Below are 270,123 nucleotides of genomic sequence, written 5' to 3' on the forward strand. Positions count from 1 at the left end.
CGCCAAATGACCTCAGGCAGACTTATGCAAATAGCCATGCTGATTCCATTAACGCCTATCAATAAGCCAAAATTCCGACTATATGGCTTTACCACCCCAGACACTTTGAAAAAAATCTATTAGACTTATTTTGCATAAAAACATTAAAAAACCTGCTTTTGTTTAAAGCAAATCTGTCTTTAACTAACTATGTCAATTTTTAACGTTTTATGCACAAAACTGATCTCTTTTAAAATATCTTATGTAAAAAGTTTCTTCGATTGTAAAAGCTTGACTCTTTTTTAACGATCTGTTATGAGTTTTTAATAAAAATAATCACTTTTAGTGATAATATTTAGCTAAGTGCACACACGCGACATGGATGCAGGACATCATTAAGCTACCATAAACCACTAGCCACACCCACTGATCCACATGCCGCCCCTCTGGCCATCCGCCATTCTCCAACCTCCAAACTCCATCTAATCCATGTATCCTTTACCCGCATGCCAGGACCTTAATGAGCGGCCAGCGCTGTCCGAACGATAATCAAATCAAGGAGCAAATCGTGGTGGTCACCGGCGGCAACGGCGGCATTGGCTTCGAAATAGCCCAGGCTCTGGCTGGCCGTGGTGGCCGTGTAATCCTCGCCTGCCGCAATCTCGAGGCCGGGAAGCGGGCGGCGGCCATAATCAAACGTGAGCTAGGCTGCCGCACACCACTGAATTCCTTGGACGAGGATGACAATCCGGCGGACAGATACTTCGTGGAGGCACGCTACTTGGACCTCTGTTCGCTGCGCAGTGTCCATCACTTTGCCGGCCAGCTGATGGCGGAATTCGAGCGGATCGATGTGCTGGTGAACAATGCCGGCGTGGTATTCGCCAACACCCAGGTGCCCACGGAGGATGGCTTTGAGCGGCACAGCCAGGTGAACTATCTGGCCCCCTTCCTGTTGACCCACCTGCTCCTGCCACACCTGCAACGCTCGGAGCAGGGCCGCATCCTCTTCGTTTCCGCCCATGCCCATCAGGGCGCCAAAATCGATTTCGACGATCCCCTGAATGTGGGCACCTGGTCGGTGAAGTTCCACGCCCGCGAAGCATTCGCCCACTCCAAGCTCTGCGTGCTGCTCGCCACCCGTTGGATGGCCAGGGAACTGAAAGGTAAGTGCCCAAAGTTCGAGACCTATTCCCCGAGAGAGAACTGGGGAAGTGCACTCGGAGGAGCTGCCTTCTCGGACTATCTCAATTGCTCAGTTAGTGGCCATTAGGCAGGGAAAAATTTAATTAATGGGTTCCTATCTTTGCTGCACTTGAACTTTCGCAAAACTTATCCTAAAGTAATGTTCGTTTCAACTATTATTTATAAATTATTAATTAAAATACATAGATAAGAGAAGGTATGTAATAACATCAATTCACATTGTTTATTCTTTATGTAAAAATCCCAAAAATATATATAGAACATATTTATAGAATATTTATTTCATTTCCTGACTTCAAGAACCAAATGGTATAAGTATGGTAGTTAGCACCGAAAGTGTTCTGTTTTTCTCTCAGTGCAGTTCCAAATTTTTAGCATAGTTTGCACTCTGATTTATTGATGCACTCACTGCGCAATCTTGATTTCCGAGATACAAATAACCAAGGTCCGCTTATTTCCCCACAGGTACCTCGGTCACGGTCAACTGCTGTACGCCAGGACTCGTCCGTGGAACCCGCCATTTTCGCAAGTAAGTGCCCAAGATCTGGAAGCCCCAGTAGCCAGACCAAGTCAACCGGGGAAAACCCGCAACCCAAATTGAAATTCAAACGAAAGTGGAGCAAAGTGCAGAATGCAACTGAAACTCTAACTAAATTTTAAGCTCATTTCGTGGCCGCGCGAAAGACAACTTTTGCACTTTCATTAAGCAGCTCTAGCTTGTCTCTATCTCTTTCTCTCTGTCACCTGCTATCTCTCTCTCTCTCTGGTTTTCTCTGACTTTGTATCTGCATCTGTGGAATGAGGGAGGAGGCGACTCGTTTTGATGCAATCAAAAAGTTGCCAAGTCATTCGGGCGGGGCACGAAATGGAAGCCACCTTTTTTGGCAACAGCATCAAGGTAACATTTCAACCGAAGGCCAAAATCATTTCGAAATACGAAATGAGTTGGTCAAATACCGAAATCCGGCCCAAATGCAACCAGAGAAATGGGGAAACGAATTGCAAGGGTAAGAGGTTGCAATGCATTTGGGAAAACATGCATAGAATGCAGTAACGAGAAACTAGAATTACCAAATAGATTCAATAAAAAGTTAATTGCTTTTATATAATGGATATTAGAATTTCTGAAAATTCTTGTAATGGACTGAGATTTTAAATTCAAATCACAGCCCAACTACAACTCATGGTCACTTCTGGTTGGCATCGATTTTCGTGCAACACGACATACAATTATTTGGCAACACTTGGCCATAACCATAATCAGGCTTAACAATTTGCCAATGCGATGGCATCGCAGTTTGCTTCTAAATCCGATTTTAAGGCATGCAAATTAGATGCGACTCGGCGCACAAAAAAGCAAAACCAGAGCAGCACATTTGCACAGTACACCGAAAAGGACGTGCAAACACGACAAACAGTTGCAAATTGCGGAAGGACAAAATGCCAGCAACAACAGACATCAACTGCCACATCAGCAGGACACTGAGAAAAACAGTCGTATCCTTTATTATTCAACAAAAAGAAATTCACTGAAACGCATATGATTAGTTGGCACTGTGGGTCGTTTTAAAAGAATAGGGTTTCAGTAGTCGCTTACTCTCAAATTAGTTACTTAAACTGGAATAAGTTAGTAAAAAGCACTTAGGGCCTTTAGCTTAGTAATAAAATTAATATAAATTTATAATGATGTGATATAAATGACATGATGTGTAAGCTCTTGTGAACTTCTGCCATTATCATTATCATCATGCTTAGATATATTTTTGCAACTGTGCAAGAAGGAACAACATTTCCAAACGACAACAGCTGCAATGAACTTTCACCCGGCCACGCCCACTCCTCATCATTAAATGCAGATGAGCTGCCATCGAGTGGCAGTTGACAAAAAGATATGAGGATGTGGGAATGGCAGGGAGTGAGCTCCTTGGGCCGAAGTGAAATGCGGTAATTAAAAGCGCCCAAGTCAGAGAATTGCGGGTCGGCCGCAATTGAAATGGCGGCGGGTCAAGCTCGTTTCTCACTGCTGGCCAGCAGGCTCCTCGTTTGGGCCAACTTTCGCCTGCTGACCCCGCCACGTCGTCCTTTTGAGTTATGACCCAGACCCACAGTCACACACCCCGGTGACAGATGCCTCCGCATCTACTGGCTCTGTTGACGCTGCTGATGCTGCCAGTTGTGTTGGCAGCTCGACTTTTTGCTAAAAAAGATTTATTCCTTTGGGATTTGTCCCAGAAAGTAAAGTACCTGCGATATAAAGAGTCCCTTAGATATACAAAACCTTGAGATGGAGAAACCTTAAAAGTATTTCACAAGTTGTACCTAATAATCTGGCTAGTTACTTAAGCTAAGCTAGCTAAGCTTAGATACTTTTCTATTTTGAAACTAGTCTATCTTGACTATCTTGAATTTTACTTTCAGATTTCATAAAACTTACTTAAATTTCTTATGATTATTTAGCTTCTTAAGTCAATTTGCCTACACTCTACCATTACAATTGGGCATCTCTGATGGCCAGCAGCAAGTTGGTGGCACACTGTGAACTAACTGCCTGGCCATGAACATGAACATGTCCGGGACTCGGGAACCGGGGTCCAGTCTCCTAATGATGGACCAGAATTAATGCGAAATTTATTGATGCTTCTTAAGCTGGCACAAAAGTTGTCCCTTGTTTTTCCGCTGCTTCCTTTTTTCTGGCAGTTATAAATTAGAATTTGCCGACAATGTGCTGGTATACAGAGGGCTACTGGTGACCCCCAGATTCTCGGGAAATTCATATATTCAGATTGTCCAGGGTGGGCAAGATTTTCAGGATGAAGAGTTCACAGATTTATTTATTCGTGCGCGTCAATACAACCTACATTCATAGCTTAAAAGGTCTTGTGAGAAAAGAAAAGGATTGTTTCAGTTGGATTTATTTAAGCCTTTGAAAAAGAACGACATGAAATCGAAAAACCAATTTAATTTTTATTTAATAAAAATGTTTTATTTAACATTTATGAGATTTAAATTACACCTCAAGTACTTTCTGTGACTCCTTAAAACAACTTAAAAGTGGTTAGAAAATTAGGTTTAATGACTCATTAAATGTATTTTTAGAGACTCTTTAAAAAATAATGTCACATTACCCAAAATGCAAGATGATTTAGACATTTCGGATAAGGCCAAGAGATTAAACATCGCTCGATGGCCATTGAATTTGTGAATTATTATGAGCCTGTTCATAAAGCCTGTTCGCACATGCGACGAACACATGTAAATGGGGATTTTGGGGGCGGGTAAGCACATGCTCAGTGGAGGCCCAAAGACCAAAGGCCCAAGCCGAGGACAATAGATGGCCAGGACCCACTCGGTGGGTAGCACAATGGAGCAGGTGCTCAAGTGTGTGTGGCACACACGGAGTCACAAACGCAGCACACAGTTGCACATTGTTAACACGACCAGCACGTATAACGAATTACACAATTCAATGGCTATAAATGATGTAAAAGAGGCTAAGGTTTAGATACAGTTCTCGTGCTCATTCCACCGTAAGGAGCTGGAGTTGGGCTGTCAGAAGCCAGGAAAGCATAATCCATCATAGGCACAAATTGTACTGTCTGCATATGTACAAGTTTAACTACCCTGCTCCGTTTCCATTTCCATTTCCCTGCTCATATTTCCATTCCCATATTCCGCTTTTCCTGCCGAAGCAGAAACATTGTTAACATGCGTCATTACAATTTGCAAAATGCGATAACAATGCGCCAGCAAAAAGTGGCCTGAAAATGGACAAAAAGCGAGCCAGGCAAATCAAATGCCTTGGCGAGCGTACAAATCACTTGGACATAAAACGCAGCACCTTGGCAGGTGGAAGGTGGAATAACGCTGTGGACAAGGACATGGTCATGAAGATGGAGATGGCCCTGGAACTGGGAATGGGCATGGGCATAGGTACTGCTCCTATCGGCGTGGCACGTGACCAACTGAGTACCCAAGCCATCTTACATCGTAGAGATGTATTTTTTAGACATCTAATAAAAATGATTGAGTTATGTATGGAATATAACATACCCATTGGAATATCTTAAGTTCTAGGTATGCTTACCTATAACATACCTATAAATAAATAAATTTCAAGTAGCGAAGGCCTATGTAAATGGGTGCCGGAGAATTAGAGACCTTTTACAATAAATTAAATATACTGATAGCGTGCACTTTCAGCACAAATGCCTCAATTTCGTTGTTGTATTGTAAGGGCACCACAACAAACCAGGCAAAGTCGAAACAAATTAAACGAAACAAACACATGCTCACCTCTAGTGGCCAAGGAAGCACCCCACTTGCCCCAAAAACTTGGCCAACTGCTGCGGGCAGCGGGAATAAAACAGCAAATGAACAGCGGAAGCGACATCAAGTGGCTGTACATGTAGGTGAATGTGAGCCGGGCTTCTCCACGGGCTCGGAGGTTTGGATGTATGGCAACTGGAACTGGAAGTGGATTGCTTCATGCCCATGTGAGCAGCACTTGGAGCTTTTCTATGGTTCTATCATTCTATGATTGAAAATCTAGTTATGAATTCTGTTTCATAAAAACATATTTAATATACAACCCACTTACATTTTTAGAACATTATCTCGTCGATAGTAAACTTGTTGCAAATAGGTGTTTTCTAATTCCTTTAGCTGAGTAAGGAGTATCTGTTAGTCGAAGTACTAGACTTTAGCGTTCTATCTAGTTGTTACACGCCATATTTGAATATTTTTTCTCACATTTTCGCATTCTGTTTACACTTTAACGATTTCCGCATTATACCTAAAATATTTGTGTTGCCATCATAAATATTTTCATTGCATTGTTCGGTTTGAATTAAATTTTTTTCAGTGCATGAAGCATTGGCTTCCTGTCCAACGGATATCTCCCTGTTGTGCTTTTTGTGCTGTTGCATTCTGTTACATGTTTTGCCTTTGCAAGTAGATTTCTTTTTACAGACTTTGTAGCGCCAAATTGAACTTTTGTTGTACTCGTACTTATACCACACTGCCACGCCCACACCTCACCTTCCCCGCTTCCTTGCTGGCTTACTATGTATGTATATGTGTATGGCATACACTATTCATATCGGAGATAACTCTGACTTTCGCTGGCAACTGCAAAAGTGCCGAAGCAGCTGTCATGCTCACCCATGCACTGCGATTCCCAACCCTGACCATCCTGGCCACCCAGGCCATCCTAGCTATCCTGGCCACGCCCACATCCTGACACTCTTGGGGCATCTTTCTTCTTTTTTTGCAGCTGCCCTTGATGAAAAAACCGATACCTGCTGGGCTTTCGAGATTGTGGCCGAGTGCCTTTTTTTTTTTTTTTTTTTTTTAATTTTTTTTTATTATTTATTGAATCTTCCCTTTGTGTTAAGAGACTAACAATAAGTGTTCAAATCTTAATCTAACTTAATTAACTTTCACTTAGTGATAGTTTTTTTTTTTTTTTTTTTTTTTTTTTTTTCATTAATGCCCTAATAAGTTTATTGCTGGGCTGGGAGGTCGTTGCGGTGCAGCCGGCTTTGACTGCATACTCGGATTAGTTTTCTTGCGAGGGGATTTGTATGGGTGGTCAGCTTTTCGTTATACTTCGTTTTTTTCTCAGCTATTACTTCGATTACTAATTTGATTTTTAGGTCTCTGTGTATGTTTTCGTTTCGAAGGTACCACGGCGCTCCAGTGATAATTCTCAGAATTCTTGTCTGTGCTCGCTGAATAATGTCTATGTTACTTCTGGATGCGTTGCCCCACAGCTCGGAGCCATAAGTCCAGATAGGTTTTAAGACGGAGTTGTATAGAAGAGCTTTGAACTCCAGACTAAGTGGAGAGCGAGCATTTATGAGCCAGTGGAGGTTCCTTGCTTTAAGTTTAAGATGTTTCGATTTGGCTTCTATATGTTTGCGCCAAGTGAGCCGCCTGTCCAGATGAACTCCCAGATATGTTACCTCGTCGGCTTGTGGAATGCATATGTTATTCAAGACCAGTGGTGGGCATGTTTGTTTGTTTAAGGTAAAGGTAACCTGCTTGCATTTTTGAACATTTATTGAAATTCTCCAGTCGGCAAGCCATCGTTCTACAGATGTTAAGTGTCGGGATAGGAGTGCCGTGGCTTTTATTGGGCATTTCGAGCGACTGAGTATCGCGGTATCATCAGCGAACGTGGAGGTTGTTAGATTGTAGTCTATGGGGAAATCCGCCGTATACAGGGTGTATAAGATTGGACCCAGTACACTGCCTTGCGGCACTCCAGCTTCGATTGCGCAATCGCGTGAAGTGCTTGTATCGCATCTTATTGCAAACACTCTGTTATATAGGTATGACTTCAGTAGCTTATGTGTGTTTTGGGGCAACAGCTTGATTATTTTAAACAAAAGTCCATCGAGCCACACTCTGTCAAATGCCTGCGCGACGTCTAGAAAAATGGCTGTGCAGTATTCTCGATGTTCAAAAGCAGTACGAATTTCTGACGTGATTCGGTTGACCTGTTCGATGGTTCCATGTTTTTCTCTAAAGCCAAATTGATGTGTTGGAAGTGTGTTGTTTATTCTAAGATGAGGGCTAATCCGAAGGAGTAGCATTTTTTCAAACAGCTTTGAAAGACATGTTAATAAGCTTATCGGTCTATATGATGATGGCTGCGTTTTATCTTTTCCTGGCTTTGGAATCATTACTATGGTCGACTTTTTCCATTTTTGAGGGAAGTATCCAAGCTTGGCGATTGCGTTGAACAACAGGCAGATGTGAAGAATAGCACACTTTGGGAGTTCGATGAGCATTCTTGGAGTTATTAGGTCGTAGCCAGGCGATTTTCTTGGGTTCAGTTGCTCTTTGATAACCTTTGCTAGTTCACATGGTCGGAATTCAAAGGGTTCTTGAGGATCTAGATTGGCTGCTATTAAAGGAGGGAGAATAAATGTGTTGGTAGAGGGATTTGGTCGGAATACATTTTGTAAATGGTCAGCGAAAGCACTGGCTCTTTCTTCATCACTTCGAAACCAAGTGCCAGAGGGACTTCGGAGTGGCATAATTGGCGCTATTGGAGTCTTTAGGTTTCTGTGAGCTCTCCAAAGAGGGTACTTAGTGCTGGTGGGAGAGAGTTGCTCGATATATGAACGTTGGCTGTTTTTTTCCTCTTGTTTGAGAGCATTGGTAAGCCTGCGTGTGGCTATCTTAAGCATGTGCTTAGTAATTGGTGATCTATTAGACTGCCAATCCCTTCGTAGGCGTCGTTTATCTAATACCAGCCGCTCGATTTCGCGATTAGTTTTGATGTAGTTTGGTTTTGCATACGTCACTGGCGGGGTTGAAGCCTTTGCAGCCGAGACTAAAATGTTTTCAAGAGTTTCCGTTGACTTGTCTATATCCTCCTTTGAAGATAATGCCGTCGTTAGTTCTATGTGTGAACAGACATACTTTTGATACCTTGGCCAGTTTGTTCTAAAATTTGTGAGTCTATACGGTGGGTCGACGATGTGGGGGCGAGTTAGCATATTTAGAAAAACAGGTGAGTGATCTGATGATAAATCTGCTAGTGCTTCGGCGGTGACCATGTTGCGGGGGACATGTTTAGTAATTGCAAAATCGATCAGGTCTGGGATTTTTCTTGGGTCTGCTGGCCAGTATGTAGGCTTACCCGGGGATACATAGTCTAGCTTGTTTTCTGGCTTCGTAAGCGCATTGTACAATTGCTTACCCTTTGGCGACACAAGTCGAGATCCCCAATGGGTGTGCTTGGCGTTATAGTCACCCGCTGCGATGAACCTGTCACCTAGTGTGTTAAAGAATTCCATGAATTGATCCTCAGAGATTGGAAAGCGCGGTGGGCAGTAGACTGCGGCTAGAGTCGTTGAACCATTGTTGAGTTGTAAGGCTATGGACGTAGATTGTAAGTAGTTTTTGTCAAAATTGTTTAAGTGGTGGTGTTTTATGCGATTTCTGATGAGTATTCCAGTGCCTCCATGAGCTTTACCATCTGGATGATTTGTACCATAGAACAAGTATCCTGGTATATGAAAATTGTTTTTATTTGTGAGGTGCGTTTCTGATAGTAGCATTACGTCGATGTTTTTTTCGTAAATGAACTGTGTGAGCTCTTGTGTATGCCGTGAAACGCCATTTGCGTTCCACAGAGATATCCGTAGGGAAGCCATTATGGGGATTTTGAAGATACAAGAAGTTGAATCAGGATATTTTGGTTTTTCATGAGCTCTTGCAAAGTATTTTGCATGAACGTCATGAAGTCTTTCATGCTTTGCTGTAGGGATAGCATCATAGCTTCGATGCCACTTTGTTGTGTTTGTTGGATGTTTGTCGGTGTATGTTCGGAATGAGCAGTTCTTGTCGGTGGGGCGGGCACTTCTAGTCCGGATTTTAGGGCGCTAGCGAAGGAAATTGTTGGAGTAGTGTTTGGGACAGTTAGGGGTGGTTGAAGAATCGGTTGCGGTGAGTAGAAATTGACTTTGTTGTATGTATGTGCTGTGGCAATACGTTTGTTTAGGCGGCTCTTCAATTCTTTGTACACCACACAGCCTCTGTAGTTTGCAGTATGTTTTTCCCCGCAGTTACTGCATTTCTTCACAGACTTATCGTCCTTGTTTTTGGGGCAGTTTGCGGTAGTATGAGGTTCGCTAGGCCGAGTGCCTATCATCGGAATTCTTGTATACTGCATCATCTTGGCAGGAAGGTCAGTTTATGGCTGCGTATCCGGACTGATTTATTGCGACCCTTTATCCACTTGACAGTTGGACACTTACATAGCAGATTGGTTGCTAAAGCAATATTATACATTTAAATGCAGCTATTCACTATGTCTTTTTGTCGGTCTACTCTGTAATTAAGTGCCAATATCAGTATGCCATCTTCCAACTGCAGCACGGAATTTCCAAGCTCTTCAATCTAATGAAATAATATTCTATATAAAAAGTAACCATTCTAAAATAACCTATATATTGTAACATAATCGCCAGAAAGGCACTTAGCCCTTAGTCTGTTTAAATCGCCGTCCAATAAAAACAATTAACGTGGCGTATACGTATTAATTTCGACCTAGAGTGGATTCAATTTCCGCTGGTGGCCCATCTATTGTGGCATTAAAGTAAAATACTCGGAAAAAGCCATGCCATTTTCTCTCTTTCAAGCCATTTTGCTGCGCTTTTCCTTTGGCTGGCTGGCGGACACACACACGTACAGCTAAAAGATTTTCCCGGTCGGTAATAGCAGGTGGTGCAGGTCGGGGTTTAAATGAACTTTGCACCGCTGCAGCTTAGCGAGTCAGGCTGAAATTTTTCAATCCCACCCACGGCGACGGTCAAAAATTGGTGTGAGCATATCAGGCTGGTCGGTGGCGTATACGCAATATTCCAGACATTCAAGCTGTAACTGCTTAGCGAATATTCTCTTATTATAGCCAACCAAAACTTAAGTAACATATATATTTTTAATGCTTTTAAATTTAAGTTTTCATCTAATCTAAGCTAGAAATGTAATATTTTACATTTAATTAAATGTCAACGTGGCTCCCAAACAAATTATTTTCCCAATTTAAACCGGAAAATTTATATACTCCCTTCGAAAGCCCACCAATATTTCCTGACTACTCTGTGTAAACAGCCATTAATCAATGCATCCAAAGAGTAACCACCTAGTCTAAGCCACGAACCCAGCCACACACATTCATTTTGTTTACTCGTATCTATGAAAACGCTGGCGTAAAACGATGAATGGAATCAACGCCAGCCGCGACCCAGGGACAAGGGGATTTAACTTTTGTGGCGGCATGGGAGGTTCCAGGGGGTCAGAGGCACGATCCAGGGCCAGGTCAGCCCAATTCAAACAGAGAGATGCGAAAGGCAATATTTTATATACCTAGATGAGGTGTGGGAAAGCCAAAAAAAATGATAAGTTGGTTAGGGACCTTACTAGATATAGCTCATTTCATATATAAACTGAACAGTTCTTGGAATACTTATATATAAAATATGTAAATATAATTGCGCTTATATTAAATTATTCTGAAAAAATAAAACTAAACAATAATATTGTATATAGATTACTTGGTACACATAGCTATTATCTAGTATGGTTATCTAGTTATAACCACCTACTATATAGGCACCTCCAATTGCTGAGCACACATGGCATCGCTTTTATGTGTGACTTCTATCTGTGCGTACTATGAAGTGAATGAAAATGAAAGGCAGTTAATGCTCAAGTCACGGAAAAAACGTAAATGGAAAAGTTAAACGCATTAATTATTTATTTATCGTTTTATCGTGTTCAAGTGTCGGTGAACTTGCTCACCGTTCATCGTTCGTTGCCCGCCTGGAAAAAAACAAAAGGAAAGCGGCAAACGAGGGCGAAAAGCATTAACAACGTCAGCTAAGCAAATTGTGCGCAAGTTCGTAATCCTTCCTGAAAGGCAGCATCAGAAGTGCACAGAGAAAAATAGTTAGGTAGCTTTAAAATGCGTTCAAAATACTTAAATGACTTAATAATTCAGTTCTAAAACAGTTGAATCAATATGAGATAATTTATATAAATATTATAATAATTTAAAGAGCTCAGAAAAGCTTAAGTAGGTTTAGCTCTTTTTTAAATTAAAAAAATTAGTCCTTTAAATATTTCTCAGTGTAAAAGTAAGGAGAGGCGTTGAAAGAAGTGGTAGGGAGCTGGTCGGGGGTGGCCATTTCGCACATCTCGTTGGGCTCAGACGCTGGAATTGGCCCAGTCCCAGCTGCGGAGATGGCCAAAAGCTGGAGATCAACGGATGAGCGTCTGAATTGAATGGAGGACAGCTGGCGGTACTGGCGCCCTTTATCGCCCCAATTGAAAATGCCATTAAAACAATGCACCCAAAAGAAATTGTTCAAGTTTCGCTCGATGACCAGATTTAGTCAGAACTTTATAAGAAACTTAACTGGGATATAACGATTTAATTGAATGAGGAATATGGTTTGAATAATTAGCGAGCTAAACAAGACACTTTATTTCCAAGTTTGTGCATATCCTGAGAGTTTCAAGCCACTTTCATGTTTCTTAATCAAAACTAATTTAATTGGCTAAACCAGCAACAGAAGCATTTAACACAATATATGTGATACATTTAAATATAGTTTTCACAGCCATATATCAGCTGTCAGGAAAAAGTTTATTTATATATGCCTTAATTGTTGCTTTCCTTAATTGCGAATATATCTACAACATCTTAAATCAGACGCAATTATTACATTTAAGAATTTAAAGCTTGTCAATGGCTATTTTACTAAAACATATTTCTTTTCCTTTCTAGAATCCATTTTAAATGTACCCCATTCAGCTTCAACATTTCCTGACTCCTTGTTTGCAATTTAAATAATTACAATAATTGGTTAACTTTGCAGCTCGCCGCTGATGTCGTCCCTCTGCGTGAAGGCGGTCACCTACCCGTGGATGTGGCTGTTCATGAAGAACGCCTACGAGGGCGCCCAGTGCGCCATCCGCTTGGCCACCGATCCCCAGCTGAAGGAAGTCACCGGCGAGTACTTCAAGTGAGTAGTTGCCATGCCCACTCCGCTGCACTGCACCGCACGGCACTCCAATCCGGTTTCTGTTGGCCGCATTAGCAGCACTTTGTTGGCCACTTTCTGCAGCCCCGTTTTTTTTTTGTTCGTTGCAGTGATTGCGAAATTGCGGAAAGTTCGGTGACGGGCCAAGACAAGGAGTTGGCCAAGAAGCTGTATATGCAAACCATAAAAACCCTCGAAAGCGTTACCAAGCTAACCGTCGACAGGGAGGAGTACGGCTTGGATTTGCAGCTGGAGATGGAGTCTGAGCTGAGGCTGGAGGCCCCGGTGGAAGCGGAACCGGAAACGGAAACGAACCAGGCAGCGGATGAAAAGAAGTGGCTGGGAAATGGAGAGACGGAGCAGCCGTAGTCATTGGAGTGATTTATGCCTGGCACGCGGCCCGAGTTCCTTGGAGACTGCCAACTGCAACGTCTATTTGCATTCGGTTTAACAATTGCCGCATTAGGCAGCCTGCCTTCACATCCCCCACCCCCCTGACTTTATGGGGCTCCCCCTTTTTCGCCGGAAATAAATGCAACTTTAATGTGCGAGCAGCCTGAATTTGCCGAGTTTGTACTTTTCGAGCAGCGTCGATGGGCTGAATACGTTGGTGCTTGAGCCTTTGATTTATTCCCTATTTAAAATGGCCTCGTTTGAGCGGGAATCCCTGCAAGAATCCCAGAATGGACACTGGCAAGCTATTCGGGTGAATAATAGAAATGAATGGGGAGCTTTGGGGATTTTCAAAGGAGATCGAATGACTGAATGCCTTTTTCAAAGGAAAATGTTTCTATTAAATCGTCATAGTTAATAAATATAAATAAAATTTATTTAATTTCAATTAAAATCGTTACTTTCCAATCGAACTAAAATCATTTGCAATTTATTCTATGCAACTAAAGTTCAAAGATTATTTCGATTAAAATCCAAAGTAGCAGCCCCGAATTGTAATCGTACATTTAGAAGTCAAAATGCTGGAAAATCCATGGGCACAAGCTTGAATGGAGAATAGAGAATGAGCTAATTGCAAAATGTTTTTCGCTCCGTCTAAATTTGGCCCGCTCCCAGCCCCCGACTCCTGATCTCTGGGCCAAATGGCAACGCGTGCCAACAAACTGTTGATTACCAGCACAACAACAACGAGGACTTGAACTCACACAGATACTCGCCTAAATAGATATGTATGTATGTGTGTGTGTACGGACGGAAAACCAACCAGAGATGCAAGGCCAATTATTTTTAGTTCAGCTAAAACCGATTTCCATTATAATGTGTGTACAATCTACAATGCGAGGCTTAGACGAGGACATGCCAGGGGCAGACAGCCGGGAGAATTATACATTCCGAGGACCCGGACGCCACCTACACAGAGAACAAATAGATATATAAATCTGGCTAATTGATTTTAAAATGTTTACATTATGTTCAAAACCTGCTAAAACTTATTATAAGATACAATACACTAGGATACAATATAAGGTTAAGTTTATAGTATTATGGCCCTTACTTCTTCATAGATATACTTCTTATTCCCCCTAATTATAAATTCGTTAAAGTAAAATATTTTTAATATTTTATCCGATTTAGTTGAGCTATTACTCCACAGTAGTTTTCTATGTAGCAGGACACATGCAACTGTCTCGACGCAGCCCCGCTTTGTATGCTATGGAAAATCTCTTTATTATATTACGTGCCGACGCTTTTGTTGTCAGTTGGCAGGCGGCACAGCACCAGCAACAAAAGCCATTCACCCCCCTTCTGGAAAAATGGCCTCCCAGCACCCAAGACCCACAACCACCCACCTCCCGCACACATCCGCATCCCCATTTTTGCCGGAGGGGGGGACGGGGTAAGCGCCATGTGTTGCAAGAGCAATTTTATGCTTCCCTTTTCGAAGTTGCTTCGTTTGACTGGCCCAGTTCTTTCCGCCCATTTTTCCCCATTTTTCTGATTCTGCGAAATGAAAAGCTCTTAGCGTGGAAAAGCGATTACGATGCTGGCGAAAAGCTTTACGTTTCCGGTTACCTTTCCGCCGCAACGTGTTACCGTAATGTGCATTTTACGCGCTTCAGTTTGGCCGACCTAAAGGGGGATCCCCGGAGTTCCTCGAGCTACTGACTTCCGGTGTGGCGTGTGCATTCACTGAAAGGCGCTAAGTCACTGCCGCTGTTTTTTTCCAGTGCACATAAAAGCTTTTTGGGAGCAACAGTCGCCCATTAAAAGCCCGCTCACTTGACTCTCTTCGAGTGGCACACTTGTCTCTTAAGTTTCGACTGCTCTTTACTTCTTCTTTTCGATTTATGATTCAAAATATTGCGTATACGTAAGCAATGTTTGGTTTGCTTTATTTTAAATAAAAACAATAAATTTAGGACAATTTTTAGTAGGAATTAAACAATGAAATGCATGTTTATTTATTTTAAATAACTAGTTTATTTTGCTAACTAATATTATTTTATAAAATTAAAAGGATAACATATCTGAGAATATTACTTAATATTTGTATATTCTATGAAGTGTAAATAATTTTATATATCCAATTACTTAAGCTTTAAGTTACACATGAAATACATAAATTATAGCACATTATTTTTAGTTTTCTTAGTTTAAACTTGTCAACCCTGGCAACTCTTATGCGTAACCTATCCTATTTCTGAGCAAAAGTGTGCCGCTTCTCTTCGTTACAACTCCCAAGCTTTCAAGACACCTGTGAGAAAGTGAGAAAGCTTGGCGAGCATGGCTTTCGCTTTTGCCACCGCCGATTGTAAACAAACGCCCAGCCGAAATCGAGAAGAGTAAATAAACAATCGAGAAGAGGCCAAAATAAAATAGAATCAAAATCAAATTGAGGAAGCGCGTCAAGAACGCCAGAAATGTGGCAAGTGATGCGTTGCTTGAACACAGCATCCTAGGAATCGCAGACACTCTGCCCCCAACCCCAAAATGCTCTCGCATCGGAGAATCTCTCTGGGGGATTTGGGGGGTAAAAGAGAGCATAAACACGAGTCCAAATCGAGAGTTGAGTTGAGCTCGGCAATTTCATTTGGATTTTGCCTTTTCAGCCGCTGCTGCTGATTTTTGCGATTGCTGCCCGCTGCTGGCTGCCTTTGGAAATTTCGCTTCAGTTACGCGGCGGTCGACGCAAAGTGCAAACGTGCGAAATTTCCTCGTCATTTATTCGCCTCAGCGACAAAAACAGCGCAACGTGGACATGTCCACGATGCTGCCACACAAATAGGAAAACAAGGAAAGGCAAGAAGAAAGGAAAATACTACGACACACACACACGCGCGCAGAAACGGCAAACAAATATTGAAAATTCTAAGGAAAAGCGCCCGGGGAAATGGGGCACGAACGAAGGTGTGTTGGTACTCTAGCTGCTGTCCGTGTGCATATTAATTATTCAAATTAATTGCAAGACATTTTCAACAAGTCTATATATACACGCATATATATATGTACATTCACCAAGTGTTGCATCTTAAATGAGTGTAAAAAATAATCGACGGAAAGTCGAGGGATGCCAGCTGAAAACAAATTAAACCAAATGAATTTTCCCGAGAAACATTAAAATTTAAGTGTCACAGTCGGTGGCTCCTTGGCAGTTTCCCGAGTTTTCCGTGCTTGCCGAGCTTCCCAGTTCCTGTTATTATATCATCCTGTGCATAAGTGGAGTGCTTTTGTTGCTAATTTGCTACGTTTCGTTGTTGGTGGTCGTGAGTGGTAGTTGTGTGCTCAATTCGTATCTTTACGAGGCATATAATTATGATATGCCAGCCATTCGAATGGGAAAATAAGTATATACTATATGGCACCATTCATTTATAGAATGGCTTGTTAAATGCGTGTATCAGTTCAACGAGGTCCTTTTCAATGGTTCTTGGAACTTAGAAAGGTTTGATTGTGTTGTGACTGTGCGTATATTGCTAAGTATAATATACATAATAATATAATTACGTTAAAAATACAAATTTTGACACCATACTTAAATATATATTATTAAATGTATCTCAGCTTAGAACTGTTTTATGAATTAATCTGAGAATGTGTACATCTAGTTAATCCTCCTTACTGAGTGCCAGCTGTACCATTGTCCTGGCACGCTTCAATGCAAATGTTTGTCTGCGCCCGCGCCCGTTAATATTTATTTGCTCCTTTGGGCGGGCGGATAACGCACTCCCCACTCCCACTCCCACTTCTGAGTCCACCATCTCCACTTGAGCTAGAAAAACAAACAGAAACACATTCGAGTTGTTCCCTGGCCTTGGTGTTTATATGGCCGGTGCGTTAGGCTCAATAAACTGGAACCATTATCGCATCTACACGCTTCTCTAGAGATTCATACAAGCCCAATTTCGATTTAACGTGTTCCAATTTAAGTTAAGCAGAAGAAATACTGTAAGTTCTAAATATATCTGAAAATCTTTTCAGAACTTTATTCATTTCATTTCGAAAGACTGAAAGAGCCTTAAAAATATGGGTTCATTTCTATAATACCAGCTATAATACATGCAGATCCTTAATATTATAAATCCACTTTAACATCCTTCCTCTAAAATGATAATATTTTCGCGCCGTGTATAGGATTTTCTTGGGCTCCCCCACCAGGGGAATTTGAACTTGGCGTGCCATCATCGGCGCATCTCGTTCTCGCTTTCGCTCCCGGCTTGGAATTATTATCACCTTGCTAATTATCTATCGATGATAATGCTGATGCCATGCAATGCCCCCTCTCTATCGCTCCCCATAGCCCCGTCTCGTTCGGTTTTCTTATCAGACACGCAAAGAGCCCGCGACTTTTGCGTCGACTGTGACTATTTGCATTTCGCTTCGTTCTGTGTTTGTTTCACATGAATCTAAGAATTCGAATTCTAATAATATTCCAACAAATAAACATGTGAGTACGGGTGGCACAGCCTCTAAAAAAAGAAAAAAAACAACCGATAACCGAGGGGGATGGTAATAAAAAAAAACACATGAATCAAACAGATTTCAACTAACTTCTTATTTGGTCATTTAAATTTCAAACTGGAGAAGTTTGAATATCATAATTCATTTCGGTTTCCGAAATAGATCTTAGTGTTGCATTTTTTTTTTCCCAAGCATAGTAGTCAATGAGCAACATTTAAAATTAACAAATACACACAATTTTTTTTTTGGCGCAATTAATGAACTCAAATTTGTTTGGTTTTTTCGGCAATGAGCCGCTGATATTTATTGATCAATTTAAAATCTAAAAATATTTCCAAAATACTTACATATTATTTGGGTAACGAATTTTTGCGAAATTGTTTTAGAATCATTTTCAGTTGGTTCTAAAATATATGTGTCTATATTGGTAATCACAAATTTTGAATTATTGTTACTGCTATTTATGCTAATCCATTAAAGATCAACATTTAGATTCCAAATATATATTTCTTTAAAATCGAATACGTTTTATATTTTTTTGTTATTTCCTTACAATTTTAAGTAAAAATCTATAATTTCGCTGACAACATCTGCACGCTTGGCACAACTTTAGTAACCGTCACAATGAAAGGAAATCACCTTGGCCCTGGGGCCGTCTAACGGTAACGGGAAAATCGCTTATCAAACCTCAAACCACCAACCCCCACCCCGCACCACACCACACCACCTGAGTTGGCCCAAACCTCCCCCTTCAGGTAGTTTTCTCGCACAGCCTTGACAATGACAACGAGCGAAGATATGGGCGCTAAATGGGCGCGCTCGAAGCGTAGAAAGAGTGCAGAAGGGGCAGAGTAGTGGGAGAAAGGGGGCGGAAGGTGGGGGTTGGGGGCTATATTGGAGAGTGCGGCCGTTACAACAAACAAACAAAGGAAACAAACAAACTGGGCAACAAATGGCGGGCAAGGGCGGGGTAGTAAGACTATGCCGGGTCGAGTGCTTTGGTTCATGGCTTACACTCACACACGTTTCAGCCGCTCACTTTCTCTCTCTCACTCTGCTGCCATCTCGCTCTGCAGCGCTCTGGCCTTGTCTTTCTCTATACATTCGTTTACACTGAAGAAAACATGTACTTACATTCTGTATTACAAAATATTGAAGTGAGGTAATAAGTTCTTTTCAGAACACAAAATACTTAAAATTCATATTTTACATTTAAGAAATTTAAAAAAAAAAATATGCAATTTTATTACATTAAAATAGAGCTAGACGTTACTTATTAACCATACAATTTAGTTGATTTAAAGAAAACTATTTACTTTAAAATTATAAAAAAATCTTTTAATGTATAATAAAAGCTATATGTTAAAGGTTAAATAGGTGTTACTGAAAGCATTTTAACTGCTATTAACAGGAATTAATGTTAATTCTTCCAGTATTTAGTTATGCATTTATTCATTTATTTCAATTATTTTCCCCAGTGCCAAACGGGTTTTGAGTTGTTTTTGCGCTGGCTACTAGGTCTCAGTTTGAGTTTGGGCTTGGTTATGGGTATATTGGTATGGGTTTGGGTTCGGGTTGGGGCTCTTTATGGGGTTTTGTGTCTGGGTCTGAGACTGCGACTGCGACTACCACGACTGGGACTGGAACTGGGATTGGGAGTGGAAGGGGAGGGGGTCTCTGGCATCGTCGGCGGCTTTGGCAGTCAGTTGGCCAAGTCAGTTGCTCTTTTGGCTTAACAAACTCAGAACGTGCCGCGGCGACGATGGCGGAGACATCGAATTGCAGCGCATAGAATAAAATAGACAGCAGGAGCTGAAATCGAGGCAAGCGAACGAGCTAGAGTTGGGCTTAGTCATCATGTCCAAGCGGCATCCGTCGGATGCAAGGCGCTGAAAAGGTTCTCAAATTCACGACTAGTGTGTATTTGCCGGATAAATTATTAAGTGATATTCGCTTGGCATCGCCGCTTGTTGCTGTTGTTGTTATGTAAATGGAGAATGTATCTCTTGGATACCATAACGTATATTAATATCGAAATGTGTGTACGTGTTTTTAGCCTTGACTTTAGGCCTCTGCGCGCTGCGTCATCTGAGTGTGCTGGTGCTCCAATTTCGGCTATTTCTCGCCGATGGTATCTTTCTTTCTGGGCCAAAAGCACTTGAGGATTATGGAGCGGCGGAGCGGAGGAGCAGCCTCCGTGCTTCGCCAGCAGATGCCAGGAAAGGCACTTCAATTGAAATTCAAAGCGCACTCGGCTCCCCATCTGCGACTTTTGACTGATACACCTACTTAAAAACAACAACGCACATCCAGAAAAGCGGAGAAAAAGCGCCGAGATACAAATTTTTAGAAAGTTGCCTGGCAGCCGAGTGTCTCGTTTTGTTGTTCTTCTTTCACAATTTCTTCGTCGCTTCTTATAATTTCTCTCTCCCTTTCTTTCGCCGCTTCTCATGGCATTTCTTTCATGGCCAGCACACATATTTGCCGTCATGATTTTTTAATTATTTTTTAATGGCTCACACACACTCACACACACACACACACTCCATAAATGGGTCACAAACAGGCAGGGCACTTCAAAATAATTGGTAGGAATTCAAATCGCCCCGCGCAAGTTTCCCAGGGCGATCTTATCTTTCTAGTTTTTCTCATCGCATTTAGCAACCAGTTTTTTACGTATATAAATATAATGACAGTGTACATATGGCCAATCGAGGCATAAGTAATGGCCATTGAATCGGGAAATCGACTGCCGTATTATTTATGGCCCCATTGTCTCAGTGATGCACGTTTGCCATGACCTAACTTACTAATCTCCACACACACAGTCTGTTATCCTGTGAATTAGAAGTCTTTGTTAATTGTTGTTCCGAATTAAAGGGAGTATTCAAATTTGATACGAAATTCGTGACGAACGTATTCGAAATATTTCTCAAAAGTTCAAATATTTCAAGTTGCTAAGTAAAGGGCATTTATTGTGAAACTTGTAATGGCTTTATGTGTAATCCTTCTTCACTATCCTTGCAGTTAGTTTCCATGATCCAGAGGCGGCGTGGTGTGGTGGCAAATCTGGTGCATATACCTCATCTGGACACGTAGAGCCGTGACCGACTGCAATCCTTGAACCGCAAAACCGACTCCGAACCGCAGTCGAAACAGAAGGCAGCCAGAGCAGTGTAAGGATAACGGTGGCAGGAGCAAGCAGCATTAAACTTGCGTTCGTCCTTGGCATTTGCAATAACAAGCGAAGGGGCTGAAGGCGGGAAGCCCCGAGAAATCACTGCAAGCGAAGCGGAAAAGAGGAATTTTATTGGATTCGAGGACGGGACAGGACAGGGAGCTCCGTGAGCGAGGGGATTCCCGCACCACTGCAATCCTGGCCCAACGCAACCACAGCACCTCCAACGGCAGCAGCGCAGCCAGCGTCGGCAGCGTTCCCGTTATCATGGAGGGTCCTGAAGTCACATTCCTTTTCCAATTCGGCAGCGTGCGCGATGCGGTCTGTGTGCCCGCCAGCTCGCTGACCCTCAAGACGCTCAAGGATTTGGCCTGCGATTTCATCAACACAAAGGTGAGGCCAGGGGTGAACCATTTCAACTTACATCTGGATTCAATCACAAGTTTCAAGGACATGCATAATATTTGAGGGAGTATTAAGAGTTGGTTGTTGGTTACTGCTCAAAGGCATAATGTATCCTTTGGTCTTAGAACGCTACCAAAGAATTAGTAAGCCCCTAAAACAGCAAAGTAGGTAAAGGAGGTCAACATCTGAAGACATTTAGTTAATTATGCAAGGACCTTCCAGTAAACATGTCAATTGTAGAATATTTGAAAGGAAGTCAAATGGCGGGCAGGTCAACATTCTGTGCATTTGGGCCATAAGTTACAGTGGTTTAATGCAGAGAAAAAACAGAAATATAAACTTGAATGAAATAACTATCTTAATGAAATTAAGACCTCTTAACTTGGAAGTTGAGGAAACACAAAAGTATTTCTCCAATACGCTTTTAGTAATTTTTCCACCAACTACCAGAATGAAGTCATTGCACACTGTATTTCTAGCAGACAAGTGAAAAGGTCGGATTAATCCTATGTATGTGTGCACAATAATTGCTTTATTTCATTAAGTAAGTCCAAGTTACATAGGCATGTACTCGTTTCCGCATGGCCCGTTCACCACCCCCTTTCCCCTTCCCCGTGACGCAGTTACCCATGGCCAATTCAATTAACCAGGCCGCAACTGGTGGCGTTCCTAAGTTCCATAACCATCCATTGCCAACGACAGCTGCTCCGGGCACGACTCCTTCCGTTCCCAGCTGGCAATCCAGCTCCAAATGCGTACAACTTTTATCCAGACGAGGGGAAGAAGTAGTGAATGGTTAATTTGGTTTGGACAGGATCTAAGACCCATGGACCTTTAATTGTGCCTTGCATATGTGTACATGTATCCGCCATGACTGGCAGTAGATTTTATCAATTAACTCCAGAAAAGCTGGCATTTCATCAAGTCACACAATGGTTCATGGGCTTCCGTGAATATTCCCATCACCATAATCATCCCACAATTTAGCTTCCTTCTAGGCTCACCATCTATTGCATATTTATTGTATTATTAGCCATGGGTCATTAATTTTTTTCTAATTTGTAAGGGTATTTGCAACTGTGTAGATATAAAGCAAACAAAGCACCAATGTTCATATCAATTGAAATCAATACGAAATTTTGTGCATATGGCAGGCTGGATCTTATCGGGCAATCAATTAAGATACGAATATGATATGATAATGGTTCGGCCAATGCAAAAATAAGCGTTAAACGAACCCGAACATCACAAATGTTCAATGCCCATGTCATTGCCATTGCCACAATCACTTTTCCAACCGTATTCGTAGTGCTCACAGCTCACATCCTGGTGGCTCATTTCAGATCCCGGACAGCGGACTCACGTACCTCTCGGAACGCATTCTCCTCTTCGTCCATGACTACAGCACACCGAATGTGCTGCACATCATCAACTCGGCAGCGGAGGTGGTGGACGAGACCCTCGTGGAAATCGTGCTGACCGCCAGTCGTAAGTAGCCAGGGATCGGGATTTCACCCACTTCAATGGGGGAAACATTCGTCGATGGACAGCACTCATTCAATTCATGAACTTGCAAAGGGCATGGTTGAGATAAATGTGTCGAAGCTATGACAAGACATTTTAAATCGCAACAGATATAGTAAAAAATTTAGCTTTATTCGATCCATCTGTGATTATTTAAGTGTATCAAGACTGTAACTACAAAGTTATTCTAAACAAAGTTAAAAATTAATTACTATTACTTACGATACTCAATGCTTAACAACCATTAGAGAAATCCATTCCAAAGTTATATTTCTATATTTATAAAGATTATAGAGCTACATTTTCATCTCTATCATATTCACTTTTGTAATCTAGCTCTCAAGGCGTACTCATATGGTGAACCCAATTTTAAAGTATCTTTTTCTCGCCCACACTGCAGCCATCCTGTATCCGACCTCCGAGATGCCGACCCTCAAACCGCACAGCCTGAATGTGCATTCCTACAAGGGACCGACCTTCTGTGATTTCTGCGGCGAGATGCTGTTTGGTCTGGTGCGCCAGGGCCTCAAGTGCGACGGTATGTGTGATATCAATGGGGGTTCCGAGCTATTCGACTAATCTCCAAACGTGTCCTTGCATTCCGTCCACAGGATGCGGCCAGAACTATCACAAGCGGTGCGTGGTGAAAATCCCGAACAACTGCAACCGCTCCAATGACGCCACCTCGAGGCGCTCCTTTGCGCTCCAGGCGCCCCGCAGTCCGTCCGGCAGCTCCCAGCAGTCGCTCGTCTCCACGGAGGACTCGACCGGACGGAACGACTCGAGCAGCTCACTGGTAAAGCGCATGTCGGACCTTATGAATGATATTATAAAGCATTGACAGCCAGACAGGACCTTTCCTATTCGCTATCATAAGCATATGCAGTATGTGTGAGTGAGAGTGTGTGTGAATGAGTGTGCGTGAGTGTGTGTGTGTCCTTTAAGGGTGTTGGTAGTTCATAGTTTCCGCCTGTCCTCACTGCGCGTATTTCAAATTGTACTTAACGTGGCTCACACTTTTAATTTGTATTATTTTCACGCTTTTCTAATAAACTTTTTATACTGCGCACATTAAATGCTTTATTAACTATTTAGAACACTCGTAGGGGGTTTTGAAAAATGCACTTAATTATAACTGGGGTAGCACTCAAACTGTCTGAAGTCAGGAAAATTAAGTATACAGTTTAAAAAGTCACTTTTATTAAAAAGTAACGCCGTTCTCCGATTTCTTGCGTTCTGATAGATAAAGAGCAACAACAAACCTTTTTATTTAAACATTTCTTTCTTTATAAACGAGCATAATTTCCCAAAAACACTGAAGCCATTTCCACCATCCTTTTGCCTACCATTTCCTCGAAATCCTTCCAAAAGAAATCCTGGAATGAGGTTTCAAGAGAAGCCGGCCAAATTATGAAAATTAGTTTTGGCCAATTAACGCTATTAAAGAAGCCCTGCCCACAGGGAATACCCTATTTGCTAATTAAGTAACCTGCCTTCCACAATTCCCAGAATATTCCCGGTCGCCATCAAAGGACTCATTCGTCGGGCAGCCGGAATGGACTGATGGTGCTCCGTATTCCGCACACATTCATGGTGCACACGTACGGCATACCCACGGTGTGCCAGCTGTGCAAGAAGCTGCTCAAAGGACTCTTCAAGCAGGGCCTCCAGTGCCGGGACTGCCAGTACAATACGCACAAGAAGTGCATGGACAAGGTGCCCCACGATTGCACGGGTGAGGCCCAACTGAGCCAGCTGCAGATCCAGGCCGGCGCCAAGGAGCGGGACAACTTCTTCCGCGAGGAGTTCGACGACAGTGACGGCGACGACGGATCCGAGTATGGCAAGTACAAGTCGGCCATGTCGAGCGGTGTCAATCTGGTGGCCGGAAGACCCAGAGAACCACCGAAGGCCCTCACAAATGCCCACAACTCGCCGCCCGAGCTGGTCAACGGAGGACTGGTCGATGATTCCAGCGTTAGTGGTGGTGAGACCAGCAAGTCCAGTAGCGACGGCCAGTCGGAGCAGTCGCAGTCCTCCACCTCCTCCTCGCCCAGTACCAATATCCCGCTGATGAGGATCGTCCAGTCGGTTAAGCACACCAAGAAACGCGGTGGGCAGGCCCTCAAGGAGGGCTGGCTGGTGCACTACACCTCGCTGGACAAGGCAGTGAAACGCTACTACTGGCGACTGGACTCCAAGACCATCACACTGTTCGTCTCGGAACAGGGTAGCAAGTACCACAAGGAGCTGCCGCTGGCGGAGCTCCTGTCTATCGAAAGCCACCTCGGAGATCCACGGCCGGAGTGCAACTACTGCTTCGAGCTGCGCCTACCCAATCTCAGCTACTTCGTCGGACAGGATCCGCAGGTGGGCGCCAAGGAGGAGCAGGCCGTCAGATTACCTCCGCCGGACAGTGGAATTGGCAGTGACATAGCCAAGAGCTGGGAGACCAGCATCCGGCAGGCCTTCATGCACGTCACCAATACGCGTAGGTACTCCGAATATGTTTGTAAACGGCGCATCAGCACGCTTTGTTTCCTTTCCAGAATGCTGCGAATCGGAGGAGCAGGTCCAGGACATGGGCCAGCTGTACCAGATCTTTCCGGACGAGGTGCTCGGTTCCGGGCAGTTTGGTGTGGTCTACGGCGGCGTGCACAAGAAGACGCAGCGCGAGGTGGCCATCAAGGTGATCGACAAGCTGCGCTTCCCCACCAAACAGGAGGCGCAGCTGAAGAACGAGGTGGCCATCCTGCAGAACATCTCGCACTGCGGCGTCGTCAATCTGGAGCGCATGTTCGAGACTCCGGAGCGGATCTTCGTGGTGATGGAGAAGCTCAAGGGCGACATGCTGGAGATGATCCTGTCGCATGCGAGGGGCCGCCTGAGTGAGCGGGTGACCAAGTTCCTGATCACCCAGATTCTGATTGCCCTCAAGTACCTGCATTCTCAAAATATCGTCCACTGCGATCTGAAGCCGGAAAACGTGCTGCTCTCCTCGGACGCCGAGTTCCCGCAGGTGAAGCTCTGCGACTTTGGCTACGCCCGGATCATCGGCGAGAAGTCCTTCCGGCGCTCGGTGGTTGGCACTCCGGCCTACCTGGCACCGGAGGTGCTCCGAAACAAGGGCTACAATCGATCTCTGGACATGTGGAGCGTGGGCGTCATCATCTACGTGAGCCTGAGCGGCACATTCCCCTTCAACGAGGAGGAGGACATCAACGACCAGATCCAGAACGCGGCCTTCATGTATCCCCCAAATCCCTGGAAGGAGATCTCCTCCAATGGTGAGTGTAGAGTTTAAGCACGAAGTTCAAGTCCAGGTTCATCAATAGATCCCTTCTGTTTTCCCCCAGCCATCGACCTGATCAACAACCTGCTGCAGGTGAAGCAGCGCAAGCGGTACACGGTGGACAAGAGTCTGCTGCACTACTGGCTGCAGGACAAGCAGACGTACCGCGATCTCCGGAACCTGGAGACCCAGGTGGGTGCTGGCCGGTACCTGACCCACGAGGCGGATGACCTGCGCTGGGACTGCGCGGGCGACATGTGACCTGGCTGTGAACCCGAGGCGATTCTCGAGAGCACCTCCGAGTTAATCAGCTGCAGCGCCTCCACCACCACCGAAAGCTATCGTCGATCTCCGGCGGACTGCGCCGGCTGCCATCGGCTGTCGGATTGCGGGAACTCACCCAAGTCGGAGGCCATGAGTGACAGGGCGCTGAAATGGATGCGGTTCCACCTCTGCCGGCACATCAAATAGCAGTACAACCTTATTGCCTAGCCCATAAGTTTATCCTATCTCTCTAACTCGCTTCTCGATTGATATCCGCTAAACGAACGAACTCTTCTTACCACTTACCACTTACAACTTACAACTCTGTGTGCTAAATTTTTCTCTAGAATCAAAATTAGTCGATAGCTTTAATTTGTTAACCACCTAAAGGCAACTCTTATGAATAATACACAAATACTTAATATACATATGTGAAAATAAAACCCAGACGTAACTGCGAAGCTCAGATTAGTACCAATGGCCATAAGTTAAAGGAAGAACCCAAAAACCAAACGAATGGCAGAGAAATATAGCTGAATAAACAACGCTTGACAATTAAGAGATGCCGCTTTTACTTACAGTCGCGGACAAATAAATAGGTAGCATTGTCATATTTGGGGTTAATTTGAAAATTTATAATTCATTTTGTTAGCTTTTTTGGTTATATTAAATATTAATTTATATAGTATTGCTTAGTATTCTTTCTGATTCTAATATTTTCAAATTAGATCATGCTAATTGGTGTTGTTCTTTTGTAGTTCGAAATGTAGATATATATGTAGATATTTATTACATATATAGTAAACAAGCGTATCTTCATATTTTGAATATAGTTTTCCAACCATGACTGTTTTGTCACCGCTAGTGGAAGTGTCTTCAACTTAAGGTGCTCCATAAGATCACTGGCCTGCAACGGTGGACCCCTTTCTCGTCTGAATTTTCAATGCTTTCCAACAGTTCTTGTTCAGCATTTCAGCTCGAAAGATGCAATATTTTGTAGCCCAGTGCTTTATAATGCTTATTCTTGCCGGGATTAGCCAGCAGGGTGATGACTTTAGCACGCCCAGTGCCGCCTGGTTGGAATATCAGCGGGAGAGATTCGGTATGAGCAGTAATCCCTTCCTGTTTGGGTCCACCAAGGCACCAATAGCCCAAAATGTAGAGGTGGTGACCCCGAAAGTGGAGACCACATCCAGGAAACATTCCTCCAGCTCGAACGAAAACGCAAGTCAGGAATCCGAGGAGGAAGAGGAGTCCACGGAGCCACCAAACGAAGACGAAGAAATTGGGGTGCCCAGTGTTCAAGGATTCTTCAAGTTTCTGAAGAACATGCAGAAAACTTGGATCAAGAAATCGACTCTGACTTTTGGAAAGAAAATAAAGCTGCTTCAAAACCTGCGAGACAATCTTATAAAATTAATAGGTTAGTTTATAAGTTTTAAGATCATATATGTATTATTATATTTTACCTTCTGATTTTGTAGAGCAACAGTTCGCGGTTCTTTGGCAGCCACCAGAGCGAAGAAGGAGACGTCGACGTGGTATTTTGGATGACTCGGAAATAGACTTTCCGCCTGAGGCGGCAATCATGAGCATCAACTTCTTGACATTCGCCGTTTTCCTCATTAAGCTCGTTATGGTACGTTGTAATTTATATTATGATATTTATATTTATAATTAATTTTCTAATATTGCAGCAAGTGGTTAAAATTGTGAAAAGCAAACATGTTACCTTTTCTGGTTTCACCTTTTCACCAGAAGCTGCAAGACGTCCATAAAGTATTACCACTGTTTAAGTAGTTTAGATTTTAAGAATATTCTTTTACAATGAAAAACAAATTTTCATGAAACAAAAATAATATTGTAGAATTCAAAATAAGTAGTCTGCTATTTAAAACAATAATTTATTAATCTTTCTCGTGTTTACTAGATCTAAATTTAAATTATATGAGTTAGTTAGAGATATTCAAAGGTTAGTAAATGTTTCAATATTAAATGCTGTCGGAACCAATTTTCAAAATTTGAACTATCGATTCTTATCGACTATTCGATTTTGGCTGGTATCGGCTTTTATATCACTCCGCTTTTGTCCATGACATGTCATCTGTTTTATTTTCCACACGTGCAACATTTGAATTGTTTCTAAAAGCCAGAAAGATTCAAATATAGCGCAGTAACAATGGAAGATAAAATTATAATTGAATCCGTATGCGATCACAAAAGAGACGAGCTCATCCCCACCATATGTAAGTTAACTAGTTTAGCCATCAATCAGGAATATATAAAATCTCATTTTGCATCCATAGTGAAATTCCAGAATGGATCTCTTCTGGGCAACGCAGATTTCAGCATGGTGGAGAGCGCCGTGGATGGCAAAAAGCATGCCTTAGTATGGGCTGGTGACCAGGTGTACACGGGCGAGGTGAAGGATAGCGAGGAAGTAGACACCTACGTTTGCATAAGGAACAAATTAACCAACAAAGTTAAAATCGTGCCAGTGCAAGAGGCATTGATGTACAATCATGTTTACAAGACACTGGAGCGACAGAAGAAAACGGGTCCCACGATGAGCCGGGAGCACGCCAACAAGAAGCTGCTCAAGGAGTTTGGAGGGCGCAAGGCATCCCGCTTCGTGGACAACCGAGAACAGATGATGGTCAACGTGGAGGTGATGCGTCAGGATCTGGACGAAACGGTGAATTCGACCATGCTCGACGAAGACGAAGAGGGCGGCAACCTGGCTGATGTGAGCATCAACAATGAGGAGTACCTGGCCAGCATTGTGCCCGAGTTCAACAAGGAGGCGACCAAAGTGGACGAAGTCTACGCTGTGGAAAGTTTGATCCCGAGCTCTCTGCTCGAACGACTCGAGGAGGAGGCCAAGGTGGTGTTCTCCACGCCTGTGCAGACTCTACCGTATGTAGTTTGGTAAAAACAGTAGCATTTAAATGTTAAAATACCTTTCATTGCAGCATTAAATCGGAATACCTCAAGTCATGTTTGGCCAAAATTCAGGAAAAGCCCGTTTCATCCAAGCGGGACTTCTTGCACATTAAACTTATCATCTACATGGACGCCTTGCAGTCGCTAATTTCCCTTCGTTCGCGCCAAATGCAGAAGGCTGAGCTCTCTGGTATCACGGAGAAGATCGAGAATGATATACGCCATCGTTTTGCGGATCCCAATGTGGCAAAGAAGGGAACTCGCACCAATTTCAGCAGTGAGAAGGCACTGACACACTTTATTGTGATGGCCCTGCTCCTCAGTGAGAAGTTCGAAGTGGACATCAATGTCCTCTCCCGTGCGTTGGCCACCACCAAGGCTCGGATCAAGCAGTACGCCCACATTGTGAACGCTCTGCCAAAATCGAATTCGGACATCCTTAGCCTGCGCCTGCCCAGCAAGGTTCCGGCTCTAAAGGCGGGCCGCCGTTTCCAGCGCAAAAAGTAGGAGTATCTTCAAGGACATCGCGCCCGCCATCGATTTAACAAACCCTGGCGGTCCAATTACATTTATTGTAGCCAGATACTTCTGGTTTTGTTATTTTGGGCCATGCCAGAATAATAATATTATTCTAAACGATGTTAGGTTTAGTAAATGGTACATATTCAATGTAATCGTTTAGCTGAATAAGAGAATGACCATTAAAGATTAATTTTAACGATTGCCTGGAATTTTAAATCGATTTTAGACCAATGGCCTATAGCTGCCATGGAAACTAAAAATATTTCCACGACCCAAAGTGATGACCCATTGAAAACAGGCTTGAATGATTAACTTATTATGCTACGGTAAACGTTACATGTTTATACACTTTTTATTTGCTTTTTTAGATTGAAAATAAAGAATAACATTAGGCGAGTACATTGGCAACGAATAGTTGCTTGCTAATTGCTCGGAAACGACGACAATGTTTTCAAGTGCTCCATAATAAATTTTGTTATTGCAGCAGGATGGATGGCCGATCAAAAAGTATTTGTTTGTGGGCGTGTATGTGTGTACGACGGCAATCTTGTTAGTCCCTCCCCCTTTTAAGTCATCCTCCTCGCGAATTGCGCCAGTCCTGTAATTCCTCCACTCTAGACAGCCAGTCCGAAGACCGAAACGATGCAGTACATGGTCTTGTTCTCCCAGCGCACTGTGCAGGATCCGTCGGTGTCGTTGTTCCAGTAGCAGGAGCTGGCGGTGTGGAGTCCAGCACCGTTCTTTTGCATGATCATGGCGGTCACAATGTACTTGTAGGGCTTCTGCTCCTTGGTGAGCACCGTCAGGCAGTTCTCCACCACCTGGCCGGTCCAGTTGTTCACCTTGTCGTGCTGGTAGGCGTTACCGCCGATGGTCGTCTCGATGGCCTCTTTAATCGTCTTGCTCACGTCGTCCACAATGAACTGGCTTTCTTCGCGTGAGTCATCCATGTTCGCAGCTTTGATTTGCTTCTAATGGCAGCTGGTCCAAAAAGTTTACGTACTGAGCTCTACTTAGTATTGTTGTCGTTGTAAATGTGCGCGCGTTTTTGGGCTCGTCGGCGGCGTTCGAACAGCCGAAATAATATATATCGGGATTCTATTTTCCTAAGGGATGCGGAAAGCAAAGTTTGTTTTTAATTTGGCAGTATTTTCAGGGCACCTTGATCTGGTCAGACTGTGTCGCAATTTAACCGGAGAAACGGTTACATCATGGGTCATTTTTAGCGTCTTCACACTAGAGATTTCAAGAAAAAAAACAGTTGTGTTTTATTCAAAACAAAGGTTTCGCTATCAACATTTTCCAAAACAATTAATCAAGGAGACTAGAATTAGATAAAGTACTTGCAAAAGGAACCAAAGCAAGTTAAAACCAATTATAACCATAATGGCAGTGGAAACACACGTAAATATTGAAATTAATCGATAGAAAACAGTGCTGAAAACAGCGGGAAAATTAAACTTTTAATCGCTGGATTATTTCGACTGCAAGCCACGGTCACTCTGGCAGAATCAACATAACGGACGCGTTCGCGGCGCAATAAAAACGGAAAATAATTAAATTATTCCATAACTTTTCTGCGACACCACGGAAAAACATCCAGGCATATCAAGGCCGACAAATATCGCTATTAAATAGCACAGCTGAAAGCGATTCGTGCAGCACGTCGTTGAATTGAATTAAATTCGTTATGGGAAAGTGCCTTGGTGTGTGTGTGCGTGCGTATAATTAAGCAAAAGTATTAAGCAAATCGAAGGCGCACATTTCGCAATACACGCTGCGAAATAATCGGGTGATAATTGTCGCAGCTGCAGGCGCACTTCCTTCTCCATCTCCTGCTTTCTTCGTTTTTGTCTCTGTGGATACGTGCTACTACTTTTGCAGCTGCTGTTCAGCTATTTAGCGCGAGTGTGTGCGTGCGCTCCGCTGCTGCTGCTGCTGTTGTCGTTTTTGTTGGCTCACCTCTCGTTAACCACCTTGAATGCGAGTGAACGAGCGAGAGGGGGTGAGAAGAGTGCAAAGTTGATGCCCGCGAGTGTGCGCGTGTGTGTGACAACAAATTGAGTGCGACTGTGTGCGTGCGGCATTAGTCACTCTGTTTAACTTTTAACTGTTTTGGTCCACCCTAAAAAGGCAAAGACAAAAAAACCCACTAAGCCAGCTTTGCGGATCGGTTTTTTTTTTTTGAATCGAAACGAATCGGATCGGAACGAATCGGAAATCACCAAAAGGTTAGTTACCCGCAATTGATATTTAACCATCACCCTGACAACTTTGCTTTTGCAAACATACATATGTACATCACTCCACTATTCTCATCAAAGTTTTGCTCAAGCTACTTACTTAATTGAAATTCCAGTCAAGGTCGCATTTGTTAATTAATTAAATGTTTGCCCGGTTAACTGCTAGTATATGTATATACTTGGCGACTACACAATAGTTATTGTACAATTCAAAAAGTATTGCATAAACCGATATGCTACGTTTGTTCCGTCTGTTTACTCAAGCCTCAAGCGATAAGCGGCGAGTACAGTGACATTTATGGATAGGAAACCCATTTTCTGTTTTGACTGCATAATCGGCACCATACGAAACTAAAAACACAGTCATTGCATTTAACGAATAACTAGAATTATTACAGAACAGCTGCAAAATGGTCACCCCTGTTCACTAAATACACTCTTATTGTACAATATAACGAGTCGTACATGGACACTTTTTCTCTCTGTGTTGCTCTGCGCGAAGCTTCTTCTTTAACCATTAATAAAATAGAAAACCGAAGGAGTTTCGTTTTCGTTTTGTCACTTTCGGACGCAGCAGGTGGTGCATTTGCGCTTACCTCACTTTCCAGCTGACTGACTTTCGGTCGATCCTCACATGATGGCCATAACCATACACCATATGCCATTCCAGCACCCTTTTACTCTACGCCAGTGTCCAGTGATAAAAACCCTTCGCAGAGCAATCTTCAAATGACAAAAACAGGAAATGTATATCACGCAATGTATATACACATATATATAAATATTACACAATCTTTTAGAGAAATGCAATCTTATGACATGCCAAGAAATAAAGCGCTTTAATAGGCTTACTTAAATCGGACACACCGTTTCGTTATGATAATGGCAGATGATATCATAAACCAGTCATAGTAACAATTTGACGGAACAGGTATCAGAATATTCATGTTTATTATACACCCAAGGGTATCAGTTATACGACTAAATCTGATTCTACACGCAAATGGCACAAAAGATCCTCTTAATAGGCCTTTCAAAGTGCATTGTTTTTTAAGCACTGAAATGGGCGGCAAGTGTTTTGCATTTGCACTCAGTACTCGATACACATTGGAGTGCTCAGAAATGTGGGCGTGTTCGAAAGTACTGATGTGAGCTTTCAGCTCTGATTGTGTTCAACTTTGACCCACATTCGCCAAGTGTCCCGCCATGAAACGCACGAGTGGATTGCGGGCGTAGGAGATGGAGGAGGAGCATCCACATTTCAGTGATGGATTTCATCTGCTGCTCCCCATATATTTTACATGCAAACGTGCAATTTTCAGACCGCATTGTTTGTCTAGAATTTGTGGGCTTAGCACAAAACTACATTGTATATATGCAGTGTGTCTATCAATAGTTGTGTGTATGCAAATACGCTTTTAGAACGAACTGCACGAGCTGGAATGGAACGACAGGGAGAACGAAAAGTACAAAAACTACATCATACATCATACATACATACATACTACATCATACATACATACATATATGATGGACAGGAAAACGTGCTGACAATGTGGTATGGTGCTGCGGATTTTGCAAAGTATTATTTCACCTATTTCATACTTATTCATTCCGCTTTTGCATAGCAAATAAAAATTTAGTAGGAAGAATTGTGAAGACTATGCAAAATCTTGGGTTAAGTAAGTGAAACCCGTTTTTGCATTTGTGCTTTTGCCTGTTTTTCGCTTTTTCCGGTCTCCCTTATACGAATTTCAGATCTTTTCTGGCTTAGAGCGCCAAATTTGCCGATCAAATATTTGCTAGCTTGTATCTGCGTGTGGAGATTGTTGTCGCACCAGATTCAAGCTGTATCCACAAGCGCGCTCATTAAGTTTTAACCCCTCGATGATAAAGAGCACTTTCGACGAACGAGACTGCCTTTTAAAGATCGCCAGAGCTCAATAAACCTTAACCTCAAAGAATTGAACAAAGCATGGCTCTGTTTTGCCATCATTGCCCATCTTTGTCGCACTTGATGTAAATTGAATGATTTCGACTGCGTTGTTCTCTCCGTAATTTGCTTAATTGCATGAACGCATTGCGGGCACGTTCTTTCCGATTCTGATTCTGCTATATTATTGGGCAGGTTTTAAAGCGCTTAAAAAACAACTAGTGACACCAGCGAAGGAAGCCAAAAGTTGGGCGTGTTTTTATACTCGTTACTCGTAGAGTTGACACCAGCGAAGGAAGCCAAGAGTTGGACGTGTTTTTATACTCGTTACTCGTAGAGTTGAAGGGTATACTAGATTCGTTGAAAAGTATGTAACAGGCAGAAGGAAGCGTTTCCGACCATATGTATATATATTCTTGATCAGGATCTGTCCGTATGAATGTCGAGAACTCAGGAACTTTAAAAGCTAGAAAGTTGAGATTTAGCATACAGATTCTGGAAACATAGAGACGCAGCGCAAGTTTGTTGACCCATGTTGCCACGCCCACACACAAAACTGTCACGCCCACACTTTTGAAAGATGTGTTGATATTTTTTCACATTTTTTTAGTCTTGTAAATTTCGGATATCTGATAGTCGGGAAACTCGACTTGATCATTCTCTCTTGTTTTAGTTAAGTTCATTTAACTTGTAATGTATGGCATTAAATTCAATTGATTTCGGCGTTACGTCCGAGCATTGCCTTCGTTTTATTTTGTTCATCTGATGGGGGAGCTTTTATTGCCGCTGCTCCCATTTGCTATTTTTACGCTACACCTCAAGAAATGAATGTTATTTAATATTTATTTCACTTTATGTATATTTGCTTTACAATGCGCACTTCTTTTAACGTGTAAACTGAATCGAGCGACATTACAAATTACTGCTGACATTTTATAGTTTTTTAAAAAGGAATTCCAGAGGACAGGAACGTGGAATGATTCAAAAAGAAATGATTTCTATGGATTTCAAAGGTGACAAGCTAAACAACTTTCTTCTATTACGCTATATAAACATATACATATGTATATGGCTGGTGCTATATCGTTTTTGCTGTGTACTCCAATCGAGAGATCCGAATCATTCAGAGGTTAATGCTTTTCATGGAGCGCTCAAGTGGCGCAAGTCGGAGACGACTAATGGAGCACTTGTAGCTCTTTGTGATGTGATTGTGGTCTAGTTTTTATTTGGCCATTGAAAATAAAAGCATTCAAGGTCGTCGCGCCTGTTTTTTTTTTTTTTTTTTTGAAGGCATCGCGAACGATAATGTCAAAGTATCTACAATTTCTAGTATGAACAATCGATGCCAAAAGGAAATTGGTATCGTGGAAAGAGAAATTAAAAGCGGAGCATGGAAATTGCTCTTTCAAACGCAATCCAGTTCAATTAATATCACTCGTCTTTGAACAAATCAGCTCCACACCCCACACCCTCAATATATATAATTATTTATATATATATATGTACATATATGCCTGAGATCGATGTGTTTGTCACTTTCTTTTGTTCTGCTTTCCTCCGACTTCCATTGTTCGTGAGACTTTGCTCGGAACGTGCGGTCAAGCTTGAGGATGATGTGGTCCACCATGTCGGTAAAGTAAAAGTTGTCCCAAACCCAAGTGTCTCGCATCACAGAGCGCACATTGCCCACACATTCTGTCAACCAGCGACTGAATCATCCATCCATCGGAAAATCACTGGAAATCAGTTACATGAAAAGCCTCGCTTGGAAATACTCAAAACCCCCAATTAGCAAGCATTTTCACAGACTTCATTCTCATCTTGGGTCGAATGAAGGGAGAGGGAGTCGCTGTGCAAACCGGTTAGCATCGACTGCTCTTGAGCTTGAACCGTACAGAAAAGAAGTAGCTTTTTATTACACACTTCCGAATTCAAGTTTTCGATAGATCAAGGAAAGAACTCTAATCGAACCTTTTAGAAATCAAGAAACAGTTCATCTTAGGAACACCATACAAGGTTGCTTCGACCAGTTCGTCCAATTTAAAATAGAGATTTTAGCCAAATTGTTCTTCTAACCGATGTGGTATAAACTAGTTTCTGACTTGTTGCCTTATTTGCCTTCTAGTATGCGTGATCCTAATTAGCTGCAACTCAAGTTTAATTCGCTTAAGTGGCCTGATAATGGGTGTAATGTGGAGCAGCTAATATAAACGTTCACTGTCATCATTTAGATTTACCCCCGCCAGCGATTAGGGTGATTATTTGATCAATTTTACTGACGCCACGCGGAAAATGGGAAAAGGAAAGCGTGTTTGCCATTGTAAATGGACTATTTGCTCTTCAATTTCTGCACATGTGCCCATACAAAGCGAATAGTAAGCGAAATGATTAAATTGGCATTCAGTGGAAGGAACCCCAACCAACTGGGAGTGGGTGGAATTCGGGCGGTGGGCGGTTGGCCATCTCTCTTTCTCCCATCATCACCTTCTGAAGGTGATTTTAATTAGATTGTAAACGTCAGGTTTGTTCTACGTTTAAGCGTTGAAAACGTCACAGTTTTAGCCAGTCAGTTGGTTGGTTTTTTGTGCAACAAGTTATTCAATGATGGGCGAAATGATCAGACAGACATTTCACAGATTTGGCTATATATTCAAATAGTTTGTTTTTGTGTTTATTTTACTAAAAGGAAAGGTCTTCTCTATAAATGACATGGAAAATTTGCATGAATTTCTCATGCAGCGATCATTTGGTATGATTTTTTGTTTACGATTGCGAATGAAAGAGTTTGAAAGTTTCCAAAATATCTAAAAAATCTTCTTTTGCGCACATATTCGTACCATCCGTTAAAATATTGTTCAGATTCTTTATTTGATCATTGACTTTGAATGAATGTGAATTTGAAATTTAAAACACAATCTTTTGTTTGATTTAAATTTAATAAATTAAATTTGATAAATTTACTTATAACTATTTAACGGCTTGTGTTTCTTAGATCTTTTTTGCCTTAGAAGTGCTAATATTTGAACAATTTCCTTTCAGCGGAAACCACTTTTCACATTTGTGAAGACACAAGTGCTTACAAATATTTGCGAACTGTTTCGTGTTCGCCGAACCAATAAACCTATAATACATATGTGATTCCGGGCCATATGCTTAAACATATTTACCACTAAATATACACGCCCGTCCTCAAAGAGGCGGAAAATTGTTTACCACGTCGCCATCTCCTCCCATCTATTTCGTCATTTTATTTCCGCGTATTGGGGGCTTCTGGGAATTCTCCGTGTGACGCAAAATATGCATATGCGAATTGGTTTAGTTTATCAAATGAGACGCGCGCCGCCCCTTTGGTCGCTCAACACTTTTTGCGACTTAAAATTGTTTAAAAAATTGTTTTGTTTACGCAAACCATTTCGTTGTTCTCGCGAGAGGCGACATTGGATGTGCTCTTATCACTGGCCATTGTGCATGTGTTTTGCCCTGCTCCCGATTATCCCACTTGTGGCTGGCACACAATTCAGCTGCGCTTCCAGATCGGCTTGGTTCGGTTTGGTCCCACCATGTGCCGGGCACCGGGAGCAACCCAACAAACAACAATAACTCGAAAACGTTTCAATTCGTCGCCATTGATATCACTTTTGTGCACAAATAGACATTTAGATGAGGAAAAAACCAAAGTAATTAGCAGCAGATAAGCGCATTTGTGGATGCTAACGATGACGTAAATGTTCGAGAAACCCCTGCGAAATCAACAAGTTCTATATTTATTCCTTGGCTTCTTTGGCCAATTGCATCGTAAACACAAAGCACTAACCTGTCGATTGATTGTTTCCACTTATTGATATTAAACGACTTCGCCAGCGATTGATAGCTGAAAATCATCGCTCTAATCAATGGAGCTTTTATGGTTAATTACTAGCGTGAGTCATTGTATTCCCTTATAATAATCATAAAATCCATTTTGTTTATCAGTAAATGAAGCGAACGTATTTTATCACAAGTCTTCATTGCTGCAAATCCACTTGAATCAAGTACTTTAGCTAACTCAAATCTTATCTGGCATTGTAAATCAATAAGCAAATCTTAATGTTTATTATAAAGGCAGGGTGGCGTGACCTTCAGATAAAGTAAAAGTACAATTTTATGCTCTTGCCTTACTAGTAAGAAATTCCTTTTACAATTTTGTTATATTATCAGCCGAATCATTCATAAGTGAACTCTTTGAAATGACATTTGAATTCCTTGACACATGTATACAATTTTTTTCGGACTGTTCTGCTCACAGAAACCCAGCAAACTTGTTAGTATTTCGTATTTGTTTCGTTTTTGAAATTTTGAGTAGAAGAAAAACGCCACGGAAAGGCTGAATCTCACATTGGTGGGGTGCGAGTCAACAATTTCGAAGCAGCACTCCACGAAAATTCACTTGTCGTGAGTGTCGCTTATCTGGCACAAATATTTGCGATAACAACACCGACTGATTTTGCATGTTTAATTTGAGAACGCCATTATGGTGAATGCCGCTCTGCTCTTCTGTTCCGTTCACGAAGTTAATTGAATACCCTTTTGGGCGAATCTTCAATTGCAGATAGCATGACCATTCCATCGAGACCGGCGCCCGCTCCGCCCGGATCACGTGGCCAGAGCGCCGCGGCTGGTGCGAATGCCAGCCTGGAGCAGCTGCGTCTCCAGCTGCAGCAGCAGCACCTGCAGCAACAGCAAGCGACCGGCGGTGGACTCCAGAAGCTGACCATCAAGCTGCCGCCACCGCCCAAGGGTCCGCTGCAGTCGCAGCACAAGCGGACCGCCGTCAGCAACAATAACAACGGCAGCCTCTTCGACGAGCCAACGGGCGGCACGAGCATCACGCGGAAGTTTCCACAGGCACGCTACACGCCGGCCACCAACTGGGACGACGATCCATTTGGTGGCGGGAGCAACGGAAATGATCGCTTCAAGAAGATGCCACCGCCGCGACCGCCGCCGCCCAAGGTGCTGGTCAATGGGCAGAACATGGCCAAGTCCAACTCCTCGATGGCATCTGCGGTCACTGGCGGCACTGGCAGACTCATGTCGAACATTTTCCATCGCAAGAAGTCGACGTCCACGGCATCCGCCACTGCTACCAAGGCCGCAGCGGAAAATCGTGTCTACGGCCTGAGCAGCGGCAATGCCGGTGCAGCACCAGGCAACAACAGCAGCTGCAGTGCATCGTCGGCGGCCTTTAGCAATGTGGATTGGAATGCAGCGTGGAACACGGCCACCACTACCACAACCACCACCTCGAGCAGTAGCCACAGCTCCCATTATGCCTCGCAGCAGACGGCCGATGCGCAGCTCATCAGCTTCGATTCGCCGCCTTCGTCGCCCACCTTTACCCAGAAGTCCAACAGCGACTGCGTCAGCGTGGACAGCTTCAGTTCGGACAGCAACTTTAGTTCGCCCAACAATGGCAGCGTTTCGCAGCCGGAGAGCGGATTCGAGGACGATTATCATCGATCACGACCCTCCACACAGAGCCCGCTGGATCCGTGGGAGACGGTGGATAGCGTTGGACTCGCGGGAGTCGATAGCTTTGGCTCCGCCCCAGTGCGTCAGGCGTACCAAGTGCAGTCGCGCAGCTCGGACAATCCGCTGTGCAATGGCAAGAGTCTGTTGCCGCCCACTCAATCGCTTACCATGCCCACCATCATCAAGCCCAAGATATCGCAAAAGCCAAAGGCTCCGAAACCACCGCCATTTATTGGAGGCCATTTGCCGTCGGGTTACAGCATATCATCAGGTTACGCAGGATCGGAGACATCGCCGCCGATGCCCAAAGGACCACCACCACCGCCGCCGCCATCGAGCGGAGGAATCTCACTGCTGGACGTGATCAACGGCAAAGTAGATGCGCTAGCGCTCAGCAACGGATGCCAGGGCTACATGGAGGAGGAAGTGATTCCTTACGCCGTTGCTCTTTATGATTTCGATGGCATTGAGCCGGGCGATCTTAGTTTTAGAGTAAGTTCATGACACTCTCATATAATTTAATTAATTTATGATGATTTTTGTAGGAAGGCGAGAAAATCTATCTGTTGGATCATCCCACGCCGGAGTGGTTGCGCGGACGCACGCGTTCCGGATGTGAGGGCATTTTTCCAATCAACTACGTGGACATCAAGGTGCCATTAGGGGCCACTGGTGGCGTTGCTGCAGCTCCAACTGCTAGTGCTGCAGCAACATCACCCAGCCCGTCACAACAGCAACTGCCGACGGCGCTTTGTTTGTATAATTTTCCGGGAGAAGTCGAAGGAGATCTCGCCTTGCAGGTAATTATCATTGAAGCAGCGTCTTTTTGACAATTTGTAATCAACTTTTCATCCCGTAGGAGAACGAATTGGTCACAGTGCTTTATAGGATTAACGAGGACTGGCTGTACGGCGAGGTGGCGGGTCGTCAGGGACAGTTTCCGGCCAACTTCCTGGACCAGGTGCCCGCCAATCTGCCTACGTTGTAACCATAATTAGATCGTTATCTATTAATTGTATACCCGAAACAATGTCGATAAGCGAGTAGATGTCGAGCGAACTGAATCATATACACACACATATATAAAATTGCATTTTTACTATATTCTTTTCGAAAAATCTTGTGAATCGAGCATATAGTCTAAGACAACTAGCTTGTAAGCGAAAAATCGAAAAATGTTTTATATGGGTGCACTGGAAACATGCCCATCCTCTCCTACCCGCTTATACACGGGATCGATTTATTGATTTTATGTTCAAGCCGCGAATGGAACTGTTTTGTTAACTGAATAATTCTATGTGTATGTATTAGAAATGATTTGCTGATCCTTAAAGTATTCGCCCAGCCCCATAGACCCCAACCCAATAGAGCAGGCAAAAAAATAGTGTATATAAGTTAAAATGTACGTGATTTCTATTAATGTTTAATTATTTAAATTGAGTTTAGTTAGACGCTTAGTTAGGCACATTTACAGATTTCAATTTACGCTGCAAGCCGTTTGTTTATGTATGTATTAATAATTTTTTCAAGTGCTTGGGCAGATCATCTCCGAGTGTGAAGATGAATGGTTATTTATTTGTCCCTTGCAGAGTGCTACTCTCACAATTCGTAGGACTTATCTTATCGCTAATAAAATATATCAGGATATCCTAGCAGTGAAGAATGTAAACCGAAATAAATGAAGATGATCACAACAATCCAGTTGGTTGCCTATGTGTTACATTTCAATGTGGTGTTCCATTTCCACACTCGATTCCATTCGAACATCTCAGCATACGTGGAACACATCGGGAAACTTTTCGTTGTCTAGTGTCTTAGCAAAATTATTCTTCAGTCGTTTCGGAAGTGTCAAGTCTACTCAATCGTTTCTCCCAGCTCCGAGCAAACAAAATTATTTCCATTGACAATTTTCCAGTTTTCGTCAGCTCCACATCTCCGTGTCGGTTTGTTTGATTTCAAGTTTCTGGAGGTTATTGTCCCATAATTAATCAGCCATGTCCGGTGACTGCAACACGTATTGCCAAAATGCCTGCGATCCCTGCCAGGCGCCCACGGATTTCTCGCCCTGTCCGCCGGGTTCAACATGTCCGCCATGCGACTGCGGCGACTATGCAGGATGCTGCTACCAGCAGCCGCCGCGCACCATGCCCATCCTGCCCAAGTCGCACTTCATGCGCTCCACAGCGCCGCTGGACACGGACACCATCTATCGCCGATCGTTCTATGCTAATTGTGGCGACAACATTAGGGCGCGGCCCGTAATGCCGTGCTCCCAGATCCGAGCATCGACGGCGCCGCTAGAAAAGTGCACCATACAGAAGCTTTCCTACATGCCACCCTGTCCGGTGAAGCGGACGCCACCCATCGTTCCCATGGAGAGCGGCCTGCGCTTCGAGGGACCCATCTATGCGATGACCTCGCAGAAGCACGACTACGTGCCCAAGGGTATCGTGAAGCGGGATCCCATTAAGCCGCGTGTGGCGATCTGCACGTCGAATGCGCCGATGGAGCGTTGTACCATCCAGAAGCTGAGCTACATGCCTATCGATGTGTGCCAGAATCCGCCTCCGAAGGCCATGGTCCAGGGATCGCACTACTGCAAGCCGGCAGGACCCATGGAGCGCTGCACCATCCAGAAGCTGTCCTACATGCCGGTCTGCTTGCCGGCCAAGGAGCCCACGCCCTGGGCCGACAAAATACGATGTGTGCCGCCGCGCTACTCCAATGTTTGCACCACCTACAACCTGAGCTACATGCCCAACTGCAATGAGGCACGTACGGCTCCGGTGACGCCGCTTACCACCTTGCGTTTTTGTGGCAACGACGCCGGTTCCGGCAGCACGGTGTACAAGCTCAGCTACATGCCCGTGGATGCCTCTAGGACCAAACCGGCGCCCGTCCTGCCCAGGGACACATTCTGCCGGCCGTCAGGACCGCTGGAAAGGTGCACCATTCAAAAGGTAGGTCTTCCAACTCACGTCAGACTCGGTACGTATTAACGTGTATATCTGCCCCTCCTTAGCTGTCCTATCAACCAAACTGCACGGAGCGCACACCTCCGATTCGCCCGATGGAGAATGGTCTGCGATTCGACGGGCCCATGTATGCGATGACCACTCAGAAACACGATTTTGTGGCCAAGCCGCACGTGAGGCGGGCTCCGATCATGCCGAGAACGGCCTTCTGCCGGCCCACTGGAGCCATGGAGCGCTGCACGGTGAACAAGTTGTCGTACATGCCGGTGGACGTCACCTGTTTCCCACGCGCCGAGTCCGTCCGACCACGACAGGGATTCTGTCGGAACGAGGGACCCATGGAAAAGTGCACCACATACAAACTCAGCTACTTGCCGAACTGTGTGCCGCCCAAGGAGCCACTGCCGTGGGCCAGGTACACATCCTACTGCCGGCCAACCGGACCCATTGAGAAGTGTACTATCCAGAAACTTAGCTACGGACCGCCGGGCGCATTCCAGCGCTGTGGAGGTAGGTTATAACCAGATTTCCTTCCTAGCATTTATAAAATAAATTCGGAATCCCAAACAGGTCCTTGTGGAACTGGCGCTAGCGATGGCCCCTTCCCGAAAGCCGGCATTTGTTAGCCTGGAAATACATTATGATTGCTCTGAAGAATCCTTCTCTCAAGCTCATCGCGAGTTCTACGTTTTATGTTCAAGCTAAATCTTTCAGTCCACGTCCTCTAAAGAGATATGTTGTATTCTGTTGTAAATGCTTGTCAAAGAGTTCGCGTTGCGAACTGCCTCCATTAATCGAGCGGCGCTATCCTTTTGCATCGCTGCACCATCGCTTTTATCACATTTTGTCAATCTCATATGCATATACAGAAAATTGCCAGTGATCCAATACATGGCTTACGGATTATGGAGTATTCCTAATTGTCAAATTAAGCTCTGTTTACAGAAATATAGAAATCCAGTAAATCACAGAATAACTAATCGGTTTAATTGGATTTATACAACTAAGTCTAGGGTATTGCGTCTCAAACCATTTGAATCTGCAGCCTCCGCTTGCTGGCTTCTCGCCGCTTCTTATCCCGCTTCTTGCGGGTCTGTGTGGCCTCCCTGAAGAGCTGGACACCATCGCGCTGCTCCACTTCCGTTTGCAGCAGGGCCAGACCGTGCAGGTTCCATCCCAAGACATCGCGCAGCTGGCCAACGTCCCGCTTGAGCATCGAGAGCAGCTTGACGAGCAGCGGCTTCATGTTCTTAGCCGCCGAGATGGGCTTCATGTGCACCTTGAACAGGAAGATGGTGACGCGGCAAAGCAGCTCCAGTTGATCGGGTCGCTGGGTAAGCAGAGTGGGCAGACGTTCGAGGACTTCGCACACAGTGGAGAAGGGAAGTAGGAGAAGTGCCTCCTCCAGATCGGACGCACGTATCCTCATCAGGGTGCTGACCAGGAAGTCTTCGGGATTCTTAACCTGCAGAGCCTGCATCAGGGGATGTAACTCGGGTTTGTCCTCCGCCTCGAGCTCGAACTGTTTGGATATCTCCAGGCATTCGAGTATCGATTCAGCAGACTGCTCGGAACCCACTGTTTTGCGTGACGGCATCTTCAGACCCGGAAGTAAGGGAACTGTGTTGTCCTCGCCCGTGGCCAGTTGCTCATTCTCCATTTGCTCTCGCTCCTCCTCCTGCACATCCTTCAACACAATAGTCTCTTCTGTTCGCTCGTACATTCTAAGAGTTCGATCTGATCCGCAGGTGACCAAATACCGGCCATTCGGAGAAACGGACAGACAATACGCTTCGCCTATGTGTCCAGGTAAGGTAAGAATCTTCTCGAAGTTATCGCCATCCCACTGCTTCACCTTTCCATCCTTTCCACACGTAAAGAACATGTGCGTCCGGGGTATGAACTGTACACTCATTACCGAATCGTCGTGTGCAAAAATGGAACGATGACAGTCTCCGAAGTTTAAGCCCCAAACTTTTACGTTACGATCTGCTGATCCTGTTACAATGAGATTGGAGTCGTAGGAGATGTCCAGGCAGATCACAGGTAACTTGTGGCCGTACAGTGATAGGTAGAACTTGAAGGTGTCCAGGAAGAAAACCTTAACGGTAGCGTCCAGTAATCCCACAGCCAGGTACTTCATGTCCGGACTAACGGCCAAACAGAGCACGGTCTCCTCCAGCTTCAGTGTGTTTTTGTGCAGCAGGGACAGCACTTTGGTTTGGGCATCACCCTCGCCGGCATCGATCAGCTCGAATGTCCAGATCTTAACCGTGGTATCGCCGCTGCCGGTTACGCAACCCTTTTGATCGGGCAGTAAGGCAATGGACCAGAGTTCGCCTTCGTGAGCCGGAATCTCCTCCACTATATCAGCCGCTGCCACGTCCACAATGAGCAATTTGCCACTCTTCATGCCCAGAAGGACGTATCGATCGCCGGGAACAAACTTCGAACAGAGGATGTAGTCCGTTGGCACAGTACGCAGGCACTGCATGGCATCTCTATCCCAGAATTTAAAGGATTCTCCAGCTCCGGAACCAATGGCCAGGGAATCGTTGCTGAAGCACACGGATCGCACTTCAGACTGGTGGCCCAGACGAGTAAGTGACCTTAGAAGTTTCGCGCTGGGATCGGTTGCTTTACGCGTTTTGATAGACGCCTCCAACGAGTACAAGGACAGGCTGTTGTTGGCCAAACTAACAAGGACACGCAGTTCCTGGTTCTGACCCAAAACCACATCAATGGACTTGATCTTTTGCTTGGCACGAATGCTTTCCAGTCGCTTGATTTCATCGCTCAGCGACTGTTCCGTGGACAGCTTTGCTTCCTCTGATCCCTCATCCTCGGCGACCTTTTTCTCCTTCTTTAGACGCTTAGCCAGGCGTTTCTTCACCTCTTCCGGTGTGCAGATGTAGAAATTCTCGATTAGATCATTAGTGCCGTGGCAGCTAATCACGCGTTCACTGGGATCGGTCACCAGGTTGACGGTGCGACCCTTTCCAGCGCGCTGAATGGTGCCGCAGTTGCTCACGCTAATGGGGCTGATGGTGTCCTCGTCATCAATAGACAGGCCTTCAACTGCAGATTCCAGAGTTTCAGTGATGGCACCGTCGTGCTTTCTCAGGCGGTAGACATTCATGCCGCTTTCGCCGGCCCCAGCAACCATTAGATTCCCAATAAAGGCCAGTGCCCAGACTTCGGTGCGGTTATCCACGATGGTCTTGAAGCAGAACTGCGTCTCCAGGTTCCAGAACTTGATCTGCGTGTCCTTCGAACAGCTCACCACTATGCTCTCGTCCACCAGACGTTGCAGGAAATGGGCGTCTGTGATGGCGGCATTGTGGCCACTCAACCGAGCTCTTCCCGCCTGCTCCACCACATCGACGACCACCAATTCGGTGTCCAGGCCTCCGCTCACCAGACGCATGCCCTGCAAATCGTACCGCAGGATGCTCACAGCGTTCTTGTGCAGTGCCAGCGTACAGATGGGCTCGTAGTACCTGTCCGAGCTGAGATCGAAGATCTGCACCATGCCATCCGCATAGCCAACGGCAATGTGCAGGTGATCCGGCGAGACCCTCAGGGAGGTGACCTCGAACTTTTCGCGGCGCAGCGTCAGCTTGCGATCGCCCATTCTGTGGAATATAATTTATAGTAAATTTACTAAGTAAAGGAGAACTTTTAAAAGCCCACCGCAAATCCCACACGATCACATTTTCTGCAGCTGGAGCAGCCACATATCGACCCTCCGTCTTGTCCACAACAGCAAAGTTAACATTGGCGCGGCCGGAGGTGATGATATTAAAGCTGTCTATAGCCCGGTAGGCCAAATATTGTTTAGTTAAACCCATTGCAGCAATCAAAACACATAAGGTAAATCAAAAATCGCGTTTCACGTGTTTGGAGATGGATCCCAATCGATTGACAGCCGTTGCTATCGATTTGTTCTTCGCAAATCAAAGCAGTTGGCAGCGCGATTGTGTGGCAACGCCGCACGATTTCCGTTACGCGCCTGCGCTTTTAAAACTCGAAAATCTAACAAACCCACCCCAAAACTTTTGAGATAAATCTGTTTTTGGCCAAATCAAGCTGCAGTTCTTGCACAAATACGATAAAACAGAGATCCAAACATGTCTAACTATCCCAGTGCTTCCGCATCCCAGTCGACAGGTATGGAGACAATTATATTCATTTTAATTAAAACAGAAAGTAAACAAAACCGCTCCCAGGAACCTCAGACCTGGACACAGAGTCCGTGGAAGTTCTGCGGGAGCGGCTGAGCACCATGAAGCGGCTGATGGCCGAGCGGACGTCCCAGCAGCAAAATAACCCGGCGACCACGGAGGAGATATTCTCCACCAAGCGCCACCGCTCGGCGGGCATCATCGATGGAAACTTCCTGAGCATCGCGTTCGGCGGAGCTCTGCTGGTGATCATCACGGTTTCGGTGTACGCCTTCTACAATCTCTACCATGCCATACTGAAGAAGTTCCCATCGCGCCACGAGGAGCTGTAAACGATCCCATTTTCGATGGCGGTTTTCTGCTCCCACACAAATATGTACGAGTTTCTGCATTTAATAATAAATTGTAGCATGAATTTTACTATCAAGAAGTGAAAAAGCCTTGGAACGTGTGCTGTTTTGCATTCGGGTTAATCAACGCCATTTATTGGAGTTCAACTCATTACAAAAATCAATAGTCTCTTTACTTTTTACACATCCATTGTTTTTGTTTGGTTCGAATTAGACTACAACTAAACTGAACAGGGAAAACTGAATGCATGGACAGCAAAAAACAAAAGGGGCGTTTGGAAAATGATTTGGATATTGCTATATGGAAAACCATCAAAATATAACGCAGGTGTATAATAAAAACATACAAAAGAGATGACACAAAATGCTGAAAAGGAACACTTGGGGGGATGGGGCGCAGATAAATCTGGCGAAAACTCATGGATTTGATTTTGCTTACTCGCTAGCTACACTCACATCTCTGCCTGTTTTGATCATTATTATTATTATCATATATATCCCGTTGCCTTAAATATTAGTGTTCGCTAAACTCCTATTTTATGTTTATGAGTTGTAGATTTCATTAATATATTTTTTGTTTTTTATTTATTTTTTTTACTTTTTCATTTAGTTCGATAGATTTGTTGGTAGATAAATAATAACTAATATCCGTTTGTTTTTCTTTGTTTTTTCATTTTTAATTCAAATATTATTAGTTTATGTTTCGCAATGTTCGATTTGTTGCACAGTGTAACAGTTCTACTATTTGTATTTAATAATTGGTTGTTTAAGGCGGCCATAAATCAAACCGTTTTAATTTTGGAACGCACTTGGATTTTCGGCATAAAACAATTTCAGAGTGGATTGAACATTAAAATGGCTACAAATGAAATGATACTATAGGTTCGTTTTCGCAATTTAACTGCCGCTGCGCCGCTTTGTGGATGCCGGATAATTTGTTGGGATTGGATTGGATTGGATGGTGGCTTTGACTTCGAACAGGACTCGGGGCTACCGGCTTTCTGCTTTTTACAATTGGTTAAATTCCTACTATTCTCGAACTGACTCCGCTTCTGCTGGTGCTGCGGCCGAGACGGACGTTCCAGACGCTCCCGCCATCGTCGTCGTCCCACCCGGCGCCACTTTGTTTCTTGTTAATCAGATGTTGTCCACGGAATCGGCGTCGTCCTCGGAGCTGATCTCATCGCCGAACTCGATGTCCTCGTCGAAGCCATCCTCCACGAATGTGACTGTCTCGTTGATGCGCACCGACTCGGGGAACTCGCCATACGTCTTCAGGTTCCTGGCCTCGTCCGGTGTGTACTTGAGGATCACATCAGCCTTCGAGTCCTGGTAGTCACGCAAGCCCACCAATATGATGTCGCCCTGGTTAATCCACACCTGAAAGTACCAAGGGAATCCGTAAATAAACATTGTTATCTGCACGTTTTTTTTTTGGGAAAGGCCACGACTCTTTGTTTCTTTTGCGTTGTGAGTAATGCTGTGGGAAAAGGCAAACTCAATTTTGCAGCTTGTATTCCGTGTAATAGATAAAAGATAACTGATCAATGGCGCAGAGCGACTCCATTCCGGGAATTTCACAAATGGGCGCAACGAATCGCCATGCTAACTGAGTAAACAGGAAAGTTCTATAATTGGTAAGAATGTTCTATATTGAGAGTGACCATTGGCATTTTTTGGGCTCAATTTCGCAAGCAGACGAACTCACGTGAGCTGGGAAGTAATTAATTCCTCGTGGATCCCAATCAGCACTCAAAACAAAGCATCAAACATTGATAAACTAAGATTATAAGCGACTAGCCGGCCAAAAGACCCTCGAAAACGAGTAAGAAGTCACATAGACGAGATAGATGGGCAAACTGAATGGATCGCATAACAGGCACTGGCTAATTCCATGGAAAACGGAGGAATTCGCTACTGACGAGATAAGACACATTGAGATATCTCAAATCCAATCGCGAGTAAACCCAGTTTTGGTACTGGAGCGATAAGAATGTATATAAATGGCAAGCCTCTTGAGCAAGCATTTACCTAATCGGATGCGAGTACGCAGGAGGCCTGACAACAGATCGTGATATCTATCACCCAGTGACGTCAAGACATGATTGGCGAAGTAGGAAGTGCAAATGCAGGGCATGCTAGGGTGGCAATGAGAAAAACCCCCCCATAATAGTAACTTACTCAAACGGCAGAGTCAACGACCTAGGGCAAGTTGCACTCGTCGAGTGATTCAAAGCCCATTCATAAAATAAATTCACTTCCCAAAACCACTTCCTGTCACTGGCTCTACGTCCAAGTGGGTGCAATATAAATTCCAGTGCCATGCTTAGATGACACATATGTATATGAAGAAACCCGTTGACCACGTAAAGTTCGATAAGCGATGATACCTGTGGTGGGCTTTATAATTAATTAAACGGAATCGAAGCCACTGTCGCATAATTCCCACATTACGTATGCGTGCTGGAAATAAACAAGTGTTTCGGACCCTCTGCGAACTTTGGAGTATTTATCATCCATTAAAACCGAATTGATGGCAACGCGCCGCAGTTCCATCCGGTTATCTATCCGACCAGCGGGAAACCAACACGATAGATCATGCCAAATGCGAAGAATCGTGACTAAATTGAATCGAAATTGCCCTATTACGATTTCCAGCAGATAAGCGTACCCCTTCTTTTTGGATGGGCCCATTCGCGATCCCAGAAAACAGCTGGCCGGGAAGCACCCGACTCCTCCACTGATTGCACGGCAGTGTGCCGCCAATGAGTAAGTTAGCGAGTATGTGCGATCCGTCAGTGGAATGGCATTCGAGGCAGCAGGTCTCGATACCCTATACCCTATATATAGACATAGACATCATTGAACTCCAGATTGCGTAGCCAATCCAGTTTGCGAAAAGTACTATGTTTGGCTACTCCACATAGTAAGTTTTCTTTAAACTCAATATTAGCTAAACACTAATTAACTTCGATTCATTGTGAGCTTTCCATTTAACAAAACTCCCATCAATAAAATCAGCGAAAATACATTCATGAGTATAACCATTAATTCGGGATAATACTATGTGTCATAAATAAATACACTGGAAATTAAGCTAACTTATATTACTTAGTTATTGTTATAAATATGAACCACTTCACAATTACTTCGATTGAAATTGAAACATTTAGAGAGCTCTGCTCTTCCAGGTGCCAAGTACACACTAGTTTTACATAGCAATGTGTAGATTGGGACTCCTCCACGTAGGGCATTCCTGGGCAAGACAAGCCCGATCCCCGCAGCACCTTAGACATACCATTGGCACTCGCACTCTGCTATCTCAACTCGTCACTGATAGCGAACCATATATGGGGGGCAAGACTCGCTCGCGCTTTCTTAGCGATAAGGAGCCACCAATTACAATTTGGCAAGGAAGACTCTCTCCAGAGCGGCTCTCCCTATAAATACAGCCCACACTCGCTGGCGACGGGCAAATCCAAAATCGGCAGCAAGCAAGAGACAACTGAACAAAAAGAACACGGCAAAATCGGGCCGAATAAAGTGAATTCCATGCCAAAGCGAAACGGAATACAAGTGAAGTGCTATCGATACGCCAGAACAAGGGCGAAAAGCTAAAGCAGTCGCGACATCGAATACCCAAACGAGTCGCGCTTCCACAACCAAGACCCCCAAAAACCGTCAAAATTACTTACTACTACTCGACGAATTCGTGCGGCGCGTGCAACCAGAGCGAGGACATCATGCTCTTATCCTACCGATGCATCTACTCGGTGCTGCTGTCCACCATAGCCAGTATTATGGTGGTACTAAGCTCTGCATCCTCCGGCTCCATCCAGCTGCCCACCGTGCGCAAATGCGGCGGTGGCAGCTCTGCGGGAGCAGCCCACACCATGGCCATGAATTTGGCGGCCTACGGGCTGCTGGAGAACCGGATTAGCACTCTGGAAGCACCGCGACAAACGCACTGGACGAAAAAGTTCCTGGCCAAGCGGGAGGCGACTCCCCATTCGGCGCCGTACGTGGTCAGCATCCAGATGATGACACCCGATCAGGGACTGGTCCACTACTGTGCCGGCACCATCATCAACGAGCACTGGATCCTGACGGCGGCCCACTGCCTCAGCTCACCGCAGGCGGTGGAGAACTCGGTCATTGTGGCGGGCAGCCACGACATCCACGATCAGAAGGGCGAGGCGAGCAACATTCAAATGCGACACATCGACTACTACGTGCGCCACGAGCTCTATCTCGGCGGAGTGAATCCCTACGACATCGCGCTAATCTACACCAAGGAGCCCCTGGCCTTTGACACCTATGTCCAACCAGCAACGCTGCCGGAGCAGGATGCTCAGCCGGAGGGCTATGGAACTCTGTACGGCTGGGGCAATGTCTCGATGACTGCAGTGCCCAACTACCCGCACCGCCTGCAGGAGGCCAACATGCCCATTCTGGACATGGAGCTCTGCGAACAGATCCTCGCCCGCTCCGGACTCCAGCTGCACGAGACCAATCTGTGCACTGGCCCGCTGACAGGAGGCGTTAGCATCTGCACCGCCGACTCCGGCGGACCGCTGATCCAGCAGTGCTGCGAGGAGCACTTCGAGCAGGCCAACATCGTCATCGGCATTGTGTCCTGGGGCAAGATGCCTTGCGGCCAGAAGAACGCACCCTCGGTCTTTGTCCGCGTCTCCGCCTTCACGGAGTGGATCAATCAGGTCATCAGCACGGCCACCCAGATCATGTAAGATCATGTAATGATCATCGGAAAGATACTATACAACTAAGGAAGAATCGCCCACAAATTAGCGCTCGAATGTGAAGATATCGAAAAACGAAATATACAAAAAAAAAACACAAAAGATTGAAAACCCAAAGAAAATTGCAGATTCTCTAGACAATCTCACTAGGCAAATAAGATGAACAAATATAGAATTATATACTGCCCCGAATCTAGTAATTTAAGACTTAGACTAAGCTACCACAAACAAAAACATGAATAAAATTGTGAATACTTTAAATAGAACAAAGATCTCAACTGTCTTCTTATTTTTAGCTAATCTAGCCAAATGGGATGAGTTAAAATAGAATAAATGTGACCTATTTTACTCGCCAGTTATTGCGTAAGATAACTATCTTGCTTTCCTCACCAAATTAGCTCAACAAACAAGAACCAAAATAGATCGCACACCGGATCTTTAGTTTGGAATTAAGTTTGGAATTGCGCAGATTGAATTAGAAAAGTGCGTACTGAGCCACCAGAGCTGCTTCAAATTTGGCCCAGTCGAAAGAGATTGTGAAATAAGCGGGCAGCCGGCCAGATAAGAATTCGCGATATAATCCCATTCTGTTGCTGGGCGGGGAGCAAGCGGAGTTGTTGGGGTACGAAAGCACAATTCACCTGGCGCCTTTCCACGCATTAGTCATGCTCCCGAGCAGCGTCTGGCCAAATTAAACGGGGCATCGGGAGCATGTTACGACTGTCAGATTGGGATCAGTGTCACTAGATTAGCTGGGAGCCCGTAGAAACCGCTAAATTGCCACCATCGGCTGACTGCTGGATGATTGACAGACTTTCGGGACAGCCTGTGCGAAAATGATTGCCCTTGTTTTTGGGTCTAGACATCTGAGAGCGAGAGCTCGTTGAACCTTGAGTCGCCCCACTGCTGCACTTTGAGCCCCAGGAACTGAGTAATTGGGTGGCGTCCAGCTGTAATTCCGCACTTCCAATTTCCAGGAATTATCAATATATATAAATATTCAACTTGACAGATGGCCTACAAATTGTGAAGCACACCACAAACCAACCACACGGTATTCAAATGTTATGGTGCTATCAGATCAATTATAGGGCATTTTCAATAAAATAGATAAGAAATAAAGAAAATTAATTACTTGGTTATTTGTGTGAAGGATTATTTATAATCGCTGGGTTTTTTTGCAATTAAAGTGCGTCAACTTTATTTGCCAAATTAGTAATGACAAAATCTCTGTTGTAATGAAAAGCATATATGTATGTACATAGGTTCAAAAATATAATCACAAAAAAACCAAACGAATCCCCTACTTTACGGCAATTACATAACATATCACTTCAAGATTAGGTGAGATTATAAATCCATTTATGGAGATCAAGGCGCAAACTAAAAAAACATAAAACAAGCGTCGCACTTGCTTGCAAATTATAATTTTTCGGCACCTCGGACACGACTTTTAACAAAAGATTAGATAAATGCCCCAAACTCCTTGACCAAATGCGGTCAAAGAACAATATTGCCAAGTCAGGATGTTGCATGGGGTTAATTTTATGGCACAGCACGTGCTATGAATCTTTGAAATTCTTTCAACTGAATCTAAAATGTCCAGTTTTGTAAAATGCCAAAAAGGTGCTGAATTAAATAGGTGCAGTGTTGCAGCAGGTGATTTACTTTGTTAATCTATGTGGAATAATCTGATAGGTTCTGTTCTAATTTATGGCGCTTATAAAGATAAAAAGTTCAAGATCTAATGCCTGGAATTCATTGGAATTTCATTTGAAGAAACATCGCTAGCTAGTGAACTTCGATTTCGATCTGTATATTTGCATTTACAGTGCCCATGTTTGGCAATTAACGTAAGACATGATTTTCAAAAGTCTGAGAATCATTTTGGTTGCGTAGTTTTGTTTATAACTTCACGTCTGATTTGTTCGCTCCGATTGTAGTCCACTTCTGGTATTGTACATTTTGCTTGACACCTACTAGAAATCGAAGACGTCACTAATTACGCGGGGAATCTTGACGCAGTCGATTTGGATTTGGAATCTTATTTATGACGTCCGTCTCCTGCGGCGTGAAGCACCATCCAAAATTTGACATGTGTTCATTCCCTTCTGAAGAAACGATCTAATCTCTATATGGACGACCGCGACCACGACCAGGGCTAACTCAGGTAGGTGATAAGGAGGAACTACCATTGGTATTTCCTGGAATGCAGTCTGACCACCCAAATTGGTGCTATAAAGCTGCATTCCCAGTTGCAAACAGGTAATTGAATAGCTAATTCAAATGCAGAGGCTATAGTTTACAAATCCAAGGGTGTACTACCAAGAAAAATCTTCCATTGAAAAAATTGGCATTGCAAAAATTTTTCACTAGCTTAGATTCATACTTCTATTGTATCAATAAAACAAAATTTCATATGATTGTAAATAGACAGTAAAATAAAATTGACAGAATAGGATTTATTTTAAATTAATACTGCCATTTTTCAATTAAAATCGAATTTTTTGAAAGAATCAAGTATTTGTGATCACCCTGTATTTGCATGGCTTTTGCTTTGCTTTCATCTACAGACATCAGTGCATAGGCACTTGCGTATAATTAATCAGCCGCCCCGCCCACAGCGCCCACTGCTCTTTTGTTAATGCATTCGCACAAGGACGATGACACCCACTCAATAATGGAGCAGTAAAAGAGAATTGCAAACAAAGAGAGATGAAAATTAGATATAGAAAGGTCGAAAGTTAGCAGGGTAATACAAAATCCCCCAAAATCACAAAAACAGCCAGCATTTTAGCGAAAACAATAACGTAAATATGTACGTAGCATACGCGGGCAATCAATGCCAAAATGGCTTAAGAGCGCCACCTAAGAGAGGGGCACCCACTCAACGCAAGCGAAGAGAGCACGGGCGAAACAAAGAGCGGAGTAGGGGCAGCACTCACCTTCTTGCGAAGTTTCCCCCGAATGTGACACAGACGTTTGACGCCATCAAAGCACATTGCCTCCAGACGACCGTTGCCCAGCATCTTGGTCACCTGCGCGTACTCCTGCTGGTCCTCCTTGAAGATCAGCTCACGCTTCTCGAACTCGTTCTCGTTCTTACCACGACGACGATTCTTGCCTCCTTTACCTTTATTCTTGGGCATCTTGACTGTTTGCTGTTGTTGCTGTGCAGCTACTCTTGATGTTGTTGCTGTCTGCGGGCTTGTTGGCGACTCTGGAGCGGGAACGAGGTAAAACTGTTACTCAACGACTTCACTGGGCGGGTAGTAATGCAATGAACACATACAACCCGAAATCAAGCGACAGAGTTGTTGGAAAACTTACAATTTTGTCAAATGTAAATGTGACAATTTCGCCTCGCTAAAGTGAAAAGGACTAGAGGTGGGCGGTTCCGCGCTGAACCAGTATATCGAACTGGTGCTATCGACTGCAATGCAGAGTCTGGCAGCATTCGTTTAATGTATCGTAATTTAAAAATATTGCTTAATTTTTAGACATAAGCAATTAAATCTTAAATTATAACATGTACAAATTGTATTTTCTACGTTGTATATTTTAGGTATTTCGCTATCACCATAAGAGGAAGAAATCGATTTACTACCGCTCAAGATATCGATATCTATTATCATTAGCGGTACTCCCAGCTGGTTTGTTTATAAGCTTTTTTAGGAAAATAAATTTAGGCGGAGGAAACCGAAGTTTCTCCACTTGGCCAAGATGCACCAGGCCTACAGTGTTCACTCGATCCTGAAACAGGGCGTGCAGATCGAGTCAATTGCGGCATATGGTGAGTGGAATCTCCTGTGCACAGCTATTACTCACCGGACGCATTGTTTCAGGCAACCATGTCATCTTGGGCACCCGCAGCGGACAGCTGATCATGTACTCTGTGGACGAGGAGACGGGCGTGGACATGCGGATGTTCAACAAGAACTTCAGCCGGAAACCGATCACCCAAATGGAGGTGATTGCTTCGGAGAACCTTCTCTTCGTGCTCACCGACTTACAGGTGCATGTGTGCGACACTCGACGGATTGAGAGCAACTTCGCCTTCATGCACAGTGCGCCCGACACCAAGGGATGCACCCTGTTCACCATGGATGTGGACACGCCGAAGTCCACCACCGGACGTGTGGCCACCGTCATTCGGGTTTGCTGCGCCATCCGACGGCGTCTTGTGTTCTTCTTTTGGAAGGAGGACAAGCTGAATTCCCTGGAATTGAGCATCGAGCTCAGCGATGTGCCCAGGACACTGTGCTGGGTGGGCCATGCTGTCTGCGTAGGCTTTAAAGACGAATATGTGGTCTACGATGTGAGAAATGCTTTAAAGTCGCTGTAGTTTGTATTCTTAAGCCCTGCTTATCCATTTCTAGATATCAGGAAAAGCACCAAAGAAGCACGACCTCTTCCTTACCTCCTCTAGTATCAGCAGAGATCCCTGCATATGCCTTATCCGGAATAATATGTTGGGCATCTCCAAGGACAACTACCTCGTCGTAGTAGATCCCAGTCAGTACAAAGAGTCGGATGGAATCAATAACGCCACAGATGTACGTCCGGCTGCCATAGACAGCAATAGTTCCCTAACTCCTCTGCTCTGGTCAAGTCCGCTTTTAGATCTGGGTACGATACTTACAATTCACTTCAAGCCAAGTTATAAATCTAATTTTATTCATTACAGTGTGGGATGAGCCATTCGCTGTGGGTCGTGTCAACAACGCCATCGAGGTGCGCAGCCTAGTGGGCAAGGACACCCTGGTCCAGACCATTCCCGAGCTACAGAAGACGAAATTCCTGGTCCACGCCGACAAGGGAACCATCTTCGCCGCCGCCACCTCCGAGCTTTGGTGCATTCGAATGGTGGAAATCCCTATCCAGCGGCAGCAGTTGCTACAGCAAAAGAAATTCCAACTGGCTATTGAGCTGACGGTGGGTCCGAAAACCGAAATCAAAATACGATGACTACAACCAGCTTTATTTTCAGCAAATCTCCGATGAACCTGCCGCGGACCGAGCCCAAACCATTCGTCAGATACACATGCTCTATGCGAAAGAGCTGTTTACCAATAAGGAGTTCTCGGCGGCCATGAAGGAGTTTGAAAAGGCGGCCATAGATCCCTACGATGTGATAAGACTGTTCCCAAACTTGGTGCCAGAGCCAAAGCCCGGCACCGAAGATGTCACCGTGCCTACGGCCAGTGCTCCGGCGCTTGAGGATGGCGACCTGGAGAACGCCTACTTGGCACTGATCGAGTATCTGGCATGGGCCCGACAGCGGGAGGTGGTCAAGCTGCGCGATACCAAAAGTAGTTCAAAGTCCCTGCTGGAAATCATCGATACTACGTTGCTGAAGTGTTACCTGCAGACAAACGACTCACTGGTGGCACCACTGCTACGCCTAAACCAGTGCCACTTAGAGGAGTCGGAAAAGACGTTGAAGAAGCACAACAAGATCTCCGAACTTATCATCCTCTACCAGATGAAGGGCAAGCACAAGGAGGCGCTTAAACTGCTTCGAGAGCAGGCGAACATGGAAGGATCTGTTCTGCAGGGTCGCAAGCGTACCATACGCTACCTTCAGGAGCTGGGTGGTGATCATCTGCCGCTGATCTTTGAGTTCGCTGACTGGGTCTTAAACGATAATCCCGAGGAAGGTCTGACCATTTTCACCGACGAACTTATTGAAGTGGAATCCCTGCCGCGGGCCAAAGTTCTTGACTTTTTGATTAGCAAGCACAAATCACTTGTCATTCCCTATTTGGAGCACGTAATCACTGAGTGGAAGGACAACAACACCCTGCTCCACAATGTGCTCCTCAAGCAGTATCGCGAAAAGGTGCAACGGCTTCTTGCTCAGCAGGAAAAGGGGTGAGAGTTTGTCATTGTACTGTTTCAAAATGCTTAGTTATACTCACCTGTTTTCTAGAGAGGAAGTTCCCGAACTCATTCCGATGCGAGCCAAGCTCTACAAGATGTTGGAGGAGTCCAGCGACTATTCGCCGGACCGCCTCCTAGAGGAATTTCCAACCAATATGCTTTTGGAGGAACGTGCCCTAATCCTGGGCAGGCTCAAAAAGCACGACAACGTCCTGTCCATCTATATTCATGTTCTCGGAGATGTAGCCAAGGCAACAGCCTACGCGGAAGCCCATTACAAAGAGGACAAGCACATATTTCACACGCTCATTAAGTGCATACTTATACCACCAACTCAACCGCCCTATGATGGTGTGCCCTTGCATCCCGATTTCTCGCAAGTGAATCGAGAGGTGGCCCTGGAAATACTCAACAACCATGCCACCAAAATCGATCCATTCGAGATCTTCGAGGTGAAAAATGCATTGCATGAATTATTAGAAATATTTGTCAACCATTTTGGATTTTGCAGCACCTTCCCGATGACATGCCCATGCCCCAGCTGGAGAAATACTTGGAGAAATCAATACGTAAAATGATGGCCGACAAGCACGAGATGCAGATGATGTGCGGCTTCCTGGAGGCGGAGTCTACGCGCCTGGAGAATGCTTTGGAGGAGCAGCGAAACATTAGCTTCGAGTTGAACGAGTCTAGTGTGTGTTCCGAGTGCAAGAAGCGCTTTCAAACCCAGTCCGCCTTCGTGCGCTATCCAAATGGGCACATCGTGCACCTATCCTGCCACGATCGGATCGCCAGGGCGGCTGCTCAGCAATAAGTGAAATACTCCAATGTGATAACTGATCGAAGTATAAAGTGCGAATTGAGTGTAAATGTCTGTATTATTCTGTTCTTGTACGAAATTTGCTTTTACAGTACTCGTAGGTAATGGATGTAGAAGGATTCTGCAATCAGATTAGCTTATATAATATAGTTTACAATGATTGATTGTAACAATCATCGTACAAGTAATCATCAACAATTAAAGACCAGCAGAAGTAAAGAAAACCGATATTGTACATATTTATTTGACTATATTTACAGGAAACTTGCTTTGCACTGGCGTGGTTTTTAGGCCTCCTCGCTGCCGTCCATGAGGCTGTCGCCATCGAGGGAATCGTTGCAGATGGACAGATCCGACTCGGACTGCGCTCGACTCAACGGCGGTAGTGCGCCCGAAAGCGACAGCGAGTGCTTGCTGTCCTCGTTGTCCTCCTCCTGCAGGCTGGGCGAGGCTGCACTGCATCCGTTTGTGCGTTCCGTGGACGCAGAATGGGCCGCATTGGCCGACACGGTAACTTGATTGCCCAATATCGACGTGCCTGGCAGTTGAGTTTGCCTTATCAATGCCAGCCGCTGTTGTGTCAGTTCCAAGTGGTGCTTGCGCCACTTGATCCGCCTGTTCTGGAACCACACCTTCACCTGAGCCTCCGTCAACTTTAGGGTGTGTGCCAAGTAGAGCCGCTCCGGGCCGACCATGTACTGCTGGCGCTCGAACTCCGCCTCCAGGCACTCCAATTGTTCCGGCGTGAAGATTGTCCGCACGCGCTTGTTCTTCAGTGCGCTCTTCTTGTGGGAATCTACGGAATCACAAAATATTGGTCAAATGGAGGTATTAGAAATGCAGACACTATGTTTACTTAATACCCACTTATGATCAAATCTCTCAATGACTGAAACACCTGCTTACCCGACTTGAGTTTCTCCCGCTGAAAGCTCAGGGTGGCCTGCTGCTGGGCGTGGTGTTGCTGATGGAGCTGCTGCAGGCTCTGCAGGGCGGAGGGAGCTGCTCCGACGGCGGCGGCAACCGCTGCAAATCCCGCCTGGTGCGGATGCGGATGCTGGTGTCCACCGTGCAGGTAACGTCCATTGCCGGCGACACTATCACAATTGAAGTTGTTTACACTCTGGCTGCTGTTGTTGTTGCCACTGTTGCTGCTGCCGTTGTTGTTATTGTTGTTGGCGTTGCTCGTGTAGCACTTGTTGTTGTCGTCGTCGATGATGTTGTTGTTGTCGTGCAGGGAGAGATTGATGGCATTGTTGTAGTCCTTGCGCTGGCTCTGCAGGCCCAAAATGGCGGCGATGGTGAAGGACTTGCCCACGTCGAGGGAGGAATGCGCCGCTGCCGCCTCGATGAGCTGCGCGTGCGACGTCGCAGTGGCTGCCGCCGCCGCCAACTGTTCCCGGTGGTTGCTGTTACTGTTGTGGCTGCTGTTGCTGCTGCTACTGCTGTTGTTGTTGCCGGTGGTGGGTGTCGGTGGGTGTGGGTGGTGGCCATCCTGGTGGTGGGTGTGCAGCTGATGATGATGTTGCTGCTGCTGCTGCTGCAACTGATGATGCTGCTGCTGCTGGTGCTCCATTTGGTATGAACTCTGACCCGCCGAGACGGCGACCGTCGCTGCTGCAGCCGCTGCCAGCGCCGCATGATGCGGTTGACCATGTGCATGGATGCCCCCACCCAAGCCTCCAAGTCCGGCGACCGAAGATCCCCCGCCGCTGCCGCCGCCACTGGCTTGTGTGTTATGCAATGCCAGGAAGTGCGACAAGGGATTTGCGTGATATTTCGAAGGATTCTGCAGCATGCTTAGGTATTTGCCACTGTCTCCGAGTTGTCGTCCGCCTTCTGCCGCTGGCCTCCGGGATTCTCGGTCGCTCTGCAAATGGGAGAAATGCCTCTGTTTAATTGTTGCTCTGCTGTGAAGCTTCTGTGGCTGCCAGGTGTCAACGACTCCCCGATTAAATCCACAATTAAGTGAAATGTGATCCCTGGCTGAAGAAGTTGCTCTACCATGAAGTGCTTGGCCAGCTCAGCTCAGTGGTGGGAGATGGGACAATGGAACTACAACTAGTTGGGACGGACCTTTGATGACTTTCCCTACACAATGACAATTTTGGAACTGAAGTGTCCACTAACTTAATATAAATAGAAACAACAGTATTTAAGATTAACAATCGCAATCTCAATGGTGCATGAATGAATCGTTTACATGTGACTATCAAATTAGATAAATATTAAAAAAGGAAGAAAATTTTTAATTATAACAAGTAAATTTCCTTATTAAAGATCTTTAATATTTTAACTTTTATGTAACTTTTCCAAATAAGTTAGTTTATGTTAAAACGGACCCTTTTTCCTTTTTGAATATTATTTCTGGCTTTCATCACAAAGGCTACCATTTTATAAAATCATCTAATGTAAAATAATTTTTTTAAGTGTATAATTTTCTTAATAGCAACTCCTCTCGCTCGCACGCATTGCGTTTGCCCAGGTGAGTCAAACCTGAATCGTTTTGTGGCAATGTGATAGCCTAATTGAGACGTTGTCACAGTTGCTGCTCCATTGTGGCAGATGTAGTTGCTCTCCCAGGTGAAGCACCATCCCAAGTCCTCAGCACTGTTGTCGCCCATTGTTTGTGCTTTAGGCCAAATATGCGAATGTCTCAAGCTGCATTTAAGCTGATTTGACTAAACATGCGAGGCTAATGTCGTGTGCGGGCCAAATGAGCTTCATTAGGAGAATGCCAATTGGGTGTAACAAGTGGATTTCGCACACATTCCGGCTGGGAATTTCTAGCTACATTAATTGTGAAGCTCTGATCCTGGGAGAAAAGCTAGTATGTTGTCCTATTTCGTATCTTTTTAATCACTTAATTTTTGTTGATAAGTCTTTGTTTAATTTGCAAACAACAAATTAATATCGATAAGAAACTTGTTAAAGGCATAATTGCACATAAAATCAAGTTTAAGCTATCATCTCGGCTTTCCTATATATGATTTGGTTATGAAAACTTGTACAAAGTGTAGACATTTATTTTATTATATTGTTATGGTAAATGGTAAATGATAAATCTTTAGAGAAACCGTTACTAAGCTTTAAACTTTGAATGCATTTTTAAATATTGGGCATAATAAATTATACATAATTGCTAACACCTCGTAAAATGCGCATTGAAATGTTTACAAACTTAGCTCTGATAGGATTTCTGAATCAGAAATCTTTTTTAGTAATCTTGCATTAAAAAGCCGACGGAACTCAATTTGGGACAAAAATCTTCATAGATTAGTTAATAGTTACAAACCTTATAAACCAATGGAGTTCCAATTACATTGATTTTAATTGCAGTTGTAATGAACTGAAAAGTTAATCCAAGAGTGAGCTAATCAGTTTTCAGGACTTTCACTATTATTTTCACGAACACAGTTTTAAATACGAAAAATTAGCTTTTCCGACGGCACTGCAAAAAGTGTTGCCTACAATTCTGCGCCCAACGGCAGTAACGGAAATCGAAGAGAAAACCGAGCGGAAGTTTTACTGCCGGAAACACATGCGAACGCGAACGTGTTGCAAACTGAACTGGACTAAAAGTTCGTGGCCGCAAAATTTTTACATTATCGGCAGCGAACGCCGGCAGCGAAGCTAGCAGCGCTGCTTTCTGCTTGCTGCTGTGCGCTTGTTTGTGTCTGTGTGCGGGTGAGTGATTCTTTTTGTGCGTGTGCGTGAGTTGCCGTTGTGATTTTTCTAGCCGCTTTTCCTTTTGCGTTTTTTGCTCTCAACCAGGGTTGTCACAACTTTTACTAATAGTATTCATTAACTAGTAATTAAGTGCTTTGAACTTTGTTCGTTTTCATGATTAAATTTAATTTTTTGTGCTAACTAGAAAGTATTAAATTTAGATGAAAAATTGTTTTGAATAATTAAATGAGTATCTTGGCCTTTGACAAAATTAAGAACATACCTACTTTTTATAATTAAATTTGTTTGAATTATATGTAACTTAATTTAGTTTAAATGTATTATGTTCCTAAGCATTTGAATGATTAAAGTGTACACTCGCTATTATACATTCCTAATTATGATATTTTAAAACACATTGCTACATTACATCTAAAGGATAAAGATTTAAGTTTTGTCTTTTGAAACTAATATCTTCAAGACAGCAAAACGTTCAAAATATTTTTTTTAGACTTTCGCCAATGACTTTGTTTTGCTACAGTTGACAACTCTGCACTCAGCTTAGATCTGAGCCACTGAAAGAGGCCATCGAAGGGAAGAAGGAGATGAGATGTAACTAAGGCATAAAAACATCGTCAACCGAAGCCTCATCATCATCATCGTCATCATAATCATCGTTGATAGTCATCGTCATTATTCAGGAGCAACCACCAGGCAGTTACATAAAAAGGAATCACCCACCAAAGGGAGCAATCCACCACCAGCCACCCGAGCCACCCACCTATCAGAGCAACCCTGCCCACACCCATTGGTAAATCCCCGTTTCCGTTTCCTGGGCGAGTGTATGAAAAGTTATTGAAATTATGATATAAATGGATAATTGGCTCACTGGTACCGTCTCCCTTGCTCATGGCAAATGGGCGGTACCTAAGCAGCCGGAAAATAATATGGCGACGCTGGATTAATAATATTTTGTGAATAGGTGGAAAAGCCACTGTGGCAGGGCTATGTGGGTATAGACATAATTAATGAAGCAATAAGCTACGAAATTACATCGTAGATACATCATAAGTATGACCATCTAAATTTGGACAGGTAAAATCGACAAAACGAACTTTAAACATTTTTTTAAAATCTTAATTTAGTTAGTTTTTCACTGTATACAACATGAGGTGTAAATCAATATTATTATAATGATAATTAACTAAATTCAAGGTCGAAGTGCAATTTAGAGACGAAATACCTTGGACGGTAGTTCACGTAGTGACGAAGCGCACCAGAATAGTGTGCTTTTACCTAGCTAACAGGTGTCTTTCTTTAGATTTAGTATTTAAGTTTAAAACTTATCGTTAAAGAAACTTTGTCAATTTCATTTTATGGTCCATTTTGGCAGATTTTAGTAGAATTAACTCTTGGGATTGTTCTTGGCCAAAATCCCCAAACTAAGTTTGCAATACGAACTATCTACAGCCCCAGTTCAAACCCAAACGCAACCCCAATTAGCCGCCCCCTTGGCTCCACCCCTTCGCCTGCCAATACGGGTCTTCAATTTACCGTTTGATAAACTACCCAGAATGCCAACGATCATTACGAGCCAGCGGAACTGGCGGAAACGGAAATGGAAAGACGAAGGAGGCCCCAATTAGCGGCCCATCAAAGTAAATCAATGCAAGAGCATGTGGAGCGGGCAGAAAAGGAAAATGCCAAAAAAGAACAAAGCAAATGGCGAGTTTACACACGAAAAAATTAAACAAAAGTAAGCCGTTAGCTATGAAGAAACATTAAATTTAGGTACATAAAATTAAGTAAAAGTAAAAAAATTTTTCACTCCAAGAATCACCAAGCTTTCTGTGCAGTTGCAATCGTCATAACATTAAAAACGATTTAATTTAGGTAAATTGACCAAGCTTACGGTATTTAAAGAAAATAGAGACCAAATTGTTACAAATTGCCTTGTTCCCTTAATGTCCAACTTTCGCCTCATCTTTCAAAAAACCAGAGAAGAACAAATTCTAAAATCAGAGCCAGGAATGTGCAGCCAAAAATGGCAAACGGAGAGGTGGAATTGGGATGTGGAGCTTGGCAACGACCTGGGGATGGAGAGGATCCTTTCGGGTGCTTCGGCGTCACGTTTGTCGTTTCAATCATCATTAGTGCTAATGTACCCACAAGAATTGGCCAGCCACTTGGCGCCGACGCTGACGTCGACGCAGGCGTCGGCATTTAGCAATGGCGGCCGCAGCAGAGCGAAAGAGAGTGGGCCAGAAGGAGAGAGAGAGAGAGCGGAAAATCAGTTTTAACTAACAGGAAACACATATGCTTACATACATATATAAATACTTTTTATATACCCACATATTTTATTTTCCATTTATTTACCACAATTTTAATATTTTTTCGACGTGCAAACAACAAGAACAACACATTGCGCCATAAAACAAACACACAAACACTAATGTGCACTGCGCATGCTCTTAAATGGCAGGAAAGAGAGTTGAAACAGGTGTGGGTAAGTGGGGGTCTCTGCCACCGACGCCATTGTTGTTGTGCTTTTGGCCTTTTGATAAACTTCGTCGTCGTCGTTCTCGTTGTTGCTTTTGTTGTTGATGCCCTGCGGACGAGAGATAAAATGAGATGAGAGGCGTAATGATGATGATGTCCCGTTTCGGTAGAAGGGAGAAGAGGGGGCCACAAGAGAGGGCCAAGGAGCGTTGCCATAACCATAACATTTATTTATTTTTATTTAATAAAAACCCCTCCTGCACACAAACATTATAATGTAATCTAATAAATAAAACACAAACAAGCGGTAGGAAAACTTTTTTCATTATGAATTATTACGGTGAAAGTGCCAGGAAATAGGAAGAGGGGCAATAGGGATGACGGAAAAGGGAGATGGGTCGGCAAACGGGCACATAAAATTACCGTTAGTCCTCGCACAGGGCTGAAACGCGGGGCTGGCTAGAAGCACAGGGTTGCCTACTTTTCGGTTCCATCAGACCGTAGAATTGATGGGCAACACTGCGTATGAGTTATAATAATGTTGTAAAAATATTAATATTACTTAGGGAATTAAATGGAAACGAAATTAAAAGGATACGACTGAAAAGACAGAATAGGTAAGGCTTAGAGCTTAGCTTTTCTGTTCATGATATACAGGATTACCAATTTGTACATCATACAGACGTATTACTCTTCAGGGAACATTGTCTTTCAATGACTTTAACGTAATTTTAGTTACTTTAATACTTACATTAAATAAATTATTATAATTCGACAAATTTCAGAAAGCTTTCATTAATACTTAGAAACATTCTGTTATGAAAAAAGTATATATATTCATTCAATTATGAACTTATATCAATTATATCCGAACATATATTTTATTTTACCATTCTTTAAATGAGCCGTAAAGAACACTTTCTGTGCTTTGTCCGCGTTTTCTGCTATCCTTTCCCATTTAATGAAATATTTTTATTCCTATAGAGCCGCACGGCGTTGTGGCACAGGCGCCCCACACAGCCCCATATACACACACAACTTGACAGGAACAAAGTGCCTAAGCTGCTCCACCAACTTAATCCTCTGCTGCCCACATCCTTCGCATCCTGCTTTGCTGTATCTCCTGGCAGGGCTTAATTTTATTAGCCCTCTGCCTTGACTCGGCTTCACTCTCGAATGGCAGCATTCATTTGCCGGGCAGAACATCATCATGAGGTTGAGCCAGCCAGCCCCTTTTGCTCCTTGCCCATCGGAGGCGCCCCTTTTGTTCGGGCTGCCCCCTTTTTTCTTGGCCACTGGCTCACAACAAAATGGACTCAAAAATGCGAGAGGAGCAAAACATTTGCGGCATGTTTTTAATAATGTTGTTTATAATGTTGATTTTCCTTGATTTTATTTGTTCGTGTATTTTTTCCGCATTCCCTTCCCCCACATCCATTTCTTTTTGATCTATGTATTTGCATCGCATTCCTTTTATGGGTGGAAATATACGAAATGTTAATCTCTTTTTTTTACGGCCTCGAATCGCCAGATTCTTCATGCGATGCCCTGTTCAACTTTATGGCTATTGAATTTTTAGAGACCTCTCAATGCGCTAAATCAAAGCCCATTCAAAAACTAATTACAAAATCAAAACTTATAATGAGCGGCAAATTAGAAATTTTTCGATTGCCCTCAAAATTGGACAACAAACGGCGAGCAAATCAGGTGAAAGGGCGGCCATTTTGCGATTTTAATTAAATCCGGCTATTCCGGTGGCTCTTCCGCCGCATTTGCTGCCACATTGCCACTTTGCCACGCTGCCACTTGAGTGTGTGCGCACAACCCGCTGTTGGCCATATTCAAAATGAGTTTTGGTCCCGTTTGGATTTTTGGCCAAACTACTGCCACTCAGATGCGCTGATGGCGAGCCACTCGAAACAAAAATATTTTCGGACCCATTTCGTGCGCTTTGAGCTCCGCCAAAAATTAATTTTCATTTTTTGATTCCATTTCGCTGTTGCGCAAAAATAATGTAAAACCTAAACACATTTTACGGTTACGCTTTTCAATGTTCTAATTGGAAATTTATTTGGTTATGTTCGCAGCAGCACTAATAACTGCGTTTTTAATTGCATATTGTTGCGTTAAGCGGAAGACGGGTTGATAGATTTTAATTAAAATCCTTGCACTGAAGCAGATTTCTGGCAAATAGGAGATTAAATCGTGCTCTTGCAGTTTTCAGTTATGTTGTCAAATTGAACATACTATTGTATTCTGATTTGCAAAACAAGGCTAATGAACAATAGGTTACATTATATTAAACGAAGATTATATAGTACAGGACAGGCAATACTAGTATATAAGCTAACACTATAACTATTATGTAAGAAATATATATTAAATATAGAAATATATTTAAGATAACACTATAACCAATATGTAAGAAATATATATTAAATATAGAGAGGTAAGTTGAAATGAGCATTTTTCATCAAAATCCATAACCAGGAACCAAAAATTTCTATCAGAAACTATTTCATTTTTGAGTTTGCATTCGCTTAGCCTTTATATTTTTCCTTAACAACATTGGTTTGTAAGTTAGTTGAAGGTATTTCAGGATTTTTGACTCGTTAAAAGATTTGCAAAATGGTAAAAAGCTCAATATGTTCAGTTTTGAAATATTTCTAATTGAGTTTTGAAAACTAGGGCTTGATAAAACATATAACTTAAAAATGTGTGCTTCTGGGAGAAATAAGAAATTACACAAATAAGAACCAAATGATAACTGACTTTGACCGCAATATTTTATTCGAATTTAAATAGGTAATTCCGCAGCAATTCAGAACTTTTGGCCTGATTCTGATCTGTTGGCAGAACCACCTTCTTGGCATTAACTGAATAGCCGGGAAAACCGACTTCACACAAAGGACAAACTCCAGCGAAGGAAAAATCATCCCCATCGTGGGGGAAAACTCGCGCTCGCTCATCTCAATCGCCGTCTCTTTCTGTTCCGCTGGCGTATTTGGGGGTTCGCTGGCTCGCTCATAAAGCGTTGGAAATTATGGAAATTAATTGAAATTCCAAGGATGCCGTTTGCTCTTTTGCCGAAACCAACAAATTACCATCATTATGCGAATGCCCCTTTCTCCTCCTTTCTTCGGTTTGACTTTGCCGAACTCAAACGTTGCCTAATTTTAGGCGCTGCGGTTGACCAAGCTAGTGCGTGTGTGTGTGTGTGTGCGAGAGTGTGTGTGACTGCATTGGTATTTAATTAAGCTAATTAATTATCATGGTCATTATGCGAGTATGTACGCGAACAGTAAAAAGCGAATAATAAATATGCTGGCGCTTTTGATTGACTGCCGGCGCACTTTACTTTCCCATTTCCCAGCGCTTAAACATATTTTCCGCCGCCCAAATGCCCCGCAACCCCCCGGAAACCCACTCCCTGCCGGAAGCAAGAGCAGAAAAAGTCATATTAAAAATCATTCGCTTGTGAAGATCAAAAGCATTCTTTTTCACCGAAATGCCATGAAGAATGATGTTGCGTGGGATGGGTGATGGGGAGGGAGGGGTAGTTGCTGAGAGGGGTGGCGGATTTCCTGTAAGTGAGCGTCGCTCTCACTGCGATGTTGTCGTTGTTGTTGCTGCTGCTGCCTCTGTTGCTCTCAAGCATTCAACCAAAAATGCATGGCACACACACACGCACACTAACCCACACTCGCATGCACCTACACAGAGCAAGCCTACCTATTCGAACGGGAGTCAGAAGGAGAGGGAGAGGGAGAGTAAGATGGTCAAAACACTATAAAAAAATATTTGCATTTAAAGATTGGGAGAAATAAGTTATAAAAAAGTTTTTAGTTATGCTTACGCTTTCATTTTTAAAAATAAGTTTGAAAAAACGCTAGTTTCTTTAGGCAAAAAGTTTTTAATATATATTGAACTTTTGCTTTTAGTCTGTGCAATCGACTACCCATTATTTTTTCAAGTGTGGAAGTCGGAGCACACGTTGTAGTCTTACATGTACTTGTGTGCGAAAGCTCGCTTATTTATTTATGGTTTTTTTCGCATTCAACCACCAACAACAAGGAGCAGAATACCATACACATATGTATATGTAAGTACATATAAATTTTGCTCGGCCCTGTGCGCATTTATTAAATATTATTGCTCTTGTTCGGCGCTCTACTTGACTTTTTTTATTGCCCATCAATGGCAAGTGGGCGAATAACTGTTCGGCCTGCCCCACCCACTTTCCACCCGCCCCTCGCACTTTTTCTTCATCTTTATGATGCTGGTGTATATAATTGCTTCTGGTCTTGTGGTTGTTGCGATGCCCTTTGTTGTTGTCGCCGCCCTTGCAGCGTTTTATTAATTTTAATGGCTGCCACCAAATGAATAACGGTTAATCAATAAGTGGGTTTCGGCCATTTTGCTAAAGACTCGACGGGAAGTGAACGAGGAAAACCCGGTCCAAATATATCAAATAATTACGTTTCTATGGTAAAAAGGTGTATTTACTGAAGGAAATTGTAAATCTATATGAATAAGCTTATAAAATATTGGCGTTGTTTAACTTGTAACAATTATAAAAAAAAATCCATTCTCAACAATCTGTATTTGAGAATTTTGATTTCAAAAATCGAAGTTGATGCACCAAAAGTGCATCAAACTCAGATCGAGATCAAACCATTACCAGATTGCAATACTATTTCAGTTGAATATAATAGTGAGGTATAAGGTAACTAATATTTTTAGTACAAAAAACTGAGCTGTGCTGGAAAGTGTGTCCTTTAAAATCCGACCTCAAAGCCGAAATTCAACTTTGAATCAACATTTGCCAAGAGCTGGTCCACGATTAGGCCATAAATCAGTTGGCAATTACTGAGTGTTTACAACCCCCAACCCGCTTAATTAGATGCGCCCATGAGGCATCTGCACCTGCAGCCGGAGAAGAACAATCGCATTTTGCACAGTTCCCAGGAACTGCACGCCGTAATCGCATTGCGGCATTGTCGCAACTTGCGGCACAAATAAACCACCCCGCCGCTTAGTAACTCCCGGCTGCATGGCGGATGGGAGTCGAAGGATTCCCCCCGGCTAAGGGCATCATCAAGTGGCGCAAATTACAGATCAAACAGCCAGTCAGACAGCCAGCCGGTCGGGGGGTGAAATCCGGCGGAAGGTCCTCGTTGTTTTGGGTGACCATTTGTCAAGAAGGATGACAACATTACGCTGGAAATTAAATAGCGTATTAAAAGGGTGACTTAATTTGTTTTTTGCCCAAACGAAGGACGCGGCCACTTGTCGCTCGACGAGATGAGCTGTGAACACGTGCTTGCTTTCCAATAAAATATATTTCTATATATTTTCAGCGAGATGCCAGTCTTTTATAGGCCGCCCAGTCAGGTTATTGAAATTGTTGGCATTGTCAACCCCGCATTAAAGCAGCAATTACGTGTATCTAATAAAGGATAACAGCGCTACTGACTGGAAACCAAAGTGGATAAACCGGATCCGGAAGGGGGCTTAGATTTAAGTAGCTGATAATGCCGAAGTTGACGCGTGACGGCCAATTGCACGGTATTTTAATAACAATCCGAACAATAAAAGTCAGTTTTAATCACCGGCAAAGAGCTTACTTTGCAATTTGCATTAGAAAGGGTGTATTATAGTACTTATGCAATGTATTACTTTTTTATTAGACTCCAAAATTGATATGAGTCAATATGAACTTTAATAGTCCAGGTTGTCAAATGATTTGTATCCTTAAAGTGTCGATATGACATTATTATATATTTATATTATAATTATTAAGTCATTAAGTCAGCTAGTGGCAGTTTGAGGGACATCAAGATATATCAACCAGAAAGACGGAAGGACTCTTTTCGCCGCGTATCTGGCGTGGAATAATGGGCGCGGCAATCGTCTTCTACTTAATCTTAACTTTTAGCTTTGATAGATTCCGAGATCTCGGCGTGCATATGGACAGTCGGAAAGACATACGGACATGGCCATATCCAATGGGCTAACAATCTAGAATATACCAACTTTATGGGGTCGAAAACGCTTCCTTCTACCTGTTACATAGTTTTCAACGGAAAAGGTAACAAATAGTTGCATAATTCTTTCTGAAATATATGTGTATTAAGAAAGGACTGAATGGACTTTTAGTACAATGTCTTATAAAGCAAATTGGTTTATATTTATTTTTTAACGTTCAATACAGATCTTAATACCTACAAAAAAATTTTTGAACTATCATTTATATTGTATTTATATTTATATACTATTTATTTATTTATATATATTTATATTTATATTGTATTATATGTGAATGTAGTAAGGCACACAAAATTAAACATATCATTTAACTTAAATTTAACTTTGCATATAATTAAAAACTATAATATCCAGAATATCCCCCTTTATCTTGTCAAAATACTGCCATTTTCCAACCAACTATCCCCATAATCCATCGTTCGCAAGGCAGCACCCACAAATCAGCGCCGGAAAGAATGCTCCAAATTTTGCCCGAGCTGCTCCAACGCACACTAATAAGTTAATCAAACTAATTGCAGTGGAGAGGAGCAGCCACTTGCCGCAATCGGTTGGGGCGTGGGGTGTGGGTAACGGAGTAAGGGGTAAATATCTCTGTTGCCAGTTGGCAGCTATAAATTCCGCACATGCCCCGCCCACCGCCCCCTGGCCACACCGCAAGCCCCTTGAAGCGAACGCACCCCATCCGAAAGAGCTAAGTAAGCTGTAAGCCATGAAAAGGGTTGTTGCTTCTGGTCCTGGCTCGTCGTCTGCTGTGGAATGCCGAAGGAACTGCTGCCTGCGCCGCGAGACGAGCATGTTAATTGCCCCCGAACCAACGTTGCCAGGTTCAGCAGGATGCGGCTGGCTGGCTGCCTGTGCGCCATGGCTTTTGGGCCAAGTCACAACTTGTGGCACAAAGTTCTTAAAAATTGACGCACGCTTTGTTTCCTTTGCGTTTTAATTAAAAGTCCAATGCAAGTTGCAAGAAGGGATTGCGGAACGTTATGGTTATGACCATTGACCATTGGCCAGTTGAGCTTTGTTAAGCCATCTAAATTGGCTAAAGAGCTTGGACTCTTTGGCATCGCCGGTCGGTCACTTGGCAACAATCACTGCACCGAAGGGATGGGTGAAAAGATTTTACTCGTGCGTTACATGTGAGGCGGGTTTATTCATTAGTCAACTTTTCTCCTATCTGTTCTCTGTGGCAAAAAGAGGGAAAAACTTAAGGCGATAAACAATGAACAAAAAAGTTGTTGACCATAGCCAACATTTTCCTTTGATCCATAATTACAGGAATTTGTGTATTCTGAGTGCTTATATGCTTCGAGTTTAGTTACAGATACTTAAAAATCATTTGCATTACATACTAGTTTAAATGCCTTAGATTTATGGCTAGTTTTGAATATGATTTATGTCTAAAAAAAAGCAAAAAAATGTCACAAAATTAAGAGCCCGTTCTTTTCTTAAATCCATTGAACTATACATATGCATAAAATTAAATATCTTTACTTAAATAAAAAAAAATCATGTTAATTACGATATTAACACTACCTTAAAATTACGAGAGTAGCTACTCTCAATGTTTTTTTTCTAACAAATCGAATCCTACTCATCTTCACCCACTGAACCCTTTATGATTCCCTTACCATAATAAGCAGTGAGCGCAACCATTCGGGTGTCCAGATAGTTGTGCTCCACCTCGCACTGCTGCCCAACTCCACTTAGAGCGACCACCTGCTTCATATTGGCGTTGCGTGGCAGAAAGAAAGCTACGTCAGATGCCAGGCTACGGGACAGCTGCATCAGATTGCTCGCACCCACGGGCAGGAGATTAGTTTCGATGTCAAAGGTGGCCTGCTTTTGGTAGTCAGGACCACCCCAGGGCGGGCTGAGGAAAACCACATTTGGGCGCAGCTTTGTGGTGGCCGCAAACTGCAGAAAATCGGCGTGGATAAACTCGATCTTGTGGGCCACACCATAAATGCCGGCATTATGCTTGGCCATGGCCAGCTTCTCGGCATCGATGTCCACAGCAATTACGCGTCCACAGGTGTTTGCAAACTGAATGGCATTGCCGCCGCATCCACAGAAAGCATCTAAGATCACGTCGCAGGCCAGTCGGCGGGCCGTTTGTTTGGCAATCTTCTCGGGTGTCACCGAGAACCAGCTCTCGCGGTCCAGCCGAATGCCCTGATCGAAGCGGGAGAACAGCGAGAATCGCTTGACCCAGTACTTGACCATTTTGTTGTTATCCTCTTGCATGCACTCAGGCATCCTGGCCTTGTGTTTTTTTAGTTGCCCTTGCCGTCGTTTGTTCTTCTTAACAGAACCACTCTGAACGCCGTGCAGAGCCTCGTTTTCGCTGTTCTCCATGGTCAACAGATCCTCATCGTCCTCGCTATCGCTGCAAGATGGTTCGTACTGTGTCTTTTTTTCCTGTCTGTTAATAATATATGCCTTTGACGCAAATGATGTTGGCAATCCGAGAAGGCGCAGCTGTTGTTCCTCGTCACAATCCTCGGGATCGTTCTTGGCAGTCAAGTATGATTCGTTCTCCTCTTTCTCTCTTTGCTGTTTCGATTTTATTGGCTTATTTGTAAGGCTTAGGTTCTGTAAGTCCTGCTCAACATCTTCTGAGTTTTTAGCGACGACAAGGCCAAATGATTTGGCCAAATAGTGTTGGTAGTTCTCAAAGGCACAGCTAAATATATACCAGAACTTGTCACTGTAATCGCTGGCGTGCTTCTCCCACAGTTCCTTCCAGAGGCCTTGCTCCTCCGACGAGACCACGTCGATAAGATCTTTGTATTCAGGAAACCGCTTGTGCCACTTTTGCTCGAGCAGCTCATGCCCCTCACGCTGCCAGAATTCTTCCCAGGTAACGTTTTGAATGCCCTCCCAATTGCAATTATTCCAGCTGAAATCGTTACCAAAGAGCTGACTGAATATATAGAACTGCGGATTGGTTCGCGAAGTGGTCAAGTGGTGTGTGTTCATTTTTCGATCAGACCCCTCATCTCCAGCCTGCGAGTCAGCAAGTCTTCGGCTCTGTCGATGACCTGGATGTACCATAAATCGATGGCCGGTCTGTAGGTGGCACGTAGCGCGCTGAGATACTGTTTTTGGGCCAACGGATTGTTGGACAGGCTATTGATCTTGTCGTAGACTCCGCCGGCGGTCAGTTTGGTACCTTTGGGATGCTGCACATTATGTAGCACCACTTCGCCGCGCACAATGCAGTAGCGGCCGGCACTCACGCGATTTTCTACGACTTTGTCATGGGTAAGGCCAAGAATAAGCAAGGATATGGTGCCCTCGCTCAAGGAGTACTTCCTGAAAGGTGGAACATCACTGGTAAGGACCGGATGGATAGGTAATTTAGAAAAACTTACTTTGGCAGACACTTAACCCGCACGTTTTCCAGGCGGTACTGATTCGACTTGAACGCCAGCCGTCCAATTAATGCGCACTGGCCGTAGTGCAGGTTGTGATAGGAAGTTTCCAGCTCCAGTTCCTCCACCAGCAGGGTCTTGAAGAAGTAACAATACTTGGGCGCTTTCGAGGTAGAGACTTCTGGCACCAGGGACATAACTCTCTTGGAAAAAAAACCAAGAATTCGTAACAAAATCAAAACACCCGGAATGATAAACTCAACATGCTTGCTAGTGTGGCCAAAGTAATTAAACGCGATGTGACCCACCTATCGATAGCTTCTTGGCCAGTTATCGCCCTGCCTTTCTCATCACTAAAAACAGCGGCATTTTACTGTGTAAATTAGAATTTCTTAATAAAAACTGTAATAAGAACTGCTCACTATGTCTTTTATGAACCCCGTGGATATGGTGGATGAGGACGCCGCCGACCTGCAGTTTCCCAAAGGTAACCAACGCCTCACACTAACCGAAATCCAACTTACAAGTGAAACTGGATGAAACCTTTGGCTTCGAGTGCCCCAAAAGCGGCACTCCTCCACATTTTTACCACACTGAATTGCCTCTTTGCAGTTGAGCCACTGGGTCCACAGGTCAAGCAATTCATCCATGCACAGCAGGATGAACACACCAGGAACTCCATGGTTTTGTATAATCCGCACACGTTGCACAGGTACTTGGAGGAGGTGGAGGAAGTGCCGCGGGACAAGAATAGCAGTGTTCCATCGGCTACAAAGGATGCCAATCGTTGTGCCACATGTCGCTGCAGTCTCGCAGAGCCGTACATAAAGTGCTCCGAGTGCCTTGACACCCTGCTGTGCCTGCAATGTTTCTCACGTGGAAAGGAGGCATTTTCCCATCGCAATAACCACGCCTACATCATAGTCCGCGACAGCATACAGGTTTTCGCAGAGGAGCCACACTGGACGGCCCGGGACGAGCGCATACTGCTGAAAACACTTCGCACCCACGGCTATGGCAACTGGGAGGCGGTCTCCCAGGCTATGGATCAACGCCACGAACCCGGAGAAGTGCGACGTCACTACCACGATTGCTACTTTGGCGGGATATTCGAGCGGCTCCTTAATCTGCAGCATGCTAGGCACAGCTATCTGCCCGAGCGAATGCCTTATGTCTTCAAAATGCGCAGCTTGGATCCACCACGGCATGACGATATCGCCTCCATGCAGTTCAGACTAAGCGCAGGCTACCGCTGTGCAAGAGGAGACTTCGACACTCCGTACGACACCTCAGCAGAGAGTTTGCTATCAATTATGGTGGATCATAGGGGCGGGGATGACGACAACGAGACGCCTGAGAGTGAATTTGAGCGCGAAGTGACAGAGGAATTGCAACTCGGAGTAGTTCGGGCATACAACAATCGCCTCAGGTATGATCTTATAACAGTTAACTACCAGAAAGAATGTAATGATCCATTTTTACTCACAGAGAGCGCCAGCGTCGTTACAAGATAATGAGGCAACACGGTCTCATAATGCCCAATCGCAGCGTCAGCTGGATTTCCAAGTACGTTCACGCTTTTAGCAGCAATGCGAGTTGCATGCGTTTCCTGGGCTTCATGCAGATCTGTCCTGACCCCATTAAGTTCGATATGCTGCTGGAGTCACTGCGTTATTGTCGGGAGCTGCATAGCCAGCTGCACAAGCTATACGATCTGCGGGAGCACGGCGTTCGCACTCTTTTCGGAGCCAAACTATATGCCCGCCTGAGCAAAGAGCGTCAGCAGACTCAGAGATATTACAGCAGGCTGAAGCAAACAGATGCTTTCGACTGGCAGCAATTGGTGCAGCATTACGAGAGCAACAGGAGCGGTGATCCTGGGCCCCTGGCCATTAACTCAAAGTTATATGTCATGAACACGCGTCGAAAGGCTAGTCCCATTGAGATTGGAGGTGGGAAACACTTTACTCATTGCCTGACATCAACTTATTGTAACTTTTCTTTGTTCGCAGATCTTCCTGGTTATTCCAAACTGGATGATGGCGAGCGAAAGTTGTGCAGTGTGGCTCGTCTGGTTCCGCAGTCGTACTTGGACTACAAGAACCAACTCGTTACGGAGCAAGCAAAGCTCGGATATCTACGACTGGCCGATGCGCGACGCCTCATCAAAATTGACGTGAACAAAACGCGTCAGATCTACGATTTTCTGCTGGAACATGGCCATATCAGTAGACCACCATCCTATGGCTAGGGCTAATTTTTTCTCCATGTTTCACTTGTAAATTTCATGAATGTCGTCAAGTACCTAATTCTAAGCAACATCATCTGGTTTCTCTTCGTTCCAGAGTTCGAAAATGCCGAGACGCTGCTGATATCGGAGGTGCACATGCTTCTCGATCACCGCAAGCGACAAAACGAATCCGCCGACGAGGAGCAAGAGTTCTCCGAGGTCTTCATGAAGACGTACGCCTACACGGATAGTTTTCGGAAGTTCAAAAACAAGGAGACCATAATGTCTGCGCGAAGGTAGGGTAGCCAAACCGAACAATGCTCGAATGAGTACTAATATTAAATTATTTCAATTTCAGCTTGCTGATGCAGAAAAAGCTGCACAAATTCGAACTGGCCGCACTGGGTAATTTGTGTCCGGAGGCGCCCGAGGAGGCCAAGGCGCTGATTCCTTCACTAGAGGGTCGCTTCGAGGATGAGGAGCTGCGCCAAATACTTGACGATATCGGCACTAAACGCAGCTTACAATACTAACTACTACTACGTATAAATATAGCTTAGGTATGAAGTCATGGTCCACATAAACAATAAAGTCAAGAACAGCAAGAATTTTAATTTAAGGCAGAATACGCACTGTAACAACAATCAACAGAGTCTAATGTAATTATTACTTAGATAAAAATATTTAAATTGAATTTGCCGCTTGAAAGAATGGTTAGTCTAGTGTTGCCAGACCGCACACATGAAAGAACTTATCGAAACAGCCGTCACATCTGGCAACTATCTGAAACGCCCGCACTTGCAATTGTTTTCTTTTTCCTAATAATTGCAAGCAAACAATATTTCACAATGAACAAGGACAACTCCAGCATGAAAATGGATCCGCAGCTAGCCCTGCGCCTCCTGGCTGATGGCGGAGTGCTGGTCATCGCTGGTGTACCCGAGGGCACGGAATTCGGCATTGATCTATGTGCCTACACCATTGGTCCGGATTTCCGAGGCGTCAAGATGATTCCACCCGGAGTCCACTACGTATGGTGCTCCTCCCGTGGTCCCTACGGCGATGCAGCCCCTCGTGTTGGATTCGTGCACTTCTTCCATCCGAATGAGATTGTCGTACGAGAGTGGGACCACGAACTGGAGGAACTGCGCCCGCGGAGGATTGCCGAACCGGAAGTGGAGCGAGACCGAATCCGCAAAAACCTAGCCCAACTGGAGCGCGTGCTGGCGCCGTACGACTATCGTTACGTGGTCCAGTGGAAGGAACTCACCGGCAGCGTGACGGAGTCTTGCGTGGATCGCTGCCGTCCGACAGAAGGAACCATCCGTACGAACATCGAACTGCAATCCTGCCCGGACGCAGATCGGCCGCGAGGAGGAGCCGCTACTGGCAGCATAAGCCGCCGGAATGCTGCAGCTCGGCTGCTCTTAGATGAGAGCGAACTCCTGCCGGACCTTAAGCCCTTGGAAGGAACAGCTCCGCGCTTCACTATCGTACCCCTGCGTGTTCCACAAGATGCCCTGCCCGCTGACGTTTCCCGCCACGCCTTGGACTGCATCGATGCTATTGACAAACTGCTCGAAGACTTTGAAACGGCCGACGGACTCATTGAGGAATTGCAGTTGGCCTACGCGTTTTTCCTAGTGGGCTACTCTGTGGAGTCTCTGGCCCACTGGCGCAAGCTTCTGGGCTTGCTGGTTCACTCGCAAACGGCGGTCACAAAGCACAAGTTAACTTACATGAAATACAGCGAGGTTTTGGCCCACCAGCTGCCTCATCTGCCCGAGGAGCTGATGGTGCCTGGTCCGCAAAACACCGTCTACAAAGATGTACGCGAACTGCTGGTCAATCTGCATGCGGGCGGCTTAAGTGTCAGCGCTGAGCGGCTGAGCAAGCGGTTGGAGAAAAAGTTGGGATGGGAATTCGAGGGCCTGCTAGACGAGGATCCCGAGGACCAGCCTGTAGTCATCGAACTTCCGGAGGCCTAGGAGAAGAGCGCTACGCATGTGAAGTGTAATTCATATATTTGTAATACAATGGACTGAAACTGATCTATATTGATTTCTACTTTAACGCAGCGAGTGCTGGGTGCGCAAGTAATTCCACAGATCCCGAGCCGTGCGGATGCTGACCATGAATTGGCACAACTTGGTCTCGATCAGGCAGAGAATCAAGAACTTGGCTCGCTTGTCCTTCAGCAGGGACTGCAAGGAGTATGGCATGGACATGGGTTTTCTGTAGCCATAAGCGGCGCCACCATCACTCACCTCCTCGTTGTTCTCGGGACCATTCTCCACCACCGTCCAGAGTTCCTCCGACTCCAGATACGCCCGCACCGTCATCGACCAGGCCTTGTAGTTGTCCAAACCTTTGAGCTTCTCAATTTGCAGCTGCAGTGCCATATCTCCGAGACTCAAGCAACGTTTCGCAACTAAACCGCATTCGGCCCTTTGCTGTTTCTTTACCTTCGCCTCTTCCAGCTGTTGTCCAGATTTTCAAATATAGATATCTGAGTATTTGTATCTGTATGCACACGGCTTTTCCATTGTGCACATCAGCAAGCTGAAAACAATGGCCACTAGACCCACTTTTCGTGTTGCTTCTGGCCCAGCTCTGCATTCAGCTTAAGTGGACACTTCTGATTTGACGCAGAAGCGTTGTCGCTTTATGTGCCTGCCTGCTCGAATTTTCCGATGACCACAAAATTTAGTTTGGCATATACATATCTGTTCTGAGCAGCAGCAGTGCGCTTTCTAAGCTCGCAACTTTTGGATGCTTCAATACTTGACAGGTACGAATCTTAATTATCTTTGGACTGAATGTGGGATTAATCTCGATTCGATGCTATGCTTGATTAGCAAATGATAATGATAGAATAAAATGTCATTGCAAATCTTTATTGAAAACTTCAGTTAAAAACTAGGATATCTAATGGCAAAATTTCTCTATTATGCTGAATGCGTCAAATCAAGAAAGATGCACGATTGAAAGGATCACTTAAAATAAATCCGTCAATATGTAAAACAAACTAGTTTTATTGTTATTAATGGGCGACTTCCCAAAAAACTGATGAACTAATAGAGAAACTGCGTGTTGATAGGGAAACCTTCGTTTCTTTTCTACATTTTCAATCTTTCTATGATTGACTGTGACCATTTATACAAGCCCATAAAAACACGAGCCCCAAAACTCAATTAATAATAAATTGTGATGCCCAATTGTTGTTTTTTTTTATGATTTTTATTTGAAATGAATACGAATGTCAGTTTTAGCTGCTGGTTTCTTGTATTGCTGTTGTTGTTACGTTCAAGAATGTGGCTGTTGTTGTTGTTGCTGCCGCGGCTGATTTATGCTTAATTAACTTTCTGCACGGGCCTTTTCTATTCAGCGACTGCAAAATATTAGTCTGCCTTCTTTCCTCATTATTAAATTAAAAAAAAAACCAAAAGCGAAAAACAAAGACCATGCGAAAGAGCAGCGAATAAGCTCGTGCGAAAAGTCTCCAATAGCTGCTGCCCAGCTCATCATTCTATTTTCCTTCGCTAATCACGCAAACACGCTACAGATAACACTGTCGATGATGATGGTGTTGTTCTTGTGGAGAATCTGTGGGTTTGTTTACTTGACTTTGGGCTAAATCAATGTGATTTTGGACTGTCTGGTCTGTCGGGGAGTTTTGGAATCGGAATCTCTCGAGAGATGGTTAGTTGGGTGGTGGGGCGAAAAGTTCGAAATCTCTACAAATTACATAAGTGGTAGGCATAGAAAATATACAAGTATATATGTATACAATATATATATATATATACGTATATATATGTACCGTTGTTTTGTTTTGTATTCTTTTTGTTTCTTGTATTTAGCAACTACAAATACTTTTCTATATTATTAATATGTTTCTTTGTTGCGCAAGGTAAGAGATGATGAAGAAAATTGGTTTCGATTGCGATGGAGAACTCAAAACGAAAGGCGAAAAACAGAAATCCACCAAATTCCCGTTCGATTGTTCGTTTTCGTTTCATTTGATTTGACCATGCATGGGTGTGTGAGTATGAATATGAGTGCGAGTGTGAGAGAGCAAGGAAACGCTAAGAGAAAACAAACGGCTCGTATGCGTAATATGGGTGTCTGTGTGGGTGGTGGGTGTGTGTTTGTCTGCGTGTGTGTGTGAGTCTGTGCGGGTGTGTCGGTGTTATTGAACAGTACACTTACATACATACAAATTTAAGCTTAAGAATTCGTTTTGAATTTCGCTTAACTAACATTCCTTTTTCTCATTTAATATAGTTTTTAGCTTTTTGCGTCTTTCATTCTGTTTGCTCATTTCGTTTCGTTTACTCCATTTACGTTTTATTCATGTATTAAATTTAAATTAATTGCTGTATTTTTTCCTTACATTTTCGACTTTATGTTTTACTTTTACTTTTGCGCTTATTAAATGGTTTTTCGTTTTTATTACCTCGTTCTCACGTTTATTATTGGCTTAAAATTAAAGTTGTATTTTACGTGTTGCTGTCGTATTTAAAGTTTGTTTTAAAAATTAATGCATGCCAACTCGATGAAATTTGCTTTGTGATTTACTCGTGTGATTGTTACTCAATTTTCGTTTAGTGTTTCGACTTTCGTTCTTTTCCTGCTTGTGTTGTTTTAAGGTGTTTTGTGGTTTAAATGAATTTTATTTGTTTTGTTTTTCTTCTCATAATTAAATATAATATTTATTCAAATATAATAAAATGCTTGGTTTCTCGAATGCAAAAAATTCAAATGTAGTAGACTTGATGTTGCAGTTTTCTAACGTTAAGGAGCCAATTTGCGAAGCGACGCCAACTTAATAGTACCGCGAATTTTTTATGTTGCGATTCGATTCTGGGCCGCAGCAACAGCCGCGCCACGCCCACCAGGCCGCCCAATTTTCAAACATTTAGCTTGGTTTGTTGTTTTTTTCTTTTCTGTTTTTGTGCTGTTGTTTTCCATGCTGTTTATTGTTGATGACAAATTGTGGTCCTGCTGGTTTGCTTGTTGTTTTCATGTTGCAAATATGTTGATTCACATACGGGTGCTGCTGTTGTGGTAAATCGACTGCCATGGTTGTCGTCGTTGCCGGGAAGTTGTTGTTGCCGCATTGGTTCCATGTTGTTGTTCTCGAAGTTGCTGTCGTGTTGTTGTGGTTGCTTTTGTTGTTGTTGATTTTGTTGTTGTTGTATGCATATATATTATATGGTATTATATTTACTTTAGAAGGTATATAATGTGTTTTAAATGGAAGGGCGGGGGTTTACTTAAATTACGACACGTCCTGATCCTCAACATCCTGGATTTGCTCTTTGGGCTCGCCATCACCTGCGTTGGGGTCTACTTCTTAGTATAATATTTAGAACTTAATAACGGAGCCGAACAAATGGGTGATATTACAACTTACCTTCTGCCTGCATATCGGACGTCCATAATGTGAGGTTGTCGCGCAGCAGCTGCATGATGAGTGTCGAGTCTTTGTAGCTCTCTTCGCTCAGCGTATCCAACTCGGCAATGGCATCATCGAAAGCGGCTTTCGCCAAGCGGCAAGCGCGGTCCGGCGAGTTGAGAATCTCATAGTAGAACACCTGCAAGGATTTGGACATATATATAGAATACATAAGACGACATCGTATCTCTTCTTCAATCATCACTCACCGAGAAGTTCAATGCCAAGCCCAAGCGGATGGGGTGTGTTGGTGGCAGATCGTTCATGGCAATATCGCTGGCCGCCTTGTAGGCAATCAGCGAGTTCTCTGCCGCATCCTTGCGGTCCGAGCCGGTGGCGAACTCGGCCAGATAGCGATGGTAGTCGCCCTTCATCTTATAGTAGAATACTTTGCTTTCGCCGGATGTGGCGCATGGAATGAGATGCTTTTCGAGCACGTTCAGTATATCCGAGCAGATGTCGCGCAGCTCCTTCTCCACCTGTCCGCGGTAGGTTTTGATCATCTCCAATTTCTCCTCGGCCCCCTTGTTCTCCTCCTTCTGTTCGATCGAGGTGATGATGCGCCACGAGGCACGGCGTGCTCCAATCACATTCTTGTACGCCACCGACAGCAGATTTCGCTCCTCGACGGTCAGCTCTACGTCCATGGAGGCGACCTTCTTCATGGCCTCCACCATTTCTGTAAATGAGGACATAACAAATGAAAGGTGTGGTCTTTAGTATAAAAGAGTAAAAGTTTATAGTAATTTAAGGGATTGCCCATTACCTATCAATTAGTTTAATCATTAGTTCGCATATATGTATATTCATTCTGCATTTCCTAAGGAAAATATACATCATAAAACAAATACTTCATTTGAGTGAGTAAGAAGTAGTTTTTATGATGTAATTTAAGCAATGCTATCAGACGCTATTTTATCAAAAATTTCGTAGAATACAAATGTTTATATGATTGTTCATATAACATTTGAATTGCTTTCATATATATCATGTTAAGATTTGGAATAAAAGCAAAAATTTGAATTGGAAAACCAAACGTATATGTATACATACATTATATATATTTTGCGTAGATAAATTTATCCAAGGTATGGAAGGCTTGTTATCTGGACTTTCCTCCCGCTTGTCCTTCTCCCCCCGCGACAGTCTAGACTACCTATTTTCCATTTCTTATCGGCGACACGCCCAATCCGCGATGATATATAAGTTATGCACATATATTTATGCATAAGTTGGCGTTGCGTCTACGCCCGATTTAGCTGGTTTTGTCATACCAATACCAATACGGGGCAATCCAATCAGCCGGTGATAAGGGCGGCTTCCGCCACATTGTTGCATCCAATCCTATCGGCCCCATCGGACATCTCTATCTGCGTCTGCATCACCATCTAAAACTGCGTCATGAATCACATGTTCGGAACTCAACACGGAAGCAAGCAAGGAGTTCGTATATCAAACTAAAGTGAAAAGGTCGGTTAAGAGCTGATATCATTAGGCGCTTTCATTTCCTTTTTCGAGTCAGTCAATTCAAGTCGAAATATATTTCGAGGTTCATTTAAATGCTTTTTGGGCATATGATTAGTATTTTGAATTATAAAAGATTAGTTTTTGTTATCTGGCCAAAGGAAATGTAAGATATTTCCGAGCCAAATCATCTAAATTATCATTGCAGTGCTGTCTGTTTGGGTAAAAGCAGTTGCAGGCTAACTATCTCGGGCATATCTGGTTGATAACAATACAGAGCTATGCTATACTATACAAAATATTGTAATTGTAGCGCGTTTGCTGACTTGCACTGTCTGCCCTCTTTCTCGCTCGCACCCGCTGCCCGTCAGCTGCTGACGTATTTCGCACACCAACACCCCCCCACACACTCATACACACACAAAGGCATCGGGACATTTGCCGACTGTCTGCTTAGCTTATTAGTGCGATTTTTGTTGTAGCACGTATTTGTGAAAAATAGCCAATAAAGTTGCATGATTCACGAATATTTGTGGCTGCGATTGAACTTCAAACATTGTTGTTCGCATTGGCGGGCTGCTTGAAACCAATGTGTATGATGTGCACACGCATTTTACAACGCTTGCCAGCGCTGCTGAGTTACGCATAAAAAATGAACTTGAAAGTGGATTGGGGGGAAAAGAGGGGGAAGCACAGTTGGGCGGTGGCTGGTATCCTTGCTGCTTTAAAAGTATACAGCACATGTTGCTTAGTAGTAAGTAATCCACAACCAATTATGAGACATGCGCGTCAGACCAGTCACTAAATAATGTACATATAGCAAGGCGAAAATCAATAAACGCGTCCCAAAAATAAAGACCCAAGTCCCGCGGGCATGATAAATCATTTGCGGAACCACGAAGTGGTAAAAAGAAATGTATGGAAACTTCTCGAATCATCTGAACATTCAGGAGAAATTGCAAAGTTCACGAAAGACTAGCAAATATGAGAAAAGTAGTTAGATATTTCCAACAAAATTTTGGGAAAAATAGTATGGAATATACATTCTAAGTACATTCTTGAGCAGTGGAACTGTATTTGCAAAGTATTTTTGATAATTTTTCTTATGAAAAATTATTAATCTTTTTCGTAAACAAGTTGATTGCAAAAATGAGTATGGTCATTTGAAATGCGTTGTTTTTCCAAGAAATAAGTATTGGAATTTGATAAACTGGCGACAACCCTGCAATGGCAACCCACCACCACCACCCAGAAGTACAAAGAAGTCACGCGAGCTGGAATGAAAGATTAGGACGAAATAGGGAGCAAAAGGAATGGGCAGGATTTTCCACCCCCTACTACCAACACGCCCCCAGCGATCCACCCCCTCCCTTATGAGACGCCTGTGGGTGTGTCATGCGCTCGTGTGTGTGTGTGTGTGTGTGTGAGTGCGCGTGCTTTTGTGTGTGTGTGTGAGTCGCATAAGGGCGCAGCAGCTGAAAAAACATGCGCACATACCGTTACAGCGGGCAGAGAATGTGTAATTAGACAAAGGAAGCAGCAACAACAGCGCCTAAAATGGTGCAATTTGAGCTAAAAGCGAGCAACAAACAAAACACACCTAACACCACCCCCACCCACCGCCCATCAATCAACCGTATGTATGCTACTTTTTCCACTCAGTTTTTTTTTTTGTCTGCCTTTTGCGCATATTGACGACATTGACGAGAACGAACATCAACGGAAAAAGCAGCGCGCGACCTCGAAAAAAATGTAGATAGAACGCAGAGAGCGCAAGATGGAAAGAGCATGGAGCGGAGGATGGCGGGGGGGGGGGGTGCAGGGGGCAGCACCTGAGAAAGCACACTTAAAGGCTGACGTTAATGTGTGCAGAAAAGAGGAGCAGGGGTGTGAAGAGGAGCGGAGATCAGGGGCGGAGAGGGCGAGGTAAGTTCAGATTGGGGGCGCAGACATTGCCGGCTGGCGGCTTCGCCGCTCCGCTTCGCTCTCCACCGCGCTCTTTCTCTCTCTTCGTGCGCAATGGTGTTGGTGCTCCAGCATGAGCTCCACCGCAAAATGTCCGAGTGTGACAAGGCCAACGCCAAGTACACCGATGGGCGAAAATAAGAAGACAAACATGTGATACAGACACAAATATCCCCACCAGTGGTGTATGTATGTATGCCCTGTTTGTGTGTGCTAATAGTTGATTGACTTCTTTGCCGCCGCCACCGCCCGTTAATGTTGTCAGTTTTGCAGGCAATTAGTTGCAGAGTACTGTTGCAATTATTGTTGCTATATTCGCTGCCCAAGTACAGCAGCAAAAAGAAACGGCAGACGGAGGAATCGCCAAATGTTTGTTAACTTTTTACAGCCACTGTGCAGCGTCGCCGACACTCTGACACACTAGCCATCTCGTTTTGACGCACGCAGAGTTTATGGCAATTGGTTAAGCGCGCGCTTTTTGCAAATGCCGAATTTGCCGTCCCCCTCCAACTGTGACTATCTTTGCATTTTGAGCTGGCTTTTTAATTAATTGGAGTATTTTTAATTAAATATAAGCAAAGGCTGCAACAAAAGCAACAAAAATAATAAAAACCGCCCTGCGGACACTCATCGGCACACTCACACCTCCATGCAAACACACACACACACTCGCGCATGCATACATGCGCAAAAGCATGAGTAATGCGAGAGTAACAGAAGAAGCAGAGAAAAATTTTATATTTCCTTTTTTTCGCATTATCAGACAGGGTTGCCTAGTGGCCGCATAACTGCTTGCAACTAGCCGCAACTAATTTGCATAAATAAAGAATTAAGCAATAGGCAGAAAGTGAGAGAGGGAGACAGCCGGCGACACAATCGATTCATTCATCGATTTTTCGCAGCAACGGCATGGTGACGACGCCGCTGCTGCTGCGCATGAAAAGCACATTTCGTTGAAAAGGGGGGAGAGGGGTCTGAGAGAGAGAGGACTGCCCCCTACCCCTGCCCCACAATCATTGATTTTGGGTGTGGAATAAGTGTATTTAACAAACTAGAATCCCCGAAAAATGTGTCGTTTCTAGAAAGTTACGCCTTGACAACTACTAAGAAAAAAGAACGCGAACTGGAAACAACTGCAAACAGCCCTTAGCAACCAAGGAAGAAAATGAAATGCTAGCTGCCGCGCAGCCCTCGCTGGCAACGCCAAATACACAAAATTTTCCCCTTCTAAACTAATACTATATAGTTCCAAAAAAGAAAGAGCGGGGGAAGAAAAGCAAACTATTTGCTGTAAATTATAATACGCAATTCCGTTTCTTTCTCTTTTTGTGCAAAACCACGCGAATTTTTGCCGGTAAAAATCAGGTTTTACACTCTATTCATCTCTTTTCGTTCTTCCGACGCTCTGCTTCTTCTTCGGCTTCTTCCTCTTCTTGCTGTTTCCTCCATCTCCCGTATTTCTCCCGTCTTTTCGCAAGAAATACTACTCATCGCGACGCTGCGTCGCTTCGACTGCAGCTATAGCGATGAAAATTGAAAATTTCCATCGTTTTCTCTGGAAAAAAAAACCTTTCAATTGGCAAATTCGGCCGAAAAGCGGAGCTCTAGACTTTTCAACGACCACGCGACGACGCAATGGATCGGGAAGACAAAAAAAAATCCCAGGCGACCCCTCCCCAAAAAAGTTGGCGCTCCTCAGTCGAGAAAATTTTTTCCCTACTCTACTCGCATTTTTCTACCGTTTTCTACCATTTTTTTCGGAATCACTACTCACCGTCGTAGCGCTCAGCCTGTTCGGCAAGCTTTGCCTTGTACACATTGTTCTCGCGCTCAGTCATTGTGTTGAAGCCTTTTCGGTTAAATTAATCCACAGAAAAAATTATTTAAATGCTCCCGGTACGTGCGGCGTCGATTTTGCTTGCTGCCTGTGATTCGTCGCCTTCTTTTTTCTCTACTTCTCGAGCGGTGTGACCGTATCGGGCGGCGGTTGAAACACTAAAATTGATGGGCGATGGCCTAATGACGGCCTTAAAAACGCATCACGCGTACCGTGCGCATGCGCATGCGTTGGTGGTAAAATCGGATAAATTTCAATTTAGATTGTATTGCTATTTGAATATTACTTGCGAAAATCCGTTAAATTTAAGCTTTTATTTGGAAGTTTTAAAATGTAATAGTAGATTGACATATTTAAAAAAGCTATAGCTTTTTTTATATGTTGCATTATTTCAATACATGAAGCAATGTCATTAGTACAGACTCACACCTTTTCTGTGCAATTCAAATTGCTAGTAGTCATGACACAACCCACATGCACTGTAGCCTATCGATAGTTAGTTTCGATAGTTTGCGATTGGAGTATACATTTTAAATTTTGAAGTGTGACCGTTTTTATAATTTAAATAAAAGTTTTTAAAAACAGTTATTTATTAATGGCTTAATATATTATTTCTAATTTATAAAAATAAGCTACGAAATGCTCTTATTTAATTTCGAAGTCCGGAAGTGGTTATTTTGGTGTGCTTTGGTCACACTAGCTTTAATGTTGCAAAAAAGTTGGGGAAAAACGACATTTGATATGGGAAATATGTTAAGAAACTAAACCGCCAGGTCTTGCAGCAGCCACCAGAATGAGTCTCAACCTGGGCGGCTGGATCCACAGCTTCACCGTTACGGACACCCAAGAGCACAAGGGCGGCTACACAATATACAAAATCACCTCGATTGTAAGTCGTTTTTTGGGGGGCAGATGAACAGTGCCAAATAGTATACCTCACCCACTTTTAGGTCTTCCCGAGGTCGGTACCTCAGGCTCTGACCTGCCTGGTGGTGTGGAAACGGTTCCACGATGTCAAGCGGCTGCATCGCGAGCTTAGCCGGCGCCACAAGAGTCTCCAACTACCCGGCAAGTTGCCCGTGCCCACAGATAGCACATATTTCAAGCGATTCGATGCGGCAGTCATCCAACGGCGAAAGGAGTACATCCTGCAGTTATTAGACTTTGCAGCCCAGCATCCGGCGCTGTACAAGTGCTCAACCTTCACGCAGTTCTTCCAGGAGACGCCATCGCCAAACGGATCGCCGCTCAAGAAGCTATATGTGGAGCGATCCCTGCGGCTGCAGACGGAAGACAATGGCTGCGGAGGTGGTGGTTCGGAAACAGGAACTTGCGCTGGAGCCATAGCCGACATTTGCGATAAACTAGACTTGCCCTATGACCCACACGATGCGGGGGGCATCACGCCTCTAGATCCGCGCTGTGATAAGGAGCAAACGAACAATGAATCCCAGGCCAAAGAAACTGAAACCGAATTAGAAAAGAAACAGGAGCCCAAGGCAGATGTAGCGCCATCCAAGAGGGATTATCTCCGCCTTCTGACGCCTATGGCTTCCATAGAAAGCGACGACAGCGACTACATATATGAGGCGGCTCTAGAGTTCAGTCATGCCGTCCAAGCGGAAGTTAACCTGGAGTATGCCGAAGCCCACGAGCGTTACAAGCATGGTGTGGACCTGCTGCTCAATGGTGCCAAGCAGGATAGCAGTGAGGAGCGCAGATTTATAGCCAAGGCGAAGATAGCCAAATACTTGGCGCGGGCTGAGGAGATACACGCAAATTTCCTGGCCAACGACTGTCCGACGAAGAAGCTGCAGTTCCAGCTCTCGCTGGACACGACAGACGACGGTAGTGCGACCCATTTGGAGTGCCCCTGGAATCAGTTGGCACGCTACAAGGTGCTGCAGGTTCTCCAGGACCGTGTGATGCAGGTGCAGTGCGTGACGAAATCCCAGCAGCCGGCTGCCATTATGAAGGGCGTCGAGAAGCCGGCCAGTCACTCGCTGACCCAGAGCATCTTTCTGCCCCAACAGGTGGCGTACATGGTCCAACTGCTGGCCTACTTCCAGTCGGAGCAGAAGATTTTCCTGCTACTGCGGCAGGCGGAGGGCGGCAGGTTGTACGATTACCTGCAGAGCTACACGCCCACGATTAGTAAGAGTGTCAATTATGGAGAGCTTTTTCCTTCGGACCAGCCGGAGCCGGAGGAGAAGGAAGCAGAGGTGCAACCTCTGACTTCGGACAGCGACGTCAGCGATTTGGTTCGCAGCTCCCAGCAGCTTTTAAAGTCCGTAACCAGCACGCTGAGCAATTTGCAAGCGGGAGTCGTTACGCCCAAAAGAAATAAAAAGGTGGATCAAAATCGCATCCGAATTAAACCCATTCCGGAGCAGTGCCTGCGTCAGTGGGCTTGCGAACTGGCCATCGCCATACACAGTCTGCACGGCAAGGGCGTCATCCTGCGAGATCTGCACATGGGCAACATCTTACTGGGCGCCAAGGGTCAGCTGCTGCTGACCTATTTCTATCAGAACGAGGGTCTAACCTCGGACGACAACTATGTGCACAAGGCGCTGAGCTTGGAGGCAATGGCTAATCACTTTGTGGCACCAGAAAGACCGCTCACTTTCCGCTCGGACTGGTGGAGCTACGGCGTGGTGCTCTATCAGCTCCTGCTGGGAGTGGTAAGTTTAGAGTACTCGATTAAAATTGTTTGGATAATAGCAATCTGCTTCTTTTCCAGCCCTACAAAGTCACGCACCCGGGGCAACTGGACCTCTACGGTTGTGTTCAGTATCCTAGTGAGTCGTTGGAGATTTCAGATCATGCCAAGGATCTGCTGGAGCAACTGCTGCAGCTTTCTCCGGAGCTACGTTTGGACTACGACCAATTGCAGGCTCATCCATTCTTCAAAGGCATCGATTGGCAGGCGGTTTTGGAGCAGGGAACTGAGTCAACGTGAAAATAGGCACTATTTGCTTTGCTATTGAGTCCATAAAGTATTTTCTTATTTCTGTACTGTACCTGAAATCCCATTTGTGATTCCTTGCTCAGTTCTCATTGGCATTGATTTTGATTTCTTTCAAAGAATCTGAAGTCGCTCCACAGCGATTACTTATGATGTGAATCTGCTATATTACTTTTAATGCTTGTCTCCAAGAACAAGTGTATAACCATATGTTTTTTATGACTTTTTTATGTTATTCCTTTTTTGAATTGGAAGCTGATCAATTATTGGTACAAAATACGATTTATTTAAACGTCTATTATATACATTTGCAAAGTGTCCTAGTGTATGTAATTGCTTACAATTAGAAATTAAACTAAATTGAATGTAGTTGTAACAAAATTTGCAAGACGTTTTACAAAATTAGTAAGTAATAAATTTGTAAGGCCAAATGAGCTAGTATACAATATAAAAAGCACTTTATTGTCTAACTACACAACAGCAATTGGAACTTAGCCTACGAGTAGGATAACTAAAACTAAGTTTGTTGGGCAACGAAGTGTCCCAGTGGGAGGGAGGTCACTCGTCACCCGTGTTTTGGTAAGGCACATTTGGAATGCATTCTGGGGGCGGGGCTCTCGTTGCAGAGCCCCTAGCCCTGGATTAACCTAGACTTAGACTGGAGTAACCGCATTATGATTTGGCAAGACTTGTGGATTCCGTTGTTGTTGCAACTTGCGTCATTAAACCTAAAAGGAACCTATGGCAATATGGAAACAGTGGCCAGAAACTGCGTGGGACTGGCCAGAAAAACTCCAAGGGAGTGGAAATATGGACTAAAGACAATATTATCAAATTAAATATCAAATTTCTGGACTCTCCCCAATTTTTGAATGCAACTAGTTTTAAGTAAACCGATGATGAATTCTACTACTTATGAGGCTTTATCTTTGGGAATCCGCTTTTCTGGAGCCCCACTTTCAGTCGGAGAAACACAGTTGGAAATGCTGCACACTCCACGCCCCCATTCCTTCAAAATGGCCGCCGGAAACGGGCGTTCGGCGTGGTGAGGGGCGTGGCCCAGCGTCGCTGATGTTGTTGCTGTCGCCGGTGTGTGAGCATTTCTCTCAGTGCAAAAAAGGCGGCAGGACGTAGCTCTGTGCCTGCTGCGGCTGTTGCTGCTGGCCGACCTCCTCGCTCTTGATCACAGTCTGCATGCCGCCGCTGTCGTTGTCATCGCTGCTGGTGCCGCCCGCTGATGCGGCTCCTCCCGTCGCCGTGGTCACATAGTGCTGGCCCTGCGCCTCCACCAGGTGACAGCTGGCGCCGGGACTCAGCTCCAAACCAGCGCCACTCTGATGGCACTGCAGGTGCACGTATTTGGCCTCCTCGGCGCTCAGGTACTTGCCATTGAGTTGCTGCTGCTGCTGCTGTTGTTGGTGGGCATGGACGGTGACCAGTGTGCCGTCGGCCAGTTGCTGCTGCTGGGCGGTCTGCAGTTCCGCCGTCTGATAGCTGCCGCCATTGGCCACCGACTCATCTCCGTTTCCGGCCACCGAAACGGATGTGGCGCCCATCTCCATGCGCGTGGGACTGCCGTACTCGTAGTGACGCATCGGGAAGAGCTGGCTTTCGTGCACATAGGCACCGTACTGGCCGGAATAGGTGCCATACGGACTGGCCGCCGGCGAGAGCAGGCTGAACTGGGGCGTCAGCTCGTAGGGCGTCTGGTAGCTGGTCCAGCTGTCCATGCTGCCCGGCGGCGTGACCGTCGTCGTCTGCGGATAGCTGGTGAATGGTGGGGCTAGGGTTCCGGGATTCAGTGTCGCCGTCGGCGGCGTGCTCGTCTTGATGTAGCCCGTCTTGCGCGGTGGCTCGTGCTTGCGCCATTTGGCCCGTCGGTTCTGGAACCACACCTGCACACGGGATTCGCTCAGATTCAGCTTTATGGCCAGCTCCTCGCGGGCGAAAACATCCGGATACGGAGCACGTTCAAAGGCACGCTCCAACTCCTCCAGCTGGTAGGCAGTAAAGGTGGTTCTGAAGGGAAAAATGGAAAGTAACGAGGATTAGGTGAAAGTCTGAATGGGTTTCGTGCAGAAAAAATTAAAAAAAAAGCTAATATTCAATCTATAGTATCTATTTATATTAAAAAAGAGTTATAAACTGAAACTATATTTTAGAATATTAGAAAATATATCTATCTGCTATCGGTACTCATTATCTGATAATTAGCCCCCCAGATTGCACGGGATTCCGTGCGAGTTGCTAGCAATGTCCTTACTCCAAATTACTCATACGTCCCGTGGTCACGGTCATAAATAGTAAGTGCTATCATCTTGTGCCACATAATTTCATTGATTTCCCGTCGTTAAATTAATTGACAGCTTACCTCGTCTTCTTCTTCTTGATGCCATTGGGATCGCCCTTCTTCTTGCTGCTGCTTCCGTCCTTTTTGGCTGCAGGAGCTGCCACGCCCCCCGCTGTGCCCGCCGCCCCCTGAATGCCAACGCCTGCGGAGGAGGAGGAGTTGGCGTTGCCGGTGCCATTGGTGGTGCCATTTACCACCGTGGAGGTACTACTCGGCGGAGTAACTCCAGCACCACTCGCCTCCAACTGCGAGCACATCTCATCGGGCTTCTTGAGCTTGCCCCCGGCGGATCCTCCGTTGATCATGACGGGTGAGGAGTCCTGGAGCAAGCCATCACTGCCATGATCCAAATGGTCCAGATGATGCGGACTGCCGCCGTACAGATGCTGCAGCTGCTGCGGCTCGTACTGATCCTTCGGCGACGAGGAGTAGTCCAGCTTGCCATTGAGCGGATGATAGTCCAGGATTCCCACCAGCTGTTGCTGCTGCTGCTGCTGGGAGGATTGCTTGTGCAGCAGGATGCCATTGTGGCTGGGCGGGGGCGTGGCCGTGTAGTGGTGATGGTGTTGATGGTGCTGCTGATGCTGCTGCTCCACCAGCTTCTGCGGCGCACTAATGTACTCGTACTTCTGGCTGGGCGAGTAGCAGCCCATCTTGTTGACGAAATCCAGCTTGGTCACATAGTTGGGCGATCCTCCAGCGCCGCCAGAGCCTGTTCCTCCTGCTCCGCCATTCGGCAGTATGGTGTTGCAGTCGGGCAATCGTTGCTGCTGCTGATGCTGCGGCTGTTGGCTGCACAACTCGTGGACACTGCCCAGCATCACGGGGTGCATGGCCGTTGTGGTGGGCATCAGTGGCTTGGCGCCCAGTGGATTGAGTGGCCCGCCGCCGAACTCCCCGAAAATGGGATCATCGAAGCTATCGTGCTCCATTCTCCTCCGCGACCTTAATCCTTGGAACGCACACAAATAACACACACACTTAGCACACAAGACACTAACTAGCTACAACACTTTTGCCACTGCGACACTTTCAATCCATTTAGTGTATTTGGATGATTTTGAACTCGATTATCGCTGCTGAGTTTCGAAATCAATCAGTTGTTAATTGCATTTGGCAAGCACATAACTGGGCTGCTGTTGCTACTTTTCTATCGGTTAGGATGTGGAATATATATATGTATATATATGGGAGTAGAGCCGCACGCTCACCGCTCGAGTCTTTGGCCTTAATTGACTCGGCTACTGGCGATGATTGTCCTTTTATACCGGCGCAGGCGGCAGCGCAGCAGCAGCGCCGGCAGCGACCAATCGCATCGCTCCGTCGGCCGCCATTATCGCTGTGCGAAAGGGACGGCGCATGCGACCGCCGCTCAGTGCGTTTCATGCTGGCGCGTGTGACTTTTCCGCTTACCCAGCGATTCGACGATTTTCCATTCAGCGGGGTGTGGTCTCCCCTGCTTTGCGATTTTTTCTTCTTTTTTCTGTTCTTTTTTTTGACTGGGTCTAGCTGCCTGGGTCCAGTTTTTGGTCTTCAGCTTCGCAGGCACACGGCTACCAGCAGATCGAGATGTTCTGGGAACGGAAGAGCACGACGGGATGATGGGGTCCTGGGAACGGGACTTGCACCTCCAGTGGCTCTCAGTTCTTAGACCGCATTTAAGGACTCTAATGGCACGCTAATCTTATTGTTACCCTACTATTGAATTATGTTTTATTTGGATTTTTATTATAATGAGGATATTTCTTTCAATAGATAGTTCATTATGGGGATATGTTCTTAATATCCCAAATATAGTGTCATAAAAGCATAGTCATATTAAGAGAGTTCATATAAATGAACTGATTTCGTTCTGCTTACGTTGCAGTTACAAACTATCGCATACCTATTAATATCGATATGGTCTATGATCCGATATATGGTGATAATGTATCAATATGATTGGGGGACGAAATAAGAAGATTCTTGAACGGTTTGAAGGATCAGGTATATACCTGACATATAGATAGTATACTATATACTTAACTATCTTTTCAAAAGTTTTCTATTTCAGAACGGTTTATTAAACTAGTGGGAATAGTTATAGCCATATTAAAGCATTCAATGTTGGCGGAGAGATGAAAATTACTATGTTGTTCACTTTCTGATCGTATCACAGATAAAACCTAAAAAGAGGGTTTTCAATATACACTATATTTCCATATGCACTTATGTACAATCCCAATTTAGCGGCTTCTTGTTGGTGATAATGCATTGATACAGATTAGTTTCGCCTGAAGTTAAGAGAGAGCCCATCTATTTGGCGTCCACCTCATGGTCATCGCCATCCGTAACAATGCACCTTCATCGTCACACATGTTGGACGAACAATTAACTTCTAGCCGAGGAATTCCGATGGTCGTGGTTCCAATTGGACTCATGAGGGTGGTTCGTTTCGAGGTTGCAACCCCTGTAAGGCAGCGACTTGGTGGCACGCTTGTGACCTTCTTCGTCCACTTCAGCCCGTTTCCACACCCTGCCTGCTCGATCTTCCCACAGCGCGTGTCACCCTCTCAAGGATTGGCGTGGTGCCCTTTCCTCCAGTTCGCTGTTGCGTGTGACCTTTTGGCCAGATGCTGGTACTCCGATCGCGGCGAGGTGGGCACTTAGTCAGGGGCTAAGTTATGGCTCATTTGGACAGATCCGAAGATTTCACGGGGCATTTGAATGGGAAGTGGGAAGAAGATTGCCGAATTATGTGGGCATTGCAATCGAAGAGGGTGAAAGTGGGTAAAGCGATACATTCACATTGAGATCGGTGATCTTTAGGAGTTAGTTATTTAGATATTTACTAAAAAAAAAAATATGAAAATACTTCTAACAAATTCAATGGCCAAATACAATCATCATCAATCCAAATTGAAGTGCAAAGTTGGTGATAATATTTGAAAATAGATCTTTTGAGATAAGTGGGAGTTGAGGAATGGATAGCTTAATAATTTGGGATCTGATTAAGTACCTGATGTCAAATGAATACCAATTTGTTAAACCATTAACTTTTTCTTAGTTGATAAGGAAGTAAAGTGTTTTGATGTCTTAATTAAGACAAAGTTGCACAATCCAATGGCAAAGTTCTGTCCTCAAAGACCGACCCGCATTGATCGAATGAAAAACAGCAAGGAAACTTCAGCTTCCCAGGAATCCGAGCCCACAAAGGATCCACAAATTTTCCCATCATAAGCGACCAGCGGGTTGGAGGAAGAAAATCCCTCGAATTCCAGGCGGAAACCACATCAAAATCTCATTCACTCACAGACGCAACCGGACGATTCGATACTTTTTGGCCTGGCAGGTTCCGAAATGCGGGCAAAGTCGAAGTCTCTGGGAGAATGGACGCGGGGCACGCGATCAGAGCCGAAAGATGAAAACAAATAAATACACCCCATACTGTGGGTACTGGGTCGCGACCCAGAAACTGGGAGGGATGGTATCCGAGGGCAGCGAAAGGAGTCGGGTCCTCGTTGCGTGTGAATAATCAGACAGTATTTTGCATTAGCCAATGTGCCAATTATGTGGGTCTGGCTTCAAGGATTCCAGCAGAGGGAGAGGATTCGGAAAGCAGGATGAGGGGTAGCAGCAAGGACACAGTCAGGGTGGGGAAATCAAGGAGCGATGATAGCATCTCGAGTAAGATCAAAAGTTAATTACTCGTGATCCTCGAACCCAAGAAGGTTAAGGTATAGTAAAGGCAATCACTGGTTTTCAAATGAGGCAGACGATAAATAAGCGGGGAAATCTAAGATATCTGAAAATATCTTTATAAGCCAGAAAAAAAGAGTTGGCAAACTGCGGGTAGGTTTTCTTTTTAGATTAAGATTGTCTTTATATAGGTAGTTTAGTTGTTAAAAAGGATAAAATGGGCTTGTAGCTAATAACTTTTATATTATCACTATAAAGCTAATCGCATTAAGTTTTTATAGAAATTTTAAATATCTTCAAACTTAAATATTTTTGAAATTTTAAATACTGATATGTTAATGCAGTATCCAACTGTTTGTAAGTTTAGCATATATAGTTATAAACTTAAGGGATATTTAAAACAAAAACGGCTTTATGCCACAAAGACTCAAAACTCTTCCATCTATTAATATAGTATATTAAAGTAAATTTAAACCCTTCATCTATTGGTATAATACATATGTACATAAAAGTGAATCCAGCTTAGATCATCTATGAAAATGACTTTTTTGGTACAGTCGCCACTGTTTGGCCAAGTGAGCGCCTAAGCTTTTGTTGAATATTTTGTCATATTTTTTCCATAACCATTAAGATACACACACTGGCAGGCGGAAAGACAGACAGACAGACGGGGTAGACAGATACTCAAGCCCATCGCCACCATCACCATCATCATCATCATCATCGTATCCACACTTGTCCCACCGAGATGACAGTCCATCCTAAGTAGCGATATCACCACAAACAGCGACCACAGTCGAAAAAAAAACATGATATACTGATATAATATAACATAAATCATAAAATAACATGGCGATCTTTTAAATATGATATGATATGTGATCTATTTTTCAAAAACAAAGGATTTTGTAATATAAAACACCTATTCCCTTTATAACATTATAAAGATCTCCAAAAAGTTGGTTCTGATTAGTGGAGCATATTAATCGTTTTACATACGATAGGTCTATATTTCCAGGTTTAAAAGTCCCAGATTCTTTCGGTGCAGTAGCATCACCGACATTCCCTCATCCTCCGTGACAGCGGCATTATCACATTGTATTACGATATCAGCGGAGACAGCGACGACATTCTGTGGCGTGCCCCATACACTCGTACATCGGCTATATCTACTATATCTTTTTCATGAGGCAGCGATGTGGATGCGCGCCATGCCCGCGTCGCCCATACCCATTCCCAGTCGGGTTTACTTGGTTCGGCGATTGTGATCAGTTCGCACAACGAAATTCCAATATGGCGGACGCAAGTACCGCTACACGGACGCTCACACGGACGCACACTAGTGCAGGAGTGAGGAGCACCGTTCACACATACAGATGCGCCCAATTAAGCTTCGTTAAGATCAATTTAAATCCCGCATAAAATATCAAATAGTTTTTGTATTTTAGTTCCACTTCTGACTCGGCTGTCGCTATTCGTTCTCGCTTTCAGCGTTCAGTGGAAAACAAGAAAAAAGCGAAAAACAATGAATGAAAGGAGGAAAAACCTCGACTTATGAACGTGAATACACTGAGCGAAAAGTTAACAGAAAGCTGAGAATGTGACGAATGTTTGCAAGGTATGAAGAATAATAATTGGTACTTCAATCTCATCACATCTGAAATAAATCTTTTCATAATGACCTTTTTAAAAATATGCTATTTTAGAAAAACTGTATTTGAGGTTAACTCTAAGTAATCAAAATCTTTTCGAACTTCTTAAATGGTATTCTTAGAAATGCTTGTTCTTAGTTTTCAATTCAACGTAGAAATCCTACAAAAATGTAAGTTTTCAGTGCACATTTCAAAATCTACTGCCCACGAGACAAAGTCTGCAAGTCGACCCGTAGCCATAGCTGTAACCGGACCGCTCCCCCAGCCATCCAGTCAGTATCTGACCTGACAAAGACATATAGTTTTTTCCCCATTTTCGTTTCGTTAATTCTCCATGGCACTTTGGGGTCCACACTTGCCTGGTACTTGGTACTTGCTGTTCTTGCTCCTTCCAGTCTACCCCCTTTTTATGATGATATTGTATGTACATACATATATATATATATATACTAGAAGGGGGCGGATGTGAGACGTATGCGTATTTCGTAGCTGACATCTGACCCACGATCACAAACGTCCACTCAAATTGGTTTATGCATTTTGCTTTCTGCCGCAGCTGTCTTATGAATTTGCCATCATTTACATGAGATTTTTTTTGGGCATGACTGTACCCAAGATCGGAGTTCAAGAATTGTGGTGGGAGTAGGGTATTAAATACATTCCTTGTTTGTAAAATCAGTGTGTATATAAATTCATTTCGAATGCCAGATAATTAGTAAATAGACTTTCTCAGACATTAAACATGGAGGAATGCATAATGTGGTAAGTAAATCATGATGATAACTACAAAATTGTTTATTAACATAGCATCAATTATTCTGAAAAGCTAAAGTATGTTTAACATTTTCTAGGAGATAGCTCATCATATATTCCTTGAAAGGACTTATTGTTAAATCAGAGAGTTTATTCCACTCCAGAAAGCATTTAGGGACCAATTTGTCGCGGCATAATTGTTGAATAACCAGCCCGAGTACACCCACCCACAAATCCGACTTGAAGCTTAATCCAATCAAAGGGAAAGTGAGAGAGGACGCCAATAAATTAAAGGCAATCACAATTGCTAGTGCATATCAGCCGCGATATATGGGGCATTTCACTATATGGGATGGGGAGATGATATGGCTGAAGATGTCAACTGATGGGCCTGGCCGGTGTAATTCGCTTTGGGGCTTCTTGGGGCTGTCGATGCACGAAAAATCGCAACACAGTGTGCACAATTCAAATTAATTGCCGACAATTGTGAGTTATTTAAGAAGAAGGCGCCATTTAATGCCCCATCTGAGTGGTGGGAGTGCTGCACTGCAGCTGCGACAGTTGACTTAAGCGACACGATCGCTCTCCCAGAGCAATTTGTGGTGTTATGTAATTGAAATCGATGCCCGGGCAATGCAAATGCTTTCAAACATTCGATATTGGCGCGAAAATGGGTCTTCGATAAGAAAAATACAAGTTCTGCTGCTTTTACACCTCCTAACATAATTTTAAGTATAGATTATAAATTTTACTATTTTTAGTGGAAATATACGTTTTTTAAGACTGTAAGCATCAGAGTGACAGTGGAAATGGCTCATTATCTAATCTATAACGGACACCTATCGATTGGCGCGAGCTTGAGTTTGAATTTCTCACTTTGAGATTTATGAATGAACAAGTTGATTGCGTTGTGCGATAATAATTAATTAATTAATGTATTGTGGCTGCACTTGACACTCTGCTTCGCTTATCGTTTTTGGTGTTGCTGCCCCGTGCGGCGACTTAATTGTTTGTAATTAAATAAAATTGTACAAGGTCGATTACGAAAAGAGAGTGCCGTCGCCGCGAACTGGTAAATCCATCCATGGTAACCAATTTGTTTTAATATAAAATGCCGGCCGGCAATTCCATTTTGCAGTGCATATGTAGTACGTGCGCGGCGTCTGAAAATTGATTCCTGCTCATTATTTCATTAAAAGCGTTCTGCCAATTGGCGGAACCCCAAGAATCGAAATCGACCGGCCTATCAAATTGTCTCCCGCGCTCCGTGATTTTCGCTTGCAGTTCGATTTGATTTCATGAATGGAATTGTATCAATTGATTGTTTTGGTCTTGTTACCGCTGCCTTTCGATCGCCGATAATTAAGTCGGGGGTGTGTTCGTCCACTCCCCTCCCCTCCACCCCCTCCAAAATGGCTAAATAGGCTAGAATTATTGGGGTTGTGGTGCTCTGCATCGTTCGAGTTTAATGAACAAATCAAATTGTCTAATAGTAATCCAATTTACTCGATTCGAGCTGCTGCCAAGCACTTCAATTGGCAAAAGCAGTGCAAAACGACGTGGAAAGTTATGGAAAATTATGGATAAGGGGATTGATCTTAACATTTACAAAATCTATTTAAGAAAAGCTTGTTTTTACAAACAGAAATGTCAAAGAAATATGTCAATTAAAGAATGAAAAACTTTGAATTATCTAAAATTTAATATTTTATATTGAACATCTACTAATACAGAAACTAAAAGTAGATTGATTTATAACAATTTAAAAAATGAATATAACTTTTTAGTCACCAAACAAAGATTGCTTAAACATTGATATATAATAACATGTGATATTTGAATTCAAACTAACAATTATCACCGAATTGTGAATATATTTGTATCTTAAGACACGTTCATGAGAAAGTTGATTTTATAATATGCAGATCAATAATCTTCAGAAGGTGTGAATTGCTTGAAATTAAATTGCAATTTGTTTATAAGTATAAACAAATAGGATTTCTATAAAGCTGTCGAAAGATTTCGTTAGTTACGTAAATTTGAAAGGAATGCGCCACATGCACAGCATAAAAAATTCAACTCTCACATAAATTTGTATATCGTTAAAAAATGAATTCCGAAATGCGTACGCACTGGATTCGGAGCCGGAGTCTTGGGAGGATTCCGGTGGGGTTGTCATGGGCGTCGGGGATGGGGTCGTCGTGACATGCGGGCAAGTTTAAATTGATCTTAACGAAGCTTAATTGGTTGCGTCTGTGTGCACATGTGCGTGTGAGCATTGTGTTTGTTTGCGGCGGTGTAGGCTACACTCAGCGAAATTTCCGGTTGGTAAATACCATTCATCTGGTGTGTGTCCGACAAACACTCTATGCCTTCGCTCAGTGTAAACCGGGCAACCATTTTCCCTGCTACTTTGGAATCACAAAAACAGATCCTAAACCCATTGTTGAATATATTTTTGCTGTGGGAAGAAGACATTCAAATCACTCGTTGATATTTTTGGGTGTTTAAAAAACATTACCGCGCAAGTGGGCTTAAAAATCAAATGCATTTTTCCAAGTTTACAATTTGTTTATTTCAGATATCAACTGGTTTCATTTTACACCACACATGGGGCGCAGATCTATACAATCTTGGGACACGCCGACTTGAGACGAAAGATTTGCTAGGGGTAGTATGGGTAGCTTGCCAATTCACAATAGGCGCTAATGAAGTACACGATTTTTTGGTAGCGGATGGGACTTGTTGGATCGCTTAGGCGTTGGCGAAGTCAATGCCCTTCTGGATGTTCTTCTTCAGCTCGGGAATGGCGGCCTCCAGCAGCTTCTTCTCGTAGTCGTTGAGCTTGGGCAGGCCGAGGTTCTCCTGGACGCCGTTCTTGCCCAGCACCAGCGGTGTGGAGAAGAAGGTGGCCTCCGTGACGGTGGACTGCACGTAGGAGCACTCGATCACGTTCTTCTCGCCGTTCAGTCCCTTCAGCAGGGAGCCGGCGAAACGGGCACCAGCGTAGGCCATCGACAGAGTGGCGGAACCGGCTCCGGCCTTGGCCTTAACGACCTCGGTACCGGCCTCCTGGATGCGCACGGTCAGCTTCTCGATGGTGTCCTGGTTGCCCTTGAACAGGGGCTGGCTCTGGGAGAGCACGGGCAGGATGGTCACGCCGGAGTGGCCGCCGATCACGGGGATCTGCACGGTCTGGGGATCCACACCCAGGGCATGGCCGATGAAGGCGCGGGCACGCACCACATCCAAGGTGGAGACTCCGAACAGACGCTTGGGATCGTAGACACCAGCCTGAAAGAAGGGATGGAATCAGGAATCATAATCACTAGCAGCCACTAATGTTTCTTACCTTCTTGAGGATCTCGGCAGCGATGGGCACGCAGGTGTTCACCGGGTTGGTGATGATGGCCACCAGGGCCTTGGGGCAGTTCTTGGCAATGGAGTTGGAGATGTCCTTAATGATGCCGGCGTTCACGTTGAACAGATCATCGCGGGTCATGCCGGGTTTGCGGGGCACACCAGCGGGAATGACCACCACATCGGATCCTGCAAAAGGTGGGCATAAAAATGCATCGCTGATTAGTTTGCCGGGCTGGCTAACACTTTGAGCTTTGATCGTTTATGGGTTCAATCCCGGTGGCTTCTGCACTGATAAGTAGCCGCTTCTGATTACGTCGTTATTAATACCAATAACCATTCCACGGCTATCAGGGAGTATATTCTCTGCTGCTTATCTTATCAGAGCATAAAATTGCGTTAATGCAAATCACATGGAAGAGCTCTGCATATATGTATACTAATGGTAAAGTCTAAATCTTTATTCTATAAGTCTTTATTCTGGATTCTTAACGTTCATATTCATTGTTTAAAACATCTATTTTTTTTATGTGAAGCTACTGAGTTATGAAGATTTTCAATTTTGAACAGAAAATATAATTTTACATAACTTAAAAAATATTCAAGAATACTTATATAAATTGACCATTATTTCTATATTCCCTTTTAAAAAACATACATGTTTGAAAGTCCACAAGCAATACAAAACATCTAAACCACATAAGTAGATTAATTATTTTGAAAATATGTAAATATTTTAGAAAGCTTAATAGATTTAAACGAAGACAGATACTTCACAATTTGTCAGTAAAGACATTGAAGCTAAGCACTTCAAGTACAGTGCATATCATATCATGAGTGATAGTGGTGGATTCGAAATCCCCTGCCTCCTGCGAAACCACCACCAGCGTAGGCAAATTTTCCACTGGTATCCGCTGGTCACATAACCTCACTCGCGGCCCCTGCCCTCTACTCACCCTTCAGGGAGTCACCCAGCTGGTCGGCACCGATGAATCCGGCGGTCTTGCTCTTGGTGTCGATATGCGACAGATCGGCGGCCACACCGGGCGTATGAACGATGTCGTACAGCGCCAAGTCGGTGACCAGGGGATTCTGCTTGAGGAGCAGCGACAGCGGCTGGCCAATTCCTCCAGCGGCACCGCAAACGGTCACCTTGTAGTTGTTCTAGATCGGAATGCGAGAGTTGTGATGTTATGTCAGGCTGTGTAGTTATTGCCAGCGGATGCAGTGTATTAGCCGCCACTGTTACGTAAACAGTTGCAGTGGAATGGGCACGATTCTGGCCGGGATTTTGGAGGGTATCAACAATGCTCACCTGCTGGCCAACCGAGAAGGTGCGCACTCCCTGCAGGGCCAATTGCTTCGTCACTTGCTTCAGCATATTTGCACGGGTTTTGGTTACAAAGTGTATTGGTTAAAACAATTAAACGAGAGCAGTTCTGCCAGCAAAATCCCACGGGCCAATGAAACAGATTTGCGAATCCATGTTGTTGTTGTTGTTGCCTTGGGGGCGGGGGAGAACAGGGTTGCTATCGCTGTGGGAGCTTTTACTTGAACAAAAGCTTTTGGTTGATTCGGTTTCGATTTGGGGGGAACATTTTATGTGCATATGAACTAGCTATTGGTTGTAGCCAACTTGCAATTTTTAGGAAAAGCACCATTTCGCATGCAAATATTTAAATTGCAATTGCAGTGCAGCATATTCATAATTTGAATTTGAGCCTGCATATCGATACATATCAAATGGAGCTGCCAACTCAGTTGCAAGCCATGTTCAATTGAGCCGCAGAATCGTATCGACCTATCGATATTCGATAAAATTTATTTTGGTTTGTCCCAATAAATGTTTATTTTATGCAGCGGTAATAAGGTGCTACTGGAGAATGGAATCATAATGATGCTCTCTAATCATAATTGAACTATTTTAGTAGTTTCCAAGCATGCATTTCAAGCTCTAAGTGATAAGGTAAGGGGTATTATAGCAGAGCTCGGGTTTATTGTTTATGTTTATAAATTAACTTAGTTCTTATATTTAGAGGTGAAGTACAGCCGCAAGACTTAACTCTCAAGAAGTGAACACTTCAAACTGTTTAAGGTAATCGTCTGCGATTAAATGAATATAGCGCATACTTATTTACCTAATGAATACATCCAATACTATTTAGCTAGTTTAGTGAGGCAACCACAAAGATGTCTTCTCTGCGCTTAACTCAAAAACAGCGCGACCATTTGAGCCTGCTCCAAAGGCCCGCCAGCGCTGTGGTGGAGCTGTGCAAGTCGGCCTTTGATTACCTAATAAATGGACCCAACCCCGGCCGTTACGAGATGCTGGCCAAAAAGTCCGCGGATTTGGGAAGTCCTGAGGCAGTGCAGCAAGCGGTGGAGGCGCTGATATCCCTGCTCATCAGCGTGACCACCCGAGTGGGCAGCAGTTCCGTCGACATGGAGGCCGTGCTGCGCCAGACATTCCCCGAACTCGGCGACGATGTGATAGAAGTTCTCGAGCAGTTTGTCACCAGCAAACGAAACTTTGTGGAGGGCTCAATCAAGTCGGCCAACATACGTGCCTATCGGCTGGTCAACCTGGACTGGCGACTGGAGGTGCGCACTGCGTCGCGGAGCCTGCTGGATCAGTGTCAGGTGGTGGTGACCATGAAGCTATACCTGCACACCGAACCGAAGAATGAAAACCGAGAGCTGCTGGCGGTGGACGTCTCCGGGCGCAGCGAACAGGAGCTGCAGGCCATGCAGGAGGACGAGCGGCTGCATCGAAAGGATTTGCTGGTGCAGACGGATGTCGGCAGTCTGGTGCACATGGTCAAAACGCTGGAGGACGCATTGGCGGAGTCCAAGACACGGCGCATTCGCAATATTGTCGACGGCATACACTGATACGACTCCAGAACTCATACACTTGTTAAAGCTAATTTAATCAGGACCAATTTATTACAACTAAAGTTAACTAGAGAAGGGATTCTTTCCTTGTGAGGCCAGTGCCTCGGCGGCGGCCGCCTTCAGAGCAACCTTTTTGCGCTGTCGGTTCTCCTTCTTCTCCTCAGGCGTCTTACGCAGCGCCTTGACGCGACGCGTTTGAATGGAGCCCGTTTGCTGCTTGCCCAGATGGACACGTCCCTTGGTGTTGCCCAGGGCGTCTGTGCTAATGTTCTTCTTCTTGCCCACCTTCAACTGCTTGGGCTGTTTGCGTGCCTGCTTGTACAGATCCTCGCTGGCGATCTTTGTGCGGCGAATGGAGAAGTCGGCCGAGGGTCCGATCTCCTCAAGCTCAATGCGCGGCGTCCTCTGGCCAGATTTCTTCAGCAGTATCCGGTAGGAGCGCATCAGTATGTTCATGTCATCGGTAACCGTAAAACTCAGAACGTGTTCGATGCCCTGCAGACGGATGGAATCCACCTTCTCGCGTTGGAAGGTGTCGATGAACAGGTTGCGAAGGCGCCTCAGTTCCTCGGTCTGTGCCCATTTCGGGCCATTAAACACCAGGCAGGGCTTGACGCAGGCTCCGATTTTCTCGTTCTTAAACTCGGAAATCGCCTGATACCGCTTGATGCCCAGTTCAAACATGTCCAGCACCTCGTTCTCGAAGATCCTGCCTAGTATAATGTTATCGGGTCGCTTCTTGGACGTGGAACCGAAGGTGAACAGAGCAGCATCGTTCTTCATGGTCAAGCTGGTGATTAGTTTAGATTAAATAAACTACATTTTGTGTATGTTAGCTGTGTCCAAACTTACAATTCCAGAGAGGAGGGATCGTCAAAGGGGGTAATGTCGTTTTTGCGATTCAGCACCTTAACCAGCGGCTTCTTCAGCGCCTGCAGATCCTTCATGCACAGCTTCACATTGCCGCCGCACTTTCTTCCGTCCAAAAACAGCATTGTGCGGGCGGATTCAATGAGTTGCGGCTCCCTGGCCAGCAACACCTTCTTTCCCTTGCGGGTTTTGGGTTTCCTGGAAGAGCAATTGGTTTGATTTCATTTGCATTTCATGGGCTGCATCTCCAATGCTTACCTGATACGTAAAAGCGACATATTTAAATGTTTTTAATTAAAAACCAAGTCAAATAAACTAAAATTCACGCGCACGTGTAAGAACGCTGCGGGGTTAGGGATGTGAAAACAACCGTCGTCGTATCGATGAAATGGATTTGCCGGCCGTATCGATAGTTGATTACATACCACAAGATCAAAGAAAAATAAATTTTCCTCACATTCAAAGACTTTTTGCAACTCAATCATTGAACAAAATTATATTAGAAATATTAAAATGTTATTATATTTTGATTTATTTTATATTGTATATATATGCTGCCATCACTAGCTGCAACAGTTGCCATTCACCACGAATAACAGTTACGTTTCTTTGCCGATTGTAAATAAGTCTGCGGGAAATGTTATAACTATGCTGCGCAACGGCCAGAATCAAGCGCAATTGCTGGCCCGGAGCCTTGGACAGCTGGCGCGGGGAATGTCCAGTTCGAAACGGGTCAGCAGTAAGAAGCAGGATCTGAAGCCAAAACTGCCAAAGCCACCGACAGTCGAGATGCCGATGGAAGAGCCACTGAATGCGAACTATTTGTCCAAAACTCTGGGTAAGCTAAGTTTGATTTGAAGTTGATTTAGGGAGTCACTATGGCGTCTTTATAGGCAGTTCCTATCGGGTTTGGGCGGCAGCCTTAGAGAAGCACCCAGAGCTCAAGACGTTGAAGCGCAAGGACTTGCTAAACTCCTACGACACTTTGAAATCACTGGACTATAGTGTGGACGACATCATAGCAAAGCCCATGATCATCTATTATGGTGCCACCACTTTGGCCAATCGCCACAGTGTCTTGCAGGAGTGCGGCTTCCACAACGTGACTGTCCAAACGCTGGCCAAGTATGTGACCGTGGTCAACAAGCCGATAGAAGTCCTGAAGTCACATAGTTACATCCCCTTCGATTTGAAGGTGGCGGAGCGTCTGGCGGTATATTTTAAGGACATCAAGCTGCCGGTGGATTTACGGGAGCTGGAGAGTGAGACACTCACACTGAAGAGCTTGAGACAATCCCTGCTCAACGCTTACCTGCGTGAACGTCTCCAGATGGACGACAACGATCTACAGAAGCTGTGGCGCGTTTACACGCGCATCCGCCACAAGAGTTTTCGAGCAGTGCAGGACACCATTGAACTGCTGACCAAAGAGTTTCATTTTCCCATCGAGCGGCTAAGGAAGAACAGCTTTCTGCTCTATTCGGAAGCTGATAACGTGCGGCGCATCCTGCGAGAGGTACCTACCATTGCCTCGCAGGACATACGCGAAATCGGCTTTCGCAGACCCAAGATTTTGATGTCCACGTGCGATAGCTTGAAGCAAACGCTGCAGCACGTCCACGCTTTCGGCATCAGTGAGGATGCCGTTCTCCGCTGCCTGGAGGTGCTCACCCTTGGACCGGATACGGTTCTGGAGCGACTAAGGGATCTGCAGGAGATAGAGGAGTTTCAAGTCTTGGGTACCAATCCCCGTGTCCTAAGACTGGTGCACTACCAGAACAAGGCGCGACTGCGTCTGGATTATCTCAATCAACTGCGGGTTCGGTGCGCCTCCTTGCACATCCTTTCTTGCGGGTCCGAGGCTTTCGCTAAGTAAGAATCTATGTCATCTTATTGACTGACTAATTAAATAACCATCTTCCAGATTTGCCAGAGATGGCTCGGATCGTACTAAAGGCCGCGATATAGTCGTCTACTTGGGTAATGTTTTGGGGAAGGACGTGCAAGTGCTGCGCAATCTTCTCTCTCGCCATCCCAACTGGTGCCATATACCTTTGCTACACGTGAAGCAATGTCTGGAGTACTTATGCAGCAAAAAGTTTAAACTTAGTGAGATATTTGCGAACATACACTTGCTGCTTTATCCCATGTGAGTGGTACAATTAATTTACAAGATTTTGCTCTAATACTCTTTGTTTATTCACAGCAAACGCATTGAAGAAAAAATGCTACTACTGCAATCACCAGATGCACAAGAAGATCTGCAGTTGCCAGTGGCGAATTTCGATTCGTTAAGCAACAACGAGATCCTGACTCTCATTCTCTACCTAATCGAATCGGAGTTCCACTTCACGGGCGACGGCATCTGGACGGAGCAGCATACACATCACGTGGAGAACTTCAACAATCTACTGCCCGACTTTCCGGAAAGTCTCAATAAGGTCTACAAGTACGGCGTAAAGCCTGCAGATAAAATGATTATGGAGCGCTTGTAGGAGCCTCCAAAATAATTGTAAATAGCTTGTTATTAAATTTGGAAACTATACTGAAACCCAACTTACTACTCTTGGTATATATGCAAAAAACGTTTAAAAGTCCAATGTCCAAATCATTTATTCAGATTCTAGCTTTAGGTCAGCAAAGTTTGTCTCCGTTTCCGTGATCAGCTCATCCTCGTTCACCTTCAAGGGAGCACATCGTGTCCAGAACGCTTCGTCGTTGCTGCCGGGCAATGATTCCTGGGGGAACGTGTGCAGCGACAAGTCGTTGAATACATTGTGGTGTTCGTAGTCATCTTCCAGCGGATTCTCTGTACAATGTTCTACTATTCTTCTTATGTGGTCATCCTGGTTTCTCGGCGTCATGGTCAGCATTTCGAAGCTATTCGAGATGAGAAAAACGTTGGGCAGTGTCTCCCGCTTCCAATTGGACCACAGGATGTTATGCATCAAAGCGTAGGGGCAGTGTGGCAGATAATAGAGCGTGGGCACCGTCGCCTCGTGCTTGCCCGCGCAGTCCTCGCTCATTATACTACCGTCGAACAGCCGGATCAGTTCCTTCTCGCTGTCTCTGAAGACGGGATCGAAGTACAAAGCCTCTCTGATCTTGTGGTGCCGATGCAGTCCAATCACAAAGGCAGCCTGATGCAGGGCATGGTAGGTGCGGGAGAAGGGTCCCAGTCCCAGGCAAACAATTCGCTCCAACGGTTTCCTAATGCCCTCCAGTTGCTGCTGTAGCGTTTCCATGGCCACCAGAAAGTAGTCGCTTTGACACATCTCGGTGCACAGGTTTTCCAGACGCCTAGAAATGGATTTTTTTTCAGGAAAAGGGCTATGAAAAACACATGAATGTGAAATACTTACGGCTGAAATTTCTCCACATTCACATCCGGACAGTCGATTAGGTAATCGCTTTCGGATTTATGGCGATCCCGCCGCCTTAGGCACTTACGAGCCATCCATTTCTTGCGCGTTACCACCTGAAAATCCCCTCCAGAGTTCGACATTCCAAAAGGTAAATAAACACGCTTCTTCTTCTCGCCTCGCTTAGTGTGGCCGTATTTGGTACAGACGAAAAACATAAGCTGCTTATTATTTAAATTTATTAAAAATTTTTTGTAATTTTAATTTATAGCTTTAGTATGCTTCTTGGGTCAATATATATATATTGTTGTTAAATATTTTATTATTTTTCTTTAAAGCAGCATAATAATATGCGCAGTCCTATAGAATAATTAAAATTATAGCAAGTATCTCGGTTTGTTTTTTGTCAGTGTATCTATCAGCTGTTGCCACTGCAACTTTTTCGCACAGTTGTATTTTACTTTTGTACGCAATGAACGATCCAAACAAGGCCATTAGTGTGAATCTCTCCTCGCTGCTCAGCCTGAAGGCGGAATTGCTGCGGAAACAGCATGAGGTGAGTGTGGCCAAGGCCACAAAGGGATCCGCCGCCGACTTTCGCCCCGCCAAGAGCGCCGGCAACAAGGAAAAGTTCAATGATCAGGGCTACAAGAAGGTCGGAAGCAGCGACGATGGTGCCAAAGTGTACGAGGCCGAGGACCATGCTCAGTTGGAGAAGTCACGGCGCATCCTGGAGGCCAAGAGTAAGTTCTACGACCGGATGAGCCGCAATGGAGGCAGCCTCAACTCCGATGATAATTGCCTGGTGATGTTCAACCGCAAAAAGCAGGAGGCAGATCGGGAGCCGGAGCAGCGTACGCACAGGCGTGAGTCCCGCCAGCGACTGAGTAGCAGCAGCAGTTCCAGCCACGATGAGGAAGACCACGACGATTTAGAGGTGGAGTACGTTGACTGCCTGGGACGCACTAGAAAGTGTTTGCGGAAGGACTTGAAGGAGGCCAAGAGACGCGACAAGCAACTTGCCGAGAGCATGCCGGAGCGCCTAGATCAGACCAAGGCCAACTGGATGATAGATACCAAAGGGAGCCGCGAGCAGAATAGTAACCACAACAGCGATGATGAGTCCTTCATTGGGCCGCGGCCAACGGAGAGCGTCGTCAGCGAGGCCCTGTCCACGATGACCAAACACGACGAACAGCGCATGAACTGGGAGCGCAAGGAGCAGGAGAATTTCGACAAGCCTGATGTCCACTACCAGGATGTCTTCTTTGACGAAGCGCGCACCCACGGTGTTGGCTACTATGCCTTCTCCACGGACGAAGAGGAGCGCCGACAGCAGCAGTTGGAACTGGAAAAGGCACGCCAAGCTACGACTGCTGAGCAAATGCGACGAGATGAATTGCGCGCCCAACGAGACCGTCTCGTGGCAGATCGCGTGCTGGCCGCCAAAAACAGGATTCGAGAACGCAACGGCTTGTCACCCATCAGCGTAGAAGACTACCTGCGGGAGGAACAGGAAAAGAAGGACGAATTAGCGAAAGAAGAAGCAGAACTAAAGCGGGAGGAGCAAGAGCGGAAGGCAGCCATCGAGCGTAAAAAAGAAAAGGAGGAGGCTGAACTTGAAGAAATGCGAAAGGAGCACGTACGCGATTGGGACAAAAACAAACCTGGTGTGCGCAAGCGACGAGACTCGGACAGCGCAGAGCCACCTGAGGAGGAGGAGTGGAAGTACAAGGCCGAACGCCTGCCCATGTCCCAGGAGGAGTGGAATGAGAAGCAGCGTGCCCAGCGGCCTGCAGAATTTGCGCCCATGCCAGAACCTGTTACCCTCAAGCGCAGCAACTTCAGCAGCATGCCACCGCCTATGGTGTGGAACCGTGCCCAAGAGCCGCAGTTCCACAACTTTCACAGCACAAAGGAGGAAAAGAAGTTCCAGCGACGGAGCTATAGTGCGCCTAACGAAGCCGAAGATGATGAACAACCGAGCACATCCAGTCGTGGCATGGGTGCAGCTATTCCCCCGCCTTTTGGATTGGATGACCGAGCGCCACCAGCTAAAAAGTCCAAGTCCCAGGACGACCTGGAACGCTCCATCGAAGCGGGTCTTAGATTTCTGCGCGAGAACTGCGACAAGGGCCTCCTGGGAAACAAGGCCACCTGGACGGCCAAGGCCGATTACTAAGTTAAGGAAAGGCATACCCTTCATTTATAGTTTATTACTTTGTGTAAAGAATACTTTAGAAAAACACAATACGCCTAGACAAGCCTTCTATTGTCTGTTTTTTTTCGGCCTAAGTTCAACAAATGTATTGTTTATTTTAGCTACGACTAGAGCGAATAGTGCTTTTTCACAATTCCTGTCCAATTTAAAGGCCCTGTGCCCAATTGCATTCCGCCAAGGTAAACGCAAGGGAAACTTCCATTTTTCGAGAATACCTACTGATATTCAACAACGGGGATCATAAATTAAACGTAAGACTAAACTAAAAACATCTACTATTTACTATTTTGGCATCGCTCTGTTTGCTCATCTAGCAGTACAAATAAAAAAATAAATAAATAAATTTTTCATACGGGGAAGTGTTAACTCTGACTACATGAAGTCTAACCTGGGACGCAGGGCCGAGGAATTGGCTGCTACAGAAACGTAACATAAAGGTAGCGGTTGTACCCTAAACGTACAAAGTCTTGCTAAGTTACTGGTAATTTTTACTATCTTGCATACATATAACTAAGGGTTAAGTGAGGATCAACTGGAGCACTGCGTATTGTTCGAAATTGCTGTTTTGGGCTGACAGCTAGTGTTCCATTTGGATTGCAGGGTGACCTAGAGCATGTCCCGATCCACCATATCAATGACTATCTCCGACATCTTCTGGCGGCACAGGTCGTTGGGTGGAAAGTTGAGTGTGGGCGCGCCCACATCCTCTCCGAGTTCATCGCTTCGATCCAAATACATATCGGGGGCATCCTCCGACGAGCAGGTGCTAATAGGCAGGATATCCAATGCCAAGCCAAGAGCAAAGCGTCCGTATGTCTTCAGCTCCTCGGCAAAGCTATGGTGATATAGAACATAAATTAACTATTTTCCCTCTTTAAAAAATCTTTCGCTTACAGATCCTGTAGCTTCTGTAATGTGTCGCAGTGGTCCGGCAAATTGGTGCAGAGCATTTGCAGCCATCGAAACAGCTCCTCCGTATAGATCTTGAGCAGAGTCTGCAGCTGAGCATCGCGCATTTCCTTGGTGGTGCAGCAATACAGCAGATTGGCAATGTCCAGTGCGATCGAGCTGTAGCGTATCAGCTGAAAGTCGAGCAGCGCCACCTCCAGCACTCGGTGTGGATCCTCCGGATCATAGTGGTACAGAAAGTTGTTCACCCAGCAGTCGCCGTGGCAAATGGCGGATAACGGCGACTCGGTACTGGCCAACTTCACCATCCGGCCGAAGAATGAGGAGCTTTCTGCGAATTTATTCATTGCCAGGACATACTTGGAGTCGGGGGGCAGCACCTCGGACACCATCTGAATGGCGTTCTTGGTAAGGCGCTCGTAGTAGTTTCGATACCAACTCGTATTGGCCGTGCAGAAGATGCCCTCGCTGATCACGCTGCACAGATTGCTGAACTCCAGCGGTTTTTCGAACTTGTAGGCTAGGCTAAGGCCGTGCAGCTGGGCCACCTGCAGCAGGACGGACTGCGTCTCCTCCAGACTGAGGCCTTTGTGGCGGTCGGACATCTGGAAGCCGCGTTCGCGAAGATCCTCTACGGAAAATGTAAATTAATAAACCAAAAAGGAATACCTAGTAAAGGCGGGAGGTAATTACCCATTATGAGCAGATCATGCCTGGCTGAATAGCACTTGGGAATGGCATTGAACACGGGTGTGTCCTGGTTCGTTTTGCTGGCCTGGAACTTGAGCAATTCCGGCATGATGGTGTTGTAGAACTGCACCTCGTTGCTGTGGAGAATAGGCAGGGATTATAAGCCTCTTGGGCGCCATTAAGGATACGCTGAATTGGAGCACTCACCGGAAGAGCTTGTCGCTCTTGTAGGCCTCCCGCGCGACTACACTCTCCGGCATCACCTTGCAGATGACGTTCTGTTCCCATTTGAGACTCCTTCGCTTTCCGGTCAGCTTTATGCGATACAGGGCGGCCGTATAGTTGTCACCCCGGTCGGAGCCCTGGGCCAGCTGCAAAAGTACATACATATGTATGTACATAGGTGGGTGGAAATGATTTCATAACCGAATGTTGGGTGCTCGCAGAAGTGTCCTTACCTCGAAGGCATCGATCTGCACATCCGGTTCCACGTGCTTGTAGATGTCCTGGAACACCTCGAGCGAGAGGATTTGTTTGCTCTCCACGGCGTTTGCCGCTCCCAGTCCGGTAGTTGTTGTTGCCGCTGCTGTCTCCGTAATACCCATTTTTCCAAGGAGTCCTGTGGAGGCTCTTACAGGCAGCCTTACTCTCGATTCTTTGCACACAATGTGGATGGTTTTATTGCAGAAAGCGCACCGCTCTATTTAGTTTTCGGTTTCCCCTTTAAAGTTTATTCATCGATTTTGCGCGAACATGTGTTTCTTTTCGCACTGCTACGTGTTTATGCTTCTTCTTCTCTCGCCGTGTCCTTTCGCTTTCGTGTTTTTCCTCCCCTTCGTGCATTGCGTACCTTAGCGCGCATCCAATACGAAATTTGAACTGCCCATACCAACACATCACATGCACGCGGAACATACTCCATCACAGTTAATAGCCAGCACCTTACAAACCAAATAAATGCCAAATTAAGCTCTCCTCTCCCTTTTTTCAGAATTTGTGGTACGATGAGTTCAAGCAGTGTAAATGAAGGAGGTCTCACCGCGCACATGTAATCCTAAAAAGTCCCCATTGCTCGTTATTCATTTTGTAGCTGCAGCCCTGGTCTTTCGTTATTCGATATATAATGTTACGTTACGTCATAAATACTTATGATCATTACGTAGATAGTTCAAAAAGTTCTTGTAGTTATTGAGATACTTTAAAAAATAAATATAAACCAAAGGCATTTAGACAAATAAACCATTTTAATAAAAGTAATGAGCGTCCATTCATTCCTTTTTTTCACATTTTTATTAGTTTTGTAAATTTCTATCGATATAGGGTAGTCGGTAGGGTAGTCAATAGTCGGGAAACTCGACTATTGCACACTCTCTTGTTTTCACTAAAAATGCGTTCAATTGGATGACGGCAATAAAAGTTGTTTGATTTATTTTTTATTACAGTATGAATATGTTCTATATTTGTATAATTGAGCCGCTGCTTACAAAGTAGTCTAGAAAAAATGAACATTTGATGTTATTAGTATTACAAGTGGCTAATGCTACCATTATGTATGTATTTTGGCCCGAGAAGCCGTTGCTGCTGTTAACATTCGTATTATCCTGGCTTATAAGCCACAAGATGCTGGGCTTGGGCGTTTCGAACGCCATCACTATGCGAGTAGACTAAGATCCGGAGCAGGAACTGCCAGCCAGTTTGCGATTAGTCCATTAAAGCAAATTAACTCATATTTGGGCCGAGGCCAATTGGCTAATTTTGGCTAAAAGTTAAATGGTATTAACTAAGCATTATATTTTACACCTGCAGGTATTCTTAAGGTAACTGCCAACGGGACACTCACCTGGCGCCTCTCATTGTTGCTCCTGCTGATGCGTCACCAGTCCCATGTCCTCCTGCACTTTCAAGGGCAGAGGCAGTGGTCTCTGTGGCCAAGTGCGTCGCTGGAGCAGCATTTCCGCCCTGGCCAACTGGCGCTGCAGTGCCTCGATGGTGGGATAAATGTGCTGCTCCACAAACTCCGTCACCGTGTACTCGTCGTATACCTCCCACAGCAGCTGCTGCGCCTCCCGCGCCATCGCCCGCAGCTCCTCGATCAGCATCGGCGTCCTGTCAGTCAGTTCGCGCACCCTCAGCGGCGAACTAAAGTTGTGCCGCACATTGTAGTCGGAGAGCCAGGCGCTCTGGTCGCGGGTCTGCTGCAAATAGAGTCGGATCTCGGCCAGCTTGTCAAACAGGCGCAGGGCATATTTGAAGACCAAGTGACCCGGATAGTTGCAGACAGCAAAGAGCTGACTATGATGGGCATTCGGATGCAGTTCCAGCCAGGGTCGACCCGATCGTCGACTGTCCGGCTGGAAGACGCACTGCAGCACACGCAGCAGCTCATTGTCCCGCGGATTAGTGCTGAAGTAGCCCTTGGAGACGGTCGACAGCGACGTCATCAGACTGGGAATGCCTACCGGCAGGAGTTCACAGAGCACTGCGAAATGATCGTACCGTTGCCATCCGGTCAGTGCCAGACCTCTTAAACCCTTTGAGAAGCGTCCGCCTTCCTTGGCGATCACTGCCAGCCATCGGATGTTGTTCTCAAGATGATGCTGCAGCGGCGGCACCAACAAGCTCTCACCAAAGGCTCCCTTGAAAGCCGACGCCGTCCAGGCGCTGGGAAAGACCTTGGCATAGGTATCCCACAGCTGTGGCTGAATGAAGCGGTATATGTCACTGGCGTACACCCACACCATCGGCTCCACGTAGCTGCCCACTTGCGAGTGCTGCAGCTCGCTGAGGGACATCGATCGCAACTGGTCGTCCCAGATTACCACACCCAGATGCGGCCACTGTCGGCGGATGAAGTGCGCCATGCTTACCACGTGCGAGAGGAAGAGCTCGCTGCGCAGTCTTTGGCGGCAGGTGGTGCACTCGCCCATGCGCTGCACCTCGTCACAGCCGATGTGGATATGGGTGAACCGTATTTGTGCTACGGGAACGTTGGTGGCGGGCGTCGCCTGACCCAAGCACTGTGAATGCAATTCGATCACTTGGGTGAGCATCTGCTCCAGCAGCGCCACGCTCTGTGGCTGACTGGGGCAAATCGACTGTGGACTCTCCGCCAGCTCACGCATCTGCTCGAAGCCCGAGAGTTTGAGGACGTATTCCATGTGCCCAAAGGTTTGAACGAGGGGCATTACGCTCAGCCCGTGGAGGGCAGCGCACTCGAGGAAGTCCTGCAGAAGAACATATATTAGATATATCTCTGCCTGAAGATTTCAAGACTTACCCGTAGTTCGTCCTCCTTGTAGGCATTGTGCGCCGCCAGCGGTTGAAGAACTCCGCTGTAGGGAAACATGTCCTCGTACTCTATGAGCAGACCAGTGGCTCCCAATGCCCGTAGCACGGGCAGCAGCTGCTTGAGAAAGCTTAGCTTAGGGGGAGCACCCTTCAGGTCCAGATGAACGAGACGCTCGGCGGGAGCTCTCGGACCATCCGGCCCGATGCCAGCCACCACCGGCACGCCCATCCTCTGGAGCTCATGCTCGTACTGTGTCTGTCGCTCCGCCGAACTGAGCATTCGCTCGTCCTCGGCATTGGCGTTCAGTTCCTCCATACCGGCGTTTCTCTGGCGCTGCTGCTGCTCCAGAATCTTGAGGCGCTCCTGCTCGAACAGGAAGCTCTCGGACATGGGCAGCGGCGCCTTCTTGGCCTGTGTGGGTCGCAGGAATCGCACGTTTCCCAGCCGCTGGACTGGCGATGGCGACTTCTCGACGGCGTTATCCTTGAGCCGCTCGGCTCGCAGCACCCGGTTGGCCTGCTCGATCAGCTTCTGGATGATGTGCACCTGCTGGTAACCCGTGGACTGCTGCTGCTGGCGCTCAGAACTGGAGAGTAGGGCGGCAGGAGGCTGTGCTGCGGCTGTCGTATCGATTAGAATGGCCCATGTCCAGAGGCCGAGAAGCACCAGGCCAGACACGACGAGCAGGAAGGAAAGTTTCCGGCGCCAAATAAATATCCAAAGATTTGAGTGCATCTGCAGTACGGAAAAAATATGGGTGTGTAAAGGAAGTGATATAATAATGGGAAACAGGAAGCTATACATACATTTTATATTTAATATTTATATTTATATAATAAGCTGGGGTAGGTTTATTTGAAATACAAATTATATCCTAAGATAGAAAGTAAGTAGTAGCATAGTTTTTTTCATCAGTGTGACGCTGTGGCAAGTCAGCCACTGCAATGCTGCTGAGTAAAAACTTGCATCACTTTTCATAAATATTTGAAGATCCAAGAAGTAGCCCCCGGAGTTATGCTATATAAATCCGCCCACAACCGGCGCCCCCAGCCGCACGTTACTCATACGCCACCGAAACGTTCTGAGCAGCTCATTGAGGTTGAGTTAAGGGCTGCTTCCATTGTTGTTCTTGTGCTTCCTTGTGGGTCTTGGCTGCCGCCTTTCTGTTTGCCCAACTCCGGCGGCTGTGCTCCACTGTGGTGTACAGTGGACAAAAAACTAGAATACATTTTACTTATTGTAATGACTCGCTTGTTTAGAAGTTACTTAACACGTTGTGTTTATTTCGGGTAAATTGATCAAACTGCGAAACTAAAGTGAGTAACTTGTTCCTTAATTGCATATAAACTTTAATCATTAAAAATCATTTTAATACACAGCCATAAAGTTGAAATTCGCCTGGTCTAGACCAAACAGGAAAATGGAAAGTGCTTTGCCTGGCGGTCTTAATGGCTCCTCCTGATAGTTTGATCGCATTCGTTTAAATAGGCACAACTGACAGCTTATTTAAATGAGCCTCCAGCCGAGCCATAAAGGCATCTCGCACAGGTGGATAAAAGTGCTCCATGGATGCGAGGCTGGCAAGATGGTAGCATCCTATGATGGTTCGACAGGCGATAAATGCAAGTGCTCAAGTGGAAATGTGCAGCTGTCTCGCTGGCGGAAATTGAATTGAGTTTTCACTGGGCTACCCGCCCGCCAGTGGGCCGAAAGTGGGCGCCACGTTTAGGCCACCTAGCCACTCGGATCGCAGTTCGTGGCTGGGAGCTGGCGGTTGGTGGTTGGTTCGTGGCTGCCGGCAAAGACAAACGCGAAATGGTTTCAACTCTTTGTGGACACTTGTTAGTCGGTTGAGTGAAGTGGTTTGGTTGAATCGGTGGCGTGACCACCGAAAAGGTGATCTAATGAGAAGTTTGCCATCATTGCTAATGGCGCAGACAAATGTTGACATTGCGTGGAAATGAAGTTTAGATATAAAAATATATGTAAATATTAGATGAAATCATGTGCAAAACTATAAAGATTTAGTGCCTATTACCATTCATATTTGACTACATTTACATTTGGCTAAACTGGCTAACCACATGAAATTAGTGTTTTAAGCAGCTAATCCTCATCAATTTTGAATTCGGCCAGAGCCAATCGAATGCCGATTGCTGACCCATTTGGGGCTTAATCCACACATTTTCAATACTTCGTCCTCGATTTCGCCTGACTTTCCAACGCCAGTTGTTGCCAAATTTGTACACACGAAAACATTTTCCTTGGGGGCGAACAAAACGATGGGAGGTGTCGAATGCGGAGGAAGGATGGCCTAGGAATCGTGTGGGCTTCTCCTTGGCATCTCTGTATTTTCACAACCACAACTACTTTGAATGGATGCTCTCGTTTTTCAGTCGCTTTGTTGTCTGATGTTCTTGCCAAGGATGCAAAAATAGAGAAACCAGCTATTCAAACAGAGGCGCCCCAAAAAGGGGCACGAGTATGATGTGTGTGTGCTACGTTATGAGGCAGAAAAATGCCCCTTTCCTCAGCTTGCACTTCTAATTTCATGTCCATTTGTACAATATGCAAAAATACACTATATAATTTGATTTCTCTGAGATGTTAACTATAAAAACTATTACACAAACGCCTCTAATTTAAGTCACAAATTTAACAAATTCGTTTTTAGAATAACTATAAACACGCTTTACTTTAGAAGACAAACAAATCCACTCGCGTAAGAAAACAACTAAGTCCAGTAAGTATATTACACTTTCACCAGTTCTTTCTCCCAGTGCAGACAATTCACTTTCCCTGGTCGTTACCGACAGATCCTGCCAAGAAACGGTCTCGACAGGACAATGGATCGGTGCTAATTGGCTTCGGTTCGTCAGGCAGAACTGAAAATAGTTCGATGCGACTGTTTCCCAAATTAAATGTAATTGCACCGCAAAATCGACAGGCCAATTTGCAGACAGGCAGCAATTCACGGCGTCCCTGGCCATTTCCCGACTACCAGTGACCTCCGCCTCCATCTCCTCATCCTCCTGCCCCACATCCACCCACTCAATGGCGGAGCGGTGCTAGAAATAGCAGCCATGTCCTGCGAAGTGTTCCGCACACCGCACAATTTGGCAGTTGGCCAAAAATCCAAAAAAAAAAAGTAGAAAAACACGTCTGAAAAATGAAACATGAAAAACATTTAAAGCGCCCACTGACGAACCTAAAAAGGCACTCAATTCGCTGTTTATGGTCGCATATTCATAGTTTTCGAAGAGTATATTGCAACTGGAATTATACAAGTGGGCAACAATAACTTTGTTTATTATACTTTCCAAAAAAACCAAGCACTTACCCCGAAACTCTATCTGAAATATGTAGTTTTCATACTAACTTAGTGCTATTTAAACATTGTTTGTAACACAGCTTTTGTTTAAGTAATCTCCGTAATTACTCCACTTTAATCTTAAATCTTAAATCCTGCAAATCCAGTGCAGCAGTGCACTTAAGTTAAGGCGCTGCTGCGACTTTCCATTTAGTGGCTCTCGCTTTTATTGCATTCCCTGCATTGCATTTTGAGCAGAGAATTTGCCTGCCACTGCAACACAAGTGCAAGGAGGAGGAGCAGGAAGAGGAGGAGGAGGAACAGGATGAAGGGAGCGAGAAAGCCAGGCCAAAGCTGCCTTAACTTGGCTTTAAGGATACAGTTGCCGGCCAGGCCATAGCTCACAACCAAAGACACTAGAATAACAAGATGCGTAACGGCCATACATTGGTTTGGCACTATGCAGCCACTTTTTTGGTGAAGGCCAAATTTGCTCTCTTTCCGCTCGCTTACGCTGAGAGCGTAAGAAATCTAAAAATAGAATTTGCTTGCTTGTGTGAGTAAAAACAAGAGATAAAAATATTTAAACTGTTTATTGCAAACGTCATATCTGTAGGCACGAAGTGCGGACACAAGCACTCAACAATCACTGCCTTATTAATTTTTCTCACGTCGCAAGCTGAATACCCTAATGACAAGTATTCTAATATAAAGCCATTTTCGAAATTTATTTTGTGATGTACATAGATTCGGCTATTACTATTTCTAAGCTTTATTTAAATAATAATAACGTTAAGGCAATGCAAAACAAGAATTTTTCGCATGGTGCCAATTGATAAAAAATAATATAGATTTAAAGTCAACGAACTTCTAAGGTGAAGGGCATATTTTGTCAAATTTACAATGAATTAGCATACGTGTGCACACATACAGTTGTCTGCTATCACTGTATGCGTAGAAAAGAGCTGTTCGCTGTAGCGCTCTCCGCTCTTTCTCTCTCGAACAAAAACTCAAGAGAGCCTGGAGCCACATCTAGAGCCACGGCCAAAAAATCACGTGCCAAAAAATTGTATGGCGTTACGCATCTTGTTATTCTAGTGTCTTTGTCACAACTCTGGCCACTGTAATGAAATTTACACGGTGGGAAAATATCGCCACCACTGCTTCATTCCGCTGGTCACACTTTTTCCAATAAAACACGTGCGCAAGAGATTTGGTAGAATATACAGACAGGATGCAGAACTCCTTTCTTCCACTGAACACAAGGCGTTTTCAACAGCGGGCCCAGGTGGAAACGCCGGATACGGTGACCTGGGACCGACTGGCGGAACCAGAAATACTCAAGGAGCACAACACCATCGATTATTTGGACTTCAGTCCAACCGATCCTGACAACTTTGTTGTGACCTGTTCGGTGCGCGTTCAGATCTACAACCTGGTGACCATGCTTGTGGTAAATAACCTTTCCCGATTCCAAAAGACCGCATACGGAGCCACCTTCCGGCAGGATGGTCGACTCCTGGCCGCCGGCGACGAGGAAGGCCATGTCAAGCTATTCGACACCACCAGTCGCAACATCTTGCGTTTGTTCAAGGGACACACGGCACCAGTACACCGCACCTTCTTTACGGCGGATAAGCTGCATCTAGCCAGTTTTGGAGACGACAAGTCGGTCCGTCTGTGGGACGTGGCGAACGAGAAGGTGGTGCAAACGTACGAGGACACGCACACCGACTACGTTCGTGCTGGCGCCATGCATCCGCAGGCAGGGCATATGTTCGTCTCCGGCGGCTACGATGGCAAGATCAATCTGTACGATACGAGAGCGGAAACGGCGGTGCAGCGCACCTTGGATCACGGAGCTCCTGTGGAGTCCATGTTGTTCCTTCCGAACGGTTCTATTTTCGTCAGCGCCGGCGGCAGGCAGGTGCGCGTATGGGATCTAATCAGTGGCTGCCGTCTGCTCACCATGATGTCGCAGCATCACAAAACAGTAACTTGTCTGCGACTGGGATCCGATATCAGGAGATTGCTCTCAGGCGGGCTCGATAGGCACGTGAAAATCTACGATGTGAGCACCTACAAAACAGTGAAAACGTTGACCTATCCCAATGCAGTGGTCAGCATGGCCGTCGCTAACGGGGATCAGGCAGTTGTGGCTGGGATGGTCGATGGCCTAGTCTCCATTCGTCGCATGATGGTAGACAGCAAGCCCAGTGATTTAAAAAAGATTCGTGCGGATAGCGCTCGAAAGTACTTCACGAGTAAAAAACGCACGAACAACACCCAAGAGGTTGATCACACGATCAAGGACCGCGTCAAGGGACCCGGATTGAAATACTACGATGTGCAATTGCGCATGTTTAACCACAAGAAGGCTTTGGACGACGTGATGAATGCGCAGAAGATGGGAAACCAGCCGGAGCTCGTTGTGGCTGTCATCACGGACCTTCTGCACCGTGGATCACTGGGAAAAGCCCTCACGGGTCGTCAAGAGGCAGTGTATGTCCGTTTCATCGACTTCATTTGCAACCACTTGGGCGAGACGCGATTCATTCGCCCGCTGATGATGGCCGCCAGGACGGTCATGGATGTCTTCGAGCAGCGATTGGTGGCCTACAGCCAGAAGCTGATGAAAGCCTTGCAACGATTGTCACTAGCAATGCAGGAGGAGGTGAGGCTCACCGCCGAGCTGATGCGGATGAAGGGTGCTGTGAATATGCTCATTGGGATTTCAATGGACAATAGCGAGGTAGTCCATAAGCCCACCTATGTGGAGGCAAAGACACCTATGATGCATCCCTCCGAGGCGGCGCAAAATTACGTGGTCTTAGTGGAGTGACCATAGTGACCATTTCGTATATATATATGTTAATAGTTTAAGAAATACACAATTAGCAAGACAGCCCAAAAATCGACTGTATTCTTTTTCGACTCAAAAAAAAAAAAATATCAGTCAACCATTTGAAAAGGCTTTTTGTTACAAATTTCAATTAGAATCAGATTTGCACATTTAAGTTATCCCTAGAAATTATTATTAATATCTCTGCGCATTTCCCGCTCGACATGCACGTTGAAAAGCATCTGGTTCTGCAGGTAGTAGGCATTTTCACTGGGTCCAAGTTCCGGCGAGTATCCTGATTCTACAGATCCCCGAGTATTCATTCCACGACTATCAAATTTAACGCAAGGCTTCCTTTTTTTTTTTAATACAAATAGTTCCCAGACACTTGTTTTTCTCTCAGTGCAAATCGCGTTTTAAGCAGGCTGAGCACTTGGGCTGGCAAAATATTGTGCTACCTATTGGCCTGAGGGCCATAATCGGCAATTAGGCCATTTAACGCCCTATTAACGTCCATTAGCACTCGGCCACTAATGGACAAGCGGGGGAATATCCATCTTTACCCCATTTTGAATGCCTTCTCGGCCAGACTTAAGATGCCTCGATGGGCACTCCAACTAGTTTCAGCAGCTGCAGAGTGCACCACTTCTCCACTGGAAGGGAATAAATCGAAATACGATGAATGCTCGATGGGGATTTTCCAGTCGAAATGCATTGGGTTAAATCAAGAGAAATGCCTGGATCCACGGATCCCAAAACGAATATTGTGCAATCAGCAACAAAGCCTCTATTTATAAACCAGCAGAAATGCAATGCCATAAAGCACTTTAATGCCGCCATAAGCCCTGCTATTTTGTTGCCAACAGAATGCCATGGAAAATTGGCAATCAAATGTATGCAAATATATAGCATCCGCCCACGAGGCCACCTCCTCAGTCAAATTCATAATTGGCAAGGCAAACAAACTGTGAATGAAATGAAAATGGCTAGCAAACAAAAACTGGTAAGCGAAACTTGTCGCCGTAATGAAAATATTCTAATGAACCAACCAGATTTTTTCCTCTACTCAAACTAACAAACTTGCCGTACTGATGCGAAACTTTCGCAGAGCTACGAAAATTGTCTGCATTACTGGGGTCCGGTCTTAATAAAAACGTTGTTACCTACTTCATAAGTAGATTATAACTGCAAAAGTTTACAGCGGAAAAAGCCAGTTCCGTGGCGGAAAATCGAGGTGGGAAAATCGAGGTGGAATTAGAACGAAGCGTCCGTGCAACACTCAGTTGGTCCGCTCAAAAGCGCTAAGCAGCAGAAAGCAGAAAGCAAAAAGCAAAAGCACAAGCAAAATAGCAGTAGGAGTAGCAAAAAGCAAAACTGTCACAGCAACAGCTGCTGTGCGAGTAAAAACTGAATCCATAAAAGTTTCTAATTTGAATGCCTCGACTATAAGATACCATAAAAGAAAAAAAAAAGATACCTTAGTTGCTTCTTCCTTAGTACAACATCATAAGCTAAAAGCATAGCTCATATATGTTCATACTTAAATCTCCTAAAAATATGCCCAAAATGGCTTAAAACACATCTTTTTTAATATATTATAATATAGTTTTACATATGTTTCATACTTTTGCTGCAGCCCAATACACCCCACAACTAAGGGGTGTAAAGAAATCACGGCTAGGACACGTAGCTAGTGTCCCGCCTCAAAAAAAGGTACCCTCAACGACGCCGTGTTTATAATTTGAAATGATTTTGTACTGCATTTTACTGCCAACAAAACGGGTGACAGAGCAAAGATAGCGGACGTGAAAAAGGGGTAAATTGAATGGGGAATGGGGTTTGCTAGCCAGCTGGCTATACATTCTTCCTAGATAGTCCTGCGAGATATAGAAAACATGGCCATGCAATGCAACACGATAAACCATAGATACAGTTGTGGTCAGATATTGTTTAGCCGAGTTGGATGTGCTCGAGGCATCTCAATTCAACGGACAATGTCCTTGCAACATAGAATTCAATCACAATTTACACAGCACATCCTGCATGCCACATCCTACATCCTGGCAGCCAGTCAGGCACATATGCTCCATCGATTTCAATTGCATTACGAGCTTTACTGTGATTTATGAGTTGCTCTGGCTGACAAACAAATTGAAAAGCCAAGCGAAATTAACTTGTTTCTTAATTAGCTTTTCACTTTCACTCGCCTGCATTTAGATTTTAGATTTTCGAAATACGGAAGCCAAGATGTTTGAAAACATTGTGGTTATTGATTAACAAAAATGACATCAATTAAAGGATTATCGAAACGATGTCACACACTGTGCTTTATTTATTTATGCACCAGCAAAAGTCAAGCTTAAATGTATTTAAACTGAAATTTTTAATTGCTGATCTGTCTAAACTATATCCGTATCGAAATTGCTTAAATTTAATGGCACAGTTTTCGACATTTTTTTGGCTTAACCGCATACAAGCGTGGCTAATAAAGTTTGTGCGGCTTTTGAATGGTATATAATGCGAGCACAACGCTGCGTATGCGTGATATTTATTTAGCGATAAGAATGCAGTGGCCTGGCCATGCAAACATTTTGCATCATTAATTCCAAATGTCAGCGAAATGCAAATGCAAGTCTATTTGTTTGGCTGTGTGTGTGTTTGTGTTCATTTTGCAGTTTGCAATGCTGCATGCAATGCAGGGTGAAAGCCAACTCTAGAGTCGCCATTTAATTCCCGTAAAAGCCATTAAATTCTCTTATTCAACAGGCACTAAAATGCAGTCCAGCCTGTGCCCCGCCCCGCCCCCTTCTGGATGCAACAGCCCCTCAAGTGCATCGCCCGATGATGCTGTGTGCTGACTTGTCGACTGATGACAGCAAATGACGAGCGACGACAACAAAATGTTTACTAATGCAGGCCCAAAGCACTGCCAGCTGAGTGTTGGCCCACATTTCGGCATTTCCAGCGGGCGGAGTGATGGTGGATGGATGAGCATATGGTGAGGTCCTTCTAACAAGGCAGATGCTGTGACAACGCTGAAGGAATGCTCTCCGCTGGAACGACCAGGCGGCTCATCCAGCCACTCGAACGAGTGCCACCGAGCTCTCTGATTGATGTTTATGAATTATTAAGCAACTGCACACGGGTAGCTGCTCAGCTCAGCTCCATCCGCTTTCAATTCCCGACGACGACGAGTTGATGGATGCGAAATGGAATGGTTTGGGTACTGCTGCTATTTGAGCACAGATTGTTGCAGCTCCAGATTAGAAAGCTTAAGCCCTGGGAAGAACACACATAAGTATAAGTGTAACTGATTCAGCTTTAGGACAAGCTCAAATTGAGAGCCCTTGGAAACACTTAAAATATGAAATCTTTATACGCGTCACTCGGATATAATAGGCTTTATGATATTATAGGAAGATAGGAAGAAGCTTCTTAGAACCCGTAAAGTATAAATATTATTGATCACTAACCAAGTTGATCTCTGGCCCATGTGTTCGTCCGCATAAACGTCCAGATCTTGGGAGCAATAATATCTAGATAGTTAAGATTAATCATAAAGATTCTTGTGGCGCCTACGCTGGACAGAAAGCTCAATGCCGTTACGCACAGTCTTTTGACTTATAATGTATATTCCGAAATTGGATCAGTATCCGTATGAACGCTGTGATATCAGTTACTAAAAATGCTAGAAGGTTCAGATTCAGAATACAGAATCTGTAGAATTTTAACCTTCTAGCTTTTATAGTTCCTGAGAACTCGACATTCATACGGACAGATGGACATAGCCAGATCAACTCGGCTATTGATCCTGATCAAGATTAAATATACTTAACAATTACTTAACATTAAATATACCTTTACTTAACAACAACAATAAAGATTAAATATACTTAACAACGAATCTAGTATACCCTTGTACTCTACGAATAACGGGTATAATAAAAGTTAAATATATTTCCTCATTTTATCACAAAACGACTTCAAGCCGATTAAAAATGTAAGCACAGATCCTTTAAGGACATAACCATAATTCACAGATTACATAAAATGGTTACCAGTGTCGTACCATTTCGCTTAAGTAGCACATCAATTTAAAAGTGCACAAAGTTCGCATAAAGAACGAGTTTTAAGTTTTCTCTATGCCCTTCTGCCACGCCCACGCAATGCAAACTTTTCTGAATATTCTGCATGCATGGTATTTGGGCTGACTTCTAGCCAAATGGCAACCAGAACATGTCAAACACTTCAGTTCAACTTTTGGCCCAATGTTTAGATGGCTCTGGGCATTCAGCTAAGATGAACAGAGTGTGCCAAACTGGTTGGACATTTTTGGGGCGATTGAATTTGGCAAGACTCGCCTGAATTTAATGAGACAACTTCTGGCTATACGAGTGTGTGTCCACAACCGCATCCTGTAATTTATCTAGCAGTGCAGCAGAGCACACAAGCAAACGCTAAGCCAATTAATCAAAGTCAGCCCATGGTGCAATGTCGGCCAACACGGCGTATGCGCAACTCCGGTTGAGCTGTCACCCGCACACTTCTGCTGCCACTCAAGCCGCTGCCCTTCGCCTCCACCTAGGATGTCTTAAAAATTAATTAAGCCAAGAGGGAGATTAGCTGACGGAAGTGGGCCAAAGCCAAAGCCAAAGTCAACTGTAACTCGTGCTAAGCCAAAAACCCATTTAAGTTTAGACAAACAAAGCGGATGGCACCGAGTTTCCATATTTTCCAACAGCATTTTCCTGCCTTTAGCCGCATTTGCATAATTCGGAGCGTCCGCGTGCAGCAATTAAAATATTTTCACTAATTTCATTTGGCAAGCGAGCATTACCATGGAAATTATAACAATTCAAATGTTTTAAGTGCAACGCCAAATACGCAACCCTTTTTTCGCCCCCCGAACTTTGCATAAACATTCCAACCCTTTTGCGATTTGCATGCGGTACATTTAAATGGGAATGCAAAGTGTGTGAGCATCAGAAGCGGCAACAAATAAACGTAGGATTTATTTCGTTACTGCGAAGCTGCAACACGCTGCACTCTGATTTTCATTTGCATCAAAACAAACATGGCAAATGCTTCGAGCGATTAAGTTTTAAATGGTGCAAATGGAAATGCAAACTTAATGGTCAATTTATTGCGGAATAGTGTTTAATTTAATTAATGCTCTAACTTGAGGTAGCTTCAATTTAATATGTGTATTTAATAGTTGGATGATTAACTTTAGTTTATGACTTAATTTAAAGTTCTTATTGAGACCATCTTGTTTAGATATCTGATGACAGAAAAAAGTAACAACAATCATACTTTTGCCCCCTGACTATTGTCTAGATTACTTTATATTCCTATTTGAATTGAGCTCCTTGGCTACCAAACCAAATAACGAACTTCTAATGCCAACGACAAAGTTGCAACTATGTAAATTGGAGCAGGGCTGCTCCATTGGGGGGCACGAAATGAGCCTAGGCAACTTTTGTCTGCGGTCTGCACGATTTCTGCCAACTGGTGCCAGTTCCGCTGGTGCCCATGCCTATGTCCATGTCCCTGCTCCGCATCGCAATCCCAGAACCAATTTTACACCCATTCCACTTTGCATGCGAGAAGAATGCGGCGCATTTTGCATGCCTTCCAAATGAGATTCCGCTGCGAGCTTAATGCTATTGTTGCATGTTGCACGTCGAGCGTCCTTATCCACCGTATCCACCGTATCCTGCGCATCCTGCAGCACGTCTCGCTTGTTTACACTCGCAATGTTTTCGTTTTGCCTGTCACCGTCTGCCCAAATACCCGCAGTTGCTGCCTCCTGCTGCTCATCCTCCAGCGCCGCCCTGCTGATCCACTCTGCATTTAACTCCTCCCGCAGGACATGTCCTGACTTCAATACGCACTCATGCAAATATAATCGGGGCACACGCACGGCGCTCTCCACCGTGTGGCTCCTTTGCCGTTGCCTTTGCCGAGTCCCCCTTGCTATCCGCAGGACATGTCCCCATGCGATGTCATCGGCAGAGCTCTAAATAACTTTTAAATGAAGCACAGGATGTATGCATGACCGCCAAACAACTGGCCACAGTGAGCCAACAAATAGTGGGCACACTGGGAACGCTAAATTCAAGTATTTACCGCGACTTGGATCCTCGCCAGGATGTGAAAACATATGAGTTGTTTAGGCATTTGAGTGTTTCCAAATTCTTTGATTTTCAATTCTTATGGATCATGCGATTGCTTCGTAGATTTCAAAACGTATTGTATTGAATTGAAATATTTCATTTATTGTTGTTTTACGAGTCCTGAGCTTCATTACCGAATGAAGCTGTATTTCGGTATGTCCTTCCTTTCGTGTAATCCTCTTGGACGCCACATTTACCACATTTCCTCGTCCGCAGGTTGCGATTTTTCACGCATGGATGCTTTAAGGATTCTCTGCACCGCCTCTCCCGAATCTCTTTTAGAATTCATTCGGCCTTTTTTTGGAACCCAATTCAACACAATTCCACTCCGACTCCGCGCACCTGGACATCCTGGCCATCCTGGACAGCAGGTCTCTCATGGGATGGGTTTCATTGTTTTAAACTATACACCGTCTGCAGGGAGATGTATGCGTGTTGGAAGTTTTTCCTTTAGCCCCCGATCTGCTCATGCGTTTATGAAAATTGTAAAAATATACCGGAACCTCCTCCGTTTTCCCCCATTTTCCATTTTCCCCCCACAACTTTGGACTCGCTTGGCGTTGGCCAAAGTGTGAATGTGTGAATAAATAAGTTGTGTGTGAGTGGGCCAAAGTTCCCCAGTTTGCGGTGGCTTATGAAATATTTAAATGTAATTTTGGCGCGTTAATCAAAATTAAGTTAATTAACTGTGTCTGCGGCGCCTTAATTAGGCCATATAGCGTATATGCAGATGGTAATCAAGGGATGTCCCCGATGAGAAATCTAGATAGCATAGTTATTTGTACACAAACACTTAAGATTAAAGCTGAAAGAAAATCTTCTTCATAGAATAAATGTGGCGTACTTTTAAGGGCAAAACATAAGCCTCCCTTTACTTGAGATATATAAACAATTAAAGGACTTACAAATGTCACGCATAATCCTGATTAAAGGGTTTTCGAACAAGGTATTTCGACTCTTTGCGAATATTAAAGTAATCCCATGCCGGTCATCACCACTCAGGGTATTAATATATATGTTACTTCGAGCAGCTCGTAGAGGGCGGAGATTGTAATGCAGCCGTTGGCCCGTTGCCGCTTTTCAAGGCAATTGAATTACAAGTGCAGCAACCTGAAAATACTGCCAGCACTTGTGCTGCAAGACGACAAAGGCGGAAGCAGCAGACGCGAGGGGGCAAGGAGTATGAGGCATGGCAAGGCAAGGCGGAATCGGAAACGGATACGCCTGCCACCGGAGTGCGGGGCTTCATAAATCCTGACTAGCAACGACCACAGCACCCGACAATCCGCATACACCGCATCCCTTCACGTGGCCCGATCCACTGAAATATGCTTGCGTCAGTGCGATGCCAAAATCCGGCTGCAGCTGCTCCACCAAAACGATACAAGGCGGCACGAGTGAAGGTCCAACGGAAAGTAGGTACTTATCCCCATACACAAATTATTCGCTCTCAAGCGCTTAATCCGCAAAAAATACTATAGTCGGACTGCTCAAAGGGGATTTTCCTGGCAGTCCCACTTAATTTAATAATAATAAAGAGGATCGAGGAACGAGTGAATCCTTCGTTGTATTTTTGGAAAAAACTTTGAACTGTCTTTTTCTAGCTTTTATAAAATACAACTAAAAATGGGCAAAACTTCAAGGTACTCTTTAAGGAAGTTCTACTGTAAGTTACGAACAAAAAAGGACTCGCACCATCATCAGTTTGCCATTCCATTCATCGGTTTTCTACCTTTCTCTGCTGCAATTGTTCCACGTGTGTCTCTGTGTGCGTTAATCAATGTTCAGAAAGCGCATTAAATTGCCAAGCAATTAGTTAGGGGAGAATAAAAATAACAAGTTAATGCCATTAATTAAAGCTTAATTCAATTACACAGAGTTATGAGTCACTTGGATTATCGCACAGCACATTAAACGTAAATTAATACAGATTTGTGGTCCCAACGGGGGAGCAACTTTTCCACTAATGGCGACAGCTGCAGATGCTGCACATGCTGCATGCTTCAGTCCTTGGAAGCAATGCAACTCAGTATTGCCGATTCGAAATGTTTCTAATTGAATGGCCCATCGAATGGGTGTGCACTTTGGGGGACTGGGGGCCAGAATTCGCCAACAGTGCACAAAACTAATGTTTGTTTGCGAAAGTCAACAGGAGTTTGGAAGCCCTAGCCACAAAACACACCGACATCAGCAAAAAAAAAAGAAATTTGATTTCGATTCGAATTTAGAGTGAACGGGTGAGAAATGCGACCCTTGGGAAATGTCGCCCTCGATTTTGACAGAATTAGTAATGCAAAGGGATTACCGGGCAAGCGATTTGCCCAATAAAATGTGTCAAATAATAGTTGACAAAATGGTGAATCGGTCGGTAGCTGCAAAAGCGACATTATTCATTTGGTAAACGATTGCCCTCTGGGGTGTCTCTTGAAAAATAAAAAGAAAAAAGGGGTGCAATCAAATGTTCCATTTGAATGCCCAACAGACCCGACACTTGAAAACTGGCAGCCTAAAGGACCAAATGCAAAATAGGCGAAACTCTTTAACTATAAAAAAAACTTTAATGGTTTAAAGTGCCTTGTGAGGGGGGGCACCATTAAAATTCGGTCATCACGTGCTCGTTTTGTAAGCGCAAAGAAAAAGTACGTTCCATTGTTTCATTCAACCATTTTCGAACTTAACTGTTAAAGCCGTTTAATCCGCTTTCCTCTCGAGTGCCAGTCAATCAACAGTCCATTTGCTCCAACTGCATGGCGTGGGAATCGCGCGAATTGCAGCACTTTGAACAGCAGAAAACCGCAGCACACGTAGCGCAACCGCGAGCAGTTGCAGTTGCACTAAACCTCAGCACTGTTTATGCCTCGGATATGTCTTCAATATTGCTTCGCTTGGGGGTTTCCATTTGGCGGCAAGCGAAGGTTCTTGCGCACTGAATGCGTTTTGAACAAACACTGTTATTTTGCGAGCCCCAAACATAAACAAACGGGCGTCTGGTCACACTGCCGCTGTTAACCTAACAGCACTGCAGTTGCGGACCAACAACAATGTAAATGCATATACATGGAAATTCGCCGGCTTTTGTAAGTCCCCGCCCAGCAGTTTAGGCAAAGACCGCAGTCTATAATGCAAGCAAGCAACTTACCCATTGGCAACTGAGGTAATCGCGAACTCTTTATCATCAAGGCGTACTATTTTAACACGAAAGATATATTTTATTCGCGAACTTCTGTGCGCTCCTTGGTGAATTGCCAACTACGCTGCCAGACACCCTTAGGCGATCGTGGCAACGCCAAATGAGCTTTTTTCAGCAGGCTGGCAGCCCTGTCATAATTAATCGATTTTCTTAAAACCTTAATAGTATTTAGCTTATTTAAACACATTCTCCCAGCTCTTTTATATAAATATTACTGATTGACTTTTAAAACACCTAAACAATTAATAATCATTTATTAAAAGCACTGCAAATGGCGTGCTTTTAGTAAATTTTAGTGCGTTTCTCAGCTCGCAGCGGATTATTTAAATGCTCGGTAAACGGTCACACTCGAACGAGACGAAGACGACGACGACGCAACTTGTAGCAGTAAAAATATTTATACGATTTTGCCGTGTTTAAACGATTTAACCAAACTAATAGTTATTTGCAATTAAAGTGAAAATGTGAACGTTGTGTTTGCTTTCGAAATGACATCAATTTAAAATGCATTTCAACGCAATAGCTCTCTGTGAAAATTTCGTACAGGCAAAAAAGAGCCGATTTTTAGTGGAAGAAGAAGCAGCAGCAGCAGCCGAACAGGCAGTAAAAGCAATCGTCGAATACACGGACAAAGCGCACGGCGAATGAAAGGCGTGTGAAGAGAAAACTTGCAAAAATTACAGCAGCAGCAACAACACAGCGGCGGCAGGCAAAAAAGTGTGTTTAGAAAAGAAATTAAAAACACACGAACATATACATACACACATCCATGCAAAACGAATAAACATACACACACACACAGGCGCATAAATACAAGAGAATTGGTGCAAAAAGCTAATAATAAAAAAACGAAGTAAAATAGCGCGCGGTTTAATAATAAATAATTATATGTATGCGCGAAAAACATGTGAAGAGCCGGGGAGCCGCTAATACAAATACGAATACGAAAAATCAATGATTGTAATAAAATTCCGTATTCTCGCTATCGTTCCTCCCTCTCGACCTGCCGCTCTCGCACTCGCTCCCGCTCTCTCTGCCTCTCTTCTACTCTCTTTCGCGAGCGCAGCAGCAGCAGCCTCTCGAATTGTGTGTTTGTGTTTCTTGTTGATTTTGTGATAAAATTGCAATCAGCAGCACACGACACTCGCCAAAATAATAGTATTCAAAGTATTAGGGCGTTCACAAAACGACAGATAGCCAAAGCCAACAGTAAACAACAAAGGTGCGTATGCAACAGCAGCAACAATATCAACAAACGGCCATCTGTGAAGCTGTTCGTTCGAGTGTGCGTGCGTGTGGTGTGTGCGAGAGTGTGTGGCAAAAAGTAGAACGTGCGAGAGAAAACCCGCGTACCCAATTTGATGACGTCTTCAACTAGACAACAATAATGCAGCAATATCGGCACTAATGTAGATTTTACTCATATTTTTTGTTATTGTTGTACATGCCGACAGCGACGCCAGCAGAGCTAGCAGGCAGCGGCAGCAAAAGAGAGGGAGAGATGGACCGGTATTTTTTGTAGCAGCCACACTGCAAGTTTAGGTACTCAGCCCTTGAGCTTCGTCGTTGATCACAGGTTTGGGCACTCGAATAGTTTCGCCACCTGGTTTCATAATAGATTCCGATAACACCTTCTGTTTTAAATGATAACAGCTGACAGCCCATAGTTTTCGCTCTCTGTGTACATTCGCTAGTTTGAGTTGAGTTCGCCTTCGACCGCATTCAAATCGGTCGTACAGTTTTCCCAGCCATTGGATATATAGCCGATAGTGCCTAGTAACTGATGCACCTGTCCGCAGAGCCAATTGACCTTATCGCCACGCGCCATGTCTCTCCGGGCTGTCACTCAACCAAATCAACCACCCACCCAACCCCACTGGTACCCGCTCGCTCCCGCACAGTGCCACCAATATTTTGGGGGCCCCGTTTCGTAGTCTCCGGAGACGAGTTCTGATTTGAATGTCTGTTTGACTGACAGGCGGACTATGCTGCCTGCTGGCCTTTAGGCTTTTAGGTAGCAACCTACCTGTGTACAATGTGTACTAAGCCGAGAGGCCAAGAGCATCACTGTCTGTTCCCCACTCACCTGAGTGGAACGAGGGAGGAGGGAATCCACCAAAGTGGATTCTAAAAGTACTCCACCAAATAGAAATAAAGTTGTTACCTTTAATACAGCTTTAACAAACTCTTGGTCAGCGAAAGCGATCACATGAAGTACTTAAATCTCTGTTAGTCTAATTTTTGTTTACAAATACCCAGTCAAAAGTTGTAAACGATTGATGTTTCAAATCTGCATGGTTATTAAAATAGTTTGTGACAATGTCGTTGGCCCCTTAATAATTGCAGTTGATAGATATATTTATAATTAAAATAAACCAAACTAATCTATTTATTTAATCACAGTAAAAGCGAGAACCTCTTAATTTCAAATTTAATTGACGATTCATGGTGTTTAAAGAAAAATAGAGAAGAATAGAATTACGTCATTAAATAGAGATTATTAAAGGGTTAAATTGAAAATAAAACTTTCGCCAGTTGTTTAATCTTTATTTTATTTAGTACTCTTTTTAACAAAATATTCAAGGTGGTACAAAAGTTTTGACGGTTAGTGTGGCACTTGTGCCGTTTTGTCGACAATGCGCGCGCTCCCTCTCTCGCACTCACGCAAGTACGGTCGCACACACTGACACAAATACACGAACACACCGCACTTCACACAGACTCACGAAAATTTGCAACACACACACGAACTGTCGCTCGCTCTCACTCATGCTCTCTTTTTCTCTCTCTCCCTCTGCTCTTCTTTTTCTGTTTTTAGTGGTTGTGCAAGAAGAAGCAGCAACAATCAGGCAAAAAAATACCTGAAAAAAATAAACGGTAAAACGAAGAAGTGGCGACACACACGCACACACGTACGGCGAGAGCGCGCTAAAAAGTTTATTAAGTAAAATCGGAAAAGTAAAGACCACAGTGCGTTTCATTCTCCATTCGCAAAAATATATATTTTATTAAAAATGGTGGAAGTAATAGAGCGGCGGAGAACGGCTGCGTGAGCCAAAGCGCGGCCAATTAAAAAACAACAACAGCACAGCAGCAGCCGCTAAAGGGAAGAAGAAGAAGACGTCGACGACGAAGAAGCTGAAGCTGAAACAACCGAAGAGGAGGCAGCAAGACAGCAAGAGCCTCGAAAAGTACATAAAAAAAAGTATAAAAATTTAAATACGCTCGAAGTCGGTAGACAAAAAGCGAACTAGCGACGAAAGAGAGGCGAGAAAACCCAAACTCCGAGTTCAGAAAACCACCTTACCCAGCGCAACAATAGCAACAACAACAACATCATCATCAACAGCAGCAACAAAACGCAACTACAGCCAACAACCAACATCACACACACAAAATGTACGGCAAATCAAAGACATCGGCGGTTCCATCGGACGCCCAGGCCCGCGAAAAGTTGGCCCTGTACGTGTACGAGTATCTGCTGCACGTTGGCGCCCAGAAGGCGGCACAGACATTCCTCTCGGAGATCCGATGGGAGAAGAACATAACGCTGGGCGAGCCGCCGGGATTCCTGCACACCTGGTGGTGCGTCTTCTGGGACCTGTACTGTGCGGCGCCAGAGCGCCGGGATCAGTGCGATCACAGTTCGGAGGCCAAGGCCTTCCACGACTACGGCTTTGTTAGCTCCGGCTACGGAGTGAATGGAATTGGTCCGGGTGGACCCCACAATGCTGGCGGACCAGCGCCCAGTCCCCTGGGACAGATGCCACCCGGCGGCGATGGCGGTCCAATGGGTCCCGGCGGACCGATGGGGCCGAATTTCTTCCCGAACTCAACGATGCGGCCGTCGCCGCCGACGCACGCCTCCAGTCCGCAGCCGCCGCCGTCGCAAATGATGCCAGGTCAGCCGCCGTTCATGGGCGGACCCCGATACCCGGGCGGACCACGGCCCGGCGTGCGTATGCAGGGCATGGGCAATGAATTCAATGGACCCCCCGGCCAGCCCATGATGCCCAACAGCATGGATCCGACACGGCCAGGCGGAGGAATGGGACCGATGAATCCGCGCATGAATCCGCCACGCGGTCCTGGCGGCATGGGACCGATGGGCTACGGTGGACCAGGAGGAATGCGCGGCCCGGCACCGGGACCTGGCGGAATGCCGCCCATGGGCATGGGCGGAGCGGGCGGAAGACCGCCGCAATGGCAGCCAAACGCCTCGGCGCCACTAAATGCATACTCGTCATCATCGCCAGGAAACTATGGACCCGGATCGAATGGACCGCCGGGACCGGGAACGCCCATAATGCCGTCGCCGCAGGATAACACGCAAGGCGGACCAGTGGGCGGACCCGGCGACAGCATGTACGCCCTGATGAAACCCGAGTTCCCGATGGGTGGAGGGCCGGATGGCGGTGGTGGCGGAGGAGGTCCCGGCGGAATGGGACCGATGGGCGGCGGGCCAAATTCAATGGGCCCCGTACTTAATGGCGGCGGCGGTCCGGACGGATCCGGTTTGGATGGCATGAAAAACTCGCCGGCCAACGGAGGACCTGGGACGCCGCGCGAAGACTCTGGCAGCGGCATGGGTGACTACAATCTGGGCGGATTCGGCGGACCCGGCGAGAACGATCAAACGGAATCGGCCGCCATTCTGAAGATCAAGGAGAGCATGCACGAGGAGGCCAAGCGGTTCGAGAAAGACACAGATCATCCGGACTACTTTATGCCATAACAACATCACCAGCAACAGCAGCAGCAGCAGCATCAGCAGCATCTCAACACGGTGGCAGCCGCTGTGGCAGCTGTGGTGGCGGCTGCGGCGTCCAACGGATCGGCGGCGGGCAGCTCCTCGGCCGCTTCCATTGCGGCTGCTGCTCTTGGGGCCGCCGCCTCCAATCTGCTCAGCAATGGCAACAACAATTTCTGAAGGCGATGACCACACGCAACACCACAACACGCAGCAAATAAGAACGCGGTAGTAGAAATCCTTGATACATAAGCATAAAGTAATTAACATTTAACGCATGTATGAGAAATAGAAAAAGCGAAGCAAAAAAAAAAAAGAATAAGCGAAAAAGCAAAGCCCTTAAATATAATAGACTAAAGCAGCAAATGTAAAATTGTGAAAGGATCAAACGGTCCACTGCCACTGTCAATCGTCCTTAGTCCTGGATTTCGCGCTGTAGATTTTAGGTTAGTTCGTTTCGTTCTTGTATTCTATGTTTAACTTTAATTTTCGATCGAAAATTTTAACTCGTAATGAAATGGCAGTGGAACTCAGGAGAAGGCCGCAGCTGGGCAGTGGCCAGTGGTCAGAATGGACGTGTTTTCCGGCAAAACTTGAGATAATACTGCAAAGTAATGAAAACAAAACCAAGCAACAAAAACAGTAATCGTAATGAACAAACAAATGCGGTCGAACATCAGTAAGTCGAACTAGATCTACGAATATAGTTCGCCTTGCGGAGGTTCGTCTGTGTGCTTAAAGTAATGTATGCAACAAGTTTAGTGAGCCTTGTGTTTAGTTTAGTTGTTGCAAGCACTCACCTGACTGCAAACTCCCAAGATCCCAATTATAACCATTCGATTCACTTGCTCATGTAGAAATCAGCCGATACAACAGACCACATAATCGCAGATCAATTGTTTTCCTTTTTTTGTCGTAGCAAGGCAGCAAAACGAAAGCAAGCATATGAATGGTATAATTATAATGATATGCATAATACCTAGTTGAGTATATAGTTAGCATTATTGGACTTGTATATGGAGATAGTCTGTAACCACCCACACTCATTCACGTGCACTCATCTTGAACTGCGCTCCATTTAGTGGGGCAATGTCTAGATCTTTTGGCTTGGCCCAAAATTTTATACGTTTTCGATTCTCAATTCTAATTCTAATTGTACAAATTGTAAACGCTTCTATTCAGTTTGCCGTCTGTTTGTTTGGTTTGTTTCGTTGTCGATTGTTCAAAAACGTATTTGTTGTATTGTTTTGTGTCTTTATGTCTCACCCATTTGTGTCGTGTATATGCGTTCGTATGTATTTATATATTTTAACCAAACAACTAAAATGAAAATCGTTATTTAAGTTCCTTCCAACGGCGAGCAATACCATTTGTATGGCATGAGCATTGAGATACAATGCGATATGCGCGATTTTCCTCACTTTGGAGAGCGGCGGCAGTTTGCACTCGTTTCGATTTCCTCACCACGGGCATTGTGTGTGCATTAGGGCGGCGAATGAAAATTATATGGAAAGCTATAGCTATATGTAAACATTATATATAGACAGACGATACAGATGTAGCCTATTGTATGCACTAATTTATTGCAAAATAGCTACGCGCATAACTATAAGATTTAGCTGTTTAATATGCATATAAAAGTATATATTTCGTAAAGCGAAAAGCAGCGCAGATGCAGCAACCAATTGTAGAAAACATAACCTAATGAAAAGTTTACTTCAAATATCACATTTAACTTGAATGCTGTACAAACAAAAGTCTTAAAGTGCATAAAATATATATATATATATATATATATATATATATAAATAAATAAATCTAGTATATACACATTGTATATGTCTGTGCTAGCATCCTTTTTAGCGATACAGCAGCACACTTAGCATTCATAGAGAAACCAACCAACCAACCCGATCCCGAACCCATATAGTAGCATTAGAAACGAAGCTAATCTATAAGCCCAGCAACATAAACAAATCAAAAGGAATATATACACGGAGAAACTAATTTCTTTGGAGCAAACACACACACACACACACCACAAACTACACACTCACACACACACAAATCAATTGATAAATTAATTAAACAAGAAAAATGTAAAAGTCTATTTTAAATATTGTATATGTTTAATGTGTCGGAATTTATAATACGATCGAGAGCGGAGTGAAGAAATTTATAGTATGTGCTGCATGAATTATATCTAAATTATAGTATGGAATGCAAGCGAAAAACTTAAATAGTGACTAAGTTAAATTTATTTACTAACGCTTTGGGTTTGAGCGTTTCAATTGCTGGATCTATATAAACCACAAACAAACAAAAAATTATATAAGTGTAATGGAGCGGAGATAAGTAAACAAAAGGTATAAGTCGCCCCAACCACAAATAATAAAAACAAAACAAAAAAATGGCAAAAAGTAACACGGAAAAATCGAGAAAAAATATGAAGGGAATACAAAACAAAAAACCGATTGAATATGGAATATGTTTAAATAAGTATTTTAGTGTTAATTATACAATTTACAAGTACACAACACAAACAAAACAACAACAATATAATATAAAAATGAAATAAAGTTTTAAAACAATATTTGTAAAAAGTAAAAGAAAAGAAGCGTTTTGGGTTACAAAATGGAATCTTTAAACGAAGATTTTAAAGTTAGAGCTCTTTATTTTAATAATTGTATCTATAAGATACTCTTTTTTAATTAGAAGATATGTAGGTGATCTTAGTGATCACAACTATTTTTCGAGGAATAGTGACAGTTGAGCATTGATTTAGCCACAACATCCACTTGGTCATCCATAATGGCCTGCTATTTGCAATCACAACACCACCAGTTGGAGCCAATCCTGCTGATTGCATACATCATCAAAGAGATTTCAGTTCCCGCTGGCGGTAATTGAACAATTTTGCAGAAACGCGTGTGGCCGGCTGGCTGGCTATCTGCCTATCTGGCTGGGCTCTGGCTGAGACAATTGGTCCGGCACACGCACATGGCTAATGAATGAACACCAGCGGTCAGGGAACGGGTGTGCTGGTGGTACCAGGTTGTCGGGGCAACCGGCCGTTCGATTGTAGCCCATACAAATGGTGGGGGCTGGATACACACAGTGACTGGACACTGGGAGCGTGTTGACGTTGGGCTTGGCGCTGCACAAAATCGATAGGTTGACCAGGAGTGTGTGTGGAACCATGCAAATACAGCGAAGTTCATCCGACGGCTGCTAGCGAGATCAGTAAATCGAGTACGGCCACTAAACCCATAAATGCGGCAAAGTGGCGTCCTGTTTTTACACTTGCATGGGTCTGATGCGGACAGTTGGCGGCGTGGGTGGCGGTGGCAGCGATGCCCAATTGCCAGAGGAGGCGGTGACCACCCTCAATCATTGCCCGACCTACCGGCAGATTCCAGGTGCCGGAACGGGCGCAGGATCAGCACCAGCCAAGCGAGTACCCGTCCTGTTTTCCACCAACCGTGGACTCTATCTGCGCCTGGCCCAACCACTGGCGGATCAGATGGAGGTGCTGACACTGCAGCCACGCGGTCAGAACTACAACATCAGCTTCTGCGACCTGGAGCGCTGGGTGAGTTCAATTAGGTAGTAATGCGTGTACGGAGGTCACACAACTCTCACTCTCTCTGCAGAGCACCAATCGGGCCAATGTGGTCAGCCTGGAGGACACCTTTACCATCATGCAGCAGCGCAATATGTCGCCGGAGTCTGTGAACTACCAGCCACGCCTGTGGAAGAACAACGTCAGCTACAGCCTGATGCACTGAACTGAAAGCACCTCAAGATATAGATTATGTCTAAACACTGCAATAGCAGAGAAGTCTCGTATGTAAATTACAACTCTTTTTACTTTAATTAATTGCTAAAACAGAGTTCTAAATCGATTTACAATCTAGTGGGGATGCATGTGAAGGTTTTTCAGGCTGTGTTACTGGTCAGCGAGGCCATCAGAAACTCCATTTTGTTGAGAAAGCTCTTGCCCTCGATTTTGTCGAACCTCACCTAGAAACGAATCAAAATTAATGGCTCTGTTTTCTGGTCTGCTTTCCAAAAGTGGACTCACCTCCTTGAATGTGCCTCCCAGATTCTCCCACAGCTTTTCCGGCACCAGTGGACTGGGAAAGAAGTCCTGTCGTGGACTTCTCGCTATATAAACCTTAACATCTATCTGCGGATCGCAGCGAATCTGAACGGCAATCATGCGATCGCTATTGGGAGAGGCCAGAAGGCAGGAACTGGCATTTCCCAGCGGCTCCACCTTGCCGACACCCAAGTGGTTGCTGTTCGACAGCACGGTCCAGGACATGCAGCGAGCTAGGCTGATCAGGCAGGAGATCTGGTGAGAGTTGATCTGGCAGAGGATCAGGTCGCGGAGTTCCTGCGGTTCGTAGGACAGCCGCATAACGCGTCCATCGCGGCAAATGCATTTAAGAGAGCGCTCCTTGACGTGAATGACCAGCGAGGTGCGTCCAATGGCATCGTAGCCGTGCGTTACAATGTTGATCTTCACACACGACATGGTGGGACTGTTCATGGCGTTCCAATGCGACACTATCTGCGGATCCTTCACATCCCTGGCCAGCGTATCGAGCACATATTGTGTTCGCTTGCGCATGAAAATGTGCTGCGCCTGGGCGATGATCTGTTCGAGTATGGTCTGCGACTTGGTCATGTCCAACAACGTTTCCCGATCGGCGGCCATCGGACCGGCTAGCATGCGCTTCTTAGTGGGTCCCAATGGTGCACTGGCCGGATGGGGAAAGGGATGGTGTGAGTTCTTGTAGTGCACCTCGCGCAGAAGCTGATGCAGCGAGTGTTCCAGCACATGGTCATGATCGTTAATTGGCGCCGGCTGGCTGGAATCGAAGGTGGTTGAGTGGCACAACGAGATAATAAGTTGGATGTTAGGCAGCAGAGTGGCGCGGATTTGGTTGCCGATGACCACATGTGGAATTGGTGCCTGCAGTTGGATAGCTTCACGTGCCAACTGGGCAAATAGCTCCTTGCAGAAGAGCACATTCTGGGCGAACTCCAGTGTCTTCTGCCAGACACCCACCTGGGCTGTTATATTGGGTCCGTGGCCCATCAGATTAAGCTGAGCAGTGCACAAATCCTCCTGATCCTTCTGTGTGATCACCTTTATGTAGGCGACACCCTGCAGCTCCGCTGGAACAATCACTCGCAATGCGGAGCTGGCTTTAAGTTGCATGCCATTGTTGCCGGAGGTGCTACTGCTGCTGTTGGATGAGCTGGGGGTGTCCTCATCCCCGGTCTCTTCAGCTTTGGTCACCTCGAAGGTGCCGCTCATGCCAAACTTTGAGCCCGCGGTGCGGTAGCTGAGATCCCCGATAATCGCATTGGACACCTTCTTCAGGCGCCAGTTCTGTCGCAGGCGCAGTAGTTCTATGTGGAAATCTGAGACATTGCGATTGCGCTGCTCACTGTGCGCGTTTCGCAGGCGTTCAGCGCCACTGAGGAGCACTTGGGCTGCCTGAGAGATGGCTTTCTTGCGGCTGTACACCTGCACAATGGGCTTGGTGTCGTCAGCCTCCTCCAGCAGAGGATCGAGCACTAGATAGCGCTTGTCCTTGGCAATGGAGATCACATCGGACAGAACACATATCTCCGTGAGCGCATCCTTCAGCTTGTTGCGCACCGCATCCCAAGGCCACAGGCTCTCTTGGAACTGAGTGGCGTCCTTGTCCTCGTCGGCAGCGGCCGCCGCCGACTTCTCCTCCTTTTTCAGGTCGTCCAGCGACGTCTTGCTGAAATCTATGCGTGCCGCACATTTCGCCAGACTTTCCGACAAAGTCGGCGGCCTAAAGAGAAAAAAAGACGCAGAACCCAATTAATCTTTGAGTAGAGGGCTTGCTGGCTAGCGGAAACACATACGGCTGATACAATTCGGTGCCATCGTAGCCAATCTCACGTATCTGGTTCTCGCACGTCGTTTCCACTGATATATTCACGGAATTCGACATATTTGCGCCGGGAAACAAAACATTTGGGTTGTCCAAGCAAAACTAAAGAATAGTGCTGCAAAACGTCTGCGGCCGGCTATCGATAAGTGAGTGCTCGAAAACAACACTTTTTTCCAGGTTAGTAACGAAGGCAATCTATAAAATAATGATATTTAAAAATGTTTCGTTTTCATTTAATATGTGTTATAATGAAAAGAACTTGGCCACGTTCATTTATATGCAATGTATAAGTAAGCAGCAGTCAAAAAAATGTCCTTAAATGTGAATAAAATCTGTTTACCATAAAGTTTTCTCTTTTGAATTTTAAACCGCACTATTATTGTGCTCCTTGCCAGAGTTGCCACCCAGTGTCAATTGGTAAACACACCAACACTGGAATCATTACTTTCATATTTCTGACTTGACTTGAATTAGCATCTTCAACTCATTCCGGACACCAAGAGATTTAACCCAATAATGCTGTTTCTGAAGGACAAGCGTTCCACTCTGGACGTAGCAGAGCACACAGTAATCATACCGAGCATTTGTGTGGGGAACGCAGCGCAGCTGGCCTGCGACCTGTTGATCGCGTCCAAGGAACTCCGGCGAATTGGATCCATCACACATCCAGCCCTGATTCCGGTCTACGGACCCTCTGCCTATCAGCACGAGCCCCAAGAGAAGGTCTCCTCCTGCGAACTGTACGAGGGCACGGAGGATAAGCTACTGGTGGTGCAATTCCGGGCGCCATGGGTTGCCCGCCACACCGCGCATTTTCAGAAAGAACTAGTGGAGCTCCTGAAGGGCGCCCGACGTGTAGTCATTCTAAGCGGCAGTTTCGGCTTCGAGAAGCGAGTCATTGAGGAGTCGCCGTGGGCATACCGCGCCAGCGAAAATTTCAAGGAAGCGCATGCTGCCCAGCTGGGCAACGAGGAACTGATCAAGTGGAAGGAGCACAAGGGCGATGCCATCTACGGCGGCGGCAATGCCCTGCAGCTGTTCAAAGCCTTCGAGGAGCAGAAGGTGCCCGTCATGCTGCTATTCCGATATCTCCTCGAGGGCGACAACTCCACAGACGCATCTCTCATCGTCCGGGAACTGAACGAACTCTGCGAAGACTTCCTTCAGCTGCGCAACGGTGGCGATGGCAGCTTTAAGCTCACAGTGCCCAAGTCCTGGAACCTACTATTCGGCAATGATGTTACGGAACTTCTGTTTTAAGCGTCTACATATATTTTTCGGTGCTTTCAAATAAATGTTAATCTTTTGGTGTAGGATAAAAGATATTGCTAGAGGTGTGCTCCCGAAAGAACTCTTTGCCATGCTCCTGGTGGTCCTGACGCGTGGTCAGCGTCTGCCCGAAGGTGGGCTCTCCTGCGTGCACACATGCTCCCAGCCAGGCGCTTAAAGTTGGCTCATCCGACTCGTAGATGGCGAACTTTGACTGGAACGGTCGCATTTCCATCAGCTCCTTGATTAGTCGCTCCTTGAGACCCTTGAACTGGGCACAACCGCCGGTTAGGTACACGTGCTCAACCAGGCGCTGCTGCTCAGCGGCGGGAAATAGCTTCAGCACGAACGCTATTAGTTCTGCTAGCCCTGCCTCGGAGCAACCAATCATGCTGGGCTGGAATAGAACCTCCGGCACGCGAATGTTCTCAACCCCAAAGTGCAGCTGGTAGTTCTCGGCGGCACTCTGTGGCGAAACATTGGAGTTGCCATCGGTGTTGGCATCATAGTGATTTAGGATCTTATCGAACTGCAGCAACTTCTCGTTATCTGCATCCGAGTCGCTGTCGTCGTTGTAGCGATTGATCCGCTTGTACACGTCCCAGTCATTGTCGTTCATTCCAAAGCCATCGTCCTCTTCCTCGCCATTCGCCTTGCGCCGCTTCTCGTTCTTGGCCAGTGATGAAATGATTCGCATCCGTTCCTGCGCGGCGTGGGTGTGGCGCTTGGCCTGCTCGGATCGCTGCTGCTGGCGGGCCTGCTTGCGCCCCAGAATTTTTTCCCGCTTGCCCTGGAGTTCGGCCAACCAGTCCGCCTGGGACATTCCCTCTGGAGGTTTCGGCATCTTATTCAGCTTCTCCTGCTGCTTGCTGGGACGCGGAGCACTCTGAGCCCTCTCCTGGACACGCTTAATACGCAACTTTATGGTGGCAATGAGAGAATCCAAGTCCTCCAAAGTACCGATCTGCTGTTGCTGTAGTGCTCGCTCAAATTTGTCCAGCTTTTTCTGCTCGTACAGTTGCCTCAGCTTGTTGTAGACGAATAACTGCTGCTCATCCTCGCGGAGTTTCTCCTGCTCGCGGTTTTTTTTTATGTCCAGCAGTCGGTGCGCCAGCTCGCGACGCTTCTCCTGCTTCTGCTCAGCGGTTAGCATGGCGTTAGTGGCGGTCACCGCATTGTACGGCAGTTGTATCTTCATTATGTGCTCGTCGTAGTAGTCCATCTGGGCCCATTGCATCAGCTCCTCCCTGTAATCCACAGCAATGTGGCAGTGCTCATGGACCAATTTCTCCATTCGACTGATGGTGATGGCGTTCAGATGGACGGGATACTTCATTTGCATGAGCCGGAAGAGGTAGGTGATGATGTGGTAGCCACCCACATTCAGGCGACGCACATGCTCCAGCTGGAGTTTGCCATCTAAAACGGGTATGACGTGGGTGGTGCTGTAGCCAAAGGAAATGATCAGGGCATCGGATATCTAAGGGGGAATCTCGTATTAATTGGATGTAAGCAATTGCATGGGCCAATAAACTACATTTTTCTGCTTTTGCTGGTGATGCTTCCAGCTGTAGAGCGCATCAATGCCGTAGGATACAGACGGAATGCCGTAGCACTCGAAGAGCAGCTCGTTCATCTGCTGGCGGCAAAAGTTGGGGTTGGCCAGCGCCTCTGTGAGGATGATTGGGTGGTCGATCTTGTCCTGCCCATCGAATCCCATCTTAGTAAATATGTAGTCGAAGATCTGCTCCTGGTGATTCCAGTTGGTTATCACATTCCGTTCGAATGGACTCTTCAGATGCGCACGCACCGCCTCGATGTTGGTGATGTCGTTGCCCACCTGGATCTCGGCAGATTGCTCCACTACTGTCTGTGAGGAGGATCCCTCCGAGATGTGCTGAGCAGCTGCTTCCTTTTTGCGATCCTTGCGCGGCTTGGTCAGGACATTGCGGAACCGCAAGTCCGGCTCCTTGGAGTCGCTCCAGCCCACGCGGCATTCGTAGGACCCATTATCGATGATCAAAACACGTTTATCCGCCATTACAATTGGTTATTTCATTACTTTTCAGTCGACAAACAAACTCAGTCTCGCTTTCCACCCAATTCGTAAACAGTAATGCCGCAAAACCAGTGTTGCAGGGTGCCATTTTCCCAGTGTCAAGTCAAAATTCTAGTGAGATATTTTACAATATTTCATTTTTATAGAAGATCTCCAAGAGTGTTTTTAACTGTTTTCGTAAAAAATAAAATTAAAATAGTTTCGATTTTATACTGAAAAAAAATGTTGCTTGTATTAGCTTACATTGAATCAAAGTACATCAAGGAGGAGGGAAAGGTAACTACTACCTTACTTAATTATCTTATGTATTACTGGTTCATTGTTCAGAACATTCAGTGTCGTAGTGCCAAGGTTACTGTAAAACGAAAGCTTTGGCATAACGGTTTTAAAGATTCTCCAATAAAAAAGCGCATCAGCGTCTTGAATATTCTAATTGGAAACACACCTATTTTGTACATTAGCAATTGTTAATTCAAGTTTTAATATCTTCTCTTACATAAAATGTTCGTCAAAGTGAAATTAGATGCTGAGGGAAACACAAGCGTGGTATGCAGCTTTCTTAAGCACGCACATATTTTACAATTGCGATTTATAAATGGAGCTATAATTAAAGCTTAAATTTAATAAATATTTTCATTTTTCAATCCCATACAGATGCCGGAAATGTTCGAGCTCCACAATAATGCGACCATTGGTGAATTGAAGCAAAAATTGGAGGTAAAAGTGGGTCTTCCCTTGGCTCGCCTGAACGTACAGAGTTTTCACAAGTCCTTAGAAGATGAAGAGTTTATAACAAGTTTGCTCAGAATTCCGGATAATAGCGATTTTAATTATCCGTCGACAACGCTTAATGGGACAGCATTTTCGCTGTACCACGAAAATTCATTTGTAGGATTTCTCCAATTCTATACAATTCCAGAGGGCAAGAGCCAACTGGATTTCCTTAACATGCCGAAGAGCTCAGTGCTTCTGCCAGTGGACAGGCTTCCGCACTTTTGCGAGGTGTCCAACTCGCAAGATTCCTCCGCATCCAGTGCGTCGAACCAGACAAATTGCAGCTTCGAATCCGCAAGCTCGAGCGCCAGCTCCGGAGCGCGAAAGACGAAAATGTGCTCCTCCGATGAGGAATCGGCTGTCAAAAGGTGTGTGTGTGCTTAATAACTATACAAATGATAGCTCTGAACCCAACTGATCCATTCACAGAATACGAAGCAACCAAGAGAACAGCGTGGTCAAGGTGGTTCCGCAGCAGAATCTGCTCGCGGACAAGCGAACCGGCAGTATGGCTTCCATTTTTGGTTCGCAGGTCAACATGATGCCCTGCTACAAGACGGAGACTAGCAGTACAAGCAGCTCAGTGGAGCAGGCCGAGGAGTGCAAGACTAAGAAGAAGGACTGCTGTATGCCAAAGAATTGCCGCAAGAGGGATACCCGGCCGCCGTATGCGAACACAATGCCCGAGAATCGACGATACGCCTTGGTGATAACCAACCAGAGTTCGTGCTCGGATGGTGTGGACACTGTCGCCCTAATGGAGCACTTTCATTCCCTATTCGAGGACAGTGGATCGAGCGTCAGCGATCTCAATTTCAGTGAGTGTGCCTCAACGCAGAGATTCGACTGCAACATGCTCGTGGTCTGCGAGGATAACGAAACGGCCCAATGGGTCATCTCAGCAGTCGAAGGTGTGGACCCGCCACACTCCTGCCAGCCCTTCATTAAGTTCTTCGGCCTACTGAGAACCGACTTCGTCCTGCCCCTGGTCAGTCCGAGCAAGTCGCTCTGTGTGATCTTCGCATTACTGGAGTCACAGAACCCGGGCTTGAATACCGACAAGTGGAGCGTCGTCAATCGCTCCACTGTGGACGGCCAAGATGTGGACAGACAGGTCGCAGAGTTCTGCGAAAACGTCCTTATTGAGGTGTATATCGACGAGGATAGCAGGGATTTCATCGTCGATCGGTGTTCCAAATTGCGATACTGCTTCTGGCAACTTCGATTCTATTTTATGTAGGATTTTTTGGTCTCTCCAAATTCACCGTTAACTTGTTGAGATATACCCTAATTGCAGAGGAGTATTAACTCGAAATAGTAAAATTTTATGAAGTGTACGCATGAATAAATGTTGTTAAATTGAATTTTCCCTCCATGTATCGAGCATATAGGGTACAAATCTGTAAAATAAAACAATTTGTATTATATTAAATATTTATTTATTATTAAATACGTACATTTAATACAAGAAGTAAAAAAGCGCGGCAAAGTCGGAAATGGAGTGACCGCACACTCGGCCAATGCGCGGATTGGTGGCCTCGCGCGCTGGTCACACTCGCGAATCCAGTGCCCACAGGCAGAAGCAAGGAAAACCACCACCCGAGGATTAGCGGACAGGAGACTGCCTCTCGGCAGCAGCAGCAGCCATTCCACATGGAGCCCATCGACATTGCGCGTCTGGAGGAGGCGGTCGTGTCGTTCTACCGCTCGAACTCGCAGAACCAGGCGATCACCCATGAATGGCTTACCGATGCGGAGGACAGTCCACAGGCCTGGCAGTTTTCCTGGCAGCTAATGCAGCTCGGCAAGGTGAGTACCCCGCAGGACCTGCGCATCAATGCATCAATTACCCGGATATGTATACTCATGCACCTACCGCCCACCGTCCACCTCCCACCCATTCGCCCCACCGCCCACACAGAGTCAGGAGGTGCAGTTCTTCGGAGCCATCACGCTGCACTCCAAGCTTATGAAGCACTGGCACGAAGTACCGCCCGAGAATCGCGAGGAGTTGAAGCAGAAGATACTCGAGTCCATCGTTCGCTTCGCTGGCGGACCGAAGATCGTCCTCAATCGGTTGTGCATCTCGCTGGGCGCCTACATCGTCCACATGCTGGGCGAATGGCCCGGCGCCATCGAGGAGGTGATCAACACGTTTCAGAATCAACGGATGCCGAATGTCAGCGCCGATGTGCAATTGTGGATCATGCTGGAGGTGCTGACCGCCATTCCCGAAGAAGCACTGGTCATCCATACGTCTGTCAAGCGGGTCGTTCTGCGCGCCGAGCTCGCCAAGCGAGTGCAGTTGGTCATCCACACCGTTGAGCGATATCTGAAGCTGCAAATGAACCGCGTTTGGGATGCCGAGGCGTACAGTAACATGAATAGGGCTGTCAAGTGCGTCGGCACCTGGATCAAGTGAGTATTCAATTTACACAATTACTGTTTACTTATTCTAATTGAGCTTCCAACTCGGACAGAAACATCGGTTACACTATTGAGGGCTGCGTCACCATCACCGCCGTGCTCCTGGAAGTGGTGCACAAGTGCTATTGGCCCTGCATACACGCCGGTGACGGCTGCATGACCGCCGATGAGAACGAGCTGGCCGAGTCCTGTCTGAAGACCATGGTGAACATCATCATTCAGCCAGACTGCCACAACTATCCAAAGACGGTGTTTGTGCTTATAAAAATGTTCCTGGACTCGCTATCCGAAATCACAAAGACGGAATGGAAGAGGGAGAACGACAACGAGGACATTATCGTACATATCTACATGCTGTTCGTCTCTTCGGTGGAGCGACACTCAACGCTGTTGCTAAGCGGCATCACGTCTGCGGATCCGGAACTGTCTATCCTAGTGCATCGCATCGTGCAGGAGATTCTCCATTGCACGGACAAGCCGGGCATCTACCCGGTGGAGGAGTCCTGCAGCACAATGGCCCTGGCGTTTTGGTATATGCTGCAAGACGAAGTGTTCGCCATGTCTAACGATGAGCAGAAACACAAGTGCTGGGAGTACATCAAACCATTGTACGCCCATCTAACCAGGATTTTAGTGAGAAAGTCAGAGCAGCCAGACGAAAAGTCGCTCGCCAAATGGAGCTCCGATGATTTGGAATGCTTCAGGTGCTACAGGCAGGATATATCCGATACCTTTGTGAGTGGTTGCTGCAGTTAGATACTCCAAATCGAATGGATTGGCTACCGTTTTCAACGAGTAACAGGCATAATATAGCTTTAATTTTATTTGTTTTAGATGTATTGCTATGATGTGTTGAATGACTATATCTTGGAGATTCTGGCTGCCATGCTGGACGAGGCCATTGCCGATCTGCAAAGACATCCCACACACTGGACAAAGCTGGAGGCGTGCATCTATTCCTTTCAGTCGGTGGCCGAGCACTTTGGTGGCGAGGAGAAGCGGCAAATACCACGGCTGATGCGGGTGCTGGCCGAGATCCCCTACGAGAAGCTCAATGTCAAGCTACTGGGCACTGCGCTAGAGACAATGGGTTCCTATTGCAATTGGCTGATGGAGAATCCGGCGTACATTCCGCCAGCCATTAACCTACTGGTTCGCGGCCTCAACTCCTCGATGTCAGCACAGGCGACGCTCGGTCTGAAGGAGCTGTGTCGCGATTGCCAGCTGCAGCTGAAGCCGTATGCGGATCCGCTCCTAAACGCATGCCACGCCTCTCTAAACACGGGCCGCATGAAGAACTCGGATTCGGTGAGGCTTATGTTCAGCATCGGAAAGCTAATGAGCCTGCTGCGGCCGGAGGAAATACCCAAGTACTTGGATATTATCGTCAGTCCCTGCTTCGAGGAGCTACAGGCCATTTGCCAGGCAGATTCGGTGAGTAAATATAAATATATATATAATCAGTTGCTAACCATTTCTTTTGTTGCCCTAGAAAACTCCCGCTGCTCGAATTCGCACAATCTTCCGGCTGAATATGATCTCCACTCTCTTCTCGTCCCTAAACACGGATGTGGACGAGCAGGCGACGGACCAACCGATTGTGCAGCCAGTTCTCCTCGTCATGCAGCGCACGATGCCGATCTTTAAGAGAATCGCTGAGATGTGGGTGGAAGAGATCGATGTCCTGGAGGTAGGGCAATAAAAACACCATTTTTATATGTTTAATATATGTGTAACCCATTTATAGGCCGCTTGCAGTGCGATGAAGCATGCGATAACGAATTTAAGGAGCAGCTTCCAGCCAATGCTGCAGGATCTTTGTCTCTTCATTGTGGCCAGCTTTCAGACCCGATGCTGCGCTCCTACTCTAGAGATATCCAAATCGGTGAGCCTTTCCAATATATTGCAAGAGGCTGAGAGATCTAATTGAATCGTTTGTTTCAGGCAATTGTTATGTTCTTTAAGGACGAAGGATGCAAGCCGCTGATGCAGCAACTTCTAAGGGAGTTCATTCAACATAGCTTTAAGCTGTTTGAGAGCACTCCCGAGCAGAACTTCTCCAACATTTCGGACACCATGGAAACCTTCTTCGGCTGTCTGACGCAGATCATTAAGAAAATCCCTCAAGTGTTCGAGGACAAGACACTGGCCTACGATCGTCTGGTCTTTTACGCCCAGCGTGGAATGACTTTGCCGGAGAGTGGTGCCATCCGCAATAGCATACAGTTTCTCACCCACTTTGTGATGCAGTCGCGTAATCATGCCCACGTCACCGAAGTCGTCCTGGCCACCGGCGAGCAGACGCTGTACACGGCGATGATGTGCGTGGGCTACCTAACGCCGCGATCGCAGGTGGACAAGTTTGCGGACATCCTTCTCGCCATGAACAGAAAATATGCCGCTGAGATGGCCGTCTGGATGAAGTCCCTAATGGCCACTCCCAATTTCCCCACGCAGCTCATAACCGACGCGGATAAAACGCGCTACACAGCTCTTATTATCAAGTGAGTGGCGTTACTTATATATATAAATATTCCTAAAGCTTTTATTAATTTTCTTAATTTTTCACAGGGAAAAGGTCAACAAGAGGTTATTGCAACAACATCTGTCGGAAATGGCAATCAAGACCCGAGGACTTACAGAAAAGTTCCAGTGAAATGAGTGTGGCCAAATGACATCTCTATCCATCCGGATTTTGATCTAGTTTCTGTAATTGTATTTAGTTTGTATATTTAAATAGGCGGCAATCCAATTTTAACTTAAGTTCAAAGTTCTCGACTTGATAAACTTTTATTTATAATTTTTACAAAATTACATGCTCCATTTACAATTTGCACATATATATTGTTTTAGGGGTGTATAACTCATTTTTTATTTATTGTTTTCACTTTTAGTAAATGTTTTATAGTTTTTGTTTTTCCCATATATAAGTATATGTTTAATTCTTATGTTGAAAAGTTTGATTTTCACCGTTTCCTGTATGAAAAAATCTGCCTTTCTATGAATTACGTTCCCTTTACCTTTCCACCCATATTATTTTTTATGCAATTTTCCACATTGTGTTTGTATCTATAATGCCAAAAATATGTAAATACATCTCTTTATATAATATATATATATATATATATTTGTGTCTATAGCTAAACTGAAGCCTTTCGTTTTTGGCGTGTACAGCACTTGGTAGTGGTAGCAAAACTCTTTTGATCTGCTTCGTCGCCTTTGTCTAGATTCTAGATTAGTTGAGAGTATCTGCATAAATCCTTGTCTAACGGACCCGGTAATGACTTGACTATGGAACTAAACGACTGGGTTGACACGGATCCAATATTACATGTTTACATATAGATATAGAAGTATAGAAGTAGACGCTACGACCAGCAATGTCCCAGTCTGTTGTGGTGACGTTGTAAGGATGCTTATAGGTATATATATATATATATATATATATATATAGTCTCCTGCCTGGTTATCAACTGTGCTTGGTGGCCCAGAAATTGGGACATCTCTATTCCTTGGCGGTCCGCAGGATACTCCACTGCCAGTCCAGGACAAACAAAAATGCCTAATTCCTGTCGATCGGTTCTCCGCACATATATATATATATATTTCTATATTTAATAGTTAATACATACAAAAATACACTCACGCACATACATACCACAATTTATGTGTGTCCTGCTGGGCGATTTGTTTCATATAAATATATTATTGGTAAGCTGCTCTAACTGCTAGGCTAAATAGCGTACAATATTTGCAAATTTTAGTCGTGGAGTAGTAAACATGTTTCATATAGTATGTGTGGTGGCATGTGGCATGGATGTGTGGATGTCATATAGCTATCTATGTATGTATGTGGCAGAAATCGGGGGATATATGCACTCAATCAAGGTGGTAAACGCCTACGCCTTAAGTTAGACAATTCATATTCAACTGTACAATTATATTCACGCGTTTACTGAAATGGTAAGAGCATAGTTGTGATACCAGATTATTGCACAATTAGATCTAATTGATAGGGCTACAGCTTAAGCAACGCTAGCAGCAACATGCAGTGGGTAAAATATATAAGATTTAAGAAAATATATAAGAAAGTCATTCAGGGCTAAGCTTCACTGTGGCATGCGTTGGAGCAAAAGGGTAATCTTAAAATGCATGTGCAAACGAAATAGGAGCTAGATAATCGATCTCGTTGGGGATTCTTGATCTTTATTGTTACTATGCATTATAGATAGGTGTTTTGTATGTTTATATATATAGCAATTGGCTTGCATCCGTTGCCACGCCCCCACTCTAAGCCCCCAAATGCAAATGCATCGTTCAAAATTGTTTGTTCTAGTTGTGCGGTTTCTATCCTTCATCTCTGGACTTGTGCTTCTATATATGTTTGTATATATGCTTTCTGGCCTTAGTTTGGAGTGTGTATTTGGGTAGGTTTTGTGGACTGACTATCCTCCTTCGCTGGAGCTACGAATATTGGCGGCATCGGCTGGCCAGCTCCCTCCTAGCAGTTTCCATCCGGCGGCGGCGTGGTGAGGTACTCATCCGTCCGCTTGTGCTCGTTGAGCGCCTTGACGGTTCCGCTGTCCGAGGGCAGGTCCGATTTCCGGCGCAGCAGCGGCTTGTCCTTGTTCCGCTCGCCACGAATCTGTGTGGAATGGGAAGGGGGGTTTGGCAATAGAAAATGGACCCGCTTCTGACACTAAGGCATCGCAGCACACACACACACACTGGGCGAGTGAAGTTACACGGTGGTGCGGGATGATTGCGTTACGATATCGAATGCTGTGGTGCTGGGTGGAAACCCGATGACGAACTTGGTTTTAGTTTTGGCGATGCCCACCAGTTGGGCAACACACGACGACTACGATATATATACATCTGCACCCGAAAGTCGAATTGTGTTACAAAGGTCGGAGATCGAGGAGTGTGTGTATGGTTTCTGGTTCTGAGTTGTAAACAACATGATACATTGGACATTGGACTAGAGTCATGCTTGAAAATGGTGAATCACTTGAGGAAAATTAAGTTAAGTGTGCAAATTAATAAATGAGAATCCTTTTGATGTTACAAACGGGACGCGTTCTCTCATTGAAATGACCACAAATGTGTTGATGGATGAACCAAGGTGTAATTAACATCTAAGTAAGATAAACTACATATTAAATGATATGTTCCGCCCAATTTCTATGCTATCAACAACCAAAAGTGCAGGCCAAATGTGAGACACACAGATTAGATTAGTTGTTGTGTCGTGGATGAATTTGCATGGATGCGTTTAGGTTGGCAGACAGTGAGGTAACCAAATAATTAATAAATAAATAGACAAAGTTAAAGATATACAAATATGTATTTTTTTTTAAATGACATGAGTGTGATTATTTTAACAGACATTCGTTCGATTAGAATTAGAATTAGAGTTGAAACAGAGTGGGCCTTAGCTGGGCACAGCTCACAGCGACGCCAGGATCACACGTGGCGGATTAGTAGTTGTTTAGTGTTGTTAGTGTGGCAAGTGCCTGTCTCACCTCTCGGGGCTCCTGGTGCGCCTGTTTCTGGGGCGGCAGCGGAGGCGGGTGCTGGCGCGCCTTCTGCTCGCTCTGATCATACGCTAAATCGCTGTTCTCACTATATTGATCGTACAGGGCCCGGCTCTCGCTGACCGGCAGGCAGTCGTTAAACCGGCTCGCCTTTGTCCACTCCGGGTTGGTCTTGGCCAAGCTCTCCACCTGTTGCCAGAGCTCCTCCCTTTGCGACAGCTTCTCACGCTCCCTGCAATGCAATAAAGTGCAGAGTTCAGTACAAATACAACGCATGGTCCTATGAAAGTTAACTATCAACTAAAGTTAACACATACATCTGCTTCTCTTGCTTGTAGTTCTTGCTGCACTCGTCGAAAAGCCGCTGATTCATCTCCATGAACAGCTTGAGTGCATTGTAGATCAGACCGTGGATGGTCTTGTTCCAGTGCGTCTTTGAGTTGCGATTGAGCGCTGGGAACATGATGGGTAATATCAACGCCGAGTTGTCCGATATCAGCGACATAATGTACTCGTTGTTCCAATAGTACAGCGCACGCTCGGCCACCTGAAAATGAGGCGAAGAGACGCACTTGGCTATCTGGCGGAACAGCGGCACCATCACCTTCTGGAACTCGGCCGGCTCAATTACGTCCAACAGCTCCTCCAGCTCGTTCAAAAACATAACCTCCTTGGGACTGTGCGTCTTCGGCCAAAATTTAAGCAGGCTTCTGCAAGAATATTGAAATTTATTTTTTTTTATAAATTTTATAACAAAAGATAGCAGCGATTGGATAATTACAGAATGCGCAAAATTAGGAATTCATTACTCACTTGATGACCGCCTCCGATAAGCTTGGATCCTTCTCCAGGAACTGCACCACACAGTAGGTGAGCTGCGGATGGTAGACCGAGAGGCTCTTGGCTTTGTGCAATGGCAGCAATACCTTAAGTAAAAATTGTTTATGCTCCTCCTTGAGCGGCAGAGCAAAGCCATTGATAATGCTACCCAGGATTTCCAACAATTCGGCTATGCCATTATGATGCTCCGTTTCATAAATAAATCTAAGTGTGGAATGCGATTAGTAGTGTGAGGCATTACCCCATAGATATTCATATCCATGCCGAGCTCACCTGTAAAAGACATTGTTGATCTGCTTTCTAATAAATGCTCTCAAGCCCAAAAATTTTCCATAGATGCGATGTAAAACAGTCTTTAGGAAATCACGTTCACGTGGATCCTCCGAATCGAATAAATCCAATAGTTGTAATACAAATTGATGGTCGATAAAACGTTTTGCCATGCTTGGTTGAAAATCTGGTGACTCCAAGAAGCGCAAGAACAGCTCGTAAACGAGTTGTAGGTGCGGCCAAGAGGACTCCAACGTGGGTTCATCCTCCTCCGGATCGAATTCGGCACCATTTGGGTTGGAGGATGGCGGCAGAGTTCGGAAAAGGTTGACAGCAAACTAATGAGAACAGATAGGTGGGTAAGCATGTGATATTAAATAGGTAAAATAGGAGCTTACCATATTGATTGCCTCCGGGTAAATAACTTCGGTTATTACGCCATTTTGGTTGGTGAGGAAATCGACCATTTCGTGCAGAGCCGCCCGCTTCACCTCCTTGAACTTGAGGTCGCTGAGCGGCTCGGAGAAGTCGAACAGTGTGCAGCATTGTTGGATCTTCTGTATGAACAGCTCCTCTCGTTCACTGGCGGCGGTCTCTATGGAAATACAAATGAAATCATCATTAATTTCAAAATATATCAGTGGATATATCAAACAATATATAAAACATATAAAATTGACCTTAATATGAAATAAAAAGCACCTACAACTACAAAAACGACCAACCAAAAGCAGGCAAGCGAAACTCAAAACGAACATAATGAAGATCAGAAGAAAGGATCAAGTAGCTGGAGGACCTCAGGCCCAAGGGCAATGGCTGGAATAGCTCCATCCATCGCCATTGGCCCGGATCCATTCGGGATAGCAACCTCGCAGTGCAGGCAGCGCCATGGCAACCGAAGCGGTGGGTGGCGTGTAGAACAGATTCCGGTCGCGAGCCCTTCCCGGACTGCCCGTCAGCTGTTGCAGCGTCTGGGGCGAGGGCTGAAGACCCGCCGGATGACCCGGCAGTATGTCACCGTTCTGCCGGATGCTTAGGCTCGATGTGGTCACCACCAGGGTGGCGTTAGATGTCACCATTACTGCTGATGACGCGGGTGCTGCGCCGCCATTGCGCTGGCCAATTCCCAATGAGATGCTAATGCCGCCCACCAGATTCTGGGCCACCGTCGGACGCAGCTCCTCTGCGGGCACATCGCTGGTGGTGGGAACAGCGACGACGGCGGTGGCGGCGGACGACGGCACAGCCGCCGCAGAGGATGGGGATGATGAGGAGGAGGTGGCCGCCGCTGCTGCCGCCGCCGCAGCACTGGTACCCACACTCTTGGTGGCATTCAGTATGTTCTTTATGGCCGCGGCCGCGCTCACAGGTGACTGGATGATGAGGAAGCGATGAAATGAGAGCAGAGTATGTTTTTGATTTATCAAATTTCGGTTCGTTCAATTGGGATGAAGTGTGTGGATAGTGTGTGGAGATGCTACTAAATGGATTAGCTTCAAGTCATTTTTGGTCACGCAATAAGTACAATGCAGATAAAACTTTAATAAACAAGGTACTTGAAATGTTATACCAAAAGCTAATTCAATTAGTGAAAGTTTGGAGGAAAGTGTAAAATTTGTGGTTTGTACTTGGAGGTGGTGATGTGGTTATGTGTTGGGTATTCAGATCGCTGAGTGTGTATGTATGGACAAGACCAAGCTGCAAACCTTGCTGGCGGCGATGGAGCTGCTGGCTGCGTTGTTGGTGGCGGTCGATGAGGAAGCTGACGAGGAGGACGCCGCCGAGGCAGAGGATGCCGCAGCGGCTGCCGCCGATGCTGCGGCGGATGTGGCCGCCGAGAAGTGTTGCGCCAAAGTGGACACAAGTGAATTGCTGCCGCTAGCGGCGCCCGATGTCGTTGTTCCAGATCCAGATCCTGATCCAGAGCCTGCTCCTGCCGCGTTCTTCGACATGCCGGCATTCGAGGATATCGAGAGCGAAGAAGTGGAGGACTGCGATCCAAATGGCGAGGAGGCAATCAGTGCAGCTGCAGCCGAATTAGCTCCACCACCGTACGTGGCGGCCGAGGATGAGGCCGAGGAGTTAGCAGCCGCCGAGGCTAGCGAGGATGAGGCCGCCTGCGAAAGCGAGGACAGGGCCGAGGCCGAGGAATTGGAGCTGGTGGACGAGGACGAGGGTGAGGAGGATGTGGTGGGTGCTCCTCCTGCTGCTGCTGCCTCTGGCGGTGAGAGGGGCGTTTTCCGCCCCTCGAACTTGGCCTTTAGCTCCTCCACGCTGCTGAACCTGAATCGGCTGCCGGTCTGTTGCTGCTGCTGCTGCTCCTGACCCTGCTGCTGATCCTGCACCTGATCGTCCAACTCGTCGTCGGCCAGCTGATCTAGGCCGCTGTGAAACGATGGCGATTTGGGTATGCGAATGCCGATGGCATAATACCCGGCTGCAATGGGCTGCGGTTCCTGCTCCTTGCTGGAGGATTTAATGGGAGCCGGTTTCCTTTGCTCTTGCTGCTGCTGTTGCGATTGCTCCTGCTGCTGTTGCTGCTGTTTGGGACCTTTGAGCCCGTTGCCCGTCAGCAACATAGCACCGAAGACCATCTCATTAGTGCCGGCACTTGGAGCAAATGGCACTCGGTTTTAATCTTGATACGGAACGCCTGCTTTTTTACCAGCCGCCCCCGCCGACCAACAACACATGAGAAAGACTACACTAGAAACTCAATTTGGGCACGCTAAGTATGAAACTATAGAATCTGTAATGGAATTGCAATATAGATAATGGTTTAGATTAACGCCGAATGCGATTATGCGCTGATGGGAACACAAAACGAAATGAAATGCAAATGGAAATGAAAATGGAAATGACAACGCCTCTGCTAAAATGCTTCTTTTGCCACCAAATGGCCATAATTACGTGGAAAAACTTACGGTTCGAAGGGGATCAAATGAGGGAATAGGATAGGAGAGCAATTAACTTGGGAAACGAATATTTTCAACTAATATTAAAGTTTTCGGGGCACTCGACGTTCACGGTCTTGAAACGGTTCTTTTTTGTTGCTTCGACTGCTGCGCCAATCGGAAAAATCGATATCGAGAGAGAGAGAGAAATGGAGAGAAATTTCGTGAGCAGCAGACAGAGAAAATGGAGAGAGCGAAAGTGGGCTGGTGGGCAAGCGAGCCACAATAACAATAAAACCTCATAAAATAAAATAGTATTGAACAAGCGAAATTTGTTTATTCGATTTGTGAGTCGAAACCGCCCAAGCAATTAGCAGAAAGGTATGTATATAACGCAATACGATGACATTAATGCTGCACAGAAAAAAAAGTGTAACAATTTCATAATCATTATGGGCAGGTATTACATTTTATGTACATATATGATTTTTAAAAATATTGAATTTATTTTTTTTTAATTATTGATATACACAAGAGTCATAAAGAAATGCCGTTGTATGTATGTAATTTAAGATGTTCTGTGAAATCCTCTAGTGATGCTTTCTCGCAGTGTAATGAGAGGCTGCGGAGAGAGCGCATGTGTTGAAATTCCGGTGAGGGAGAAATGAGGAGAGAGAGGTGTAAATTGATGCGGCTGCTTGATTCACATGTGTGAGTGGCCGTGCGTCAGTGTTGCCACCCACCTAATCAGACGACACTCCCTTGACCTTTAACTTTCGCGTACGTGATTAACAAATAATAAATAAATTACAACAGCTGAGCGAAATTAATCAAGCGCCGGCCATATAATCGTTCAAGATCGGCCTGCCAATCAATATTCCCAACAAGCTTGCAGGTCGTAGGTACACTTTACAGAGAATGCCTGTTGTAAGTTAAAGCTGCACTTATATTGATGGAAATTTACTGGATTTAATTGACATAATATATGTAATTATGCATCGTTAAGGGAACTACTACGTTTTGTACAATCTGTTTTAAGTGCATAGTTGCATACAGACTTGATTGGCGATGTTAGTAGGTAACATTGAAACTTCAATAAGAAGGGCATTTCATATCGCCGAATCGGAACCCTGCCCTGAAATGTATGCTACGTAAGAAAGCAGTACCAAATTCAACCCCTTACAACCGATCTGCATGCTTAAGAGATATCGATCTGAACAGCTGGCAGTATATGTATTATAAAGTAATATACTAAGTAGTAGGGTCTACTACTCCATGGCTACTCACTCTCGTTTAGCGGAATGAGGGCCGTCAGTTCGCAGTTCTTGGAGGCATTGTATCGGGCGCTGGTCTGGCGCTTCTCCTTGCGGACGATCGGGGTGCCGGTGATGTTCAGGACCTTGCTGATCGGCGTGGGCGGCGGTGCATCGTACGGTGGTGTGTTGTCCTTGAGTTTGTTAGCCTGCAAAGGGGCACAATTGACACTTATCTGATTATCGTTTCCCATTTCAACGGCTTGGCTTATGCTTAGTAAATGAAAATAGTTTTAACAACGAAACGAATGCAAAGCAATATACGATCGAATCAAAAGCATACTCAAAACGTAGCACTTGCAAAATCAGAGCAAATCAGTTCAGTTCGGGTTGGTCCCTCGCTGCCATTTTGACCATCGGTTTTACCTTGGACTGTGCGAATCCTTGACGCCTAAGTCGAGCTGCCTGTGGGTGTGTTTTAGTCTGAGTTTAGTAATGCCCAACATTGAAATGTGCTCTGGGATCAGGAAGCTGGAGTTCGGTAGGCTTTCCATACACATATAGGATTATATTGCTGGCGTCTACCAGGGATTCAGGTGGTGGCATATATGTTTGTATATATTTTCCAGGCACTAACATTTATGTATTTTTTAAAGCATTTCATTGAGCAATTTGTTGGTAGTTTCAAAAAGCAAAGTGCTTGCCATATACTTTATAAGTTTTATCAGAAATGTTCAATAATTTTGCCGTTGGTGACACAAAAATTTAGAAATTTTAACATTTTTCATTAAAAGTTCATCTAGTTAATAACAGGCATGTGAGTATAAAGTTTTGTTTAATCAACTCCGTCTTTTGTTGACACAAAAATGACGAGAAATCGTATAAAATCTATGATTCAGGGCAATCTATTTATTCAATCGAAAAAGTGTTATCAGAACGTAGAACCCAAGGTAATATAATTGAAAAGATAACGATTTGTAAACCAAAATTAAAAGCAATAAAGAGTTGTCTAAATATGTGTTTAGACATAAGTACGCACAAGTGTATAGTGTGAACATTTTGATTTTATTTCGTTTATTTCGGAAATAGCGAGTAGCGAGTAGTAAGGTATAGGCTATTGGCATACCCTCAAAACTTTGCAGCCCGCTAACATCGAATACCGGACTGGGAACGTCTTCATCGAGATTTAGTTCTACTGCAATCCCGGAGGATAGTAACATCCGTTCTTGCTCATCCGTTAGGGGTTCGGCGGGACTCCAACCTAAAAGGTTCTTGTTCGGCAAGAATGAGCCAGCTGGCGTCAATTCTGCAGGAAGGTCCCATTGTGTAGCGATGTCGATATTGCTGCGTTGGCCGACTGTAACAGTCATGTCCATCAACATCCTATACACAACGACGAACGGAGAGGGAAGCGTTTCATAGTGGTTGTGATTTGTCACATTCACACGCCCTCGTTGTAATCGGTGATGTTACCGATTCCATCCAAGTAGTGTCCAATCTCATTAGGTATTACCATTGAGAGGAGCTTCCTTTTTAATGCTTCATAGGAATTAACCCCGTCACCTCGTGCGGTTAGCACAAACTTCAACCGCTTCCGCAGTAATATTACGCAATAATACTGGAACTGTGACTGAGAGAGGTACTTCTGCATAGCTCGATCCTGGCGTGTCATCACGCGATAGGTCGATGTAACTAGCTGGATGTATTGGCAGAAGTCGAGTTGAAAATGTCGATCTTTCTCGCAAGGCACACCTGCACAGGCGCCATCCACTAGGATGGCATCTGTCAACAAGACGTCGTTCTTCTCAGCTGTAAGTGTGGTGCTCAGCGCTTTAGTCGCGATCTTGGGTGCTGGGTTTGAGCCAGATGATGCTGCTAATCCCGTAACTCTCGGCTGGCCAATCGGTCTATTAGTTCTTTGCTGATTGATTATAGATGGCGCTGGAGTTGAAGGGGCGGAAGAGGCATCTGTTTGATCCTGGGCACCTGGTTGGAAGTGTCTTACTTGGCGAGGACGTCGACTTTGTTTACGGTCAGGTCGTTGCTCTTTCTGCTGATGTTCTTGCTGTTGATTCATGACGTTGTTTGGGCGATCTCTGATCTTTAACCAATTGCTTACTAACAAATGGTTATAGTATTTTTATATTTATATTTATAGTTATTTATAGTTTGCCTACTTACGTCTTAACACATATTTAGACAGAGTGCTCGATTACTGTTATCACTTACAAAGTCATTAAATGCTATTTATATCTTTTGTTAAATAAAGACTATTTCGTCTATAAAAAAACCAATGAAATTAATTAAAAACTCAGATATTTAAAATAAAAGATCTAATAAGTTTATCTCTCCAAAAAATAGTCTAATTGGAGATGTGGAAAAGGGGGTGCAGATTGGCTTGTCAAGCACTTGCGATACAATTCCAATTCGATTTGTTTGTTAACGACATACACTCATTTAATAATTGGCAACATTGTGAATCTAATTGGTGTTGGTCAATCTAACTTGAATCGTGCGGGGTGAGGGGCAGCAACGATACTATAACACACATCATTTGCACTGATTAGATAAGATAAGGCATAGGGAAGTATTGTGCTCTGCACACACTCACACACACACAAATGCACAGTGTGCGAGTAAGCATTACGAGTAAGGTTTACGCTTACGCCAAAATAACGGTAGGCATGCAATTAGGGCGACAGGTGAAAGACAGAGAGAGATCGTAACAGAAACAGAGAGAGAGACTGTGACTTAAAGACAGCAAGAGAAAGAGAGTGAGTGAGTGGGGGAGTGTGGTGGGGTGGGCTGGTGTTTTGGGGCAGAGCTACTCACCAAACTGCTCAATGGAGGAGTGCCGCCGGTCACCACGATTGTGGATGTTATTCCTTCTACTGTTGTTGCTGCCGCTACTGATGCTGCTGTTGTTGTTGTACTTAAGTTACTGTTACTCTCTTTGATACCGTTAGTGGCCGATGCCGGTATGACTATGTTGTTGCTGCTACTGCTGCTGATGCTGCCGCTTGTGTTGCTATTGTTGTTTGTGGCCGTTGTTTCGTTTTTGGATTCTGCCGCTGACGCTGTGGCCGCCGCGATTGTTGTTCTTGTTTCCACAACTGAAGCTGCTGCTGTTGTTGTCGTTTCTGATTCTGCTGCTGAGTTTGGCGTCGCTGACGACGTACTGCTCTTTATTGTTGGTTCCAACGCCTCGTTATCCATAATACGCAATCGATTCTGGCTCTTTTTGGCTCTTTGGATGTGCTCTCCTCCGTGTTTTATAGCGATTTTTTATTTTTAACAAATATAAAATACGTATGAAAAGCAGCGAGAGAAAAAAACGTAAACAACCGGACAAACAAACAAATACAACAGGCCTGGCTGGACCGCTCTCAGTTGATTGCTATCTGAAAATTATATTTGCACTGTGGAGGGTCGAAAGAAAGAAATTAACGTAGCAATAACTAAAGGAAAAATAACAATAGCATCACAACACACCGTGCAATTAAGCCACAAAACAACACACTCAAGCAGACACACACACACAAACACACGCAATCGCATTCGCATTCAAGGGGCGCTCGATGTAAATTAAGGGTTTACTGAAATCTACCACGAATCTTCTCATCACTATTATTGCTCATTTGTTATGCAACTTCATGGAAGTACTTCCAATAGTTTCTTTTTCCTTTGATCACTGTACAGTGGAACGTGCATAACTCGAATTATCTATATAATACATGCATACGCCGCTATTAACTTAACCATAACTGTAAACACATTGCCAATGGGAAACGGAGCAACCTTTAAGAATCTCTCGCTGCGCGCTTTCCAATTGGAATTGCCTTAATGGCGGAAAACCGCTTCGGATCGGAGTTCCAAAGTTGTCACAAGATGTCCACACAGAACCGCGATCATATTCTCCATTCTCTAGCATAGAAAATCCGGTTCTAAACGGTACCGAAAACACGTTCATGCAGCGTTCCTCCGATTAGTGCTGTAACTTCCAATTGGACAAGTGTTGTCGGTCATGTCGAATTTCGGATTCCCATTTAAATGTTAGCATTAACACTTTGTACAGGTCTTCAGGCGTTTCATTGTTTGGCATTGTTCAATTCGCATAAAACTATACTCGAAACGGAAATAAATAACAAAAATGCCAAAATACTCGCGGCAGAGAGAGCGCACTTGAAAAGAGAGTAGAGAGTGAGAGAGCAAGCGAGACGAGCAACAAGTTGAGAAGCAATGGCCGTCGACCAATTGCCAGGGTTGCCAGACATGCCAATGGAAATGAGGGAAGAAGAGCGCTTATGGGTGGTGTTGGTGTTTTTCAAACATTTTTTCATTTCTTTTTGGAGGTGCAAGGATGAGCATTCTTCAACACAAGTATTGTTGGGGCACTCAGCAAGTACTCATAGGTATTGTTGTTGCAAGAAAGGGGTGAAACAGAGAGGGAGAAAGAGACGGAGACAGCCAGAGAGCGTAAAAATAAAATGTGTACTAGGCACGATTAATAGTTGTAGTTGCACTTCCAAGACCCAAACACACAATTATTATATATATATATATATGTGCACATATATAAGTGGGGAAACAAATATAACTTTGAATGTCAAGGGGCGAGGTTAATTTGTGGGTTATATTTTCAGAGGGGAGTTTTTTAATGGGTCTTATTTCGCCAAATTACCGCCAGAAGCTGCAAGAACTTGTTCAATTTGGCCCTGCTGCGATATAGGTTCGCCAACATCAAGTTCACTGCTGATAAAAGCTAGTTCTTTACGTAAAATGCGAATTCTAACAAAAACGCTTGCACACGCACACGCACACAGAATCACAGCACAGAGCACACACACACACGCACACCCCGCTCTCGCGTTAAAAATTCAGTCGTCGAGGCTATACGAATTATTTGCGCTGCAATTTCTTTGATCGCTGCGATTCGCTTCGATTTTCGCGTGCGAATTCCACAAGGCTCGCTCGCGAATTTCACACCCAATTACTCGGCGGTCTATCGGCACCGGGGTCAAGTTCACCTTTTCGCTTAGAACGCACAACATCAACGGTCTGTGCAATTGTAAATAATAATTTATGTAAACTGTCTTATTCACGCAACGTTGTCGGTGCTCAATAGAAAATAGAGTTACCAGGGCTGCAGGCGGGCGGCGGCGTTGCCTGACCCAGCCGGCTCTTTATAGTTTCTTTTGAGAAGATTTTAGTGACTCCGGTTAAAAGCTAAAACCAGCTTTGGCTTATGCATTGGTACTAACTTAAATCAAAGTCATTAAATATTATATATATACTATCTATATAGTACTGTCTTATTGCCCAATGCAAAAGCTCTAAATATCATTATTAATTATAATAAACCAAATGTTTATAAACTGTTATTTAATTGTTGTTCTCGCATAATTTAATTTTAAAAATAATATCTTTTCGTGGTTTTCGATAGTTTGTACATTAAATATAAATAATTAACATTTAACATTTGGCACTTTACAAGTTTATAATATATATTATATAAATTATTTTGATCGTTTAAAAAACGATAATTACGAAGTAATCAAAATTTTTTTTGTAAATTACATATTAGCAAATATTGCGGCCCTTGTTTTACAAACCAGGGCCTCTTGGTCTAATAACACTTGGTGGCAATACAGGTGGCAACGCCAAAGCCATATTGTTTATATCGCTTGCGAGCTTGACTTTTAATTATTTTTAATAAAGTTTACGGCAATTGCTATGCAGATCACAATCAAGGTGCTAAAGGGCAAGGACTGCACCATCGAGGTAAGAATGAACAATGCCAAAATCAAGTGAGGTCGTTAAAATGGGAATATTCCACGCAGGTCGCGCCGACATCGACGATTCTGGAGGTGAAACACCAGATCGAGGCGGAACTGCAGATATCGGCGGCAAATCAAAAGCTACTGCTGTTGGGGCGACCGCTGAACAACGAACAGACAATTGCGTCCTATCCCAACATAAAGGAGGGCACCAAACTCAATCTGGTGGTGATAAAGCCCTGCCTGAGGGACAGCATCCTGCGGGGATTCCGCAAGCACTATTCGGAGCTCCTGGCTGAGCGTATGACCAATGAGTTTATGGCCGATTTCGAGCGGAAAATCAACGAGCTGAGCCTGGACGACCTGGAGAGACTGTCCGATAGCATAATCAACAGAGCGGGCACATAGCGCCATTGAAGAGCCAAGACCCACAAGCAACCACCACCAGCACCCCCTCCAAAAATATGATGGAAGTCTATCCTCACAGCATAATATTTGTATTTCCCCCCTCTAACAAAACAAACGAACTAAAAAATATGAGGTAGTAAAAATTAAGACTTGACTGAAAACACACGGCCCATATTCCTTTTTCGCGGCGGTCTGGCAACGCTCCACCAGCCAGATGCAGTCTTTGGCTGTGTGCGTGCGTGCCTGTGTGTGTGAGAAGAAGAAAGAGAGGAGAAATGCGTGTGCTGTCGTGCAAATTTCTTGGCCGAGTTGTGAACTCCGCGCTGCCCCGACAAATCATTTCACTGCGATCCCTGTCCAAAACCAGTGCAGCTATGGTGAAAGTAAGTGCAGGTTGACCGGCAAACGCGGATTTCAGGCTGTGCGGCAGTCCACATTCCATTACATAAGCCGGTGGGCCGAGCTGCATAAATATTGATTTCGGCGGCACCTAGAAATTACAACGCTTCAAGGTTATCGCCTCCATCTTGCTACCTCTTCTCTCTAAAAGTGCCTGTGTGCTTTCTTTCTGCCCCCCACTTCATTTCCAGGTAGGAGACTCCCTGCCGGCGGTGGATCTGTTCGAGGACTCGCCAGCCAACAAAATCAACACTGGCGATCTGGTCAATGGCAAGAAGGTGATCATCTTCGGCGTTCCCGGCGCCTTCACTCCAGGGTGCTCCAAGGTGCGTAGAATAGTTGCAAAATCATCTTCATAATTGTAGAGACTCCCAGCAATTCTGTTTAATTTATGCAGCTTATGTATTCCAACTGAATAATGCATTTCCCCACACCCACAGACCCACTTGCCCGGCTATGTGAGCTCCGCCGATGAGCTGAAGTCCAAGCAGGGCGTGGACGAGATTGTCTGCGTTTCGGTCAACGATCCCTTTGTGATGTCCGCCTGGGGCAAGGAGCACGGAGCCGCTGGCAAGGTGCGCCTCCTAGCTGATCCCGCCGGCGGTTTCACCAAGGCCCTGGATGTGACCATCGATCTGCCACCGCTGGGCGGCGTGCGCTCCAAGCGCTACTCGCTGGTGGTGGAGAACGGCAAGGTGACCGAGCTGAATGTCGAGCCCGATGGCACCGGACTCAGCTGCTCGCTGGCCAACAACATTGGCAAGAAGTAAATGGAATCCAGTCAGCCCGGAAACACTAGAAACTCATACAGTAATGCTAGGCCGCAATGATATCAATTACGTCTTCAAAAGAACTATGTAAAACGTACAATATATATGCGATTAGAGATGTTATGTCTAAGGGAGTTGCTTTAATATCTAATATCTGTGGGGGCTTATAGTCTTTGCATTTTATCTTATAACTAGCGATTGTCCGTGTTTGGCGCGATCTTCTGTGACAACAGTTTGCCGTAACCTCCGCGGCCGGCATCGTAATCTGTGCGGTATTCATCTCGCACCTGGCCGCCGGTTTTGCCGCGTCCATACTGCCTGCCCTCCACGAAGCCGGCATCCCAGTCCACACGAATCAGACGGTCGTCCAAGCGGGTGCCATTCACAAATCTGTGTAGTGCGAGGAAAGAGTGAAGAAGTTAGTTAAGAGATGATATTTTTTACTTTTCAAAGTTATATAAATATCCCAGCTGTCCCTTTAACCGACAAGGATCTGGTTACTTCTACAAATGCCGGGAAAAAGGCGGCTTTCTCTCGCGTGGAGATGGATATGGCTCACCTCATGGCCGCCTCGGCCTCCGATCTGACATAGTATTCCACGAAGCAAAATCCGCAGGGCGTCTTCTTGTACTTGTCCAGGCCCATCACAATCACACGGACATCGCCGCAGCGGGAGAAGAGCTCGTGGATCTGCTCCTCGGTGGTGTAGAAGCTGAGGTTTCCCACGTAAAGTGTACACGAGTCGCGGAGCGATCGCTCTTGCTCGGAGCGCGAGCCCTGCAATTGGTTTATTGAGTCGAAGATCTGCTGGGGCGCCTTTAGATGTACTCACTTTGAAGTGCTGATCGCGATATGAGCTTAATTCCACAGATGCGAACATATTTTTCAGCTATAAACTATTGAAATATTTTCTACGCGTTTATTTAGTGACGGCACTCCAGCGATTGATAATTCGATAGCACTTTGAAGCATGAATCGGTTAGCTAGTATATAAAAAGTTTACTGGGTAGCAAAAGTAAATTATTTTAAAAATCATTCTATACTTCACTCTTTGCCCTAATAAAAACTTATTCTTTAAGAAGCTTAGAAGAAAAACCATTGCAAATATTTAACATGTAAATATAATGGAAATAAAGCTGTGACTTCAGGCGATAGTTCTGTACATTCGATACATACAGTGTTTACCTTTGGGTATTTCCGGAACGCGTTAGTACATTTTTATGTTGCTGCTGTTTCGCCCAGAAATTTTGTAGCTCGTTGTTATTATTTTATTTTATGGACTCCCCACACCGTACTTAATGAACTCCACACTCAATTCCGCGGGCGGCAAGCGGCAGCTGCGCTTTCGCGGCGACGTCACCGGCAGTCGTGTGGAGGAACTGCATCACCAGCAGCAGGAGGAGCACAAGCAAAAGGCGCCGCTCGCCCAGGATGACGTTGCAGCGACGCCGACTGCGACGCCGGCAGCGGGCTCAGGGCAGCAGCGACTGCAGAGCGGTAAACACGGATTTCTGATTGGAAATACATACTTTTGAATTATTCATTTATTTATTTATATTGTAGTTTAATAAAGTATAATTTAGTTCTTAGGACGACATTTACGTTAACTAATTTTAATTTGTTTGCGCGCTATTTCATACTTAACTTATACTTTTGATCATAATATACAGATTTACCTTCGATTTGATGCTATATTTAAAGTTCTAAACAGATTTTTAATGAATTTAAATAACAGATATAGCTTTTAAATATATAGTATATCATAATTTGTGATTTTTGAAGCAGTTTTGTTTAAGGATAATGATGTATATTCAATGTTTTTATAATCAATCGGTCTCTATTTAACTTAAATCATTAGAATCTATGCATAACTATAAATTAGTTTAATACTTATCGTTAATTTTTGTTTTGTTTTTGCAGGACCCGCCGAGACCAGCACAAACACATTCTACGACTTCTTCAAGGTGGAGATGACACGCGGCTATATGCTGGAGCACGACGAGGAGCGCTATTCGGCGCGTAGGCAGAAGATCTACAGCTTCATGCGCATACCGCGGGATCTGGAGCGATTCATGGTGTACGGGATTATGCAGTGCGCCGACTCCTTTCTCTACATTCACACATTTCTGCCCGTCCGATTTGTGATGGCCGTTTGGGCCCTGGTTTCCAGGACGATGGCAAGGATCTTTCGACTGCGCAGCAGCGGACAAAGGCTGCTGTCGCCGGCGGAGATCTGTGATCTGCTGAAGGGCGTCATCTGGATGACGGTGACGCTGATAATGCTGCTGGTGGACACGAATCGAGTGTACCACATCATCAAGTCGCAGTCGATCATCAAGCTGTACATATTCTACAATATGCTGGAGGTGGGCGACCGGCTGTTGTCCGCCTTTGGTCAGGACACCATCGATGCTCTCTTCTGGACGGCAACAGAACCAAAGAATTCCAAGCGAGAGCACTTTGGAGTACTCACGCACGTTCTCTTCACGCTAATCTATGTCTTCTTGCACAGCGGACTGATCATGTTTCAGGTGAGTAATGCAAGTTTTATAAACCACATTTTCTATGATTCAATGGTTTGGTTTCCAAACTATTCCTTCAGGCCACCTGTTTGAATGTGGCGGTGAACTCCAACAACAAGGGCCTGCTGACCATCATGATATCGAATAATTTCGTTGAGCTTAAGGGTTCCGTGTTCAAGAAGTTCGACAAAAACAACCTGTTCCAGTTGACCTGTAGCGATGTACGGGAGCGATTCCATCTTTCTGTGCTTCTGTTCATTGTGGTCATCCAGACCATGAAGGAGTTTGACTGGAGCATCACCCAGTTCTGTGTTATGCTGCCCGACTGCTTTGCCGTGCTGTTCACGGAAATCCTCATCGATTGGGTGAAGCATGCGTTTATCACGCGATTCAATGAGCTGCCGGAGAGCATCTACAGGGAGTACACGACCAGCTTGGCCTACGATATGACCCAGACGCGGCAAAAGCACGCCTTCTCCGATCATTCGGATTTGGTGGCCAGACGCATGGGCTTCATTCCATTTCCGCTGGCTGTGGTCTTGATAAAGGCCATCTACACAGCGGTCTCTTTTGAGAACCTTGCCGCCTGGCTGCTCTTCCTGCTTGCCTACTTGTTTGCCATGGGCCTGCGCATTTGCCTGACCATCTGTGCGCTGGGCAAGGCCTGCAAGCTGATGAAGGAACATCAGACAGAGCGCAACAGTTCTACACCGAGTAGCATGACCAATGTGCCGGTCATGGGCGCAGCTGCTCCTGTCTCAGCGGCTGCGACCGGCGGACAGAACCAAAATAATAATAATAATAACATTAGCATTAGCATTGGCTCGAAGCCAGCCCAGGTGACCACACTGTTGACCCCGCCCAGTGCCGGCCATCTCGATGTGAGTAAGAATTTCTCGCGAACCTCAATCGGTTCCACATCCACGCCAAAGAAGGCGGTCAGTGAGCAGGAGCTGGACGTGACCAACTCCCTGGAACTGGGCGCCACAGCTCTCTTCTCCAACAGCGATGTGGATCTGGACGATGTTTGCCTCAACGAGCAGGTGACCAACACCAATGCCAGCTCAGCCGTCCAGGAGGTTTACCAGGAGCAGGACCTGGTGCGCAGCCAACCGGATCTGATGCTGCTCAACAATTCCGGCGACGGGTTGGCAAGTACCAAGGCTAAGCAGGCCACCCAACGATTGCCCAAGCGAACGCACAAGCGTTCCGAATCGGAGCCGGGCATGCCCAGCATGGTGGAGAAGGGCGGAGCCGCTGGTACTGCGGGCGGCAACCAAACGATACAACTGTAGCCATAAATCGATGCTAATTTATAATTATATTTGATTTTATCTTATACGTAGTTGCGCTTTGGTTTAAGTATAAGTGAGAACTGGATTGAAAAATTACTTTAGATCGTAGCCGAAATTATATTAGCCCTGGAATATCGAACTGTGCCTCAAAATCCTTAAGACGGTGTGTGTCCCATGGTATTTCTATGAACTTTTTTAAATTTTTTGGCTGTTTCCGAGCCCTTGCAAAATAAAAACACTCAATAGCTTTTGGGCAAACTATTTATTACCATTAGGAGGGGTGATAATTATATAATAATTATGGAATAACAGTAGAAAGTTGACTTTGCTATTGTACATAACAATCTATAAGTCTAATATTAAACATTTTCTTTTATTTATTTAGCACAAATAGCTTATATTTTTTAATGGATTCCACTTTGGTATGTCAATGGTATGTACAAATATTACTCATACGACACGTTAACATCAGATTGTGTAATAAATATCTTCCAATTAACTTGGCATAAACCTAAATGAAGGCAATTTAAAACATAAAATCTATGTGACGTACACAACAATTTCATTTATTTAACAGATATGCTCTCACGCATCATTTATCCAATAACCTTTAGCATTTTTAAGTTGACAAGATGACTCCCAGCTGAATGAAAAGCCAAGCTAAACTAAGTTTACCACAAATTCCTAGAGGCAAAAATTGCTTTCAGCTTAGCGCGAAATTGTTTTCTGGACGAGCTCCCCAAAAATCTTTGGGATCAGAAGTTTGGAGCTACCCCCCACCCCCCTCACTGAGTTGGATTCATGAATGAAATGGTTTCCCGCTTTGTTTGTGTTTGCACGCGTAGGAAAATCAACAAGCTGCAAATGGAGTGCTCACTCAGCCCCATATCCGCACACCCAGCTCCAAGCTTCCCTACTCCAACCATGACCACCTCCTGGGAACTTACACGCGCCATGGATATATATACATGTATATCTACGCCGCGGGGCGTATCAGTTTTATGAATGAAATTTTACGCTGACCTTGGAACAGCGCATTGTGGTTGCGTCAGTGGCCTGAAAAAATGGGGAAGTTTTCGCAGAGGAAAACCCCTTGGAAAATTCGCACTTAATGGCGCGCAAACTCACCAAAATGTTAGAACTTCTCCTCGCTGGCCGCTTTCATTCATGAAAAGTTGGGCCAACTTCATGAATGGTCTTTCCCTTTTTCAAGGACACGACGCTCCTGCGGAATGGCGTCCTTATCGATTTTCCCTCTCGCATTTATGTATTTTTCACATTTCGCTAAATGCGTGGGCGGAAAATACGTTTTTCCTTCTTGTTGAGTGTGATTTTTGCGCAGATTTATTGCTGTTTTGTTTGACTTCTGTTTAAAGTGGAGTATTTATGGGATCTTGTGCTTAAATTGTAGCATTTAAGATTTAAGTGGGTTTCGTATGGGAAAATTAAGCTTTAGAAGAGGGGAAATACTTAAAAATAATACTAATAATACTTAAAAATAATATATAATAAAAATAATAGTGTGAAATTGATTTGTTGTTGCATTTTCACAGCGAAGATCATGAACATGCATCTTATTAAAAGAACCCCGAAAAGTAGGCCATAGTATTAGCATCACCTGGCCAAACTTTTCGAATGACCGAATATATAGTTTAGAAAAGTAGATCTAAGCATTCAGACTTTCTAATCATATTGCATAGTTTATGAGCGGCATAAGGACATCCTTGGTCTGGGCTAGAAGTAGCCTTGAATGAGTCCAGATGCCATGTGGACCAGTTTTTTTTTATGAATGAAAGCACCACACCCAGGAGCACCAGGCCAATGCCTCTTCACCTTGCTCTTGACTGTGCCCCAACATCATAGTACATATATCGATTCTTCCCGTTAGCTTTCGACCTGCGCACTGGCAGATACAGATACTCGCACCCAGATACATAGATACTATAGATACGCGTGCTTATGTAGATGTTCTGGCCCCAGCTGCTTATCGCTGACACATTGACGACAATGAGCTTTATATGATGCAGGCCGAACTGTTGCTTCCCACTGACGTCATGGGAATGCTGATGATTAGGGTTTCCTGCACCGAATGTAACCAAAATCCAAAGGCTGCATAATCACCTATAAGAGCGATAAGAAGTTTTGCGTATCATGTAATTGTAGTTGTATAAAAGGAGATATCAGATATCTGTGACTCCACTGCGGGTAAAGTCCTGGAACCAGTCGTACTGCTCGAGCCAGCGCTGCATCACTCCGCCAAAGACGTAGAGACGCACCGGAACGTAGTCGACCTCGTCGTTTATATCGTCGGAGGAATCGGATGCATCACGTTCGTCATCGGAATCGTCATTCGACAGCAGGACATCCAACGCAATGAGGCAGTGCAGCAGATAGATAACACTGGACACCAGAGAGGCCGTCGCCTGGTCCCGCAGGCTACCGAAGAACGGATGAAGCGGCTTCTCCGGATATAGTATTTCATCCGGGTTCCTCCCATCGTACCATATATAGAAATCCGTCTCCGCATCGCCCAGTGCCATCAACGAGATTACCGTATATAGAACGAATCCGATCAGAGAACGAACCACTTCCTCAACGATCGATGTGCGCTGGCCGGTGCAGAGATTTATGCTGGCAAAGAGCGTTATCACCGTGAATATGTAAATGAAGGTCATATAAAAGCTGTGGATCAGAACATCATTCCAAATCATTGTGGTCAGATTGACGAAAACAAATGCTTTCAGTTGGTAGTACAAAACGAACATGTTGGCCGTCGTCTCCACCGTGTAGAACAGGAAGAGCACCGGGCGCATCTGATACAAGTAGACCCTCATTTCTGCAGTCGCTTCGAATGTTTGACAAAACTGGCAGGTGTACTATGTTTGAAGTAATCCATTTCAATGTGAAGTATTTGCTCAAAAATTACAAAAATAGAATGTTAAGAGCCGGAAACTAAGCTCAAGTCAATTTGGTCAAAAAGATTTGACCAAAGTTATGGTTATAGCTACATAAGGGATCAAAACGAAGGACCACAACGAAATGACCAAAGAGAGACCTAAACGAAATTGGAAAAACTTAATGGTCAAAATGGAATGAACAATACGAAATGGACAAAATGCAATGACCACCAGGTAATGGTCAAAATAAAATGATCAAACGGAAGGAGCAAAGCGAGGATATGATCAAAAAGAAGTGAAAAAACGATGCTTCTTAAGTTTTCGAAATCACAGCGTTCATACGGACGGTCATACGGACAAATATGCGGACGGACATGGCTATTTTATATTCTCGAAAGAGCTGTCATTCTACTAATCTAGTAGTTAATTCAAATTCTTCAAAATATGTAAGAGTAAAATCAATTTTAAAGATTTACGTACAAGGATGATAATAAACGTAGAGGTCCTATGTCTGCTCCAATTTGTTAGTGGTTTACATTCTGCCCAAAGGTGTTCCACAAAATGCACTTTGTACCCGGAATGTACTAAACATACATACATACATACATATGTGTGTAGATATGTATGTAGTTCCCATTAGCGAACTCGAAAGACACGCTTTTGTTGTAGCCTCCGTCTTCTTTCTCGTATGGAAAGTGCTGCTTTGGGCTCGGCTCATCTCGTCTGATCATAAAAAACCACTTCACCGCGGCGGTTGGTGCTTCTGTTGCTTCGTTTGCTTCTGTTGGCCGGACGGTCTGCTGCGTCTGGAAACAGTAGCAACATTTGCCTGCCAGTTTGATGCTGTTGACTGCTGTTGACGGCGATTACGTTGATGACGCGCAGACCGCAACGAATTTACGCGCAATTCTCCACCGTGCTCCAAGCTTCCAGCTTCAGATTCGGCTCCAGCTCCAGCTTCATCTGAAGTGGCGAGAGGTGGGGTTAAGCATTTAAATAAATGTTTGTACACACGAGCCGCTCATGCAACGCCAAAAAGTTAGTACACTTGAAAACGAACAATTGAATTTGGGATGTAATATTCAGTTAAGTACCTTGCTTTTCAAAATTCAGCTTGCACTTATATTCATAATATTCTTTTCCTCTAAATAAATATAAAACAGTGTTAAATTCGTTGTATTTTTAATAATATATTTAAGTTCAATGACCTCTAGTAAATTGAGACAAGTTGGCAGTACCCTGCGATAGCTCCGACGATGCCAATCGATAAAAAGTAAGAAGAATCGTTATCAATATCCTCACGCCATGTTTTCCCAAGTTTCCGAGCAATTGTGTTATTTAATTTTTAGCTCAAATCGCGTGATTTTGTGTCGAATATTTTTCCGCGCGTTTAACTTAATCCGTGTGTTGGCCAAAACTACAAGAACGTCCAGTAAAATCACAAAGCCCTGTCTGCTATTGTTGTAGCCACTGTATTGCCTGTTGCAAGCACACATGCGTGTGTGTGTGTGCTTGTCCAAAGTAAAAGGGTTAATTCATTTAACCATTTCGACTGCGTCATCTCTTTGTGGCTTCTTAACATAAAAAAAGGCTGAATGCTGCTGCAGTTTTGACAAGCGAACGCACCGCATTTTAGCGACTTTAAGTGCAACAACAAAAGAGGGCAGCTGCTCCTTACGTACATACATACATATATGTACTGTACATTTGTCTTGTGTACACATTTTATCTTCATTTTTTTGCCGCTTGAGATTCCAGGGATCGCACAGTAGTCACTTGCGACTTTTTCAAGTTGAACTTAAGCACGCGAGCCCTGCCCTAAACAAAAAAACTAGGAAATTTATTTATTTATCCATTTTTGTAAGATCCGCAGAAGGATCTTCTGTCTCGTTTTCGTCGCGGCCGCCATATTGAAGTTTACGCGTGTGCGTGCGTACGTGTGTGTCCAACTAGACTGCAAAGTAACATGAGCTAATATTCCAATTAGAAAATCTAAATATAATCCAATTAGAAATCAAAACATTTGTATTTATATCAAGGTAAGTACATTTAATATGGATTTAATAAAATTTTAATATTTATAATAATAATATTTATAATTATTGACAAAAAATGTATATATTTGTGCGTTTTACTTGACATTTGAATATGTATTTCTTGACAGCGATTTATGATTACTAATTATATGCTCTTAATTTTGAGGAATAAAAATACTGCATAAATAGATCGTTGAATCTTAACCCTCTGTTCTTCCGACTGATAATAACCAAGTGCAATTTAATTTTGAGCATCATTGTGGGTCGCTTTTGGCCCCACAATTAAGCGTTCCCAACTGTTACGTAATCGTTGGCGCAGCACTGCAAATTGCTGGCGTTACGCCCATCCCAGGGGGCATGGCCGCTATGCGCTGCTCCGCATGCCACATACAGACGGCTAAATGCAAGTGCATAAATAACAATTACAGCTGCAACTGCAGCGGCAGCAGGAGCAGCAGCAAAAATAGCAATAATAGGCAGCTCGGCCGCTCAGGTGTCAATTGGGGGCCGCGCTGACCGCCGGCCATTTTGCAAAGCGCATTCTGCTGCATATGTATATGTATATATATATCGGCAAATATCGGCATTTAATGCCCGTTGATTATTATGTTTACACTATATGCGAGATCGGTTCGCTTGGCAAGATAGCCGGTCGCGGTAATGATCCCGCACCGTTCCGATCCCAATGCAAATCAACGGCAATTAATAATTCATCGCCCGCTGGGCCTCCTCCATCCACCAACCGAATCCGATGGCAATTATGCGCCACCCCGCTGGCGGGGGCTGCACACAGCTCACCCGGTGGAGCTGGCTATCACAATGAGCTGGAAAAGCGCACATGCCGGCCAGCAAGAGGGCGGTTCGCAAAACTCGCACATTACTGGCGGTAATTTCGGGGGAAATCTCTTAGGTTTCCAGTCGATTACGGACCACTTTATTAGAGCAGTTTTCCATTGCAATTACTGGCTAGAAAGAGCCTATTAAAATAGCACATTTATTAGCAAGTCTAGTTGGAGATCGGTTTTATACCCTAAAAAGCAAACATTAAATTATAATAAAATGCTCAAAAGATTGTTTAAACTCGATAACATTGTTTAGGCATTTAACTTCAGCTATAATTAATTTTAATGATTGAATACTACACGATCCACCCTCGCGTATCTAACTAAATCTTCGGCTATATTCAATAAAATAAATTTAATATGCAAAACAGCCGGACAAGAGCGTAGCAGCAGCACTACAAACTGCTCCAGTGCCCGCCTGTCGTCCAATATCAGCAAATTTGCAATAAAATATTTGTCTGGCCGTCGCTTTCGGTGGAGCGGAGTTGGGGTTTCAGTTGGCCAAGTCGGTCGGTTGACTGGTAGGTAGGCCAACAGTGGGTCGTCGAGTGGTCGCCGCCCGGCTACTGCAAATTATTTATTTGCACCTTTCGCCGCCATCATCGCACTGAAGCCCCCTGCTCCACCAATCTTGCCCCCCAACCTCCTCCGATCTGCAGCACTATTCTCTTTCTCCAGCGAACTGCATTTCCATTTGCTTATCAAATCGCTGGCAATCGGCGGAGTGAGAAATGCAGGGCAAATATAAATATTAGTCGGCTGGCGACGGGTGCCATGTGCACTGAAAGAAAATCAAACGAATATCCTTGAGATATATATCTCAAAAGCTGTCGAAAAGTATGCAGCAATATTATCTTCATCACTATGCCTGCCTATAAGTGGGTTTTAAGCACTTTTGCCATAAATTTTAATCATTAAGACAACTTTTTTTTAGTAGCAGACTAACAAATACTCTTTTAATATGCATTTTTATTTTTTTCTTAAACATTTTTGCCTTGTGTGGTTGTGGGGGACTAGAACTTGGACTGGCGTATGAAATTAGGCGCTGCCAATTCGCCGCCAGCCATTTCGACCTGTCCGATGCATGAAAAGTGTGAAAACGAATTAGTGGACTAGCTCTCAGGGATCTGGAAACTGGCTCAGCTCCTCGCTGAGTGGTGATATGGAGGGGGAATGCGGGTCCAAGGGCAGACAGAGGTCGCACAAGTTATTAGGGTCTATGCATTCGTGATTTTCAAGCGAGACGTAAAGGTGAAATCGAATATGTGGCACAAACAATCAGTGACATATGTTTTATAGATGGCAAAATATATTTCATTAACATCATGCAAATGATTTGTAGGTGATCACATTCCACTTCTTCAATAGTTAACTTAGTTCAACTTAGTTTATTTTGAAACAACTTGCAATAGCTATGCAACAAGCTGCTGTTACTCATAAATGATACAATTCCATTTCGAAAATGTCCCAATTCGCATTTTCAAAACTTATGACTGCTCTTCGGTCACAAATCCTGGAAAAGTATATCCAAAAAAACAGCTGTCCTCGCAGGACTTTCAACACATGTCGCTGGTTTACTGTTTGCTCCACAAATGCCTAACTTTGGCTAACCTGAAAGCCAGGCCAAATTGTCACTGGCAAACGGGCGCCCAATAATTATAACAATGGGTGGCCCCAGCGACAGTCGCCGAGTTGTGGAGTTGAAACTGTGTTAACCGCGTCATGTTCACAAATTTGTTTGCATTCCGCAACGGTGGTCGCCGCCACCAATGACAAAATGCTCAAAGCCCAAAGCACCGAAACGCACAAAATGCGGCAAAAAAAGGAAAAAAAAGAAAAAATCGAGAAGCAAATAAGCCCCAGCCATCGTCACATATGACAAATTTTGTTGTTGAAAATCGTGTAGCTGTTGCGTGTGGCTTTTACGCCCCACCGCATCGGGCGGAAGAGGGGGGCGTGGCGGCCCCAAAGGGGCGTACGGGTGCCACATGCGTGGCGCATGCGTGGTGGAGTCGGTGACTATGACAAATCGCCACATGGCAGGCGGCCAATTAGCAAGCGGAGAAGTCCATGCAGACTGGTTTGATGCCACCTGATAGACTCAAGATTAATTACAGCTAATGGCCAGACTAAGCTTCCATATGTGCATGTGATCCTATCCTTATGATTCCATATATCAATACCAAGAAGAAAGGCTCCCATGACTTAGTCAATAGTTGCGTTTATTAAAGGGTTCTAGGAACGCCACTTAAAAGCACGTTATAAATTTTCATTTTCCTTCGCTAGGTCAAAGTGCATAACAATGTCCTCCGAGACAGAACTTTCCAAACTTTCCATTTTAAGAATAGATACCTTTCGTGTCCAATACTTCAACTGAAAAGTTTTAAAATTCAGAAAAAAAACCAATAGATACAAGTGAAAACCAATAGATACTTACGTTCTGTTGATATGTATCCCAAAGATTCGGACTATTTGCAATTCTGAGCAACAGGTGCACTTGTTTATTGCCACTGCTGCGTACTTTAAGAACACCATGAAGTAGATCTTCCGTCAGTTCTGGGCACTGATCCAGTAGAAGCTCCTCCATTTGGGCATTAGCCTTGATGAAGTCCAAGAGCTGTTCATCAGTGAGATCTGGACAGTTGGAGAACCGAGCCAAAGTTATGGCAACGGGCAGGCACAACTTGGCCATGTCCTGATATGCAAATATGCAATTGGACAACTGCAGTTCCGTCAGATTCATGCAGCGATTTAGAGCCAACTCACTTAGGCACTTGACATGATCCTCAAAGATGCAATTCATTTGAATGCCCACGAGTTCATTGCCTTTTGTGTGCACCACATTGGCTAGGGCTTTCGTTGTGTCCTTGTTTTCTCGAATCTCAGTGATTTTCAGCTGAGTAAGCTTTGGCAACTTAAGAATCTCATTTTGACCTGCCAAAAAAGTGTCTAGATTTACAAATAAGTTGCTCAGTTGTTTGCAGTATGAGATGCAACACATGGGATATGTATGAGAACCCGATAGATTCAAACACTTCAATGGTGCGCCACTCAAGTAAATGGCCTCCATAGCTGGTTTAGAAATCTCTTGAGCGATCTTCAGGGCTTCCAATTTGCCAAATTGGTCAATAAAGCAATCCTGCACTGGGCAGTATACATCCAGATCGGTCAGATTGCTCATCAATTTTGGCAGTGCGAGAAATGGCCAATGAGGGAATTTGGTATTCTGTTTGCTCGGCGATTTTTCCCAGGTAATGATGCAGCATTTCACGTGCAGCAGACGTCCAATATTGGCCCGTTCCAGGATGTTCAATTCGTCCTGCAAGTTCTCACTGCGGAATTTAATGCTGGGAATATCCGTGATCATTTCCTGTAGAAACAACTCCAGATCGGATCCATGCAGTTTCCGTTGCATCAACTCAAAGTTCAGGCGTGGATGTTTCAACCTCCAGAGCATATGAAGCGCATCCGGAATATGGCTAACATGGCGATGCAGTAACGTCTGATCGTTGACACTCAGCTTCCTGAGAACAATCTTCAGCATGGCCAGATCCTCATTTTCCCGCTCGGAATCACTGCCACCACCCATATCGTTCGAATTCTTATCTTCGTTTCTTGGCGAAGGCATTTTGCAGCTTAAAGTTTATGCATTTGTGTGTGAGTTGCTAAATTTGCTGTTTGTTTTCAAAGTGTGAAATGTTTTTGTCTAAATTGTTGAAGTAAAACAAAGCACTTAGGACTACTTTGTTTTTTTTTTCTTAAAATATGTATCTCTTTTGGTTCCTGGCCACAAAGTGCAAACGTTTTTCGAGTTTGTCCCACTGCAACGAGAAATTCAAATGAAAATTTCCCCCAGTTTGCAGCCAAAGACTGGTGTCACTGCTACCACCCTGCTGAGATCGGATGCTAACGAGCCACGGATATGTTTTCATTTCAAACTGATTTTGTTTTATGGTCCCAGGCATGGGGTCCCCGACCTAATCGACGGGGACACTTGGGCCGCTCCAGTTGGACACCACTCTTCCACTTTTTCACTATTCCACTTTTCCCAATGCCATCTCATCTCGGGCGGCACTTCTCTGGGCCAGTCCGTGTTCCAAACTCTTCGCTAATGAGCCGACGAGTTGTTCGGAAACTTATTTATGACACTTGACTGCTCATATCTCGGCTTTTGTTTCCCAAACATTTTGCTGTGGCATCAATTAGACGATTGGCTGGCTGCAGTTGGTATTAAAACAAGTTTCACAATGGAAACGAACGAGAAAAATCACAAGACTCGTCGAAAGTGTGTGTTTGTGTGTGTGGCATGCCTGTGGCTGCTGGAAAATATGGAAAATTGAAATGTTTTATTAATACACTTCAACAACTCTCGATGCAAGTTAATTAAATAAATGTTTCTCGGTTTCCTCGGCGCTTTATTGCTCTTGTCGACAACCGTTGCTATTCTCGCCACTTCTGACAGCTTGGACAGATTCGAGGAGGCGAATGGGAATAGCTCGCCTTTGGGTGGCAATGCGAATCACAGCAAACCCCACCCCAGATGCTGATGTGATTGCATTTGCGAAAGGTGGAACCATCCAGGCTACCAATTTGTCCGCAACAGTGTGAGCCACATTTTAAAGAAAAAATCCAGATATTTTTAAAGTATTTCCTTAGATTTTACAAGCATATTCCATCTGTTAAACTGTGAATAGTCCTACTAAAATTATACAAAGCATTATGCAACTAAAGCACCATATTAATAATATAAGATTTAACTGCTCGGATAAGTTAGCAATTATTTGATTGCACTTAGTTAATATAGCAGTCATTAGATTTTAAATAAATTGACTCTTACTTTTCCCCATTAAACATTGAAAACATTTTAATAAACTGTAAAATGTATGTTATATCAATTTGTTTGCAACAAATTTCTTGAATCTATAAAGATTTCATATAACTGCTAATTGGATTTGGCGCATTTAATTCAAAACTTCTTTAATTCCTTCATTAGGCGCATTTTTTCTTTTAAATAAATAAATTGGTAATTTGAATATTTAAACGTGTTCATATTCCACATTTTTTCCATCATACCGAATCTGCCTAACCCAATCAACAAGTGCTTAACATTTTATTTCTTCGTTCGTTTACTGGCCTTTGGCTGGAAAGGAATAGCGTTTATGGCCTTGTCGGGTGGGCCTTTAGAGCCAGATACAACTGTGCAGATACACATGAGATACACAGATACAGATACAAATTGCGACTGCCCGCATTTGGGGCGTTTACATTTGGCTTTAACCACCGCAACCAGTTTAAATGTCTTGAAATTCGAAATAGTTTGCATCTGGCATTTTTCGGGTAAATATTTTAATTATTTTTTTAGACTCAGCAACGCCCATTCGCAGTGGACTTTCGTCATATCCTTGATCGGCTGCTATATGTACGGCTATATATCTCAACTTGATCGAAGAGACCTGCAGCGATGCTTTCTCATTAGCGGCTCATTAGGCTGGGATATCGACGCCCTCGACGCCCCGCAACCAAATCGCTCAACACGGGAAGCTTGTTATTATGGCCTGGCCAACTGATTACAATACGCCACGTTATGCGCAGCCAATCCAAGTTGCAAACTAACCAGTTGGCCTGCAATTATTTGCACGCGAATAAACAATTCAAAACATCTCTGGGCGTTTATCACTGCCCCTCGACTTGGCCAAGAAGTCGCCGCAACTTGCCACTTTGCTGCGCCTGTTGGCGTTTAATTTTACGGCTTTATTAGCAGGGCCATCGGCTGGCAGATCGGCCAGTCAACGATGGTAATTTGACGGCCCCCAGGGCTGCTACCACCTGCATTCAGCTGGCCACTGCTTTCAGTTCTGAGATTGAGCCACTGGCGGCCAATATGAGAGGGTTACTCCTGGAGTCGGCGGCAGACACCTCTGGGAGGTCTTTGATGTTCGGGGACCTTAATTTGCTGCCTGTACGCCGTTAAATGGCACTTCTTTTGCAGATGGAGAAGTAAGCAAAAAGTGGCTTCATTGTTACCCAAAACAGATGATTTTTGAAGGTGATTCGGACTCATATGGTTGTTACCTGCTCATCTCCGTTATCAACTATTATACACCCAGAAAAATTGAGAACGAAAGAAACTGTGATCACACTTAGTGGCATCAATCAGTGGTATCAATCATTATCACGCGAAGAATACTTTTTGATTTCGAGACGAAAACGATCTCAATTTTAATGTATTTAGAGAATAGATCGATCTCGATCTGCGCATACTGAGAAATCGAACTTGGCTAGATTTTGTTATCGATATCGGTTTTTTTTCTGAGTGCATTCTTTAAATACGCAACTGAAATCTTACTTGAGCTATTTCTAAGAAAGTAGTATTAACATTCGTTTACTTTTTTAATATATTCATTGTCAGGTCTCTGCGGACTTTGAACCCGAATGTTTCCCTACTCGACAGTCAAACTGCCACTTTTTTGATTGTTCAAATATATACATATCACTAAACCAAATCGTCGGAATCCAACTGCATTACAGCAAACAGTTTATCAATCACGTTGAATCTCCACTGCCATTTGGCTTGGAGTCTTGTGGGCAAAACTTCCTATGGAACTCCTTTGCAAATGTCTTTATACTCCCGCCACTTGTTGGTTTTGATTTATGCACACAATTTGCGTTATATAAAACACGTATTTATGCGGTTGGATCTTAAGAGAGGCTTACGGAATGTTATCCCCGATTATGAGCGGGAATTCAATTGGAAAACGCGAACGGACAAACATTTTGTTTGCAGCTTAATGACCAGTCGTTGACTCGGTTACTTTATGCCATGCGCCAGCACCGAGCAGCATTCAATAATGGTAATAATAATAATAATAATGATAGCAACTGTAAGCGCGTCTTTCAGTGATTTTATGTGCCAGCAAGTACGGCAGAGGACGGCATAGTAGGATGCCTTGCATCCGAGTAGAAGGCCCAAAACCGGACTTGTTATTACCAACATGTGGCAATTGGGATTGGCTGTGGCGCATGCGTGTGGCATTTTCATGTCGAACTGTCAGGCGCAGAAGACAGGCCTAAAGTCTAGTGACAATGTTGCCCTAGACGACAGCCACTCTCCCCCCGATCTTCCACTTTCATCCCACTAATTGCCAGTTACACCTAAAAAACGCCATCAAAGTGACATTAACTTCGATACTAATTTGGAAAAGAAATGCGGGAGGAATGAAATGGCAATGAAATTTTGTAACAAACTTGAATATATTTGATTTAAGATGATCTTGTGGTACCTCGACTTTTACTAATACAATTTAAAAAGAAAAAGACATCGTCAAGTTGCCTTTCCAAAACTTCATGGTTTAGCATTTACCATTTTGATGGTTTCAACATTTTATGGACCTTGTTCAAAGGTTTTCAATCTAGGTAAAGATCGTTAATTTGTCTGTTTATCTCCTCGCATGAACAAAATACCAGAAAAACGTTTCTTACAACTATATGTAGATCTATAAAAAATTTCCGATTTTTAATATGCAAATTAAGAAATTAAGGTAATTCGCATGGCCATAAAATAAGGCCGAAGAGACAATGGAAAAGACTGAGGGAAATTCTGGGCCAGACGCCTCAATTAATAACTATTTGGCGATAATATCGATCTGAGATAGTAAACTTTATCGCCGGATTGTAAAAAATCAACGGCACGCTGTGTTATTGGATCAATTATTCAGTCGAGGAAGATGAGAATCGCTATCGACTCTAATGAACACATTACATAAAATGTTGGTTTTTATGCCCCACTTCGAGAAGCGGGTATTCTTTTCTCCGCCCGTTTCGTTTTTGTTCCAGCTTTTTTACTGGACGCGCCAATTAGAAGGGCTTGGACTCGGGAACTCGGTTTTAATGGCAATGGGCCAAGTCGAGTCTAGTCTGGGCTTTGGTTTTATTGTCTGGCTACTGATCTGTATCTGTTGTATTACTCATATTCTCATGTTACCAATGTCGAGGCATGGCCCAAAGAAATGTGGCCGCTCCTCATCAGTTCGGTCATTACTTGATTAAGTTCATTTTGCGGCCCAGTTTGGTACTGTTGCGCCCCTTTGGCTTTTTGTTGCTGGCAGGGAAAACCGATATAGGTAAGCGATACTAACCGCTTTTCCAAGCAACCAATAATGCAAGGCGTGTGTGTGACAAGTTGCAGTTGAGCTACCAAAGCTACATAAATCGCCGGCTTATAGTGGCTAGCATTTCACCTGCTCGAAACGATTCATAACTCAGCACTTGATTGCATTCACAATATTATTTGACTGACTTATACAGAAGGAGTTATGACCGGTAACGCATCGAATTTCAAACAAACATCGATGCGGTTCAACGGGAAAAATCTTCAATCTCGTCATGTTCAATCAGCTCAGCTCATCAATCAAACGAAATCGAAAATCTATTTTTGCTAATATCGCATAATCTTGATTACTCATTTCCGGCGCACAAACACTATTGTCAAAGGCAATTGCAAGGGGCCAAAGATCATCGAAAAAAGGCGAACCGGTGGATACCCTACATTTGCTTTTGCTACTCTAGATGATTTCTAAGACAAAAGAATGTCAAGTAATGCGTTAAGTATTGCAAATAAGTAGAAAAGACAAGAAAATGCGCTCAGTCATCGAGCTTGAATCAGAATCCCAGACAAACGGAGACCCACAGACCGTCAAGTACTCAATAATTCAGAGAAAAAAAAGAAATATATATATAAGAAATAAAACCCAACAACGTTGGAAATAAAATGATCAATACGAGCGACGTTTCTGAAGCAGGGGGTAAACCAGAGGCCAAGAGGAATCGACAAGTAAAAGAGCAAAACGCAACAACGAGAAATTGAAAAGCCACAAGTCATCTCAGCTGGTGGCTTAAAAGGCGCGTGCTAAGCCATTCATATTCATAAAAAGAGCCACAGCCAGAGACCCCAGAGCCAAGTGAAGCTGAGCTGGGCGAAGAAAAGAAAAAAAATGCTAAAAAGAGTAAAATATATACATATAAAAAAAGGATTGGCCAGACCTGGACTTTGCGGGTGAGGCAGCCAGCAACCACCAGCAGCAGCAGCAGCACCAGCCACAGATCTGGCAAAAACTGGACTGAAGAACCCAACGAAAGCCAGCGGACCTCAGGAGACAGACAGTCACTGGGAGACAGGCGGCGCAAAGATTCGGAACGGGGCAGCTGGAGAGAGACCCACGACCGAAGACCCAAAGACTGAATGTCGGCTACAGTTCCGCAATGTCGCCGGGCGACAGCATCAACATCAACTCAACATGCCTTCTCCATACCGTAGAAAGCAGCTCACGGCGCAGGAGAAACAGAAGGGGGGGAAGAACGAGGGTATATAGCAAAAAGTCTACTCTTCTCATAATAATATTATGATGTGAGTGATATACCCCCAGAGGGAAGCACAATACTATTAGTTTTGTAATATTTTATAAAGCTACATCATTTCATAGAATTAAGCAATTCTTCAAACCGGAAATACCAAATATTCTAAAAAATACTAAAATACTTTTTATATTCTTGGGTATTGGAAGAAACTACACATTTATTCAGGAAATTGATTCATTTTTTGATTTCAATCATTTTCAGCTTCAAACTATTTTATAAAAGAAAGCAAATAGTCGTATGTACAATGCTAGTTGCTATCTAAAAACTAATCTTTGAATAGTTAATGTCATACAAATCCATAATGAAGATAGGAGTACTTATGTGATGGATATAAACAAAGGGACTTAATATTCACTTTCATTGATATTTGAAGTAAATATACAACTTTCTTATATCTTGCTGTTAGTTATTACTTCATTAATCACTTTTAGTTCCTCTAACCGAATGTTTTAGCTCGGTTTAAGCTCTTAGTTCGATCTCATTATTTAGGGTATTCAAGAGCCTGACAAATGTGACTTTACCCTTTCATATTTGTATCTGCTGCCTTTTTAGGGATGGGCATATCCGATTTTTTTTGTTACAGCTACAATTTTACGGACAGACTGCGTCTGCTTGGTTGTTGTGATTGTTGTGGCTGTTGCCGTTGATGTTTTTATCTTGTAGTCAGTCAGTCACAGTTGTTGTTGTCATGGTTGTTGTGTTGCCCCGATGTTTTTTTTTTTTTTTTTTGAGTTACCTTTGGCTGGGCTTTTGGCGTTTGGTTTCCATAGGCTGGCTGTGTGATTTACCAGTTTGATTGATTGGATTAGGTACTTATGTTATTAATTTACTTCTATTTATAAACAAGCCAGTTGGACAAAGGTCTTTTCTCGAGGGCTTTTGCCTGCCTGCCCCCCTGTTCAGCTCACCACCACTCCCACAAATTTTCAAAATTTTCATTCACAATTCAAAGAGCGACAATCGATGTGCATCCCATATCCATGAATGGTGAATAGATGCTCTTGGCCTGACAAATTGTTAACCGAGTGCAGTTGACTTGAGCCCGTCGATTAATGCCTCATTTCCGGCCAACAAGCCGCACTGATGATGATCAGATCGGTCGCAGCTAATTTATTCTCACTTTTCCATGTCAAGTGTCAAGAAATTAATATTTCAGCCAGTTTCGCTTGGCTTATCAGCCCAAAACAACACTGGTGTTGTTGTTGTGGCATCTCTAGCCAACAATCGTAGAGCAATCAAATAATCAAATCGTTTTCAACACTTTAGTATAATTGTAAGTTATTTAGCCGCATTTGCATTAATCGATTTTTCGGCATTTTATTTTTGCGATAAGCATCAGTTGCGAGCGGAGACGAGATGAGTTCCAGATTTGTATATTCATTAATTGAGGCACACAGAAACGGTACAGCCAACTGATCAGATCATGGATGCTGCTGCCGCAGCAACAAAATCACTGATAAGCATCGCTTGGAACAAGGGAAAAACGTCGAGAAATGAATTCAACGGATGATGATCGCACTCGGCTGGTGGTCCCTCGCTTTTTTTTTTATTTTTTTCGGTGTTGGCCTGGTCAAAATGTCAAACTTCTTCGGGCCGAGTGGCCATCTCATTAGCGTGGCAAGTGTGGAGCAGTCCGAGCCTCCGATATCGACGCCTGGCCAGGTGTAAATGTAAATGGTCTTGGCCACGTTGACACGTTGCACTAGACTGCTCCACATGAGGGCGCTTGGTGGAAAGTCTGCCAGGCGGCCATAAAATGTCGGATATTTAATTAATTATCATTTTGGTATTTTACAACTATTTATTTCTTAAAGAAATTATCTCTGGCCATCGATCTGCAGACTTTTTTTTTTTTTTTGCTTTTCTTTTATTTATTGAATCTTCTTGTATAAGAACTAACAATAAGTTTAAAAATCTTAACTATAACAAGTATTTTTTGAACAGTTGTATTATTTTTCCAACTGTTCTATGATTAAGCGGCCCTAATAATTTATTCGCTGGGTTGGTAGGTCCTTTCGCCGGAGTCGGGAACGGCTGCTGAGCTGGATTAGACCTCGCGCTAGGTGGTTGGGGTGCGTGTAAAGCTTGCTATGGTATTTTTCCTTAAGTTCCGTGATTGCGTTGGTAACTGATGGGATATTTAAGTCTCTTTGGATGTTTTCACTCCGAACGTACCACGGTGCCCCAGTGATGGTTCTCAGGATCTTTGATTGTGCTCGCTGTATGATGTCAATATTGCTGTTGCTGGCATTGCCCCATAACTGTGAGCCATAGGTCCAGATAGGTTTCAATACAGAATTGTAGAGCAAGACCTTGTGGTCTAGGCTGAGCGGAGAACCAGAGTTGATGAGCCAGTGTAAGTTGTTGGCTTTGAGTTTAAGTTGGGTTTTTTTGGCTTCAATGTGCCTGCGCCATGTGAGTCTTCTGTCAAGGTGTACTCCTAGGTATGCTACCTCATCTGCTTTCGGGAGTGGTATGTTGTTCAACAAGAGCGGAGGACAGTCTTGTCTGTTTAGCGTAAACGTCACGTGCTTGCATTTTTGCTCGTTTACTTTTATTCGCCAGTCAGAGAGCCACTTCTCAATGTCGATGAGGTACAGTGCCAACTGTGCTGTGGCTTGGATAGGGGACCTTGAACGGCTAAGGATAGCTGTGTCGTCGGCAAATGTGGATACCGTTAAGCGACTATTTGTAGGGATGTCGGCTGTATATATGAGGTATAATGTTGGCCCAAGAACGCTGCCTTGGGGGACTCCAGCCTCAATTGTATGATCAGTGGAAGTGGCAGTGTTGCACCGCACTGCAAACTTTCTGTTATAGAGGTAAGACTTTAGAAGTTTGTGTGTGCTTTCGGGTAGGGATGTTTTAATTTTAAACATTAGGCCGTCGAGCCAGACTCTGTCGAATGCTTGGGATACGTCTAAAAATACTGCTGTACAGTATTCGCGATATTCAAATGCAGTTCTTATTTCCGTTGTAATACGATTCACCTGTTCAATGGTTCCATGGCTTTCGCGAAATCCAAATTGGTGGGCTGGGATTATATTGTGGTATATCAGATGTTGATTAAGTCGGATCAGCAGGCATTTTTCAAATAGTTTCGAAATACATGAGAGTAGACTTATTGGTCTGTAAGATGAAGCGACTGTGTGGTTCTTACCAGGCTTTGGAATCATTATGATAATCGACCTCTTCCATCGTTGTGGAAAGTAACCAAGTTTGGTGATGGCATTAAAGAGCTTGGTTATGTAGCGAACTGCAGAATGTGGCAGCTGGATGATCATTTCCGGTGTTATAAGGTCGCAGCCGGGGGATTTTTTCGGGCTGAGATTGTCTTTGATTATTTTAGTTACTTCTTTAGGGCGAAACACAATTGGGGTGTGTTGCTGGTGGCAGTTTACGGGATAGGACGGTAGCGCGAATGTGCTAGTAGCCTGGTTTGGCGTGAACACATTTTGTAGGTGAGCGGCAAATGTGGTGGCTCTGTCTTCATCACTACGGGCCCAGCCACCTGAGGAATTCCTTATCGGCAAAACGGTTTCAGTCGGTGGGCGAAGAGTTGAGAGGGCTCGCCACAGTGACTTTTGTTTTGTGCCTGTTGGTGTGAGTTGCTCTATGTATCGGCGCTGATCGTCGTCCTCTTCTTGTTTCAGAGCGTTGGCCAGTTTCCGTGTGGCTACTTTTAGCTTTTGTTTTGCAGTTGGGGATCTGGAGGATTGCCATTCTCTGCGTAAGCGTCGTTTTACGTGGACGAGTTGCTCGATTTGTACGTTGGTCTTTTTTGAATTAATTGTATTATTTGTTATTTTGGGCGTTGCAGTAAGAGCTGCTGCAGTAAGGATGGATTGCAATGCACACGTGCAGCTCTCTATATCAGATTCAGTATTGAGTTTTGGGTTTAGCTCAATATGTGAACTTATATATTTTTTATACCTGAGCCAGTTTGTTTTGTGGGAAGTCAGTCTGGATGGTGGTTTAACGTTTTCTGCGTGCCGGCGGAGGTGAATTAGTACAGGCGAGTGGTCAGATGACAGATCCGGCAGACATTCAGCTTTAACCAAACTGCGGGAAATATTTTTCGTAACTGCGAAGTCGATCAGGTCAGGCAGCTTATTGAGGTCTGATGGCCAGTATGTAGGACTCCCGGGGGAAACATGGTCGAGTTTATTAGTGGCTTTAATTATAGTCTTATAAAGCTGTTTTCCTTTTGGGTTCACAAGTCGCGATCCCCAGTGAGTGTGTTTAGCGTTGTAGTCGCCTGCTGCAATGAAGTGTGGCCCTAGTGCTTGGAAGAAATCCAGGAATTGATCTTCTAATACTGTGAAACGGGGGGGGCAGTATACGGCCGCTAGTGTAAGGAGAGTGTTGTCTTCCAGCTGAATGTTGATGGATGTGGCCTGAAGATGATTTTCCGCAAATTCTTTGTAAAAGTGGTGCTTCATACGGTTCCTTATGAGTATGGCGGTGCCACCGTGTGCTTTTCCGTCGGGATGATTTGTACCGTAGAAATGGTAGTCTCTTATTTGGAAATTGTATTTGCTTGTGAGATGAGTTTCCGAAAGAAGCATAACGTCGATATGCTTCTCATGTAGGAATTGAGCTAGCTCAAGTTTGCGCTGTGAGACGCCATTGGCGTTCCACGTAGCTATGCGTAAGGTAGCCATTGTTTATTTGTTTTGTTGGGCTACAAGCATTTGTATCAAAAGGTTTTGATTACGCATCATGTCTTGGATGGTGGTCTTCATGAATGTCATAAATTCCATCATGCTCTGTTGTAAGGCTTGGATCATAGCTTCAGTTTTTGTTTCCTGCTGCGCAGCTGGGCTATAGTTTTGTTGTGTGTCTAATTTTGTGTACACTTCATGTGGAGTTCGGGAATTTTGGGTTGGAGGCGTCATACCTGATTTTAAAACGTTTGCAAATGTTGTCTTGTTAGTGTTGGATGTAGGCCAGGGAGCGAAACTTGCTGCTTTCGAGAAAATTACTTCAGGATTTGTCTCTGATGGTATCAGCGTAGCTGTTCCTTGGTGTGCCCGCGCCGTGTTCATTCTTTTGTGAAGACGGGTTTTCAGCTCTTTGTAGATTGGACAGCCTCTGTAGTTTGCTGTGTGATTGCCCCCACAGTTATTGCATTTTTTCTCACATGCATTTTTTTTGTTAGTTTGACACTGTTTGGAGTCGTGGAGATCTCCACAGACTACGCACACCGGGCGAAGTGTACAATACGACCTTGTGTGGCCGTACTCTTGGCAGTTTGTACATTGTACAGGAGCGATACGTTTGTGCGGCTCTTCTACCGTGATCCTACGGTGCAGAAGGAGCTGGAGTTTGTAAATTGGGTGAACCTCGTTTTTTCTAAGAGGCTTGTTTTCTGGTTCAAGCTCAATCTTGAAGAGTGGTTGGGGTTGCCTGTTTCTGTTTTTGATATTGAACACGCTTTTGGCGTAAAATCCCTTTTCCTTTAGCGCCTCAGTTATCTCTTCGGGCGTAACATCAGACTCAATGCCCTTCAGGACTACTTGCAGACCCTTGCTGCTTTTAAGCTGGTAGGTGTAGAAGCCTATTTTTTGTGCGGTAAAATAGTTTGTGACTTTTCTGTAGTTGTCCTCCGTTTTCGTCTGAAGTTTGATTTCATTGATAGTACCTCTTACGAGGGGAATTATATGAAAGCTATCTTTTCCAATAAGGCCAATCAAAGTATTTACAAAACCGCTTGTGCTCTTCTCGCGGATGTATATTGGCGGAGGTTTTGTTTTCTTCGGTTCGATATCAACGGATCCCAGCGGTACGTCCTCAGCGGTATCTACCAGCAAGGCAAATCTGTTGGTATTTGCAGGGGCTACATTTTTGATCAAGGTAGAATTGTCGCGTGTATTTTTCGGCTTGTTTTCCAGATCTGATTTTTCCGGGCTGAGCTTTCGCTTTATTGTAATGTAGCGGTCCATTCCAGTTTGCCAGGTCGACCCAGCTTTTTTGTTTACGTTTTCGTTTAGTTTTGTTGGTAGTGCAGCAGTACCGTTTATTGCTTGCGTTTTTGCTTTCGCTGACTCAGTCAGAGCGTGAGCGGGTGCAGCCGATAACGAGGTAGAGCGGGCTGTCGGTCTGTCTCCAGCTGTTGTTGTTGGAGGTAGCGGAGGTAGCGGGGCTTCTGTCGGAGCTAGGAGAGCGGGGGAGCAGGAGCGCGCTCTTTCTTGATTTGTTGGTAGAATAAGGTTTTTTGGGCTATGGGTTATTGACCGCTCGATGTCTGCGTTTGGGATTGTCGGTGAGACGTAGGAGAAGTACGCGTTGTTGCGTTGAATTGAGAGCCGACGTTCGTCTTGCTCGCGCTGTCGCTGAGCGCGAGTGTCGTTCTGACTCATAGTTTTATAATTTAAGATAACAAATCACTAAATAATTAAGCGATCTTGCATCGCATAGAGCGTCTCTTTCGCTTTCGGATTTTTTATTTAGTTTACTTTTTTTGGCGTTCACTTCACTCAAAACAACCGATTTTGTGCGGAGCTCGGTAAAAACGTCTTCACACTTCGGCGGTCGAAAGTGAATACTGAAATTAATTTTTGTCTGCAGAAATCGACTTTTTGTCTGTGTATTTAAATCAAAGAATTTAATTGTCCCAATATCATAAATCTATAATTTATTTTGAAGATCGAAAGTTGATATAATTTTCAATAAAAACTCTTTTCTATAACTAAGAAATTACAAAAATGAACATTTTTTAGTTAGTTACTGAGTATTAAAAACTTTATAGTTAGCTTTATGACTTTTTTTTGGAAGAAATAAGCGAATTGCTATCTTAATACAAATAAAAAGGGAGTAAACTCAAACCATTTAATGCGTGTCAAGTCTTGGCCATTAGCTTGGCACCATGTCTCCCACAAGTTACTTACTTTCGATGCGCCAGTAATGAACTTAGCCTGGCTAAAATGGCAAGACAAAAAAAGGGTAGACTGTGGCAGAATGGCAAGACAGCACAGCGCACAAGCAGACGCACTGGAGCGTCGCAAATGCATTTTAGCCATTTTGTTACCCGCTTTGGTGACGTGTCGGGATGTCCGCCACGCTGTTACCAGTTCTCAGTTGCCAGTTATTGCCTTGGGGCGTCACTCCTTTGGGGATCAGCGGAACATCAGCATCAACAGCAGTTGCAGCAAGAGCAGCAGCAGCAGCACCCATCTCAACATGACTGGATCTCTGGGTTTGGGCCAAACCCTTTTTCTATTTCCGCTTGGCTCTTTGGGAGATCCAGAAAGATGGCAGTAAGCTCCTCTTATCTGGCTGTTGTAATCGAAAACATAAGACTTTTGGTCAGAACGTGATTGGAGCACTGTTAAAGGAAGTAGAAGATGTGGGTCTTTATTCTTAAAGAATGGAGCATGTGATATTATGTACTTTTAAATCAAAAAGTGCTAAAGAAGAAAGTGGAATCTTAAAGTAGAAGATAGAAAACATTGCTAACACTTTTTGTGTTTGTATATAAAAAGAATAAGCCATCGAATTTTAAACAGTTAAGATGCTTAAGATATAGTTTATGATCCTTTTTGCAGAAATACTAATTAATATAATATGCATGCTTACAAACATGTGAAACAGAACCGAATAGTTACAATAAAATGTCAAATATACTAGTTCTTCAATCTCTGAAAAATTCCAATCTAGTTTCTTACTAAATTACTGTTAAAAAATGCGATAAATTTAATTAATCCCTTTAGCTTTTTCTATCCCCATTATTGTTTCTGCTCGTGCCAAACCAAAAATTTGTAAATGAGGGCCTAAAACGGGCATAAAATTAAAGGAACAAGGCGGCGCAAAATAAAAATCGGCACACGGCAGTCGTAAAGTAAATGATCAGTTCTCGAACGAACTGAGGAGACCGAGGGCTCCTCCGGCGATGGTATATCGTCTTTTGTGGGCCCCATCACCTATAAGGCCCAAATACTTGGACCCTTTTGCGTGTCTCGCTTTGGTGACATTCTCGTTGTTGAATTGTTGTTATGGCTTTTCGCTGTTCGGCTTGCTGTTGTTGCCGCGTGTCATTTTCGAAATTATATGTCACACTTTTGGCGTTAAAACAGGCACACGACCGACCGACCAACCAACCAACCGACCGACCAGAAAGTCCGACCCGTTTCAGAGTCCTGATTTTTATTGTCATGTTTTGATCTTTCTTATTTTTCCCCACTGCGACTGTGTTTTTGTTGCCTTTATATTGTTGTTTTCCGATTTAACTTTTTGTTTTAGCCATCGTTGTTGTGGAGTTGGAATCGGAGTTGGAGCTTGAACTTGAAGTCGAGGAATGCGCATAAAAGTTTTTATGTTGTCAGCCAAGTTAAGACGACGACTGTTGTTCGGCTTAAAGATGGTACTTACCCGTGGCACAACTCAATTGAACCGTTAAATATGTGTATTCAACGAAATCATTCCGGATGATGAAGACAATGGAATCATAAATTCTTGCCTCCACTTGTTGCATTTGTTGCGTTGTGTTATTATGGCCCTTTTTTTCCTCCGTTTCCCAGTGGCCAGTGAAGCGTTTAATTTGAAATTTGTCGCAAACGCTGGGCAGTTAATCAAAGTCTGTAAATTGAGTTGGTGAGTAGGTGGTCCGGGTTGCCATTGTTTTGCCCCTTCGAGCTGTCCATCAATTTGCATCATTTATATGAAGATCGCCCCCATGTTGGAGCCATGAAATGGGGCTTTTTACTTTAGTTGGCCTATGCTGGTAGCTTTTGTCTTTTGGCCCTAAAAGAAATCTAAAATTTTGATTTCATTTCGTTGCCGTGGCTGTGGTTTTGTCGACAACTCGTTAAAGTTGTCAATAAGTGCACCATTTTCGGCTTCTTATCAGCAAACTCAGAAGATACGCACTGAAAACCCTCGGGAATTTGAAACTCAGCCAAAGAAAACTCAACATCTGAACAATTTAAATGCTAATTTGTCGATGCGGGAACTTCGTTTTGTTTTGGGTATGTTGTGTTAATTACCTCAAGTTATTTTTATTTATATTTCTTGAGATAGTGCTCTTTATTTTCGACGTTGCAGGAGATCGAGTTTTGTTATCTATGAGCTTTTACATTAAATACCGTTGAGGGAATTTGTAAAGAAATGCTAATTTCACGTCGCGTGTGTGGTCGCCAGCCAAGATAATTGGTTTCAACGAATCAAACAGAAAAAAAAAGAAGTCCAAGACCTGGACCCAAAATAAATTTCCTCCTAAATGGCCAGCTGATAAGCGTAAGCAGCCAAACGAGCACGTGAAATTGGGTGGCCGTTGGAGGAGCGCGACGATCATCTGGCCATGAGGCCAGCTCCTAAGCAAGTTATTAGGATTCTTGTCACCTGGGCCGAGAACAAATTTACATGGCAACCAATAATTGAACAGCAATTTTCCATTTTCGCCACAAATTGCCAAGGACGTGAGCCGGAGTTGCAGGAGCACAGGAGCGCTGTAGAGGGGCTGGTGGGAAAACTAAATTGATTTTTACACCTGAGGACAGTCGGAGTATGTGTGCACTGGGAAAAATGTGGGGTCTCTTACTTAACAAAATATTTAAATTAAATAAGGTTGAAATTATGTGCAAAATGGAACATTGTCCGTTCGTCTGTCCGTATGTTCGTATGTCCGTATGTCCTTATGAACGTCTTGATCTCAGGAACCATAAAAGCTAGAATATTGAGAGCATGCATTGTATTTGTAACTATTCCATTAAATTTGTATATTTTGACATGAATTTATATTGTAAAATATCCTCTTTTTTTGAGTGCATGGGTATGCAGAATCCACTTTTGCCTAAGGACACACAGAGAGTGGCTCGAGTTAAAGTCAAGCCAGATTAGCAGCGACCAACACATGTTGCTGCTGCCGCTTTTGTTGCTGCAGCATTTGTATTTGCTGCTGCTGCTGCTGCTCATCAACGAACGTCGCACGCAAGTTGTAGCTACAAGTTGAACATGGGAGTCGCCCATGCCCCAAAAGGGACAGCAGGATGGGGGGCAGGAAGGATACCGCTCCAAGCGGACCCAGCCAACAGCCCAGTTCCATTCCCAATCCCAATCCCATTCGCAGTCTCCTGTTCAACGGCATGTTGCAATTTTAATTGAACCAGTCATTAATTAATTTTAACACAAAGGGTTCGCCAGTAGAAAGTGGAGTTTCAAGGCTGAAAGAAGATTTTGGAAGGGCCAGTAACTAGTATTTAATAACAAACTTAATGTTCAATTTCCTACCTAATTAATATGTTTACTTAATAATTTATTTCATTTTTCTGACTACCTTTAACAATTGCTTGCGTATCTGAGGGATTCCTTTTCTTTACTCAAATGCAAATCCAAATCGAGCGGCAATAATTTCATGATTGATGGCCGCGTAGTTCGGTTAACGGCGGCTGTTGATCGTCGATCGAAAATAGAGGATTGTGCAGATCGAAGATCGAGGGGCTTCGCCATCCAGGCGATCCATGCGATCGAGCGATCAACCGTTGGCAGGCTTTCGCATAAATAATAATGGACTTCTGGACCAGTTGTGCTAACATGGCTTGTGGTTAGCGTAATAATTCATTGGCTCCTGCAATGGGGTCCATCATTAGGCAGTCGAAGCGGCTACTGAATTTGCGATCATCGGCGGGGTCGAAAAATATAAATCGCCACGTAAAGACTCATCATCGGTATTTTTGAGAGATTGAGGAAGCACCTGAAGATATGAGCCTAAATCGCCAATCTTCGTTTTGGATCTGTGAAAATTCGGGGCGTGCTATTGGATCGATCGGTTCTATGGTCGCTCTATGCAATCACGATAATCAACATTAATTGTGAATCAATAAGTGCACGCCTGCCTAGCTTCATTCACTCTAGGGGCGGTGGGGGGCGTGGTCCGGGCTTTGATAATTGGTGCAAACGTGAGCAGAACGCGTTGCCAAGTTTGTTTAAAAACCCATTAATTAGTGAGCATAATTGCCGTAGCCGGATTTAAGATTAATTGGAATATGAAGATATGACCAAACGATTTCCATGTGACAAACATTTTCAAAATCATTAATTAAAAATATGTTACTTTTAAAATTCTTTGTATAAACTACATTAGTAACATTGCTTAAAATGGGTGTTAATTTCGTTTTTAGTTTAGTTTAGACCACTATTACTATGTGTTATATCTACGAATTCATTTTTATTGTACAAAAACTTAGTATACAAGCATAAACATAGTTTCCAATGGCAGGACTTGCGATTTAAGAGACCTGGTTTACTCGTGTCGTTCGTAAAAGCCACTAGTTCATCTCTGGCTGCGGAAAATCACCGGGCAGGTATGGTTAATTACCGGGGAGCGAGTGAAAAGTCGGGGGCCCAATGATGTGGGGCGGCAGTTAGCAGGAGGCTGAAACGATAGACGAATTTAATTGATGTCTGCCAGGCGACTGGCGATATGTGAGCTATCTATTTAATGCTTCGATTTTAATTCTGTGCCACTTCCTGTCACTTCGCAATAATTACCCAAAGGAGCAGCACCAACTGCGTAGCTCCGCAGCGAAAAAAGAATATATATGTATATGCACGTATGTATGTATGGGCATTTCTTTTATGGGAAATTATTGCTATTTTTAATGCAAATGCGCTAATTACAAACACTGATAAGGCAGGCGGGACCCGAAGGCCCGAGCAATGCATTAATTAGGAATTCCAACGATCGCTGGCCAAGGAGCACAGTGCTGGCATTCTAGCCTTTTTCGAGCCAATATCAGTTTTTTACTATTCAAAAATTTCGAATTTTCCAATATTAATATTTGAAAGTAACAATTTAATAATATCTGCTAATCAAATATTTTAAATTTGCATGCCTCGACTATCATATACCCATTATTCAGCTATGAGTGATCATAACTTGCTAACGAATAGTACTATCCCAACAATATTTGGCATGGAGATGGATATTGGCATGGAAAATCCCATCTGGGCTTTAGCTAAAACTTAAAGCTTTAAACTATATCTTAAAATGTGTGACAAAATGTAGTTTTGTAGTTCTTACTCTGCTAAAATTGGCTACATTTTTGTCTGGATGCCTGACATCTCTGCGGGAGTATTACCAAGTCCAGTGGTCCACTACTCCACCAAGTTCAGCAGTATCGAGTGTCTAGCGGCGCCTTTGGCCAAATGCAAAACGCCCGCGGCACAATGCTCTGTGACAAAGTGGCACGCTTCCGCAAAGTGTCTCCAAAGTGGTTCGGGCCCAGTTCTCTACGAAAATGTGTGCAGCGGAGCAAAGGAAAAACCGAAAACAAATTAAATTGATCTAGTTTCTTTATGGCCAAGAAAGCTTCTGTGCATCGTGGAGCTCTGCGAGCTCCTCCCTGGAGTTGCGGAAGAGACAACGACCGATGACAACGACGACGATGAAATATGTGGCCATAGATACGCGCTACTTGGGGAATACTTTTGGGGCAAGGTAGCAGCCATCCGGCCATTCGGCTACCTGGCTACCTGACCACTCGATGGCTCCCAGTACCCGGATCCCGGTGCCCTTAGCGCGGAGTTGCTGCTAATGCATCGGCAGCACCCATGATGAATTAGTTTTGATTAGGCCAGACGCAGATGCAGTGCGTGCGTGTGCGTGTGTGTGGCTATTCTAGTGGCTATGCCAACTTTCGCTGATCTGGCCATAATATATCAGAGATGTTCAATTAGTCAAATGTCGCAGACAGTGCGATATGGCTGGGCTTATTAATAGCGCTACGCTACCGACCACCGAGGGGTCTGAGGTCTCTAACCCCAGCTTGACATTTCCTTAACTTGGGCGCGCCTAGAGATCCAGAGTCTGGGAATGCGGGTTCTCACCAGGTTATAGAAGTGTTTCAGGCTTTAGTTGAAAGTAGCTGAAGAAATCTAAGGTTTGCCGACTTAATTTAAAATACATAGCAGTATTTTAACAAGAATGAGATCCTCATAGCTTAATGAACTTTAAGTTAGAGTCAATTAACTCAGTGGTCGGCTAAATCAATCCATTTATCCCTGAACAACACAAGAAGTTATCTAATATAGGCAGTAATAGTTTTTTCTAATATTTTCAAAAAGAAGAACTTCCCAGCAGCGAATTACCATCTGCAATTGCCATTCAACTTTTGCTTCGGCACCGATCAGTGTAGTAGAGCTCGTGTCGATGTCGTGCGTTGCATGTGGCATGCAAAGTTGAACTTGGCTTAACTGCTGGCAATTCTATTTATTTACGAAATAAATCACTAACGGCAACTCATTAGCAGTTAAGCAAAGATATTAAGCCGAGGCAGCATGGAGATTGCCTGCATGACATTCCTCCAATCCCGGTCCTTTTTTTGTGGTTTTAAGAGCTGAAAAGAGGCAGTCCGGTTTGCGATAGTTTGCGCCCGGTTGTTGAGTGACTGTTCAGCGACACCTCGCTGGCAGATAGTTGGTCCACTTCCCAATCCACATAGCCACATAGCCACATCCACCTTCGAATCGCTGGACTCTCAGCCAGGTATCTTCTTCTCGGTACCGAGCGATAAGCCATATTGGTGTCCATATATTGAAGCTACCGAATGGCTAAGATGAAATGTGGCAGCTTATCAAATCGAAATCAATTTGGTGCATATCGGGCATGCCATCTAAACACCTAAACATGTCAAATAGGCGCACTTAAGACGACAACTACACATGTGTGTTATCCTGCCCAGACTGCCGACAGTTCATCACCTTGACTGAACGGCTAGCTGGCTGAATGGCCAGGGATTCATCCAAGAACTGGACCCAAAGAATGGGGATTACCGCCGACTGTTCGCCGGCTTTATATTCCGAATAATTTTGTTTGCGCCTGTCATAAGCCAAGACTGCGACCGGGTAACAACTGGCCATTGGTAGCCACAGCTCGCGGCTCAAATTGTACCGCAATCCCACAAATCACAAGGCGAACCTCCAGCTCCTCGAGCTCCTCCAGCGCTTCTCGCACCACCTCACTCCTCGGCTTTTGCTGCTGCTGCTCCTGCTCTCGTTCGATGATGATTGCTGTGCAGACAAGAATTTCTAGTTTCGGCCAAGGCGAAGAACCTTAACTGTGGCAATCGAGAGGCCGAAGACGTGGAAGCCGCAGCCGTGAAAGCATTTTGCATTTTCATGCCCTATTCGAAGAGGAATTCCTAATTTACTGATGGGTTTGTAAGCAAAAAGTGACTTAGATATCTATTAAAATAGAAACTGCACTTTCATAGAAGTAGAAGTTTTCTTGATTTGCCTAAAATTGGTTGCTTTAGTTTTGTATTATCAGTGTAGTTTAATATTCATGCCAACAAAAACATAGGGCGCCAATTTTTTAGTTTATCACATTTGGCGAAACTATAATATTGTTCAGAAGCCGTGCAGAATATTCTGTGAATTAATGAGCAAACTTGTTGTAATTTGATACACCTGTTCGAGGCATAAAACTAAAAAATTCAAAATAAAAATAAAACAAATTTGAATAGTTGAATAGCAACTTGTTTAAATACAACCCATGTTTATTTTACATTTCATTTAAAATGTATAAGTAGTTTGTTTGGTAGTTTGTGTGGAAACTACAAAAAGTAAGAACTCTTTATATATGATATATCTGCATTATAAAACGCAATATTAGTTCCATAAAATAACAATGCGGTGTAGAGCATCTGCCATTCTTCGCTAGCTGACCACTTTTGGTGGCCTTTTTGCATTTTTACGATAGAATTGCGCTCATAACTTTGGCCGCATCCCCGAGACATTGGCTGCTCGTCTTTGGCAGCCGGGAAAACTGAAGAATTTCATACCCGACATGCGCCTGTCGCTGCTGGCTGGCAGCCCAGCCGGCCTGCTCCTCTTTTGGGGATCGGGATCGGGATCGGAATCGGAATCGGTGGCAACAGGTGAGCGGCGGTGGTCAGGAGAAGAATCAGCAGCGGAACCGACTGGCGCGTTTCGTTTCTTTCTGGTCAGGCGACTTTCCTGCTGGTGGCTGCAATCGCTTTGGAGTTTGGAACATTTCATTAGTTTTGAGTGCTGGCATATATCGTCCGTGTCGTCGTCTTGTGGCCAGCTTTGGCTATTATTTTCAATTTTATTGCGCTTTTTATTGGGGCTGCATTTCGCAGCTATATATGGCCACGATATGGCTTATTGAAACGAATGCCTAACTAATTTATATGACCACAGCGAAATCCATTCGCCGAAACGTGCGAGATGTACATATGTACATTCATACATAAAAAATGGAAAGACGGTTTGTTTGGTTCAATTTTAAATTTCGTTTGTTTAATTGGTTCAAAAAGTGTTTTCGCCAAATTTGCATATTTGTTTTTTTTTCACGTATTTAATATATAATCTGAATATTGTTAGTTTACTTTGACATAAAATATCAACTTATGCTTAGGGATATACATATTTTAGGTGTGGAATTTATAAGAGCGAACTGATATAGTGGAGCAGTTGGATCCCACCCCAATTTTGGATGATAGAACCGATTCGACAGACTTAACGATCTAAACACAAAGACAGTCTTGGAAATTAGAGTTTGCGAATTGAGAGCCTCTCGGTATTTGGTATACCCATTTGAATGGTAGTTAAGTAACATACTTGATGTGCACACAAAGGACATTAATAAACACTTAGATTACTATGTATTTCAACGCACAAACAAATTATATTTGAACTGCAATGCGAAAACTACAAAAACACACTTTGCAAGCTGCCTCACAGTTTGAGCATTAAATGTATTCGTATTCGTATTTGAATTTGTATTTGGCTTAGCTACGAATAATTGTTGTCTAGCTAAGAATGCATCAATAAAATACATTTATCCAAGTGAATTCTACATTCGTGTAATGTATATATATATATATATATATATATATGGAAGAAAAACTGTCCATAAGCAACTTGAGATATAAACACATCCATCTACTTATGTACACAATTAAATACACCTATGGATATAATTTGCTTAAGCCTTGCCCGTTTGGATAAATTACTGAATAATAGTTAGTAACACTGAACCATGCATCAAATGAACAATATAAATCACAACGTTTAAAATTTCAAAATCTTCTCTTAGGTATAATTATTATTTTTCCTTTGTCCGTGTTTTTTTTTGTTTCTTTTTATAAGCTTCATTATTTTCTTGATGGCACATAAGTTTCACAAATTCATTTGCATTTTGGATACTTTGTGACTTACTTCGAACACTATAGACTAGCTAAGAAATGACAAACTTTCAATACAAATATATAGATTAATGTTAAACTCCCTGGGGAAGTGGTTTTCAATGCTGGCACTGCCCTTCTTCACCTATTTCCTAGTTATAAGTTTATAGCTTATTCGGTCCTAATGCTAATTTGTGACTGATTTTAGCGGCTATGCAAAATATATGTATGTTCACCATTGTTTTTGCTATAAAATAGATCCGAATTTAAAACATTCTCAAACCATTCGTTACTTTCATTACTATCGTATTTCAGCTATCGTTGCTCGCTACATTTATGTATGTACGAGTACATGAACAAATATATTTGTCAAGTGGCACAAGAGTTTCATTTAAGTTTCTGTTTCGGTTTCTGCGTTTTTCGTGCTTTTCCACACTTTCTACTTCGTTTCAAGTTCGTTAGGCTATCATTTTTGAGGCGCCAGACTCATTCAGAATAAGCCGAGCATTAAAATTTCGTTATCTAATTTCATTTATACTTATTTTATAGGTATACTGTGTGATTCATAGCCATACAAAAGTTCGTAAAGCTATGGAAAATACATAGTTTTTTGGAATAAGGTTCGAATTTAGGACTGTTGGATTGGATTTCTTGTACTTGTACTGCTGTATTCAATATTTCTATTGTCTTAGACCTACGAAGTTCTTAACGTTTTATGCGATCCTTATTGCCAAATACTACGAGCCGAAACCATCTACTTAGCATGCACCATTCGTTTTTTTTTTGGTTTTGAAAATCAATTTTGAACTGAAAAAAAAACGAAGAAAACTAATAAATAATAACACAAATGAAATATGTTTTTTAAAAAATTGTTATATATTTTGCAAGGTAAAGTAAACTAATAATATAAAAATTAATTAAACTTAAAAAAAACCATTACGAACTAAGAAGAAATTCTTTTCTACAGTAGATTGAACATAAACGTATTCAAGATAAATATATGTATTTATAATGTATAATAACATTTCATTTCCATTTGCCGTTTTGATTTCGAATCAATTAAGGAAGTACACTGGGTTCATTTTTCAATTTTAAGTTTTCGTTTCCGTTTCCGTTAAACAAGTTTCTCGTTTTTAGCACACGAAAATTCCATTTTCCGATTTTAAAAGTAACTTTTGTTTTGAACTTATGCAATTTATAATGCTTAGGGGAAAAACTGATATGCTAAGATTTGTGTGTGTTGTTCGTTTTCGTGTATTCTGTATGTTAAAACCTAAATCTAAACCTTTAAGATAATAAGTTAATAATTATAATAGATATACATACGTATATGTATAATTAGTTTAAAATGCAATAAATTAGTGTTTGTGTGTTTTGTTTGTGTTAGCATTTTTATAAAATGAACATTAGCTAGGCAAAGGCGAAAGGATTATAATTTTTAAAATTATTACTGGTTACTTGCAGTTATGTAAAGAAATTAAAATTAATAATTATTACACATGAGATCACAGTATTAGAGACATAAGTTAAATATTTTCCCATTTCAATTACATCGAATATAGTTAGTAATCATCAATTTGCTTTAGTTAGGCTTTGTATGGTTAGTAACTCTGTTTTGCTTGCTCGATTTCTTGATTCTTAATTTCATGATTACTCGATATCTCGATTTCCTATCCTGACCATTCTTGGATGTGTGAAATATTATCTAGGCTAACTGTAGCATATTGTATCTTCTCTACTATTTAATGTCTTGCATAGATTTTGCTGATAGCACAACCCCGTTCCTACGACTACAGTTTAGTATACACTAAGTGATTATTCAGCATCAGCGATTGATTCCCCTCGACGGATTGCCCCCGGATGAGCTCTACTTCTCCTGGACGCTGACGTTGTCCTCGTAGAAGAAGGGCTGGCTGGAGTCCTGGCCCACCCACACGTAATTGAACTGCCTGGGACTGGTGAGCGGCGACAGGGTGCCATAGTCGGATGTCAGCTCGAAGGGAAAGGCGCTCTCGTCGAGATCCAGGGCCAGGGCCAGACTAACCTTCTGTGTTGCAGCCGGAGCTGGTGTTGGAGTTGGAGTCTTGGCCTGGTCAACGCTGGATGCCGAGTTCTCTAGTCTCTACATGCTCGCACTGGAAGTGACTATGGCCAAATCGGCGGAGTGCAGCAGGTGATGCTGCTGGTACTGCTGATGTTGCTGCAGGCTCAAATGATGTTGCTCCTGTTGCTGCTGCAACTGCTGCTGCTGCTGCTGCTGTTGTTGCTGCTGCTGCTGCTGCTGTTGCTGCTGCTGTTCGCCGCGCACCTTCTCCTTCTTGATGCGCTGCTTCAGGTGCACCTTGGCGTGGCGCTTCTTCTCATCGGATCGAGCGAACTTCCTGCCGCAAATGTCGCAGCTGAAGGGCTTCTCGCCGGTGTGGGTGCGAATGTGGGTGGTGAGGTGATCACTGCGACTAAAGCTGCGCATGCAGATGCGGCACTGGAAGGGCTTCTGGCCCGTATGGATGCGTATGTGGCGGGTGAGCTCGTCGGAGCGGGAGAACCTACGGTCGCAGTTCTCCACCGGACAGGCGTAGGGTCGCTCATGCACGGGCGTCTTGCTGGGGCGATTGGGATACTTGCGCGGCTTCACGGGCACCAGTTTCAAGGGCACAGTGCTCTGCTGATAGACCTGCGACAGGATCTCGTGTCCCTTGCTGGTGGATGGACTGTACTCGGCCAGTTGCACTGCTGCTGCTGCAGCAGCGGCGGCAGCAGCTGCCGCCGAACTGCCACCAGATCCGCCGGAATAGCCCGTGCCATTCGAGCTGGGCTGCATGTCGGGATAGTTCTCCTGCTTGGGTATCAAAACGCCCAGAGCGGCATTGCTGGAACTGGCGGATGAAGTGGGTCCTGGCAGCACCAGAGTCTGCTGCTGCTGCTGTTGCTGCACCTGCTGCACTTGCTGTTGCTGCTGGGCATAGTCCGCTGGTGAGTCAAGCCACTGGTATTTCGGCTGTGATCGCACATACTGTTGCTGTTGCAACTGCTGCTCGTGGCTGCTGTGCAGATCACCCAGACCCGGGAAGCCGGCTGAGGCTCCGGCGTAAGTTGGCGGCGGTTGTTTCAGCAAGAGAGGTGTGCAATCCATGGTCAAGCCCAAGAGCTCGGCGTGCTGTGCCGCCGCTGCTGCTGCAGCTCGTCCATCGTCGTAGGGCGAGGGAGCAGCTCCTGCCGCTTGCTGTTGCTGCTGCTGTTGTTGCTGTTGCTGCTGCTGCTGCATGGTGGCATAGTGAGCGGGCAGGCTGAACAGGGGCGGCTGGAACATGGTCTTGTCCGGACTGGGCAGACCCCAGCTGTTGCCCAAGCTATTTGAAGGCGGTGACATCGGTCCGGCCAGGACGCCCATCTGCGGCGAGGGAAGTTGCTGCTGCTGCTGTTGATGTTGCTGCTGTGCTGCGGCGGCTGCTGCGGCAGCTGCTGCGTTCATCGCGTTGCCTGTGGTGGTGAAAATGCCACGATATGAGATTTTGCTAGCCTGCTGTTGTGATTGCTGGTGTTGAATGGCATGTTGCTGATAGTGTTGTTGGTGGTGTTGTTGCTGCTGCTGGTGTTGCAGTTGCTGTTGTTGGTGTAGCGGCTGTTGTTGGTGTTGCTGCTGTTGTTGTTGTTGCTGTTGTTGTTGGAGTTGTTGTAGCTGACTGTGATGGTGGTGGTGGTGATGGTGATGATGGTGGTGATTTGGCAATTGTTGTTGTTGGTGTAATATTTGGTGTTGTTGGTATTGATGTTGCGGGGAGCTCATGTGTTGTTGTTGCTGCTGCTGCTGCTGTTGGTGACTGTGGTGGCAGTTGCTGTTGTTGCTGCTCGTGTTGTTGTGTTGCAGCTGTTGTTGTTGCTGTTGGTGTGATTGTGTATGGTTGCCTGGTGAGCCAACGCACTCGGTGTTGCTGTTGTTGCTTTCGCTTGTTGTCTGTTTGCTTGTTGTGGTTGTTGATGATGATGTTGTGGTGTTGTTGTTGTTGTTGTGTTGTGGGTACATATTACAACTATTATTACTTGATTCTTCCTTGACAATGGTCAATGCTGGCGGAGTGCTGCGCTCCTCTTTCAACGGACTGCAATGTGACAACACGGGACTGGCCACAGATATCACCTGGGGTTCCAAAGATAGATCCTCGGATTCGATGGAACCTGCAATTGAGGGACAAAGGATATTTAAGTTAGTTGAGTGGTTTTACTTTTAGAGATACTTTCATCCTAGTGATTTAAAAGTCATAAGAGTGCAATTTTTCATGGACCTAAGATCTGTTTTGTTTTTGCATAAAGTTCTAAAGAATTCCATGCCGCATTATGACAGAATGAAACCCTCTGGCTGATATTTGGGTTATATGAAAAAGTAAATCATTGCCCTGAAAGCCTTGATTGCTGGTGTTGCTGCTGCTGATGTTGCTGTTGCAACGATATCAATCACAGTTCGCCCGAACGGCATTGGCATTGGCACTGGGCAACTGCGACTGCAGCTGGGCGCGCTTTGATTTCGCGGAAATCGAACGACACGGGAGGTCGCATCATCGCTCATCGCTCGTCGTGCCCAGAAGTCAAGAGGAGCAGAAGTGCAGAAGCTGCCAGTTGCCATTGGGGGCCAGGCAGCAAAAGTGTCGGCGAGAAGACTAATTACGCGGCTACCAGGCCGGGAATATATCTTCTCCAGCTCTGCTCTTTTCCTACCCCGTCCCCCTTTTTTTTACTGCTCACGATTGTCGTCATTAATGCCGCTTGGACTTGAGCTTTAGCCTGGATATTGATTGAGTTGCAATGCGCCTAATGTGCTGCGACATCAATCTGGTTTTCGCAATGCATTGGGATTCACAGAAATTTTCGCGATAGCGTTTCTATTGTTTCATGCAATATATTTGCAAGCCAAAGCAAATTATGTATGTGTGCCCCCAAAACAAAAACAAAAGCAAAAAAAAAGAAATAAGAAAAAGTTGACAACAAATTATGTTTAATTTTGTGACAGGCCCGAAAGCAGACGCATTCCAGTCTGGCCAATATGGAGCCTTGGTCGACCAGCTCGTCCAAACCCTCCAATCCGAGTGAGACATGGCCAGCAGTTTCTCGCCAGCTTGCCAAGTTTGGCGATTAAATGCCGCTCCATCATTGTCATGCAAATTGTTTTAATGGATTTTCATTTGAAAATTGCCCATGTCTATGATTTCTGCCGTTCTGCTGCTTCGCCGTTCTTTCTTTAGCGTTTTGGCCAAGAAGTCGCCGCTGCGTGGGTTGTGGCCAGAATTTACGAGTGACATTTTTTTGGCTTCTGGCAAACTTTATAGCTAAAACATATTTTAGACACAAATGAATCTGATATATGCTTTTATGGATTTTCAATGGATCTACACGCTCTCGGCGAAAATTTGTCATTCTTTTGTGGCGGAGAAGAGAAGAGCAATTAAACTCAATTGTTTTTGATAGCAGCAGCAGCAAATCTAGTATACTTTATTTGCTTTGCCTTAATTCAATTAGAAATGCAGCTCCATATGTCCGTAGATATATACATACGTATATATATATACAAGTCCGATATGGTACGCGTATCTTGGGGCAGCGTCTAGTGAGAAAATTGCGCTCGAAACATTGACACTGAACGGAAATGTTTAATACATGCGCCGCTGTTGTTGTCTTCTCTAGATTAATTAAGCGATGTTGTTGTTGTTTTGTTTTTTTTATTATTATTATGCAGTCTTAGAAATATGAGAACGTTGCGTCGTGATCATTGCAAAATTCAATTTTATTTGACATTAATGAAAAGTGAGCGCAAAAATAAAACTGAAAATTTTATGACATAAATTTTGTGAAGTCTATACGCTGATATAGCCATTGGGATGTCAACATTTTTATTAATTTATATTTATGTGAGCAAAGTATATACATATATGAAACTCTTGGCTGGAGGCCGCTTTAAATGCCTCATAACTTAATAATACGAAACGAATTTATTAAGGCAAACGCACACACCAAATAACAAAATCTCAAAATAATAATGGAAAAAAGAAATCCAAAAATTGAAAAACAAGATCAACAAATCAGAAGACGTGCAAATAAAGAAATGCCTCAAAAAATGGTACTTCAACATTTTCGAATGTTTATTTTCGATTTTGAACTTGCGGCTGTGTGGCAAGGTGGCGGGGGCAAGCCGAAGGGAGAAAAGGTTGTGGTAAGTCGTCCGGTGAAAGACAAAGCCGAGATACTTTGGAGTGGCGCAGAAGTAAGTCAAGATATGGGCCAGCATAACGACAGTTTCTGCGCTCTCCGCTCGAGCTGATTTATGTTGAGACTTAGGACTGACAACGGATTAGTTGCGGACTCCATGCGGACTGCAACTGCGCCACTGCTGCCACTGCAACATGTGGCAGCTGCAAGCTGCATCCATTAGCAGCAGATAAAGAAAACTCACGGCCAGACTTTTCCTACCAGCCGATGGTGGGGCGCAGCCAGCCAGCAGGCAAAACTCTATAAATGTTTTGAGGCTTTTGTGTCCACGATTTATAGGCCGTATTACAATATTGAACTATCTTGACAAGGAATATATATGTACTTTCGCTACGTTCTAAATTAACTCCACTCGAGGATCGTGGTATTTATCGGGCAGGCTACGGTAGTTCCTTTCTAAGGAGATACGAGTAACTACTAACTATCAATAGTTGAATTAGCGAACTGTCCAACTAAAATTGTAAAGTATTATGAAGTACAACTTCAACTTTCTATAAGTTTAAGATGATTTCAAGATGTTTATATCGTGCATTTCTTATAATGAAACTACCAGTCCAAGTCTTGCATAGTTTTTAGTACTCACCAGTAATGGGCGGCGGCTCCACGACGGTGGTGGGTCCGAAGAACGAGGGAATATCGCTGGACGTGGTCACCGGTGTGTTGAGGTCACCCGGCAGCGCCTCGATCAGCTGCTTGTGGGCCTCCACCTGCTCGACGGCCGAGGAGGTGGGACTGTGCTGGCCACTGGTGTTCAGCAGGCTGAGATGGGAGGCCGAGCTGCGTCCGCTGCTGGCGGTGGCGCTGGGCTGAACGGCCACGTGTCCCGGACTACCGCCCTGGGTGGGCGTGGCCGTCTGGTTGCGGGCACGAAGCACCGAATTGTTGGCGGATGCAGCGGCGGCGGCTGCAGCAGCGGCAGCTGCCGAAGCGGTGGTGTAGTGGAGCAGCGAGGACGACGAGGATGCGGTCGAGGAGGAGTTCTGGGAGTTGCTGCTGGTGCTGGCGCCGCCGTGATGACTGCCGCCGAATTGGGCGGGACTCAGGTAGGTGGCCGTCGACGGACTGCCGCTGCTCTGGGCCGCCGTGCTCGTCTTGAACAGACAGGTGTCGAAGCTCAGCACATTGAAGTGGGCGGCCGCGGCCGTCTCGGTGAGCAGGAATGCGTGATGCGTTGGCGCCACCAGGGTTTCAAGCCCTTCCATGATCATGGCCGCTGATGGAGTTCCAGGGGCTACGCCGCCTGCAAAAATAGAAAGAAATTCGAATTAATATTTAGCAGAATTTTAACTAAGGTATTAAATATAAGTTTGCAAAGTTATAACTCGAATTTATACTTAAGTTATGATGTGCTTATTTTCCAACTAATTTTTCCGAACTGATATATTTCTATTAAATTTAAGACGAAATGTCGAGTGCAATCAGAGCTGCTGACCGCAGACGGACTCATGCAAAATCATAATTGCGAATGCCGCGCACTTTGGCTTTCAATTGATTTGCCACGACAGCTGTTCGATTGCATAACCCGTTTGGTGAATGAGTAGTGAGTACTTCGGGTCATCAAGTGGCGAAATTACTTAACAATTTAATTTGCCATCGAGTTGTCGTCTTTGGGATCTGTCGCAGAGACTTTCGCCTCCTTCCTGCGCCCACGATTGCGATCGCAGGCAATTAAATTAAGATCGATTAAGCACTTAGCAGCTCGAAGCCCTGAGAAGTAGAACAGTCGTCTTTCCCATGGCTGGCTCATCATCTTCATCATCATTGTCATCCTCGTCACCCCACAGGTTTGGGATCGGACCTCGATTCCGGGAAGTGGGTCATTCGGTGACCTTACGCAATCCACTGCCGCGAACTTATGCAAGTCTCTCAATTAGAGATGTGGCTGGCCAATTTTTCTAAACAAATGCCACATAAACTTGGCTTATTATTTATTTTGCAGTTATCCACGGCTATGTGTGTTTATCACAGATAAACTAACCGAATTTGCGATTGCCATCTGCAACGAGTTTGCGGCACTGGGTCTGGGTCTTCCCCCGCCATTCGATGTGGCGTCATCCGAGGCACTCGAGTGTTGTTTTATTTTATTATTTTTAGTTTTTTCCCGCTTTTTGTTGTACTGTTTTTTGTTTTTTTTTTTTTCCGCCGTGGCAAAGGCTTGACCGCGTTGATTTGCATTACAAGTGCACTTGTGTTGACAGGCAGCTATGCGCCAAAATAACTACCGTGCCACGGCGTATCTGTCGGATGTACGAAGAGGCAACATCGGCGGAAGAGTGTGTCCCGCTTTTGGCACTTTTGCTTTTTTTTTCTCCTTTATTTACATTTGATTTCACGCATAATTTCCATGGCAAAGTGCACTCGAGACGGGCAGCGAGTGAAATTACATTCAAAAACGTCGGGCCGCAGATATACCGACTCAGATACAGATACAGATACATTTACACCGCATGCTGTAGATACACATTTGTGTTGGCTGAGCCCGCGCGTGCTGTGCTTTGTGCCTTTTTGTGTTTTGTTCATTCATAAAATTATGCGCCCGAGTCAATAATTTTTACAGTCGATCAAAGATTTGTATCTGCCTTTATTATTTTTTTTTCTCTCTTCACTGGCTTGCCACATGAATCATCCGCGGGCGGCCAAAATAAAATCCAATACCTCGAACCTTTCAAAGTCTGAAAAACTGGTTGGAGTAGAGCATCGAATCGAGCCCGACTGCCACCTCTTTGGACTTCTTGGCCCGGTCTTTGTCTTCCTCTGTGGCTCTTAATAACTTGGCTAACAATTGACACTCCCTTAAATGAAAAAAAAAAAATCAAGAAAAACCAACAACGGCAAGCGATGCTGTTGCTTATCTACAGTGGCAACTGCCTAAGAAGATTACGATTGGCTGTGGAATTAAACTTCGACTGACAACCAGCGCAATCGCTTTAGAGATCTTGTTTGGCGCCCATTTGCCATTTAGAGTTTTTCCGGCTCAACGTTCGTCATAGGCAAGTGCCACTGTTTCGAACCGCCGTCTGCGTTTATGTATATTGTAAATCTTGTCTCCGGTCCGGATCCCCTGACTTCTTTCACTCTGCATATTTTTGCATAGCATTTTTCCTGATTTTGTTTTTAGTGTAGTAGGACAGACAACCAACACAACACACGTCAAGATCTCTTAGCCATGAATGAATATTGGCAGTGACTGTGCGCCAGAGTGAGATGGATATCCGAAAGATACATTTAACGGCTCGATGAGGTAGAAGGAAAAAAAAAAATAAAGCGCCGAGCATGAAAAAATTGTTATGTTGATATTATTTTAATTAAGTTTTGCCAAACCGGTTGCAGCTGTCGCTATAACTCTAGCCATTTCCATAGTTCCACTCGGAGTTCTATACGCTCTTTTTTAACCCCCTCCTCGCTATTATTATTATTTCGAGAGTGTTAACAATCGGATAGATGGGCGCCAATTTGTTTGCTTTGGCAATTGAGGAAGGGGTATAGGATAGGCCATGGCTGACCCCCAGGTCCCAGGTTATTTTTCGATTTTTAACCATTTGTTTTCATTGGCAGCACTGAAGACCTCATTGAGGATTAAATTTTGAGACGCACTAAGCGACCTTTGGCTACTTAACGGCTCCGAAAATAAACTACAAGTTTGTTGTCTCGGGGGAGCTTGTGCAATACTATACGGTACTCAAATATCGACAGATTTGCATTCACAGCCTTGGTACACAGCACGAAATAATAAAAAAATATCTCAATTAATAATAACAATAATAATACAAGTTTTTGCTTTGTTTTCTTTTGTTATTAATATGAGGAGAAATTGGAGAAACGTTTAAAGGAGAAGGGATGGCGATCATTAGTCAAATGTGTGTGTGCATGTGTGTGTTGGAGGGAAAAAGTATCTTGCAGATACATAGATAGAAAACATGCAAGTTGCATGCGACACGGAGCCAAAACGAAACGATGATGGAATGGCCGGGCGGCAACAAAGTCCATCATTCACACAGCGGGAGCAGGAACCCCATCTCCCAATCCCCCAATCCCCCAATCCCCCGTGCACCACCAACCTCCCTTCACCAGGAGTGTCCAACAAGTTAACATGGACAACATGAAAATGTATCTTTTGCCGCCGTCTTTTGCATGCGTAACACTTTGTCACACTTTTCATGCCAACAGCTCTGGTTGCCTGTTTTCCCTCCTCATGAGAACAATTAATGAAAATAAACAGCCGCGGGCCAGACAACAACACCACACCGAATATGTATATTTTTATAAAGATTGCTTTTTCGCCTCTTTGTTTGAAATCATTTTAGTGGGCACTTAAATGAAAATTTTCTTGTTTGACTTGGCAGCCAAAACGCACGAAAAACCAGAAGAAATAATAATAAAAAACACACTACCGACGGCAACTTCACGCGTTTCGGTCACTTAAAGTTTGAGAAAAATCCAAAGGAGCTGGGGGATTTGGTGTCAAAGTGCCATTTGGCAACTGCGGCAAGTGTTAAATGAACTCTACGTTGACCCGTTCATCGCAGGCGTCGGCACCTTTTGTTTTGATCTCATAATTAATGGCTCAAATACGAAAATTCGACGAAAAGCGATGGAAAAGCTTTGGGATTGATAGATGATAAATGATGGCTCGGTTATGGGAGCTTGCATGTAAATCATTTTGCTAATTGTTTTTCCATTCCACAACTAGGAAGTGCATTAGCGGGAAAGCTTTTGGGCGTTGCGGATCGGAGGATATATACATTATGTGCATTATGTGTGGAATGCAGACGAGCGAAAAACATCAAAACATTTGCCATCAAATTGTAAACAACTGAGCTGAGCAGATTGCTCTTTTAATTGAGCGCTAAGTGTATGACAATAATTTAATTACAAAAACTGCAAATGGCTAATGCAGATTGCACTTGTGCTTGGCCACATAAATTCGTTTATACATAGTTGCAGGTCGTAAATTTTGCCGCTTGGCTGTGTCTCTGCGCCCAGGTGCCTTCTAAATAACGTGCAGAAATTTTTATTATGCGTTAAATGAATTTTTATATCTTTCATCTAAAACTGAGAAAATAATATAGTCTAGCCGGACTAGCCGGTGCAGGATTATATTAGCAAATGGCTTCTGAAACTATCAAATTTATTCATAAAACCCAAAGCGTCGGGGGTTTTCAAAATTATTATTATGTTGGATATTATCATTATTTTTTTTTAAATTAGTTACACAAAATCACAAACTTTTTGAAATCTTCTAAACTTTATACATTCATACCAGATATTAAAAATTTTTTTTTTAAATTTATTTCAAAGTCAACTGGACTCTAAAACAAATGCCATTTAAAATTTGTTTAAAATTTATTTCAAAGTCAACTGGACTCTAGAACAAATGCCAATAGGAAGTCTCAAGAAGTCTCTCATCGACAAGGCGGCACACATAAATCAGCAATCAAATTTATGCTTCTTAGCGTTCTTATAAATTTAATTCGCTGACCAATAATTCAAACAGAATCACAGAACATTTTTCATTTAATTTAAGGAACGACCACAATTTTAGAACTTATATATATTATTTTATCGAGAGTCACTAAAATGTTTTCCTTAACTTCACTTTTTCAACAAACACCCACCTGGATCGCAATGGCACTTGCAGAAGAATTCAAAGGGTTTTCCCTTGGCTTTTTTGTTTTTTGTTTTTGTTGCCTTCTCGGCTGTTTGTCGCTCCTAGATGTTCTGTTAAATTTTTCACAGTCAGTTTGACGAAAGTTTCGTTCTCTTTCTCACTGCGAGGCAAAAATCAATAAAGCACTGCTCGTGTAATCATCTTATAAGGCGGTGGGCTTTCATTCATGCCGTCGCCAATTGCCGAAATATCCTTTCACTTTTACTTCAGTTTAAGTTTTGATAAGCACGAAATTGCTTCTATGCTTTATTTTCTTTTTTAATATTTTTCTTTTTGGCACTAACTTATTTGTTTCACTTCACAAACGATGCTTTCAATTTATATTCCGCGTTGAACATATATATCTGTATATTGTTTGCTGCTGAATTGGCTTTCTTGATTTCTTGCTAGCTTGCTTGGCTGGCTGGCTTTTTAGATAATTCTATTTCAACCGTCGCGTTTGCTTGTCCGAACACAACTGAGGCACGAGATGCGCCCTCTTTCGGTTTTTATGAATGAAACTCAACATCGCTGTTCGCTCACACACACTGCTTCGTCCGCAATGCCCCTGCTCGGGCGGCACGCGCCTCAGAGTCGAAATCGAAATCGAAAAACTCGCGCTCTCTGTGGCGGGGAAATCTCGCTGCTCATCGACGTCATATGCCTCGAATGTATAGTATATATATGCGTGTGTGTGTGTGATTGTTGTATAGCCGGCCGGTTTGGCGGCCCGATGTTGATCCAATCGTAGGTCTGGTTGCCTCCCTACACTGCAGCCATTTTCATCGCGCACGCGCACTCCAGCCAATCAACAGTTTGCCAGGTCTTTCCGCCGTGGTGAGTTTCGTTGCTCTCCCTCTCTCACTGCGGGCAAGCAACGCTTTTTCGACTTCGATTCTCTCCGGTCTCGCTTGAGGTAAAAATAATACAACAGGTACCCCCCATACCATGACCATTTGTGTATAGGTATGTGTGTGTATATAGTATCTCTCGGTATCCATCGATTCGTGCGCTTGTGTGAGACTTTTAGCGGCTGGCAAATGTTATGATTTCCCGAAATACGTCATCAGTGTGCGCGAAAATTGCGGCCCATTAGACATAGCAATTTTCTCATCGACGTAAACAACTGAGATCCATCCGAAAATCGTTTGCATGAGCCGGCCGCCAAAAATGTACCAATTTCTAAACAAATGATTCACTTGACCATTTATGGACAGTTTTTGGGTCGATGTCTGGGATTATTGCATATCCGAGATACTTTTCACGTTGGGCAGCAAAGGTCAGGGGGGGAAATTGTTTGGAAGCATTTTGGCAAGTATCTGTCTTAAACAATTTCACTTGAGGATTTGTTTGGGCAATTTCGAGGTAATTGGGCACTTTTATGAACTCTACCAAGTCAGTTTGGACAATACAAAAGTCCAGGGCGGAAATATTCCCATGAATCCTCAATCAACTTGGAAGTTACTTAATGAAATGCGGTTCATTTATACGCGTCAGTGGAATCGTTTGATACTGGTATAACCATAGGTTCTGGTGACTGATTTTCGTGAGAATTATATAAGATGGACAAGTTCTTAAGTTGATTGATTTATGTGACTGACTGGTGGAAAATATTTATGTGCTTGACTGAACTTGTAAAATCTCAAGAAATATTTCAAATATAGTTATACATATATATTTAAAATATATATATATTTTTTTTATAATAACACAAAATATGTTGTTTATATATATTTTTAGGCATATTTTATCTAGTTTCTATTCAAATTTACTAACAATGTAAGTTCCGTTTTCCACTGTTCTTTTTCTGCCCGATTTGAAAATGAACAGCATTTGGAATTTCGGTTCATATGTTTATCATTCGTTCACATTGTAAACGAAACAACAGTTTTCATGTGCTAAGGACAAGGTTGCATGTCAGATGTGCAATGTGCAATGTGCAGTGGCAATAATTCCGCAAATGTTTTTACTGCGAAACATAAACAAAACTGCAGTTGCAAATAGTGCGAAAATAAAATTTGGGCGACGCTGTATAGGAATTTCAATGAAAATCTTCACAGTTTAAGCTTATGGATGGGTTAACTAAAATGGTTCGGGTTAATTAAGAAAAGCCTCAGAATAACCGAGACACTTTTTTTGTGTATGTTGATTGGAGCACACGCCATGACCTAAAAATAAACACCTGAAGATATGTTTTTTTTTTTTTGGTTTTTTCGCCGGCAAAAAGTTGAGCGGCACACAACAACTGAGTACGTCAGATATCTGGCGGATACACAAGGGATACGGATACAGATACAGATACAGATACAGATATATGCGTCCCCACCCGAAAATAGAACTTTGCCTCATTTGTGAAAGTTTTTTGCCAAACAAAATAAATACAAATCGCATCGCTCCCGATTATTTTTAACCTTCACATAATGCTGACCGATCAGGGAAATATTGTTAAAATAGAGCAAAGGGAAATGGCCACGTAGAAGCCACCTGTAGGCCAACGTACGCCAATAAAAACTTGTGCTTTTCATCGTATCGGTAGCGAGGAAAATGAAAACTCATTACGCTAAATATAGCCAAATCTATTCAGAAAATTTCTATAATTTTTCACCGTACATTTTCGTGTGCTCTGTTGATGTTTTATATTATTCCCGAGGAGAATTGAATGTGGTGAAGGGCGAGGGGGGCGGCTGGGTGCCCCAGCCCCCGACAAAACACCCACGAAAATAGTTTGCACAATCTCAAAATACACTTTTGTGGCCATTGTAAATTATTCGCTGCCCGCTGACTGACTGACTAACTGAATGACTGACTAACTGACTAACTGACTGACTGACTAACTGACTGACTGCTGCCTGGCTGTCTGATTGCCGATCATCCAAAGATGGACATGCTTGCTGGTTGGCTGTCATTCGGATTCCATTCGCTTGTGGGGGGCGTTCTTGTGACTTAGGAGCAGCTGAGCTGCCAGGTGATGACTGTTGATGACTTGGTTGTTCCAGCACTGCACCTTTTGCCCAATTTGGTGGCAGTATCTCACAGACAGCGCACCCAGGACAGGTCGGGCCTCCAATAAACGTGCCCAACACAGACGTCTACATAAATTGGCACACAGTCATTGATGGTTTTTTTTTTTTATTTTTTGTGGTTTTAACAAACTAATTACCGCTGGAAGTTGAGGTGGGCACACGTAACACATCTAATAAAAAGTCTTGGCTTGTGTTTAATGTCAAATAGTGAAGTTTTATGCTAGTGCGACCAATTAAAGTGTTTTTTCTTGGGTTTCTCTTACAATAAAATATCTGTAAAATAATTTAATAAAGTAATTTCAAGGATTACATGTATATTTGATCATTGTTCTATAACTTAAAGTTCAAAAGCCTTGATAAAATACGCCATGATCAGCTAATTTATTCACCCTTTTTGCGTGCTTAGTTCGATTCATGGTGCCCTGCCTATCTGAATATCCAACATCGCATTGATATCTATATCTGTCTATATGCCAATTTCACAGATGTGTGGGTTTCCTCAGCCGTGTTATCTCATTGAGAACGTTGCTGAACGTGCGTGGGTCAATTGCTGAGACGACGGCTGATGAGGCAGAGGCGTTAGATAGTCGCAAGTCGCGACTCTCGAGTCGCAAGCCAGATGACACATGGCACGCGCCCAGCGCAGACAAACAGACACAGACACAGTCACAGATACAGATACACGACAGATGCAGATACAAATATATAGAAACCAAAAGCTGACAAACAAACCTACCAACAAACAAACATTGCCATCAATGCCAACAAGCCGAGCTTGAGTCTGTCCGTCTGTCCTTTTAGCCAAGGTCCGCGTTTTGCCGTAAATGGTGAAAAGTTTTGTTAGGGCAACTTTTGAGTTACAGCTCTCGCCACGCGTAGGCTGTAATTAAAAGCGTATTGACTGGCAGTGCAACTCGTTTGCTGCCATCCCGCTTCCACTCCAGCGCATAGATACAAGTGTATCTATGAGATTCACTTGAGCTGTGGCTGTGTGGCTTTCTATTCACTTGTTATTGGTTGGCAAGTCTTTGGATTGCCCTCGCTACTGAAATTGTTTTGTGTTTCTCATTTTTATTTTGCCCAATGGGGTTTTTGTAGGGTTTTCGCTCCGCTTGAAAACGCACTTAATTTCTACCGCTGCTGCTGAGCATTACGCAAGCCAACTTCATTTTGGTTTTGGCCAAATAGGTGAGAGCCATAAACCAATCGACAAGTGGGCGTCGTCAGCGGCTTTGGATTTGAGGTGTGAATAAATTTATATACCTGTATACATATATACATTTAACATATAATTATTACGAAGTAAACGTTTTGATAGCGCTTAAATTTCCCAACCTGCTAATTGCCAGGACATAAAATATAAATCGAGGCAGCGAGTGAAGTTTCATATTATACACTTTCTGTTCGTATAATTTTCGTTGTAAAAATTCATAAATAAAATGTGGATTTTTGTTCGTTTATATTTTATTTCAGTTAATTTATGAGCATCATAATATGCTTTATGATCTTGGCATGTTGCCGTAAATTGCTGCAGTCAACAGCGAAAAGGGGGGAAATATTGTTGTTCAGAGACACAAATTGGAAATTTAAACATTTCAAGACCCTCAAAAAATATTCCATTGGCTGAAATAGAGCGTTGGGGGCGAGGAGTGGGCGGGGCGGGCAAGGAGAATCAGAGAAACAGACAGACATCTCCAGCGCCATTTTTCCCCCCTTTTTTTTTTGATGAGAGGTCGGCGAAAATTGAGGTGAGAATTAAATTTGATTTTCGGTTTTTTATGAGTTGTCAGTATACCAAAACAAGTGCATAAAATCTAAGAAATTAGTAAGATAATTAGTGGCACTAAAATTGTTGCAGTTCGACTTTTGGAAAATCCTGAAGTTGATTAGAGTGTGGCAGTTTATGAGCCGTAAATCTAGCAACTTTAGTTTAGTTAAATTTATTATAAGACATCACTATGAGCCTATCTTGTGATTAAATGTCTGAATAAATTGTTGAAAATTAGGTATTGGTTTGAATATTCACTTGAATTTCGATTTGTTTTATTGTATATATTTTTCAGGATTTTTAGCTAACACTTTCTCTGCGTTGTCCAATTTTTCAGTCTCAATTTTGGAAAGCGAAAAACCAAATGTCTGGCAATTGTTTAGCAGCTGCCCACGGCAGCAAAGCTCTTGTCTAATTGCAAACTCTATGAGTATTCATAAACATGAATATTCATAAATAATAACTCGGCGCAATCCCAATTAGGAATAAGCCGCTCGACTCAGCCTGATTGGTCGTCTGGTGAAAGTGGGTCAAATGAAATGGCATCGGAAATAGATTGCACGAATGTGTTTGATAAGTACTTCATATGCGCTATTTATGTTGAATGCTCATGTTTTTTTTTTTTTGCGCATATGAAAAACATGGCAATCTTCTAAATATAAAACGCGTGGCTCACACGAACTAATTTTAAAAACGCTTGTCGATGAACATATTTAGACTTGGCCAAAACAAAAAGCGAAGAATCGCAAACCAAAACAAATCAAAAATACGTTCGTTCATCTTTATTTTATTATTATTATGGCCAGAGACGCGAAGGGTGAGGGGAAATTGGCTAAAATGCCCAATCAGCTGGCCGAAAATAGAGAAAATAGAGCAGCAGAGCAAATACGTGTGCCGCCCAAAAGGAAACAAGACCTAAATTGGCCAAAGTCAGCAGGCGGTCTGGCGGCGATCTCGCGATCCGCTGGATACGTCAGCAAACAATCCGAAAGATACAAAAGATGCGAGAGCTGCGAGAGATCCAAGAATCCAATTGCCCATCGCATCGATCCCCACGGCAATGACGTGAAAAGCGCCGCGTGCAAATAGCTAAATAATTACAATATAAATTTTCCACGTCAAGTTCATAAATTCTGTGGCGCTTAATCAGCTTCGCTCACTTTGATTTCCCCCCCCAAAATCTATTTATAGGCTTTTGTTATTTTCTAAACGCTCGGTCAAGGTAATTTTAGGAACTCACACACTACGTACACTATTTTCCCAATGACGTTAAATTTTAGGTTCTTTGCGAGATGGGCGAAAATTAAAAATAGTGCACACAATGATTGGCAAATCACATGGGTGGCAAGGAAAATAGACTTTCGGTTGCATTTCTCGTTTTTCGGCCTTTTATTTTTTTTGTTAACAATATCTCCGCTCGTTTTGATGGATTGGGCGCATTGCATTTAGCCGCTCGCTGAAAATTCGTTGAATTCCATTTTAATGGCTTTATTTATGGGGCGTGCATGGGCAGCATTTTCTCGCTTTTTTTCTTCTTGATTTTTGTATATTTATGAGAGTGCCGTCTTCGGCCACAAAAAGTTAATCCCACTAAATGCCGTTGATAGTTTATATTACGATTTGTTGTGCTGGGCTAAAATGAAAGATATTGGGGCATTTTAATTTTAGAATTGTGACAAATGCGCAACTTTTTTACTTTATTTCCAGTTTTATGATTGATTTTCATTGTTTTTCATTTGGCTTAGTGAGATAGTTTTTCTCGTTAGCGATTTAGTGGGCTTTTCGTGCTTACTTTGGGCTTTATGAATTTCTCACTATATTTATGTATTGCAGAAGATTTGTGTGCAGTGAGAAGTTCTTATTTTTATAGCTTCAGAAGTAGTTCGTTTTTGGAATACTATGTTACTTTTATTAAAATCCATTCAATTTCTTCACTTCTTTCATCATCATTAGATAAAATACATTTATCTGACGTTTAGCTGTGAGTTTTCTGACCCAAATTTGCAACTATCCAGTCGCGAATTATTATGTTTTCTTATCAATTGGCAGGAACGTCACAGATTACAGATTACTGATAACAGATAACAGATCGGAGATTGAACTGCCTGCGTGTTACCATATAGAACCATATATAGATAAGTCGGGCAGCGTCACAGAAGCCGCTCTGAAAAGCATTGTGCGTCAATCAGCATAATATACACGGATATATGGATGTCGCACGTCTAAATATAGGCACACACAGTGTGGAGTATACCTTATATCTATTATAGCCGTCGATATCGGGTAAAATGTATATACATATATATCCGTTTGATTAGCGGCACAAAGGGGGCCTGGCAACCCAGTCGGCCGAATGCGAACCAATATTCCAATATTGTCAGCTGCTAATGAGCAGATTCTTTGAGGGGAAATATGTATCTTTTGGGCGCATCCGTGACACACTTCGCAGTTGCATCATTAATTTTCAGTTTTCGTTTCGCCTTTTCCATCTCAGCCATATGGATACTACTCGCTCGCATCTCTGCGGCTAATGACACAAAACTATCTGCTTGTGGGACAATGGGCCAAGGCACACGGCACACGGCTAGGGATACAAATTTTGTCGTGTTTACGCTGCCAGATTGCCATTAATTTTATATCTATATAGATATATATCCCTTGCGATGAAAGGCGAGCGGGGTGGGGGGTAGACATTCCCGATATATCTTGTAATTTTTAATGTTCGCAGTGTTGTCGAGTGGAATTTTTGATTCAAACTGAAGTGTGTCACGTCTTTTGGTGCTGTGTTGCTGTTTTTATTGATTTAGTGGCCCATTTCCTTGTTGGCTCCTCTGCCTTTTCGGGGTTAGATATTTTTAGAGGCCCCCTCCTCCATGACGAACCAGAAATTGCAAGCCTATAATTAGCCCCAAAATATCTGTGGAGCACAGACATCGTATAGATGGACCGTGTTTACTTCACACCCCCCCACACACACACACATAGCTTCTGTTTGGATTTGTTTGGATGGGCGGGCAAGCGACGTCATAGTTGTGTTTTCCTCGAGACTTTCAAATTCTCATGAACTTGACGTCGGCAAATAATTAGCTGAAAGCATTTCGCTTGTTGTTCAATAATAATCAGCAGATAATACTCGTTACGTGAAACGATATAAATAGTACGCGTGGGTTATATTTAGCCGGAGAATTCGAATACTCATGGCAGCGGAACTATAAACGCGTCTGTCTATAAAGTTTTGATCTCATGGCTAAGCCAAACAAATTGGACGGAATAAGGAGAGAAATGAAAGGTCTACGGGGATATGCGCAAAGATATATAGTTTTTGGTAATACAATTCAGATGTATTCAGGCATTTGTATCTGTTTCGGCTTCCTGGGTGCGTTTCCATCATTTTTCATGGCGGAAAGTCCGGGGTGAATGTGTCGTCGTGTGCAAGTCAGGCAGGTCTCCATTGGGGCCACCATAAATCCCTTCAAATGCCATGACATGTAAATATTTTCCGAGTCTTATGGCCGCAAAAGCAACAACAACTCTCTTGACTTGCGCAGCGCTTATAAAATATAATTTCATTCTATAAGAAAAATGCAAAGTGACAACATAATTCGCCAGTTTATCATAATCAAAATACGCCTACATTGTTCGCCTTATTTTTTGTAGTTGTACTCTTTTTTTTTCATTTCTGTGCTTTCCACATGCAAAAACACTTTACTCTGGCACGCTGCTTTAAACAACAAAACCACAGCACGTATGTATGTATCTCCATGCAACACCAACACAACAATGACACAGACGAGTGTCAGGCCAAGTTGTGCAAAAATAACTTCAAATAGTTTTTCGGATCTCGGTGCTCTGCACTTCCATCCATCGCTCCCCTGCAGCATTTGCTCTGTACTCTATAAAGGTACATGGAATATCTTTTGCACCAACTGACAACTTGCTTTTCAAATGCATTTGGAGATACTCTCACGAGAATCAGATACTTTACTTCCTGATCTAACTTGCAGTTAGGTATTATTAATTAGAAATTTTTAATAAATAAATAATATAAATATTTTAGTAACGAAAGACTATTTAAAAAGAATCAATAAACATATCTGTCTATCTATCTATCTATCTATCTATCTATTTATTTATCTATCTATCTATCTATCATTCTATCTGTTCACACATGAACACGAATATATTTAAAGACTTACAATTTTGGGCTCCGTTCATATCTTATGTAAATGAATCGAGAGCGATAAATTATATTTAGGATTTTGTTATCTAAGGCGACATGGGTGCATTGCTCAAAAACATGTGCACACCACATGAGTCAGTCACTTGAGATCGTTCCCCGCCTCCTAAAATAGTCCCTTAGTGGGAGACCACAGATAAGGTCCTCGCCGCTCAAGATAGGCAGATGTGCCCGAGCGTGGGACCTCGATAAGGCAGGGACTATTTACTTAGGCCTCTGCGTAGGCCATTTACTTTAAGATGCGATTCTCATGTCACCTATTTAAACCGAAGATATTTCCAAATAAAAGCAGTTTCTTACAAAAACTCAACGAGTAAAGTCTTCTTATTTGGGATTTTACATTTGGTCAATCGAGCCTTTAATCGACTCTGCAGTTTCCCCCTACCAAAGGTAAGGAACTCAGAGAAAGGCCAGCTCCTTTAAGCATCTTACAGCTAAAGGTAGCAAAAATAAGTGACTCTTGTTTCCCCCTACCAAAGGTAAGGAACAGAGTATAAATATAAAAAGCAAAAAGATACAAAAGAATCTTTTATGTTTTAAAACAAGCACCTTATAGTCTATAGCTAAAGGTTGCTTTGTGTACCATTATAAATTGTGGTAAGGCGTGCTTGAGGCCATACATCAGCAATTGTGAAATTAAAAAGTGCATAACAAAAGTGCCTTATAAATGCTCTAATAGCATTAAATCAGCTCATAAATAGAGTGCAGTGTATATGCCATAAGAGCATAAATTAAATAAAAAGTGCCTGAAAACAGTGCCTTATAAATGCTCTAATAGCATTAAATCAGCTCATAAATAGAGTGCAGTGTATATGCCAAAAGAGCATAAATGCCGAAATAAATGGCTAAAAAACAAAAAAACTGACTGGACTACAAAAATAATAAAACGTGCCAAATAAACAAAAAAAATCATCTTTAAACATCAAAGGAGCCTCTACCAGCAGCAGAAGCAGCAACAACAGCAGCAGCAGAAGCAGCAACAGCAGTAGCAACAGCAGCAACAACAGCAGCAACAGCAGCAGCAACAACAACGACATCAGCTAAGTCAAAACAAGAATTTTCTGTTTATCCAAACACACATATATATATAAATACATATAAAATACATATACACGTACTATATATATTAAGAAATTACAAAAAATTTTCAAAATGATGTCAGAAAAGACTATTCAATTCCTTAAGAAGCAGTCCGAAATTATTTTGGAAATTAGAAAGTTGGAAGTAAAACCAACATTAACAGATGTAGAAATTCTAAAATTAAATGAGCTTCAAAAATGTTTCATTGCTAATCATAGCAATTTGTTAAAGATCGGCGTTGTCGATCATGAATATTTTAACGCGAAGCAGTATGATTTAATAATGATGGTGTTAGAAAAAATTAAAAATAAAAATGAAAAAATTAAGGGCGAGTCGGTAGAAAACACTTTCCCTAAATCAAACACTGTCCCTAAATCAAACCCTCCCCCTACATTAAACCTTGAAATGTGTGGTCACCCTGAAAAAGAGGGTATAGCACAAAACAACGCTTTAAAAGTAGAGCAGGCATTTCGAAATAATGTTGGCCAATTTCGAGTATATCTAGAAGATACGTCTAAACTAATAGACAGTAGTCCAGATTTCCTTAAAATAAGGAAAAATAAAATTGAATTTTTATGGCATAAAATAGATAACCTGATTGAACAGGTGAATAGTCATTTTGAGAGCTCGCTATTCGAAGAAGAAATTAGCGAACTTGAATTTGACAAACAAAATATTCTTACAGCCATTAATAGTCGACTCAGTGGCACAATAAATAAAGCTGAAATGTCGACGGTTGTTAAGGCGGAGGAGTTACCAACCCTGCCTAAAATACAGATTCCCACTTTCTTTGGTGATTCCAAAGAATGGGATCTTTTTAATGAACTCTTTACAGAGCTCATACATGTGAGAGAGGATCTCAGTCCTTCTCTCAAATTTAATTATCTAAAGTCAGCATTAAAAGGAGAAGCCAGAAATGTGGTTACTCATTTACTGCTCGGCTCTGGAGAAAATTATGAAGCCACTTGGGAGTTTTTGACCAAGCGATATGAGAATAAAAGAAACATATTCTCAGATCATATGAATAGGCTTATGGATATGCCAAATTTAAATTTAGAATCCAATAAGCAAATAAAGACATTTATTGACACGATTAACGAGTCAATTTATATTATAAAATTAAAGGCACAATTACCAGAAGATGTGGATGCAATTTTCGCTCACATAATTCTTCGGAAATTCAATAAAGAATCACTCAATTTATATGAAAGCCATGTTAAAAAGACAAAAGAAATACAGGCACTTTCTGATGTCATGGACTTTTTAGAGCAAAGGCTCAATTCTATATCATCATTCTCACAGGAAGTAAAACCTGTAAAGAAAATGATTAATAATAACAAGAATAAAAATTATAGTGACAATTGTGCATATTGCAAACTACCAGGGCATTATTTAATTCAATGCCATAAATTTAAAATAATGAATCCAGCAGAACGGTCTGACTGGGTAAGAAAAAATGGGATTTGCCTAAGATGTCTGAGGCATCCGTTTGGTAAAAAATGTATAAGCGAGCAGCTTTGTTCGACTTGTCGTAAACCTCACCACACGTTACTTCACTTTGCAGGTCATAATCCAGAAAAAGTGAATACGTGTAGAACAACAGGTCAAGCCTTGTTGGCCACGGCCTTGATTCAAGTAAAGTCGAGGTATGGAGGCTTTGAACAATTAAGAGCATTGATTGATAGTGGCTCTCAAAGCACAATTATTTCAGAAGAGTCTGCACAGATTCTAAAATTGAAAAAATTTCGGTCTCATACTGAAATAAGTGGAGTATCTTCCACAGGAACGTGCATCTCCAAGCACAAAGCGGTTATTTCGATAAGAAATTCTCCGAAAAATTTAGAAATTGAAGCAATTATTCTCCCAAAACTTATGAAGGCACTTCCAGTCAACACGATTAATGTTGATCAGAAAAAATGGAAGAACTTTAAATTAGCCGACCCCGATTTTAATAAACCGGGTCGCATTGATCTAATCATTGGAGCAGACGTATATACTCACATTCTGCAAAATGGAGTTATAAAAATAGACGGTCTCCTTGGGCAAAAAACTGATTTCGGGTGGATAGTTTCTGGATGTAAAAAATCCAAAGGAAAAGAAACCATTGTAGCCACAACAATAGAAATAAAAGAGTTAGATCGCTACTGGGAAGTGGAAGAAGAAGAAAAAGATGATATCGAGTCTGAAATCTGTGAAAATAAATTTATCAAAACGACAAAAAAAGATTCAGATGGGCGATACATTGTGTCAATTCCATTCAAGGAGGATGTCACCTTAGGAGATTCAAAGAAACAAGCGATAGCTCGTTACATGAATCTGGAGAAAAAACTAAAAAGAAATGAAAAACTTAAGGTTGACTACACTAAATTCATGAATGAATACATGGATTTAGGACACATGATTGAAGTGAGTGATGAAGGCAAATATTTTTTACCGCACCAGGCAGTGATTAGAGATTCAAGCCTTACGACCAAATTGAGAGTAGTTTTTGATGCTTCAGCAAAAACTACGAATAACAAAAGTTTGAACGACATAATGTGGGTTGGGCCACGAGTTCAAAAAGATATTTTTGACATTATTATTAAATGGAGAAAATGGGAATTTGTTGTTTCGGCAGACATTGAAAAGATGTACCGACAAATTAAAATAGATAATAATGATCAAAAATATCAATATATTTTATGGAGAAATTCTCCAAAAGAAAAAATTAAAACATATAAATTAACCACAGTCACTTACGGAACTGCATCTGCACCATATTTGGCTACCAGGGTTCTGGTAGATATTGCAGATAAATGTAAAAACCAAGTTATTAGTGCAATAATTAGGAATGATTTCTATATGGATGACCTAATGACTGGAGCTGATTCGGTAGAAGAAGCTAATAAATTAATAACATTAATTCTCCATGAATTGCAGAAAGTTGGATTCAACTTAAGGAAATGGATTTCCAACAATTCCAAAATATTAACCACTGTGGAGGACACAGGGGACAATAAGGTTCTCAATATTATCGAAAATGAATGTGTTAAAACTTTAGGACTAAAATGGGAACCTCAAAATGATTTATTTAAGTTCAGCGTAAATTGTAATGATGAATCAAAAAATATAAATAAGCGCGTTGTGTTATCAACGCTAGCAAAAATATTTGATCCGTTAGGATGGTTGGCACCAGTCACGGTTTCAGGAAAACTTTTTATTCAAAAACTTTGGATAAATAAAAGTGAATGGGATCAGGAATTATCCATAGAAGATAAAAATTATTGGGAAAAATATAAAGAAAATTTATTATTGTTAGAGAATATTCGAATCCCAAGGTGGATTAATTCAAACAGTTCTTCAGTCATTCAGATTCACGGATTTGCGGACGCCTCCGAAAAAGCATATGCTGCAGTAGTCTATGCTAAAGTAGGACCTCATGTTAATATAATAGCTAGCAAAAGTAGAGTCAACCCTATAAAAAATAGGAAGACAATTCCCAAACTCGAGCTGTGTGCAGCTCACCTGCTTAGTGAATTAATCCAAAGACTAAAAGGATCAATTGACAATATAATGGAGATCTATGCTTGGAGTGATTCCACGATTACCTTAGCATGGATTAACAGTGGTCAAAGTAAGATCAAATTTATAAAAAGAAGAACGGATGACATTCGGAAATTAAAAAATACTGAATGGAATCATGTTAAGTCAGAGGATAATCCAGCAGATTTAGCATCCAGGGGAGTGGATTCTAACCAGTTGATCAACTGTGATTTTTGGTGGAAAGGTCCGAAATGGCTAGCAGACCCAAAAGAACTTTGGCCTCGGCAGCAGTCTGTAGAAGAACCTGTCTTAATAAATACGGTATTAAATGGCAAAATAGATGATCCTATTTACGAATTAATAGAAAGGTATTCCAGTATAGAAAAACTTATACGTATAATAGCATACATAAATAGATTCGTGCAGATGAAAACAAGAAATAAAGCCTATTCATCAATTATTTCAGTAAAGGAGATAAGAATAGCGGAAACAGTTGTTATTAAGAAACAACAAGAATACCAGTTTAGGCAAGAGATAAAGTGCCTTAAAATCAAAAAGGAAATCAAGACAAATAATAAAATATTGTCATTGAATCCATTTTTGGACAAGGATGGGGTTCTAAGAGTTGGAGGAAGATTGCAAAATTCCAATGCAGAATTTAATGTTAAACATCCAATCATTTTAGAAAAATGCCACCTAACAAGCTTATTAATAAAAAATGCTCATAAGGAAACATTGCATGGAGGGATAAACCTAATGCGAAACTATATCCAAAGAAAGTATTGGATTTTCGGGTTGAAAAATTCGTTGAAAAAGTATTTAAGAGAATGTGTAACGTGTGCAAGGTATAAACAAAATACAGCTCAGCAAATAATGGGTAACTTGCCAAAATATAGAGTGACGATGACATTCCCGTTTCTTAATACTGGAATAGATTACGCAGGTCCTTATTATGTTAAATGTTCAAAAAATCGTGGCCAAAAAACATTTAAAGGATACGTTGCTGTATTCGTTTGCATGGCCACCAAAGCCATACACTTAGAAATGGTAAGCGATCTAACTTCAGACGCATTTTTAGCAGCACTCAGAAGATTTATTGCTAGACGGGGAAAATGTTCCAATATCTATTCAGACAACGGAACAAATTTTGTAGGAGCTGCAAGAAAATTAGATCAAGAGTTATTTAATGCAATACAAGAAAATATAACGATTGCAGCGCAGCTTGAAAAGGACAGGATTGATTGGCATTTTATTCCCCCGGCAGGACCTCACTTCGGAGGTATTTGGGAAGCTGGAGTTAAGTCAATGAAATACCATTTAAAGCGTATAATCGGCGACACTATTTTGACTTACGAAGAAATTTCAACTCTTTTATGTCAAATAGAAGCATGCTTAAATTCAAGGCCATTATACACTATAGTTAGTGAGAAGGACCAACAAGAAGTTTTAACACCAGGTCATTTTTTAATTGGAAGACCACCTTTAGAAATAGTCGAACCAATGGAAGATGAAAAAATCGGAAATTTGGATAGGTGGAGACTTATCCAAAAAATGAAGAAAGATTTCTGGGTTAAGTGGAAAAGTGAATATTTGCATACGCTCCAGCAAAGGAATAAATGGAAAAAGGAAATTCCTAATATAGAAGAAGGGCAAATAGTTTTATTGAAGGATGAGAATTGTCATCCTGCAAGATGGCCTTTAGGAAAGGTGGAAAAGGTGCATAAGGGGAATGATGATAAGGTCCGAGTGGCTAAAGTAAAGATGCAGGAAGGATATATCACTAGACCCATTACTAAAATTTGTCCCTTGGAAGGAATAAAGTCTGTTGACAAAAATGAGGCTGACCAAGAGCCAAAAAGACGAACTAGAGCGACATCGGGAATGTCCAAGATCGGAATCATTATGGCAATGTTGTTGTTTGTGTTAAGTTGTCAAGTTTCTAGCGCATTACCTAAAGATATAGCACCAAGATATTCTATAGACAAAATAAATAAAACCTCAGCAATATATCTAGACCCGCTAGGAGATGTTGAGATTGTGAGTACTTCTTGGAATTTGGTTATCTATTATAAAATGGATCCATATTTTAAAATGTTAACAAAGGGTAATGCGCTTATACAAAGTATGAGGAAAGTTTGCGAAAGACTTCATAGCTTTGAAGAGCAATGTAGTCTAGTCTTAGATAATATGCAAAGTCAGTTATCGGAACTTGAAGAAAACAATAAATTGTTTATGATGCAGTCTAGATCTAGAAGCAAGCGTGCTCCTTTCGAATTTATGGGTTCCTTGTATCATATTTTATTTGGTATAATGGATGAAGATGATAGAGAGCAATTAGAAGAAAATATGAAGAATTTGTTAGATAACCAGAACAACCTTGATAAACTAATTCAAAAACAAACATCTGTGGTTGATTCAACTTCTAATCTATTAAAGAGAACAACAGAAGATGTTAACTCCAATTTTAGAAGTATGCAAATAAGAATTGAGAACATGACAGAAGTTCTTAAAGAAAATTATTATGTTTATAAGGAATCAATAAAATTCTTTATGATTACGAAACAGCTACACTCATTGATTGAAGAAGGCGAAAAAATTCAAGCAGGCATTATAAGCCTGTTGATTGATATTAATCACGGTAGGCTAAATACAAATATTCTCAGGTAAGGTTCCTGCGAATTCAAAAGTCCGTCTGCAATGTACTGGCTCTCAAATTGAATTGTTTGATTTGCCTCAGCAAGGAGTTTTAAGCATTGCGCCATATTGTACGGCAAGAACCGACGATAAAATTCTAGTTGCCCACCATAACATTCAGTCCGAAAGTGAAGAATTATTATCAACACCTTATATAGGAGAAGTTAGTGAAGTGCCGAAGATTATTTGGGATCCGCTGAAACTATCAATATTAAATCATACTGAGGAATTTGAACGATTGAATAATGAAATTAAATTTATGAAAGAGAACCATCAAAAATTGAAAGATTTACATTTCCATCATATTTCCGGACATGCTGGATTAATTATTGCTTTAATACTAATGATAGTATTAATAATATATTTCATACGGAAATGTGCTGTGCAACAAAGAATGCAAGCAATAACCTTTGCAGGTCCGTTGCCAGTACTATAAATATCAATAGTAAATAAACAATAAAATAATATAACAAATAAAAATATACAGTCCACTATATCGTTATTTAATAGAAAATGTACTTCTACATAGAAAAAGCAAAATGTTTAAAATAAGTTAATTGAGTACAAATTGTTGAATTAAAAATAATATAAACCATAATTGTAATCCAATAAAATTAAAAGCCAGAAAAACTAGGCCCATTGAAATCTTAGTTGCAAAATAAATGAACATATATCAAATAAATACAGTCCACTACTGTTATAAATGCAACTAATATACTAATGTACATCTCAGCTTTGCTGGCCCTTTGGCAGAATGTTCACACATGAACACGAATATATTTAAAGACTTACAATTTTGGGCTCCGTTCATATCTTATGTAAATGAATCGAGAGCGATAAATTATATTTAGGATTTTGTTATCTAAGGCGACATGGGTGCATTGCTCAAAAACATGTGCACACCACATGAGTCAGTCACTTGAGATCGTTCCCCGCCTCCTAAAATAGTCCCTTAGTGGGAGACCACAGATAAGGTCCTCGCCGCTCAAGATAGGCAGATGTGCCCGAGCGTGGGACCTCGATAAGGCAGGGACTATTTACTTAGGCCTCTGCGTAGGCCATTTACTTTAAGATGCGATTCTCATGTCACCTATTTAAACCGAAGATATTTCCAAATAAAAGCAGTTTCTTACAAAAACTCAACGAGTAAAGTCTTCTTATTTGGGATTTTACACTATCTATCTATCTATCTATCATCTATCTATCTATCTATCTATCTATCTATCTATCTATCTATTTATCTATCTATCTATCTATCATCTATCTATCTATATATCTATATATCTTTCTATCTTTCTATCTATCTATCTATCTATCTATCTATCTATCTTTCTATCTATTTATCTATTTATCTATCTATCTATCTTTCTATCTATCTATCTATCTATCATCTATCTATCTATCTATCTATCTATCTATCTATCTATCTATTTATCTATCTATCTATCTATCTATCTATCTATATATCAATCTATCTATCTTATTTAACTAAAATATACATATATCATGATTAATACGTAGAGTATCCAACTCGCGACCTATTTCAACTTCAACGATGTCTCCTTGCTGATTTAGACTTGATTTCGGACACTAATCTGTTTGCTCCTGGTCTAATGTAATAATCTCACGGCAAATTAATGCTGAACACGAAGTGGAAAAGTCTTAACATGCATCAGTATGAATCATTGCGAGTGTTGTTCTTAATTAACAGCGAATTGTTGGATGCACCTAGCGGCGAGGACAGGCCATATAAATGTGTCTCAAGATCTCACTTCATGGCATTTCATTCAAGAGTTTCCAGCAAAATCGCAAAAAAAAAAAAAAAAAAACGAAACAAATAAAAACCCGAAGCTCTTTAATGAAATGTCAGACACTTAAAAGCGTAATTTTATTTTGGCACTCTTTGAGCCGATGTCGAAAAACAGGTCAAGTAACAAAAAGATTTTAATGCTCAGACACTGTACGAGTGCATATTATACAATTCATTAAAGAGACCCATCCAAATTTGGTCAAAAGTAGGCACCACAAATTTAGTGTCTGCTGGCTTTTTATATTTTTTTTTCCATTTTTTTCGGCTGTTTTGCTTGGCTCCCTTCGACTGGTCTTAACCAATTTTGGTCAAACTTTGTGATTTGTGCTTAATTGCGGTTTTTGCTTCGCTCCCTCTCAGCACGCCATTTATGGTAGCATTTGTGTCGAGCGTCGTGAAAACAAGTTAATAATTTCATGGCTGGCTTAATCATCGTTGTTAGCCACGACCGAACTGAACTGACTATTTTTAACTAAACATTTCACCAGGCAAACGTGTTGCGACTCAGTCTGCGAAGATTCTGCCAAATTTGCTTTTGAATTAGACAGTTCAGTCGAAGAACTAATCAAATTAAATTAAGCTTATGGACAATCATTTTTAATACAACAATTGTTGAGAAATATTGTTTTTAAAGTTACATATATGTATCTGCTTTAAATTCGATATTTTATATTTTGATATTTTCGATATTCGCTATATTCGTTATTTTGACAGAGCTCTTTCCTTAAAAAGAAATATTTAATATCTATTTATGTAACTTCCTTAACTCCCCAATGGCGTTAAATGTTTTAAAAATAACACTCCATTCACACTCCTTGTTGGTCCTCAATTACCGTAACTATTTTTATCGCCGCGGTGTGTCAACTGTACAAGCGTCTAATGAAAATTTACGAGACGCGCAACTTTGTTCGCCCGCCCGCCCAACTGCGTCAAACGCAATTCTGTGAAAGTGAAAATGGGGGAAAAAAAACCAGGCGCAGACACAGACATCTTTAAAATTCCATTCCACCTGTTGTGTGAAACTTTCCGCAGTCAAGGACATTCAGTGTAGGGCCTTGCTTTCGTCATCGCAAACTTCCGCAAACACACCGATAGGCGCGAGCACGCACACACTCGCAGAATGGCAACGCAGGCGCCCTGTTAAGTATGCTATAAATTGCCGCATTCATTCATAAAAATTCACCGGGCCCACAAAAAGTTTACGCAAGCCAGAGAAAGCGAAATACCAAGCGAGAGAGAGAGAGAGAGGGTTTGAGGGGGAGAGAGATGAAGAGAAAGTTGGAGAATTTGCAGGAGAACAGTGCCGGCAATGTTTAGCTCTATCGATTTTCGAACTTTCCGGGCCGAGAGAAAGTAAGAGAAAGGGGTTGGAGAAATATCTCCTTGACTTTGAACCGAGCTAAGTTTTCCACACGTGGCACACGGTTCAAAGTGCACCAGTCCCAGGCAGTTTTTTTTATTATTATTTTCTTTATATATACATATATTTTTTTTGCCTACCGGTTGACGGATAAAACCGGTAAGCATTTATCATCTTTGCCGTCGCTCAACCAACCCGATTCCTTTGCAAAGGCCTTGCCAAGAAGGCGTTCAAAATTAAAAGTCGCTCAACTGCGGCACAAAAAAAAAATAAAATTAAAAACCACAGAAACAACAACAAAATGCATTGCGCAAATGCGAATGATATTAAAATGAAAAGTTTGCCAAGTAATAAACTGATAAAGAGGCGACGTCTGCGCCCGACGTCGACATATCGCAAGAAGGTAACTTATTAAACAACATGGAGCTGGCTTTTGATACCCTCACCTGTGCGGACCTACAAACGGGTAATAATATCCTTTTAAGTCGGTTTGTTACATAAAATGATGATAAACGAAGTCTTGTTTAAATCAAGTCGATCTAATTGATCGTTATAAGCACATTATACCAATCATTAATATATAAAATATATCAACATTTTATTAGAATCTAACAAGAGTTATAATTATAATATAAGAAAATGTAAGATATATGCTAAGGATATATTCTATATAAGAATGAGTTTAAATATTATATGACAGCACATCATATAACATAACATTCGATGGTTACCCTCCGTTTTGATGCCTTGCAAGGACATTTTTAGTTCGGCGATGGTGAAATGGACTTTTCCTTTCTTGTTATTAATACACACACGCACTTATGCCGCGATCCAGTTGTTTTTGTTGCTGTGGCAGTGTGACTGCCTCGTTGCAGCAGATAAATGTAAATTATTATGTCGTAAATTTGTTGACTGCCATGTTTGTGGCTGCAGCCTCACACTGACATGGCCGAAAGAGTAAAAATGTAAAAAGAAAAAAAATAAGAACCGCCTCCAAACAGCCAACAACAATGCGACTCAACCAGATCGGCGCAAATTAAAACCCCTGAAAATGCTTAATAAAATGCCTTGATTGAGTCGCCGTTTGCATAATGCGCTAAAAACAAAAGCTAAAAAAATATAACAAAAAATGGCAACAAAAATGAAAAAAGAACGAGGTAATCAGAAATATTGTGTGGAAATATGTATTGAGCCTGGGCGAACCGGATGCCTAAGATAGGCAGCAACACGTTGATTTATTTGAGTCGGCACACGACCAGACGACAATGACATACGCATCTAGAGTGGCAAAAAGTGCAAGTTGCAAGTTGCAAGTCGCCAGTTGCCAGTTGACGTGTGGGCCAAGATGGCGAAGAGGCGTTCCAGATCGAAGCGTGCCAAGAACGCCTCCGTCTTAGTTTTCGCTGTAGCCTGTGGCGTGTGCCAAGAAGGTTTGCTTCCAACGCCCTTGAACTCATCGCATACAGTACATGTATCTGTGTCTGTATCTGTTCCTCATGACTGACCGACATTTGGCAGATCAGCGCCTCAGGTGGGTGGATATGTGGAGAATCAACAACCCCCGCATAAGCAAAAACCGGCCACAAATATTTTACGACGTCATCCGTACGCTTCCTCTACACTTGTCGATGCCAAGTTCGCACGCAGAATTTTCGTTTTTTTTTTGTGTGGAGGTGGATGTGTTGGAGGAGGAGTATATGGCCCCACGTGATCTGCGATCTGCGGCCGAGTCGCGTGCCACATTGTCCTACACACCGACACATGGGTCACTCACTCGCACACTGAACTTGCTCCATAAAAAGAAGGCAGCTCGACAAAAACACAAAAAATACAACTAGTGAGCAAAACGTAACCGATCTGCCAGAGAATGGAGGCGTCTGCCAATTTGGCTTGGAAAGTGGGTGCACTTAATATGCACACTTTGCTTAGGCGCGATCAATTTTCGTGTAGTGGGGGTGTGGGAACTTTTTGGCATACGCCGCCTGCTGGCTTTTTGAATTATCACACATAAATTTCACACACAAAGTAGTTTGGCCCGACTGCAACCACCGCCCACCCAGCATAACGGAACCCACAAATATAAAAAAAAAAACAAAAACCAAGCCGATGCGATCCGGAACCCCGAAAGACCTGGGCGAGATCGCCTCTAATTTAATTAGTTGCGCGTGCAACAGCCTCCTCCCGATTTTCTGGGATCTTCGAGCTGCCGGTTTGGCGTTGCCCAGGGTCCATGGCTACCATGCTTCGGTTGGAACGCCTTGTTATTTATGCGTCGCCTGCTTTATGGCTTCCCATATAAATTCTCATTTCGCTTGTCATCATTTTCGGTTCGTTCTCTGGGTTGGTTTTCAGTTTCTGGGCGAGTTCCACTGATGCGTTAAGTGCATGGCATTTGGTTGCGAGTTGATGATCGCTGCAGCAAATTATGTGCATTACGGCAGATCCATTTTGGGGGTGGCAAGTGAGTGGTCAGTTAGAGCAATTGAACTTGACAATAAAATTAAGCCTTTTATTGGTCAATTTGAAGTTGGAAAATGAGAATTTTATCTTCAAGAAGAATTATAGATAGAATTATAGAATTGAGAATTTTATCTTCAAGAAGAATTATAGATTGATTGAAAATATTTATTACTTTGTTTTAGAGTATATAAAAAATATTTAATGTGCGTCGGCCGGGAATCGAACCCGGGTCAACTGCTTGGAAGGCAACTATGCTAACCATTACACCACCGACGCCACATTTTTGCACCGATTTCACATGTGTTGGTAAATTAATACTTTCATTAAGAGACAGCATAAAAGAGTTTAGTCAAAAAAAAAAAAACATTTTATCAATTAAGACCCATTTTTTTTTTTAAAACGCCGCCAAATGCAGCCAAATAGATTATTCGATTAATAATAATGCTTATACTTAGTACTTTTTGTAATTTCAAACGAAATAATTTTTTTTCTGTGTAGTTTGTTTAGGCTGAGGAGATTTTTGTAAAAAATGTATATTTAAAAATATATATTTCATTAAAAAAATCTATTAAAAAAAAGTTACCTGCGTCGGCCGGGAATCGAACCCGGGTCAACTGCTTGGAAGGCAACTATGCTAACCATTACACCACCGACGCCGCATAATCTGCGCGCGCTAGTCACAGCATAAAAAGTTAGTGCAGACAACTAGTTGGAAACACTATGTTGACATTTGCATTATCAAGTTAATATTTGCCTGGAAATACAAGTGATTTATGGTTTTTATGGGCTGGCTAGCCTTGGCAGCACTAGTATCTTTCATTTCTCTGCCAGCCTTTTTAATTGGCTCTGTTTAGAGTAAGCTCTTTCACTTGGCGGCGACAGGAAACACTTTGTGTAACTATATTTCTTATGAATATAATTAAAACGCATTGAAAACGAATAAAGCAAAGAGTCGGCTGATCGATTCACAAAGGCAAACCAACCAGCCGATCCGAACAACATCGGCTTCAACTTGACTTGAGTGTCTGTCGCTGGTTGTTATGGTTGTTGTAATGGACGCCCACCCAGTAAATGTCTTTTGCTGTAATAATTTATTATCACATTTACGTCTTGGCATCGCCAGCAATTAATATGAAAAGTAAACGGTGGAAACAGCCACGGCAACAAAAACAGAAAATAGAAAATTAAATGAATGAATGAATCAACGGGGCGAGGGGAGAAAAACGCCAAGTGATCAATGAACAAAAACCGAGTTGTAGCTCCATCTCCGAAGCAATATCTATCTGTATCTGAGGCCGTATCTTTTGTGTTGGCGTCCGAAACCGCAGAAACAACAATCGGCAGCTTTTGACTTAGTTGGCAAAGCGTTTGCCAATGCAGAAATCCGAAATCAAATTAGCCGCAACACACAGTCGCAGTCTGTAGTTTGTCTTGCGTATCTTACAGATACAGATACTTGTCGCGTTCGTTGTGCTGTGTGGGTTGCCACTGTGGTGTCCACTGTGCCGTGTGCGTAGGTCGCACAAGTCGGCAGCACCCTGTATCCGCGGCGCAGAATAATAAAATTTAACAATTTATTGCATTTGTTGCTTTAATTTGTTGTTGTTACTTGCCCGAAAGCAAAATCGAAATAAAAAAAACGAAAATATTTTTTCATTCACAAAACGGCCGCCGTTGTATGCAAATTGATCGTGTTGTTCTTGTTGTCGATGTTAACTTTAGTTTGGCTGTTTGCAGTAGCTGCTCTGCCAACTTCGCAGTCGACACACTTGGCAAGCGATGTTCGATGATTGCAACAGCAGCAGCAGCAGCAACAACACAGTAACTGCAACACCAAACAGCAACCAAATGAATGAATTGGGTTTGTGCCTTGGGCCAGGGCATGTTGTTCGTTGCCGTTTCGCCGCTGCCTACGTGGCGGCTACGTGTTGGCATAAATTATATATTAATGCTCTTTGAATGGCGGATTTGAATGGTTATTGGATGGATTAGGAGCTGCTTATGGAAGATGGAAGCACCAGGAAATTGATAATAAGTAAATTGCACTTAATGTGGATAATAGAAAAAGAAAAGATACCAATCAAGAGTGTTAGATTTAATATATATTATTTAAAAAAGTTTAAATTCAAATTGGGTTTGGTTCAATTTCACTTTTCTATTATTTAATGTATAAAACATATTTACAAAAATATTACTACCAAATGCAGTTCAATATAAGTTTATGTTTAGCACAAACATAAGTACCTACTTAAATAAACCTTAGACTTAAATCCTGATTGTAATATTTCAATATATCGCCTTGAAAAGGGTATTCGCCAACCACTTGACTTTTTAGTTTAAATCTCCACTCATTTTTTCTGCAATAGCATGCACATTTTATTTATTTAAAGCATTAAACAAAGACACAGACATATGTTCAACTATGGCTGTGGCCCGTGTTGTTTGTGTTCCACTGGCGACATGCAACAAATGTTAGACATTCAATTTGTTGTTGACACTTCATTAGCAAACAAAAAATTAAGCGAACGAAGATGCAGCGGCTAAAAACTGGGTTAAATGTTGCTAAAATTAAGCGAGGCAAGCGAGAAGATGCAGCCAGCAGCAAATCAAGATATGGAAAGTACACCCCATACCCAATCCCAATTCAAATCCCAATCGCATACCCATTCCCCAGTTGCAAGACTAACCAAATAAAAGCGAGTATTGGGTTACTGGCCAACTGGTTGATAAGTGAAAGAGATATTGGGAATTGGTAAGGGCTGGGGCACGCGTTGTTAATGAAGAGGCTTTTCCCTTCGCTTGACTTTATGAATGAACAAATGCATCGTAGTAAACTGCGCCCACACATCGCATCGATGATGAAATCATGAATGAAACGAGTCTCTCGTAACAAAACTTTGGAACTTTTGGAAACCCCAGGTGCCAAAAGGGCACGCGAGTCGTAAATGTGGGCAGCAAATGCAAATTGATGGCCGTGGCCAAGATGTTGATGGCAAGAGGCTGCCTCTTGGCCATTAGCCATTAGCCAGGCACACCGGAACCGCATTAGCATGTCGGAGATCCAAGATCCGAGATCCGAAACCGGAAAGTGCCTTTCCCCGCGCTTTGTCAATGCAAACAAATTAACTGTCAAATGCGAGATGAGTTCAATGAAAACATTTCGAATGAAATCTTGGCCATCAATGAAATGTTTCTGCTGCTCAAAAGCTCAGTGGGTAGGAAACGAACTAATCGTCTGGAGAACCGTTTCCTCTATCGGAACTATCATATTTCAGGCGTTTGTCAACGGCTACCATTGTCCAAAAAAATGTACCCTTTTCTATTCGGCCTAGAATCGTTACTTTAGTCGTTTGGATTCTCCACGTGAAAGCGATCGAAAAGTATGTTGTTAAATATGTGAGAAAATGCACATTAATGGGGGGATTATCTTAACGTATCTTAACGTATCTTCGGTCATAAATGTATCTGGCACTAGTAAAATCTAAACTTAAGGTTTTTCGTAATTAATTTGCACTTTGGCGCTATTCATTATGGGTCGCAAAATCTTATCCGTGAATGGCTTATTTCCCACTCCTCCGCCGGTTAGAATGCGTTTTTCTTTTTTGCGGCCATTACAATTTTACGACTTGCCACAGCTGCAATAACAGTAACAACAACTACAACCAGCACTAACCACTTCACATGGCCAGGCTGACGTCATAAATGCATAAATGCAAGCCGCGATGACATAAATTGCATTTGAATATTGGCCAACAGCGCAAAAAAAAAAGAATAGGAAAAACAAACCATAACCCCAGAGTTTAAGTTGAGCTTTGGTTTTGCCGCTTGTCACGATGTCTGACAGCTCTGGGGCATTGATCGATTTATGCTCGGACTTTATGGATTCTGTGGCAGAGAAGGGTAGCACTCTTTGGCACTTGATAAATTATTTAATATTTAAAGTTGCCTGTAATAGCTGAAAGCAGTCTTTACAAACAGCATGTTTATTTATTAACAAAATATATAAGACACCATGCTTTCAAATCAATTAAATGTAGTCACGAAGTTCCTGAGTTAGTTTTTAGATGAAGGCAATAAATATATTATAATAATAATAATAATAAATAATAATTATTATTATAATTATTTATCAATTATTAAAAAGTTGTATTATAATTTAATATGAAATGATATGCTTTCGCGTCGTAATGTTTTTTATTTTCCTTAGGTTTTCGTTTTATTTTTTAAATATTATTTAATACATTTGTATTTAATATTCAGTTTTTATGAGATTTTTAATATGTGGAATATTAAACATCAATTAGTTTTTTCTGCTCTGCTTTTAATAAAGTACGATTTTCAATTAGCCCTTTTTTTTTACTGCTACAAATATATACATTAAATATTTATATCAAATTTGTAAATTATTTAAAATTTATTTTATACATATAAAGTCGCATTATTTCCAAAATCAGTTGACATTTGCTGCAGCAGCAGCAGCAGCAACAGCAGCAGCAACAGCAGCAGCAAGAACTGCGGTCGCAACAAGAGCCACTTTAGCATCCGCGCGTGGGTTGCTCCATTCATAACGACCGAAAATTCGCTGAATGAATTGCAGTTTTGTATCCCTCAGATACACACGCCACCGACAACTTGGGCCACATAACGGCATCAAAAGCAGCCAAAAAAAAAAAATAATAATAAAATAAAAAAAAACCAATGAAAGAGAAGAAAGCCAGCAAGTAGTGCAGCGGAGGATTAGGGAGTGGTGGGCGGCTGAGCGGGAGCATTCAATACGCTGATTGGGAAGCAGCGACAAAAAGTGAAATAAAACTCGTCGGCGATTTACATAAATCAGCTGCAAATTTGTTCCACTGTTCAAATGCAGTGTCGCCGTTTGTGCGAGCGAGAGGTTCGAGGAAGTGGCAACAGCTTCCACCAGAAACTCACAGACGGCCAAAAGCGACAAACAGACGGCCAAAAAATAAAAAAAAACAGATCCCAAGTCGCGGCTGTGGCCCAAAGTCAACGCGTGTCGCATTTGAAAAAACTTGCTGCTGGCTTGACTTCTTTTACTTTTATTTAATCTTATATTAGTCTTTATTTTTGCGGGGGCCCCTTGGCAAAGTTAGTAACTTTGGTTACAGTTTTTCTCCATTTTTTGGGTCAAGTCGGGAAAAGAGGTAGAGATAGAGAGTGAGAGAGAGATAGGCAGGAAACACAGCGATTGCATTGGCATATGTGATGGAAAAAGTTGGTATTTGAAGGGGATAATCTTAACTTCAATATGCCATTTCACATCTTCAAAAAAGTTAAGCAATCGCATTAATCATTGTTTATGCAAATGCTATTTTAGTTTGAATTCAATGAGAAGGTAAATAAACCTAATATTTTTAAAAATAATTAAAAAATTCTACATACCAGCGAGGGCTGAGTGGAGAGTTTCTGCCAGGTGGAAAGTACTTTTCCGCCCATCTTTGGTTGCCACTTAACCCATTGACTGTTAGATGACTAAGAGGTGCTGGCTCTGCCTCCATCCTCCCACTAATTAGCCCTGCTGTTCACTTGCCGGCTGGTCCACAAATTGTCGCGTCTTTCAGCGTTTTTGACATGGAACCGAAAATGCCAGCGGACAGTTTTCGCCTTTTGTGCTAACGATATGCGTCTGTCCAAGCCATCAGTTGGCACCAATTGCCAAGGATGATGAGATGGTGTCGTTTGGCGGTGCCAAAGGGGTTTACGGTTGCCCGGCGGATGGTGACGCATAAATCTTGGTGCCACCAGAAAATGAATCTACTTTTCTTTCCGAATTTTCCTGCGTGCGAGTCGAACGATGCCGAACCGTGGCGATAGGCGGCATGGTTGAGCTCATTAGAAAATATGCGCGTAATTTGTGAGTTTCGGACTTTGAAAATGGAAAACGGGGAGCAGCTATTTTCTGATTTGTTCGCTCCCCTCCATTGAAATGTGTCAAGTGGCGTGAGCACACAAAAGCCCCCTGATGATTTCTTTAATGGCACCTGAAACTCGGCTACCAGACACTGACCACCAATCGAATTTCACGTAGCCCATAAAAGCTGTGTGTATATATCGCTTTATAGATAAAAAAAAAAAACACAAATCACCAAATCATCGAATCAAACAACAAGCAGCGGCACTCTGAAAAAGGCAATCCTCGAGTGGGCAGCAAGGCGCGCGCTACGCCCACAAAAAGTTCAAGAAACAACTAGAGGAGCAGCAATAACATAAAACTTCAAATCACGCTAAGCAACAGCAACAACAACTGCCACAATATCAAAACTATAAAAGATATAGCGACAAACAGCAAACAGAACAATAAAGAGCACAAGAGCTGATGTAAATTATTTGGCTACCATATTTAGCTGGAAATCTTGCGTGATCTGTGATCTCCGGCGATGATGATGGCTATGCTATGATGGTTGCCCCTGTTTCGTCGAGTGGAGTACCCTTGATGTGCGGCATGATGGGTATGATGGACAGGCGAGATATCACAATGGTGGAGAGGGCATTTTTGAAAGCTTTATTTTGAATCGACTCGCATAAAAGATAGTAATTGGGTGTTATTTGAGAGGAGAGGCTCGCCAGTCATTGTATTAATAATTATATGCAGATACATTTAAATATAGCAATTTAAGTTCTTTAATATTGTAATGAATACTTTACCAAATACCTACAAATTATATCTCTTATTAAAACTTTAGTATCTCATTGATTTAGAAATATTTATGCTTCTCTTTTGCTTGTAAAGTTTTAGCATATTTTTTCATCGTATCCTTGAGATCTTTTTCATCATATCTTGGTAAACAATCTAAATTAGGAGTTTTCTTTTTTTTTTTGATTTTCAGCCTGTTAATCTTAAGCAGATTTCAAAATCAAGGGCATTCAGTGTTCACCTCCTCGCATTGCAGCACTATTGCCTAAGCCATCTTGGGCAGCCCACGGTGGTAATGGCCGCTAACCGCTAACTGAAACACCAGAAAGCCACCATCAGCGGCTCAAGCGCTCTAGACTGAAGCCGTTGGCCAGAAAGTGAAGTAATAAAAAGTAAAAAATAAAATAAAAAGACGACAAACGGACGGACGGACGATGATGGCGGGATGCTTAAGCTGTGACTGACATTTCGCTTCAAAATGTCAGCCGAAAGCTGGAACTCACTGGTCCGGGCCAAGTACGAGTGATCCAGCCTGCTGTTCGGGGCATGACAGTTCAAATGTGGCCAAGACGAGACCATTTTGTGCCGAATGCGCCATATTTGGGCCCAGCTGTGTGTGAATATCCATTGAGATTGTCTTGAGACGAGGAACCCCGCGCCGCCAAAAAAAGCAGAGCGTGATGAAGTGCAGCTGAGCCAAAGAGCTGGGTGCTTCATATATGTATATTATTTTATTTTATTTTATTTTTTTGGGAACTCCGCTCCGGCTGAAGTTTATTTGTGCTGCAGCACATTTGAGGCACCTCGAGATGAGCGGGCAAAGGACTGACTTTGGTCGTTAACCGGAAACCCCCAGCGACAGCCTATAATTTGCAAATTTAATTTGCAACACACGCCAACATGTGACCCCAAAACGGCAAAATGTTATAAATAATGTGCAGTTGCAGTTGCAGCTTGCAGTTTGCAGTACCCAAGTCTCCAGCGGATCGTAGGTGTCCAGTGTGGCTTACCTTAAACTAGAAATGCTCGGCTTATGAATGGAGCTCAGTGCCTCATGAATGAAATCAACTTTGGGGCTTGGTCTTGCTCTTGGTCCCCCAACACACACACACTCCTCAGACTGGCGCATGTTCGATTGCCTGCTACAGACAGCAATTTTTTATGCAAATGAAAAACGCGTTTTGCGGTTTTTCAACGAAAATCCAAACGATTTCAACTGAACTGCGCTTATAGTTCTTTTTTCTATCATACGTTCGATTTCGCTATATTTAAATGATTGTGGTTTTCGATCTGTGTTTGTTGAGTTTATTTTTTTCCCCCCCGAGGTTTATCTGCGTGGGTTGCCACCAGTTTCCGCCACATCAGACCGACAGGTTGACCCCCTGAGGTGTGGGCGTTTTTCTATCGAGATCAAGAAGTCCACTTAACCGATAGCGTTTGATTAGGATCTCTAAGAGTAGTTTACCATTTATGGATGCTTTTCAAAGATGCAAAAATATGATGAATGGCAAAGTAAACAAAAAAAGGGAATTCCCCTGCATCTAATAAGTGGCTACAACTTACAAAATTGACATGTTACTCTAGACAGCATAACTGTCTCATTTCCTTAATGAGATTTAAGCCGCATTTAAGCACGAATAAATCCCACGTTCTACGCTTGCCTTCAGCTTCTGAGTTAAGCTTGTATTTTTAGATTCGTGATGGCAATTTATTTCTACTTGAAAGTTGTCAAAAAGCTTACACAAATTATAACTTAACTCGAATGCAAACCACAAAAACCAAAAATCAGCCCACATGCTGCGGCTTTCGATATATATATGTATATATACATTTTAGAGTTCCAAATCGTTTTGATTTGATTTGGCCAGCGGCGCAGACTTGGCGCCAACTTCCAAACCGCAGGTGACAATCCAAAAAAATAAAAAAAAAAACCAAATAAAAACAGATAAACAATATAATAATAATAATCAAGTTGACCTATACGAAGCCATTTGTGGCACACTTCTTCGACCCACACGTATTATGCTAATTATGTGTCGAATCTAACGCAACTTTTGATTTGAACCAGTTCAAGTTGATTATACTAAACTGGATAGGCTGGTGGCTCCTCATGTCATTATGCAAACCACAAAGGGTGGGGAAATGGTGGGCCATGTGCAATCCATCAACTGCATTGTGCCACCAACAAAGCCTGGCCGGGAGCAATCACAATTTAGCCTCCCATGTAAACGGCAATTAAGTTGCCGTCGTCGCAGTCGTGAACTTGTGAACCATTCCAAAAGGCATCATCATCATCAGCATCAAGTCTGCAAGTCTGCTGGCCTGCAGGTCTGCAGATCTAGGAGGAAGTTCGGTTCCATTTCCATGTCCACTGGTTCCTGCAATTAATCGCGGCTCAAGTGGCTCGCTGATTGCAATTAATCTTCATTAAGGCCACCGCTGCAGATTCGGAACTGTCCGTTTCAATTCTTTGGAGATGTCCTTTGGCCCAGGCATTTGACACAGGTCCACATCGCTTTTCCCTTCACTGGCGAACTGAACGGCTGGCTTATCCTTACAAACCAATTTGGCGATCGTGAGGTGTTGTTGTCGTTCGCCAAAACCACAACAGCAGCAGCAGCAGCAGCGGCAGCAGCAACACCAACTGCAACAGCAGCAGCAGCAGCAACATCGCCAGGTGACCGCACAGCAATCACCTTAATTAAACATTAGGCAAGCCTCGCTGAGTGCCAAGCTTCTGGAGATTGTGTTTGTGCTTGGCTTGGTTTCCCTGCTACGCTTTGGCTGACTTGACTGCTGTGGTGTGGTCCATGTCAGCGATTTCCGTTCGGCACAGGGTAACAAAGGTTGTGCTGCACAGTGGTTCAAGGTCTGGCCAAATGGAGGTGCCAAGATCAGTCGATCCTCAGAAAGCACTTTCTAAAATGGCAAGGCAGAAGAGAACTATCCAGTTGCAGAATCCACATGTATTTGCTACTTATTTTATATTCCGGTAAGGAAATAGACATTCATTAAGTCCAAATTAGTCACATTTAAAAGGAAAACTCAGAAGTTATATTTGATACTTTGTTAAGCAAAGGTCACAGGTTGAAATTGATAAAGGAAATGCCACCCTTCTTTCCTAATTTGCATTCATTAGTTGTTGAATGATAATAAGTTTGCTGTCTAGGTAACCAAAGGCCTCATGTTAATTAACTTGATATTCAGCTTATTTTGAATAACTATTATATCTTAAAAGGCGGTTCCTAGGAACTGTTCAATGAAGGCAACTGCCTTTTCTCAGTTATCAATTCTGCTAGCTGAACTTGGTAACACAGAACTTGCCAACACATTTAGAGCCAGTGTGCCATGTGTGTGCATTGAGCCCGGATGGTTGCCTTAATTTTCTTGCAGTTTTCTTGGCTGTTGGCTTTCATTCGTTCGTGTTTGTTGTCGACGGTGTCAACGTCGCCTCTCGTTGACAAATGCTGAAAGGCTTTGTGTGCGAGTGTGGAGTCTGTCTGGGATTTTCATTGGAAAACGTGGACCGATCACCCAGGTTGATTTGACAAAAGGAGTCGAATGAATGAATGGCAGCCGAGTGATATTAAATAAACGGGTCACGTTATTAATTGGTTAACCCTTGCCAAGAGATTTATGAATATTGATTGCCAGCGAAGTGCAGCAGCCAAGATCGCGAAAAGTGCCCCAGCTGCATTTGGCCCTGGTCTGCAGTTCGCTCCCAGATTGAGTCAGCTTCCTGTCGATTAGGGTCACTCAGCCTCAGCTAGTCTTGAATACTGAGCACTGAATGCCCCTCGGTCAGTCGGGGTCATTTCCTGGCTAATTAGTTGCCATGAGAGATTTGTTTTTATTCTTGCCTCTACTACTATTGTTTTTTGCTGCCTACCCCTCCCCTGATCTCCAGTGGCAATTAAGCGCCGTCGCATATTTATGATATTAATTAATTAAGACAATTTGCGTGGCGTGTCTTTGGCTGGTGGGGAAATACGAGAACTGCGATGGGCTTGCCTTTAATTCGCCTTATATGGCATTGGATCCCAGGAGAGTGGAGTTGTGAGCAATCTTACTTTGGATATACCAACTTTGATCGCTTTGAAATTGCTGAAGCAGAACACTTTTCGATAATCATTCTCAATGTCAAGATTCGCTTACTTACAATATAGTTTTTGAAACTTTGTAGAAAATTTAAAGTAGCTATGTTTTGTGCTTAATTAGAAGTATTTGGTTAATAATTCACAACGTATTATAACAATAATTAATGGAAATTCTATTAACTAAAGAAAGACGAAGATACTTTCTCTATTTAACCAATGATTTTTTCCTAGCCCTTAGATTCCAACAAATTGCATATATGCATTCCCTTCCGCTTCACGCTTGACACTTAGTCGCATCGCAGCCAAATTTTTAATTGAATTTGAAGCGGAAATAGCGCCGTTAGGCCTCGATCGGAGCCACAAGACATATAATATATATATATAATTTAATTTGTACGCACTGCGAAGCGCTGCTCAGCGCCAACGTGGCCAGCATTGACACACTTTGGGTGGTCTTGGCGGGCTGACTTAATTTTGGCAAGCCGGCCGAAGCCTCAAAAGAGCGCAGAACGCAGCGATGAAGATACAGATACATCACGTCGAGTTCGAGGCGCGTAATCGATGAGACGTGCGATGGGAGCCGCAGAGGCAGAGTGCGGTGTGTTGTGTTGCATGTGCGAATGCATGTGCCACCTGTTGAAAGGGCGCAGCCGGAGCAATGCAGCGGCGGGGTCTCCGGACGAGGCACTGCATCATTTGCGGCTGAAATTTCAATTTCAGCCTTTTGGCAGCGTTTCAAAAGAGCGCCAAGACTGACCGAACAACTCAAGTAGACGGCGGGCGCCAAGGCGCCAGCGAGCGGCATTAAAGTGCGCGAAAAATCTCATTTTATTTCCATTTTATTTATTGAGCCATTAGAGAGGGGCGCAGGAGTTTCGCCTGTCAGCTCATTCACAGATTAATTTTGGCAATTTATAGCCGGCGAGATAGTTTTTGAGTAACTGCATCATGGACATATGCATGGAGTGCGCGGACCGTGAGTTATGTAATGAGTGGGGTGGGGAATGGGGTATGCCGGATCGCCAATTCAATGACTCCCATGTTGGCGACAGAGTAACAGAAATGTCACGATACCCTGGGAAAATGAGCCGTCCGGCGTGAGTTATTGATTGGTATTTTCGTGGACGGGGGATAATTTTCAGGCCACTGAAAATATTTGAATTAAATGCAATGGCTTAAATTACTGATTGACACCAAACATGAGGGAATTTTTTTCCATTAATGTACGATTTAATTTTCAATTTTAATGGTCATTTATGTTGTAGGGTAAGTCTGGACTTTGCTGCCGTTTGGTTTACTTTACAAAAACTTTAATAAACTCTTTGACTTTCTGTTCATTATAAAACTTTGACCTGTTTTCCTTAATAAGTTTACTTAATAAGTACTCAATAAGTCGGAAAAATTATTTTACATGAGACTAATCATTCAAAACCACGAAGAACATTTAGCGAAATGCAATAGACTTGTGAAATTGTTTAAATTGTTTCGCTGTGTGTGAATTCTTTTAAAAGAGCAATTTCATATAAAAAGTTGTAATCGTAGTTAATAATTAAGTTGGTAAGATTCAGTCCTCTACTTCCATGACAAATCCGAGTATATTGATCATCAAATTAAAGTATATTATCAAACCAACTACTTTCCAAATGAATATGTACAACCTAAGGCTATTCTAGCGACATGAGGTGAGGACTCACCTGTGCCATTGTTGCCGAACCAGAGGGCGACTAGGTCCTCACCTGGCGGCGTATGGTGGTGATAGGGATTGCCGTACAGGTAGGGAGTCGGGTAATCGAGCAGGACACGACGCGAGCCGGGCGAGGAAGACTCGGCTGGGGGATCAGATATAGGTATATTGGTATATTGGAGTAATGATGACTGATCTGGGATGCTATAATGCGTGCGGATGTGAGTCCTTACCCTGAGCTAATTGAGCGGCATACTCGGTGGCCTTTTGCAGATTAATTCGCGGTCGCGGCTTGGCAAGAATTTGTTGCGGCTGCTGTTGCTGCTGCTGTGGTTGTTGCTGCTGCTGCTGATGTGGATGTGGTTGCACCACAGTATTTTGTTGTGGCTGCTGAACGGATTGTTCGGTTGTCGGAGGATTATTCGCTGCCGCTGCTGCTGCCGCCGATGAGTCCAATAGAAGTTGCTGAACCTGCAGTATGTCTACATACTCATCCAGTTCCACTGGCGGTTGTGGTGCGTTACTAACTTCAGAGGTTGCCGCCGGCGAATGATGAAGTGGTGGTGCAGCATTCGCAGTCTGATAGTAACCGAATGTGGGTCCAGATGCTGCAGGATTTGGCACCGCGATGGGTGGTGCCGGTGGTGGTGCAAACTGGAGTGGATTGCGACTGAGTCCCAGCAAAGGAGTTGTGGGTGTGTTCAGGGAATCCTGTGAGTTAGCCGACGTAGAACTAGTTCCTGCTGCTCCTGGTACTAGATTGAGATTTTGTCCGGTTAATCCTGGCGAGTTGGTGGCTCCAGCGGATGAGGATGCCGACGAAGTGGCTGACGACGGATGCTGTTGGCTGCCTACAATCAGTTCATTTTGACGCCGCATTGTCAGCAACATTTTTGTGGTTTAGCGCGTTGCACGTCGATCGGCACGAAAATAAAAGAAAATGTGTGGAAAACAAAAAACTGAAACACAAACGTATTAACCGAGACTCCATTTGTTTGGTAAACGATCACTTTTTTGGTTAATATATGTATAGACACATTTTATGCACTTTGTACTTTGTTCACTTCTATTCGCTGCGGTTAGCTTGATTGATTCATTTGAAAGATCAAATCAGTCTTGTTCCATTTACTTTGATTGTATCTTGAATTGAATGAAGTTATCGCAAAAGCTGGAAAGGAAGAATAAACATATTTAATATTTTATAAAAACATTAAATCGAAGCTTATTATAGACAAATTGAATCATATTAATTGCCTTGTTTACCTCTTCTTAAAATTTCTGATTTCAGCTTGTAATTACTAAATTTATTTATATATATTTATAAAAATGTACACTACAGTAGATAAACACTTAGATTTCGATAATCACAATAAGACACTCAGAAAATGATTAATATGGATATTTTCTTAAAATTGACGCTCAAAAATACACATTCAAATAGATTTCAAAAATGTTGAGCAAAAATATGCACGGTATATCTTCACATTGCCGTCGGTAAATTTATTTATTTTATTTTCTGGCATTCAATGTTTGCCAAAAAAATCCGTCGATCGTTTTTCACTTGGCTGTTTTGTGCCTTTGCTTAATTTTTCATAATTATTTTTGATTTCGAAAGTGATTTTGATTAATTTGTTTTTTTTGAGCAGACGCGCGCGATTAATTTTTTTTCGCCGTCGCTTGTTTTATTTCGATTTATTTTGGCAAAAGTGGCGAGACGAGCCGTTGAGCCGTCGAAACGCTACTGGCGCGAGCGGTGAAAATTGAAAATGAAAATGGGAAACTCGGGCCATCGGTGAAAAAAATCATGAAAACAACGGCAAATCGGCTGCGTCGGCGTCGGAAGCATCGGAAAATGCCTGAAAATGTGTTCAGCTTTTGGCCATCATCATAATCTATTTGCCGCCCGAATGCCGTGTCTCTGTCTGCGTGTAACTTTGATTCATATTTCTACTAAAGCATCTGCTCGCTGCCTCTCGTTCTTGGCCCACACACATACACACACGTTTCTCTCATTTTCTCCGCCGATTTTCCCGGCCGTGCATATGTGTGGGCGTCTCTGTGAGAGCGAAAAGCAGCATTTCCGATTCCGAGCGGAGCAAATGTCAACAATTGTGGGTGGCGGTCTACTGGGAGCGAGTGTGAGAATCATTGAGCATCGATGAGATGGTGGGGGGAGAGCACTAAATAAATGAAAATACTATGCCATCCGGAGAGGAGCGGTAAATGTGCCACTGAACTTGCCAAAAATCGACGTAATAGTTGTGCATTTTGTGTGTGCGTGTATTTGGCAAACGTAATTCGCTTATCACCGGAGATAAGCTCTACGATTTTCGGCTTTCACTTTCCGTGGCCATTGGCGTCATCACACGGCGTATGAGTAATTTATGATAATTACTCATACGCCTTGTTGTCTGATCTGATCCTTTGACAGAGATTCTAAGTACAATCGAACTACTAAAAAAATGTTAAACGAAGTAATATGTACAGTTTAGCTTGATGTTTCCTTAGCAGATATATTTTTTTATTTGAAAAACATAACACAATCATTTATGTTAAGAATTTTAGCGAACTAACGCATTAATCCAATTCGAAACCAAATATATATAGGTTTGTATGAAAATCTCGTTAGAATCTCCTTCTTAGAAATTAATGCGAAGCATGTGAACTTATCAGATGGCGCTACAGAATTTGTTTACTGAAATGAAATCCTACATTAGCAACTTATCACTTATCAACTGACATTTGGCAAAAAGTTGTGGAATTCCACGAAAACCGAACACTCGAAGGGCCCAAATACCGAACTTTAGAAGGCCCAAAAAAAAAGAAGCGGAAAACATGCAAAATGCTAAATGCTAAAACGCCCCCGTTCGCTCCATCAACAAAATGGCAATTAGAGTTGCACAGTGGAAGCTGAAGCTTCGTCCCTGCGATGACATTTAAAGGTTAGAGGTTGCGAGCATCAATCAAAAGGCAGCTACACAAGTGGAATGGCAGTCCCTTCCTGCTCTGTTCTGCTCCATTACTCTAGCGCTGAAACAAAGGAGCAATAATAAAAATAATAATAATAATAACGAGAGGACAGCGCTTCCTGGCAGGTGGAATACAAAAAGGGACATTTTCGTTGGCTGGGGAAACGAGAACAATAAGGTTATCCAAGCTGGACCTGTTGATTGCCTGCCTTCATTTCGCCAAATGTGCTCCACTTCTACTTCACTTTTCTAGTGGAAATAATTTCCAGCGTGGGCGTGTAAGAAAATGCTCGACTGGGATGCTAATAGATGCGATTAAACGCCCACACTTTCAGATATTATTGACTAGGAGACGAGGATGAAGTTAAGGGCAGGGGCCCAGCTAAATGGCAAATACGGTACAGTGGGGCTAATGGTGCCTATGGATGTTATAATAAATGTATTCGTAAAAAAGCAAATCTGTAAATGTTAATGTGTAAGGCAAAGTTGTGAATACCCTTTGGATTATGGATTATTCTAAATATTTTCAGAATATAAATTAAAATTGCTTAAATATAAAAGCAGACTCTTTTTATATTACTCATACGCAGTGTGGTCATTAATATATAATAAATTGAAAAGTTAATACAATAACACTATAAACTCTATATACTATAATTTATAACCTATAATCTATATACTATAACAATAATATATACTATATATACTATAATATATACCCTTTTTTATATTACACAATTGAAATAAGTTAATATCTGATAGGTACCAAAAGCTTTTGTATACATTTCTTGACTGATTTGACCCACTGTGCATAAGGAAGCCAGAAGCTACTCGCACTTTCCACTGGAGAAGAGTCTCGGGAGAATGGATACAGGATGCTGGTGCCTTGCCCTTTTCCCGAAACGACGCCTGCCACGTGTGTGGGATGTCCTGCGGCTGGGGGCTCCTGTTGCTCTTTGGAGCCCACCGCCCGCCAATCGATGGCAGACCAAAAGGTTGCATTGGGAAAAATATATGAATGAGTGGAAACCGAAAAACTGAATTGAGCTTATCAATGAAAAAAGCTCCCGCTGATGTCCGTCCGCTCCACTCGAAGTTCATTCATAAATGTTCCTGCTTTCCTGCTTTTCCGCTAAGCGAATAGAGCAACTGAACCCAAGAAGCTCGCCCTGTTATCCGGTTGAACTTTAATATTTCGGTATTCGCAGGAGAAGGTCCTGCCTCCCGTTTCTCTGCCTCTTTGTGGGGGTTTGTTCACTTCAAATGTCAGCTGCTCCTGACTCCATTTAAACCGCATTATTTGGCCGGAAGCTTTGGCTGGATTCGTTACACCGCCGTGTTTAATTAGCCAGGCAATTTCAACTTGTTGCAGAAAATTTGCGGCTGCCAATTGCCGGTTGACCTTCTATGAGCAGCAATCCCCCCGCTGGGCCCCTCACACATTTGCAGGGAACACGTGTGCGTGACTTTTAACCTTTTCATGTGGCAGCGCTAATTGATTTGTTTTACGCACGTGTCGCTCTGCAGGAGTGCAAATACATATGTATCGCGTGGGCTACGCATACTAACGTCCTTCATATTTTAGGCCATAACCAGAAATTGTACAGATTCGTCATACAGTCAAATAGCTTGTATTTTAGCCAAAAGGAAGTTGCTGCAAGGCTGTTCTATGAGTTTTCCATTAAAAACGTAAACGATAAGCCCACAAAAGTATATTTAAAACGACCAAGAAGCTGTAAAAGTTTCATAAATCATTATATTAAGACCTGTATTTGTATGTTTTTCTTAGTTTTTATTTTAGTTATTTATTTCCATTCATATTGAATGGCGGTAAATCACGATATTCAATTGACTTCTCGAACATTCGCTGGCTTCATAAAAAAAAACCAGGTTTGTTTCGAAATGCAAATGGAGTCTATCTGCAAATGGTTTTTGGCAAAAACAGCTCCTAAATATTAAGGAATGTGTAAATAATTTTATGCAATATGATCTCATTCGATTTGATTTGATTAGTTGGCAGCTGTCTAGAAATTTCTAAGATGTGTAATCTTTTCCATTCCATTTATCATTAGAAATGTTAATCTTATCAATGGTACTACAAATATTGAATGCATTTTTATGTTTATTAATTAATTAATTTATAAATTAAAAAACCTTTATAGTTTTGTGATATAGGAATTTTGGAAAATCGCAAAACATTTTATGTTAATTACCTTTATTGAATTGTGTTAAGAAATTATCCAATAAACTAATCTGAATATATACGAATATATGTTTTCGGGTAATTCTCCTATAATTTATTAATAAATTAAAACTAATGTACCATAGCCGTAATAAATTTGGCAACGGTTCAATTTTCCCCATCATATATTTAATAAAGCCTTATATTTGGCTTTCGCCCCAATTAAAGGCCATTAGAGGCCATAACCAAGCCGACAATCGCCCCTTTCCCGCTGTAACCATTAATATACTTGTTCAGATGTCGATGGTGGATGCCTGGGCAATATAGGCAGGGTCTACTACTACTACTACTTACCAGCTATAAAAAGGCAATCAGATGTCGTCGATTCGGAGGCAAGTCGGCGACAACAGAGCACGCAAGCGCCCAGAGAGCTGGTCTGGCTAGGGCATCAAGATTTGGGCGCGTAAATAGGCAGGATCGTTGGGATTTTCATCTGTAGTCCAACAGTAGAGGGGTTTGGGGATCGCGCGACTGCGTTTGTAATTAATTACGAGGCGGGCCAAAAAGGCGAACGCACGCGCGACTCACTATAAACCGCAACCGTAGATTGCAACTGCAACTGCAACAACTACTGCCAACTGCAACTGAAACTTCAGATGGCCAAGCATAAGATAAGATGCGCAGCTATAGAACGTGGCCAAGTCAAAGGAAGCGACGTAGCTACTGCGATTACGCGAAAGATATCCACCGGCTGTAATCGCGATCTCGTTGGCTAGCGAAGAGTTGCTAACTCGTTCCCGGCTTCTTCGTTCAGATTATGCAATTTTGATTTGAAACACGCAATTTGATGGGCTGGTCGAGATATTGGCCTACGGGCTATCTTTCGGCTTAATTCGCTTAACGATCTCATGCATAGGGCGCGTAAATCGGGTATATAAGATCCCCTGCTCCTTGCCTTGCTCCCTTTTTTTTCTCGAATTTATTGTGCTCAACTTATTAGACGATAATTTCCTTCCGGTTGCGATGCGTTTTTTGCGATTCAATCCGTCGTCCGACTGTCGGCGGTATTAAAAAATACGGTTTGCTTCGCTTTGCAGCGCTGCCTTGACTGTTTTGCCTCGGTTTCACTGTATCTGTACCTGTACGTGGCTTTGTATCTGTATCCGTTTGCGATGGCAGTGTGCGAGTGTGGCAGTCGTGGGCCGATCATCGCCTTACTTAGAGATCTGTCGCCCAGTTGAGATGCCTCGTCTTAGTGTTGTTGTTGTTGCTGTTGTGTGTGGGCACAACTGTACATGCGGACGGGCTAAGCTAGCCGTCCTTGTCGCACTCATGACCGGGGGATTGCCGGTGGGGCAACGAACACCGAACAACAAACACCACAAGCCACACACACAACCCCCGCAACGCCTAAAAGTGCTTTTCTCTCTCGCTGAGCTTCTATCGCCTAGCATAAGGCTGTAACACCTTTGGATTACTCTTAAGCCGTTTTCCTACACTGAAAAGAAGTGTGAGTGTCATAAATGTCCTGGGTACCTCCATCTAAGTTAAACTAAATTATTGCTCTTTCTAAATCCTCTTCAGCTGGTAGTAAACCAATATATGTAATATTTTCAACAAACAATTTCATTATATGCCCTATATTTAGCTTCTTGCAATAGAAGACGTTTTGTAAATAGAATTAGTATTTAAGCTATAATCTTGATTAAAGTCATCTTAGATTGTTTTCAGTGCACCGGAGCGTGCCAAGTTCTACGAGTGGTTGTGTGGGCTTTCCTCGGTCTAAAAGCCCACACATTTAGCCAACACTCTTGATCGCAACCCTCTTAGTAGAATCAAACCCCCCTCCCCTCCCCCCCTCCACGTGTGCAAAACCCTTTCAAAGGGATACTTGTAGAATCTGCGTCATTCATTGCACTTGTGCAAACAGACATACATATGTACATATTTTAACCAGGATTTTTACGGATGCAGTAAACTTTAACTTTTCCTGGAATCGAAATCAAAATTCGTCTATCTATCCTTAAAGCTTTTGCTGGAAAGCTAGTCAGCTAAAAATAACACCAAGGAAAGCTAATTGGCCGAAAAAAGCTTGGGCCCCCTTAGAAAAAAGCTTTAGACAACAGCACCCACAGAAACGCACACTTACACACAAATAAACGCCATGCACACACACACATGTGTACATACAAAGGGGTCACGTGGGTGGTTTCATTGATAAATTCGTACTTTTACCTCTCGCTCTTACAGCTGACTGCAAATTGAATTGCAAAATACTGCAGCTGTGCTCGCAGAAAGAGACAGAGCGTTAGAAAGGGTGCAGGTGGAGAAAGGGAGGGGAAAGAGATAGAGCTAGTGGAAGAGAAAGAGAAAGAGACAAGGACAGAGCCTCTCTGTGCACTGCTCCACTTTAAATAATGTGGGTGTGGATTAAGCCCGGCATTAGATTGTGAATGAAAACTCGAAAAGAGACAGCGAAACGCGGCTAGATAGAGACGGAGAGCGCAGTTGAAAACGCCCACTAAGCTCACCTCACACACACACTCACTTTGGCTTCTAATCATATTCATATTTTACCCCCTCCCTTCCCAACTGAAAACTCGAATTCATTCATTCACAAAATGCTTATATATGGAAACTTGTCAATTAGTTCAAGTGTCTTACACTGAGCGAAACCTAAGCCGCAAGTCAAATTAATTATACTTAGTCGAATCGCCCACATCGGCCATTTGACATTTGTACTCTTATTAACTGTAATTGCTCATTCAGAATGTGACACAAGCAATAGCAATAACAAATGGCAGCACAATAAGCTCGCCAGGCTTATACTTTGTCAGGGAAATAAATTTGAGAAATGGCAACAGAGACAATAGTATGGCCCAAAAACCCAAAAAGGCTTGAGAAGCTTATCGGAAAAGTACTCAATATAATCTTGGAGTAAATATTCTATATTTAATATTATTCATTGTATTCCGACGTACTACAACTATGAATAATCGTAAATATGTGACGTGCTCTTAAGTTTTGAATTGCATTCTGTTTGACTAATAAGCATATAAAATGATGAAATATCAGTAATTAAAATCAAGCTTACAACTTTCCATCACTTTAATTTGATGATTATATTATTGAAAACGTTCGCAATTCCAATCATTTTGTCGCTTAATTGACCATTTTAGGTCCTTAACAGCAACTGACGCTGGCTTCCGTTTTTAACACCTTTTAATGAATTAATGAGAGACTCTTAAGTCTGCGGACCGGCGGATTGAATAAATACCCTAGGGCTACGCAGAGACATCGACATCGTTTGTGGCTTCTGTTGTCGACTGGCTGGTTGGCTAAGAAGGGGTTGCTCATTAAACGGCAACTCCTCTGCCATTTGGCTGTCAGTCACTCATTCAGTCACATACTCATTCATTCATTCATTCGCTTGGCAGACAATTTACAAAAACGCGTTCCATTCATTAGCATGACTGCCAATTGATGTTGTTGTCGTTGCTTACTTGATGGTTACTATGGACAACTCCTTTGACTGGATTTTTCACTTATATTTAGTTGGCTCCTAACAAAGTGTACTGCTTTTAATTGAATTGCGTTGAAAATTAGTTATAAACGCCCACTTGCATTGCTCAAGAGAAAATTGCTACTTTATTCTTTTTTTAGCTATGCAAATGACAAGTGTGTACCCATCGCATCCAAAATTAAAACTAAAATCAAAGAATCTATACACTTTAAGAAATATATCAACACATTTAATAATCTGCCTTAATTCATTAGGAACGTTGTGTAGAAAGACAACCTTCCATTCGTGGTATCCAATTCCAAAATCATGCTGGTGGTCGGTCTGCTGATTTGATTTCGATAATTTAATAGCCTAGAAAATTTTCCTTTTCAAGTCGTAAATTTTCGAAAAACATTTCAATTGGACTGCGGTCTGTGTGTGGCGCTGCGGCATTCGTTTTCATCATCATCAATATAGACAAACTCGATTGGGTCTAGAAACAGGCGCATCTAATAAGTGGGACATATAAAGGTGACACTTTTATTTCGGTCGGTTTCGCTTACTTTATTGGTGATTTACGATAACGAGTTCCATTCATTATATGCAAATTGCATAGGTTGAAAATTTATTAGAAATATTTTCTTTTTGTTTATTGGGCATTTTCCCCATTTATATTGTTTTACTAGGCTCGCCACACATGTTGCTTGTCTAGGGTTTCCGACGTATATCATCTCTACGATCGTCGAACATCTCTCATAATAATCATAACTGAGGGATCTTGGATTAACAGCTTATAATTCTTCAATTAATAAATGTGACACTGCCATGCCTGTGTCATAAATCTGAAAATGTGGCAGGCACAAGAGTTTCACACTGCAACACGAAGCGGCATAAAATTCCTATCAATTTTACGGGGCAACCAAATATTTGCAATTTCAATTAGTGCAACGCCCTTTAAATCATGCCTGCATCCACTAGTGAACTATGTCACATAAATCATAACCAACACGGATCCCAGTCGTTTTGGCCTGGCGTCAACTTGCTCGGTTCACTTCCTTCCACATCATAAATATTTACCAGAGAACCGGCAAAAAGCGAAATTTAAATAAATAAATTGAGTTACCACCTCAAAATGCGATTGTCAACAAGTTGAGCCTTGCTCTCAAAAAAAGTCTGCGCTGTAAAAGTAATTGTCAGTTTGGGTCCAATTACGAAAATTTCGCCATTATCTCAATTGTTGGTTCTATGCAAATGGGAATTCTTCCTCCCCAGCATTTGTTTCATAGTTCTTCGTGGATATCTCATGGCTCTGGCGTGGATGATTGCTCCTACGATTTCTCTATTAGCCATAACCAGGGTAAATAGGCAATTGACTTGAAATTGGCAATTATTTTTTGTCTGTTTCGGAGACAGGCGAAAAGTTAAATGGTAAATAGAGACCCAGACAGACGTCCATATGTGAATGCTTGGTCTCTGTGTCCCTCTGCATTTTCCCCTTCTCAGCTCATGGTCTTAGCCTCTGACTTTGCCTTCTGCCTCGTGAAAACCACAAGCGCATTATGAATGAATAATGTATGAATGAAAATTGCATGCACGTGCCCTCGAGCCACAAAATGTTGCACTCTCCGCAGTTTTCTGCTGCCGATGTTTGCGGAGATGAAGAACTTTGTTGGAATTGAACTCTGAAAATAGTAAGGTATAGATTTTCGTTTAAGAGCTGATCTTAAGGTTTCTTACCCTATGCAATCTTATTCCATTAGAATGTGAATCTGTACTGACTATAATAACCATGCAGATTTATTTATTTTTAAAGAATTAAGTCTTTATTATTATTATATTTCAATGCTTGACAATCACAAAAGAATAGTTATTGAATATCAATCCAGATGACCTAGATCTATAAGAGCATATAGCATTCTTCTGAATCTAGTGGGTATAAAATTAATTTGATTTCCTTTGCCTGATCAGCGACCAAAGCCAACACACGGAACCGATCGGCTTCGAGCCTCGCAAAGAGTTCGTCAAGTTCGTCACCTAAGTCTTTTGTTTTGCAGCGCCTCTGTTGATGTCTTCATTAGCGAGGTGCCGCGATAAGCGTGTTTAATGCTGGAAATTTGTTTTTAATAACCCAGGAGAACGCATTTCATTAATTGTTTGGAAGGGGCAAATGCTTTGTCACAAAAAAAATCATCGGCGGTAGCTAGACGATTTAAATGCAAATCTGAGCTGCCTGTGAGTGCATCGGATCGTTAAGTTGCCTGAAGATATTCAATTTGGGAACTTTGCTGCTTCTTAAGCATTGTTAGATGCAGTTATTAAATTTGACAGTTTACAGTTGGCGATAGCTTTTGATGCTTTGCCGCCGCGGCTACCAAATGACTTCGATTTGGAGCATTATCAGCCGCGTGTTTGAGTTTCTGGTGCAGCGACGGCTGTAGATGAAAGGCGGCTCGCCAAGGAAAAGCGGTAAGGAAAAGCTATTTCAATTAGCATTTTGATGGCTCTACAAATGAGAGGACAGATAGGCCATTGATAGCACATCATAAAGTAGGCGATCATTTGTCCATCGCCGTTCATCTGCTTCATTACACTACAAAAAATAATGGTGGATTTAATTAAAAACTTATATAAACGTTATGAAATGTATTGATTTAACAACTAAAATATGCAATGAATTTTAGATTTAATTTAGATATATAAAATAAATCACTGCTCTAATGCAAATATTTTTGTGCAAATATCGCTTTTATGGGAGAGGCGGCTTGGGTTTGAGTCGCTCACGTTATTAAATCATTTGGAATTTATGATACGTCACGCGATTTTCGAAAGACACCAGCCATCAAAGTGGCCTCCAACTGAGCCAGCTATGACAATCTTCGGGGTAATTAAGTTTTTGCCAAGTGACAAATTAATCGAACCGCGCCAATTGCTGCAATGACCGTCTGGTACCGGCCCGCCTGGCATTAATCAATGAGATGTCAATGCGACTGTGACTCGAGGATGCAATTTTCCTTATTTTTTTCTTCCATATATTTTACAGCATTTTTTTTTGTTGACCGAAAACAAATGGCAGGCTACGATTGAGGTTCGAACGAGCGCATTCAACCGGCGACAAGACGTCAAGTTTTCGGTTTGGCAATAAAATTGTAAGCATTTATCTTGTAGTTCGTTGGCGTTGTTGTTCGCTTGCCTGTGTCCGAGGTCTTTGTATTGTGCGTAGACCCAAAATAGGGTCTTACTTTTCTCTTTTTGCATTACAAAAGTATAGAGTTACCAAACGATTTGTCAACGTTTAGCTAGTTATGCGCCAAACTGTAGGAAACTGGCACCGGATCCAAACATTTTGTTACCTCGTTAAGATTTGTTGACACTCGTGTTAATGTTTTGTGTTATTTTCGTTTCTGTGGTTTTTTCTTGCTCCGATGCTGATGCAAATCAACACGGCGGGCCACCTGGAAAGCCAGTTCATGGGTAAGACTTCGTGGAAGAATACCAAACCGTTAACGATAAATAGTTGAACTGAAGACCCAATTGATAGTCTTAAATCGATGATCTTGAATAAAAAAATATGTATATTCATATAATATAAATAAGTTTATATGTTTACTTATGTTGATAATAATATGAGAGGATAAAATTGTTCAAAGGTTGCTAATAAAGCAGAAATCATTTTATTTTAGTATGCAGAAAAGTTTTCGTATAACTTTATATAGAAAGGCGCACCTAATTAATATTTTTTGTAATATCCCATAATTGATCACCGGTCATTACAAGCTCTAATTTCACCTTAACCATGGCAAACAACAGCCACTGAATTTCCCAAAGAAAAAGACAATATCAAAAGCAAGCCGCATCGTCTTATCGCCGTATTTATGGTCTGAGCGATGGAACTTATCCGACACAGTACACCACTTTAGGGCCTCTGGGGATTTTGGGACCTTTTATGTTTAATTTAATTATGGTAAAATCAGCTGGTGCTAGGCTGCCTCATTTCGATTAATTTGATTCGATTCGATTTCATTAACAAGCTTGCTCTGCAAATCCACAAAGTTGTGGCTTCGAACTAATTTTGGGGCCCAAAAGTCAAGAAATCCTCGCAGTCGCGTTCAAATTTCACCTACAAATTCGTTACACTTGGGACAGGTTGTAGAGGCCCCTTTGATTGCCATCACCATGACGAATTGTGTGCCCTAGTGTCATGTTAAATAAAATTGATAGAGAAATTAGGCAAAATGCTTCAGTTGGTTGGTTGGAGTGCGAAGATGTAGCGGAGCGGCCTTTTAATTGGGTCGCATTAGTTTTAAGCCTTAAGTGGGGCATTTGTCAAAGAAATGCCCCTGCAATTAGTCAATTAATGAAAAACCAATAGATATGCGGCTAACACAAGTCGATAGCCAAAATAAAAAGGTCTGTCCCCAAAAAACGTTTGGAAATGGCAACTCCAGCAGTTGGTTGGTCAGTTGGTCAGTCGATCTCTGGTCTCCTCCGTTGGCCATAAATTAATAGTCCATTATTTCTAAATTTTGTCCACTTCAAACTGTCGTCGCCGAGTCGCCCAGAGCCAACTGACTGCCCTCGTTTGCATTTTAATCTCTTGATGGGGCGATGGGGGCCACAAATTAGTCCGGACCCCACTTTGTGTTGACTTGCCAGTGCGGCCAATAATTTAGGCCGACGGACGCGGATCGACTCACGTAATGTTGGAAAACGAAAGCAAAACTACGCTCTTTTTCCCAAAAAGCCATATTTTTTCGAAGAGAAAAGTTATGTAAATCATTGCCTGGCTGCACATTTTTCAAAATTGCTTAATTTCCTTCGCGTGCAAGTACGCATGGGATACATAGTAAACGAAGGCTTGCTCATACCCTGTGATTATCCTTTTCGATCGAAAAACCTCATGAAACAAAGCTTTCATTTTCATTATGAAATAGCCAAAATATCAACAATCACAGACAAATTATAGTTAAACATCTATAATCTAGCTTATTTGAAAGTAGTTGCATTGCGCCAACCCTGAAGTAAGAGAGCAAAATCCAATGCCAAGCCAAACTTCACTTCTTTTGGCCAGTTGGCCAATGGTCAGGAGGTTCGGTGATCGGGAAACTGAGCTGGACAGTCGGCAAAGAGCTTTGGGCACTTTGCGAACTCATTTTCCGACTCAATCAAATCAAATAATTTATGCCTCGCGAAATTAACTGGCCATGTGAGTGGAGGTCATGCCACATGTGAGGAGAGTCCAAGAAGCCATGACGGCGGCAACTTGGGGCCCAGAGCACAGTTAAATCTTTTGGCTGGCCATAAAGTGTGTTGATTTTTCCATTTGCCAGACCCTAAAGCGCTGCAATGCGAAATAAATAAATGTTTGCCGTTTGGAGGAGACCTCTTGGAAAATTGCCTGCAATCGGGGAGTGTTTGAGAATGAAAATGTGCGTTGCTTTTGATTTAGCCAGTGCGTCTTATTTATTTACAATATAAAATACAAAATATTACAAAATTCATGGAAAAAATATATATATACAATTGGTAAAAATTATTGAGCTGTTATTCACTCAAAGTCGAACTCAAAACCATCCTCCTGGTATTCGTATTCGCTGCTGTCACAGGTGACCTCAACATATTTGTTGCTCTGCCAGTGATAATATTCCTCGGGTGTGAAGTTGCCCCACATCATGTCGCTGAACACCTGCAGTGGCCTGGGATTCCTCTCCTGCTTGCGAATGTTAACGAGCTTGGTGAGTTTCTCCCAGTTGCTGTGGTAGCCGTTCAGAGCCAAGTGCTCCAGATTGACGCACTCGGCGACCAGTTCCAGGAGCTGAGTCTCCCGCACGATCTCCCAGCCACTGAAGCTGAGCACCTCCATTTGTTGGCAGGGCATGTGCTGGCGATCCAGGAAGAAGTCATTGTGGCACCAATTCTCGCAGATCACCTTCCTCAGCTTGGGCAGTTCGAGGAGCAGACTTTGCTGCCAGCGAGCTGGCAATTGAACCACTTCGTTGTTCAGGGCAATTCTGGAGATCCTTTCGCTCTTGGCCACCACAATCTGCTGGAAGATGGTCTCCTGATCTGCGTTCAATTGCCGCGAATCATCGAATCGCACGGATAGTTTCTGCAACTTGGGCAACTGCAGCACCTCCGATAGCATGCATTCCACGGTGCTCAAGTTGATTTTCAGCACTTCCAGATTGGGCAATTTGATGTCTGTGAGTCTCACGCAACTGTCGAACTGATCGGTGATGTCGAGGACCCTCAAATTGGTCATTGTCAGACAGATATCCTGAATCCAGCGGCTATCCAATGGCACCGAGTGGTACAAGGAGTTGAAGACCAGCTCCTCCAACTTCTTGAAGCCACGCATATATAAGCCAGATAGATTCATGCAGGTCATTAGGCGCTTGAGATTGGGCAACATCACCGTCAAGTCCCGTATGTCCTCATCGACCACTGTGTTGGGATTGCCCGCCAATATGCAAGTGTCCACCTTGGGAAACTTGGTGATATTAATATCGCACAAGTGTGTGATATAGTCGTAGAATTCAGCGAAGGGACCAACGCCGTCGTGAACGTGCAGATCCGTGAAGCTATCAGCCATGTGTTCCATGAAGAAGACATAGTCATCGATGTCCAGGAGTCCAAGGAATGGCGTATTTGGACCGATGATCAGGTGCAGTCGCCTCTGCCAGAACTTGAGGATCTGGGGCATGAACTGTGGATAGGCTCTAGCCATGCGAACCTGATCGATCAGATTGTCGATCTCTTCGAAAATCTGCTCGAAGAATATGATGTGCAGGTTGTCGATGTAGTTCGGTTCAACTTCCTCCATCGGCGAGCAGGTATTTTGCTGGGCAACCAGAGCGTCCTTGTAGAATGCGGTATTGTGCATTTGCGACATTATATGTATTGTCTGTCAAAGGTGATGACTGTGTGTTGCTTCCTCGAAGACTGCTGTTGGTTGAGTGTGCTCTTGGTTTGATGAACCTAAGTTTTTATGCAAATTTAGGTAGTGTATTTAGGGGAGTGAGTCAGGTAGTAGTGGGGGAGGATTACCCAGTGTCCTTATCTCTTTGGCAGGCTAATCCTTTGGCAACAGCTGTGCCAGCTTTCAGCAGTAGTTACCTGTAGTTACCTGGCGCGATCCTCCGCCGTGATTTGCCGGTCCTCATAAATCGCGCCGTCGTATACTGCCTGCAATTTGTAAGCCTGTGTTGTTGCAGAAAAACCCCTATCTGTACAGTTATCGCTAGAGAGACTCACTAGTTTGCATATTACACGAACCCAGACGTGTTCCCAGCCAACTCCTCTAGCTGCCCTGTTCCAGTCCAGAATCTTGGCCGGATGCGTTGGACAAAACGTGGTCAGCATTTGGCTTTGCCTGGCTGGGCTTCTAGGAAATGCTAACAACTCTCACAGTGGAATCGTAAACGAAGAACAGTCCCACCGAATGGAATAGAATAGAATGGAATGGATTCTGTGTGAGCTTCAACGATCTAATAATCAAAGCCATGTGTTTTTGTCTGGCAGCTTAGCGAGCGATTAGAGGAATCACAATTGGAAGCAGAACAAGGCAGAATGCACTGAAAAAGATACTACACATTTCATTATCCGAAAAACTACATTTTTTAATGATACAGTTTTAGAATTATCTTTATATTAAAGGGGAAACGTAGCTGATGAAAAATATTAAAGCCATTGAAAACGAATCCTTTTTAGTGTAGTATAACAAAGAAATATCTAAAAGTAAATGTTGTAAGATCACATATCTATATCTTCGCAAACCGTTGTTAATAATATATTTAACATATAATGAAATATGAAAATCATATATAGGAAAGTAAAATATCAAAATGGTTTGAGGAACAACATTCTTAGTTTGATTTCCTTAAAAGCCTAGTAAAATCTTGCTAAGATAGACTTAAATACTATTATTAAGCAATTTTTTTGAGTGTTGAAGAAGGTTCACACCGTTTCCCGGACAAACTTGTACAGTTCGCCCTGCGTTTCCCATTGATAATTCTTGGATACCCTCTGTTGTCAATTGTCGTTGGGTTCGCTTTTGTCCAGGGGACTAATGGCATTGTTGTCAGCCTTGTGTGCGTCTATGGCCTGTCAAAGCATAAAACTGGCTAACAGACAATGCTGACAATCTTGAGCGGGGAGCCAACTTAATGTAGATATAATGCACATTTCTGTTTTGGCCCGGTTGGTGAAAATATTTTCATTTGTTCATATTTTTCAACAACTATGTTGGCTACACCCCAAAATCCCAAGTTTATGAATTCTCAGCGACTCGGTTTTCTTCTTTTGGGAAAAGTTGCTTCACACGAGATTTGGAAAACGGGTTGGGGAATATATATCTCTGATGCAAATGCACTTGTCTCTGGTGTTCGGTTTTTCGGCTATAATATACATTTTTTTGGTTGGTCTCTGTTTGACTGTCTTATCTGAGATCAGTGTCGATCAAGGCAGCAGACGAATTGGGAAACATGACGTACGGAGTATGAGGGACTCGAGACTGTTTTAATAATTTTGACGTAATCACATCACAACAATCTACCGTGGAGGCTGTTGGCTTTTGACTTTTCCTGGCTCCCAAGTGGACAGTTCTTTTTAGCCTCGATCTCTGCCTGATTTGTTCATTTAAATGAATTACAATATTTTATCTTTACACAGAGATCGTTGGAGCTTAAAACGTTGTTCACATACATATCTCCTTTTCTTCATTTGCAGGTAAATAAAAATCAAAAAGTTGAGAACTTTCCAAGCATCCATCTGCCTGAAATTCCTATAGCCATAAAAACCGGGCTGGTACAAAGGGATCAGGCTGAAATACAGCTGCCACTGCTAAACCAGGTAAGCCCTTTTGGCCAAATTACTTCACACCTCCGTAGTGACAAGCCAACACGATCGGTAGCCGTTGCCGCTGCCAGAAAAAAAGGTAAGTGCACGTTTTTTAATTCATTTGTTCTAAAACTTAATCAGCCGGTACGAAAAGAGGAAGACTGCGTTTTTTGGGCAGAGACAAGAAGTCGTGATTGCGCAACTCATAACTCACACACAAGCCAACTTGAACTTGGCTGGCTTTTTGTATTATATATTTTTTTTAACTTCTTCTTCGCCTTCTGCTGCTTACATTGTTTAATTAAAAACGAGGCTGTTGTTGCCGCTGCGGCTGCTGTTGCTTTTGCAACACGTACCACGATGATGACAACAACTGCTGCAGCAGCGCAACTGCAACACCAGCAGCAGCAGCAACATCAAGACACACTCTTCAGCTGAAGGGGCAGCACTTCAAGTGGCTCAAAAGGACGACACGTTTTGGCTTCTGTGTAGAGCCGTTGTTAGCTGCGGCTTGCAGTTTGCAGTTGCAGTTGCAGTTGCTGTTTGCAGTTTGTTGCTGCCATGGTGAAGTGGAAAGCAGTAGCTGCAACGGCAGCCACAAGAGGCGCACCACTTGCCACAATTACCGGGACGGGACTTTCAGCGAAACTCCGTAGTCGTCTGTCTGCGCCGGCTGCTTAATTTTCAGACAGCCAGCGATTATATTGCTCCAGAAATATACGAAAATAATGGTTGAGATACGCTTTCCAAGAGGGTATGTGGCATTCGCTATTAAGTATTAGTAAAATGAATCTAGAAGCAGGCACAACTTCTTAACTTATCTAGAAACTCTTAACTTCCTAGAAACTACCAACAATTTGTACGATAGTTGTACTAAGGGTCATAAGCAATGAGTATTCCCATTACGATTCCTAAGAAGTTAAACCTAGAAGTGTATACTTCCTGGAGTAATTTTTAGTTCGATCCTATCTAGGGTATTCTTTATTCGTAGTTCCCATTCCCGATTGCTTTGCATCAGCGCGTGGTGTTTATAATTCGCGAATCATGTTGCATTGTTCGTAGCGTCTGGTGGAGCTTTTGCCTCGGGAGATTCTGATTTTGTTCCTGTTTCGGTGGCGATGATGAGGAGCTTCACTTTTTAAGGGGGACCCGTGGAAGCTGGATGGCACCTGGATGGCCCGACATGATGGGGCACATTTGCCATGTGGACTTGAACTTGGCTGGCTTCTGTGAGCTTGGCTCGCCTTTAACAATGACAATTATTAGTGCCGCAGATCCACAGTCGACTGCTGATTATTTTGACTTGATAACGAGCTAAACAATAAAAACAAGCATCAGTCCAAACAAACTGAACAAAACTTTTCGCCAAGTCATGTTTATCAGAAGACCTGGACAGGATTCATCCTCCGAGGCTCAGAGTGTGTTCGCATGTCTTGGTTTTGTAATCAATTTGAATGGCTTGGTGATTTTATTTGGTTGCATTTGAGTTTGTTTTGCAGCATGTTTGTTGTGTGTTTCCATAAGTTGTTGCAATTATGTTCACTGCACTCTGCATAAAAGTGAAAACTAATTGAGGGGAGTGGCCACTGGATAAATGGCCAAAGTAAACAATTGAGAAATTAACATGTTCTCAGATACGGATTTAATGGTTTTCCTTTTGCTACCTTAATGTTTGGTAGCACTTTGTGTCATTCGACACGTTTCCTTCTTAGCAGTCGTAAATTGGCGTTCCATAAACTGGCCAAACAATAAGCGGCTAACAATCGGCCAACAAAATGTGGACTATGATCATGAGATCTCCTTTGTTGGCAGCCCCAAATGCGATTTGCATAAGAATGCAGCCAACCTGCGAGGTGGTAGCTCCACATTTCCCACCTGCATTTAGTCACAAATGTTCCTCGGTCATAAAGTGGAGTCCACAGCCCAAATGGACTCCAGATGAAGTGTATTGTGTTGGCTCTTCAAAGAGCGGATATCTATTGTGTGCTTTTTGGAGCTATCCACTGATGGGATGATATATATTTTAGTGCTGTTTTACTGCAAATTGTTTTGCTTCTGAATGTCCCAACTATCGATCTGAGATTTTAATTCCATGGTGCTTTGATTGTTTTGCTTCTGAATGTCTTAACTAGGGTATTCGTTTCAGCTCATTAGATGGACAGTTTCTTAAATGGTCTTTTGAAGTCTTGGCGATCACTTAGTCACCTGTTTTGGGGTTACAACTCGAAAATTTGGTTTTGAAATGAAAAGCCTGATTTTGTTTTTAGTAGGCAATCATGCAGAACCCATCTACTGTGCTCTTTTCCCAGTTCTCCATGATCGGTTTCAATTACTCACCCACAAAATTCCCAAGAGACCCCACAGACAGCGAACACAACCCCCTGTCCTCCTCACTCTGGATACTTTATGTTTTCGCCTTCGTTTATCATTGTACACTTGACTTGACCTCCCGATCCAATTCATAAATCAACAAATCATTAATTTTTCACTCCTTCATCGAGAAAACTACACGCCTGAGTACCTTACCAATTTACCAATTCTTGGTCGAGTTGGAAAACCACACCGAGATCGTCGACAAGGAATGGGGGAGAAATGAGAACCCTTGCGCAGTGGGAACTCTTGGCTCCCACAATTAATCAAAGTTAAATTCAGAGTCGAGGCATTGAAATGGAACACGCACACCCAGATAATTTGTTTATTGATCCATTGTGTTGCTTGATCTGTGGATATATACGAGTATAATTGAACATGCTAATTAAATGTGGGAAATGTGGGCTGGGGGGAATCTTGCGACATGGAAATCCATAAGCTGTGACCCCCACTACTGGAATTTCGTATCCTGTCGGTCCTTAAGATCGCATTCCTCCGTCTTTTTTACTGCGGCATGCTACGTAAGATCGCTTATCGTCGCTTCTTAATAAATATCAGTGCAAGGCGATAGCACTCACACTATTTATTATACAAACATATTGTAGATTGGCCGCTTATCGCCGCATATGATCAGCCGGGTATTCCTGCCACAGACTTTCGGATCCAGCCAACCATCGACCATCGACCATCGACCATCGACGATCGTCGATCGCCGATTGATTGATAATAGCACGAGATGCTGTATGGTTGTGCGGCAGAACGGGTTGGTCGGAGGAAAGAAGAGCAAACAGAAAACTCATTAACGCAATAATTAAGACGACAACAAGGTTTTTAAGATAACAGACAGCAGACAGGGATTGCGACATGCTGCAGAGCATTTATTTTCGGTATGTCTGCACTTGGAAAATATTTGAAAGGACTTATAGGCATAGATACAAAGTAATACATGGATGATTACAGTTTTAGAAATATTTTAAAACTTACAAAAGCTGCTCAAATGGGTTTAATTCAGCTTAAATTATATGTTAGTACATTCGCTTAAACAATATAGCAAGTTATTCCAAAGTTTGGTATGTATGTATGTTATTTTTCAGGCAAAATAGACTTATTAAAAAGGCTAGCAATCACCATCACTTTAAACGCTTTGAATGGCAAAAAGAGCTAGTATTTTTTTCCAGTGCACGGCGAATCCGCTTTGCGGATCTGGGCCAGACTCTCCGACGCTGACGGGCTGCTTAGGCATTTGTCCTGAGCGGGACACGCGGCGATTCCCGATACTCGACTCGATTCCCCCTGATTCCCGATACTCGATTCTGGGATTGCTGATTCTCGGTTTTCTGTCAATGTCTGGTACCTGCCCTCGGGCCAGATGCGATAATGATAAAGGGCTGCTACATCAATCGCTGACAGTTGGGCTACCACACTTTTCATTTGTCCCTCCAATCTTTTCGATGCCCGACTCTCAGCTCGCGATCTACCGATCTCCCGATCTACCGATCTCCGGATCCGCACATCCCCAGATCCCCAGATCTCCAGATCCTCATCCTAAGTACCACTTCACGCTCCGCGATGCCTGCTTGTGATAAGATATTCTGGTTTGCCTGCGCTGATCGGATCGCTGCGGAAAGAAGAGATATTTATTGTGAAATTGATTTTTTATTACACTGTCACATTTGCAGAAGAGGATCGCACATTCTTCTCGGTTCGACTGGAGTGTGTTTAAAAAAAAGAAAAAAAGCACATTCAAGACCGGCAGCAACGGGCAATTTTACGCTTCATTTAGCGTGACGTTTAATTGGAAGTTGCTCGATCTTTCGCCCAACTCGTTTTTCCAACATTATTCCCTGCGAGATCAGGTGGAACAGCCAAGCAGATATGGTATGGAACGATCTCGACCAGGTGATCACTATCTGGCACTCTCTCTTTCTCGGTCTCAGCCAT

At 43.5% G+C, this 270,123-nt stretch overlaps 47 protein-coding genes and 2 non-coding genes across 67 annotated transcripts in view; 25 read left to right on the top strand and 24 right to left on the bottom strand.

Annotated features, from left to right (window-relative positions):
• Positions 1-13,307, top strand: part of LOC6613772 (retinol dehydrogenase 13) — a 15,049-nt gene extending 1,742 nt beyond the window's left edge. The window contains exons 2-5 of the mRNA XM_032721575.1: positions 493-1,145; positions 1,651-1,714; positions 12,582-12,728; positions 12,857-13,307. Of these exons, the coding sequence (XP_032577466.1) occupies positions 493-1,145; positions 1,651-1,714; positions 12,582-12,728; positions 12,857-13,115 (1,123 nt within the window). The 3' untranslated portion in view covers positions 13,116-13,307. The remainder of the gene's footprint in view (positions 1-492; positions 1,146-1,650; positions 1,715-12,581; positions 12,729-12,856) is intronic.
• Positions 13,308-15,877: 2,570 nt separating this feature from the next.
• LOC6616622 (serine/threonine-protein kinase D3) lies at positions 15,878-26,781 on the top strand. Its single transcript, XM_002040938.2, has 8 exons — positions 15,878-16,106; positions 20,685-21,228; positions 22,584-22,728; positions 23,165-23,302; positions 23,376-23,560; positions 24,274-25,255; positions 25,314-26,051; positions 26,121-26,781. Exons 2-8 carry the CDS (start codon positions 21,103-21,105, stop codon positions 26,315-26,317), a joined length of 2,511 nt encoding a protein of 836 aa, XP_002040974.1. The 5' UTR covers positions 15,878-16,106; positions 20,685-21,102; the 3' UTR covers positions 26,318-26,781.
• Positions 26,782-26,957: 176 nt separating this feature from the next.
• On the top strand, positions 26,958-28,309 carry LOC6616617. 2 transcript variants are annotated; one of them, XM_032721123.1, is made up of 3 exons: positions 26,958-27,743; positions 27,805-27,959; positions 28,018-28,309. In XM_032721123.1, exons 1-3 carry the CDS (start codon positions 27,305-27,307, stop codon positions 28,096-28,098), a joined length of 675 nt encoding a protein of 224 aa, XP_032577014.1. In that variant the 5' UTR covers positions 26,958-27,304; the 3' UTR covers positions 28,099-28,309. The 2 variants fall into 2 exon arrangements, with proteins under 2 accessions (XP_032577014.1, XP_002040975.1); XM_002040939.2 differs by having other exon boundaries at positions 27,805-28,100.
• Positions 28,310-28,407: 98 nt separating this feature from the next.
• Positions 28,408-29,985, top strand: LOC6616618. Its single transcript, XM_002040940.2, has 3 exons — positions 28,408-28,566; positions 28,627-29,236; positions 29,293-29,985. The coding sequence occupies exons 1-3, from the start codon at positions 28,500-28,502 to the stop codon at positions 29,768-29,770; spliced, it is 1,155 nt and encodes a 384-aa protein (XP_002040976.1). The 5' UTR covers positions 28,408-28,499; the 3' UTR covers positions 29,771-29,985.
• Positions 29,986-30,093: 108 nt separating this feature from the next.
• Positions 30,094-30,948, bottom strand: LOC6616619 (dynein light chain Tctex-type). The gene has a single exon (XM_002040941.2). It carries the CDS (start codon positions 30,733-30,735, stop codon positions 30,400-30,402), a length of 336 nt encoding a protein of 111 aa, XP_002040977.1. The 5' UTR covers positions 30,736-30,948; the 3' UTR covers positions 30,094-30,399.
• Positions 30,949-30,999: 51 nt separating this feature from the next.
• On the top strand, positions 31,000-41,169 carry LOC6616620 (trinucleotide repeat-containing gene 18 protein). 2 transcript variants are annotated; one of them, XM_032721121.1, is made up of 4 exons: positions 31,000-32,016; positions 38,550-39,964; positions 40,018-40,272; positions 40,332-41,169. In XM_032721121.1, exons 2-4 carry the CDS (start codon positions 38,555-38,557, stop codon positions 40,458-40,460), a joined length of 1,794 nt encoding a protein of 597 aa, XP_032577012.1. In that variant the 5' UTR covers positions 31,000-32,016; positions 38,550-38,554; the 3' UTR covers positions 40,461-41,169. The 2 variants fall into 2 exon arrangements, with proteins under 2 accessions (XP_032577012.1, XP_032577013.1); XM_032721122.1 differs by lacking the exon at positions 31,000-32,016 and adding an exon at positions 38,236-38,474.
• Positions 41,170-41,274: 105 nt separating this feature from the next.
• Positions 41,275-43,420, top strand: LOC6616621 (stabilizer of axonemal microtubules 1). The gene is made up of 3 exons (XM_002040943.2): positions 41,275-42,432; positions 42,495-42,957; positions 43,018-43,420. Exons 1-3 carry the CDS (start codon positions 41,467-41,469, stop codon positions 43,071-43,073), a joined length of 1,485 nt encoding a protein of 494 aa, XP_002040979.1. The 5' UTR covers positions 41,275-41,466; the 3' UTR covers positions 43,074-43,420.
• LOC6616624 (WD repeat-containing protein 3) lies at positions 43,413-46,346 on the bottom strand. The gene is made up of 2 exons (XM_032721120.1): positions 46,141-46,346; positions 43,413-46,082 (listed from the first exon to the last, which is right to left on the bottom strand). Exons 1-2 carry the CDS (start codon positions 46,296-46,298, stop codon positions 43,472-43,474), a joined length of 2,769 nt encoding a protein of 922 aa, XP_032577011.1. The 5' UTR covers positions 46,299-46,346; the 3' UTR covers positions 43,413-43,471.
• Positions 46,347-46,416: 70 nt separating this feature from the next.
• Positions 46,417-47,285, top strand: LOC6616625. The gene is made up of 2 exons (XM_002040946.2): positions 46,417-46,617; positions 46,677-47,285. Exons 1-2 carry the CDS (start codon positions 46,578-46,580, stop codon positions 46,961-46,963), a joined length of 327 nt encoding a protein of 108 aa, XP_002040982.1. The 5' UTR covers positions 46,417-46,577; the 3' UTR covers positions 46,964-47,285.
• A 347-nt stretch (positions 47,286-47,632) lies between these two features.
• LOC6616626 (eukaryotic translation initiation factor 1A, X-chromosomal) lies at positions 47,633-55,177 on the bottom strand. The gene is made up of 3 exons (XM_002040947.2): positions 55,072-55,177; positions 54,687-54,961; positions 47,633-48,361 (listed from the first exon to the last, which is right to left on the bottom strand). The coding sequence occupies exons 2-3, from the start codon at positions 54,888-54,890 to the stop codon at positions 48,119-48,121; spliced, it is 447 nt and encodes a 148-aa protein (XP_002040983.1). The 5' UTR covers positions 54,891-54,961; positions 55,072-55,177; the 3' UTR covers positions 47,633-48,118.
• Positions 50,450-52,011, top strand: LOC6616627 (lectizyme). Its single transcript, XM_002040948.2, has one exon. The coding sequence runs from the start codon at positions 50,725-50,727 to the stop codon at positions 51,727-51,729; it is 1,005 nt and encodes a 334-aa protein (XP_002040984.1). The 5' UTR covers positions 50,450-50,724; the 3' UTR covers positions 51,730-52,011.
• A 195-nt stretch (positions 55,178-55,372) lies between the features above and the next one.
• On the top strand, positions 55,373-58,672 carry LOC6616628 (vam6/Vps39-like protein). The gene is made up of 7 exons (XM_002040949.2): positions 55,373-55,534; positions 55,587-56,059; positions 56,121-56,370; positions 56,429-56,676; positions 56,732-57,615; positions 57,674-58,076; positions 58,136-58,672. The coding sequence occupies exons 1-7, from the start codon at positions 55,465-55,467 to the stop codon at positions 58,436-58,438; spliced, it is 2,631 nt and encodes an 876-aa protein (XP_002040985.1). The 5' UTR covers positions 55,373-55,464; the 3' UTR covers positions 58,439-58,672.
• On the bottom strand, positions 58,653-60,780 carry LOC6616629 (optomotor-blind protein). Its single transcript, XM_002040950.2, has 2 exons — positions 59,351-60,780; positions 58,653-59,240 (listed from the first exon to the last, which is right to left on the bottom strand). The coding sequence occupies exons 1-2, from the start codon at positions 60,240-60,242 to the stop codon at positions 58,732-58,734; spliced, it is 1,401 nt and encodes a 466-aa protein (XP_002040986.1). The 5' UTR covers positions 60,243-60,780; the 3' UTR covers positions 58,653-58,731.
• Positions 60,781-71,789: 11,009 nt separating this feature from the next.
• On the bottom strand, positions 71,790-73,808 carry LOC6616630 (trimethylguanosine synthase). Its single transcript, XM_032723434.1, has one exon. The coding sequence runs from the start codon at positions 73,715-73,717 to the stop codon at positions 72,251-72,253; it is 1,467 nt and encodes a 488-aa protein (XP_032579325.1). The 5' UTR covers positions 73,718-73,808; the 3' UTR covers positions 71,790-72,250.
• A 541-nt stretch (positions 73,809-74,349) lies between these two features.
• Positions 74,350-76,890, top strand: LOC6616631 (DNA-directed RNA polymerase II subunit Rpb4). Of its 3 annotated transcripts, XM_002040952.2 has the most exons (5): positions 74,351-74,524; positions 74,650-75,466; positions 75,526-75,989; positions 76,050-76,315; positions 76,383-76,470. In XM_002040952.2, the coding sequence occupies exons 1-4, from the start codon at positions 74,461-74,463 to the stop codon at positions 76,286-76,288; spliced, it is 1,584 nt and encodes a 527-aa protein (XP_002040988.1). In that variant the 5' UTR covers positions 74,351-74,460; the 3' UTR covers positions 76,289-76,315; positions 76,383-76,470. The 3 variants fall into 3 exon arrangements, with proteins under 3 accessions (XP_032579322.1, XP_002040988.1, XP_032579323.1); XM_032723431.1 differs by having other exon boundaries at positions 74,350-74,524; positions 75,526-76,315; XM_032723432.1 differs by lacking the exons at positions 74,650-75,466; positions 75,526-75,989; positions 76,050-76,315 and adding an exon at positions 76,626-76,890 and having other exon boundaries at positions 74,370-74,524; positions 76,383-76,563.
• Positions 76,891-77,029: 139 nt separating this feature from the next.
• LOC6616633 (protein AAR2 homolog) lies at positions 77,030-78,434 on the top strand. Its single transcript, XM_002040954.2, has 2 exons — positions 77,030-78,280; positions 78,346-78,434. Exon 1 carries the CDS (start codon positions 77,116-77,118, stop codon positions 78,253-78,255), a length of 1,140 nt encoding a protein of 379 aa, XP_002040990.1. The 5' UTR covers positions 77,030-77,115; the 3' UTR covers positions 78,256-78,280; positions 78,346-78,434.
• Positions 78,275-80,167, bottom strand: LOC6616634. The gene is made up of 2 exons (XM_002040955.2): positions 78,535-80,167; positions 78,275-78,471 (listed from the first exon to the last, which is right to left on the bottom strand). Exons 1-2 carry the CDS (start codon positions 78,667-78,669, stop codon positions 78,337-78,339), a joined length of 270 nt encoding a protein of 89 aa, XP_002040991.1. The 5' UTR covers positions 78,670-80,167; the 3' UTR covers positions 78,275-78,336.
• A 428-nt stretch (positions 80,168-80,595) lies between these two features.
• On the bottom strand, positions 80,596-87,147 carry LOC6616635 (14-3-3 protein epsilon). Of its 4 annotated transcripts, none has more exons than XM_032723437.1 (4): positions 86,932-87,147; positions 81,938-82,407; positions 81,687-81,867; positions 80,596-81,607 (listed from the first exon to the last, which is right to left on the bottom strand). In XM_032723437.1, the coding sequence occupies exons 1-4, from the start codon at positions 86,993-86,995 to the stop codon at positions 81,552-81,554; spliced, it is 771 nt and encodes a 256-aa protein (XP_032579328.1). In that variant the 5' UTR covers positions 86,996-87,147; the 3' UTR covers positions 80,596-81,551. The 4 variants fall into 4 exon arrangements, with proteins under 4 accessions (XP_032579328.1, XP_032579327.1, XP_032579326.1 ...); XM_032723436.1 differs by having other exon boundaries at positions 80,596-81,619; XM_032723435.1 differs by having other exon boundaries at positions 80,596-81,622.
• Positions 87,148-87,686: 539 nt separating this feature from the next.
• LOC6616636 (ribosomal protein S6 kinase delta-1) lies at positions 87,687-90,435 on the top strand. The gene is made up of 3 exons (XM_032721648.1): positions 87,687-87,883; positions 87,945-89,678; positions 89,738-90,435. The coding sequence occupies exons 1-3, from the start codon at positions 87,788-87,790 to the stop codon at positions 89,954-89,956; spliced, it is 2,049 nt and encodes a 682-aa protein (XP_032577539.1). The 5' UTR covers positions 87,687-87,787; the 3' UTR covers positions 89,957-90,435.
• On the bottom strand, positions 90,399-93,550 carry LOC6616637 (homeobox protein Hox-A3). The gene is made up of 2 exons (XM_002040958.2): positions 92,334-93,550; positions 90,399-91,981 (listed from the first exon to the last, which is right to left on the bottom strand). The coding sequence occupies exons 1-2, from the start codon at positions 93,242-93,244 to the stop codon at positions 91,069-91,071; spliced, it is 1,824 nt and encodes a 607-aa protein (XP_002040994.1). The 5' UTR covers positions 93,245-93,550; the 3' UTR covers positions 90,399-91,068.
• Positions 93,551-100,945: 7,395 nt separating this feature from the next.
• Positions 100,946-103,236, bottom strand: LOC6616638 (malate dehydrogenase, mitochondrial). The gene is made up of 4 exons (XM_002040959.2): positions 103,071-103,236; positions 102,712-102,919; positions 101,748-101,944; positions 100,946-101,689 (listed from the first exon to the last, which is right to left on the bottom strand). The coding sequence occupies exons 1-4, from the start codon at positions 103,134-103,136 to the stop codon at positions 101,150-101,152; spliced, it is 1,011 nt and encodes a 336-aa protein (XP_002040995.1). The 5' UTR covers positions 103,137-103,236; the 3' UTR covers positions 100,946-101,149.
• A 339-nt stretch (positions 103,237-103,575) lies between these two features.
• On the top strand, positions 103,576-104,722 carry LOC6616639 (COMM domain-containing protein 2). Of its 3 annotated transcripts, none has more exons than XM_032721221.1 (3): positions 103,576-103,721; positions 103,779-103,850; positions 103,921-104,722. In XM_032721221.1, exon 3 carries the CDS (start codon positions 103,946-103,948, stop codon positions 104,645-104,647), a length of 702 nt encoding a protein of 233 aa, XP_032577112.1. In that variant the 5' UTR covers positions 103,576-103,721; positions 103,779-103,850; positions 103,921-103,945; the 3' UTR covers positions 104,648-104,722. The 3 variants fall into 3 exon arrangements, with proteins under 3 accessions (XP_032577112.1, XP_032577111.1, XP_002040996.1); XM_032721220.1 differs by having other exon boundaries at positions 103,792-103,850; XM_002040960.2 differs by having other exon boundaries at positions 103,792-103,850; positions 103,925-104,722.
• Positions 104,665-105,887, bottom strand: LOC6616640 (ribosome production factor 2 homolog). The gene is made up of 3 exons (XM_002040961.2): positions 105,779-105,887; positions 105,503-105,718; positions 104,665-105,440 (listed from the first exon to the last, which is right to left on the bottom strand). Exons 1-3 carry the CDS (start codon positions 105,796-105,798, stop codon positions 104,714-104,716), a joined length of 963 nt encoding a protein of 320 aa, XP_002040997.1. The 5' UTR covers positions 105,799-105,887; the 3' UTR covers positions 104,665-104,713.
• A 216-nt stretch (positions 105,888-106,103) lies between these two features.
• On the top strand, positions 106,104-108,076 carry LOC6616641 (transcription termination factor 5, mitochondrial). Its single transcript, XM_002040962.2, has 4 exons — positions 106,104-106,358; positions 106,414-107,392; positions 107,445-107,669; positions 107,727-108,076. Exons 1-4 carry the CDS (start codon positions 106,169-106,171, stop codon positions 108,013-108,015), a joined length of 1,683 nt encoding a protein of 560 aa, XP_002040998.1. The 5' UTR covers positions 106,104-106,168; the 3' UTR covers positions 108,016-108,076.
• A 39-nt stretch (positions 108,077-108,115) lies between these two features.
• Positions 108,116-109,053, bottom strand: LOC6616642 (SRR1-like protein). The gene is made up of 2 exons (XM_002040963.2): positions 108,883-109,053; positions 108,116-108,820 (listed from the first exon to the last, which is right to left on the bottom strand). The coding sequence occupies exons 1-2, from the start codon at positions 109,023-109,025 to the stop codon at positions 108,133-108,135; spliced, it is 831 nt and encodes a 276-aa protein (XP_002040999.1). The 5' UTR covers positions 109,026-109,053; the 3' UTR covers positions 108,116-108,132.
• A 260-nt stretch (positions 109,054-109,313) lies between these two features.
• On the top strand, positions 109,314-111,453 carry LOC6616643 (coiled-coil domain-containing protein 174). Its single transcript, XM_002040964.2, has one exon. The coding sequence runs from the start codon at positions 109,355-109,357 to the stop codon at positions 111,062-111,064; it is 1,710 nt and encodes a 569-aa protein (XP_002041000.1). The 5' UTR covers positions 109,314-109,354; the 3' UTR covers positions 111,065-111,453.
• LOC6616644 lies at positions 111,079-113,497 on the bottom strand. Its single transcript, XM_002040965.2, has 5 exons — positions 113,161-113,497; positions 112,910-113,073; positions 112,706-112,839; positions 111,998-112,643; positions 111,079-111,938 (listed from the first exon to the last, which is right to left on the bottom strand). Exons 1-5 carry the CDS (start codon positions 113,305-113,307, stop codon positions 111,710-111,712), a joined length of 1,320 nt encoding a protein of 439 aa, XP_002041001.1. The 5' UTR covers positions 113,308-113,497; the 3' UTR covers positions 111,079-111,709.
• A 602-nt stretch (positions 113,498-114,099) lies between these two features.
• On the bottom strand, positions 114,100-131,583 carry LOC6616645 (hexosaminidase D). 3 transcript variants are annotated; one of them, XM_032723286.1, is made up of 4 exons: positions 131,459-131,583; positions 115,980-116,726; positions 114,543-115,926; positions 114,100-114,461 (listed from the first exon to the last, which is right to left on the bottom strand). In XM_032723286.1, the coding sequence occupies exons 2-3, from the start codon at positions 116,724-116,726 to the stop codon at positions 114,553-114,555; spliced, it is 2,121 nt and encodes a 706-aa protein (XP_032579177.1). In that variant the 5' UTR covers positions 131,459-131,583; the 3' UTR covers positions 114,100-114,461; positions 114,543-114,552. The 3 variants fall into 3 exon arrangements, with proteins under 3 accessions (XP_032579177.1, XP_032579178.1, XP_002041002.1); XM_032723287.1 differs by lacking the exon at positions 131,459-131,583 and adding an exon at positions 130,999-131,222; XM_002040966.2 differs by lacking the exon at positions 131,459-131,583 and adding an exon at positions 118,748-118,843.
• Positions 120,500-122,179, top strand: LOC6616646 (U3 small nucleolar RNA-associated protein 15 homolog). The gene has a single exon (XM_002040967.2). It carries the CDS (start codon positions 120,536-120,538, stop codon positions 122,141-122,143), a length of 1,608 nt encoding a protein of 535 aa, XP_002041003.1. The 5' UTR covers positions 120,500-120,535; the 3' UTR covers positions 122,144-122,179.
• A 263-nt stretch (positions 131,584-131,846) lies between the features above and the next one.
• LOC6616647 (single-stranded DNA-binding protein 2) lies at positions 131,847-138,781 on the top strand. Its single transcript, XM_032723288.1, has 2 exons — positions 131,847-132,731; positions 134,328-138,781. Exon 2 carries the CDS (start codon positions 134,907-134,909, stop codon positions 136,242-136,244), a length of 1,338 nt encoding a protein of 445 aa, XP_032579179.1. The 5' UTR covers positions 131,847-132,731; positions 134,328-134,906; the 3' UTR covers positions 136,245-138,781.
• A 578-nt stretch (positions 138,782-139,359) lies between these two features.
• On the top strand, positions 139,360-140,139 carry LOC6616648. The gene is made up of 2 exons (XM_002040969.2): positions 139,360-139,851; positions 139,913-140,139. Exons 1-2 carry the CDS (start codon positions 139,567-139,569, stop codon positions 140,045-140,047), a joined length of 420 nt encoding a protein of 139 aa, XP_002041005.1. The 5' UTR covers positions 139,360-139,566; the 3' UTR covers positions 140,048-140,139.
• LOC6616649 (mediator of RNA polymerase II transcription subunit 17) lies at positions 140,111-142,316 on the bottom strand. The gene is made up of 3 exons (XM_002040970.2): positions 142,173-142,316; positions 140,344-142,099; positions 140,111-140,282 (listed from the first exon to the last, which is right to left on the bottom strand). Exons 1-3 carry the CDS (start codon positions 142,259-142,261, stop codon positions 140,199-140,201), a joined length of 1,929 nt encoding a protein of 642 aa, XP_002041006.1. The 5' UTR covers positions 142,262-142,316; the 3' UTR covers positions 140,111-140,198.
• Positions 142,317-142,636: 320 nt separating this feature from the next.
• LOC6616650 (proteasome assembly chaperone 2) lies at positions 142,637-143,524 on the top strand. Its single transcript, XM_002040971.2, has one exon. The coding sequence runs from the start codon at positions 142,718-142,720 to the stop codon at positions 143,459-143,461; it is 744 nt and encodes a 247-aa protein (XP_002041007.1). The 5' UTR covers positions 142,637-142,717; the 3' UTR covers positions 143,462-143,524.
• Positions 143,451-145,610, bottom strand: LOC6616651 (actin-related protein 5). The gene is made up of 2 exons (XM_002040972.2): positions 145,008-145,610; positions 143,451-144,950 (listed from the first exon to the last, which is right to left on the bottom strand). Exons 1-2 carry the CDS (start codon positions 145,509-145,511, stop codon positions 143,499-143,501), a joined length of 1,956 nt encoding a protein of 651 aa, XP_002041008.1. The 5' UTR covers positions 145,512-145,610; the 3' UTR covers positions 143,451-143,498.
• A 30-nt stretch (positions 145,611-145,640) lies between these two features.
• Positions 145,641-147,719, top strand: LOC6616652. 2 transcript variants are annotated; one of them, XM_032722124.1, is made up of 3 exons: positions 145,641-145,805; positions 146,184-146,671; positions 146,733-147,719. In XM_032722124.1, exons 1-3 carry the CDS (start codon positions 145,752-145,754, stop codon positions 147,541-147,543), a joined length of 1,353 nt encoding a protein of 450 aa, XP_032578015.1. In that variant the 5' UTR covers positions 145,641-145,751; the 3' UTR covers positions 147,544-147,719. The 2 variants fall into 2 exon arrangements, with proteins under 2 accessions (XP_032578015.1, XP_002041009.1); XM_002040973.2 differs by lacking the exon at positions 145,641-145,805 and adding an exon at positions 145,916-146,075.
• A 134-nt stretch (positions 147,720-147,853) lies between these two features.
• LOC6616653 (importin-13) lies at positions 147,854-151,566 on the top strand. Its single transcript, XM_002040974.2, has 8 exons — positions 147,854-148,112; positions 148,225-148,721; positions 148,784-149,465; positions 149,565-150,164; positions 150,223-150,420; positions 150,478-150,615; positions 150,675-151,234; positions 151,302-151,566. Exons 1-8 carry the CDS (start codon positions 147,957-147,959, stop codon positions 151,384-151,386), a joined length of 2,916 nt encoding a protein of 971 aa, XP_002041010.1. The 5' UTR covers positions 147,854-147,956; the 3' UTR covers positions 151,387-151,566.
• LOC6616654 (serine/threonine-protein phosphatase 2A 56 kDa regulatory subunit gamma isoform) lies at positions 151,505-164,655 on the bottom strand. 6 transcript variants are annotated; one of them, XM_032722120.1, is made up of 9 exons: positions 158,302-158,404; positions 157,084-158,126; positions 156,246-156,750; positions 155,776-155,972; positions 155,381-155,715; positions 155,081-155,311; positions 154,585-154,977; positions 154,256-154,499; positions 151,505-152,685 (listed from the first exon to the last, which is right to left on the bottom strand). In XM_032722120.1, the coding sequence occupies exons 2-9, from the start codon at positions 157,969-157,971 to the stop codon at positions 152,683-152,685; spliced, it is 2,796 nt and encodes a 931-aa protein (XP_032578011.1). In that variant the 5' UTR covers positions 157,972-158,126; positions 158,302-158,404; the 3' UTR covers positions 151,505-152,682. The 6 variants fall into 6 exon arrangements, with proteins under 6 accessions (XP_032578011.1, XP_032578012.1, XP_032578013.1 ...); XM_032722121.1 differs by lacking the exons at positions 156,246-156,750; positions 157,084-158,126; positions 158,302-158,404 and adding exons at positions 159,559-159,733; positions 162,357-162,943; positions 164,552-164,655 and having other exon boundaries at positions 152,316-153,375; XM_032722122.1 differs by lacking the exons at positions 156,246-156,750; positions 157,084-158,126; positions 158,302-158,404 and adding exons at positions 159,559-159,733; positions 162,357-162,943; positions 164,206-164,343 and having other exon boundaries at positions 152,316-153,375.
• LOC116801587 lies at positions 159,776-162,344 on the bottom strand. The gene is made up of 2 exons (XM_032722125.1): positions 161,706-162,344; positions 159,776-161,642 (listed from the first exon to the last, which is right to left on the bottom strand). The coding sequence occupies exon 2, from the start codon at positions 161,599-161,601 to the stop codon at positions 160,966-160,968; it is 636 nt and encodes a 211-aa protein (XP_032578016.1). The 5' UTR covers positions 161,602-161,642; positions 161,706-162,344; the 3' UTR covers positions 159,776-160,965.
• Positions 164,656-165,159: 504 nt separating the features above from the next.
• Positions 165,160-165,870, top strand: LOC6616655 (ubiquitin-like protein 4A). The gene is made up of 2 exons (XM_002040976.2): positions 165,160-165,305; positions 165,365-165,870. Exons 1-2 carry the CDS (start codon positions 165,258-165,260, stop codon positions 165,707-165,709), a joined length of 393 nt encoding a protein of 130 aa, XP_002041012.1. The 5' UTR covers positions 165,160-165,257; the 3' UTR covers positions 165,710-165,870.
• A 67-nt stretch (positions 165,871-165,937) lies between these two features.
• LOC6616656 (peroxiredoxin-5, mitochondrial) lies at positions 165,938-167,002 on the top strand. The gene is made up of 3 exons (XM_002040977.2): positions 165,938-166,092; positions 166,300-166,434; positions 166,549-167,002. Exons 1-3 carry the CDS (start codon positions 165,985-165,987, stop codon positions 166,876-166,878), a joined length of 573 nt encoding a protein of 190 aa, XP_002041013.1. The 5' UTR covers positions 165,938-165,984; the 3' UTR covers positions 166,879-167,002.
• Positions 166,999-167,827, bottom strand: LOC6616657 (nuclear cap-binding protein subunit 2). Its single transcript, XM_002040978.2, has 3 exons — positions 167,711-167,827; positions 167,438-167,655; positions 166,999-167,268 (listed from the first exon to the last, which is right to left on the bottom strand). Exons 1-3 carry the CDS (start codon positions 167,756-167,758, stop codon positions 167,070-167,072), a joined length of 465 nt encoding a protein of 154 aa, XP_002041014.1. The 5' UTR covers positions 167,759-167,827; the 3' UTR covers positions 166,999-167,069.
• Positions 167,828-168,087: 260 nt separating this feature from the next.
• On the top strand, positions 168,088-171,086 carry LOC116801548 (protein TAPT1 homolog). Its single transcript, XM_032721875.1, has 3 exons — positions 168,088-168,375; positions 168,799-169,409; positions 169,481-171,086. Exons 1-3 carry the CDS (start codon positions 168,177-168,179, stop codon positions 170,693-170,695), a joined length of 2,025 nt encoding a protein of 674 aa, XP_032577766.1. The 5' UTR covers positions 168,088-168,176; the 3' UTR covers positions 170,696-171,086.
• Positions 171,087-172,832: 1,746 nt separating this feature from the next.
• On the bottom strand, positions 172,833-173,631 carry LOC6616658. The gene has a single exon (XM_002040979.2). The coding sequence runs from the start codon at positions 173,527-173,529 to the stop codon at positions 172,876-172,878; it is 654 nt and encodes a 217-aa protein (XP_002041015.1). The 5' UTR covers positions 173,530-173,631; the 3' UTR covers positions 172,833-172,875.
• Positions 173,632-178,671: 5,040 nt separating this feature from the next.
• Positions 178,672-180,739, bottom strand: LOC6616659. The gene is made up of 2 exons (XM_002040980.2): positions 178,908-180,739; positions 178,672-178,843 (listed from the first exon to the last, which is right to left on the bottom strand). Exons 1-2 carry the CDS (start codon positions 180,096-180,098, stop codon positions 178,730-178,732), a joined length of 1,305 nt encoding a protein of 434 aa, XP_002041016.1. The 5' UTR covers positions 180,099-180,739; the 3' UTR covers positions 178,672-178,729.
• Positions 180,740-201,123: 20,384 nt separating this feature from the next.
• Positions 201,124-254,529, bottom strand: LOC6616661 (hormone receptor 4). 2 transcript variants are annotated; one of them, XM_032720632.1, is made up of 5 exons: positions 253,830-254,529; positions 248,558-249,492; positions 248,335-248,469; positions 208,874-209,530; positions 201,124-206,208 (listed from the first exon to the last, which is right to left on the bottom strand). In XM_032720632.1, the coding sequence occupies exons 2-5, from the start codon at positions 249,213-249,215 to the stop codon at positions 204,155-204,157; spliced, it is 3,504 nt and encodes a 1,167-aa protein (XP_032576523.1). In that variant the 5' UTR covers positions 249,216-249,492; positions 253,830-254,529; the 3' UTR covers positions 201,124-204,154. The 2 variants fall into 2 exon arrangements, with proteins under 2 accessions (XP_032576523.1, XP_032576524.1); XM_032720633.1 differs by lacking the exons at positions 248,335-248,469; positions 248,558-249,492; positions 253,830-254,529 and adding an exon at positions 213,906-214,420.
• Positions 224,046-230,769, top strand: LOC116801401. The gene is made up of 2 exons (XM_032720631.1): positions 224,046-228,987; positions 230,426-230,769. The coding sequence occupies exons 1-2, from the start codon at positions 224,118-224,120 to the stop codon at positions 230,695-230,697; spliced, it is 5,142 nt and encodes a 1,713-aa protein (XP_032576522.1). The 5' UTR covers positions 224,046-224,117; the 3' UTR covers positions 230,698-230,769.
• Positions 236,096-236,167, bottom strand: Trnag-ucc. Its single transcript has one exon. It is a non-coding gene; the product is annotated as a tRNA-Gly (tRNA).
• On the bottom strand, positions 236,476-236,547 carry Trnag-ucc. The gene has a single exon. It is a non-coding gene; the product is annotated as a tRNA-Gly (tRNA).
• Positions 254,530-262,477: 7,948 nt separating the features above from the next.
• LOC6616664 lies at positions 262,478-263,940 on the bottom strand. Its single transcript, XM_002040983.2, has one exon. It carries the CDS (start codon positions 263,864-263,866, stop codon positions 262,523-262,525), a length of 1,344 nt encoding a protein of 447 aa, XP_002041019.1. The 5' UTR covers positions 263,867-263,940; the 3' UTR covers positions 262,478-262,522.
• Between the last annotated feature and the right edge of the window lie 6,183 nt (positions 263,941-270,123).

This window comes from Drosophila sechellia, chromosome 3R, assembly GCF_004382195.2.
Source record: "Drosophila sechellia strain sech25 chromosome 3R, ASM438219v1, whole genome shotgun sequence".
Taxonomy (NCBI): domain Eukaryota; kingdom Metazoa; phylum Arthropoda; class Insecta; order Diptera; family Drosophilidae; genus Drosophila; species Drosophila sechellia.

What these genes read in the sequence shown, in the direction of transcription:
- LOC6616625 (XM_002040946.2), top strand. Translation starts at nt 46,578, where the DNA reads ATGTCTAACTATCCCAGTGCTTCCGCATCCCAGTCGACAG. An exon ending in TTCCGCATCCCAGTCGACAG is followed by an intron (nt 46,618 to 46,676) that starts GTATGGAGACAA and finishes AACCGCTCCCAG; the next exon opens with GAACCTCAGACCTGGACACA.
- LOC6616651 (XM_002040972.2), bottom strand. Translation starts at nt 145,511, where the DNA reads ATGGCGGATAAACGTGTTTTGATCATCGATAATGGGTCCTACGAATGC. An exon ending in ACCAGCAAAAGCAGAAAAAT is followed by an intron (nt 144,951 to 145,007) that starts GTAGTTTATTGG and finishes ATTCCCCCTTAG; the next exon opens with ATATCCGATGCCCTGATCAT.
- LOC6616643 (XM_002040964.2), top strand. Translation starts at nt 109,355, where the DNA reads ATGAACGATCCAAACAAGGCCATTAGTGTGAATCTCTCCTCGCTGCTC.
- LOC6616656 (XM_002040977.2), top strand. Translation starts at nt 165,985, where the DNA reads ATGCGTGTGCTGTCGTGCAAATTTCTTGGCCGAGTTGTGAACTCCGCG. An exon ending in CCAGTGCAGCTATGGTGAAA is followed by an intron (nt 166,093 to 166,299) that starts GTAAGTGCAGGT and finishes CTTCATTTCCAG; the next exon opens with GTAGGAGACTCCCTGCCGGC. An exon ending in TCACTCCAGGGTGCTCCAAG is followed by an intron (nt 166,435 to 166,548) that starts GTGCGTAGAATA and finishes CCACACCCACAG; the next exon opens with ACCCACTTGCCCGGCTATGT.
- LOC6616626 (XM_002040947.2), bottom strand. Translation starts at nt 54,890, where the DNA reads ATGCCCAAGAATAAAGGTAAAGGAGGCAAGAATCGTCGTCGTGGTAAG. An exon ending in GGGGGAAACTTCGCAAGAAG is followed by an intron (nt 48,362 to 54,686) that starts GTGAGTGCTGCC and finishes TGGTACTTTCAG; the next exon opens with GTGTGGATTAACCAGGGCGA.
- LOC6616627 (XM_002040948.2), top strand. Translation starts at nt 50,725, where the DNA reads ATGCTCTTATCCTACCGATGCATCTACTCGGTGCTGCTGTCCACCATA.
- LOC6616644 (XM_002040965.2), bottom strand. Translation starts at nt 113,307, where the DNA reads ATGGGTATTACGGAGACAGCAGCGGCAACAACAACTACCGGACTGGGA. An exon ending in TGCAGATCGATGCCTTCGAG is followed by an intron (nt 113,074 to 113,160) that starts GTAAGGACACTT and finishes GTACTTTTGCAG; the next exon opens with CTGGCCCAGGGCTCCGACCG. An exon ending in TTACAGAAGCTACAGGATCT is followed by an intron (nt 111,939 to 111,997) that starts GTAAGCGAAAGA and finishes ATATCACCATAG; the next exon opens with CTTTGCCGAGGAGCTGAAGA.
- LOC6616645 (XM_032723286.1), bottom strand. Translation starts at nt 116,726, where the DNA reads ATGCACTCAAATCTTTGGATATTTATTTGGCGCCGGAAACTTTCCTTC. An exon ending in ACAAGGAGGACGAACTACGG is followed by an intron (nt 115,927 to 115,979) that starts GTAAGTCTTGAA and finishes GTTCTTCTGCAG; the next exon opens with GACTTCCTCGAGTGCGCTGC.
- LOC6616624 (XM_032721120.1), bottom strand. Translation starts at nt 46,298, where the DNA reads ATGGGTTTAACTAAACAATATTTGGCCTACCGGGCTATAGACAGCTTT. An exon ending in GTGATCGTGTGGGATTTGCG is followed by an intron (nt 46,083 to 46,140) that starts GTGGGCTTTTAA and finishes TATATTCCACAG; the next exon opens with AATGGGCGATCGCAAGCTGA.
- LOC6616653 (XM_002040974.2), top strand. Translation starts at nt 147,957, where the DNA reads ATGGAGCCCATCGACATTGCGCGTCTGGAGGAGGCGGTCGTGTCGTTC. An exon ending in CTCTAGAGATATCCAAATCG is followed by an intron (nt 150,616 to 150,674) that starts GTGAGCCTTTCC and finishes CGTTTGTTTCAG; the next exon opens with GCAATTGTTATGTTCTTTAA. An exon ending in TACACAGCTCTTATTATCAA is followed by an intron (nt 151,235 to 151,301) that starts GTGAGTGGCGTT and finishes AATTTTTCACAG; the next exon opens with GGAAAAGGTCAACAAGAGGT.
- LOC6616621 (XM_002040943.2), top strand. Translation starts at nt 41,467, where the DNA reads ATGTCCGGTGACTGCAACACGTATTGCCAAAATGCCTGCGATCCCTGC. An exon ending in AAAGGTGCACCATTCAAAAG is followed by an intron (nt 42,433 to 42,494) that starts GTAGGTCTTCCA and finishes GCCCCTCCTTAG; the next exon opens with CTGTCCTATCAACCAAACTG. An exon ending in CGCATTCCAGCGCTGTGGAG is followed by an intron (nt 42,958 to 43,017) that starts GTAGGTTATAAC and finishes AATCCCAAACAG; the next exon opens with GTCCTTGTGGAACTGGCGCT.
- LOC6616635 (XM_002040956.2), bottom strand. Translation starts at nt 86,995, where the DNA reads ATGACTGAGCGCGAGAACAATGTGTACAAGGCAAAGCTTGCCGAACAG. An exon ending in ACAGGCTGAGCGCTACGACG is followed by an intron (nt 82,408 to 86,931) that starts GTGAGTAGTGAT and finishes CCTCATTTACAG; the next exon opens with AAATGGTGGAGGCCATGAAG. An exon ending in GCTTGGCATTGAACTTCTCG is followed by an intron (nt 81,868 to 81,937) that starts GTGAGTGATGAT and finishes AAATCCTTGCAG; the next exon opens with GTGTTCTACTATGAGATTCT.
- LOC6616619 (XM_002040941.2), bottom strand. Translation starts at nt 30,735, where the DNA reads ATGGATGACTCACGCGAAGAAAGCCAGTTCATTGTGGACGACGTGAGC.
- LOC116801548 (XM_032721875.1), top strand. Translation starts at nt 168,177, where the DNA reads ATGAACTCCACACTCAATTCCGCGGGCGGCAAGCGGCAGCTGCGCTTT. An exon ending in GCAGCAGCGACTGCAGAGCG is followed by an intron (nt 168,376 to 168,798) that starts GTAAACACGGAT and finishes TTGTTTTTGCAG; the next exon opens with GACCCGCCGAGACCAGCACA. An exon ending in GCGGACTGATCATGTTTCAG is followed by an intron (nt 169,410 to 169,480) that starts GTGAGTAATGCA and finishes CTATTCCTTCAG; the next exon opens with GCCACCTGTTTGAATGTGGC.
- LOC6616654 (XM_032722118.1), bottom strand. Translation starts at nt 157,971, where the DNA reads ATGGTCTTCGGTGCTATGTTGCTGACGGGCAACGGGCTCAAAGGTCCC. An exon ending in GCTCCATCGCCGCCAGCAAG is followed by an intron (nt 156,751 to 157,083) that starts GTTTGCAGCTTG and finishes CTCATCATCCAG; the next exon opens with TCACCTGTGAGCGCGGCCGC. An exon ending in TTATCGGAGGCGGTCATCAA is followed by an intron (nt 154,978 to 155,080) that starts GTGAGTAATGAA and finishes ATATTCTTGCAG; the next exon opens with AAGCCTGCTTAAATTTTGGC.
- LOC6616629 (XM_002040950.2), bottom strand. Translation starts at nt 60,242, where the DNA reads ATGCTGCAGAATCCTTCGAAATATCACGCAAATCCCTTGTCGCACTTC. An exon ending in GCGGGAGAAACTCAAGTCGG is followed by an intron (nt 59,241 to 59,350) that starts GTAAGCAGGTGT and finishes GTGATTCCGTAG; the next exon opens with ATTCCCACAAGAAGAGCGCA.
- LOC6616618 (XM_002040940.2), top strand. Translation starts at nt 28,500, where the DNA reads ATGGAAGATAAAATTATAATTGAATCCGTATGCGATCACAAAAGAGAC. An exon ending in CGAGCTCATCCCCACCATAT is followed by an intron (nt 28,567 to 28,626) that starts GTAAGTTAACTA and finishes TTGCATCCATAG; the next exon opens with TGAAATTCCAGAATGGATCT. An exon ending in ACGCCTGTGCAGACTCTACC is followed by an intron (nt 29,237 to 29,292) that starts GTATGTAGTTTG and finishes CTTTCATTGCAG; the next exon opens with CATTAAATCGGAATACCTCA.
- LOC6616647 (XM_032723288.1), top strand. Translation starts at nt 134,907, where the DNA reads ATGTACGGCAAATCAAAGACATCGGCGGTTCCATCGGACGCCCAGGCC.
- LOC6616657 (XM_002040978.2), bottom strand. Translation starts at nt 167,758, where the DNA reads ATGTTCGCATCTGTGGAATTAAGCTCATATCGCGATCAGCACTTCAAA. An exon ending in ATCGCGATCAGCACTTCAAA is followed by an intron (nt 167,656 to 167,710) that starts GTGAGTACATCT and finishes AACCAATTGCAG; the next exon opens with GGCTCGCGCTCCGAGCAAGA. An exon ending in GAGGCCGAGGCGGCCATGAG is followed by an intron (nt 167,269 to 167,437) that starts GTGAGCCATATC and finishes CGCACTACACAG; the next exon opens with ATTTGTGAATGGCACCCGCT.
- LOC6616648 (XM_002040969.2), top strand. Translation starts at nt 139,567, where the DNA reads ATGGGTCTGATGCGGACAGTTGGCGGCGTGGGTGGCGGTGGCAGCGAT. An exon ending in TCTGCGACCTGGAGCGCTGG is followed by an intron (nt 139,852 to 139,912) that starts GTGAGTTCAATT and finishes CTCTCTCTGCAG; the next exon opens with AGCACCAATCGGGCCAATGT.
- LOC6616642 (XM_002040963.2), bottom strand. Translation starts at nt 109,025, where the DNA reads ATGTCGAACTCTGGAGGGGATTTTCAGGTGGTAACGCGCAAGAAATGG. An exon ending in AATGTGGAGAAATTTCAGCC is followed by an intron (nt 108,821 to 108,882) that starts GTAAGTATTTCA and finishes ATCCATTTCTAG; the next exon opens with GCGTCTGGAAAACCTGTGCA.
- LOC6616659 (XM_002040980.2), bottom strand. Translation starts at nt 180,098, where the DNA reads ATGCCTTCGCCAAGAAACGAAGATAAGAATTCGAACGATATGGGTGGT. An exon ending in GGGATACATATCAACAGAAC is followed by an intron (nt 178,844 to 178,907) that starts GTAAGTATCTAT and finishes AAAACTTTTCAG; the next exon opens with TTGAAGTATTGGACACGAAA.
- LOC6616639 (XM_032721221.1), top strand. Translation starts at nt 103,946, where the DNA reads ATGTCTTCTCTGCGCTTAACTCAAAAACAGCGCGACCATTTGAGCCTG.
- LOC6616628 (XM_002040949.2), top strand. Translation starts at nt 55,465, where the DNA reads ATGCACCAGGCCTACAGTGTTCACTCGATCCTGAAACAGGGCGTGCAG. An exon ending in ACGAATATGTGGTCTACGAT is followed by an intron (nt 56,060 to 56,120) that starts GTGAGAAATGCT and finishes ATCCATTTCTAG; the next exon opens with ATATCAGGAAAAGCACCAAA. An exon ending in ATCCATTCGAGATCTTCGAG is followed by an intron (nt 58,077 to 58,135) that starts GTGAAAAATGCA and finishes TGGATTTTGCAG; the next exon opens with CACCTTCCCGATGACATGCC.
- LOC6616636 (XM_032721648.1), top strand. Translation starts at nt 87,788, where the DNA reads ATGAGTCTCAACCTGGGCGGCTGGATCCACAGCTTCACCGTTACGGAC. An exon ending in TATACAAAATCACCTCGATT is followed by an intron (nt 87,884 to 87,944) that starts GTAAGTCGTTTT and finishes ACCCACTTTTAG; the next exon opens with GTCTTCCCGAGGTCGGTACC. An exon ending in ATCAGCTCCTGCTGGGAGTG is followed by an intron (nt 89,679 to 89,737) that starts GTAAGTTTAGAG and finishes CTTCTTTTCCAG; the next exon opens with CCCTACAAAGTCACGCACCC.
- LOC116801401 (XM_032720631.1), top strand. Translation starts at nt 224,118, where the DNA reads ATGATGTCAGAAAAGACTATTCAATTCCTTAAGAAGCAGTCCGAAATT. An exon ending in AAGGCCATTATACACTATAG is followed by an intron (nt 228,988 to 230,425) that starts TTAGTGAGAAGG and finishes ATATAGGAGAAG; the next exon opens with TTAGTGAAGTGCCGAAGATT.
- LOC6616620 (XM_032721121.1), top strand. Translation starts at nt 38,555, where the DNA reads ATGACCATTCCATCGAGACCGGCGCCCGCTCCGCCCGGATCACGTGGC. An exon ending in CGGGCGATCTTAGTTTTAGA is followed by an intron (nt 39,965 to 40,017) that starts GTAAGTTCATGA and finishes TGATTTTTGTAG; the next exon opens with GAAGGCGAGAAAATCTATCT. An exon ending in AAGGAGATCTCGCCTTGCAG is followed by an intron (nt 40,273 to 40,331) that starts GTAATTATCATT and finishes TTCATCCCGTAG; the next exon opens with GAGAACGAATTGGTCACAGT.
- LOC6616633 (XM_002040954.2), top strand. Translation starts at nt 77,116, where the DNA reads ATGAACAAGGACAACTCCAGCATGAAAATGGATCCGCAGCTAGCCCTG.
- LOC6616637 (XM_002040958.2), bottom strand. Translation starts at nt 93,244, where the DNA reads ATGGAGCACGATAGCTTCGATGATCCCATTTTCGGGGAGTTCGGCGGC. An exon ending in ATCAAGAAGAAGAAGACGAG is followed by an intron (nt 91,982 to 92,333) that starts GTAAGCTGTCAA and finishes TTTTCCCTTCAG; the next exon opens with AACCACCTTTACTGCCTACC.
- LOC6616640 (XM_002040961.2), bottom strand. Translation starts at nt 105,798, where the DNA reads ATGTCGCTTTTACGTATCAG. An exon ending in ATGTCGCTTTTACGTATCAG is followed by an intron (nt 105,719 to 105,778) that starts GTAAGCATTGGA and finishes TTGCTCTTCCAG; the next exon opens with GAAACCCAAAACCCGCAAGG. An exon ending in GATCCCTCCTCTCTGGAATT is followed by an intron (nt 105,441 to 105,502) that starts GTAAGTTTGGAC and finishes ACTAATCACCAG; the next exon opens with CTTGACCATGAAGAACGATG.
- LOC6616661 (XM_032720632.1), bottom strand. Translation starts at nt 249,215, where the DNA reads ATGTTGCTGACAATGCGGCGTCAAAATGAACTGATTGTAGGCAGCCAA. An exon ending in GTTCGGCAACAATGGCACAG is followed by an intron (nt 209,531 to 248,334) that starts GTGAGTCCTCAC and finishes CTATTTTTGCAG; the next exon opens with GCGGCGTAGCCCCTGGAACT. An exon ending in GGAGCCGCCGCCCATTACTG is followed by an intron (nt 206,209 to 208,873) that starts GTGAGTACTAAA and finishes CCTCAATTGCAG; the next exon opens with GTTCCATCGAATCCGAGGAT.
- LOC6616630 (XM_032723434.1), bottom strand. Translation starts at nt 73,717, where the DNA reads ATGGTACATCCAGGTCATCGACAGAGCCGAAGACTTGCTGACTCGCAG.
- LOC6616622 (XM_002040938.2), top strand. Translation starts at nt 21,103, where the DNA reads ATGGAGGGTCCTGAAGTCACATTCCTTTTCCAATTCGGCAGCGTGCGC. An exon ending in AATCGTGCTGACCGCCAGTC is followed by an intron (nt 22,729 to 23,164) that starts GTAAGTAGCCAG and finishes CCCACACTGCAG; the next exon opens with CCATCCTGTATCCGACCTCC. An exon ending in CCAGGGCCTCAAGTGCGACG is followed by an intron (nt 23,303 to 23,375) that starts GTATGTGTGATA and finishes TTCCGTCCACAG; the next exon opens with GATGCGGCCAGAACTATCAC.
- LOC116801587 (XM_032722125.1), bottom strand. Translation starts at nt 161,601, where the DNA reads ATGAATCAACAGCAAGAACATCAGCAGAAAGAGCAACGACCTGACCGT.
- LOC6616646 (XM_002040967.2), top strand. Translation starts at nt 120,536, where the DNA reads ATGCAGAACTCCTTTCTTCCACTGAACACAAGGCGTTTTCAACAGCGG.
- LOC6616652 (XM_032722124.1), top strand. Translation starts at nt 145,752, where the DNA reads ATGTTGCTTGTATTAGCTTACATTGAATCAAAGTACATCAAGGAGGAG. An exon ending in ACATCAAGGAGGAGGGAAAG is followed by an intron (nt 145,806 to 146,183) that starts GTAACTACTACC and finishes AATCCCATACAG; the next exon opens with ATGCCGGAAATGTTCGAGCT. An exon ending in GAGGAATCGGCTGTCAAAAG is followed by an intron (nt 146,672 to 146,732) that starts GTGTGTGTGTGC and finishes ATCCATTCACAG; the next exon opens with AATACGAAGCAACCAAGAGA.
- LOC6616634 (XM_002040955.2), bottom strand. Translation starts at nt 78,669, where the DNA reads ATGGCACTGCAGCTGCAAATTGAGAAGCTCAAAGGTTTGGACAACTAC. An exon ending in GTCCCGAGAACAACGAGGAG is followed by an intron (nt 78,472 to 78,534) that starts GTGAGTGATGGT and finishes TACTCCTTGCAG; the next exon opens with TCCCTGCTGAAGGACAAGCG.
- LOC6616664 (XM_002040983.2), bottom strand. Translation starts at nt 263,866, where the DNA reads ATGTCGCAAATGCACAATACCGCATTCTACAAGGACGCTCTGGTTGCC.
- LOC6616650 (XM_002040971.2), top strand. Translation starts at nt 142,718, where the DNA reads ATGCTGTTTCTGAAGGACAAGCGTTCCACTCTGGACGTAGCAGAGCAC.
- LOC6616649 (XM_002040970.2), bottom strand. Translation starts at nt 142,261, where the DNA reads ATGTCGAATTCCGTGAATATATCAGTGGAAACGACGTGCGAGAACCAG. An exon ending in GGCACCGAATTGTATCAGCC is followed by an intron (nt 142,100 to 142,172) that starts GTATGTGTTTCC and finishes TTTTCTCTTTAG; the next exon opens with GCCGCCGACTTTGTCGGAAA. An exon ending in TGGGAGGCACATTCAAGGAG is followed by an intron (nt 140,283 to 140,343) that starts GTGAGTCCACTT and finishes ATTCGTTTCTAG; the next exon opens with GTGAGGTTCGACAAAATCGA.
- LOC6616638 (XM_002040959.2), bottom strand. Translation starts at nt 103,136, where the DNA reads ATGCTGAAGCAAGTGACGAAGCAATTGGCCCTGCAGGGAGTGCGCACC. An exon ending in CCTTCTCGGTTGGCCAGCAG is followed by an intron (nt 102,920 to 103,070) that starts GTGAGCATTGTT and finishes ATTCCGATCTAG; the next exon opens with AACAACTACAAGGTGACCGT. An exon ending in CTGCCGAGATCCTCAAGAAG is followed by an intron (nt 101,690 to 101,747) that starts GTAAGAAACATT and finishes CCCTTCTTTCAG; the next exon opens with GCTGGTGTCTACGATCCCAA.
- LOC6616655 (XM_002040976.2), top strand. Translation starts at nt 165,258, where the DNA reads ATGCAGATCACAATCAAGGTGCTAAAGGGCAAGGACTGCACCATCGAG. An exon ending in GCAAGGACTGCACCATCGAG is followed by an intron (nt 165,306 to 165,364) that starts GTAAGAATGAAC and finishes TATTCCACGCAG; the next exon opens with GTCGCGCCGACATCGACGAT.
- LOC6616658 (XM_002040979.2), bottom strand. Translation starts at nt 173,529, where the DNA reads ATGAGGGTCTACTTGTATCAGATGCGCCCGGTGCTCTTCCTGTTCTAC.
- LOC6616641 (XM_002040962.2), top strand. Translation starts at nt 106,169, where the DNA reads ATGCTGCGCAACGGCCAGAATCAAGCGCAATTGCTGGCCCGGAGCCTT. An exon ending in GGGTCCGAGGCTTTCGCTAA is followed by an intron (nt 107,393 to 107,444) that starts GTAAGAATCTAT and finishes ACCATCTTCCAG; the next exon opens with ATTTGCCAGAGATGGCTCGG. An exon ending in CACTTGCTGCTTTATCCCAT is followed by an intron (nt 107,670 to 107,726) that starts GTGAGTGGTACA and finishes GTTTATTCACAG; the next exon opens with CAAACGCATTGAAGAAAAAA.
- LOC6616631 (XM_032723431.1), top strand. Translation starts at nt 74,461, where the DNA reads ATGTCTTTTATGAACCCCGTGGATATGGTGGATGAGGACGCCGCCGAC. An exon ending in CGACCTGCAGTTTCCCAAAG is followed by an intron (nt 74,525 to 74,649) that starts GTAACCAACGCC and finishes GCCTCTTTGCAG; the next exon opens with TTGAGCCACTGGGTCCACAG. An exon ending in GCATACAACAATCGCCTCAG is followed by an intron (nt 75,467 to 75,525) that starts GTATGATCTTAT and finishes TTTTACTCACAG; the next exon opens with AGAGCGCCAGCGTCGTTACA.
- LOC6616617 (XM_032721123.1), top strand. Translation starts at nt 27,305, where the DNA reads ATGCAATATTTTGTAGCCCAGTGCTTTATAATGCTTATTCTTGCCGGG. An exon ending in CAATCTTATAAAATTAATAG is followed by an intron (nt 27,744 to 27,804) that starts GTTAGTTTATAA and finishes CTGATTTTGTAG; the next exon opens with AGCAACAGTTCGCGGTTCTT. An exon ending in TCCTCATTAAGCTCGTTATG is followed by an intron (nt 27,960 to 28,017) that starts GTACGTTGTAAT and finishes CTAATATTGCAG; the next exon opens with CAAGTGGTTAAAATTGTGAA.